A 227,113-nucleotide genomic window follows, 5' to 3' on the forward strand; every position below is an offset into this window, starting at 1 on the left:
GAGCTCCCTTTGCTGGCTGCGTCCTCGCCCGCCGCGGCCATGCTGATCTCTCGTACCTAGCTACGGTGCCGGTTTCTCTGCCGTCGCCGGCTGCGTGTGATCCCCGGCCCGTCGCGCGACGGGATTTATATAACCGCGCCGAGAGCGAGGGCGGCTTCTGAACCAGAGATCGATGCCACTGCGGCGGCGTGCTCCGGCGTGTCAAACCCGGGGGGCCCACCGGCTGCTGCTCCGGCTGCCACGTCGCGGGTCCGTCGCTTCTGCATGCTCCTAGTGACCTAGTGCCACGTAGCAGAAGTCAACCTCGCTCGTACTACCGAGCTGCGTACGTTCACTCTGACGTCACGCGAAGAGCCTTTGCGTCCTCGTCGGAGAAGCAAAATCAGCAAGCAGCCGGCCGGCAGGTGGCTCGGTCGGGTAGCCCATGCCGGCGGCTAAGGGTCGCAAGAAATGCATGGAAGATGAGCAGGGAGGGATATAATAATGATTAAAAAGTAGGGCTACTTTTGTGCAGTATGATATACTGTAGGCATGTTTGCATGTTAGGTGGTGGGCTAGCTGAGAGCCTGAGACTATTTTGAATTTTGACCATCCATTGTTTGCCTTGGTACATTGAATTGTTTCAGTACAATGTTGATAACATATTTAAAATTATACTCCCTCCGTTCTAAAATAATGTAGGTTATTTTAGCCTTTTAAGATTCATAATATTTACTACGTACTTAGATATGATATATGTTTAGGTGCATAACAAAATCTATGAACTAAAAGTATCAAAACGATATGCATTTTGGAATGGAGAGAGGAGCATGTAAAACAGATCTATGATCTAAAAAATCATTGAGCATGGATTTAGTCAAAAATATATTTAATGAAGGATATATAATACTGGAAAAACATACGCCAAATCTATACGTCTTAGGAGAACAAGTATTTTTGAGATAGTAAAAGAAGTTAAAACAACAAGTATTTAAAGCGAAGGGAGTAATTGCTTAACAAGAATCATCATAAAGAACTAAAAGAGCCTCAATCAGTCAATCATGAATCTTACAACTCATTAAATATCAAATTCGAACTAAGCGCATGACTTGGAAAAACCTTCATGTCACACCCAGTTTTGAAAAGGAACTGAATGCATCTTATATATGCGCCAGGATCAAGTTCCACACATATGATAGACGGTACAAGTGTATACCCAAAACAATACCATAACAAAAGAGAGTATTATAGTACTTTATTACATTAGCGAAAGTCTTAATCTTAAGCGAATAGATAAATATTTATAACTAGCAGCGGATTTCAACTCCACAGGCAGATGACTGGGAGACATACGCCTAGAACTCCTCAAAATCTTTAGGGAACTCCGGATAATTATCTTGTTCTGAACAGCATTGGTTTTAATAAAACAAGCGTGAGTACACTTATGGTGGGTACTCAGCAAGTGGAGTAAATTATATGACATGCAAGGCCAAAATCAAGGAAAAACTGACATGGTTTGACTGCGATAAGCATTTTTAGTTGACCAAGTTTTATTTAGCAAGCATTAACTAAGTGTAAAGCATTAACTAAGTGTAAGTATATACCAACCCTTAAATAGATAAAAAAGATGAATAACAACAATGTAAATAAAGAACATCAATTTAGATCATCTTTAAGTTCAATTATCATGTGGTTCAATTATCATGTGAGGGTCCAAGCCGCTCTTAACCGTGAGCATGGCTGATATATTAGTTTTTACTCTACAGAGATTGTACACTTTACCTACAACTCGTGTTTCCCTTAACGTCTAGGTTTGCAAGGCCTTTAAACACTTCCGAGGTGAGTGGTATGGATTCACTACGAGGCCTTTACAAAGATTTCCTAACTTATGACAATCCGCTAAGGTTTCAAGTCAAAGCGGTCATAACTCTCCCTAACGAGGCAGATGCCTTAACCAGAACCATATCATACCCCAAGAGGACCGAGCTATACCCCGACGATGCAACCCCTCTTGCCCTTTCGGTAAGATTATCATAAGCTAAAATTTCTAATTAATTAGTTAAGATTAGAGCCATGTAGTATTGTGGTTGCACTATTTTCCTGGGTGGTTCTCCATGTTTCAATTAATGCAATAATCTTAAAGTTATTACCAACAAAGGTATCCCAGAACATGAAGTAAAACAAGTGTAGCGTAGCTTCCGAGTTATCCAACCAAAATCTAAGTAAAAGCAACTAGTGCAGCTACAATATAAATATAACAACCCAGATTTAATCAAGAAAATTCAAAAGAAACTAGGCATATACTTAGTCTAGGATCCATCATATTATAGACACATGCATGCATATAAAGTAAATGTGTGTATTTAGAAGTTATTAGGACCAGAATATGATTAAGAACCACTTGCCTTCTTTAAAGCAGTGCTGCTGCTCAGGCGCGTCTTCAAAGCCTTGCTGTTGCGGACCCTCGAACTGCGTACCGTCTATCACGACACACAAGTACATACAAACAAACAAACAAGTATAATAAATAAGAAACAGCATACCAAACAATATAAATAGAGCAAAACAACGTTATAAAACTACTGTACATATCGCAAGGATCGCGTGAGCGCGAGAATCGATGAAAACGGAGTTAAAACGGAGAAATTATGGCTAAAAGCATGATTACAGGGGCTTATTTGTAAAAGATTTGAAACTAGAAGGGCTCTGGACAAAGAAACCGAGGGCTAAAGTATAACTAAACCTTAACTCTAGGGTTTAGATTGGAAAACAGAGGGGCTAGGGATGGCGGGTTCTATTTTAGAAAAAGACAGAGGCTAAAACAGAAGAAAAATGGTCTATTTGTGAATACTTTTGAACTGTCGTGGATCGCGGGTTGATTTTGGTAAAACTCAGAGGCTAAAGTGCAAAAGGTCTTAGGGTTGACCGGTACGGGGTTATTTGACCCCTGTCTAGATCTAATCTAGACCGTGGGATCTAGATCGGGCGGCTAAGAGCGGCTGGCGGCCCGGGGTGGCGGCGCTAGACGCCGATGGCGAGCTGTGCGACTGCGGCGGTGGCGGGCTCGCGGGGAATCGCGTAAATGCGATTTCGGCCATGATTTCAGCTCGGGTTTAGCTTGGGAGAGGGAGAGTGAGGAGGGGAACGCATTTAGGGGCTTGGAACGGGACGCCGGGGATCGGGGAAGGCGGACGGCGGCGAGGTGCTGCACGGTGGCGACAACGAGCAAACACCGCGGTGGGAAGGGAAGAGGAAGGGGGAAAAGCAGGCCGGCGAGGATCCTTACCCCAAGACGGAACTCCGGCGGCAGCTCGCGGCGACAAAGGAGCGGCGAGACGGCGACGGCGTCGGGCGGCCGAGGTGCAGCGGCGACGGCCTTGCGCGGCTAGGGTTTGCGAGGCGAGGGTGGCGTCTGCGGGTTGAGGGGATCAAGGGCGTGGGACGACGGCTTTATAGGGGCGGCTGATGGGGCCTCGACGTGCGGGCCCAGGGCGCCGCGCGGGCGGAGGTGGCGTGCGGTGGCCGGACTCGGGGTCGAGCCCGAGCCTGGCTCGAGGTCGGGAAGGACCCCACAGGCGGGGCCCGCTTGGCGGTGAGGGAGAGAGGAGCGCCGGGTTGGGCTGGGAGAGAGGGGGCGACGCGGCTGGGCTGGCTGGACCGCGCAAGGAGGGGCGGGGGGGGAGAAAAGGCCGGCTGGGCTGGGCCTTGCGGAAGGGGAGGGAGGGAAAAAAAGAGAGTGGGCCGGCTGGGCTGCGGGAAAAAGAAAAGAGAGAAGGGAGGAAGAGAAGCAAATGGGCCAGGCCAAAAGAGAAAAAAAAGGAAGAAAAAGAAAAACATCCAATGCATATGAATTTGAATTTAAAATTTAAAATTAAATGTAAGACAAGCAATAAAACAATGCAATGCGGCATGAAATGCACAAGACTTATATTTTCTTACATTTCTGGTTAAGTAAATTACTGCTAATTCATGGTAAATGTTCTAAAACCAAAAGAATTTGAATAAAAACCTTATGAATCCCGAAGATGATCTAGCAAAATTTATTTAGATTTTTAATTTAAAAATTAGGGTGTTACACTTTATTGCATGCGTCCTGACCCTTACGAGAGATATCAAAACCCAGAAACAGATTTGGTCCAATTGGTGCAAAGAAGCAGGTCCAGTTCATTCCTCCCAGGAAGATCCATTTGCAGCCCATTAGCTATGTCTGCAGAGAACAGCCCATTATTGCCTTCTCTGAAGTACTGACGGCCTGTAAGCGATTTCGACTGATCACGGCCCATGTTATGTGATGGTTTCTCACTGTAAACAACGCCTGGGGCTAAAGTCAATTATAAACTTGTTGAGTGGATGGAGTAGTTGAAAATTTTGGTATCGAGATCAAGGAAAGTATATAATAAGTTTGTCATTTGTAGCTCCCTTTGTGCCTACCGATCTTCCTAATCTGTACAGTTCTTTGGGTTAGTTGATGCTAGAATTTCCAACACTGCTCCACTCGATATCACATTATACCACAGCCCTGGATCACCGACTACATAGGAGTCGGTATAAGCTATTGTACTGCCTAACCATCAGTCAGTATAGAACTTTACCTACTTCACCTATCTATCGCTGTAATTAGCATCGGTATAAAGTTTTACCAACTGACGTATCTTTACCGACATTTATACCAACCAACACATGTACTGTGACCGACGGTTTGTTGAAAGTTTCGCCGACCAACCATTTGAGGATATAGATATGTATCCATATAGAATTACTCTCATATTAATCATTTGATATCATTCATTTAAGCAATAACCATACAAGCTCACATTTAACCTCAAACATATAATTGATTGGCCAAACACATCTCCCAATTATCATTTAAGCCATCAACATTTGTACTAGTACAACTTTTGAAATAATTTAAAAGCAGCAAGCTAGATCAGACAAGTATCTACACATGCCATTTAGTTTAGTTTCCACAGGCCACATTTTTGGCTTGCAGATATCACAAGTTTAGCTTGCACAACCACAATGTTCAAAACACTAGTGCACAGATCACATGTTTGGCTTACAAAATGATTTGTCTATGCTAGGAATACTCAAGACAATAGCATCCATGAGCACTTTGATTTTCTTGGTGTCAAAATGATCTTGCATCCATGTATGGCCATGCGTGACACTTGTGCAGCAGCTAGCCAGTCCTACTTGGGCATTGCAAATTGTCTCCTGTCTTGGAGCATCTGCAAAGTCAAGCATGCATTAAATCTGCCTGGACAACATCTTTTAAGAGATATGAGATAGGCAGAACTGGTAAAAAAAATAGGTTCGCTGCTGCTGCTCATCAGTTCAAGGTAAAAACACTATGCTATTACTGCATGTATACATAATGTTGAATGGAAGATGCATGCACATGCCAAGGACAGATAGGTATAAATCAGGTTTCTAGACATAATAGTCATGCTGGGCAGATGAATTGAACCATACAGGATGCATGCTGAAAGTGACAGAAGGCATAAGCATGATGGATTCATGATCAGTGCAATTAGACTACAAGTCCTCAAAAAATATCCACAGTGCCTTACTCATCTAGTTACGACCTTCTACTGCCGTCATCTAGTGTCCTGACAACCACTCCTCCCAAAACTGGCTGAAACTCGCTGGCTATTTATATTTACAATTTCACATAGTTTAGGCCACTGTCAATTTGCCAGTGGCAAGCAAGAAGCGGTCACGTCCCATGGACCAACTTCTTCTAGTATGTGTATCAGTGTATGCAATGAACCTATTCAAATCTGAATGCTCATTCATACTATACGATTCCATCACAAGCACCGCAGTTCTTAGGAAGTCACCAATGCAAATGACAAATACTTGTAGTTGTGGCTTACCAATGCAGACTTGGTTATAGTCATTCCCTCTAATTTCCTGCAAATGATAGGTACTTGTAGGTTACCAATGTGGACTTCTGGGTCACTTAAATTCCATTTGTTGCCTCACTAAAAAACAAAGCAATAATCCAACACCTCCAAATGTCAGCTTCCCTTATATTAAGAGACTAACTCTGTAACTCATCGGTTAATTTCCATAATTGTTTCCTTAGATTTCACTAAGCATCCTGACTATTATGTTCAATTTAGCTCATAATAAAAGAAAGCACTGAACTCGATGCTTTGTGCACGTGTCTAATGATATAAGCTTTTTATATTAGTGGAGCAAACTTTACTTATTTTCACTTTTTTAAAAGATGAGTTTGATGTTAAAGAAAGCTACTTAATCATTTGCTTACCCATCATCATTTTGTCTCTGATTCCATATGACCATATCCACCATAAATTCTGTTGATTATAACTCACTATAAAAAATGATTTGTAGGGATGTCTTTCTTTAGGGGGTGCGTAAAAAGGTAACCCGCTCCACAAATATAGTGCGGTTTCTGTAGCATCTGACCAGCCTCTAGAAAATTATTTTTAGAGGCGGGTGACGCCATCACCCACCCCTGCAAATGAGCATCATTTTTAGAGACGGATGATGGCATCACCCGCCCTTGAAAATAGCATTTCTAGGGGCGGGTGACGCCACCACCCGCCTTAGGAAATGGTGGCATTTCTAAAAGCGGGTGATGGCGTCACCTGCCCCTAAAGATGCATTTTTAGAGCCGGGTGATGGTATGATCCGCCCCTAAAAATAATTTTCTTATGTTCTCGGACGAAGTCAAACTTTATATCAAAATTGTAGAGAATGACAAGATATAAAACTTTATAGTTGATAACTTTTCATTTAAGGTCATTTAATGGTCTAAAAATTATTATAATAGTTGTACCTTACATATGGATATGACTATATAGTATCTCGTACAACTCAAATCATACTTTGAGGTTTCCACAATCTTAACATTTATATACACTGAAATATATATGGTATATTTTTTATGTCTATGGTTCACAATAACCATAGTGTAGAAGTTTTATTTTTTTATTTATTTTGCTATATGTAAAGATTTAAATAAATTTTTGGAATAAAATTAAAAAATATTTTTAGGGGCGGATGGTGGCGTCGCCCGCCCTAGAAACGGATTTCTAAGGGTGGTAGATGGCGTCATCTGCCCCTACAAATCAATTTTAGAGTTAATATAAAAGAATAGCATACCCTATAGATTCACAAGTGACTGTGTAGTATGGTGGAGAGAAAGGTACACGTGAGGCTTAAGGTATGTGGTTTGAACCACATATGATTCAAGTGTGCATATTTTGTCAATAAAATCGTACCTCGATAGTACAGGGGCTTGAGGTGGTGGCTGGAATATTTTTTCTTTTTATTTTTCTATTTTCGATTTTGTTTTTATTTTTTATTTTCTAGAAATGGATTTGTAGGGGCGCGTGATGTCATGACCCGCCCCTATAAATCGATTTCTAGTGACCCGCCCCTAGAAATAGATTTACAAGTGTGGACGCGTTACCCGCCATCTAAAAATAGCATTTCTAGCTGCAAGAAGTAGAGGCAGGTACCGCAATCGTCTAAAAATACGTTTTTACCCGCCTAGTGACTTGCTTGATCTTATTTCAGAAAAAAGAAACTTGCTTGATATGATCTTAATCTCCAACTCATCTAGGTAAAGAGGTGATGACACATGACATAGCATTCATCATGCTTATATTGACTAAACGATCTTTTCAGTTTAACATATATAATTCTACAACGATTTTTCTTACCTTACGGACTATATGGACAGTATGGCGCAAGGCAATCCATGAATCTAACTACCAGGGCCCTGTTTCAGTTCATGATTTTGTCACAAAATTTATGTCGGAGTTGGAAATATCTGAGGACAAGACTAGCCGGAATCCCTTGGTGACAGTTCAGCATGTATTTTTGAAGATCAAACAGACCCTGCTATGTTGGAGGCACGAGCCAAAACAGTTTCATAATATTCTGATAGACAATTATGTTTCTGTGATTTTCAATTGTCTCTTGAGTTTCTGCTTTGCAAAAAATATAGCGACCACACATGTTTGAGTAACCAATGATGTTTCATCGAATAGGATTTATTACTATACCTTAAAATGTATCCACAAACAATATATAATTTTGGATAAACAATTAAATTATTTTCTAATATTTTTTATGAGTGTTTTGCGTATCGTGCAAAAATTATTACTGCGATCTCACACAGTGAAAGTGTTAGATCTTTTTTTTAAAAAATGAAGTGTAGAAATTAAAGCAAAATAAAAAGATCTTAACGTTTATGTATCATTTTAGTTGGTTGTGGCTCATGATGGGTCTTTGCCAAATAATATAAGTGCCACTCAAGATACAACTACAGTACTGTAGAACGCTTCTTATGTGATCGATTAAAAACCAGTTCCCGCATGAATATTAGCATCTTCCTACCGATGCTAGTTACTGTCCGGCAATATTGTTAACATTGCAAGAAACATTATGGTCCTATTAAGCGATAAGTGTGATTTTGGTGATTGTGTGACAATATAGTCAATGGGACTAATAAGTTGTGTGCTCAAGCTTGTAAGATTTCTAGATTCTATGGATGAAGTCCAATATATAGTCAAGGTGTGCAAATCGCTGTCAAGGTGCCCAAGTTACAGTGAAAATCAAGAGATAATATTTTTAATGATAGCTGAGATGATTTGGACAAAGTGCAGCAGGAATCAGCCAACCTGTTAAACCAGCGGCATGGAATTACCACCGGTTAAACCGACGCTATGGATAGTAAGTGTCGGTGCAATGTCAGATTGCTATGGTGATGTGCACAGAAGCTCCAGAAGGTTTTGAGCAAAAGTGCCTTAAGTACTGGTTGAACCGACGGTAAAAAAGAAGGCATGGGTGCATTGGTACTCCAATGTTGCAGAACGGTTTTGGAGTTGGAGATACTGCTTCAGTAGAAGTCATCGGCACCATTTGAACCGATGGTACATCGGTTGAAGGCGTCGGTGCAATGACACAAGCAAAAGAAGACATGGCAGAAAGGAGATCAACAGATAGCATGCAACTTCAGAGTGACCGGTTAAACTGACGCATGTGACCGATTTAACCGACGCTTTAAGCTTTTTAGGAAAAAGCATGCAACGGATAGGAGTGGATCTCTAGCCTATATAAGACCTCACCCCAGATCATTTGAGGCTGCTGGAGTTCGTGTGAAGCACCCATACTCTGAAGAAGTTTTCTAAGCCATCTAAAGGCTCATTGATCAAATCCTTAGGCTTTAGTACGAGCTTTGTGAGTGATATAGTGCTAGGCTAGCTCTAGTTAGAGTGAGAGAGTAAGGTGTAGATGCCTTGTGTTGGTTCTTGAGTGAACCTGAGCTGTAATCTCGGTGTGCTGACCCCTTGGAGTCTTCGTGGCTCGTCGGCAAGTCTTTGACCCTCGGACTTGTTGTGGAGTGGCGATGAAAACTTTGTGCGGAGGACGAGGAGACCCCTCCTTAGTGGGAAGCTACGTAATGAAGGCGACATCAAGGTGACCGGGGAACTTGGCGTGAGCCTTAGTGGCAAGTCAAGGGGAATCTCGAAAGAGACTTGGTGATCGGGAAACAATACTCTTTGTGAGTGTTTCAACAACGTGGATTAGGAGTGGCTTAGTGCCTACCGATACCACGGGATAAATCCTTACGTCAAGAGTTTGCTTCCTCTCATCCCCTCCTTAATATTTTCGCATTTCATACATGCAACTTGTTTTGTGTGCCTTTACTTTGTATTGTGTGCCTTTACTTTCTTAGTGTAGTATCTTGCTACGATTGGGTATAGGTTACAAAACTTATTTTGGGATGAAGGTTTCACGCTAGATGAAACTTAGTTGCACATGTAGATGGCTTGCTTAGTTTAAGTTTTGTGCAAACTAGATGGAGACTATAGGTTAAGATTTTAAGTTGCTTAATTCACCCGCTCTCCCTTTAGGTTATGAGCACCGATTCCTTTCAAACATATCACTATCACTGTCAGTACGTGTCAATTATGCACCGGCTCGGATATTGTCTCAAGACCCAAAAAAATTGGTACTTACATATTTTAAAATCTAAAAAATACAATAAGAAAAAAACATTCGAAGAATGCCTCAGTTCATGGATTAGAGTTATTGTTTGGATGCTTACATGCATGGTCAATTGACTTGAAGTTAGTCAGTACATCACCTCGTGTTCTTGAGTTGAACAGACACATGATGGAAGCCTTCAGACATAGACCTTGACCTCATCCATGATAAGTATATGTTTACAGAAAAATTAGAAAATATATATAGGACAAAACATAGGATTAAAATCACTTGTGGGTTGCCCATTTGTTTATGAATAATGTATCTATATATGACATGCATTGTTATGAACAAATTGCACACACAACAGATGCACATTCAATGTAAATATGAAAGCTACATCCACTTCACAAAATGATTAGTAGTCGTAGTGTTTTCCTTTTTATAGTTTTATTCTTTGAATAGTGAACAATATAGCAGGAAATTATCGTAGTTTTTGGAAATTATGGACTTGGGGTTCAAGAAACTATAGCTTTTCTTTACTTACCTACTTGCAAAGTGTTGCCAGCAATACATGTGTCCTAGGTTGCACCTGGCTCGTAATGCAAATGAAGCTATGGCTGATCTGAGGCAGCACCTTGCGTTCCCTTTCCCGTCCACATCATCTTGTTGGATGGCATGAATGATTTGATCTTTAATGATGTACCGGGTCTAGCTCTTGTCTCAATCGATGCAAAAGGAAGTTTACAAAGGAGCTTTGTTGTCCACCGAGCCAAGAGAAAAGGCTACACTAACTACTTAGCAGAATGATTAGTTACTTCCTTTTTTATGCTTTTGCAATTTTGCATGATATATAATAAAAACCATCAGGAAACTCTCCTACTTCTGTAGAAAAAAATATGGCCTTGGGATCAAAGAAGCTATAGATCGACCATGTTTTTTTATGCTTGGTTTGTTGGCAATACATGTGTCATCCTAGGCTGCATCTCGCTCCTAATGCAGATTACTAAGCTTTCGCTGATGCGAGGCACCACCCATGCGCTCGTTCCCCGGCCTTCTCCATTAACATCATCATCATCATATCATCTTATTAGATTCCTGATCCCTGATGGCTGTGTATGAGGTAGGAGATCTCGGGTTCGAGTCTTAGGCATAGAGTAAGTTTTTTGCCTTTTAACAAATCTTTAGTTCTGGGTATGGAAACTGGGACTAATAATCCGGGTCTTTAATCCCGAATTTATAGTCCCGGTTCCATAACCGGGACTAAAGAGGGTTGGAAACTGGAACTACCGGAAGATTCGTGATTATAAATAAATAGCTGTATGTACAACTCGGTCTCGATCGCTGCAAAAAGGAAATTTAAAGAGGAAGCTTTATCTTCCACCAGGCCATCAAGAGAAAAGCCATGCCCACTTAGAAAAAATGTTAGTTGTAGCTTTTCCTTTTGCTTAATTTCTGTAATAATTTTACATTATATAGTAATGAAAAAATACAGTAGGAAAACTCGCTCTCCTGTTATCTTTGGCCGCCCCAGCGCTGGCGTGGCAGATTGCATGCCACATTCTAATCTCCATCGATCACTCCTCGATTGCCTATAAATAGGGCTAGCTGCTCCAATGGTGAGGGAGCAACAAACACACAAGTAAGCAAGCGTTCGTCCCACAAGCAAAGGCCGGGAGTAGAGACATCAGACGCCTAGCTAGAAATAAGCAGGAGACGATGAAGAGTAGCACGCTCATCATGGCGATCATCCTGGTTGCCCAGGCCGTCCTGATCGTGGGAGTCTTTGCGGCGGTGTCCATAGAAAACAGTAGTACGTTCATGTTGTTTGGCGGCCACACGCTAATGCTTGAAGCTAGCTATCCTAGTGAGATCTGACTGATCTGGATGTGCATGCAGGTGCGGGGGTTGGGGAGGAGGAGGTCACCGCCGTGGAGCCACAGCCAAACCCGGGCAAACTCTCATGCTGCAAGAACTGCACCTCTGTCTCCCCACCATCCGGGCTCTTCATGTGCCATGACGAACTCAGCAGCGAGCCATTGTGCCAGAAGTCCGGTTGCAGGACATGCCAAGTGGCGAGGCACTACCCAAAGATGACCTTCAAGTGCATCGATGAATTCAACGGTACGTGCCCCCCGCGGTGCTCGAAGAGCTAATTGAAGATAAGCAGCAGAGCCATTGTCCTCGTGGCGCCGTGCAAGAACAAGCAAGCCTTATATATAAGTATGTTGTTGTTTATTTCCATATATATATATATATATATATGTATGTATGTATGATAAGTGGCCGGTGATATCTGTAACGCTATGTGGCGCTCCACTAATTCACTTTGTGAATCAGCGCCTGTATATGATGAATAAATAAACATTAATGCGTGTACTTCAAACACGTGGGAGGTATATATATTTGGGGGGGGGGGGTGGATTGGCACTTGGGATGGGAAACCTTACATCAGATCTGGAATCACAGGACTGGTTATGTGACATAGATAATTCTAGAATAAGGGACGGGGCATATGTTCCATACCTTATGTCTATTTTAATGTACTCGGATACGAGTAGGACTAGTCGATATAGAAGGAAACTACTCGGTACGGCTAGAGTAGGATTAAACTCGTACCGGACTAGTATACATGTAACCCTATCCCCAAGAGTATATAAGGGCGAGTAGGGATCCCCTCCAAAGCATAACCAATCCCAGTCAATACAGACCACAATACAGAACATAGTGTATTACGCTACTCGCTGCCCGAACCTATCTAAATCTTATGTTGCTTGCATCTTTGAGTTTCTAATCTCGGCGACACACTACTTACAAATCTACTACCTCGAGGTATCCCTTAGTAGTCTTGGCGATAAAACACCGATACCTTACGGCCAAGGGTTCTCGATCGACACCGATCATGTGATCCTCTCCGGGCGGGATGTCCACTTGCGTAGCTCTGGTGAGGTTTTTTTTTGGTGGAACTTATCCATCTGGATTTAAGTTTTCGACTCAGCACGGGTGCTCGTAATTTCTTGAATTTATTCCAAGATTTATCCGGTGCTATTCTTTTAGTGGTAGGCGACATGCCTATCGACAACGAGGCACGTGTGGTGACTTCGTCAATCTCGAGGACTTGCCGGCTCAATCTTTCGAAGGTGCTCATAGGGGTAGAGTTGTGTGTATGTATTTAAAGGAGTAAGTGTGCATGAGTATATGTAAGCGTCTGCATCTGTACTGTATTTTGAAAAAAAAACCTTAACGCTTGCAATTGTGGCTGGGACCCTCAAATGTTTAGTTGGTGTTGCGTTGGGGGAGGGGGATCACAGTGGTGGTGAATGTGGTTAGGTTGTGTTGGTGGTGGTGCCCTATGTTGAGACTTGAGAAGATGTTCGATTTTTAAGTTTAATTTGGGGCGTGTCACATGATATGTGTATTATAGAAGAATACTATATATAAAGGTGCGTGGCTTTGCCGCGCAGGCCCGTATTTCATGTTGTCGGATTATAGTTAATATAGATTTAGTTCATGCATAAAGTAGTAACTATTGTATGTGTAGATGTCATGGTCTGCAGCCTGTTGTTGTATTTGGTATATATTTTGAACACTCTATTATTTTGATGCTACTATTTATTTAGGATATTATTTTTGTATGGAACTGGAACTATCATTTCTTTATTATACTAAGTTTTTTTTGTTATAGTATTTTTAGTTATTCTTTATTTTAAAAAATTTTTGTGTAGAAAAGCTTTACGAAACTTAGAGCAATTTTTATATCCAAAACGTGTTTCGTTGTCCGAATCGTAGGTAGAATGGATCTTACGTAAATATTTATACAAATAAATTGTAAAAACGCTTTGGATTAAAATTTTACTATATAATTAATCTGTAGATTTTGAAATTCTGAGCAACTTTTGTATTGAACACTTTTTAATTTGATGATGTTTTAGTGTCCACGTTGTAGGTACAACGTATCATATGCAAGCATTTGGGCAAACAAATTGCGAAAGCATTTTGAATTTTAAAATTTGATTTATAATGAAGTTGTAGTTTTTGAATTTTTGATCAAATTCTATATTGAATAACTTTTGATTTCAACACGTTTTGGTATTCAAATTGTACATATAATGCTGCTCGTGTAGAAGTAATTGACGGAATAGGTTGTAGTTTGATTTACTAAAAATCCGAGGGTTTTCCTAAAACAGCTCCTAAGAGAGGATCAGGATGACGGGTTGATTTTATAAAAACTTAAGATTTTCTTTGCAAATTTTCGTAAACCGGGAAGGTTGGACTGCGGGTTGATTTTGAGAAAAATTATGGACTTTTTCGTAAAATTACTTAGAGAGAGGAGGCCGGGCTGCGGGTTGATTTATCTAAAGTTAGGGAATTTTTCTGCAAAATAACTGGGACACGCATGATCTAGACCGTCCAGCCGGCCGATCCGACGGCCGGGGCCCGCGACATGGCCACGCTGGCCGGCCAGTTTTTGGTTCAGGAATATAGATATTTGGCGCCATTTTCGATGGTTTTGTGATTCACACACAAATACGAATAAATAGAATAGGTGAAAATCAAGAGCTTTCATGCTTTTTGCAACGTCATGCCATGGTTGATAATTACATGCATATTTTTAGAGAAAAACATGCCTAATTATGCAATGTTCTTTCTGAGGTGAAATTTTAACGCTTAGCAAAATTTTTTATTTTCCTATTTATTTTTCTTCCTACACGATGCATGCTCATTTTATCATTAGTAGCAATGGTTTTAAATTAACATCCAATTGACAATTGGGATGCCACTGATTACCTTGATTTGTACGTGCCACCACGTTGTGTCCAAGTGGCTTCTAAGCGGTACGTGTCCGTACGATGAACATCAAGCGACTAGAGATCAGATCAGATCCAAGGTTATGATGATGGCCTTAGGATCATGATCCATCAGCTAAGATCTAGTGAATCATTCTACCAGATCAATTTAGGCTTAAAAGATAGAGTGGGCCGTGAACCAATAAGAAGTCATCTGATTTTTGAATTTCTTAAAATTGAGCCTTCAAAATTAGTCAGAAATTGAAACAAACATATCGTAAACCCATTCCTTCGTAGCAACACTAGTACACAACGACTCCCCAAGAAACTCTGCCAAAAGGAGCGTGTTGTGGCTGCGATGGTCGGGCGCAACCCTGCCAAAACGAATCGAGCACGTGTGGTCGCTTCCATGCTCCGTCGGTCTGTCTCGACGACCTCCGAATACTGCTAATTTTGTGGGTGTGGAGTCGAGGGATGTGATATCTAGCACTGCCGGTGCTGGGGTGAGTGAGATGCTGATGAAGTTTACGGACCTGAAGAATAAAAGGTTGATGAAGTTTCTAGAGGTTGGGAAGAAGAAACTGATGATGGAAAAATAGTTGCGAGAGGTAATATTGACTTTTTCCAAAAGGAGAATACAGGAAATAATAGATGGGCTGGGCTGGATTTGTTCTAGTAGGAATGGTAGCATTTTGGACTAAAAGAAAATTTGAGAATTTTCTAATTTACTATAAGGTGCCAATGAACTAAAAAGTTTCCAAAAGTTTTTTAAAATTCTAGAATCGAGAATCCAGTTGGATTCTGGGTTATGGATTCTCAATTCTGGGAGTCATCTAACTTTTGAATTTTTCAAAATCGAACTTTCAAAATCAGCCAGAAGCTGAACCAAACAGCCCCAAATCTATTCCTTTGTAGCAACACTAGTACACAACGACTCCCCCAAGCAACTCTGCCTAAAGGGGTGTGTTGTGGCCGCTGGTAGGGTGCAACCCTGCCAAAACGAATCGAGCACATATGGTTGATGAAATTTCTGAAGGTGGGGAAGAAAAATTAAAGCTGATGAAGGAAATAGTTGCTAGAGGTAATATTGACTTTTTCCAAAAGGAAAATACAGGAAATAATAGATGGGTTGGGCTGGATTTGCTCTAGTAGGAATGGTAGCATTTTGGACTAAAAGAAAATTTGAGAATTTTCTAATTTATTTTAAGGTGCCAATGAACTAAAAAGTTTCCAAAAGTTTTTTTTTAAATTCTACTAGAAAACTGGCGCGCCGTTGGCGCTCCTTACGAGTTATGACCCATCTCATTCGAGCCGTTTAGCATGCCTTGGATTAATTCACCTAATCATAATAAGGAAGAAATATAAAATTATATTAGTACTTGGCAATATGCAGTTTATAAACTTTGAATTTGTACATGCATAAATACGGCATATAAAGCTATTCATTGATAGAGGCCATGGGTCATAAACATGTAGTAAATCACTTGCTACCAATTCCTACGATATGAACTTGGTGACCAGAAGTATAGAGCAACTTCAGAATTTTCGTGTACAAATATAAAAGGGCACAACTTGATTCCAGTTAGTTGGGCATCTCAAGTATAAAAAAAGGGCATAACTTGATTCACTTCAGTTGGATATCCACTAAGTAAATTATCCTCACATTAGTGCCACTGAAAAATTAAACATCCACCACTTATACATGTTGATCTGCTCTATATTGTACAGTCTTCAGCTAGTTAAACACATGCCTAGTCGGTGGACATGTCCTGATCTTTTGGAGGCTACTAGGTCCCTGATCTGCAGAGGGCATTATAACATGCTCTAGCGCAGGGTCGAAGCTCACTTTCAGCAACAACTTTGCAAAGCACCAAGCACCTAATTTAGCAAGGTGGAAAGTGGATGGTCTAAGCAATAAGCAAGGATAAGCATGTTGAAAAATAACACATCTATAGTTTCTGCTTTTCAGGCAATGTATAATTGAATCGCAGTTATCATTTGACATTTGCAATAATGGATAAATAGAATGCAAGTATCTACGAACTGAGAATTTCAGCTAGAAGAAACAAATTTGATTTGGTTGGCTCTCGCGCCCTAGTATCAATATGACATTGACAATCCAATAAGAAGTGAGTATGTAAAACTTCATTGAAGGTGCTTGTAATCTTATGCACTACATGACTATCCTACTCACCGCCCTAATCACTGCCTGAAATGTTACCTGAATACTGCCGGTTGTTTATTTATCAGTAGCAAAAAAATAGAATGGTAAAATAGTTCACTGATCTTTTTCTTGGGTGTCAAACCTTATACTATGGTATTTCCTCATGCGAAAACCATATGTGTTCAATAACCTTCATTAAAATAGTTTCTGACAAGGGGATGGAGGGCAGAGTACATCAAGGGGATTGCTGTAGTTTCTAACATCTAGGGGAATTGATGCCATCTCCAAATGTCAGTTTCAGTCCAGCTGCACCCAAATGTGGAACAATCAGAAATCACACTGCTGACAGATAAATGTATTTTTGAGATAAAAATGTATTGTAAAAAATTACACTGACAGGTTTTAGTGAAGTTTATTGAGCTCAGATAAATGTATTTTTGAGATAAAAATGTATTGTAAAAAATTACACAGACAGGTTTTAGTGAAGTTTATTGAGCTCTTTATTCCTTGTAAAAGAAACACCCATCTCCACAAAGCATATGATTGGTGTTAATTAGATCACGGCATTAACTGCATGTGCAATTCTCATTAGAAACCAACTAATTCGAAGGAAAAAATCCTAAAAATGTGAAGATAATCAAGATATTAAATATGCAATGCCTAATAATAACATTAGTATATAAACTCTCCATCTTTTTGGCTATTGCATTGACATGATTGGCATCATATATAGGATCTACCAAAGCCGATAGATCAACTTTGACACTACAGTGTGACGATAACATGAGCATTATGTGACACATTGGAGTATGGACTTGCATGAACACTGGACCTAACATTAACAAAGAAGTTAGGTGACAGTTAGAGTAAAATTGCCTAAATAACCACGACGTTCAGTCGTACAGTAATCTATATATTTTCTGTGCAGTTAGTGCCAAATAACCAGACATTGCAACTTGCAGTGTTAGAGGCTGAACATTTTGCCGAACACCTTGCAGGCAGCGGAGGCAACATCGGCTACATCCTCTGCCGCCTTGGAGGGATGGCCCAGTGCAAGCGCTGGAGGCTGTGGCTGGAGCTCCATCCTGCTCGCATTCTCCTCGAGTTCACCTTCCATTGCTGTACTACAGGAGCTCCGGCGGTCTGGCGCCCGGGATCGGCAGAGGGAAGTGGGGAGGAACTCATGGCGCCGCTGCCGCGTCGATCTGCAGCGCCTCTGGCTCCGTGGCCGAGGTGATGGAGGGGCAGGAGCGGTTTGGGAGGCGGAGCGGAGCCTTGGGAGGCAGCGGGGCTCCAGTCTAGTGGAGCCGCGGAGGCCAGTGTTTGCCCGAAGTGAAGTGCAGGAGCGCGAACTCCATCAACGCAGGACATAGAGTTGGTAATCTTTCTGTCCAGTAAACCAACCTGAGCCTTGACGTTGGTAGCATAGAATAGGAGTAAAGGACTGTGCACCTTCCTGTGTTAGGGGCTGGACATTTTATCGAACACGTTGGAGGCCGTGGAGGCCACCCTGGCCGCTGGTAAAGGGCATTGCAGCCTTGGAGGGATGGCGCAGACGCTGGAGGCCATAGATGGAGCTGCTTCTTGTGCCGGCATTGCATTGACCTGCAGCCGTGGAAGCTGCTCTCCGAAGTCCGAAGTGACGTCCGTCGCTGCACTACGAGGAGGGGGAGCAGCGCACGGACATTTCCGTTGATGAGATTGGTCGCAGTGTTCGGGCATTAACTTTTATGCGTAGGCGGCATCAAAATGAAACAATAGACTAGTCGTACATTGTGGCCACACTGCGATTACTGCTTGCATGCAGACCGCGGATCAAGATCCGCTCTCTTATAACTTTTATAACTTGCACCTGTACCCAGCACCACTTCATTGTACCATCTTGTACCCAGCACCACTTCATTGTACCTTCAGCACCACTTCATTGTGCCTTGTTTCCTTAGGACATCTATTTAAATTAAAGCTCATAGCAGCAACAGGGATTCAGTTGGAGCCCTAATGCAAACAACCTCAAAGGTGTGTGTGTTCATCCCCTCCCAGCTTAGGCAAACTACCCGGTTGTATTTGAGAAACCACTCGGTGGGAGGTGGATTTTTAACAATTGGTATCAAGAGCCTAGGTTAAATATCCTTGGATCAATGTCTCCATCCAAGAAGGCAGTCCAGGGCGAGAAGGTCTCCTTGGGAAGGAGGACCTGACGCCCAAGGACCAGCGGCCAGAAGACCCAAAGCGGCAGGCAAAGAAGGAGAAGAAGCCAGTCGGTGAGGATGATGCTGTGGGGTCATCGTCGAATGGCTCTGTAATCTCTCGTCGCCACCAGAGGCGTCCCTCCCCTACCCCGTGTGGGCGGCGCTACCGGGATGGGGAGTGGCTAGCCATTCAGAGGGTGGTGAAGGAGTCGAGTGGCGCAAAGTACCCGATGCTGACAAGATCCAACTACACCCACTGGAGCCTGGTCATGAAGGTGATGCTCCAAGCCCGCAACCTCTGGGACGCCATCGAGTATGGCGACTGCGACTTCCAGAAAGATTGCATGGCTAGAGAGGTCCTTATCCTTTCAGTGCCGCCAGAGATGGTGCCGCGAGTGGCCACGAAGAAGTCGGCTGTATAAGCATGGGATGCCATCAAGACGATGTGCATCGGCAGCGACAAAATCCAGAAGGGCAGGGCTCAGCAGCTACGGAGGGAGTTCGAAGCCATGACGTGTCGTAGTGGCGAGAAGGTGGACGACTTCGCTTTGCGCCTGTCCAACCTCATCATCAACCTGGAGGAGCTGGGTGAGGAGATAGAGGAGCAGCGAGTAGGGGAAAAGCTCCTACGATCAGTTCCACCTAGGTTCGACCATCTGGTGATGTCCATCGAGAGACTGCTGGACATCTCCTCCCTCACGCTGGAAGAGGTGACTGGGCACCTGAAGACGCAAGAGGACCGCATGGACCGCGTCGACTCAAATAGCAACTCGGGCAAGCTGTTGTATGCTGATGCGCCGGGTCGCCGAGACAGTGAGTCGGGCGAGGGCCTGTCCAAGTCCGGAGGCAAGAGGAGTCAGCGGTGGCGCCAACAGGCTCCAAAGAAGAAAGAAGCCGACGGCGGTGAGGTGAGGAAGCCACCGCACAACGCCACCTGCTACAGCTGTGGCAATGCTGGCCATTGGGCACGTGAGTGCAAGCAGCCCAAGAAGGGGCAAGCGCGCCTGGCCTAGGCGGAAGAAGAGCCATGCCTATTCATGGCACAGGCCTGCGTGGAAAACCACTCGGAGGAGCCGCAAACCGAGTTGTTCTCTGTGCAGGAACTCGAAGAAGTAGTCGAGACGGTCAAGAAGGCGGCTGATGAGCACTCGGGCGACCATGGGGTCGGCCGCGAGCCTGCTCCCCTGCCTGCGACGGCGGCTACAACGACGACCTGCATCGAGGAGCCTCGGGCTCAAGTCTACCTTGGAAAGGGCCGGGACGACGAATTGATGGAAGGGTGGTGAAAGCATCTAGGTCTCTAATTTGGATTTTAGTAATTAATGACAACGGTAGTGGACTAACAATTTCATTTGAGAATTGAGTATAGGTTAGTCCCGGAGATGATTTGAGCCTCTATATGTGCTATGGAGATATTCTTTGTGAATGCATGATGGATGGCTCAAGGCAAAGGTACAAGATAGGGCTTTTCCATTTTACTGGTCAAGAGGTGATTAGCGGATGATATTTGACTGGATTAATAGGCTAGATAGCTGTAATATAAAGAGGGGTCAATTTCATTTGCTTGATGGTTCTATAGTGCCACTCTGCTCAAACAATTGCATTGCATGCATATAGAAAAATCGTGTTTGAAAAAGTGAAAGATTGAAGAGGAAACACTTGTTGGAAATGGCTAACTACGTTTGAGAGGCTGCCAGCTAATGTGAGTGAATCGACAGAAACTTCAAAGTTTCTGGTGGGCTTTTCACGTTGAACGGCGGACTGTCTGCCTGGTCTTGCTGTGCGTCGATAGAAACTCAAATGTTTCTATCACAAGTTTCTTAGGTGTCTCCCAGAAAAATATGAGACTATTGTCACCTTGCTTGTGAGAGAGGATCTGAGGAAAATGACACCTACCGAAGTTCTAGGTGAAGTGCAAACTCATGATATATTCAAGAAGTCACAAAGAGAAGCTTGTGGCTTGACAAATGATGATGGAAAGAAAAGCATTGCTCTCAAAGCTAAATCTACCAAGGAAGACAAAAATGATGAGGAAGAAGGAAATGATGACTCCGATGAAGAAATGGCTCTTTTTGTCAAGAGATTTAGAAGAATGATAAAGAAACAAGAATTATGACAAGAAGGGGCAATCATCAAAGAAGAATCCTTTTGAAGACAAGAAATGTTTTGAGTGTGGTGAAATGGGTCATATTATCATAAATTGCCCAAACAAGAAGAACAAGTACAAGAAAGATGATGACAAGAAAAAGAAGAATAAGTTTTTCAAGAAAAGGAAGAATGCCAAGCTTATTATGTTGAGTGGGACTCCGATGCAAGCTCCGACTCCGATGATGATGATGCCGCCACAACTAGCTCATGTTGAGCAGCTGTGCGACATCTGCGTCACCACCAAGCACCGGCACGCCCCATTCCCCAAGCAAGACAAGTATAGGGCGGACAAGCCACTCTAGCTCTTACACGGCGACCTGTGCAGCCCCATCACACCGGCAACTCCAAGAGGCTGGCGCTACATCCTGCTGCATTCATCGCAGAGAAGAGCAGCACACCGGAGTCCATCAAGAAGATCCATGCGGCTGCGGAGAACAAGTACGGGAGGAAGCTGAGGGTGTTTCGCACTGACAACGGCGGCGAGTTCAAGTCGGCGTCCTTCGCCGAGTACTTTGCTGACCGAGATGTGGAGCGGCACCACTCTATGCCCCACACGCCCCAGCAGATTAGCGTGGTGGAACGGCGCAACCAGTCGGTGGTGGCTATGGTGCGTGCCCTACTGAAGCAGAGGGGCATGCTGGCCATCTACTGGGCGGAGGCAGTGAGCACAGCGGTGTTCCTCCTCAACCGCTTGCCCACCCGGGCCCTCTCTGACAAGACGCCATATGAGGCGTGGCATGGAAGCAAGCCGGCAGTCCAGTTCCCGCACACCTTTGGGTGCCTGGTGTATGTGAAGGAACTCGGGCATCACGACAAGCTTGAAGATCGGTCGACTCCAAGCGCCTTCATCGGCTACAAGGAAGGAGTCAAGGCCTACCGGGTGCTGGACCCGGTGACACAACGTGTGCGCATAGCGCGCGACATTGTGTTTGATGAAGATCGCGGCTGGAGCTGGTCGCAGGAGGAAGATGGCAGCACCGGGTGCAACTCTGACTTCGTCATCGAGTACCTGGTGGAGGCTGCGGTGGCTGCAGAGGAGTTTGCACCAAGCTTGGGGGGAGATCTGACCCCCTCGACTCCCGCGAGTACTTCTCCGACCCCCACGACTTCTCCTGGTATGTCTCCGAGTACTTCGAGCTCCATTTCGAGTACTCTGGGGGTGATGCGACCACCCCGACTGCTTCCCCGACTCCCTCTGCTCCCGCTGGTGCGGCTCCAAGTACTCTGGAGGGCACTCCGAGTACTGGTGAGGCTGCTCTGAGTGCTGATTCACCTTTAAGCGCTGCTCCGAGTTCTTCCCCGACCTACAGCAGCAACGACTCGTGCCTCGACAACAACCACGATGATGCCCCATTGTTCTATCACACAATGGAAGACTTGCTCAGTGAGCCGCATGCAGGCCTTGAGCAAGTATAGTTCAAGGAGGCGGAGTTGATGCTCACCAGCACGGCGGAGCGGGAGGAAGCCTGGCGGGTGGCAATGTGCGATGAAATCTACTCGGTTGAGTGCAACAAGACTTGGGAGCTAGTCAAACTCCCAGCTGGGCACCAGGCCATTGGGCTAAAGTGGGTGTTCAAGCTGAAGCGCGACGAGGCGGGAAAGGTGATCAAGCACAAGGCGCGACTGGTGGCGCGCGGCTTTGTTCAGCAGGCCGGCGTCGATTTTCATGAAGTCTACGCGCCTGTGGCTCACATGGAGTCGGTGCGAGTGCTTCTGGCCCTTGCAGCTTAGGAGGGTTGGACTGTCCACCACATGGACGTCAAATCGCATTCCTGAATGGAGATCTAAAGGAGGAGGTCTACGTCAAGCAACGCCCTGGGTTCGTCGTCCCAAGGGAGGAAGGAAAGGTGTTGCGACTGTGTAAGGCCCTGTATGGCTTACAACAGACGCTGCGGGCCTGGAACCTGAAGCTTGACTCGACGCTCAAAGCACTCGACTTCAAGCAGAGCGCGCACGAGCACGCCATTTACAGGCGGGGTGGTGGCAAGCACGGGGAGCCACTACTAGTCGGTGTCTACGTTGACAATCTGGTGATCACCGGATCATCTGAGCAGAACATCGACAAGTTCAAGGAGGAGATAAAGGGCCAATTCCAAATGAGTGATCTCAGGCTTCTCTCCTTCTACCTTGGCATTGAGGTGCATCAGGAGGATGGGCACATCACTATGAGCCAAGCACAGTACGCCGCCCAAGTCGTGAAGATTGGCGAGATGGAGGGGTGCCACCCTGTTCATACGCCCATGGAGGAAAGGCTGCCCCTCAGCCGTGATAGCACCGCACCGAAAGTCAACTCCACTGAGTACCGGCGACTAGTCGTAAGTCTCCGGTATCTCCTCCACACGCTATTGAAGAGGCCGACTGAAGAGCACATGAAGGCGGTGAAGCGCATCCTCCGCTACATCAACGGCACGTCGACTACGGTCTGCGCTAGGAGAAGTCGACCGAAACAACTCGGTTGGCTGGCTACTGCAACAGAGACCATACCAGCGACATCGACAACTGCAAGAGCACCGGCGGCAACCTTTTCTACCTTGGGAAGTGCCCAGTGAGTTGGCAATCGCTCAAGCAACGTTTGCTGGCTCTGTCATCATGTGAAGCAGAGTACATTCCAGCTTCTGCGGCAGCAACTCAAGCGGTTTGGCTCACGAGACTACTCGGTGAGCTCATGGGAAGGAAGGCTGAATGCGTGGAGCTCATGATGGACAGCAAGTCAGCACTGGTGCTAAGAAAGAATCTCGTCTTTCACGAGCGAAGCAAGCATATCGAGTTGAGGTACCACTTTATTCGCGACTGCATTGAGAAGGGATTCATCGAAGCCGACTACATCAACACCAAGGATCAGCTCGCTGACATTATGACGAAGGCACTCGGGCGAGTAAAGTTTTAGGAGCTGCGATCCAGGATCAGGATGATCCAAGTACCCTCGAGCAAGGCACACAAGGCTTAGGGGGTTGAATTGTTGGGGCATTAACCCTTGTGTGTAGGCAGCATCTAGGATGAAACAGACTAGTTGTAGATTGCGGCCACATGACAATTATCGATTGCATGCAGCCCGTGGACCAAGGTCCGCTCTCTTGTAACTTGCGCCTATTCTTGTAACCAGCGCTACTTTATTGTACCTTATCCTCTTAGGATATCTATTTAAATCAAAGCTCACAACAGCAACCGGGATCCAGTCGGAGCCCTAGTGCAAACAACCTCAAAGCTGTGTGTGCTCATCCCCTCCCAGCTTGTCACACCCTAAAATATTTAATTTTATGATGTGAATATCTTTTAAAATATGTTCATCCATCTTTAGGGTTTTTCGAGAATTTTCCAGATTTTTCTGAAAATTATTCTCTATTTTCGTAGAGCTAAATCCATTTATTGGAAAGATCTAAAATATTTTTCTTGGGCTCCGAGTATTTTATTTGGACTCGTTGTGTCCTAGTTTTTTCCCCGAAATTTTTGGGAATTCTTCATAATGTATTTTTCAAGGTTTAAAAGATTTATCTGGACTTTTCTAGATTGATTTTAAGCTTGAAAATATGTTATGGAAAATGAATTCGTTTTCTTTCCCTCTCGAGCTGGATTCAACTCGTTTTGAGTCGTCCACCTTAGATCCTAGAACCGTGCCATGCAAGAGCTTGAGTTCAACCACCGCCCTGATCTCGTCGTGTGTCGTGTTTCATTGAGAAAAATAGATCAGAAGCTTCTCTTTGAGGAACCCTAGGCGAACCCCCTCGCTTCACTTTCTCTTTCTATCCCAGAGTTTGATTGCTCGTTGAAGCTAGCGAACTGCCAGTTCTGATAACCAGAATCGCCGCTGCAAGGTCCAGAACTGATCCGCCAATAACCTAGCCTGATCTCTCTATCACGTTCTCGAATAGCTCGTTCATGTTCAACCAGCACTGTCAGCATGTTTTCATGTTCAGCCTCCACTCGAACCTGTTTCGGCCCATAACCAAACTCGCTCGCCACTCAAGTCTCGACGCCAGGTCGTTTCCTCCTTTCTTTACCTCTTCCTTCCTCTCTTTGCTCGCTAACCTGTGGGGCCCTCTAGTCAGCCCAATCTCGTTTCTCCCGTGGGCAATCTGGACTTAAGGATGAGTCCCAGCCTGATGCGTCCCTGCTTGCCAAACCCTAGGCCTCCACGCCCTTATAAATCCTGCACACAACCCTAGGCCCGCATCTTCTCCTGCTCGTGCTCCCTGCCGCCGCACGCTCCCTGCGTCGCCCTCCCTTGCGTGCCTCCTGCTGCACCTCCCCTCCTGCCGTCGGCCTGGGCATCCTGCTGCCGCGCCGCCCCTGCTGCTGCAGCCAGCACCGCCCGCCCCTGCACGCGACATCAGGCGCCGCTAGGAGTCGCTGCAGCACCCCCCTCCCCTACCGAGAACTGCTCCGCCTCCAGTCGCCCGGATGCAGTGCTCCTCCACGCCCTTCGCCCCTGCCCCTGTGAGCCGCCATCATGAGCGCCGTCGCACCCTTCCCCCTGACCCCTGCGCGCCTAGGCCCTGCCCTGCTTCTGCAGCCGCGCCACGCTCCTCCCCTGCTGGCTGCCCCTGACCAGTGCCTCCACCCCTGTGCAGAAGCGCCGCCGCCCAGAACAGGAATAGAACCGCCGCCGCCCTCTTCTCCGGCGAAATTCGGCCACCACGAGGCACCCCCCCCCCCCGGTAAGTAAAGTATGGAATCGAATCCCCTCGTCGTCCTCTTTCTTTTGCCCTCCTTCTCGCGATCTCCCGTGCCCTAGAATGCCAGGAATTCAGCCAACAGTAGCCGCCGGCCACCATGGGAGCTGTTCCCAAGCTTTTGAAATTTAGCCCCTGAAAGATTCTGTAATTATCGTGCACTTTTCTGTGTCCTGCAAACTTTGAAGAAAACCCCCTTAGATCTATTGCATCTTTTCAACCCAGCCCCACCCGTGGTATTTTCAGATCTAACCCTAAACTTTTCCTAAATTGCGACACTGTTTCTATGTCTTGCAAGTCTTCCCTGCTAGCCCCTGAAATCTATAGTTAATTACGTATAGGTCCCTATAACCTTGTTCCATGCGTAGTTTCCGCGTTTTAGATCCGTTTCGATCCGTTCTTTTTGCGTTAGTCTTCTAAAACTCTAAGCTATCATTTTGTAGCGTTGTTGTATCGTAGTTCCTGTTATAAAAATTAAATATAGATTTAATTTGATTAATGTCCTCTCATTTAGTTTTTCCAATTAAAATCCAATTAAGTCTTTACTCCGGTTTTCTTAATTAATGTTAATGTGATTAATATCAACTTAAATGTATTTTAGTTATAATTTATTTTGTTCAACACAAACCATAAAGTTCGACGTTTAGATGCTCTCACCAGTTTCTTTTCTAATTAATTATTTAATTAGGATATTTTGTACATAGACAATTATACATAAAATTTGACTAAGCTGTACCTCATCTTTATAAATGCAAATATAATATGAGTTAATTATAATTAGGGATATTCTCTTTTGAATATCTTTTACATTAGTTTTTCAAATTAAAATAAATGAAGCTTATAGTTTATTTGTTCTCTTTTATAACATAAATATTCCGATAGCTATTTCTTTTCTACCGTAGCTCCGTTTTCTGCATTTCTTTTGTTCTCATGACCGTATCAACGAGCTCGATCCTTCAGTACGCTCTTTTTAAAGCTTTTCTTTTGTTTGCTGTATCTGTTCTTAGTTGTTCTTATTTGTTTGCTTGCTTGTATGCTTCCGTCCGATGTTTGTGTGACGTTAGAAGGAGCGTGATTCAAGAGCTTTGAAGATTAAGAGTTCCAAGAACAAGAGTTGAAAACTCTGAGCAGCTATTCTCTAGAAGAAAGGCAAGTGTTTCCTTGATCATGCTTTTGTCCTAATAATTGCAATAAATATAACTTTCTTTTATGCATGCACGTGTCTTAACCTGATGGATCCTAATTAAGGATATGCCTAGTCTTTATGATCATTTCTTGTCAACCTGGATTTTATCTATCTTGTTAGGTAGCTTCCGCTTAGTTGCTATAATTGGTTCTGGTTTGGAAATAATTTATAACCATGGTGACAACAATGGTGATGCTACACCTATTCTATCCATGTTCATACGCTATGTGTTGTTAATCACAAGATCATATGTCTTAATCGGAATATGGAGAACCACCCAGTAAAATAGTGCAACCACAATACTATATGGCTCTGGTCTTGGCTGATTAATTAAAAATACTAGCTTATGATAATCTTACCGAAAGGGCAAGAGGGGTTGCATCGACGGGGTATAGCTCGGTCCTCTTGAGGCTTTGATACATGGTCCTTGGCTAAGGCACTTCCTCATTAGAGAGAGTTATGACCGCTTTGACTTGAAACCTTAGTGGATTGTCATAAATTAGGGAATCTTTATAAAGACCTCGTAGTGAATCCCTTGCCACTCACCTCGAAAGTGTTTAAGAGGCTAGCTACCTCGGGCAAATCGGGAGACACGAATTGTGGGTAAAATGTACAACCTCTGCAGAGTGAAAACTGATATATCAGCCGTGCTCACGGTTAAGAGCGGCTTGGACTCTCACATGATTAATGAACTTAAAGATGAATTAAATCGTGAACCATGTATATGGTTTTGGATATGCTTATGTTGTATCTCTTCTCTCTCTTTTAATGTGGGTTTTGGTATGAACTTATATCTTAGTAATCAGGTGCTAATAAAACTTGACCAACTAAAATTGCTTATCGCAGTAAGCCAGTCAGCCTTTTCTTGCTTTGGCCTTCATGTCATATAATTCCCAACACTTGCTGAGTACCAACCATAAGTGTACTCACGCTTGTTACAATTGCTGCTTAGAAGAGAAAGTTGATGTGAGGTCTCTTGAAGATGATGATGAGTTCTAGGCCTACGCAACCCCCGGTCGATTGCCTGTGAAGTTTGGAGTCTTCGTTTCCAGGATAAGCTATATAACTCTGATAATCTTTATAGTCTTTTAATTCTCTTTTCGTGATACTATTGCTGATTATTCACTGATGAAGTCACTATATGTATGGAACTTGATCCTGCCATACATAGAGTTATGCATTCGGTTTTGTCCTTAAAACCGGGTGTGACACAGCTTAAGCAAACTACTCGGTTGCGCCTGAGAAACCACTCGGTGGAAGGTAGATTTTCAACACGCAGCTCCAACGCATGGACTACTGCATTGGACATGGGCACATGGCTCAAGCGCTACCCACGTTGAGGTAGAGGGGGATGGCAGGGAGAGGAGGGGGAGGGGAGAAGAGAAGGAAATGGCTGGCCGGGGGCCCGTGGCGTCCCCCGACAGCACACCCACGAGACCAGGCGATGTGGGGGATGATGCGGCGGCCGTGGCAAGGGGAAGGGAGTCGTGGCCTGCGAACGAGGTCAGTGGGCAATGCGGCAGGCGGACGACTAGTGGTGCTGCAGGCAGAGCGAGACGCAAGGGCGACGCGCAGACGAAGGGCGGTGGCAGCGCAAGGGATGAGCAGGTTCGTGAGGATTCGCGAGCGTCGCGAGTACATGCCTTAATGGGCGGGAGAACCGTACAGACCCATATCGGACGGTCTGCGTCCCGAGTTCGGCGGATCCGACGGTCAGCGGGCTAACGGGCGAGGTGGCCCGATTCTCCACCCGAGTTTCCATCCAGATTTCATCTTAAGGAGAGGAGATTTCACAATGATTATTTAATAAAAATATTCTCAGGTGTTTTTTGCAAACTAAAAGTGTGCACATATGTAAAGGCGTTTCTTTATCAAAAGAAAAATAAAATAAAATTTTCCATGTGCTCACTCTTACCGCACCCACCCCTATAAATAATGCTATTTTACCCAGCCCTAAAAAACCATTTCTGTAGTAAAGCTTCTAGTGACTTTAGTGACAACCAAGTATTTTCAGCAAGTGGAATTGCAATATTGCATGTTCTTCCTGATCAGACTTGCGGAAGAATGGAGTAAGCAACCCATATTGTCTTGTGTGTGCCTACGTCTTAAAAATAGGGCTGAAACCTGCTCAGCTCTGGGCATGGACTACATCAGAGTTTGCTGTACAACTTGATTGACAATCTAGATTACAACAACCTGAGAATATCTATAACTATATTGTTACAAGATATTCATAACCTATGTATCTAATATCCCCAATACTTCCTAGCGATGCATGTATACCCTAAGCTAAGTTAAAATTAATTTCCAAAGATAGCCAACGAAGCAAAGAGTGCTTCAAAAGAAGAATCACCTGGAACATGCAAGAACTGATTCCACAGCACATTATTATTAGAGAAGCAGAGATCAATGCCATGCGCTGTAGACAAGCAAAGGGACGAGAATCTAATCCTCAACCTTTCCGTTCGAATTTAGCAAAGAATCATTTGTCCAAGTACTCGATGCACTGTAGGAAAAAATGGATTGAACGGTTAAAGCACGCTATTTCTTTAAGAAAGACTAAGTATGTACGAATGGGCTGTATATTTTCTTAAATAAAAAGTGGCGTGGCTGTACATCAGTTACAGATTCAAAATTCTATTTACTATAAATAGTGGAATGTTTATTGTCGCACAAGTTTAGCAAACATCGAGGTTTAGCACAAGTTAATCCTATTTACTCCCTCCATGTTTTCTCCATCTCAACTGATCTTTTTGCAAGGATTGTGCCTATGCGGCTATGCTATGAAACTGATCCCTTTAGAACATGTTTTCTCCATGAAATTGGAACATGCAAGAACTAATTCCACACCCAGTGTGGTCGAAGGCTCAGCAAAATCTAGGACCACATTAAAGTAGAGAAGCATGCGCCGAAGACAAGCAAAAGGACGAGAAATCTTATCGCTAATCTCTCCACTACTAGAAAAATGAGCTTTCCACGCGCACGTCAGTACCGGTTAACTTTTGATCCGATACTAAAGTTGCTACGGAGCCATTTTAGTACCGGGTCCAAATTTGAAAGCCTCTAGAGCTATTTTAGTACCGGATCATAACAGCATACAATACTAAATATCACCTTTTAGTACTGGTTGGTGTCTTGACCCGGTATTAAAATGGCCGAGCCATTTAGTACCGGTCAATAATACCACCCGGTACTAAAGGGTGATATTTAGTACCGGGTGGTGTTATTAACCGGTACTCAATGGTCCTCCACAGGTTACTTCAAAAGGAAAACATCTCCCATTTAGTCACATGTGATGTGTAGGTGGGATAGTAACGAAGCTACACACGAGGCTAAAGGTTGTGGGTTTGAATCCTCGCGGCCGCACATGTGTATTTACACGTGAAAAATTCACGTGATTTGTGACCGGGTGTAATCACATGCATGCGCATTTGTGCGGGCCTCCCGACGTTTGGTAATATTTTTTCATTTTTGCTAAACATAATTATATTTGTAACCATGAAAGTGTCATGACTGTATTTAATTCATCATCAGCACCGTCTCTAATCAGGCCCTATCAAAATAATTGATCTATATCATGTCTTTCTTGACTTTCCCTAAGTTTTTTTTATTAAAGAGGCAATTTCTAGTCCTTAGTGGGAACAAAATAGAGGTGATTTAGATCATGCTAATTCTTTATATTTACTTGCTAGGTATCCCTGTGTTGCAAAGGAACAGAAAGCATGTGCTCTCTACATTTGACAATTTTAACATTCTTGTCTATGGCCAGAATATATGCTAATTTTTTTATAGAGGTCTTTTATGGTACACAATACTGATCTATACTAGTGTTTGAAAAGGACTAGTATATAAACATCCAACGGTTCATATTAATTGTATACTAGTGAAAAGTTCAGTAGTAGTATAGATAGTGTACGTGAGTAGTATAGGTAGTATAAGGGTACTATAGAAAAAATATTAATAACATCAGGATTCATTTTATTTGGACTATATATCTTTCTAATTCCATATCTTCATTTTCATTTATAATTGAAAAATAATTATAAAATTACCCTTAATTGAATGAAGGGTTAGATCTCATCTATACTATATATCACTAAGTGGTAGCATCTTTTTTATAACATTCCTTATAAATATGTACTTTCTTTATAAAATAAGCAGACCGGTAGCACTATAGAAGTCTATTACAATAATATATATATGTTTTGAGGATGATAGCTGGGCCTATGGTCGGCCAAATTTGAATGACCCCCTGTGCTATGAATTTGTTCCTTTTGTTTTGGCATCTTTTTGCATCTCACCTTATCTTTTTTGCATGAATTGCGCCTGTGCTACGAATTTGTTCCTTTTGTTTTGGCATTGCTTTGAGTATAAGCAGGACATGTAAACGATAGAAATAAGGATGGAATTAATTAAATAATTATGTTTGAACGGAGAGATGATGCTATATATGTTACCGTTACTTTGGCATTTGTTTTGTCATAGTATGCAGACTACACATGCTGAGATGCCGACTTGCTCTCCAACGAAGCAACCATCTTTATTTTGTCCCCCAAACGCCCACTTGCCCTGTTGCTCTCCATGTAAGAAAGCATCCTGCTTGTACCCAAAACTTGGCATTTACTCTCAGTGTCTGTATATTTAAATGTGCGTGCAGTAAGGCAACACCACACATGTCTATCCACATACTTGAGTGCAATAATGAGGCCAATAATAAGAAATGTTGACCAAGTTGGAGGGGGGAATTTGATGGAAAACTATAGGTAATAACATGATTAAACAATTCTCGCTTTCATTCTGTTTTTCAAAATACTTTTTATGATTCTAAGGTTGCTCCCATTATCTTTTGTTGTTTAATATTTATTCGGTTCGCAATTTAACTCGGAACACTACACTGCGTGAGATAATTGTTTCTCTTTGATCTGGCATTGGCCTTCGTCTGATACCTATCATGCCTATCTGCATATATATCATATAGCTGGCTGTCGGACCCTGCATGCGGGTTGAATTGAAATACTTAAGTTGTGCTGAATACTACATACTTTAGTTGGCAATCTTCTTCGTGTAAATTTAGCAGCAGAATGGGCGTCTGAAACATTCGTTTGCTAATTCGTAGACAACAGATAGTATGTCCCGAAACTGAATAATCGACATGCAGAGGGATCAATGGATCATTTTCATAGGTTAAGCCGAGAGTTTCTGTCAGTTCTTCGTGTAAGTTTAGATACACGGTGTAAGAACGGCTCCAATGGCTGGCTACGACATAGCCAGCTAACTAGGATTGCTGCCTATGTGACACCACTCTATACCTATAGAGGGACACAATGACACATGCCTAGCTCACTTTTTACGATTGCAGCAGTAATGTGAATCGTTTCACTATACATTGTTAACATTTGTCGACTGGAAAATCACTTGAAGTATCTCCGAGTGGGTTATGATTGTTTTTATTTCTTGGTCAGCTTGGAGGATATCAAGGAGCTCTGGAATGATTGGGAGATCCAATCCCTGATACTCGTAAGCTTCGGCCTTCAAGTCTTCCTCTTCTTGGCAGCCGACGTGCGGCGGCACTGCGTATCGCTCATCCCTAGCCGGCTCCTATGGCTGGCCTACATGACGGCCGACTCGGTCGCCGTCTTCGCCCTCGGCCACCTCGCCGTCGGCGCGAGCGCGCCGCGCCACCAGCTCCTCCTCTTCTGGGCGCCCTTCGTGCTCCTCCACCTGGGTGGCCAGGACACCATCACAGCCTTCGCCATACAGGACAACGAGCTGTGGCGGCGCCACCTGCTGGTGCTGGTCAACCAGGCGGCGGTCGCCAGCTACGTCGTCTCCAGGTCGTCCTGGCCGGACCGGCGGCTCCTGGCCGCCACGGTGCTCATGTTCCTCTGTGGCCTCTTCAAGTACGGCGAGCGCACCTGGTGCCTCTTCTCGGCGAGGCCGGAGGGCATTCGAAAGCACTCCTTGGATTCACTGGAAACCTACGCCGCCATGGCAGGCGAAGATCGAACTATAGTGAGTCGTGAGGCCAAGACCCCCGAGGAAGAACTGGAAAAAAGAATCAAGAAGATGCTTGACGCCCATGGGAGGCGACCTCCGGCTCTAGAGGCAGAGACGACATTGGTATCGGATGCTCTGGCCAATGATCTGAACACCATTGCAGGTGCTGATGCTCTACCAGACCTGCTCCAAGGTCTCAGGTCCAACCCACACCGCATCGGGGCCTACCACTACGTCGCAGCACTTCTTTCCAATTGCTACGACAGCCTCTACACTAAGGGTGGGCTTCGAGGCTTCTGGATCGAGGGCCTCAGAGAATGCCTGGCGTACAACGGCACCCAAGACAAAATCTTTTTTCTTCTTTTCCTGTCGGCCTTGCTCTTCCCGTCTCTTTCGATGTCGGCGACGCTGGTGCTCTTCGTGCACACCGACAAGCACCAACTCTACAGCAGGGTTGATGTCGTCGTCTCCTACGTTTTGCTCGTAGGGGCAATCGTCCTGGAGGTCGCGTCTCTAGCCGTGTCCATTCTTTCACACTCTGAATCTGGTGCAGACAAGTGCATCCATCACCTTCCAGGGCGTAGGAAGCAGTGGTCTAAGGCTCTGGCCCAGTACAACCTGATGGAAGTATGCAATATAGAAGCTCATGCAAGAACGTCGTCTGTGCCAATGTGGATCCGCAAGCTCTGGGTCAAGCTCCTCGGCGACAAGACAGTGACACACATCAAAATCACTGAAGATCTCATGATGCTTGTCCTCGACAAGCTGCTGGAATTCGGAAGCCACAAAAAAGATTGGTCCTTTGCCAGCTCCCGTGGCCAGTCAGCTCTGGCAGAAATCTTTTCAACTGCAACTGCAACTGCGATGCATGAGAGCATCCACGACGTGGATTTCCCAACAAGCGTCCTGACCTGGCACATTGCAACAGACATCTGCTACCTACTCGACGACCAAGCTGAAGATGATGATGATTCTGATCCAGTGAACAAGGGGAAGGCCAGGAAGCTCTCAAACTACATCATGTACCTCATCTTTGAGTGCAGGGTGATGCTCACAACCAACTCCAAGCTCGTACACAAGGCGACCATGGAGGACATGGAGAAAGCTCTTGGGGATAAGGTCCTTCCAAGCAACGAGGCAATCAAGATGGTGCATGATGAGGCAAACAAAGGACAGCATCACCCAGCCAACAATTCTGCCTCCAGCGGTGGCCACCAACCGGTAACTCAGCTGCAACTTCTGAAGAACAATATAGAAGCTCTCCGTTCACGGGTGCCTTGTGCCTGTGCGGTGGCCGACGAGCTGGCTGCCATCCCCGGTGGCCGCCGCGCGCGCTGGGGTCTCATCTCCGCCGTGTGGCTGGAGATGCTCTACTACATCGCGCCTCGTTGCGGAGGCGACTTCCATGCCGACCATCTCCGCACCGGAGGGGAGTTCGTCACGCATGTCCTGGTCCTCATGCATCAACTTGGGCCTTTCCTACCACCCCCAGGTGCTTAATTAGCTTCTTGATCAGTCATGTTGTGATGGTTGTAATAAGTTCTGAAATGTGTACTACCAAGTGTGTGTGCGCGCGCGCTTAAGGAAAAGAAACAGAACATCTGTATGATGCATTTAGCTGATTTGTGGTCGTTGTACAATTTTACAAGGCCACACATGAGTGTACTATGATTTTATTGTTATAATAAAATTGACCTACATGTGTGTGTTCACCATCCATCTGTACATGCACTCATGGTTTAGGTACTTTCAACAGTTTATGCACATTGATAGATAAAAACAAATGGCCCCCTTTGGTACAGCTTCGTCTTCAGCAGCTTCTTCACCGGCTGCTGATGAAGCTGTACCAAACTCAAGATGTCTTCAGTCATTTTGATTTCCAAGCTTGAAAAAACGGTTTTTCTTTCACTACTGCCGTGCAAACGGGCCTCCGATTCAGTTCCAGCCCAACTGCGAAAACAAAAGGCTGAAATGGATTTGGCCCAATTCAATTCCACTAATCCGGGCCCAATACTAAGAACCAGACGGACCCTTACATTTCATCTCATCTCATCTCATCTCACAGACTAAATTTGCCACAAATCTGCAGCACTAGTAGTACCAGAGAGGCAGACAGCAATCAGTGGGCACTATAAGGCAGCAGTAACACAAATAAAACAACACAAACGAGGAGAAATAGATGACCAAAAACGTAAGCAACCATCAGGTTCTGTAAATGTACACCGATCTACCATCAGGTAACGACTGATATCATCAACGAAATGTCAATAATTTATGCACAATCCTCTCATCAGATTCTTCACTTTTTTGTTTTGCTCAAGTAGCTACTAAGAGACGCCAGACTCCCCGAAAACACCGGGGATCCCGAGGGTGGGGACGAGGATGGATTCAGCTGAATCGGCGAAAAGCAGCTCCCATTCCTCCTTGGAAGACCCGGTTCGTACAACCCATCAGCCATGTCTGCAGAGAGCAGGTCATCGTCGCCATCCCTGAAGTCAAGGTGTGTGTCCCTGGGTTCCAGATTTTCAGCATCAGACGCCACACCATCCAGATCAGTTAGTGATTTCAGCTGGCGACCAAGGTTAGCGATGGTCTTTTGGCACTCCGCGAGCTTCCCAGCAGCACCAGTTAGCTCTTTCTCCTGGGACAACGTTAAGAATCGGTAATTAGAAAGTTGTGACTTCTTAGTTTTAATTGTAGGCCTAAAGAAAAATATTTGTGTGGGTTTTGGATGATACGTTCAGAATTCAAACTAGATGTAGTAAGACATAGCTATACCTGCTTGACCTTCAGGTCACCGTTTGAGTTAGCAAGATGCCAAAGCTTCGCCTCTCGGCTGTCCCTGGACAGCTGAGCCTCCAGCTTGCGGCATTTGGCTTCATACTCTTCTGACAGAAGCTTCTCCTGCTCAACCTTCCCTTGCAGCAGGCTCACCTTGTTTCTCAGTTTTGTGAGTTCCAGATTTGCTGCTTCAAGTTGACCCTCCATTGACTTTCTCCGGGACACTGCATCCTCTGATTTAGCTGTAAATTCTACAAGCAATGAGGTCTGGTCCTTAAGCCTTACTTCCAATGACGAAACCTTCTCCCGGAGCTTCATGGTCTCCTGGTGTGAAGACTCAAGTTCAGACTCCAACACCTTCCTGATGCCTTCCACTGCCTCTAGTTGCATCTGGAGGTCTGAAGAATATGCCTTCTCTTTTGTAGCATCGTGCTCCAACTCATTCACTGTCCTGTGCAGTTTTGCAACTTCTGAGTTCACTACCTGTAATTGCGCTTCTAATGACTCTTTAGAACACACTGAAGAAAGTGATCTCTCTGACTCAACCTTCATGGTCTCTACCTGTTTCTCAAGTTCTTCATGAGATGCCTTCTCTTTCTGCACCTCACTCTCCAAAATTTGCACAATCCCTTTCAGTTTCCCAATCTCTGTGTTTGCAGACTGCAGTTGTGCCTCTAATGATTCTTTACATGCCTCTGCCGTGTCTGCATTTGCTTTGTGCTTCATCAAAAGAGTTCTCTCTGCGTCAATCTTCTCTTCCAAGGAAACCACTGTCTTGCGAAGATCTGCAGCCTCAGCAGAAATTACCTCTAACTGCAGTTCCAACTCCTTCCTGTTTACCTTTTCTTCCAGTGACGCCACCATCAGCTGGAGCTCCGCAACTTGTGCAGACTTGGACTCCAATTGCAATGCCAAATCTTTCCTCTCACCATCCAGTTGTTCCGCTTGTCCCAAAGCAGCATGTTTGGACTCGTTTGCCAAGTCCAACTGCATCTGCAGATCAATCAACTTGTTGTTGGCCACCATTAGAGCATCACATGATGTGCCAAGATGATCTCTGGCATCTGCAAGGGCCATTTCAAGCTCCCTTTTCTCAACTTCAATCTTCTCAACCTTTTCATGCAAATCTGCCACCTGACTCAGCAATGACTCAGTTTCAACTTTTGATGATTGATCTCTAGTTACAACCTGGTCAGAATCAGTTTCAGCCCCGAAGCTAGAGCCTACGCAGTCTACTTCAGGCAAAGCAGCCAGCTTTTCCATCTCGAGGAAATCATCCATCAGGTCAATCTCAACAGGATTGTTCACAAGATTTCCTGTGCCTGAGCTTCCATTCTTGAATTGGTCAAGCTCAGCCATCAGAGCTGATGCCCACGAATCACAATTTTTCGCTTCATTGTCAGCAACTAGCATGCGCTCCCCACTGTCAGACTGACTGTCGCTCTGAGATTCCATGCAAGCACTATTGGCTATAGGCCTAGAATCATTGGTCAAGGACGTTCTCCGTGTTAGATAACGCAACTTAAGGCATTCTGCCTCAACTCTTGTAATCTTTTTCACACTTTCCAGGTGAAGTTTGCTTGCTGTCTCTGCTGCTTGGTTGCTCAGGTCCCTTTCCCGTGCAAGTATCTTCAGATCCTTCGACAGTGTGAGTAGCTCAACCTTGAGGTCTTTGTTCTCTTTCTCCACTATTTGAAGCTTTTCCTGCAGATCACGCTGGGCATGCACGGTAGTAGCTTCTACTTTGGTGGCTTCCAGCTGCTTACTCAGTTCGGCAATATGGTTCTGGAGCTCAGACTTCTCAGACTCCAATTCTTTAGACTTCTTGGCAACTGCATCACGGATCTTCTTGTCTTGTTCTTCTCGTGCCTGGCGAAGCTGCCTTACACATTCTTTAAGGGCATCATCTAGGTGGCTGATCTGATCCTCCAGAGAGGTGTTCTTCTGAGATGCAGTTTCAAGTAATTGCTTCAGGGAAGCAACTTCAGCTTCAGCTTGTTCCCAACCTACAAATAAAGAAAAATATAAATTCACTACAGTACTAGAATCAAAGGGGGGGAAAACCCTTGTTGGTAGCATTTTGGCCCTGTTTGGCACAGCTGAAACTTATTCAGAAGCCAGCTGGTGGCTAGCTGGCCCGAGAAGCAGCTGGTTAAAGAAGCAGCTGGTCACTGGCCCTGTTTGGCACAGCTGAAACTTGTTCATAAATTATTAACAATTAATATATCATAAAATTAATTATAAATTACTCTTAAATAAGATAATGATACAATTAATCATGCAATTAAGAGCCGGTGGGGGGGGGGGCGGGGGCCGGCGCCGGGCGCGGGGGCGGAGGCAGGCGCGGGGCCGGGCGGAGGCCGCGCGGGGGCGGAGGCCTGGCGGAGGCCGGCGCAGGGCGGCGCCGGGCGCGGGGGCGGGGGCGGGCGCGGGGAGCGGAGGCAGGCGCGGGGGCGGGGGCCGGCGCAGGGCGGCGCAGGGCGCGGGGACGGGGGCCGGCGCCGGGCGCGGGGGCGGAGGCGGGCGTGGGGCCGGGCGGAGGCCGCGCGGGGGCGGAGGCCGGGCGGAGGCCGGCGCAGGGCGGCGCCGGGCGCGGGGGCGGGGGCGGGCGCGGGGAGCGGGGGCCGGCGCGAGGCGCGGGGGGCGGGGGCCGGCGCCGGGGGCGGGGGCGGAGGCGGAGGCGCCGGGGGCGGGGGGCGGAGGCGGAGGCGCCGGGGCTCCGCCGGGGCCGGGGGCGGGGGTCGCGCGGGGGGCCGGCGCAGGGGCGGCGCGCGGGGACTGGCGCGGGGGCGGCGCGAGGGTCGCGCGGGGGGCCGGCGGGGGCGGCGCGGGGAAGACACGGGTGGAGGATAAGCGCGATAAGCTGCTCGGGTCCGGCTGCGGGAGGAAGCGCGGATAGAAGAGGGCCTTCCACAAGCGCTGCTCGCGGAAGCTGGCCGGAAGCGGACCGTTTGGCTATCTCACAGCTTAAAATTGTCCAGAAGCTGCCCTACAAGCGGCGCCAAACAGGCCCTTTAAACTTCACCTTAAGCAGGTACTGAACAAATAAGTCAAATGCATTTGATCTTTTTTCAATCAAGTTGACTTCATCACATGTAAAATTGGTTCTACAGAACGAAAAGGCACTACTGAGTAAACCTATGTATGGAGTCACTCAAACAGTCAAACTGCAAAATTTATTAAGTCCAACTGGAAAGAATAAATTACCTGCAACAGCCTCTTCTGCAACTCTTGTGTGCTGCTTTACCAAGTCCTCTTTCACATTGATAGTCAAAAGAGCAGCAGAAAGTTTCTCATTCAGACTCTTTATAGAATCCTGGACATCATCGTCCCTAATTTTTGGGGACACTTTCTCATTCAAACTCTTTACAGAATCCTGAAAATCACCATCTCGAACATTTGGGGATACCTCTGGCTGTGGAGATTGGCACACCTCTGGCTGCGGTGACTGGCCATTCTGTGGAGAAGAGTCATTTAAGATAGTTGCCAACAACAGCTTCTCATTCAATGATTTTGCTGGTTCAGCTTCTTGAGTCTCATCATCGGTCATAATCCTTGAAGAAACTTCAGGTGAATGACTATGATTTGGGGAAGAAATACTGGAAACAGGTTTGACTTCCTGATTTTCCAGAACAAACAAAATGAAAATGTTTAGAGCAAAGCAGTTGTCAAATAATCCAAAATTATCAAATAGTCTACAAAGGAAGCAAGTAACATAATGAACACATAGGATAAGCTAGACAGGTCCCTAAAACTTCTCTCTTTTTTAAATCTGAGATAGACAACCATAATAATCAGCCCTGTCCTGAAAACCCTAAGCAGAACTACCTGAGTGAAAAGTCCGCTTGGGATCAAATGCACAACCACCAGTTAGCTTCACCAGTAGGATACTGAACAATTGAATCTACAAGTTTATATTTTTTACAAATTTAGATATATCATTTGGACAGAATCCAAGTACAGAAAACTCTAGAGAAGTGCCAAACTTGGTTATATATGTATTTTAAAGATAAGAAAGATAAATTGGCCAAAAATGTATATGTGCGTACAATTCAAGAGTCAAGAAGCGTAAAACTCTAAACTGAAATGCTAGAATTAAGTAGCATGGCTATATTAACTTGAGAATCAAACTATTCAACAGGAACTCTGGACAACACATCTCAACGTCACAGTAATTCAGATCAGATTGCATGACAGTAACATCTCAATCCTAGATTCTTTCATAGGTTAGAATAATGCATCACTATCACCATTCCTAGCATAACATCTTTATCCCATTTGCATCAGTAAAAAAAAAGATACCAACTGCAATATTCTCAGAGGAATAAAATATTCGGAAACCTTATTTCAAGAACCTGAACGGATCCAAATTTCACTTGGACCCGGAGCTAAGGCTAGGTTCTAACACTCTATATGGCAAAAGTAGCACCAAAGGCAGAACAAAAGCAAGAAGAAAGCTAGTGTATCAACTATACCTAACGCAAGCAAAAGCATCTAAATTCTTAGGAAAAGTCCAAAGTGCAGCCTATGTATTGTTGCAATGTCACAAATATGTTGCTTAAGAACATCAAGCTTTGCTCAACCCACCACTTATTTTTGTACTAAAGAGGGAAACAAAAGCCAGATAACGAGGTTAAAAAGAAAAGCATTGAAATTTCTAGTTCTATCGATATCCTACTTGCTGCCAAATGACCATAAGAAAAACATTTTTCATGATGTTTTTTTAAAAGAAAAATTGTTCCAATAGCCATAGGAACAGGAAATATCATACACAGATCCAACTACAACAATATCTTCCTATGTGACATTCAATAAAATGTTGAAACCCTCTTTCCAATCATTGTCATAAGTATGACAATAGCATCTCCGAGCTGTACTAGCACATTAAGCAAGTACTGTCATTATCTAAAAAAGTGATAAGTAGTACCATATGAATTATGAACCTATCATGTCACAACACCAACAGGTCAAACTACAAGCCTGCATGCTTCATTAATCTGTCTAAGGCAAGCAAAAATGACATCTTGCCTAGAGATGCCAATGGCGACTCTCATGTTCATTTTAATTAAAAGGACCTAAATCAGAAAAGCTGCCATTCCAAAATCTGAAAAGAACGCCTGAACAACCACCAACTCATGATTTTCAAACTGCAGATAAGTCTACATTTATTGGAGCGGACACATCACTAACATGCAGAGATTAAGAAACAAATTCCCTTCAAAAAAAAGTTAACAGATGGAGCAGAACCTGATCATCGAAGTAAGGCTCAGAGTGTGATGACGCAGAACCAGAGCTATCACTCTCCCCAGGGCTCTTATCTGACGACTTGCGCTTCCACAGCCAACTCCGGCGATCCATCTCCCAACCACCAGACCATTCAAAGCAGCAACTGGGATTCCATTGGATCCTCCACCAGCACAATGTCCAAAAGCAGGGTCCAGATATCAACACTGAAAATAAAGAGATAATCTACTCAATACACGCCACATTGCAGAGTAGTACCGCAAAACTGAATATGATGTGGTAAAAAAGTTACTCAAGAACATGAAAAATTTAAGGACATAATTACCCAATTCTTTACAATGCAAGTCCGCACCAACACAAGATTATTTTCTACTGGATTAACATGGAGAGATACAGGTCGACACAGAAGGACTTCAGCAATCGATTAGCGCTTCAGAAACCGAGAAAAAGTACAAGCAAACATTCTTTCTGCAAACCCCTGCTATGTTGAAATTAATCTTGCCGCAAAAAAATGTTGAAACTAATCAGACATAGAAATCCATTCTGCCTTTGGGAAAACTCTGCTCCAGAAAAGAGAGAAGAAAATCCTTTTGTAGAAGAACACCTCAGAGATCGAAAGTAGGTAGTAATTCCACCTAAACCCCTGAATCCTGTAGCACGGTAACTGCAAGAACCAACCGGCACAATGCAGCGGAGGGATGAGGCAGTCAGGCCCCAAAACCCGCCGAAGAAATCAAATCGAAACCACTCGGCATGCGAAAGGAAGAAATCCCCAAGAATCCGGAGGAAAGAACCGGATTTCAAGGCGATGGGAACCCGCTCTCATCCATCCATCATCAAATCTCCTCGAAATCCCATATCGGAGACAGAATGCAGACCAGAACCCCAACAAAAATCTCCAAGAGGAAGGAACAGGAGAACATCTCTAGCACCCACAACCAAAAATCAGAAGCAAAAAAAAACATTCAAGATTCAAGAGAACGAGGGCAAAGAAAACCGAAACGGGGCGCATTAATACCTGCGACCACACAACCAATGTGGGGGAAACTGCAACAGTCACAAGAACCGCGTGGAACCCCAGACAAAAAGCTTTGGTTTTTACTGCTGGCCTGGTACTACTGCTACAACTTCTTTCAATCTTTCTTCCCTTTCCCCATGTTCGTGGAGGGAAACCAGATGGGACGCAAGAACAGCACCCACATTGCCCGCCCCAACCCCCCCAACCACGAGCACAAGCACAGATCGAAGCACACACATGGCGAGCGCGTACCAGATTAGCGGCGCGGCGCTGGCGCCGGCGCCACCGCGGTGGGTTGGAAGAAAGGCCGCCGCGGCTTGGGGCGCGAGGAGCAGGAGCGCAGAAGAGAAATCAGTCGCCCCCGCAACCGCAAGAATCCAGGCCGGCCCGGGCTTTCCTTTTCCTCTTTTCTCCTTTGCGCTCTCACCAACTCGCTTTCTCTTTCCCGCCCAGGCAGCTCGAACAAGCCAGGGAGATGGGTCTCCTTTGCCTCCCTCGTCTCCCTCCAGGCCTTCCTCCACCCACGCTAGAGGTTGCAGAGGCTACAAAGCATAGACTTTTCTTTCACACCTCACAGTGTCAAGTGTAGTGGAAGTGCTGGTGCTGCTACTGTTAACTGTACTGCTAACCCTTGCGGTCTTTGACCAGGGCCTTGTTTAGATTGCAACAAAGTTGCAATAGTGACACTGTAGCGCTTTCGTTTGTATTTGACAAATTTTATCTAATTATGGACTAATTAGGCTCAAAAGATTCGTCTCGTGACGTACAATTAAACTGTGCAATTAGTTATTTTTTTTACATATATTTACTGGTTCATGCATGTATCCTAAAATTGATGTGACGGAGAGAGAGTGTAAAAATTTGGAATTTGGAGTGCATCTAAACGGGGCCCAGATGTAACTACTGGTACTACTGAAATAATACCAGTAGCAGGCAGCTGTATTTGATTTGATTCAATCCGCTAGAACAGTGCCTGAAAACGACGAATGAATGGGATGGATGGGGCTTTTACTTTTGAGTTCCTCGTTCTCCTGGGACGGATTCATTATTTGTTTTGGGCCTGTTTAGTTCCTGCCGAAAAACGGAAAAAACCCGTAAACGCAAAGATGCCAAAGGAATCTTACTAATTTGAAGTACTAAATGAATTCTATTTACAAAACTTTTTGCATGGATGGGCTGTAAATCGCGAGACGAATCTAATGAGCCTACTTAATCCATGTTTGCAACAGTGATGCTACAGTAACCATCCGCTAATTATTGCTTAATCATGGATTAATTAGCACCATTAGATTCGTCTCGTGATTTACAACCCATCCATGCAAAAAGTTTTGTAAATAGACTTCATTTAGTACTTCAAATTGGTAAGATTCCTTTGCAAAAATTTTTTTTACGTTTTTGCGTCCTGATCTAAACAGGCCCTTTGTTTGTGTTGAGCGGACAGAACCTCCTCGGTGAGGGAGATTTGTTTTTTTATTTTTTTTGTTTCTTCCTATACGGTGGGGCCCGCCGCCGCGTTGGGACCCGCGAGATCACGCCGCGTAGGTTTCCCCGTTGGATTTGGATGGGGTACCAAGGAGCATGTACACAAACATTTTTCTTCAGTTAAAATCTTTGATGATAAAGATGGAACTCTCTTTCGCTATTCTAATAAATGTACTATTTCGTTAAAATAATTGCTAAGGTATTTTTTTCCTTCAGTTTCATTTAGCATACGTTGCACATTGTAGATCACTGCAACCACAGATGTTTTCCTTCGGTTAAAATCTTTGATGAAAAAGATGGAACTCTCTTTTGCTATTTTAATAAGATGTACTATTTTGTTAAAATAATTACAGAGGTATTTTTTCCTTCAGTTTCATTTAGCAATGTTGCACATTGTAGATCACTACAACCATACACAGGGAAATGCAATGGTCTCCTCCACTGAGTCGGATCCTTCATATCGAAAGTAATTGCGTTTTTACGATGCCATGTAGTCAACTTGTTTAAAATCATAATACCTCTTTAAATATTTTATTCTTATTGAACTTGTTATAAATTATCGTTATTTTTATAGGTTTTATACTAATCAATGGTCAAACTGGTTTCTTAGTTGCTATTAGTATGTCTGTTATTTGCGACCAGATCAAGTACTCTTTAAGCATTTCATTTGTACCTTTGTTTTTCTCTATAATATTCTATTATGCCAATCCAAATAATGCTAGAGAAAAACTTCCCCTACTTTTCTTGCCAATATCAAAAGAAAAGATAAACCAGTGATGCAGCTGGCCTGGTCAGCTGCACGAACAGTTGAACATTGATCAACACTCGTCACCTTTTTCCCCGGCAGTGACACAACACACAACAGAGGTCAGACGGTACAAGAAACAGTTAGTTACTGGCAAAATGCTGACCAAACAGGTTGACGTACAAGCAGAACCAGCCCTCTGGTAGCAATCAGCACGTAGGCGTTGCAATCGCCGGGTGGTTTGTTGGTGTGCCGGTGCCCCGGGCCCCAGGCCCCGTCTGAAGCTGTGGCCTCCTGTCCAGTGTGGGCCAGCAACCTTTTGTCACTTGAAGCTCACTCATCCACTCAGCAGCTGCCCATGCCCATCCCAACTAGGAACGGTATCCATCAAACATCAAACCACCCCTTGAGTTTCTTGACACCAGGGTCATTACCCAAAAGCAACTCACCTAAAAAAGCTGAATTTACCGGACAGATGGTGATTTGTTGCACCTACATATTTTGTTGTCGAGCAGAGTACTAGAACATGGTTCTATACCTTAAGTTGTATTCTTTTACTGTTAAATATATCTTTTTGGAAAAAGCTACTGTTAAATACTCCCTCCGTCTTACTGTTCATTTAAAAAAATTCAGACAATAGTAGTAGTGGAAAATGACCATGTTATTCCTAATTAACTATAACAGTTGTGATTGAAGACCGTGATGCCCTACATCCTCAATAAATGAAAACGTATTGGAACCTGAAAAGTAACATCTACTTAAATATTTGATTGGCTTCGTGCCCTTCTCTATGAAATTATTTCTTGGTATTTGGTATTAGTTTAATTAGATAGACTTTACTACAATCTAAAATAACAATCTTTGTCGGATAGAACATAAAGGCTAAACGAATGGTCTTTGTGGGATGGAGCGAGTATACGCTTTGATGAAGAAGGCACCATGGACAAAATAGAGATCAGTTCACCACCATGGTTCAATAAGTGAAGCATCATTAGGGCAAACATGGTGCATCATCATTACAAAGCGAATCCAGTGAAATAGTTCTGACCAAAATCCATGTTAAGATTGAGTGCACTGGATACTTACAAAACAATCAGGAAGCGAATCATCGCAGCAATCTGGATTGCCTTTCAAGTTACTCATCACAAAACGGCAGCGGTTGCACGAGATAATAAAACTAAAGAATCCATCATGAGATTCCATACTATCTAGCTGCTGGGCCATTACATCTATCTATATAGATACTAACAATATATAAAAAAGCATACACAAAACCTTCACTTGCATTACATGCAACCCATGAGAAGCAGACACCTCACCTCTTTTTTATGAGGTTTTCACAATGCACTCATCAACTTCCATCACCATGCATGCATTATTGCTGGTGTCATGATCGACCAATCAATCACACCAGACAAAAGTGTTGCAAGTCCTTGCTCATGTAATGGGGACACAAATGCAAAACTTTAGGAGGAGCAAGCGAGAACGGATAAAGTAAAGGTGACAGGCATGGAGCATGGGAAGGTGAGCACCTTAAAATTGACAGTTTACTGGTTTACGCACTGGCCTTGCCTTGCTATACGTACCATTTGTCTTGTTATTTTCAAAGGCAAAAGAATTGCTTGTCTTGTTCATGGGTTGTCGGCAGATCTGAATTTTGTTCTCTTGCAAGGTTTTGATCTCTCGCATGCTTAGAGAGTGTTTGGTTTCGGTGCTTAAAGTTTAGTTCAAATCACATCGAAATCTTCGGATGCTAATTAGGAAGACTAAATATAAGATAATTATAAAACTAATTACACGGATGGAGGCTAATTCACGAGACGAATCTATTAAGTCTAATTAATCCATCATTAGCACTGTTTACTGTAGCGCCATATTATCTCCAGAGTCCAGATTGAAATAACCGCTCCAACATTAATATCATGATGGACTAACGGTCCCAGAGATCAGATCAGATCAGAGAGTAGTAGATAAGAGGAAGATGAAATGTAAAGACAGTTTCATTATTGGCCAAAAAGAAAAAAAACCGTGAGTTCGTAGGTTTGAATTACTCGGACCATCCTATCAAAGCTGCAACTTTAGAAATTTTTGGAGCCCCTTAATTTGAAGCTAGCTAAGGGCAAATTGAGGTGTTTGGGCGAATTATTTTGTTCCTATTTTGTACTGAAAACAAATATGTATAGACTTCAAATCTTGAAAGAATCTAGGAGAGGGCTCTCCCAAATAAGCCTTAGGTACGGTAGTAATATTTCACAAAACTCAATCTTATTATAATGAAGTACTCCCTCCGTTTCAAATTGCAGGTTGTTTTAGCAAATCTAGATACATAACAATATCTAGACATAGTGTTTATCTTTTTTTTACGAGAGCTGCCGATTATATTAAAAAGAAGAAACAACGCCCAGACTGGGCATCACAACAACCAACAACGACACTACCACCGGCTAGCACGACCGCACAACTCCTCTCAACTCGACTCGGTAATAACCAGTTGGATTGTAACATCAATACGGTTGCACAATTCAACTCGACTCCACTCAAAACCACCCGCCGCGCCACCACCATGACTCAACCCCACTGCTCAGGTTGGATTGGGACATAGTGTTTATCTAGATGTATAGTAAAAATTATATATCTAGATTTGCTAAAATGACCAACAATTTGAAACGGAGAAAGTATCACGTAGTGGATTTATGGAATAGGAATCAAAATTTGCCGAATCACTCTTATATATTACAGTCAACTACATATGGGTCTCCGCATTCTGTCATCTGCCCCTAAGTACTATATAGCTGATCTCAATATTTTATTTCAAATTGACAACAAAGTCAAGCTAAAAATAACTAGCTAGCTTCTCTGTTTGACCGTCAAGTGTAATAACTAACTGAAGTATTCAAGTGACCTATGCGAATCGAGATGACATCTTTAGTGGCTTCATTAATAGTCTTAGATTGGTAGCTTTTTGTTCAACAATAGAGACATTTAAAATGGACAAATTTATGGACTCGATACAATAGATGTTAAACCAAAACAAAACAGTCATGACATACGATGGACAAATTTTTATTCAAGGAAATATCAAAGCAATTAATGTTTTTTATATGAAAAAGAAATCTTCGTTTAGAATGATGACTTTTAAGAAATAGAATGGGCAAATGCCCACCGGTTAAAAGTGTATATATTAATATATATAAGAAGAATTATATTTAAAAAGGAGAAAAGTAGAAAAAAAGAATGATTTTCCAAGCTCGAACTGTCGGTGTTTCGAACCGCCGACCAATGAGTCTGTGTTTGCGCGTCGGGCTCGGATGGTGTGCAAAAAAGACACAAGAGTTTATACTATCTCGGGGGAATGTCCCTATGTCCAGTTCGGACGTGTTCTTGAATTGGTTTGCAGTAGGGGTTACAAAACAGTCGAGAGAGGGAACGGGCTTCCAAGTCTCTGGTGGCGAGGTGTCATGCGAGTGCGTGAGTGTCTCAGAGTTCGATCACTGTACGGGGATCCTCCGTTTCCCTTTTATAAGCTAAGGGCAAAGGTTGGATACATGAGTGAGTAAAAAACAGGAGGGTCGTCGGGATCCCGCAGCTGTCCTTACCTTTACGTGGGCCCCACGGGCTCTGTAGATGATGCCGGGGTGTCCCTGCGGGGCTCCCTAGCACGACGTGCGACGTGTACCTTAACAGAGCCCCCGGCGTGCACAGCAGGCGACATGCGTTCTGACAAGACAGGCGACGTGAGCCCCCGGCGTGTTTTGCGGCCTAACCCCCGGCGCGGCGGGCGACGTGGGCTTGCCGTGATGGTCTTTTACCTCCGGAGGTCATGTCGAGGCGTGCCTTCGCCTGTTCTTGTATCAAAGATTTGACGTCCAACGTGAGCTTTTACTCCCAGGGCCCCACGTCCCTGAGACGAGCGCGGTAGCATCCGTACACTCAGGGTCGGGCGAGGCTGAGCCCGCGCCTCTAGGGTCGGGCGAGGCGGAGTCCTCGCCCTCGGGGTCGGCAACAAGGCGGAGTCCGCGCCCTCGGGGTCGGGTGAGACGGGGCCTGCGCCCTCAGAGTTGGGCAAGGTGGCTCACGCTCCGCGACTGGGCCTGATGCTGGGCCGTCGACATTCCTTCAGTCAGTCGACCGTCTCGGCCGCGTGGCTGCCCAGCTAGATTGTGCTGCACAGTTTAGGAGGACTAATCCGTAATTAGCTCCCTAAAGACCGTATTTTGCAGAGGTCCGTGATGTTCGTCCCCGTCACCAACCATTGTTGACTGATGGAAATAGTTATCCTTTTTTCCTCTACGGCCAAAAAGCAATATCTATGTTGACTGGTTGCCTTTTCATGGTGATAGATGATAAATTAAACCAATTTAATTAAAACATAAGTAGTACAGAAATTAATATTGAGGGAGAAAATGTAATTGCACAATCTAACAAGAGGAAATAAAATCTCAACAATAAAAGTTTGACATTTAGCATTGAAGTAGCTAGAATTTGTTCTTCTGAAGACTTATTTGTTTTTTATACTGCAACCTGCAGTGTTTCTTCAGCTGCGATGGCCGCATCACTACGTTCGCATCCCGTTGTCTGGTGGACAGGATCGATGTTCCTTGTTGCTTACTATAAGTATCTGTGCCGTTTTGTTTCATGTAGAAGCTAAGGTAGCTTGTACTATACTCCTCTTGTAAGCAAAGAAAAATTCGTCCCTCTCTTTTTCTGCTCTAGAGCAAAAGCAAATCCAAATTTCGAACTTCGAAGTAGTAGGTGCATTGATCCATACCATGCATAGAAAAGGGCACTAGTAGGAGCAGGAACTTTGGAGGGCTACTAGAATGTATATGTATCTCAGCAAATGATTTGAAATTCATACCGAATTGTAGAGTTTACACCCACGCTTTCTATTTTTTTATGTGACAACATAGAATTTTTCATGTTTTCAAGATTTTGAATGGTTTTTTTAGATCTATTTCCACAGTTTTCTGCTCTACTCCAAAACTCCAGCTTGGAGCAAGCTCTTAGTAGAGTTGGAACGGTCTGAATGATATGTTTGGCTATAAAGGTACCCCAGCTTCGAAAAAGATAATTTTGAAGATGGATTATCAATTTTACCTTTGGTTGTTTCCTTCCAAAAATATATGCCCGACAAATTCATAAAAATATATGCAGCACACGGTTGCGTCAAACGAATTGGAGTCGCATGTACATTTATCACTGAAGGCCGATGCCATCATGAAAAAAAAAAGAGTATGCCATCTCTTCTTACATGTATGTGGGGTTATTTTTGTACCCAACATAAAGCTGTACCTGTGCAGTACGGGTACTATCGCACATACCTCCTCACTTTTTGTTGTGCATTACATAAAGATTGCACAAGGTACGTGCACTACTTTTTTGCCCATCCTGGAGTAAGGCTATCTCCAGCGAGGCGCTGTAAACCGTTCGGTTCCGTATGCGCGGAGGATACTGTAGCACGCTAGCGCTCCATCGGTGTACTCCAAAGCGTCCGGTAAAATGGAGGAAGCGGTATGCGTCCCGCACAGAGGGAGGCAGGAGCGGCGTCCTCCATCGCCTTTGCCCACCCTGTTCGCGCTCGAGGCGGCTCCCGCGCGCGGGGCGGCAGGCCGCGGGAGGGGCGGCGCGCGGGGCAGCGCGGGACGGCCGGCGCTGCGGGGCGGCGGGACGGCGCGCGGGGCGGCGGCGCTGCGGGGCGGCGCGGGACGGCCGGCGCTGCGGGGCGGGGCGGCGCTGCGGGGCGGGGCGGCGCGCGGCAGGAGCGGAGGAGGGCGCGGCAGGGGCGGAGGAGCGGCGGGGCGCGGGCAGAGGAGGAGCGGCCGGCGGGGCGCGGAGGAGCGGCGGGGCGCGGGCGGAGGGGTGCGGGCGGAGGAGCGGCGGCGGGCGCGGAGGGCGGAGGGGCGCGGGCGCGGAGGGCGGAGGAGCGGAGGAGCGGCGGGGCGCGGCGGGGCGGGGCGGAGGAGGAGCGGAGGAGCGGCGGGGCGGAGGAGGAGCGGAGGGGCGCGGGCGCGGCGGGGCGGAGGGCGGAGGGGCGCGGGCGCGGCGGGGCGGAGGAGGGGCGCGGAGGAAGCGGCGGGGCGGAGGAGCGGAGGGCGGCGCGCGGCAGGGGCGGCGGGGCGGAGGGCGGCGCGCGGCAGGAGCGGCCGGCGGGCGCGGAGGGCGGAGGGGCGCGGGCGGAGGAGGAGCGGCGGGGCGGGGCGGCAGGCCGCGGGAGGCATGGTGCGGGAGGCATGGCGGTTGCGGGCTGGGGAGAGGGTAGTTGGAAGAAAGGATAAAAAATTGAGATTGTGGGGTATAGAAGATGAAATAGAGGATGTTGTTGGAGTTAAATTTGGTATAGAGAATGAAGTTGATATGGAGGATGGATATAAGAGATAGAATTTGGAGGATATCGTTGGGGATAGTCTAATAATAATTGTTGACGACACACGGTCCACGCATAGTAGTCTGTACGCGCATACGGCAGTACACTTCACTCATCATGTGACTGGGAGTTGCTGTCCTGGGAGCTGGGACTACCCTTGTCAGGGCTGAGAGAGTGGGGAGTGAACCGGTGAAAAAGGTGGCCATTGAGTTTTTCTTTTTTTTTTCTTTTTTGTGATGGAGTATTTTCTTTTGTATCTACTCACCCGAGTTTGAGTCTCAGCACGGGTTAGGAGGTGGCGGTCTCTAAGGTGGATGGTTAGAAATTACTTCATGGCAATTCAAGATGGTCGTCCCCAAATAAAATGCATTCTGTGCACGGCGATCTTTACGCTACGGCTTGTGTAGAAATGCGCTTTCATTCATGGGGTCTAAACTTCAGCAGGCAATGTTTCACTTTCACGCACCATAGTGGGTAAAAAGGAAAGGGAGCCCTAGCCTTCCTATCTTATCCGCCACTAGGGCAGTAGACAGCATCCTCTGCACAGCTCTCGCGCAGGCCACGGTGAAGAGCACAACAGAACACAGCCACCCTGTTGGCCAGTCCAAACAAACAGTGCACGTGATCCTCAGCCATAAGGTTTTGTTTCTTTCATTGGCACTTTCAGGCTCCAGTTCAAGTGCAAGCGGCTCTAGCATGTGATATTCAGAGTGGATCGGTAATTCTAGCACAAACATTCAAGCTCACCAATCAGGCAAGCAAGCAAGTTCTTTGAATCCTCATGTACCCTTTCTCAAAAGTATGGGGCCTGTTGTTCTGTTGTCACTAGGATTGCATTACCAGTTATGGTCAACATGGAAACCCTTTCATAATAAAAGCAACGATACATCAAGTTCAGAGGTCCTGAACATTAATTTTCACTGCCTGTCATGTATATGAAAAAAAAACAAAGATGTTGCTCCTTGGAAAACTTGCTCCAAAATTTATCAAGATTGGGATCAGAACACCACATAGGAAAGATGTTACCCACAGATTACAAATTGGTGGTGATATAAAAAAAATGTAAAAATCACAGGTTTCATCAAACCCGTTTAAAAATGCAAATTCCCTTGGAAAGAAAAGGTACCTCAACCATGGGATCTAACCCAACCCACCCACAGAGAGGAGATTCAGTCTTGATTTTCTTACTCAGATGCATATACATAGTTACAGAGATTACTCGAGACGTCACCGGATTCATGGTGACCAAGAAATAGCCATAAAAAGGAACTACATGTTTCACCGTACACATGAAAGTGTGAATTCCCGTGAAAAATGAACGGGGAGATACCATAGTTACAGGCTTCCTTCCCACCACCGCACTGAGCCGATTGGAGAACTTGACAGTCAGCTGATTCCTTTTGGGCCACAAATGCACTCAGTGCATCATTGACGACCCTTGTTTTCTTCATTCCTAGCCTTCTCAATGAGCCAAGGCGTGCCACCCATCTATGCATATTAGCTGTACATATAAGTACAAAATTATACATTCCCTTGAAAAATTTACACGGAGTGTTTCAAGAAAACCATCATGGCTACTCCTGTTAGAGCAATTCCACAAGCCATCAGACCATAATGAACATCCGTCAATTGACTTCCATGGGATGGTTCTAGCTCTGACAATTGTTGTGCTGTCACTTTGTTTTTGGAGTCGTCAACATGCAACTTCAAAGCCTGAAATTACAATTTTCGCTCAATCAGTGAGGCAATGGGGGTAAACAAATGCCAACTAGACTATTACTAAGCTGCCTAGCCAATTTTTCCAGACTCCAACTGAGTTGGGCTTGATTTGTCCAGGGCAATTCATCATACCAAAACAAATGTGTAAATAATATTTTATTGTTGCACATACATGGCATCAATATTGTTCTGTCCGGGGTAATGGATACACCTTAATATTAACCATGAAAACCAAAATCTAAAGTGCCACTGTATGATACACACTCAAATGGCAGTACTTTAGCAGACAAAAAGGAAAAGAAAAACCTTTAATCTAGATGATTTGGCATTGAGCACAGCACCAGCAAGATCAGAATCTGTAGTCAGGAGCACCTTGTCACCTTCATCATCCTCATACTGCATAGAACAACAGCATCAAATTTTAGCTGCTGCAATTGCAGTATACACAGTATTCTAAAAAAGCTCACAGATTAAATTCAACAGTGCTTGACAGCAATAGAATACCCAATTTAAATACATAATTCTTCATGAAGATGCAGTAGTGAATCTAAAATTTGTATATCAGAGTATCAGAACAGAACACCTAGTTCTTCTCTATAAATGCCTACACAAAGTTGAAAACATAGGGATGTCAAATGAGTCAAGCTTACCAAAAGTTGAACTGTGCTCTTTTCACCACCAATGCCTAATCTTTGCATTACAGAAGATATCAACTCATCTAAACTCTCAGACCCTGGAAATTGAACAAATAAGTTGTTAGCTGAAGCAAATCAACCACAGTTACCTCTCAACTAACTTCAGAGTCAGTACCTACCACAAGTAAATCTATGCATACGTCCATTCTGGTCCCGAAGCTTAAAGACAAATGAATTACCAACAGCAGGAGGATACATACTGCTCCTGCCACCCCCAGCCTCTGATGGCGTCACTAAAGATAATTCACTGCACAAAGCAATAATTAAGGTAGGCATTGTATTTGAGAGGGAATACAAAAAGGAAATATTAACAAGACTTATGCAAGACCTGTGACTATCAAAATCCTCGTCTGCAGGCTCTAGAGCAAGAGCGGAGTCCCAGAATTTCTGCATCATTGTGTTCGCCACATCATTTGCAGTCCCAGGACCTCCTTCAAACTTCAAACAGAAAAACATGCCATGAACCAAGATTACTAGGAAAGTCCACACAAAAAAGGGAGGGAAAGCATGAGCCATAGAGAGAGACCATTGAAATGGCTGCATGAGTAAGTTGCAGAACATCCAAGCAAGCAACGACCCGCCCATCTGTTCACAGTGGGAAAAAAAATTTGATGCTCACTATGAATACCAAAGGAGGAAACTTTAGGATGAGAAGCATAAATGTTTACCTCCATCGAGAACAGGAATATGCAAGAATTTGCCATCATGCATGATATGTAGTGCATCAAGGATTGTCATGTCTAATGTAGCACAGTCGGGGTGTGCAGTCATTACCTGGAGCGAAATGTAACAGCAATGTGAGTCTACAATGAATACTAGCTTCAACGCCTTTTGCAATAAAGAATCATATTCTATAGAAGAAACCTTTTCTACTAGAGTTAACTCAGGAGAAAGATTTTGCGCCACAACCCGCATAAGCACATCCTTTGAGCTGAGATCAATGTATCCATTAATAACTCAAAAAGATCTAAAAACTGGCAACATCAAGCTTAATAAAATATAAGAATTAGATTACTTACGTAAAGATTCCTTGCAGTGAATTTCCAGCAGTAATAACAACTGAATTAACTCGTAAGTCACGCATTTTCTGGGTTGCTACATAAACAGGATCTGAAGGTGAAGCAGTTGCTACTCTGCAAGTAAATATGGATTTAAACACTCTTATTTTGATCACCTTTTGGAAAAATTTACAGGAGGGCAATGAATCAGAAAAAAAATGATCATATACTTTGTATTCTCCGTGATAATTGTTGACAAAGAAAGTTTATACATCTGTTCTCTCAGAGTCTCTATGAGATTTTGGGAAGCTGCACCCAGAGACAGTTAATTCGCTAGATAAGTACATTAAAAAGAAACAGTTTAGAACAAAAACTGGAAAAATAGATATACATTGGAACATGAGTTCATGATAAAAGGCTTCGTTTTAAGTGATCACAAAGCTAAAAGCATTTTTCTTGGGAATAATAGTATTAGCAACTGATGTTGGTGTGTATGTCAAGAGTATGCATGTTCTCGTGTTCATCTAATTCTTACTTGTGCATTGATGCACATCTGGTGAGAGAGAAGAATAAAGCAACAGCTGACACAAAAATATATAAATGTATGGTAAAAAATATGCGTGTTCTCGTGTTAAGCTAATTTTTACTTGTGCACTACAACTGGTGAGAAACAAGAAAATGCAGGAATAAAGCAATAACTGACACAATATGCATACATGAGATATTGCCCCCTAATTGACGCTCAACCCCTTCTACAGCAGCTGCTAGTGCATTTCCTTGCTCTGCTGCCTTCTCCAGTCTTGATATCGCATCATAGAGGCATTTTGCAATGTTCAGCATCGCAATAACCTCACCATTTTCCACAACTGGAAGGTGTCTAAATTTCCCTAAAACAAGAAAAGACTATATTAACTTCAGTGAGAGGAGTGCCATATCCCTCAAAGTAAGTTTATTTAAGAACACGAAAATAAAGAGCATTAGCATATACAGCACTAAAATGTCCTATTTTTCTTTATAAAATACATACAGGAGCAACACAAGTTCTGTCATTACAACCTGCCCCGCGCATCTAGACTAATGTAGTAGCTAAGATACAGGATAAGCTGAAAAAGTAAGACGTCGTTGCAATAAGTATGAACCAAATAACGAATTTCTACCATTAAGAAAATAATAGGTTTTCTTTAACTTCCTGCAACAGTAAACATGGAAATTTTAGATTTTCCATTATTTCCTTTCTAAATTTTGAAGTTTATGTTCACAGCACTCAGTGCATAAGGACAACATAGTTCTATTTGTTTCAAAATCTTTTCTTAATTTATTTGAGGTATCTAAGCCAAACAAACATAGCACTAGGGGGGATGCAATAACTTAAGGGAAGATCACATATACCTTGGACCATTTTCTGCAGCGCCTCAATAGCAAGTGTGTCAGACATGACATACACAGGGTTCCTTGTCATGATCTTGGAGACCATTGTTTGCTCAACACGCAGGCCCTCGGCAATCACCCTCGTGGCTATGTCCTATATCCCAGTTCAGAAAGAAAAGAATGAAAAGAGAAAGTGCATGCTTTTAGTAGTAGTTACATACTGCTGGATTAGTGTCAATTTTGTCCCAAACAAACACAGATGAAAACATACAAAGGTTCAGCTCCAAAACAGCAAAAGCAAGCATAGTAGCTTCAGTTTCAAATTTCAGGCGCCATACTTAAGCATGGAATTTGGAACAGATAAAGAGGATAGTCCTAACCTAAAGTTGCAATGGCACATAGGCACAGCGTCCAACACTAAAGAAATGTTTTATCTCAAGGCACTTGATTGAGACAGAAGCAAGCTTTTTATGGGACCAAGTGGAGTACAATCATCAGAGCAGCTACTACTATGCAATGACATTGTAGTCTAAAAGGGTCCGACCTTTTAAGCTCCGAACCACTTGCCAGCCAATCATAATCCCTCAAGCACCAAAAATTGCAAAGTGATTCAACTGAAGGAACACACGATACCTTGTCCGTTACGATGCCGGAGAGCAGGTCGTTGGCGTCGGTGAGCAGCACGGCGTCGACCCGCCTCACCGCCATCATCCTGCACGCCTCCGCGACCGTCGTCCCGTCCGGGATCGTCAGCGCCTTGGACAGCCGGAGCTTCTTGACAGTCCTCCCCCCTCTGACGAAACCCACCCAACAGCTTAGTTGAGAGCAGAGGCCCAGGCAGAATCGGAGCTAGGAGGAAGCTTTCGGAGGGAGCTTACGCGGCGTGGTTGGGGCAGCCGGGCTTGGGGGAGACCTTGCCGTTGCCGTTGCCGTTGCCGTTGCCGTTGGCGGCGGCGCCGGTGGGATCATTGGACCTGCGGGAGGACGCGACCGACGGCGGCTTACTGCGCGTGCGGCGATTCAGTGCCACCGCGGCGGTGGGGCTCATGACCGCGGCGGCGTAGGTGGCGGCGGATGCTCGACGAGGTGGTTACGAGGCGGCGGCGGCGGCCGGGAATATTGGAGGGAGGGGAATGATCACTGTTCGCTGGTTCTTTTTTTTTGGTGGGGGTGGGGTGGTGGGATTTCCTTGTGGGGCCCCTTTAACGTTTCGGTCCCTTGCATTCTTCAAAATGCATAGCCTTTTGAACATGTGGTAAATATAAAAATACACGGCTCCTTCAAATATCAGGAAATGTGAGAAGATTTTCAATTCATATAAAAACAGCTATGTTCGAAAATTCCTAGTATTCAACACTGGATCATATGTTTGATCATATGTTTGTGCCGGTCACTAAGCAGTGTACATTCAAACGTATTTTAGTCACTATAAATTTTAGCATATTTGAAGCATTGTACTAGAATTAGCCCGAGTTCTTAGCTCGAGTCCTTACTCATTCCTAGCTTTGACGACCATAGATTCAGATACGGAATGGAGAAACTGAGACTGAGGAATAAGAACTGATACTCAAGTATCACCCTTGATATATACGACAGTTTTAACTTAGAAAAATTCGAGGATCAAGCTTGAGTGGTAAAAAAACCAACTAGAAGAAAAAAAGCGATGGTTGCCGATGCCAAGAGGACCTGCTCGCAAAAACGCCATACCCGATGGGGTGCTGAGCGAAACGTCGTGCGATGCGTTCCTCCTTGCTCTTTCAATGATTTCCCCCCCGAGGTTTAATGATTTCATTTTTTAGCGGTTGTTGTTTCGGTGATGGTTTGACCACGACGCGCCGCGGACCGCGAGCCGCACCGTCCGTCAGGGCCCCGCCGCGCCCCCGTGGACGTGGAGCCCGGGCCGCGTGGGGTGGGCCGGGATCGCCTCGCGCGTGGGCCCGCGGGCTGGCTGCAGGCGCCTGGTCGGTCGTGCGCCGGCCCGGATTCCGAATCTTCCGCGCCGCGCGGCGACCGAAACCTCTCGGCATCCACGGCCGCGCGTGCGCGGACGGACGCGGCGCGGGGAAGATCCTGATGACGTCTTTGCTGCTATGTCCACGCTTGGATTCAATCTTTCCAGTGCAAAGAGCTGGCCTGCTTCTTGCAGCTGCCAAAAGGAATGGCTTGTAGCTTGCCACTTGGTTGGCTCCGAAGCTCAGGATTCGGGCCAGCTTATGTGTGTCCCCTAGCACACCTGATTTTATATGACTGCAAAAGATTAGGACATGTGTGGTCCGAGAGAGTAAACTGCTACTCAAAAATATTTCTTCCATTAGCTTGCACTCGACCAGAGAGTTTTAATTGTCACTCATGTGGATAATCTGAGTGTGGACAATCTTTTCAAAAGAAAAATCTCGAGTGCGGATATGGTGGTACTAGTCTTGGCCCCTGCTCTTATTTTACTGATTGACTACATCTTTTTAACGCAAGTACGCTGCTAAATGAAACACATATACAATGAAAATGTACATGAATGTAGTATATTACTAGTTTTATTGGCACTGCAGAAGTTGCTCTTAATTTTTTTATTTTTTTGAAAGGAACCTTTTTAATTATGAGAACACATATATAGCAAAAAGGCCGCCATCAAATGCAGCCTGCCCGCCACCACGGCTGGCCATGTCCACTCCACTGACCGATGATGGGCCCTCCCCAGCCAAACAACAGGACGACCTACCTGACTGACCGACCGGTCGACCTCAACAAGGCCCACAGTGAAAAGAACCCAGTCTTTTATCCCGAGCTAGACTGGATCGTTGGTGGTGGACTTGCTGGCGCGGCTGCTGTAGGCAAAGGAGGCGGAGCTCTTCGCCGCGCGGCCGAGCTGGAGGAGCGGCTGCGGTAGGCGGCCGCCGAGAGGCAGCAATGGTGCAGCCGCAGCAGCAGCCGTGGGCGGACGCGGCGCGGCGTAAGCGGAAGCTTTGGCGCGCCTGCGTTCTTCTTCGAGCGGCTGGTGCAGTGGTTGATGGAGCACCAGTAGTACCTGCACCGACAGTTCCTGAATGCCATTGTTCGGGCGTTAACCCTTGTTTAGGCAGTATCTAGGATAAAACAAACTAGTCGTAGGTAGCGGTACGCTGCAATTACAGCTTGCATGCAGCCCGTGCACCAAGGCTCCTTTCTTTTGTAACTTGCACCTGGTTTTGTACCCAGCACCACTTCATTGTACCTCGTCCTCTTGGGATATCTACTTAAATCAAAGCTCACAGCAGCAATCGGGATCCAATCGGAGCCCTAGTGCAAACAACCTCAAAGGTGTGAGTGTGTTCATCCCCTCTCAGTCTAGGCAAACCACTCGGTTGTGCCTGAGAAACCACTCAGTGGGAGGTGAATTTCCAACAATTGGTACTAGAGCCTAGGTTAAGTATCCGTTGGATCAATATCTCCATCCAGGAACCCCGTTAGGTTTAGGCATGGCTCGAGAGAGAGCAAGAAGCTGGTCGAGCGCGAAGAAGATCTCTATGGGAAGGAGGACCTGACGCCCAAGGACTAGCGTCCAGAAGACTTGAAGCGGCAGGTGAAGAAGGAGAAGAACCCAGTCTTTTATCCCGAGCCAGACTGGATCGTTGGTGGCGGACTTGCTGGCGCGGCTACTGTTGGCGAAGGAGGCGGAGCTCTTCGCCGCACGGCCGAGCTGGAGGAGCGGCTGCGGTAGGCGGCCGCTGAGAGGCAGCAATGGTGCAGCCGCAGCCGTGGGCGGACACGGCGCGGCGTAAGCGGAAGCCTTGGCGCGCCGGCGTTCTTCTTCGAGCGGCTGGTGCAGCGGTTGATGGAGCACCAGCAGTGCCTGCACCGGCGGTTCCTGGACGCTATTTTTGGGGCGTTAACCCTTTGTGTAGGCAGTATCTAGGCTAAAACAAACTAGTCGTAGGTAGCGGTATGCTGCAATTACTGCTTGCATGCAGCCCGTTCACCAAGGCTCCTTTCTCTTGTAACTTGCGCCTGGTCTTGTACTCAGCACCACTTCATTGTACCTTATCCCCTTGGGATATCTACTTAAATTAAAGCTCACACCAGCAACCGAGATCCAGTCGGGGCCCTGGTGCAAACAACCTCAAAGGTGTGAGTATGTTCATCCCCTCCCAGTCTAGGCAAACCACTTGGTTGTGCCTGAGAAACCACTCTGTGGGAGGTGGATTTCCAACAATTAGTACCAGAGCCTAGGTCAAGTATCTGTTGGATCAATGTCTCCATCGAGGAACCCCGTTAGGTTTAGGCATGACTCGAGAGAGAGCAAGAAGCTGGTCAAGGGAGAAGAAGATCTCCATGGGAAGGAGGACCTGACGCCCAAGGACTAGCGGCCAGAAGACTCGAAGCGGCAGGTGAAGAAGGAGAAGAAGCCGGTCGGTGAAAAAGATGCAGGGGGGTCATCGTCGAATGAGTCTGTAACCTCGCGTCCACCAGAGGTGTCCCTCCCCTTCCCCGCGTGGGCGGCGCTACCGGGATGGGAAGTGGCCAGCCGTTCAGAGGGTAGTGAAGGAGTTGAGTGGCGCAAAGTACCCGACGTTGACAAGATCCAACTACACCCACTAGAGCCTGGTTATGAAGGTGATGCTCCAAGCCCACAGCCATCGAGTATGGCGACTGCGACTTCTAGGAAGATTGCATGGCCAGAGAGGTCCTTATCTTCTCAATGCCGCCAGAGATGATGCCATGAGTGGCCAGGAAGCAGTCAGCTGCAGAAGCATGGGACGCCATCAAGATGATGTGCGTCGACAGCGACAAAGTTCAGAAGGACAGGGCCCAACAGCTGCGGAGGGAGTTTGAAGCCATGACGTGTCGCAGCGGTGAGAAGGTAGATGACTTTGCTCCGCGCCTGTCCAACCTCGTCATCAACCTGGAGGAACTAGGTGAGGAGATGGAGGAGCAGCGAGTAGTGGAGAAGCTACTTCGGTCGATGCCACCTCGGTTCGACCACCTGGTGATGTCCATCGAGACATTGCTGGACATCTCCTCCCTCTCACTAGAGGAGGTGATTGGGCATCTGAAGGTGCAGGAGAACCGCATGGATCGCGCTGACTCGAATCATGACTCGAGTAAGCTGGTGTATGCTGATGCGCCGCATCAGCGAGATCATGAGTCGGGCGAGGGCTTGTCTAGGACTGGAGGCAGCAGGAGCCAGCGGTGGCACCCGCTGGCTCCAAAGAAGAAAGCAGACGACGGTGGTGAGGTTAGGAAGCCACCGCGCGACGACACCTGCCACAACTGTGGCCGTGCTGTTCACTGGGCACGTGAGTGCAAGTAGCCCAAGAAGAGGCAAGCACACCTGGCCCAAGCAAAAGAAGAGCCGTGTCTTTTCATGGCACAAGTCGGTGTGGGAAACCACTCGGAAGAGCCACTAACCGAGTTGTTTTCTGTACAGGAAGCCAAGGAAGTAGTCGAGATGATCAAGAAGGAGGCTGATGAGGACTCAGGCGACCACGGGGTCGGCCGCGACCCTGCTCCCCTGCCTACGACGACGACGACAACGTCGACCTGCATCAAGAAGCCTCGGGCTCAAGCCTACCTTGGAAAGGGCAGGGAAGATGAGTTGATGGAAGGGTGGTACTTAGATACATGGGCCACCAACCACATGACGGTGTCGGTGTTTTACCGGCTGCCCACCAAGGGGTATGCCCAAGGTGGTAAGTTTAGGTGAGGAGACGCCGAGATCAGGAACTCGAAGGTGCAAGGAACACAAAACTTAGACAGGTTCGGGCCGTGAGGCGCGTAATACCCTACGTCCTGTGTGGTGGTTTGTATTGCCTTTGGTGTAGAATGATTCTGGAGATCTTGTTTTGAGAGGGTTCCTGTCCCCCCTTATATATCCGGGAGACCAGGGTTACAAGGATCCTAACCAACACCAGCCAAGGAATCGTACCAGAACATATCTCGAGTAGATTCCTTCTGTATCGGTTAGCTTTATCTCCTATTTAAATGGGATAAATAAGAGATAAACAAGATGAATAAGAGATAAGACGGACTTAATCTCTTAAACCTCTTTAAACTACGTTATGTACACAGTCCCGTGACCCCGGGTTTGACAAGCCCCCGAGCTCTTCGTAGCTGAGTACTACAGGCTTATCAAGTAGCTTCGAAGTAGTCTTCGACTTGTTTTGAAGCTCCGTCTTGAAGTCCTTCTTCAAGAACTTACTTGGTTGCATCGAAGCTATGAGGTGATCATGCCCCGAATTTTATTTTTGACATGGTGTGCGATTGAAAAATCGCACTCCATATGGAGTAGCCCCCGAGCCTTAGGTTGAATCGGAGAATCAGGCTGAGGGTCGCATTAGTCTTAAATCTTCCTTACTTACTTTTCCGAATAAATTCGAAAAAATAAGTAGTCGATGCCACGTATCCTGCAGCCCCCGAGCCTTGAATCCAAACCTCTCAGGCTTGCAAATAAGGATCCAAAAGTCGTGGCATGCAGTGTAAAATTGTCAATATGGTAAAGAATTGAAGTGATGATACAAATGATGGAAGTTAGATCTGGGATTCGGAAAACCCCTTTTTTGGGGATAATTAACCCTGAAAAAATGGTTAAACGAATATTTTATCTAAATAATCCACCAAATGACCTCTCAACTTCCAAATATTCCCTGAAACAACTCTTCAACTTCAAAACAGTAGAACCGTTCCCAGCCGCTGGTTATTTAACCCCGCGGTAACTCCAAGTAAAAACTGTGCTTTCAATCTGCAATCTGCCAAGAGCCGCCAAAATCCCCAAATAGAGCCACGCTCCGCCTTCATCCTCCCAAAGAAATTCCAATCCCCCAGATCTCCCCGCCCCTCTCCCCGCAGCCCCCGAGCAACTCTGGTGAGCGGATCCAGAGATGGCGCCCAGGAAATTAGAAAAGGAAGGGAAGAAGAAAGAGGCGCAGCAGCCGACCGGAGAGTGGACACACAGTAAGTGCTCCCTCAACGATCTCAATAGGCTAGTTTCCGAGGGATTGCTCCAAGACAAGAATCTTGTCAATTGGCGCTCCTCATTCCGCGAACATTTTCGCATGGAAAATGTTATCGAAATCGTCACATTTTAACATTTTGCCGAACGGGGTCTGGCCCTCCCCTCTTGTTCTTTTTTCCGTGGCCTCCTTTACTACTACGAGCTTGAGCTTCATCATCGCAACCCGAACTCTATTTGCCACATCTCGATTTTTATCCATTTCTGTGAAGCCTTCCTTGGAATCGAGCCCCACTGGGACCTTTTTCGCTTCCTCTTCCGAGTCAAACCTCAACCCACCTCCAAGAATCCATCTGTTGTAGGGGGCGCCGGCATCCAACTGAGACAGCAGGCCGGCGACAAGTATCTATCGTACAAATTCCCCTCCAACATCCCCAGGTGGAAGAATCATTGGTTCTAAATCGAAAATCATGCCCCCCAACTCCCAGAAAAATTAAATAATCCACCTGTTGTGAGGCCGGAGTGGAATATCGAGCTTTCCAGGGGGGACATGGATTAAGTCGAGGAGCTGCTAGACACCATCGCAGCGTATAAGGAAATAGGAGTAACCGGCGCATCCATGATGTTCTCCTTCTTCAAGCGCCGAGTCCAGCCAATCCAGCAACACCATATACTTGGATTCGAGTACAAAGGCGCTGAAGATCCTTCTCGCATGTGCGCAGAGGAGCTGACGGACGAAGCCATGCTCCGTCGGGTCGGGCGGGTGCTACTGGATGTGGATGCAGTTCCTTACGTCCCGCAACTGTTTACTGCGCAAAAGCCTCCGAAGCCGGTAACTGTTCGACTACTTTATGTTGAAAACAAGTTCTGTTCTGCCACTGCTAACTGAAAACCTTCTGCAGGGGCACACAGAGTTGTACCGCAGCTACCCGCCACAACCTGACATCCCTCGGCCGGACCACCTTCTCCCCAGCGTCGCTGCCGAAGCAAAGAGGGCTCGGGTAGCCTAGGCTCTGCGCAGCAGTGAGTCCATGGAGGACGGGAGCCCCTTGGCGGAGAAGGAAACCGAAGGGGGGGGCGAGGAGGGACAACTCGCCCGGACTAGCCGTGGAGTTGACCGAAGCTCTACCTTCAGTCCCGCAGGGTCGTCGGGTGGTGCGCAAGCGGAAAGCGCAAGTAGTCGAGTCTTCCAGGTATGGGTTTGCTGCCTTGTTGAATCGCCAAATATCGGTATTGTTGCATGCTGACAGTATCCATTTGTAGTCCCTCCGCTTCTCCACCCAGGACCGAGCTCGAAGAGGTGGGATTAGCTCCATCTGCCGCTGCGGCTGTCACCATTGCCGTGGCGGGGACCGTGCCACCGACTGGTGAGACCCCGCCGCCAGCAACCGGTACTCTGTGACAGGCCTTGCGGGTGAAGAAGGCTGTCATGAAGAAGTCTGCGCTGTAAGTTTGCATCTTGCTTCATTCTGAACATTCTGCTCTTTTCGACTTGTATGATGGTATAACTGAATCTGCTATACTAGATCTACAAGCGCTGCTCCACACAAGTCGAAACCGGCCACGGCTACTCCTGCCCCTGAGTCATCAGCCCCAGGAGAGTCTACGCCCACGGAGCCAGCCACGGCTACTCCAGCGCCCGAGCCATCAGCCCCAGGAGAGTCGACACCCACGGAGCCAGCCACGGCTACTCCAGCCCCCGAGGCAGACGCGACACTACCCGACTTGCTGCCTCCCGAGCTCCAACAAGGCGAAGCCAGAGCTGGTGGCGAGGAACAAGTCGAGGCCCCTGATGCCGCTCCTACGGATAGCACAGGTAAGCATCTGACCGCCCACGGCTAGCTGCCTAGACCCAGGCGTTATGTACTGAGAGCGTCTGGACTTGCAGGTGCCCAGCAGCCACCTTCTGGGGAAGCCGCAGGGACCTCGAGTCCCGAGGAGCTGCTGATGGCCGAGCTCGGGTGCCAGGACGTCATCGCCGCCGATCTGGTGGATGATCCGATGCTGACGGCCGGCAACATAAAGACCTTCAAGAAGGCATACAAGGAATTGTATGACTTTGCCATGGTAAGACCTGAGTACTTTTCTATTTGTATACATTGTCGAGTTATTTGTCTGACTCCCCTCCTTTATGCAGAACGTAATCACGCACTCACAGAAGAAATCCGAGAAGTTAAAAGCGGTCGTGAGTGGTCACCAAGAGCTTGCTGCCAGAGAGAAGCGCATATCCGAGGAGCAGACGAAGAACAGCTACCTCCGGAGAGAACTCGACATGCTGAAGCAGGAACGTACTCGAGAGACATGGCTTCTCAAGAACGACCTGCGCAATCTCGAGGAGCAGCTCAAGGAAGAGAAGAAAGCGCACCAAGGTAGGCCTTTTCCCTTCCTCGAGTACTTTCCTTTAATAGGTTTCCTTGGACACTGAAAATATCTTCACTTCAGAGCTTAGGAAAATCTTAAAATACAAAGAAGAGCTGCTTACTGATGTGAAGAATATGCTGTATCGCTGTACAGATGACGTCGAGAGGCTGCAGAAAGTAGTCGCCGATACTGAAGAACAGTTCGCCGACTGCCTTCGGCAAATCAAGACGCTGGGCGAGGAGAAGGGACGGCGGGAGAAGGAACTGGAAATTCTCAGGGAAGCCGCCCAGACGCTCGTGGATATGGTGGATCCAGCAGAAGAAGGCGAAGCGGACAGGCAGCCCCTGCTAGAGCGACTGCGTGGGGCGCTGGAAAGAGTCATCAAGTTCCTTTCGGAAGCCCCGGTCGCATGCATTAGCCACGCCCTTGCATTTGTAAAATCTTTTTGGCCAGAAGCTCCGCTAGGAATGTTCGCACAGGGAGTGGCTGCGGAGTGCACTGAAGAACAGTTCAACATGTACCTCGAAGAAGCCCAACCTGTAGCAGAACAGATAGTACAAAGTGTACTGCAAGATTAGGGTGTAAAGAACAAGTACTCATTTCCTTGTATATATTCTTATTTGGTATTTCTGCTTATGTCTGCCTTAGCTGATCCCTCATCCAGACTTAAAGGCGAAGTGGTAAGCACTGCCCCGAGTGCACCGACCCTAGAAGTAGTCGTAGTAGCTCTGAGTAGGAACCCAACTAACAAGTTAGCCATAACCCGATCGAGCAGGTCTGACCTATTAGGAAAGAACGCGAGCATCATCGCGAGGCTACCGCGCTTATGGCAAGGAAAACGAAACTACCCCGAGTGCACCGACACTAGGTGTAGTCGAGATGACTCTTCATGCGAGCCCCTCCAACAAACTGGGTATAAACAAGTCGAACGGATCGATTTTGTTGGGAAAGAATACGAGCATTGTCGTGCAGCTGCCGTGCTTCCGGCAAGGAGTCGAAATTGCCCCGAGTGCAACGACTCTGGGCGTAGTCGACATAGCTCCGAATGCGAGCCCATCCAACAAGTTAGATACAAACCAAATCGAACGGATCGAACTTGTTGGGAAAGAACACGATCGTCATCGTAAACGACCATCAAAGGTCATGGCGAGAAGTCGATAAAGCATGGACGTAGCCATAGCCTCCGTCAAAGTCATGACAGGAAGTCGAATTATATAAAACATGCACGTGGCCGTAGCCTCTGTGTGTTCACAGATAAATTTACAACCCGAATCTTGTGACATGTAGCCTCCAAATTGATTCGGAAGAAAAAGACCACCTGAGCGCCCGGAGATCAGCTATCTCCGAACATTTTCTCATGGGTAGAACTTGCGCAAGTTCTGAATGTTCCAGGAGTTCGGAACATCTTGGCCCTAGGGATATTGTAGTCGATATGACTCCGGTCTGGTAACCTGCTTGACGACGAACGGACCTTCCCACCTTGAGTTGAGCTTGTGTAGGTCGGACTCGTCTTGGATGCGGCGTAGGACCAAGTCGCCTATGCTGAATGACCGTTCCCTCACGTTGCGATCGTGATATCGCCGAATCCCCTGCAGGTATCGAGCTGACTGAACAAGAGTGGTGCAGCGAGCCTCTTCAACAGAATCGAGCTCTAACTGCCTCGCCTCGTCCACCTCGCCTTCATTGTACATTTCAACCCTTTGGGATTTCCACATGATGTTGGCCGGCAAGATAGCTTCAGATCCGTACACGAGGAAGAAAGGGGTTTGCCCTGTGGCTTTGGACGGCTGAGTTCGGAGCCCCTAGACGACATGTGGTAATTAATGTATCCACTTGCCTCCTTTCTTGCTATTTTCATCATAAAGTCTCTTCTTGAGGCCGTCAATTATCATGCCGTTCGCCCGCTCGGCTTAACCATTGGCCCTTGGGTGTGCAATAGAGACATATTTGATCTCGATGCATGCATTTTCGCAGAACTCCCAGAACTGGTTGGCTGTAAAGTTTGATCCCAAGTCCGTGATGATGACATTCGGGAAGCCGAAGCGATGCAAGATATCGGAGATGAAATCAACGACTCGATCTGGCATGAGCTTGGCTATCGGCTTGTACTCGATCCACTTGGTAAACTTGTCGATAGCCACCAATACATGGGTGAAACCGCCTGGCGCCGTTGTGAAGGGCCCAATCATATCTAGGCTCCAGCAGGCAAACGGCCATGATGGCGGTAAGGTGATGAGATGTGAGCCAGAATATGGGATTGCTTTCCAAAGAATTGGCCGTTTTGGCATCTCCGCACGAGGTCTTCAGCATCGGACACTGCAGTGGGCCACCAGAAACCAGCTCTGTATGTTTTTCCCACCAGCGTTTTTGAAGCTGCGTGGTTGCCGCAAACGCCCTTATGTATCTCCCGCAATATGTGGCAGCCGTCTTCTTTCGTGATGCACTTCATGAGCACTCCTGATCGTGCTCCGCGCCGATAGAGCTTGCTGTCCACCAGGACGAAACCCTTGCTTCTGTGCATGACACGAGCTGCCTCTGCGCTTCTTGTGTCTACCCCTGCTGGAAGTTTTTGATCCTGGATGAAGTCGATATAAGCCTCTCTCTAGATCTCCTCAAGCAGCATAACCTCCCGATCAGGCTATTGAAGACCATCATCAGTGGTTTTCTGAGTTGAGGACTTAATAGATGGTTGTTTCAGCTCCTGGACGAAAACTCCCGCTGGAACCTGTGCACGGGTGGATCCTAGCTTGGACAGTATATCCGCACCAACGTTATGCTCCCGTACCACATGATGAATTTTCAGGCCAGAAAATTTATTCTCCAGCTTGCGCACTTCCTGTACATAGACATCCATCATCTCCTTGTTGCAGTCCCACTCTTTGTTGACTTGCTGAACGACAAGAAGAGAATCGCCATATACAAGTAGTCGCTTGATCCCTAGTGATATCGCCAAACGTAGCCCGTGAAGCAAGGCTTCATACTCGGCTTCATTGTTGGATACCTCTCAAAGGATCTAAAGGACATACTTCAACTGTTCGCCCCGTGGAGAAATAAATAGGACTCCAGCGCCACCGCTGTCGAGCTTGAGGGATCCATCAAAATACATGGTCCAATGCTCTGGCTTGTCGACTGGAGTTGGAATTTAATTCTCTCTCCACTCAGCCATAAAATCGACTAGAGCTTGAGCCTTGATTGCAGTGCGTGGCTTGAAGTCGATTGACAAAGCCCCCAGTTTCACTGCCCACTTTGATATACGCTCCGTGGCATCTTGATTATGGAGAATATCCGCCAACAGAAAATCCGTAATCATAGTGATCTTGTACTCGTCGAAGTAATGGCACAACTTTCGTAAAGTAATCAAAATTGCATATAAGAGTTTCTGAACTGCCGGGTACCGTACCTTAGATTTGGAGAGTACCTCGCTGACGAAGTAGACATGCCTCTGCACTCCAAATGCATGGCCTTCCTCGCCTCGCTCGACTACAATATCACCGCTGACAACATGAGTTGTTGCTGCAATGTAGAGTAGTAGATCCTCTCCCGGCAATGGTGCTGTAAGGACCGGAGGGGACTGAAGGTGATGCTTTAGGTCTTGTAAGGCTCGCTCAGCCTCCTCCGTCCATTGGAATTTGTCTAGGTACTTCAGGAGCTTGAAGAAGGGTAGTCCTCTCTCCCCAAGTCGGGAGATGAACCTGTTCAGGGCTGCCATGCAACCTGTTAACTTCTGCACATCCTTGATTGTGCCCGGAGCCCCCATATCAGTGATGGCCGAAATCTTTACAGGGTTGGCTTCAATTCCCCAGTTGCTGACGATGAACCCGAGAAATTTCCCTGAAGGTACTTTGAAAACGCATTTGGTTGGGTTGAGCTTCCACTGAAACCGACGTAGGCTGCTGAACGTTTCTTCTAAATCTGCAATCAAGTCGTCAGAGTTCCTGGTCTTGATGACCACGTCATCCACGTAGGCCTCAACGTTCCGATGCAGCTGATCCGTGAAGCACATCTGGATCGCACGCTAATAGGTTGCTCCTGCGTTTTTAACCCGAAGGACATAATTTTGTAAGCATATGTCCCATACGGGGTGATGATCGCTGTCTTGATTTGATCCTCATCCTTGAGCGCAATCTGGTGATATCCTAAAAACAATCAAGGAAGCAAAGAAGGACACAACCAGCCATCGAGTCGACAACTTGATCAATGCGCGGTAGCCCAAAGTGATCTTTTGGGTAATGCTTGTTGAGATCAGTGTAGTCAACACACATTCTTCATTCATTATTCTTTTTCTTTACAAGAACAGGATTAGCTACCCACTCTGGGTGGTCTACTTCTTTAATGAATCCAGCCGCGAGGAGTTTAGCTATTTCCCGTTTAATTGCCTCACGCTTGTCGTGAGCAAACCTTCGCAGGAGTTGCTTTTCGGGCACGGCCTTTGGGTGTACATTCAGACTATGCTCGATCAGTTCCCTGGGCACCCCTGGCATGTCCGCTGGCTTCCACACGAATATGTCTCGGTTAGCCCGAAGAAAACTGACGAGCGCGAGTTCCTATTTCTCACCTAAGCCCGCGCCAATGATGGCGGTTTTAGATGAGTCACCCTCCTGGAGCTGGATTGACTTGAGGGCCATGTCGTCAGTCGATTGGATGCTCGACTTGCTGGCCTTTCTCGAAGGGATTTCCAGCCTGGACTGGGAGAGCTACTGCGCGGCCGCGAGTACTTCCCCTGAAGCATCTGGCACACGAGTGGTCGAAGCATACTGGATCGCCTCCTGATTGCAATCATACGACTTCTTCAAGTCGCCTCGGAGAGTGAGAACCCCACTTAGTCCTGGCATCTTGAGAAGCAGATAAACATAATGCGGCACTGCCATGAATTTGGCGAGTGCCGGACGGCCCAGTATAGCATGATAAGAAGATTCGAAGTTAGCCACTTCGAATTTAATAAACTCGGTGCGGTAGTTCTCCCTCGTGCCGAAGGTGACTGGAAGAACTACCGTACCAAGTGGATGCGTCGTGTTACCTGGAATGATGCCATAGAACGGGAACTTGCTTGGAACCAGCATGTTCGTGAAATCCAGACCCATCTTCCTCAGAGTGCTGACGAAGATGAGATTGAGACCACTCCCGCCGTTGACGAGCACCTTGGTGAGCCTGACTTCTGCCACCACTGGATCCAAGACCAGGGGGAACTTACCGGGCTCCGAGAAGCTCGTCCACTGATCGTTGCGAGAGAACGAGATGGGGACCTCCGACCAACGGAGTGGTTGTGGTATACCGCCGGCTCGATGGACATGATCTCTCGGAGAATCAGCTTCTAGTCCCGCCTGGAGCCGAAGTCTCCATCACCCCCGAAGATGACTTTCATGGTCTTCGAAGTATCTTGGAACTTCGCATTGCGCCCTTGATCCTCTTGGTCGTCGTCCTCGGGTTCTTTGACCATGGGCTTCTTGTCCTTCTTGCCACCACCAGAGTTGCTGAATGTCCTCCGGAGGTGGTAAGAGTCAATGGCCGCGTGATTGGCACCTGGATGCCATGGGCATTTCTTCTGCAAGAGCTTCTCGAACTCCTCCTGCGTCGTCGACTTCTTGCCCCGCGAAGGATGGTCCACAGCCGCGATGAGATCATCTGGCTTGTGTTTTCGGGGTGGACCCGAATAATCCCGCTAGCTTTTGTCATTGCTGTTGTCGTTTGGACGCCTCAGATTGCTATCTTGGCGCCGCGGGAACCGTTCCCGCATCTTCTCCTCCTGTTCGGACCAGTCATGCATCATATCACGAAGGCCCGCAATAGTTTTCGACCTGTTCCGCTCGAAGTCTCTGTAGATGCCCGAGTCGGTGATGCCGTTGTAGAAGCAGTCGATGATGTCGTCCTCCGAGATGTTCATGATGGTAGCGCGAACGTCGAAGAAGCGACGTGTGTAAGACCGCAGGAGCTCGTTACGTTCCTGTTTGCACTGAGCAAGATCGTGACGAGTACCTGCGCGAGCGATCGCTCCCTGGAAGTTACCGATGATGACATTCTTGAGTTGTTCCCAGGAGTCGATCGAGTTTTTGCTGAGACTCTCCAGCCACGTGAGCGGCGCAGGGTCCAAAGCCATCGGGAAGTAGATGACCCTAGTGATGTTGGAGCCCCCTGCGACTTCAATGGCCGTGGAGTAGCAACGTAGCCATTGCTGAGGAGCTTGCTTGCCATCGTACTTGGTGATGCCGATCGGCTTGAAGCCCTCAGGGTACTTGTAGTTGCTGAACCGTGCGGAGAAAGCTGGAAAATGGTCGATGCAGTCAGTACCTTCGGTCTCGACTTCTTCGCGAACTTTGCGTGTGGAGTCGATCACGGACCGCGCATCGCGGCCTTCATTAATGTGCTAGCGCAGGTCTTCTAGAGGAGGCCGATGATTGGGTTGTCGCGGGTTACCCCCTGGAGGTGGCTGCTGCCTCCCGCCAGGGGCCTGGCTCCCGATAGCGTTGTCGTTGTTGTGGCTGGGCTGAGGTCGAGGACGACCACCGGCCGTTCGGCTGTGAGCCTGACTCCGGCTCTCGCCCACGCGCTCCTCCCTGACGGTAGACGCCGGGTTATGCTGATCCAGCTGGATCCAGGCCCTCTGCGCATAAAGAAGTGCTTGACGCCTATTCGGATCGTTACTGCGCTCGAGTATGGCCGTAACCCTGGCGATGTTGGCCACCGGTGTCCTGAAGCCCCATTCACTTACGGCGGCGAATTCAGGGTCAAGCTCGCGATGCATAGATCGTCTGCGCTCATTGACCCTCCTCCGCCGGATTGTGCGGGCTCTGTTCCTGGCCCTCCGTGCCTCACGATCGGCGTCGTTTTCGTCGCCGGCGTTGGCTATCACCTCATCTTCAGATACAGCATCGAATTTGATGATGGGGAAGTCGCCATCATCCTCACCTTCTTCCGCTATCAGCACCTGGCGAGAGACGAGCTCATCAGAGCTCACGTCGACTAGTTCAGTCGACTCCTCCGCCACGGTAGCCAATGGCCTGCCTTCCTGGAAAGGCAAAGGCTCGAGGTGGGCCACAAGTCGATCATCGACTTCAAGTAGATCGAAAAGGCTCATGCCCTTCCAATGCACGAAGCGCCCCTCCGGAGTGGAGGTGATCATCAGACCGTTGGCGCCAAAACAACCCAAAGCCCCCCAACGTACGGTGGCTTCAGGCTTTTGGAGTAGAGAATCCAAGTCCTCCTCCAATATGGAGAGGGACTCGGAGCCGTTGGGCTCCTGAAGATCAGTGACCAAATCGCGTTGGCCGAGTCGTGATCAGCTACGCTAGTTCTCAGATTGGAACAAGTCCAACCCAAGGAAAGTTGTTGCGGCACCGAATGAAGTCGTGCTAGAAGCAGACTCCTCCTCAATCCTCGTCACGGACCCACGAATTGACAAATCGTTGAGATCATCGACGAACTTGTTGAGGTCGCTTTGAGAAAACGCCGCGGGGGTTTTCGGCTTCATGTCGACGAGAAAACGACGGAAATCACCCTCGCCATCTGCAACGCAGACCCATGAGCCAAAAACAAAAGTTGTACCCTGAGAAGGTACTGACCTGGTGAATTGGAAAGATGCCATCGAGTTCGCCAGTGGATCTTCGACGTGCTCCCCTCCCTGGCGCGCCAGCTGTCGGTGTTTTACCGGCTGCCCACCGAGGGGTATGCCCAAAGTGGTAAGTTTAGGTGAGGAGACGCCGAGATCAGGAACTCGAAGGTGCAAGGAACACAAAACTTAGACAGGTTCGGGCCGCGAGGCGCGTAATACCCTACGTCCTGTGTGGTGGTTTGTATTGCCTTTGGTGTAGAATGATTCTGGAGATCTTGTTTTGACAGGGTCCCTGTCCCCCCTTATATATCCTGGAGACCAGGGTTACAAGGATCCTAACCAACACCAGCCAAGGAATCGTACCAGAACATATCTTGAGCAGATTCCTTCTGTATCGGTTAGCTTTATCTCCTATTTAAACGGGATAAATAAGAGATAAACGAGATGAATAAGAGATAAGATGGACTTAATCTCTTAAACCTCTTTAAACTATGTTATCTACAGAGTCCCGTGGCCCTGGGTCTGACAGACGGGGCGGAGCGACGTCTTCTCCCACCTCTATCGGGCCATGCGCAGCTCGATCAAGTTCGGTGATGGGGCGGTTGTGGCCATCCATAGTTGTGGCACCGTCATCTTCTCTAGGAGGAATGGGAAACACAAGGCCTTGGATGGGGTCTACTACATCCTGAAGCTGCGCAACTCCATCATCTCAGTTGGGCAACTTGACGAGATTGGGTCCAAGATTTACATCGAAGATGGTGTCTTACGGATCCATGATCGCGAGAGCCGGCTGTTGGCAAGGGTTCCCCGCAGCTGGAATAGGTTCTACATGCTGTGACTGGAGGTCGCGAGGCCAGTTTGCCTGGCGGTGGCATGACCGGTTCGGGCACGTCAACTTCGGCGCCCTACAACAGATGGGGCGGAGGAGCATGGTGCGCGTGCTGCCACACCTGGCTCACGTTGAGCAGCTATGTGACGTCTGTGTCACTACCAAACACCAGTGCGCCCCCTTCCCCAAGCAGGTCAAGTACAGGGCGGACAAGCCGCTCGAACTCGTACACGACGATTTGTGCGGCCCCATCATGCCGGCGACTCTAGGAGGCCGGCGTTACATCCTGCTACTGGTGGATGATGCCACGAGGTATATGTGGGCTGCTTTCCTCGCAGAGAAGAGCAGCGTGCTGGAATCCATTAAAAAGATCCAGGCGGCTGCGGAAAACAAGTGCGGGAGGAAGCTGAGGGTGTTCCGCACCGACAATGGCGGTGAGTTCACGTCGGCGTCCTTCGCCAAGTACTTTGCTGGCCATGGTGTGGAGCAGCACCACTCTGCGCCCCACACGCCGCAGCAAAACGGCGTTGTGGAGCAGCACAACCAGTCAGTGGTGGCAATGGTGTGTGCCCTGCTGAAGCAGAGGGGCATGCCGGCTATCTACTGGGTAGAGGCGGTGAGCACGACGGTGTTCCTCCTCAACCGCTTGACCACCCGGGCCCTCTCCGACAAGACGCCATATGAGGCGTGCCATGGAAGCAAGCCGGCGGTCCAGTTCCTACACACCTTTGGATGCCTGGCATGCGTAAAGGAACTCAGGCATCACGGCAAGTTTGAAGACCGGGCAATCCCAAGCGTCTTCATCGGCCACGAGGAAGGAGTCAAGGCCTACCGGGTGCTGGACCCATTAACACAGCGTGTGCACACAACGCGTGATGTAGTGTTTGATGAAGATCACGGCTGGAACTGGTTGCAGGAGGAAGATGATGACACCGGGTGCAACTCCGACTTCATCATCGAGTATCTGGTGAAAGCTGCGGTGGCTGTGGGGGGGGGGGGGAGTCAGCTACCCCCTCAAGTGCTTCTCCGACTTCCCCCGGTATGTCTTCGAGTACCATGAGCTCTACTTCAAGTACTTCTGGGGTGATGCGACCCCCCTCCCCCCCGACTGCTTCCCCGACTCCCTCTGCTCCCGCTGGTGTGACTCGAAGTGCTCATGAGAGTACTCCAAGTACTCGTGAGGGCAGTCCAGGTACTCGTGCAGCCCCTCAAGTGCTCGCGAGGGTACCCCAAGTACTCGTGAGGCTACTCCAAGTACTCGTGAGGCCACTCCAAATGCTCGGGAGGGTACTCCCAAGTACTCGAGAGGCCGCTCCAAGTGCTGATTCACCTTCGAGCACTGCTCCGAGTTCTTTCCTAACTTACGACAGCAACGACTCGCATTGCGCTATCGACAACGACCACGAAGATGACCCATTGCGCTATCGCACAATGGAAGACTTGCTCAGTGAGCCGCACCCAGACGTTGAGCAAGTAGAGTTCGAGGAGGTGGAGTTGATGCTCACCAGCACGGGGGAACCATGCTCCTTTGTTGAGGCAGAGCGGGAGGAAGCCTGGAGGGCGGCAATGCGTGATGAAATCAACTCGGTTGAGCGCAACAAGACTTGGGAGTTGGTTAAACTCCCAGTTGGGCACCAGACCATTGGGCTAAAATGGGTGTTCAAGCTGAAGCGCGACGAGGCTATGATATCCTGGACCAATAAGGATGAATTTGAACCCACTAGTGGTCCAAGTGTGAGTAACATGGCATGTGTGAGGAGTTATCCCACCTTGCTAGTTGAGGGTGAGCCTCACCAATTTATAAACCCAAGTGCCAAGTGCATTTCAACCCCCGGGTTAACCCTTTTATGCGAAGCGAGGACGAAAGTGTAAGCGAGGTTGGTGCGAGTGCGTGTTTTACTCAACATGTGAGTAGAACTGAGCCATATTTGGAATTGGGGCATTACAATTGGTATCAGAGCCGACCCTCGCGGTTACACGAGCGTGTGCATGCTAGGGACGCGGACATATGACGCATGGCGCGTGTGGACCCATGTGTGGTCACACGGCATGGTATGTGTGCCGGTACTAGACGTATGGACAACGTGTGCTAAGAGGGAAAGTTTCTGGTTGATTGCCCTAGTGTGTGCGGGTATGTTGATGATGAGGATGTTGGGTCATTTAGGGGGGGTATTTGTGATATTCCGGCCCAACAAGGATGAATTTGAGCCCACTAGTGGCTCAAGTGTGAGTGGTATGGCATGTGTGGTGAGTTGTCCCACCTTACTAGTTGAGGGTGAGCCTCACCAACATATAAATCCAAGTGCCAAGTGCATTTTAACCCTCGGGTTAGCCCTTTTACGTGAAGCGAGGATGAAAGTGTAAGTAGAACTGATCCATATTTGGAACTGGAGCGTTACAGAGGTGGGCAAAGTCATCAAGCACAAGGCGTGACTAGTGGTGTGCGGCTTTGTTCAGCAAACCGGCGTCGATTTTGATGAAGTATACGCATCTGTGGCTCGCATGGAGTCGGTGCGAGTGCTCCTAGCTCTTGCAGCCCAAGAGGGCTGGACTGTCCACCACATGGACGTCAAATCGGCCTTTCTGAATGGGGATCTGAAGGAGAGGTCTACGCCAAGCAGGCTCCGGGTTCGTTGTCCTAGGGGAGGAAGAAAAGGTGCTGCAACTGTGTAAGGCCCTATATGGCTTACGACAGGCGCCGCGGGCCTGGAACGCGAAGCTTGGCTCAACGCTCAAAGCACTCGACTTAAAACAGAGTGCCCACGAGCACGCCATTTTCAGGCGAGGTGGTGGCAAGCACGGGGAGTCACTACTATTCGGTATCTATGTCAACGATCTGGTGATTACCGGATTATCTGAGCAGGCCATCGACAAGTTCAAGAAGGAGATGAAGGGCAAATTTCAGATGAGTGATCTCGGGCTTATATCCTTCTATCTTGGCATTGAGGTGCATCAGAAGAGCGGGCACATCAGTGTGAGCCAAGCACAGTACACCGCATAAGTCATGAAGATTGGCGGGATGGAGGGGTGCCACCCTACCCAGACGCCCATGGAGGAAAGGCTGCGCCTTAGCCACGACAGCACCGCTCCGGAAGTCGACTCCACCAAGTACACGCGACCAGATCTGGCCTTTGCGGTTGGATCTGCGAGTCGTTTCACGGAGAGGCCGACTGAAAAGCATATGAAGGCGGTGAAGCGCATCCTCCGCTACGTCAACGGCACGCTCGACTATGGCCTGCGCTACGAGAAGTCCACCCAAACAACTTGGTTGGCTGGCTACAACGACCACGCTGACGACATCGACAACCGCAAGAGCACTATAGCTAGCGGCAACCTCTTCTACCTTGGAAAGTGCCCGGGCAATCACTCAAGCAACGAGTGGTGGCTCTGTCGTCATGCAAGGCAGAGTACGTTGCCGCTACCGTGACAGCAACTCAAGCGGTCTGACTTGCGCGACTACTCGGTGAACTCATGGGAAGGAAGGCCGAATGCGTGGAGCTCATGATGGGCAGCAAGTCGGCGCTGGCGCTGAGCAAGAATTCCGTCTTCCACGAGCGAAGCAAGCATATCGAGTTGAGGTACCACTTCATTCGCGACTGCATCGAGAAAGGATTCATCGACGCCGACTACATCAATACCAAGGATTAGCTCGCTGACATCCTGAGGAAGGCACTCGGACGAGTAAAGTTTTTTCAAGAGCTGTGATCCAGGATCGGGACGATCCAAGTACCCTCGCTCAAGGCAGACAAGGCTTAGACGGAGAATTGTTGGAGCGTTAACCCTTGTGTAGGCTGTACCTAGGCTAAAACAAACTAGTCGTAGGTAGTGGCACGCTGCAATTACTGCTTGCATGCAGCCCGTGCACCAAGGCTCCTTTCTCACCTAACTTGCATTTGGTCTTATACCCAACACCACTTCATTGCACCTTATCCCCTTGGGATATCTACTTAAATCAAATTAAGCTCTCAGCAGCGATCGGAATCCAATCGGAGCTCTAGTGTAGTGCGAACAATCTTAAATGTGTGAATCTGTTCATCCCCTCCTAGTTTAGATAAACTATTCGTTGTGCGTGAGAAAGTACTCGGTGGGAGGTGGGAGCGGGAGCGCGAGGCGTGAGAGGAGGCGTGGCGGGCGGCCCGTCGGAGGCATTCGCAGGCGTTGCTCGGAGCGGACCGCGTGGTTGAGGTCCCAACATCCTTGATGCCAACCTTAAGATAAACAAGCTAGCATCTCAAAGGCTTCTCGATTCTCGTTTATCCTTTCACCAGCGAGCAGGACTACAAAGCAAGCACGCCTGCTCATTTGCTTCTCTCGTCTCTCATGGCCAATGGTGGGGGTGCAGTGCGGCTTAATTTCCTTTGCTTGTTTGGAGGGGGTGCGCACGAGGCGTCAGCTCTGCTCTTGATGGATCCGGCTTGAGTTCGAACGAGAACAGCAGGACGTGAGTGGGCTTCTTGCTCCTCCAATCGTTCGCGGGGAGTGGAGCCGCCGTACGTCGTCGACGCGGAGCCAGACGTCCTCGCTCTTGCAGCGCCACGAACGCCACCAGGCCGGCTACCACCACGCCCCCCGTGCTGTATGCCAGCGAGTGAGGAGGGCCGCCAGCGCCGTCCTTGCCCAGCGGCTCCGCGTCTTCAGGCTGCTGTCCCCGCCGCTCCATCGCCACGCGCTCGCGAGTTGTCTCGTTCCGTCGCTGGGGCCGCCGGTGGTGCGGGCCGGGGTGGGGCCGGCTCGGCGCGGGAGTTTCAAGACCTAGATGGAGGAAGAAGATAATGGAGGTGGAAGAGGATGGGTGTTGGGTCCCAACACAAGGGCGCGTATACTGAGATACACAGGGTACATGGTTTTTGCTCGTTTCATGCTGGCTAACTGACTTGGAGTGCCACGTCATCAAAATTGGCAAATAGTTAGCCTTATACGTGTTGGAATATTTGGGCCTAGCCCATGTAAATCCAAATAATTCCTGTAAAATCTCAAAGGCCCATTAGTGCATAGGTGCATGGCAACAAGTTAGTCCCACCTTGCTAGTGGAGGTGGAGGGAACCTAACTTAAATAGTTGGATGCTCTCCATGCTCTTGCAAGTATGGGTGAGAAGAAGAAGGAAGAACACGCGCGCGCTCGCTCGCCTCGCCGGGCCGGGCTCGAACTCTTCAGACTCGGGCGAAAGAGCCGATTGTTTCCTATGAATCGGCTCTCCAGTCTCGGGTAAAAGGCTGTAGAAAGCCCGGCGGCTTCCTTTCTTTTTGCCACTTTGAATCTGTTACGGATTTCACGCGCGGATTTTTGGGACTCGTAACCGACTAGGTTTTGGGACGCCAAAACCCTAGCAGTTCTCCTAATAAATACGCGCGGGTGCTGGCACAGATAGAATAACAACGTAGAGAAAACCTACAACACACAATACGCCTCAACCCGCCTGTTGCGCCGCCGTGTACACTACTTCATCCCGTTCGTCGGCGTGCACCGGCGATCGGGAGAGCAGGTCTCCGGAACCTCGTCCTCAGCGATCCTGCAGCGGGAGAGGGCGAATAAGGTTTTGGGGAAGCGCTCTGCGCGACTGCTCGAACGCTTCCACATCGGCTCTGCGTCCTCGTCGCCACGGCTCGTCTACCTCCTCGTCAGTGGGGCGCGACTCGGCGTCGTCAAGCGCGCGGAGGTGCTGATCATCGCCGTCGTCATCTTTGTCTGGTTATTCCAGTCACACAAAACACGTACGGTTTTCTATCCCTAACTATGCGTTTCATACCTAGTATGATCTGGTTAGGGTTGATATTGCTGCTGCAATATTTTATCTTAAATTACGTTTTGAGCATGTTTAGATCTATCCGTTTTCTGTACGCATTTTTCGTCATGGTCATGATTTATCTTCGGTTTAATTTAAAACTGAAACTCTTATTATTTCCAACAATCCAAAAACCTTATTTTAGGAATTTCAGTTTCATGGCTGGATTTGTTGATGCTCTGAGGCCCGAGAAGTTCTCTGGCGAGCACTTCAAGAGATGGCAAACGAGAGTGATTCTGTGGCTCTCTGCCATGAACGTGCTGTGGGTGTCTAAGGGCAAACCTGAGGGGATTCTTACCCCTGATCAGGAGAAGGCCTTTACTGAGGCCAACACACTTTTTATGGGCGCTGTGATCGGTACACTTGTAGATCGTCTACAGGACGTGTACCTTCATCACACAGACGCTAAAAAGTTGTGGGACGCCCTGGAAGCCGATTATGGCGGCACAGATGCTGGCGCTGAGCTGTACATCATGGAGCAGTACCATGACTACAAGATGACCGATGGGAAATCTGTAGTCGTGCAGGCTCATAAGATACAGTGCATGGCCAAAGAGCTTGAGCACCTCAAGATCAACCTACCCGACAAGTTTGTGGCTGGTGGCATCATTGCCAAGTTGCCTCCTTCATGGAGGGATTTTGCCACTACTCTCAAACACAAGAGGATGGAGATATCAGTGTCTGATCTGATAGCATCTCTTGATGTTGAGGAGAAAGCTCGGGCCAAGGATGCGCGATCTAAGGCTGCTGAGGGCCAGGCTAGTGTCAACATGGTGCAAAAGTCTCATGGCAAAGGCAAGGGCAAGGGAAAGAAGACCAAGCCGCAGCCTACAACTACTTTCAAGAAGAAGAAATTTAAGGAAGGTCAAGGCTGTTTTGTGTGTGGATCTACTGATCATTGGGCAAAAAAGTGCCCACACCGCAAAGGAAGGAAGCCTTCACCTGAGCAGAAGACTGTGAACACGGTCACCATGGCTGGAGTGGAAACCAGTGGGTATAATTCTATACCTTCGGTTTTTTCAGTGTTTCAATCTACTAGTTGGTGGCTTGATACTGGTGCAAATGTTCATGTGTGTTCTGATGCTACCTTGTTTTCTTCTTACCAGACCGCTCGGGATTCTACCGTGATGATGGGCAATGGGTCGCATGCTACTGTTCGTGGTGTTGCCACGGTCGATCTGAAACTTACTTCGGGAAAGATCGTGCAGCTGAAGAACGTGCAGCATGTCCCTACTATCGGCAAGAATCTAGTTAGTGGATCCCTTCTGTGTAGGGATGGTTTTAAAGTAGTGATTGAGTCCAATAAATTTGTCGTGTCTAAGTGTGGACAATTTATCGGTAAAGGCTATGAGTGCGGAGGCTTGTTCCGTTTTTCAGTCTCAGATTACTGCAATAAGTCTGTGAACTTAATTTCAGATGTAATAAATGAGAGCGATGCATCAGTTTGGCACTCGCGTTTATGTCATCTAAATTTTGGCTCTATGTCTCGACTTTCCACCATGAGTTTAATTCCGAATTTTTCCATAGTTAAAGGTTCTAAGTGCCATAGTTGTGTGTAGTCTAAGCAACCTCGAAAACCTCACAAGGTAGCAGAGGAGAGACATTTGGCACCTCTAGAACTCGTCCATTCAGATATCTGTGAGATGAATGGCGTGTTAACAGAAGGTGGAAAAAGATATTTCATGACCTTGATTGACGATGCAACTAGATTTTGCTATGTGTACTTGCTGAAAACGAAAGATGAGGCTCTTAACTACTTTAAAATCTATAAGGCTGAAGTAGAAACCCAACTTGAGAAAAAGATCAAACGACTTAGGTCCGATCAAGGAGGTGAATATTTCTCTAACGATTTTGACTTATTCTATGAGGAACATGGCATTATTCATGAGAGGACGCCTCCCTATTCACCCGAGTCAAACGGGGTTGCCGAAAGGAAGAACCGCACGTTGTCTGACTTGGTTAACGCCATGTTAGATACCGCTAGATTATCTAAGGTATGGTGGGGGGAGGCAGTATTGACTGCATGTCATGTCCTGAATAGAGTTCCCATGAAGAATAAGAAAAAGACTCCTTACGAGGAGTGGATTGGGAGAAGACCTTCACTCTCTTACTTGCGCACTTGGGGTTGTTTGGCCAAGGTGAATGTGCCAATCAACAAGAAACGCAAGTTAGGACCTACAACTGTGGATTGTATCTTCTTGGGTTATGCACATCATAGCATTGCTTATAGATTTCTAGTAGTTAAATCTGAGGTGCCTGATATGCATGTAAATTCACTGTTCGAGTCTCGTGATGCTACTTTCTTTGAGAATATTTTTCCTATGAAAGACTCGCATGTTATAACTTCATCACCTATGAATGAAACAGTGAATACAACTCCTGAATCTGTTGAATTTTCTAAGCATGATGAACACACACATGAATCAAATCATGAGGGGATTCACAGTGATGCTCCTAGGAGGAGCAAGAGGCCAAAGACTGCAAAGTCTTTTGGTGATGATTTCACTGTCTATCTCATAGATGATTCTCCCAAAACAATCACTGAGACATTCTCATCTCCTGATGTGGATGATTGGAAAGAAGCTGTCCGTAGCGAGATGGACTCCATTCTCTCCAATGGAACTTGGGAGCTGGTCGAAAGACCGCATGGTTGCAAACCTGTGGGTTGCAAGTGGGTGTTCAAGAAGAAGCTTAAGCCTGATGGTACTATTGACAAGTACAAGGCTCGTCTTGTGGCTAAGGGTTACACCCAGAAAGAAGGCGAAGATTTCTTTGATACTTACTCACCTGTTGCGAGATTGACCACTATTCGTGTGCTACTCTCCCTGGCTGCCTCGCATGGTCTTCTCATCCATCAGATGGATGTTAAGACAGCTTTCCTCAATGGAGAGCTGGAAGAGGAAATCTACATGACACAGCCTGATGGGTTTGTAGTAGAGGGTCATGAGAACAAGGTGTGCAAGTTGTATAAATCTTTGTATGGTCTGAAGCAAGCACCTAAGCAATGGCATGAGAAATTCAACTTAACACTCATATCAGCAGGCTTTAGTGTCAATGAGGCTGATCGATGTGTGTATTACCGCTATGGTGGGGGTCAAGGAGTTATATTGTGTTTGTATGTCGATGACACACTGATTTTTGGCACTAGTCTTGATGTAATCAACGAGGTCAAGATTTTCCTGTGTCAAAACTTTGATATGAAAGATCATGGTGAGGCTGATGTTATTCTCAACATCAAGCTGATCAAGGGAGAGAATGGGATTACCCTTACGCAATCTCATTATGTGGAGAAAATGTTGAATCGGTTTGGCTATAAGGATAGCAAACCTAGTCCAACTCCCTAGGATCCAAGCTTGATCCTTCGAAAGAACAAAAGAATTGGCAGAGACCAATTGAGATATTCACAGATGATTGGCTCACTCATGTATCTTGCGAGTGCAACGAGGCCTGACATCTCTTTTGCTGTTAGCAAGTTGAGCCGGTTTACTAGTAATCCGGGAGATGATCATTGGCGTGCGCTTGAGCGCGTAATGCACTACTTGGTGGGTACTATGGAATACGGGATTCACTATTCCGATTTTCCTGCAGTACTGGAAGGATACAGTGATGCTAATTGGATATCGGATCAAGATGAGCTGTATGCCACTAGTGGATACGTTTTCACTCTTGGCGGTGCTGCTGTTTCATGGAGATCATGCAAACAGACGATCCTGACAAGATCTACTATGGAGGCAGAACTCACAGCACTAGATACAGTTACAGTGGAAGCCGATTGGCTTCGTGAGCTCTTGATGGACTTACCTATTGTCGAGAAACCATTGCCGGCAATAATGATGAACTGTGACAATCAAACTGTGATTGTCAAGGTAGACAGTTCAAAGGACAATATGAAGTCTTCAAGACCTATTAAGAGACGGTTAAAATCAGTTAGAAAAATGAGAAACTCCGGAGTTATCACTGTGGGTTATGTCCACACTGAGAAAAATCTGGCTGATCCGTTTACCAAGGGGCTGTCACGTAATGTGATAGACAGTGCATCCAAGGAGATGGGTTTGAGACCTGTATAAGCTTTTCCTGAGTGGTAACCCAACCTATGTGATCGGAGATCCCGTGAATTAGGATCTAGGAAGAACAAGCTAGAGGTTAGCATGAGAGTAAACTTTTATACTCACTCGAGAAGGATGCAATAATCTCATTTTCTGCATGGCAGGTTGGCGTTGGCCTTAATGTATTCTGTTGGCTTTAATTAGCAAAGACGTTATCCTGCAGAACGTTTTTGAAAGAATACACCTATGTGAGCCCAACTGTTGGACGGTCGCAGTCTGCGAGAATCAGGTGATCTCTATTAAGCTCGTGAAGAGACCAGGGAGTACGACCGATATGCTCCAACCGCGAAGTAGCCTACTGGAGGTCAAGTATCAGTTTGACTGTAAGTGAAACTCATTTGCACAAAACTTGCAATTCAAGGCTTAGTCCATTGTTCAAGTTGTGAATGAGTGTAGCTTGCTGTTCTAGATGGAAGTTCAACTTAACAGTCTCCATTGAAACACTGATATATCAAACAACAGTGGGTTGAGGCAAAGTCCTAATGAGACTTTGAGATCTGGTGGGGGATTGTTGGAATATTTGGGCCTAGCCCATGTAAATCCAAATAATTCCTGTAAAATCTCAAAGGCCCATTAGTGCATAGGTGCATGGCAACAAGTTAGTCCCACCTTACTAGTGGAGGTGGAGGGAACCTAACTTAAATAGTTGGATGCTCTCCGTGCTCTTGCAAGTGTGGGTGAGAGGAAGAAGGAAGAACACACGCGCGCGCTCGCTCGCCTCGCCGGGCTCGGGCTCGGGCTCGGGCTCGGGCTTCGGGCGAAGGGCGCGCGCACGCGACGTGCGCGTGAATGGTCCGCCAAAATCCGGGTCCAACCCTTGCGGGCATGCGGCTTCTTTTTGCCGATCCGGTAAAGAGCCGATCGGCTCTCTCCGGTCTCGGGCGGGCGAAAGAGCCGATTGTTCTTCGATCTCGGGCGAACTGCTACGGCTGTAAAAGAACCGATCATTCCCATGATCGGCTCTTCAGACTCGGGCGAAAGAGCCGATTGTTTCCTATGAATCGGCTCTCCAGTCTCGGGTAAAAGGCTGTAGAAAGCCCAGCGGCTTCCTTTCTTTTTGCCACTTTAAATCTGTTACGGATTTCACGTGCGGATTTTTGGGACTCGTAACCGACTAGGTTTTGGGACGCCAAAACCCTAACAGTTCTCCTAATAAATACGCGCGGGTGCCGGCACAGATAAAATAACAACGTAGAGAAAACCTACAACACACAATACGCCTCAACCCGCCTGTTGCGCCGCCGTGTACGCTACTTCATCCCGTTCGTCGGCGTGCACCGGCGATCGGGAGAGCAGGTCTCCGGAACCTCGTCCTCAGCGATCCTGCAGCGGGAGAGGGCGAATAAGGTTTTTGGGAAGCGCTCTGCGCGACTGCTCGAACGCTTCCACATCGGCTCTGCGTCCTCATCACCACGGCTCGTCTACCTCCTCGTCAGTGGGGCGCGACTCGACGTCGTCAAGCGCGCGGAGGTGCTGATCATCGCCGTCGTCATCTTTGTCTGGTTATTCCAGTCACACAAAACACGTACGGTTTTCTATCCCTAACTATGCGTTTCATACCTAGTATGATCTGGTTAGGGTTGATATTGCTGCTGCAATATTTTATCTTAAATTACGTTTTGAGCATGTTTAGATCTATCCGTTTTCTGTACGCATTTTTCGTCATGGTCATGATTTATCTTCGGTTTAATTTAAAACTGAAACTCTTATTGTTTCCAACAATACGTAGAGGAGTGGTAAATATATAGAAGATAAAATAAGGATCGTAAGGATGGCAAATAATTAAATAACCCACGTTTCAGAGTTTAGACTTCTCCATTTCAGTTCCGGTTCTTCTGTGATCTCTGATCCGAATTACGTACTTAACATGGCAACGTGGGATGTGAACTGGGAAGATAATTTTTGGGCTCAAGTGGTTTTCTGTGGGTGGGAATGCTTGATCCCCATCCTATGCATGGTAAAGGAAGTGGTTTTTGTCAACGTAAAAAAGATTCTGGTCACGTTTAGTACTAAATCTAGTAAGCTCGACAATGTTTTTTTGTTGCGCCTTATTTCCCACCTAGTAAGTAGTCACCCTGGAGCTGGAGCTTGCACAAGGACTAATTTTTCACCCTCTGCCCTGTGGTCTTCTGGCAAGGGCTTTTCTCGCTCTCCTTAAGCCTCCTTCAGTACATTGTGACCTTTGCCACCGTCTTCTTGCTGGCCGTGGACATCCGCTTCTAGAACGGTACAATCAGCACAGGCTGATCCAATCTTCAACTACAGGATGGCTATTAGTTTCTGGACCACACGCAGCATGAGCAGCCCTGCAAGAGAGCAGGATTGTGAATCAAATATGCTTCTGCAATATTTTTCTTCCAGCATACTGTAAAATGTTTCACTTAACACCATTTAATTATGGAAAGCTACTTCTAGAAGCAACTGCCAAAGTTGCCCTCGGGAACAAACCCAAACAAATGCTACATCAGTTGAAAAACAATGTACTGGTGATTACTTGGAACTAAACAAAGTAAAAATGCAATGGTAGCCAATAGTTAGTATAGAAACCATAATGCAGCGATTAAACTCATGTAGATTGCGCCATGGCTTGCTTGAGTTTAGTCAAATTTTCAGTTATTGCAGAAGTAAGCATGGGGCAATGATTGCTAAAATCATTAACGGTGCATCAAGCAGTTGAATTAATGAGTCAACTACTTAAGAGTTACAATGGCCCTTGTCTGAAATTAAGTTGTAGCCATTTTCAGTTTTCAGAAGGACATCAAAAAGCATGAAAACTCGAAACAATATGAGGCATGTGCACAACAAATGCTCTAATCTGTATATTGGATCAAGATATAGTTCAAATCAGCAGCATGGAAATAAGTTTGAAGTGGACTCACTCACCAGTTTATATTTGCGGCCTTGATCAGAGCGGTTATAAGCTGCACCACTGGTCCTAGCTGGGGCATCGCTAGACTGTTTCTCCTCCCTCACTCTGTTAAATATGTCGGTGTAACCTTCACTTACAAAGGTCTCATCCCATCCATCCCATCCATCCCATTCTCCAAACGCTGGCACAGGTGATTCTCTCTCAGGCTGTATGTGCAAAAAATAACAGCACATCTCTTCAGAAATGATGCAGATGAGACACACGTCAAATAGAAGTTTCAACTTTATTGCTTCAGTTCCCCTCCAATTAAGTGTATGATAAGGATAATTTAGTTATGTTGTAGTACTTGAACAAAATTAAGGTTACCATTTCATATCCACAGCCACTTGATCTCACGTTGGACCTTCCAGGTCTGGTCAGTGCAGTTGCACGGCTTCTTTCTGGTGAACCCCTGTGTTCCCATGAAAGAGATGAAACCCCAGCTTGGAGTACAAGTCTTCCAGCTCTGTGTGCACGTCTTTTATTCCTGGACTTTTGCACCACTTGATCTGACCCAGTCCTCGGGGGAGAAGCTTTAGCTGATGGTGGATCCTTGGAGAGCGCTTCCGGATCTCCCTTCTTGTTCTGACTAGCAGATCTACCTGCAGATTTAGCCTTACGAGCAGTTGTTGAAACTCCTTGATGCTGGTACAGCAGAGTAACAAATAATTGTTATCAGGCAGTTGTTTGGAAAATTGATTTAACAACTAGTATACTCCTTGTTTTCAGACGTAAGGAACACTGATTGGTGATTTAGCAGGTACCCAAGGTCCATGCATGTGGATTAGTGGTTTTGTAAATCTCCACTTCTTTAATGTACGTGTTCTAATACTATTTTTATTTCTAATGTAACTTCTATGTTTAACAAATAGAACTATTACATGGATTGTCAAACGTACCTGGTCTGTCTGTTTGACCGGATCATTTGCCCCCCTGCATTCACTGCTAAGGGACACTTCCTGAACCTCATCGATTTCATTGGGTTGAGCAGTGACATCAACCATAGTAGGCCTATTCATCAATAGTTCATCTGAAAAAAATTTAAAGAGTAACAGAATAGGAAATTTAGTTGTTCTTCAGTAAAATTATAAATTGTGAAAAGGAAAAAGTCTATTTTACTATTCCAGCATCCATTTTTTCTGCTAAACCTCCAAACCAAATTTAGGCTCGATTTAATACCTCGAACTCTTTCAGTTGGTCTAGTCAACCCCTAAAGTGATTTTGTTCTCCATGTAGAAGTTGAGTTTTAAGTTATAGTAGTTATGAACAAGATAAAGAGCACACAGATGACAAACATGAATTTAACATAATGAATAGAAACAAGAGTTGGAATTCAATCAACAACGACAAACATCCCTGAGTTTGAAAAGTAAGAGAGAGAAATCATAATAGCCTCTCAATAATTAATAGAAAAGGCTACATGGCTTAGATTAGTTAGAGCTATTACCATTGTATATTAGTAAACCTATATTTCAAATGTTAAAATTGAAATTATAAAATAAAATACATTATTTTAATCATAGACAGGCAACCATATTTTGAATACATTGTTGAGAGATGGATATAGAAAACGAAACTATATTTTCAAAACTATTAGAGCAATTGTGTGGCCATTTCTGTCTACCTTTTCTTTATATAACTTTCAATGTAACACTAACCTGATCTGTAAAATATGTTTTTCCTACAAAATAAAATTTGTTATTTTTTGTGTGGAGTGAAATAGAACTACCTAAATGGGACGAACTTGGAGCCGGATCAGAAAATTGAGGAATCCTGTGAAAATAGCACCCACTTGGTTAAACACAGTTAGGGATAAGAAGAGAAACAATTAACATATCACATGGTTTCTACTTTAGTATTAATTGGAGAATTATATAATTAGAGATTGTAGTTGGCGTTTGACATCCAAAACATACCAAGCAAATGTAGGCCATCAAGGTTGTTCACAAATCAATGTTTTGACTTTTGAATTAATTTTTTTGGTTAAACTACCCTCCTCGAGATATGACTTTGATTATTACTTATATGTTAATAATATTATGATTCTTATAAATATGAACATAACGTGCTGTGATATTGGAAGCATTTCATTCCTTGAGTTCAAATAAATCTCAACATTAGTGCTAAAAAAGAGAAACATATAAAAACTCTACCATTAATTACGAAAGAGTGACCTCGCTCAAGATATATATTTTGGTCGTGCACCTATAACTGATACAAACACATTTTTGAATTTAAATGATTGTGCACACAGTTTACTGGTTATTTATGACAAGATAATGAAACTGTCTCCACAAATACTATAATCGTTCATATGGATTTTAAATATATATCCTAGTGATTCAAATTACAAAATCAGTACTGACGAAAACATATTAAAAACAATAATTCTCACTTCTACTGTTAACCTTAAAAAAGGATTGCTTATGTTATGTTGGTAAAAAGCAATCGAAAGGACAAATATTATTATTTATAAGACTTCAAAGAATTTTTGAGGAAAATATGGGCACGTACTCTTCCTCAAAGGAGTTAGCCCTTCGTACGCTGAAGCTTAGATGCCTTGAATGCTTGCTAATGGTTTCGTTGAGTACAGATTCTGCGGCCATCTTGTCGGATTCCTCTGCACCGGGAGCTGCCCCAACTCGTACAACGATCTCTTGAGTGCTCGATGCCGGCGAGCATATCACCGTACTGCTCTCCACTGTGGGCATTGAATTCTAGTTTGAGCCTCCGAAGGTTTGGCATTGCTTCTGCCTGTAAGGCGAGGCGCAGAACACCACATCTGAATTTGAGATACTTCAGAACTGGAAATGCAGCGCTGTTGAAGATAATGCTTTGTCCAGTTGGTTGCCTGACATACAATGAGAGAACATTGAGTTCCTTTAATCCAGCAATTCTGTTGACATCATCCCTCCTAAGTTCCCTAACAACAATTTTCAGAATGCTTAGCTTTTGGAGCTGTCCAATCCATTCAGGAAGTCTTGAAAAGTGGCAAATGGGAGGCAACAGTTTGAGTTTCTCAAGAAAAACGGGTGGAGAAGATACTACAAGCGGAGCAGTCTGTGTAAATGCTTGGGCATGAAACTCCTGGAGCAAGGGTAAGAGTTTTTAGGTTTTCATGTTTCCCAATCGAAGAGGCTAGAGCTATCAAGTTTCTCTCCAGATGGTCAGACTGTGCTGTACAACAGGTTATATGCGGGCCACGCAGGTTCGTCATCTCGCCAAGGGTCCGTACATTGTCTTCAGAATTACTGCTCAGGTCAAAAGACTGCAATATGCGTAGGGATCTCAGTTGGCCAACATAATCGGGCAGCTTTAAATCACCTTGAAGGTGTAGGTGCAGCAGTTTCGGGAGGTGAACAATATCGGTTGGAACAGTCAATACACTTGCATATATTTCCAGTGTTTCCAAATATTTTAGTCCTCGCATCGTCACCGGTAGCTTTATAATGGAGTCAGTTGTAACCCGGAAGTACCTCAGCTGCAAGAATATGCAAATTCCACTTAGGTCGAACATTTCTCGATCGCCCCAAAATTCAAGGATTAAAACTCGAAGCAGCTTAAACTCCATGATGGAAGGCAGACACTCAACTAGTCCATAAAAGGTGAGTGATCGAACTGGTGATAGTGTGAAGCCTGCAGGCTTGGTTGCATATTTAGCATTGCTGAAGCTGAGAGACAGACGCCGGACCTTTGCAAAGAGCTTTGGAATAGTTTCAGAGTAGTCTATTACCGTGGTGAAATTCTCTTCTACGGACTTGCGCCTCATAACGTCAAATATAGTGGAGTGCACTGTATAGACCACCACTTCATCTGCGAGACTGAGATGATTACTCTGCACAAGTCCCCTGCTGACAAGGTCATCAAAATAGCACTCTGCAACTTCGTTGGCATCTTTACCTGCCACTGCACTGACAAAACCTTCGGCAGTCCACTGCTTCACCAAATCAGTCTTCAAGAATGTATACCCTTCGGGATACAAACTAAAATATAGTAGGCATGTCTTCAATTGTTGAGATAGACTATAGTAGCTCAGGCCTATTATTTCTTTTAGCATGTCTTCCGAAGAAAGATTATTTATGGGAGACAAACATTCTTTAACATGGCTCCAGAGCTCTGGGTTGTCCTGTTGACATGCAAGAACACTAGCTATGATAGTGGTTGCTAGTGGCAGACCACTGCATTTTCTTATAATGTCTTCTGAATATTTCTTCAGTTCTTCAGAGAAATCAGGCTCGGAACCAAAGACTGTTGAAGAACAAGTCCCTGGAGTCATCTATGCTCAGCGGCTCCATCTCCAACACTGACCCAGGTGCCCAAGTACTACCTGCATTAGATTGATAGTCACAGCACTCCAGAGCAACCTCCTCAATATCTGTCGTTATCAATACCCTACTACAACGAGCACCCTCCGGAAAAGCATTTCTGATAATATCCCAAGATGTTGTTTCCCATAAACCATCAATAACAATGAAATACCTGCCGAATAATCCAAATATAAGAGCTTTTTTTATAAAATATATAAGAGTTATGTTCGGCAGGACCAATATACACAAAGTGCAGAAAATACCACAATGGAGCAAGGCCAAAACTATGAAACATAAAGATGATGTTTTGCATTGGTTGCCTTCTGTTCCAGTATACGTTTTAAACTAGAACCACCACTACCATTTGGTCTGACAAACTTGGATGCATAGTTTGTAAGCTCCGAAGCTGATTTGGGCTCAGGCAATTAGGGTCTCAAGTCCAAACAAATGGGGGATTGTAACACGCTTTAAACATTTCCTTTCAAGCACGGAGTTTGTTAGAAGAAAAACGATAAGCTTCACATCAATAGTCAGATCTATGTTCTTCATTTTCACATTTTTCTTCATCTTTCTGCTGTCAGAATTTCCTATGCTGCTTAGCTGCTATTACTACAGAATATAATGAATCTGAATCTTGGAGTTGTGTACACAAGTCTAGTTAATTGAGATGAATCTGTTTAGTGATCCAGAAGCGTACCAAAGAACAAGCTTAACATACATACCTCTTCTGCTGAAGATGTGTTCTAAGGTTGTCAACGAGCTCTTGCACAGGGAGACCCCAAGGGGGTCGTTGATGGCGCCGGACTTGAGAGATCATGCTCCGGAGCAGCCTCCTTGCATCAGGCACCCTTGAGGCCCGCACGAAGGCTCGACGGTCGAACTGCCCTCCAATTTCACGGTACACTTCTCGGGCAAGCGTACTCTTACCAACACCGGCAGGTCCAAGGATGGATACTACTTTTACTTTCAGCCGCTCTTCGGCATCGCCGGCGTTGCTGAGCGGCTTGAGCCACCTGATCAGTTCACCTCTTGATTCGTCGATGCCAACAAGGTCTGTGGCCTTCTTCCCGTTGAGACAGTGAAGCTGGTATCGCCGATCGGTTGCCGTGGAGCTTGGATTTGACGATGCCCAGCGGTGAGCTCAAGCTACCCTGCAGCTGATTGCGTCAGGCAGGTTCGTTCTTCCTTCTGCTTGCAATCGATTATGCTCGACTAAACATGAGGCGTCGTCTAGCCGGCCCTCTGTGGAAATCAGTTCATAAGCCTTGGATTCGATCTGTTACTGCTTCGACGAATCCAAGGCTTATGAACTGATTTCCCCTTAAAAAGTCAGTGTCCTCTTCTCTTCTGTGAGGACGGCTAAATCTGAATGTGCATTGTCTTAAATATGGAATGCAATCTCAAATGCAAATTGGCTTAACATATAAATATATATACAAGCTCTAATTCAGCACTGCTATAATGGTGTTTTTCTCTGATTTTTTTCTCATTACTATTTCTTCCTTTCTTACTCATTCACTAAAGAGAAACTATGTTTAATTTGCATTTAGGTGTGATTTCCTGATTAGAATTAAGGATTGTGTTGTTTCTTCGTTTTGTTCTCAATCTATCTGTGTTTTAGTTTTTTAGTTTGCATCTTTTCCATTAGGTACCTCTCCTATGGAGAACATCAAAAATGTATTATTCATGGTCTGCCTGAGGCAATAACCTTGTTATAACCGTCAGAACTCGGCCTAGCTTCGCCAGGATATGGGTGCACTGTGCTGCAGCAAACCCCTGACCATGTATGCTCAAGCAAACTATATGTCTGTATTATTGTCACTTAGAACAGTAACGCAGCCTGCACTTAAGAACTCCAGCACCCATCAAGCCGGAACACAAGCATCGATCTTCATGCATTTTTGGCTCCACTCTGGTACATGATACAGATATATCTTGACAAAGTCATTGCGTTTATGTTTCTGAAAAAACTTTCAACCCCTTCCCCACCCCGGCCCCAAAAAGCTTAGCTGAAAATAAGCCCCCAGCCCTGGCCCTAATGGTCTCAATGCACATATTTAAGATTTAACATCCTGGCATGATAATAATCATACAGGCAGAGGCAAGCAACAAATAGGAAGGTAGCATACATCATACTAGCATTATAGCAACTTAGCAAATAGCCAAAACTGCTGTATACTTGCTAGGTGCGTGTATGTAAGTATCTGCGTCTGTACTACTTTTTTTAAAGAAAATCAGTTTTGACATCTCCTCAATGCAAGGATGACCACTAGCCTCCATTTCCTAATAGCCAGTTAAACACCAGAGATTTGGAAAGAACAGACTTGTAACATACTTAGCCGGAACACAAGCACTGATCTTCATCATTTTTTGGCTGCACTCTGGTACTTGATATAGATACATCAAGGAAGAATTAGGCCATTTTTTCACAAGAAAAATAAATAAACACCTAAATTCGAGTTGAAGAGTAAAAGACATGAGTGGTGGCCTCTCTTTCCTTCATGTCCGTAGCGTGGCCTCTCTTTTTTTTTTCTGGGCATTCATCACCGGAAATATGGTACTTCAGATGCAAATTAGAACTTTCTTAATCTCTGGAAAAATTATATGCATGATGGTAATATTAACTGAAGGTGTACAGAGGTAACTAACATTTCCATGTTTAAAATGTGTCCTCTGGCAATTCGCAGTAAGCGGAAGCATGTTCCCACTAGTGAATCTGTGTGCATGCTAACTCATCCATCATCCTTCCCACAGCCGTCAGAGCTCTGCATCTGATTGTGGGGAAACGACGAACGAACGGGGGACCGATGGACGCGGGCCTGTTGAGTGTATTCGTAAAGAAACTCGTGGCGAGGTTGTTCATGCTAGCGGAGGAGAAATACAAGCTGTACAAGGGCTTCGAAGAGGATGTTCATTTCCTGATGTAAGAGCTTCCTATGATCACGGGTGCCATTGATGAGCAGCTCGCAGGGAAGGATGATCTCACATTGCATTTCAAGGTCAAAGAATTGCACCAATTGGCTCAGGAAATCGAGGACTGCATAGACTGTATCATGTACCGTGCCTCTAAGGAACAGCAACCATGGTACCGTATAAATCACACATCTGGGAGCAGGATAAGATCCCGTTTGCAGTCAGCCAAGGAGATAAAGAGACTCAAGAGAAGATTGCAGGAAGCCCACCAGCGCAAGGAGAGATACCCAGTGCCCCGTCCGTCCCATCGCGAGCCACCTTCATCGTCCTCGGATCGTCTCATCGCTCGAGAAGATCTGGTCGGCATTGATGCGCCTCTGAAAGAGCTTCTGGAGCACTTGGCAGAGGGGAAGGGCGCCCAAGGGAATCAGCTGAACGTGATCTCGATCGTTGGGTTTTGTGGATTGGGGAAGACTGTTCTTGCCCAAGAGCTGTACGACAGTACATGAGGTCGGCAGGCAATTTGAGAAAAGAGCATGGGTTTCCGCTGGGCAACGGAATCCGGAGGCGCTGTTAATGGAGATTCTCCGGCAAGTGCATGAGCCACCACGGGTTAACTCTGATGCCCGCCAGCTTAGCATTGATCTCAGAAACTATCTAAAGACCAAGAGGTAACAAAATTTCTACTTTTTTGTCTGTTATGTTTCATTTTATGTTTGTCGTGCTATGCCCAAACCGGATGCATCTACCACAACTTCTGCCAATTTAGATGGCGCAACATGAGTTGTTCATTTATGTCAGCAACGGATAATTTTTTTTTGTGTACAAGAATAATAAAAATTCTGTATATCCACAAGTATGTATATTTTATCCGTACCTAAAATAAGTAGCATGTGTTAAAAAACTTTTTACTGGACAGACAGTATATTTGATATATGTGATGCAGAATGCAATTTTCAGCATGAAGAAATATTTCATCTCCCTGCACACATTGGTTATTGTGGCTGTGGAATAAGGAAACTAATATTATTGTCTCTCTGTCCATAATTCAAATTAATGTAGGTATTTCATTGTAATTGATGACAAATTTATCAGCGGATCAGTGGAATCGTATAAAATCCGCCTTCCCGCGACTACAAGATATTAGCAGCAGAATAGTGGTCACAACGAAATTCCAGTCAGTGGCGAATACCTGCAGCTCCACCAATGGCTACGTGCGCAAAATGAGAAGACTTGATGAGGAATGCTCAAAGCAACTGTTACTGAAGGAGTCGTGTCTGCAGGAATATTCAGATTCCTCGCAGTCGGATCCGAAGGTAATGTTGGATAAATGTGATGGTCAACCAATTCATTCAAAGTAGAAATTCAGTTGAACAACCTGAATGGGAAGGTGTCTGCAAGGACGTACGTTGTCATTTGGACAGCGACGATACATTGAAGAGAATGCAGCAGGTGCTGACCCATGACTACACCAGCCTTCCAACCCATGAACTCAAGGCTTGCTTGCTATATTTTGCTATGTTCCCCAGCGACTATCGAGTCAGGACAAAAAGGCTAATGAGGCGATGGTTAGCTGAGGGATTTGTGGTACCATCAACTTTATGCGGTGATCCAGCTGCTCAAAGTTTCAGGGAGCTCATGGACCGCAGCATCATCCAGTCCATTGATGTAAGCAACAACATGAAGGTGAAAACATGCAAACCTTATGGCATGATGCACGAGTACATTGTGCGCAAGTCTCTCTCCGAAAACATCATTGCTTTGTTTGATGAGGGAAAACTCCAACCCAAACATGCTCGTCGCCTTTCTCTCCATGACAGCAGTATTTCAGATTCCACCAATCTGGAATTTGATCTATCCCTTGTCAGATCTCTGATAGTCATTGGGGAGGCAGGTAAAGCTATTCTGGATTCTAAAAAAGTATCAACTACTGAGAGTCTTGGATCTAGAACAATGTACTGACTTGCAAAATGATCATCTCAAAGAAATATGCAACCTATTACTTATAAAATATCTAAGCCTAGGGGGCAAGATTGCATGCCTTACCAAGGAGATAAAAAAGCTGAAACTTTTGGAGACGCTTGATCTAAGGAGAACATATGTAAAGATCCTACCTCTAGAAGTCATCCAACTGCCCAATTTAATTCATCTCTTTGGAAAGTTCAAGCTTCCAAATAAAGTAGTGCAAAGTCAACTGCAGAAGTTTATTTCTTCAGGACAATGCAAGTTACAGACGTTATCCGGATTTCTTGTCGACGGAAGTGAAGGATTTGCAGAGCTTATGGTTCATATGAATAAATTACGAAAGGTGAAAATCTGGTGTGAGTCATCCGCAACAAGTAGTAGCTTGACTAATGTTAAGAAGGCCATACAGAAGTTCATTCATGATGTAAAGGACCCAGCGGATGACCCTCGTTCTTTGTCAGTCCATTCTGAAGGATGCTCCGAAGACTTGCTAGAAGGCTTGGAGGCTCCCTGCTATCTTAGGTCGTTGAAATTACAGGGTAACTTACCGAAATTGCCTGAGTTTGTCACAGCACTTCGTCGACTCAGGGAATTATGCCTTCAGTCAACTAGATTGACAGCTGATCTTCTAGCAGCTTTGGGTAATTTGAAAGACCTGCTGTACCTCAAGCTGACTGCAGATAAACTTGAAGAGATCACCTTTAGGGACAGGGCATTGCCGAACCTGCGCTCCTTGTGTTTTGTGGTGAAACATCCAACATTTCCGAAGGTTGAAGATGGTGCTTTGCCACTTCTCATGTCACTTCAGCTGCTCTGTGAAGATCTGGATGACCAGTGCATTGTCCAGATCAAAGGCTTTACACGTCTGAGGGAAGTAGTTCTTTTTGATGAACTCAACACTGATGTTAAAGGAACTTGGGTACAGGCAGTTAAGGAACATCAGAACAGGCCAAAAGTTCTTCTGCTCAAAAGGGCTGATCCACCCCAAGGGGCAACTGAAATTGAGATTACAGAATGTTTTGCTCTGTCAGAGGGACGAGTAGAAAAAACTGGCATCCAAATGCCACCAGACGAGCCGAAATTTGCTTCCAACAACAAGGGACAGCCAGTGGCTTGTGTTGCTCTAACTGGCTTGCCCATTGCTGCGACTGGCACAGTGTCTTCTTAATCTTATGGGACAATTGCATATGTGCCCTTTCTTTAAACTCTAACTATGACTTTCCCCCTTTTTCTCACTTTGCTTTATTTCCCCCTCTTTTTCATAATGAATTTGCCGTTTGTCCCTGTTCTGTGCTGCCTTTTGAGGCTGGCCAATTAAATGATCTCTCTTTTTCAAAAATATTGAAAACGGAGATACCACTGGTATTGTCAAAATTGGTCCAGATATGTATAAATTTTATCCAATTTTGCTGTCAGAACATACAACTGATGCTGTGGAAATATACCACTGGTATTGTCAAAATAGGCCCAGATGCAATTTGAAGTGCAAAAGTAGAGGCAATGGTGCAAGGGTATAAATGTTTTCTGCTCCCATTTAACGCTGTCAAGTCCCCTAAACAGAGTAGAGGCAAAGAAAATGCTCAGTTTAAGAAACAGGGATAATGATGCAAAGTTGAAGAAACAGAAGCAAATGAGTAGCTTAATTCTTAAAAGTCGGGGCAGATATGCATTTAAGATGCATAATAAGACAACAAAATTTTTTGTTAGTGCATAATAAGTTGAACATGGTATGAATTTAAGACCGAAGGTGCAAGATGTAAAGTGGCATATAGAAATATATAGCTGGGTACAAAAATAAAGAAAAAGGAGATAACCAGTACAAGAGGATGATACTGATCATGTACGAGCTCCTGCAACGGAGCTATCCTGATCCTTGGCCTCCATTGTACCCGCTTGCAGAGCAGAGCTTCGAGCTCGAGGCCGAGGCCGCAGCCAAGGGCCGACCGCCGGCCGAAGCCGTCTTCCGTCGCGCGGAGTGCATGTACGGATCCGGAGGAGGGCGACGGTGACGTGCGGGGTTGTCGACGGCCCTGAGCGGTGCTCACGGCTCACGCCGGTGAGCGCGCAGGGGTCGCGGTGGCGGCGCTGACGCGCATCGGCGGCGGCGGCGTGCAGGGCGACCAGAGCCGCGTGGCTGCGACCGAGGATGGCCAGACGCGCGCGCGGGCGGACTCGCCCAATGGGATGGAGGCGAATGTGGACCCACAAAGAGGAACTGCCGGGAAGATGCCGGTGAAGGCTGGCGGAGTTCGCCGGCAGTGGCGCGGCTCCGCCAAGGGCCAGGTCGCCGGCGCCATATATTTTCAAAAAGCCCTCTGATTTGGACCAAATAATTGCAAATGGACCCCAATAATTGACATATAGATCCTAATTTGGATCGCAACTGTTAATCGCGATCCGAATATTTACATATAACTCCCTGTAGTTTACATTGTGCCCCTGATTCGGATCACAACAATTAATCGCGATCCGAATATTTACAAATAGCCCCCTATTATTTACAATTTACCCCCTGGTTTGCGCTGCCTATCGCCTTCCGCCGCCGTCGTCTCCTGCCGCGGCCGGAGGCGCAAAGCCCCGTCCCGTCCTCTCCCCTGGAACCCGCAACAAGCAGCGGAGGAGGCGCCCTGGATCCGAAGAATCTTACGAGCCGAGCGAGCAGCCGCTCGTTCGAAGCTCGAAGAATCTTACGAGCGAGCGAGCAGCGGCCACCCACCGATGCCGCCGGCTGCCGCAGCTGTGCTGCAGAAGAAGCCTGACGGCGACGAGGGCGAGAAGGCCGGGTAGCCACGCCCACGCAGCTACGGCGCTCAGGAGGACCGGTCGTCCCACTGCCCCAGGAAGGCTTTAATCGACGGGCACCCAATCCTCGTCCCTCGAGGATGAGATGCGGCGGCGGCAGCCTCTTCGACGGATGGAGGTACGTGATGCTGCATTTGTATTCCGTTTAGCTGCGCGCGCGATTGTTCCCACATTCACAAATTGGTAGGTTTAATCGTTGATTGAGCAATCAAAGGGAAAATTTTCTGGTAGATGCCTAAATTGCCTAATTCTGCTGAATATTGGGGACCGACCAAGTCAAGTCTAATAGTTAGATAAAGAATGGCCAGGTAGAATTTATAGCACATCAAGTTCGTGCAAAATTGAGGACTATCGAAGTAGCTAATGGATGGCCTATAGCAGACTTGATGGTCATGTAGTGCCCCTTCATTATGTGTAGAACACTGCTACTGTGATGTTAATTCCAAAAGGTAACAGATAATATTGCATTTGAAGTTCCATTAACAAGATCAAGAATTCTAGTGATACGATACTTAATGTACTAGTTAAGGTAGATACTGACTGAAGGTGCCCATGACTCCATGAGCATGCATTACCATAGTATGCAGGCATACACTAATTTGTGAAGCTGCAAGGAGGTGTGCCTTTCTTTGCTGAAGTCTCCATTTGGGCTTCCTCTGTCTTAAAGTTGTTTGTCTCTGGCTCTTCACAACTCTCGGCTCTTCCTGAGGTTCTTGAGTGTTCTTTTGTATGCATTTCATCCATGCCACCTGCTTCTCTTCTCAATGCCACAAAATGCCGAAGAAATGCCCAAAGCAGAGTTATGAACTCGCCTCCGGAATGGATCTTGGACTTGTGTGCTTCAGCATTCCCATTGGGGCCAAAGTGCACAAGTAAACTAGAAGAGGAAAGAAGCACTGCTTCAAACTTTCCAAGGCCAAGGTTTATTTATTTATTATGGGAAAAGTCCAGAATACTCCCCTTAAGTAGCATCAAAGTCCAGATAACCCCCTAAACTATTTCTTTGTTCAATTTACCCTCTAAACTATGTCAGTTGGTCCAATTTACCCCTTAATAAGATTTATCTTTTTTATTTACCTATGCACAAGCAAAGTTTTGAGTTAAATTTTGCAGGGTGATAGAGGATATCATAACATATTTTAGAAAAACATATCAAGAATTTTTATCATTATTTTAATAGGGTATGATATTTAATAATAAATTAATCTTATGATACAAATTATAGAAAATATAATCATGAAAAATTTACAATATATATATTTTTTACATGCATCGTGATGCCCACTAGAACCTTGCAAAATCTTAAATTAAGATTCCACTTGTATGTGCAGAAATAAAAAAGATAAATTGTATTAGGAGGTAAATCGAACCAAATGACATAGTTTAAGGGCTAAATTGAACCAAGAGATAGTTAAGGGGGCTATCCGGACTTTGCCCATACTTAAGGGGAGTAATTTGGACTTTTTTCTTTATTTATTATCGATTCTTGAACAAAGCTGGTTCTTGTAGTGAAGTCTCTCTTTACGAGCTTGATCTACTTCATTGCTGACAAGGACGCCTTGGCATCGCTTTGCAGTTTATTTAATTATGGTAAACCATATGCAAGCTAAAAGTTGAAGAAATAGCAGATGAGCAGCTAGATTGCATCAACAGTAGCAAAAACGGTAGTAGGTATAGCCTGCAAAACATCCCCCAAAACAAGAGTAAGGTACAACTTGAACGAATTTTACAATATGGAATATCAAAGTTACCTCAGTTTTCACTTGGATATGCCTTCTTGATTCCGTGCAACCTTGCAGCCACTTCCTGCATGCAGATGCGCTCATTGGGAGATGGCTTAGTGCAGAGAAGTCCAATGTTTAGAACTGAAAGCGAACACTCTAAGCTTTTCTCCTTCATGGCCAATGAAGTTTCTTGAGATAAGTTCTGTTGCTCTTCTAGTAGTTCTGGATCTATAATCCGTGGTATCATGTCAGGGAAGTTCATCTCAACAAATTTTGTTATCGCAGTTTATTTAATTTCGTTGTTTTCTTATTCTGAAGGTTGAAGGAGCTCCTGGGACTGCAGATGATGTTGTAAGCACATTAATGCAGAAATATCGGGACTCTGCTCTGCTGTCTGCTCTTCCTCTTAGAGCCTACTGTGATTTTGGTAGCCACAGGTTCAGTCAATGGTTCCTATGCATTCTTTTTTTTAAAAAAAAAATTATTTTCCCTCTCAAATGCAATGCCTGTCTGAATTGTTACATTGTTCAGTGAATTATCTAGTGAGTAGTATTTATCCTCCTGCCGTTGGTAATCCATTTGCCTTTAAGCTTCATGCTGCTGGAGGATCGACAGCTTCTGCAGCCGGCGAAGGAAATCAAATTAGTAACTTATCAAGGTGCACCTTCGTGCTGCTCCTCTTGTTATGGGTGAGAAAATCTCCAAGCTCCGGTATCTTTTCCTTCATGATCGTCCGGTTTTGATTGGACCCTGGAAGAGTTTGACTAACCTTGAATTAAGTACGGGTACGTCTATCTCGATCCAAACCTAGAGGCACTACGAGTAGCCAGTTGTCAGCAAGTACTCCTATATCATAACAAGTCAACATATTAGCCGGCAAACACTCCCAGCCAACATTTGTGAATTTTTTTTTTGCGAGGAATCCAAATTCCAACATTTGGAAAATAACTAGGAAAAAAATAATATAGTCTGCAGACTACTCTCCTACAAAAACCTTTGCTACGGAGGTGCCCATGGATATGCACCACAACACACTTTCTGTATGCACTTTCTGTGCCAGTCGAGCTCCAAATCCAATGGCCCCTGCAAGCAGCTCGTTCTTGCTGGTAAAATTGTTGGTCATACCGCTGTCAGTTCTAGCTACTGGTGTCGCTTCTGCTTCTTCGCCTTCCACAGGCCCCAACATCAACGGCAGCGGCACCGACCTCGCCGCGCTGCTGGCTTTCAAGGGCCGGCTCTCCGACCCTCTCGGCGTCCTCGCCTGAAGCTGGACGGCCAACGTGTCCTTCTGCCGCTGGGTCGGCGTCTCATGCAGCCGGCGCCGGCAGCGCGTCACCACGCTGTGGCTGCGAGGCGTGTCCCTCCAGGGAGAGCTCGATCCGGGTCTTGGTAACCTCTCTTTCCTCACGGTGCTCGACCTCACGAACACCGGCCTCTCCGGCACCATCCCGGCGGGTCTTGGTAGGCTACACCGGCTTAGGCACCTAGGCCTCTCTGATAATCGCCTCTCGGGCGCCATTCCTGGCACCTTGGGCAATCTCTCGCAGCTGAACCTTCTTGACCTTGGTTACAACACCCTCTCCAAGCAGATCTTGCCGGAGCTGCTACAGGACCTGCCCAATCTTCAGATCCTTGCTCTGAATGATAACCAGTTGAGTGGCCAAATACCGCCACATCTATTCAACAACACGCCTTCCCTGAGGTACATCATCCTTGGAAACAACAAGCTATCAGGTCTGATACCACACGGTGTGGGCTCACTGCCCCGGCTAGAGTGCTTGGACCTGCAACTTAATCAGCTCTCTGGCACAGTACCAGCGACCATGTTCAACATGTCGCTGCTGCAGCTCATGTTACTCGGACAGAACAATCTAACTGGGTCAATTCCTAGCAACCGAAGTTTTAGCTTACCTGAGTTGCGGGAGTTCTACTTGCCTGAGAACAACTTTGCAGGTGGGATACCGCTGGCGCTCTCAGCATGCCGGCACCTGCGATATCTCACTTTGGCCATAAATTCTTTCTTTGATGGCGTGCCAGCATGGCTGGCCCAACTGCCACAACTCAAAATTATCAACTTGGGTGGTAATCACCTTGCTGGGTCTATCCCAGCTGTTCTTGGCAACCTCACCAGTCTTACTGAATTAACCCTCTCTAACTGCAACCTGACAGGAGAGATTCCAACTGAATTAGGCTTGATGCGAGAACTCTCGCTACTGAATCTCGGGTCCAATAACCAGCTAGCAGGTTCAATACCAGCCAGTCTCACAAATTTATCTAAGTTATATGACCTAAATCTGGAAAACAATCAGTTGTCTGGATCAGTACCAGACACATTTGGGAACATCCCAGGTCTGAACAAGTTTGAACTGTCGTACAATAATTTAAACGGAAACCTTGACTTCCTGTCCTCCCTTTCCAATTGTAGACAACTCCAGGTGCTTGGCATATTTTCTAATTCTTTCACTGGGGAACTCCCTGGTCAGGTGGGGAACCTGTCTACAAATTTACGTGCGTTTCATGGAGGCTACAACAAGATAACAGGTGTGCTTCCATCAACCTTGGCAAACTTAAGTAGTCTTGACGTGATTGATCTTCGCAAAAACCTACTCAGGGAACCAATACCAGAATGGATCACATCGATGCAGAATCTTGTGTACCTTGATGTCTCAGACAATGACATCTCAGGCCCTATCCCAACCCAAATTGGTATGATGAGAAGCTTACAGAGGCTGCATCTCCATGGAAACAAATTGTTTGGCTCTATACCCGATAGCATTGGCAATCTTACAAAGCTAGAAACGTTGGCTGTGTTCAATAACAACTTAAACTCAACAATACCAGCTAGCTTATTCCGCCTGGATAAACTTGTCGAACTATACCTTTCTAACAATTCTTTTTCCGGTGCGCTTCCAGCTGATGTTAGTGGGCTAAAAATAGTGTACATTATTGAAATAGATTCCAACATTTTTATTGGAAAAATTCCCGATTCATTTGGACAGCTTAGGACGCTCGCTCAGCTAGACTTCTCACACAACTCATTTGAGGGCACGATACCAGAATCGTTTCAAGAGCTGACCAACTTAGCATCACTCAATATCTCCTCCAACAATCTCTCCGGTACCATTCCCAAGTTCCTTGCCAATTTCACCTCCTTGACAACCTTGAATCTCTCCTTCAATAAGCTAGAAGGCAAGATACCAGAGGGAGGCGTTTTCTCAAACATCACCTTGACATCATTGATTGGGAATGCTGGCCTATGTGGTGCTCCTCGTCTAGGATTTTCACCATGTCTTGAGAAGTCTGACTCAACTGGCAGGCATTTGCTAAAATTTCTACTCCCTGCTGCCACCATAGCATTAGTTTCTATTGCTCTCTGTGTTTACCTAATGATCAAAAGGAAACTTAAAAATAAGAGACAAATCCATGCCTCTGATGTTGGCCCAAGTGATCTCATGAGCCATAGGTTACTCCCCTACCATGATCTTGTTCGCGCCACTGATAATTTCAGCGACAATAACCTTTTGGGGACTGGGAGCTTTGGAAAAGTTTTCAAGGGCCAACTGAGCACCGGTTTGGTGGTTGCAATAAAAGTTCTAGACATGCAGCTGGAACACGCGATTAGAAGCTTCGATGCTGAGTGCCGTGTGCTTCACATGGCTCGACACCGGAATGTGATAAAGATTCTAAACACCTGCTCCAACCTGGATCTCAGAATATTGGTGCTTGAGTACATGCCCAATGGAAGCCTGGATGCGCTCCTTCATGCTGAAGGCAGAAGGCACTTGGGGTTCCTCAAGCGGCTCGATATCATGCTGGATGTGTCGATGGCGATAGAGTATCTACACCATGAGCACCATGAGGTGGTCCTGCACTGTGACTTGAAGCCTACCAACGTGCTATTTGACGATGACATGACGGCGCATGTAGCAGACTTTGGTATCGCAAAGTTGCTATTGGGTGATGACAATTCCATGATCACTGCAACCATGCCTGGAACACTTGGGTACATGGCACCAGGTACGGGAGCATTTTGTACTCTTGCTAATCCTAGTTTGAAATTTGTTTATTGTGTCGAACAACCCTGCTAAATCTCTGTTCTGCGAATCTCTCAAGCAGAGTATGGATCTCTTGGAAAGGCATCACGCAAGAGTGACGTGTTCAGCTACGGGATCATGCTCCTTGAAGTCTTCACTGGGAAGAGACCCACCGATCCGATGTTTGATGGAGAACTGAGCATCAGGCAGTGGGTTCAGCAAGCATTTCCATCTGACCTTGCCTCTGTTCTGGACGAGCAGCTCCTGCAGGAAGCTTCTTCTATCTGCGACCTGAATGATTCTCTTCTGCCAATATTGAGATAGGCTTGCTTTGCTCAACTGACTCGCCTGAACAAAGGATGTCAATGAGCAGTGCGGTGGTGAAACTGAACAGGATAAAAAAGGACTACACCAAAATGACATCGGTAACAATGCAGAGCGCCGGCTAGTAAATCGATCACCCGTATTTGTGTGCTACGTCTGGTTGTCTTTTCTGTTCGCTTGCTTCTGCAGAGGATGGCAGGCTGAGTATGAACACGGTGCAGCAAGGTGCTACGTTAGACAAGCACCCGACCGACGACAACGAGGATGAAGAAAATCACTTGTGCATAGGATTTTCAGGAGATTCTGGCAGCTTCAACTATTATGTGTTTTAGGAGAAGGCTATTAGTGTATGATGTTGTAATTGTGGTTTGTATTCCACAACAGAACAAAGGTATTACTCACTGTCTATCCACGGCTTGCAGGTTGATGAAATTCTCGAAAGGTCCTGAATTTTGCATGAACTTGGTGTGCTAGTATAAATTAAGATGATCCTTCGATGCCATCCGATATAATTTTCCATCCCTTACCTGCCGTCACCGTCACTGTTAAGTCAAAGGTGAAAAGACCAAATTACCCTTGGATTTGATGAAACATTTTCCTGTTGTCCCTCCTATGCCATTGGATTGAAGAACACGCACATAGACGATATGCCCTTCAAGTGAATTGCCGATCCCCTTTCGTTTCTTTCTGTTCATCCCGAGCTCGAGCAGAACCACCGCCGGCGGCCAAAATCCGGCCAACTCCGACCATATCTCTCCAATCCCTCGCACCCATAGCACCACAACCCCCCTAGCTCGCTCCCCGACGCCTTACCTCTCCAACTCGGCCGCTCCCTTACCGGGAATTTCGTATCGTGCGGCGCCATTCGCCGCCCAAAGGCGAGCTCCGCCCACCAGCGCGGGCGGACACCTACGCCCTTCGTCCTCTTCGTCCAACCCCTCAAACGGAACCCCGGTGAGCTCCTGCTTCTCAAGGCTTCGCTAGCTCGCGACGTTCGCCTCCACAGCACCGGGAACGCGGCCGTGCCGCCATGGCCGGGCCGTTCGGACGCTGCGGACAGCTTGCGGGGGGACGGACACGAGGCTTGCGACGCCGTTCTCGATCCTCGCGTGCGGTCTCCGCGGCCACGGACACGGGGGGCGACCGCCCCGGCTCCACCGTGCGCGTCGGCAGGGCTGCAGGCCCTCGATGTGGACGTGGCACGCGGTGGTCGCGTACGCAGTGTGCGCCGGCTTTCGTCTCGGCGCAGCAGCAACTCGGACGCGGCGCGGCGGGACCGCGCGAGGGGATGCGGCTGCCGGCTCCGGCCCGACGCGCCGCGGTGGGACCGCACGAGGGGCTGCGGCTCCCCGCTCCCGCCCGACGCTGCGCGGAGGGACCGTGCGCCCGACGCGCGCTCGACCGGCCGACGCGGGGGCCGCGTATCAGCCCGACGCCGGGAGCACTTAGGATGGCGTCGCCTGGGAGCAGGAGCGGGAGCGTGGGCGCGGTGGTGGCCGGCGATTTGGGTCTGGTGGTCGCGGAAGCGTGGGCCTCTTTTTTAACGGCGTTCATGTAGGTATTCTGCTAAATATAAAGGTAATGGCGGGTAAGGGATGAAAATAGCATTGAAGGGATCATCTAAATTTCAATGGTGTAGATGGGATGACTATAATTTCTAATGGCATACATGGAATTTACGCTAACTTAGATTATGCATCTCACTGTGAGAGAGACTTGAGTTGGCAGGTTCCTGCTGTTTAGTGGAACTGAGATATTAGGCCCCTGCTAGGAGTAGGAGATTTCCCTTCATTTGCTCAATCAACGATTAAACCTACCAGTGTTTGTGCATGTAGGAACAACTGAGCACGGAAGTCAACGAAGAGAACTCTCACAGACATCCATCCGTCGAGGATGCCGCCGGCCACTGGACGCCGTACTTCATCCCTTAGAGACGGGCCGACGGGGAGCAGCAAAACGACCGGGGCTCCGTGCTCCAGCGCTGCGCGGTCGTGCTACCAGGCCTTCTTGCCCTCGTCGCCCTTAGGCGCGTCTTCTGCAGCACAGCTCCGGCGAACCGGGGGCACTTGTCGGTGGCCACGCCAAACCCTCCGAGTTACGGACGCTCGGCTCACAAGATTCTTCGAATCAGAGGCGCACCTCCTCCACTCCTTGCTGCGGGATCCAGGGATCGGACGGGATGGGGCTTTGTGTTAGAAATTTAGGGAGATTTCAGTATATTTTAATTTCGAATATTACTGCCAAATTCAGGATACAAATTAGTGATTCTACGATGACAAAGTATATGCCTGTGTTCCTATTAATTCCATCAAGTAGTAAACAAGAGAATGTTTAGAAAGTACGCTAAGGCGGGACCTGTGTTGGAAGCACCGGTTGCGCCGTTTCCGGTGTCGGTACGGGCTGTTTGATATAGTCGAACTAAGTCTATATAGTGCAGATAGCCTTAAAGGAAGTAGTCGGGATGACCTTGATGTTTATTTGGGGAACACAGCTACGATCACCAGGAAGTAGTCGTATGAGCTTTAGGAATTAGTCGATCGAGGCACTAAGTAGTCGTATATGTTAAGAAAGTAGTCGCACAGCTTTAGAAAGTAGTCGTACGGCTTGAGGGAGAAGTAGTCGATTGGGGAGGAAGCGAGCATTCGCGCGAAGGCGCTCCCCAAAAATCTGATTGCCCGCTATCCGATGCAGGACCTTCAGCGTGCGGGGTTTCGGAGGGCTGCTCTCGCCAGAGCTATGCGCGCAACGCCATCGATGGAGATGTTGTAGTAGAAAAGGGAGGAAGAAAGGAAGAGATCTATAGGTGATAGGAGAGAAATCTGGGCACAACAATAGCCATTAAGACGCACCATTAACCAGCTATCAAATCTCTATTTTAATCACCATTTATAATCCAGCTCTTACTCTCCTCAACTACTCACAAGATCACCATTTAACAAGGTATTAATCTTGTCTTTAACTCCTCAACGTTAACTCGTGGATATTTTAGTTCTTAATTTATCATTGGCCCAGCCCAAATATTGAAACGCTTTGCGCCTCCGGCCGGGGCGGAATGCGACACCGCGACGGCGGCGGAAGCCCGACACAAAGCAGGGTTATATGATATTAATCGCTATCCAAATTAGGATCCTATTTATAAATTCACGAGGGTCTTTTAGTAAATACTTCAGGGGCATTCTGAAAATTTATTTAGCCCGGTGACATTGCCTTCCGCGGAGCCGCGCCGCTGCCGGCGAACTCCGCTGGCCTGCGGCGGCTTCTCCTTGACGCTGAGGTTGGGGGTCGCGCTGGGTGCGGAACGAATCATCCAATCTCCCGCGCGACCTTCCCCGGCCAGCCTGCCTTCACCGGCGCCGGCGCCGTCGTTCGAGCCCGGCCCCCGATCCGCAGCAACATTGGCGACTCGTCGTCGACAGTCCCGGAGCCAGCACGGCTGCTTTTGCTGCTGGTGCGTCGACTTGCTTGAGGCGCTGGTCGACGCCGCTGCCGCCTGCCTCCAGGAGCTTCCGTCTGAAATTTCTTCAGTCTGGAGTCCAATAATTGGTTCGTCTTCTGTGCAGACAACTTGAAGAGCTTGAATGATCATTTGCCGACCGATCAAATCAGGCACAATGATTGCAATAGCTGATGCAAACGACTGCTTCGATTGCTTGTTTCAGATGTTGTCTCAAACGTTGCGAAACCTGATAGCATTGTGCAACCAGAGGAGGCTAGAGCATCTTCCAGTAAAATAGTATTGGGATGTTCCAATACCATTTTCATAGATTATTGAGAAAGATGTTTTTACAATTCCCTAATAAAATCATACTAATGCAACTAACATATCGAGAAAGAAAAAATTCTCACTTCATTGAAGGGGAGTTGGGGTAAAATATTAGGACAACCCAATAATTATTGGGAAAAGGGAGAGATTTTGGGGAACTGCTGAAGTACATTTTCTTTCTAATATTATCAGATTATTGGGGAAAGAAAGACTGCTGGAGATGCTCTTAGGAGGGGAAAGAAGACACTGGAAAAAAATGTTCAGATATACTGGGTAAGAACATAAGAAGTGAAGCAATGAACTGACTGACTGTCTCCATTCAGCTGCGTGAATTGGCATAGGCCTGCAGTATGGTGAATGCGCAGTATATTATGGACGTTTTCTATCTGCATCCTGTTTACCATGCTGATAGGGTATGGTAATGCTGTGGATTCTTCATAGTGAAGACCTATCGAATTCGCAGAATCTAGCTAGGATCAGGTACAGCAGCTCAGGAGATAAAACTGAAGCAAAGTAGAAGGAACACGGAGGGAGGAGGCATCAATTTGTGCTCAAAAGATGCCGACATCCACAAAAAAGAAAAAGAGAAACCTTTGCATGCAGTAACAAAACGAAAAAAATCCACAGGCCACATAACTAAAAACATTTGTCTAAGGGTGATCAAGTTCGTCCTAAAATAGAGATGGCAGATAAGACAAGGCAAGATAAGAAACCATGTGGAAATACAGTGTAACATCCCGGATTTTTCCGAAATATTATCTTGGTGCAAAAATCGTGAATTTCAAAAACTTTTTCGTGTTTGTGCCTAGCTAGATCCAAATATAAGCCTAAGTTCTCTCTATCTCGAACTTCTAGTAAATTTAATTGAAATAAAGGACTATTAAATGCTAGTGTGAATATTTGAAGTCTTTAGATTTTATTGCAATCTCCCTTGTTTTGAATTTGGTGTTGAATTCGAATTGTTTGGCTTTCAATTTGTGTGAACCAGTTGAGTGGAATTCTAATTTAAGTGGGCCACTCAAATTCAATTCAAACCCTAACTCCTTAAAACCCTTTTGGCCCTCAGCCTGGAATCGGCCCGCGCGGCCCAGCCCACCAGCTGGCCTCACCCGCTCATGCGCCCCTTTCCCCTTCTCCCGCAAGCACGGCCCACGAGCCACCGTAGCCCAGCCCACCGTCGCTGCCCGTGCGACCCTTCACCTTTCCCCGGGGCAGCTGATGGGCGGGACCCACCCGCCAGCTTTCCCTTTCCCTCCTCCTCTCGTCGCGACCAGAAGGTTCCGCCGCTCCGCCCCGTTGCTCTGCTCCGTCCGCCGCAGCGCCCCGCTCCGCCAGCTTTCCCCACCGCTCGCTCCGCCTCACCGCTCGCCCCCGCACGCTCCGCCCCGCCTCGCGACGCCGCTCGCCCCGCTCCGTGACAGGGAGCCCAACCGCCGCGCCCCTGCTTTCCCCTTCGCCGCGCTCCTTTTCCCCTTTTCTCTTTCGCCGCGGCCCCGCTCGCTCGCGTCGCCAGCCAGCACCGCGCCCCCCTTGTCCCCGCTCCGCGACGAGGGAGCGAAACCGCCGAGCCGCGAACCCTAGCCCCGCTCCCTCCGACGCCGCGATGCCACCACGCGTCCCGGCACAGACGCCAAAAAGCCCCGGCCGCAGCCGCACTCGAGCCCCGGCGCCGCGTATAAGAGCCCCAGCCGCCGCGCCGCGAAACCCTAGCCGCCCCTGTTTTACCCCTTCCACCATCGCCGCACCAGGGGAAGAGGAGGAGGAGGAGGAGGAGGAGGAGAAGAGCGAGGAGGAGGAGAAGGCCGCCGCCGCCCCGGAGCTTCACCGCGCCTGCGCCCGTACGATGACACCGACGCAGCCGCGCGCCCTGCACGGCACCGACCCACCGGCACCAACCCGCCACCGCGTCGCGCCCCCTCGCCAGCGAGCCGTTGGTGCATGCTGCCGCCACTCACCGCACCTTTTCCCCCTGCTGCCGGCGTGAGCCACGGGCTGCCGATGAACCCTTTGTAGCAATCCCTAGGGCCCCTTCCCTTTCCGGCCTTGGCGCCATTCTTGTGCAGGGACCCGCCGCGCCGCTACCGTGCCCCCGCAAACGCCATCCCCCTCGCCGCCGTGTCGTGCCGCGGGCTCGGGATGCCGGTGCCCCGCGCACGGCACGGCCACGCCGCGGCTCGGGAAGACCAGAACTCGCGCGCGCGTGCACCCGCACTGCGAACCTGAGCCGTGCCGCTGCCCGTTGCCTTGGCCCTAGCCTTGCCTTGCCACGCACCCCGCGCCGCAACCGCCGTCGCCACGCCACGACCCCGCCACGGCCTCGCTGCGCGCGGTGACCACGCGACGCGGCCGTGACGTCGCGTTCGCGTCGCGGCCAAGCCCCTTAGGCTTTTCCTCGAGCACCCCCCTAGGCGCTTGCCTCCCGCACACCCATGGCACCCACACGCACGCACGCACACTTGCCTGCCGCACCGGATCCAGGCTCTGCCGCACTGGATCCCACCGAGGCTGACGCGTGGGGCCGTCCTGTCATCGAGAAGGAGAAGGCGAAGAGGCAACCGAGCCAGCGAGGAGGAGAAGGGAGCAGGCCCAATCCGCGAAATGAAGCAAGCCCAGCCCGCGGGAGAAAGAATGCCGGCCTGCGAAGGACTTTAAGCCGAGCCGGCCTGCACGCCCAGCCAACCCACCGCTCGAGCCGGCCTGCTGAGCCGCAGGCCGAGCTGACCCCACGAGCCAAGCCGAGCCTGTTGGGCCTCAAGCCGGCCCATCACCTCTTTTGGACCAAAGACCAAGCCGACGCCATTTCCTTTTTCTTTTCCCGGTCTGACCCGAGGGCCCCACCTGTCAGCCTCGGGGTGAGGCTGACTAGTGGGACCCGTTGACCCGTGGACCCCCCTTGACCGTTGACTGGTCAACGCTGACGTCAGCAGGGCCCACTGCTGACGTCAGCAGATCCGGACCCCCCTGATGATGTCATGCTGACGTCAGCATGCCACATGGCACGCCCTGGTGCTGCCATGTGTCACTGTTGACTGATTTTCTTTTCCAAAATTCCTTTACTAATTTCAGAAATAGGTTTTTCCTTAGAAAATTCATAATAAATCGACCGGACCTCCAAAAATTATGAAACCAGTTCCATAATTCTTCTAAAATCATAAACCACCTGTTAGAGTAGGTTTTGTGGTGATTTGGATCTTATTTGTAGAGTTTTGTGCATTTTTGCAGTTTGGTCCCTACTCTTGCTCGTATTTACGAATAGGACCTGACCACGAGGAGTTGACCGACGGCCAGGACTACCCGGAAGCCCAGGAGGACTTCGAAGAGACGCCAGGTTCACGCCCATCTACAATTTGAATACCTATTAGGCATTGCTTGATTAGATTTGCTACCACTATGTGTATAATTTTATTGAGATGAACCTGCATGGCCTATTTTATGTACCCATACTCCTTGCAATCCTATCTCACTTGTCTATTATATGAAATACCTTGTCAATTCTTGAATGTGCATGTGTGGGAATGGATGGATAGTCTTGGCGTGCGTGAAGTGATACTCTTCAGGAGCTGGTGATTAGGGTTTTAGCCGGGAGTGGGCAACCTAACTCGATCGTGGATCGAGGGCTTGGGGTGTGTATCTTGGCACACCCTACGGAGTACCTGTGGCGGGTACAGTTTTTTTTACGAGGATGAGGTGTTGGAGGCACCCGCTATGGGTGCAGTTGCGGACCACCGTGGTGTAGACGCTTTTGACGAAGATGCCCGCTTCGGCAGTTAAGGACCGAGTGAGAGTAACTATGACTTGTGGGAATCTGTTAAGCGTGCACACCACTTACCCATTATGAGGGTGGGCCCGGTCCGGGGTTAGCAAGCGCGGTACCAAGCCGGTGGGAGGATCGAGTATCAGTGTAGGGGAAGGAGGTGCTAACCTCACGTTCCCCGAGATGCATGGGAGGCTTCACAGTCCCGGGGCGACCTCCCGTGGGAGGATGCACCCAAGACCCGGGAAAGCCGGATGGTGCCGTGGCTCCTAGTTCTGTTTCAGTAGACCGGTGTTTCGTATATTAGTCAGCTGATCTCTGGCTAGTGTCGATTCGAGTGGGTCCAGGTGTACAACCCCTGCAGGGTGAAAACTATACGTATAGCCGCGTCCTCGGTCATGGACATCCCTACTCTTCTGTTGCTCTTATTAGTTAGTGTTACTCATTACTTCTACCTCCCTCTAGTATAACTTCCTGCCAGGGGGCAGTTGAGATGCGAGGAGAGGGAGTTCTCGCATCGACTTGATGGTTTGGAAGGTGTGCGTTGACCGGGAGTCCGGGATGCCGGAAGAGCCCGAGTCGGGAGTGGAAGAAGATGTGTATACTTATATATATATTGCATGCATAGAAAAATCTCAGCTTTACCACTTGAGCTTTGTTATTTCCATAGTATAGACCACGATAAAGCTTGCATTCGGATGGTGACGTGAACCTATCCCATTCCTTGGGGATAGTCTGTTACGATGCAGGATCCGATCCGGAGTTCGACCCCAACGATGACGGTTGGTATGACTGAAGCCCGTGCTACGCTCAAGTCGCCTGTGGAGAAGGTTCCCGAAGATGAAGGACGGCCGAAGACCTAACTGCCGCTTTGCGCTTTCTGCATGTTCGTCCTAGCCGAGAGGCTTGTAATAAATGTTTGACCCTATACGAAGTATGACTATGATATTATGCCTAAAATGAGTTCTGTATGTGATAGCGCTTGATCCAGGGACTATCATAATGATATAGGGAGTCGGATTTCTCGATTTAGGAATCCGGTTCGTTTCATACAGTAACCATTATTCCATGCATGTTGCTCGGGGGAGAGAAGGTTGGTCCCGATGCAAAGCAGTACAGTAGCATCTCGGGCTTTCCAGCTCCCTTCTTTAATCGGAGCATCTACTACTCACTTTCCTCCGAAAATTCGCTCCTCTTTTCTGGGGATTCCTTCAGAAGGGTCGCCATCGAAATAGTTGGAACGAACCACGAACGTGCTGCTCGTAGAATACGAGATGTGCTAATAAGGCAACGCAACCAGGAAGCAGGCAAGCACACGTGTACTGATCCTCTATAAATGTCCTAGCTAGCTAGGCCACTGATCCCCATCCACCTCTCGGAGCAGATCGACCTGCACCTCTCGAAGCAGCCATGGCTTCTGGTTCGCCCACCACGGCCGGCCTCCAGCTGAGCACCTTGGCCGCCGCCGTGACCTGCGCGCTGCTGCTGCTGGCCGGCCGGTCCTCGGCCTCGCAGCCGCTGCCGTCGAGGTCGGGCGACTTCGAGGACGACAGGGTGCACGACTTCCTGCGGGTGCTGGACCGCGCGGCGGCGTACCGGAGGGAGTGCTTCGGCGAGTGCGCCAAGGGCTGCTACTGCGCGGACAACCCCTACAGCTGCCTGCGCGAGTGCATGCCCACCCCGCCCACCCGCCGCTGCGGCGCCACCTACGGCGCCGTCCAGGGCGTCTTCTCCTCGTCGGCGACCTTCGCGGCGCCGGGGAGGGAGGACGGCGACGGGGCTGCCGCCGGTGAGGGCCTCTTCTCCGGCGCGACATGAGAGAGAGAGACAAATCATCGTTCGATCTCTTATACTGTTAGCTAATGTGTTGGTGTGCATCACTTGTGCTTCTTTCGTGTACTCTGATTGACCTTATGTGCCATTTGTTGGTATATTTTTTCCATTGCCACTGTGCTGTTATTCAGCGAATAAGTTACTTTTTTCGGCTATTAGCAAATAAGATACTGCTCCAGTTCCTAAACGTACGATGTTTAGGATAAGCAAATTAGTTTATTTTTTTACTAATTAGCTTGTCCTAAAAGCCGGCGCCATGTATCTTAGGATGGAGGTAGTGCTTTGTAACAATAATGAATGATGTTTAACCGTGTCTACCTGAAGCTGGAATTCATAAAGAGTTCTCTTTCGCTTCAAAAATTAATCTTATTTTCATATGTGTCTTTTTTGTGTTTCGGAGGGAGACGACTATGTTGAAATTTCAAGAAAATAAATTACAATATTTTTTTTGCATATCGTGGAGATGAGTGAATTACAATGAAATTACATGAATGTTTCCTTAGTTATCTTCTATATCAGCCCGAAAGCTCCGAGGGTGGAAAAAGAACTACCCGGATCAAGGACATTTTAAAATTAATTAGCAATAGTAAGATCTTAATTTTGGTATTTGTAAGTCTTGTGGAACTTTTGGTACTTATTTGATTTTTTACATTTTTAAAGTTTAAATTAGATTTATTTTGTTCTCTATATATTTTAAAATCACAGCTGCTAGCTTCTTAAAATATTTTTATAATTTATTTTGAATATATTTGGAAATTTGGAGAAGTTGTGGAATTGTTTACACTTTATGCATAACATTTTCTTGTGCACATTGACTGAAAAATATGCACTGGGAATTAGCTTTGGAAAATATCTCAAAGTTGTTCCATGAACCCCATATGTGACCTATTATTTTATATTATTATTTTATAATTTTTTAGTTATAGTTAAGGATGCAAGTTGGTACCAATGGTGTTCGTAGCTACAGTGGCATATCATTCCAATCATTTACCCCCTAAATTAATTATATGAAATGCTAGTTTATTTTATCAAATTTTTAGATCGAACCGTGATCCAAAATCATTAGAACTTGCATCTATAGGGCAGAAAATCCTTCTCCTTGTCTGTTTTCTGGAAATTGAGAATCTGCATGCACCTGGGCAAAACCTGAGCTGTGCAGCACTACTGCCACAGGTAGCTCATTTCCACATTCAGCTCAAGCCCGGCCGGCTCCTCCTTCCTCCTTCCTCCTTCCCTTCCCACCTGCACATTTTGCTCAGAAGCCCTGATCAAACATGCATCACAAACCAAGTTCAAACTAGCTAGCTAGGACTATCTACATGACTTATTAGGCGTTGTTGAGGTCTGCCGGGTCAAGCAGTTGCTCGCCATGGCTGGTTTTGCCGAGGAAGCCGGCATGGGACAGCAGCAGCCACAGGTGCGTGGTGAGCTCCCCGCGCCCCTGGAGGTAGATCTTGTGCTTGGCCGACCTCGTCGACGCCGACAGGTGCAGCAGGAGCCCCGCCCAGAACCTTGCCAGGCGCCCCCAGAGCTCTCCGGCGTCGTCGTACGCCGACACGAGCTCCTCCGACAGCCGCGCGCCCATCCCGGCGATCGTCGTGCCGGCGCTCCCGTCGCGCGCCAGGGAGCCGAGCCTGCCGCGGATCTCCCCCGCGGCCGTGCACCCGACCAGGGCGCCGCGGACCTCGCCGAGGACGGCGCCCAGGACGTTGCGGGCGACGAGGCCGTTGTCCGGCACGAGCGCCTGCGTGGCCAGGTACGCGCAGTAGTTGGACAGGGTGACCGCGGCGACGAGATGCGGCCACGCTGCCGCGAGGTCGCCGGTGAGCGGCGGCGTCATGGCCGGCAGGTCGTCGTCGACGCCAGCTGCGGGCTGCCCGGCTTCCTCCAGTAGCTTGATGTGGCAGAGGCCGGTGGCGATGTGCCAGACTAGGATCTTGTGGGTCTCGCCCCGGAGATCGGCGGTGGCATCCTCGATGAGCGGAGGTGACAACGATCCGTCAGCATCGTTGTCGTCCACGAAGGCGTTCCGGAAGTAGGACATGAGCAGACTGTCCATCTGCTGAGCCCAAGCTGATGATGGCTCCCAAGGATCGCTGTGATCTACTCCTACAGGAGATGGAATGTTGTCGATCAGGTTCTTCATTGACTGGAACAGCGCCCTCTTCACCTCGCTCTGCAGCTTCACCTTCCTGGGGATGAAGGCCCGGATTCCGGGCCACCGGGCGTAGAGTCGAGCAAGCGCCGGGTGCCTGCTTCCCGGCAGCGCCGCCGTCAGTAGGTTGTACTGGATGATCCGTTGATCCCACCGACCCCGGCTGATGATCCGGAACATGATCCTCGCAAGCTTCTCCGTCACCGCCATCGCGACCCGCCCATGGCGCCGACGCCGCTGCAGTTTCAGCTTGACGTAGTGGCAGATGATCCGGACCTTGGTCCACTGGGAGAAGACGTAGATGGCGGCCTCTACGAGCTCCCGGCAGAGGACGACGGCGATGACGCAGTGGCTTATGAGCACCCCGTGAGTGATCGTGACGTGCTTCTGCTTCCCTTCCCTGCCGGCGGCGGCGACGGCCGTGCCACTGCTCGGGATGTCGCCGACGGCGTGGAACAGGTACAGGACGGACGCGGCCATCAGCGCTGACAGCAGCAGCCTGACGCAGGGGAAGCCGCCGGCGAACACCACAGGGTGCGCGCTGTAGAAGAAGTCGTGGAGGAAGGAGAGCTCGACCTCGGTGACGCGCAGCGCCCGGTCGTAGCTGCCGTTGGCGCCTTCCTCCAGCAGGGCCTCCGAGACGAGCCGCCTCGTGGCCGGGTGGGCGGCCTCGGCGATGGGGAAGTCGAAGAACCGGCGGCGCTGCAGCTTGTAGAGGGCGAAGGAGAGGCACACGTCCTTGAACCGGCCGTCGCCGTCGGCGGCGGCGCCCAGCAGCCTGTCGCTGCTCTCCTGGTTCCACACCTTGTCCACGGTGATGAGCAGCTGCTGGTTGCTGGACCCGGGTCGTCCCGTCGTCGTCAGGTCCATCTCGCGCGTGAAGCCCGGCGCCCTGACCTCCTCGGCCTGCTCTTCTTCCCCAACGACGATGTACCTGTACCCCTGCATGGTGGCCGGGGAGGCGTCGCCGTCGGTGTGATGCGACGTCAGCATGTAGTCGCTGACAAGCTTGATGTTCCGCGGGGTGGCCTCGCCGGCCCGGCTGGAGGAGACGTGGTACCAGGCGACGCGCAGCGCGTGGACGGACCAGATGAGCCAGAGCGGCACCGCGAGGCGCGGCCGCGTCTGGGTCCGGAGCTGGTCGGCGGACCACAGGGAGGAGAGCAGGTCGAGCAGGGTCATCTCCTTGGCCCTGTACGGCCTGCCGATGCGGGCGCTGGCCTGCATGATCACGATGAGCACAGCCCACACCTGGAACAGGTCGCTCACGGCGGCGGCGCCGGTGGGAGAAGCGGCAGCAGGCTTCATGAGCCCGAGGGTATAGCTGAGGGAGTAGGAGTTGAGCATGTGCAGCAGCCGGAGGACGGGGGCGACCAGCCGCCGGGAGGAGAAGAACCGGGGCCCGATGGATCCCACGGTGAACCTGGCCAGCAGCAGTAGCGTCGTCGCCGACACCCAGAACTCGACGGCTGCACGGGTGCTGCCGTCGTGCAAGGACAGCACGATCACGATGCTGCCAGACATCTTGCTTGCTGCTTATTGCCTGAATCCTGAATGGATAGCTTATGTGCAATCGATCTCTCACTCTCAACGTTTGGGCGACCACAGAACTGATGAGCAAGCACTACCCAAAAAGAAAGAAAGACTCTGAATTGTGCAAGCCAAGCCAGCTTGGCTGTCCCACTTGGGCTACAAAACTTAGAAAAAGACATGAGCTTGAGAGGAGACGATGTGCTGTACTGGTGCTAGGAGAACTAACTGTTGCACATATCGCGTGGACCGGGACCATCCACATCATTATTTGGTCCACAAAACCTGCGGCAAAGAGCTCGAGACCACTGCCGGTTCTCTGCATAATTAACAATGGTAAAAGTAGCAAAAGTTTAGAGGCGGACCAGAGGCGAAAACTAATTATAATTGATTCGTAGACTAGACCGCCACACATTTCCTTATGCAAAACACTCCTCGACGACCACAAAGTATAGGCTAATTGCTAGCCAAAAGTTTAAGCAGTTGGGCCGTGCCTTAGAAAAAAAAAAATGGGGAGATTTCTTTTGCCTTTAACTTTGTCGGATGTCCCAGTCCCTTTTTAGTCGTCAATGGACTGTGTGTAAGTCCCATTAGTACCATTCTTTTTTTTTTAGTCCTTGACTACGCTTTGGCAACGAAATTTCTTTTTGAAACGAACCGTGTGGCGCCACCACCCTAACCTGTCTTTCACACATTCACACGGAATTGGGCATGATCTAGGAAGTTGCTGAGAACATATTTCGTGCGATCAGTGCTGGTTGCTGGGTGGGTTGGTAGGACACGGTGTGCACTGACTGACATGAAGTTACCGGCCGGGTCTCCATTCCATTCGAGTCGTCCCTGTTTCAGTTACTGGGACATGTGCGCGCGCTTATCTTCCAGTTTTCTCGCTGCCAACAAACAGCAAGTAGCTGCAGATCGGAAGCTAGCTCCGGAGAGGGGGAAGTCCGTTCGGCCGCAGGAATTTCTCCTCGTCAAGGTCTTTATCCTCATCAAGGTAAGCTCCAATCGATAGAGACACTCATCCCATCCATCTAACAACCTTCTCCTCCTCCTCTTCTTTTCAATTTCCACCAGGTCCTTTTTAGTCCCTGTTTCAGTTACTAGTTAATGATAATGTTTACAAGAGTCATTAGATTGTACTCGCAGAATCAGCCGAAGAATATACCAGATAATATAAACCTGTGACAGAGAGAGTACTTCTGTATATGTCACAAATGATGTGTGCATTATCATAATCCCCAAGTACATTTTTCGCGCATGCTCCCTAATTAACCTACGCCACTGTTACCGGTGAGTTCCGAAAGAAATAAATAATCCATTGCCCCATTATGTTGCAGCCTTGCAGGTGTACCGTTAAATCTTCTATGTTCAAAAGCTCCATCAATCTAGGGGATTCAACCAGCAGAACAGCAGGCCTGATAATCTTACCGTATGATGGGTGTTTCGTCTGCGATTACATCCTTCATCAACATGTCGAAAGAGGCGATACACGCCCTCATCCGCACCGAGTTCCTAGTCGCCCTAGTCACCGTGATGTTCCTTGCGATGTTTGTCCTGGACATTTACCGCTTCCAGCTTCGCAGGTCGACCATTACCACCATCATGGAGATCATTGATGGTCTATCTGATCAGATAGTGGTGTATCTCATCGGAGCCATGAACTCTGCAGGTTTCAGGAATCAGCTCTTTCCCGTCTGGGCCGTTGTGCTGGCGATCCTACGTGATAGCCTCGATTATCTCTCCGGGTACAGCATCATGGACCGTGAGCAACTTACCATGGAGGTGCCAAAAGTGATTATCTTTATCGGAGGATTTCTCTTTAACGCTATCACGGAGGGCTTGGGGTTTGGGGATCCAGTCTGGTGGCTCTACACCATCCTGCAACTGAGGAGCATGTATCGGTCTTTCGCACATCGCAGGGCTGTGGAATCCTTGTGGCATGGGCGCAGCTCAGAGTTCCTCCCAGACTATCTCTACAAGGGAGCGGGCGACCAACACGACGGGAGAAATAACTTCAACAGCACTCAAAAACACCTGGTTTATGGAGAGTCCGATCAGAAGACTAATATAAAGCAGCCTCAGTACGTTCGACAGCTTGATGACACCAACCATGAGTCACTCATCACACTGGAAAAGATTTGGGAATCTTCTGGGCCGCTTCTGAACTCCAGTAACAGCTGCAGATACAAGGACATGAGCCTGGCCTTCACATTGTCGAGGCTCCTTCGCTGTAGGCTTGAGGACGCGTCACTGCACTCAGAAAGCATTCCCATGACACGACATCTAATTACATCAGAGGTCATTGGCGGTCAACATGCAGAGCCAGATGTAGAGGCAAAGCGAGCAGCAGGGAGGGCATTCAGAATCCTGGGCCTGGAGATTGCATTCGTTAGAGATTACTTTTACACCTTCTACCCTATGGTCTTCTGGCGAGGGCTTTTTTCTCTCCCCTTTATCCTCCTCCAGTCCACCGCAACCTTTGCTGCAGCCTTCTGGCTGGCTGTGATCATCATCTGGATCAACAGCGTTGATGGTGGATTCAATGTTCAGGTCATCGCCACATTGGTATTCTTGTTCTTCGTCATGTTCAAGGAGGTCTGGGAGGTGGTCACATACTTGCTGTCAAACTGGACAAGGTTACTCCTTGTCTGTAAATACGTGCGGAGCCAATGCTGGTGCCTGGGTTATGCAGCTCTCACCGAGAACCTCACAAGATTATTCTTCACCTCTAAAATTGTCGATCCATGGCACGGACGAATCGACCAGTACCAATTCTTACAGTCATGTACTTACAAGCCAACCATCTGGAAGCTGGCCCACGCTGCTACATTGGGAATGACTCCAATGAAATCTGATGGGAAAAAATCTGGCGGTGCCACCAAGATCCCTGAATGTGTAAAGGCAGCAGTCCTTCAGGAGCTCCGTTGCCTAGATCTAAGCAATATCACCGGCTATCAGCTGCCCATAGACTTGCTCAAGAGTAAACTCCCTGGATATCCACTGCCTAGATACTCGCTCAGCAAGTTTGCAAAGTACGAATGGGTCTTCCATGTTCCCACATGTTCTCAGGTGATTCTAGTGTGGCACATCGCGACCAGCCTCTGTGAGATCAAGCTTAAGCTAGACAATCACATTGAGTTAAGCAACCCAGGTTTTCTCCGCTCTGTCTGGTCATGCATGAAAAAACTGTGCATCTGCTCTTCCCAGCCGTTCCTTGTTGATGAGAATATCCTTCTGGAAGGCCGACTCAGACTAACTACCGCATTGCCAACAGCTTGTCGCGGTACTGTGCATATCTGCAGGCCTTTCAGTCTGAAATGCTACCAGATAGTTTTATGGTGCCTCAAATGGTCTTTGAGAAAACTTTACAATATGCTTGCGAGAAACTCAAAGGTTGTGACTCAACACAGTGTAGGTATGATACTCTGAAGGCAATAGCGCAGGAAGTAGTGCAAGACAGTGAGGATGGGAAGCTGAGTAGGAACATAGTGGAGCAAGGTTCTATATTAGCCAGTGACCTGATCGAGCAAGAGAGTGAAGAAAAACGTTGGGAGATTCTGGCTGGAGTGTGGGCTGGCTTAGTCGTGCACATTGCCCCCAGTTGGAATGCAGAAGCACACAAGCGTAATCTCAAGTCGGGAGGCGAGTTCATAACCCTTATCTGGGCATTGCTTTGGCACTGTGGCATTGAGAAGAGTAGTCTGTGGCATAAGGGTAATGCATATGAAAGCAACGCTCAAGCACCTCAGGAAGATAGTAGTGAAACCAGGAACAGTCAGTTCGCTCAGGAACAAGCTAGTGAGAATGGAATTGAAACCTCCGAAGAGGCAGAGACAAGCAACTTTGGGGCGGATATAGCACCGCAAGCCCAAAGGGAGAGTGAAGCAAAGAACAACGTACCTCAGGAAAACAGTTCTGAAACTAGAAACACTTATTTCATTCAGGAAAAAGCTAACGAGGATGGAATTGAGACCTGTAATAAAGAGCCTGAGACAAGCAACTTTAGAACCGATAGAGCAGAGCAAACCCAAAAGGAGAGTGAAGCAAAGAATGGTGCACCCCAGGAAAACAGTATTGAAACAAGAAACCCACAATTTGTTCAGGCAGAAGCTTATGAGGATGGGATTGAGACATCAGAAGAGTCTGGGCGAAGAAACTCTAGCATGGGTACAGTGTAACAAGGCCAAAGGGAGAGTGAAGAAAAGAACAGTATATCTCAGAGCAGCATCACCAATCAGCATGCCCCTTACCATGGTGAATGCATGCTTTTGGTTCTATCGTTATCTAGCTTATTATCTACATGCAGTATGGTAAGGTCATGTTTCTTCAGAGCGAACATGGGTAGCTGTTCAAAGCTGAGGTAGCGTGGCTGATGAGATAGGTGACTTTCATGTAAGCAACACTGATGTACTTGGACAAGCTCACTGCATCAACAAGGGGAAGACTTTCAGTCTGCAAGCTGCTACCAATGTTAGCTGTGGTCATTTTTGCATTAGTATATAAAGAAAATAAATTATTAAATAACTCTACACGACACATCCACAACTTAAATAAATTCTATAACATAATTAACAAGTTAGTTAAACAAAACATAAAAGAAAAAACAAAAGGAAGGGAAAAATGATAGTTCATCATTGCGAATAAATAGTTTTTTATCGAAACAAATACAAATGATACAAACTTTGAAAAAACTGAAACTAGTTAAAAAAGGAAAAAGGAAAAATAAAGATAAGAATAAAAAGGAAAATAAGTAAAAGGAGAAAGGGGAAAGTTTTTGTATATGTAGGCTTATAGAAAAAAATAAAAAAGGAAAATTAAAAAGAAAAAGATGAAGGAAAAAAATAAAAAGGCATAAAGAAAGGAAATAGAAGAAAGAACTACCGGCAAGTCCCAAGGTGGGCTGCATGCGCGTATGCATCAATTATGGAATCAATGCGTCAGCATAGCTACATGCACTATGCATAATAAAGCAAGATGCGGTGGGTGTGGAAGCAATAGCTGCATGCGCGCATGCATAATAAAGAGGTATAATAAAAGCGAGATGCGGGTGCTGTGGGTGTGAAAACGATTGGACTTTTGGGCCGCAATTAATTGTTGGGTTGAATTAGAGCCAAGCCACCTCAAATAATCTCCTAATGTGGAATTTGTAGCATAGGTGAGGTATAGCCTCCTCGGCATGAAAATATAGATTATTCAAGTGTGTAGTTTAAATTAACGGAAGCACAAGATTGTGTCACTGTTAAGAAGTTCATCAGTTAATTATTCTCCCCTGTCACGCACTGATGCCCCAAAAGGACTTCTTTTGTGGTTAGAATTCCAGCTGGTTGATGAAATGAGGAAGCACAAACAGAGTAGTAGCATGAGTTAAGATTCACATTTTGTACATTGTTTCAGTTTGGTAATTAGGGGTTTGAAAGTTAATCTTATTAAGGCTACTACTATTAGGGCTAACAAGTGAAATCTTAATTAAAAAATACCATGATAACCTTCTGTACTGAAGTTTATATCTACCTTTTCCCCTTCCAGGTTCATGCCCTGATTTACTATATTCAACATGACATTGTTTCCTGCATCAAGAGCAGTGAAGGTGACTAAGTGAAGCTGACCAGCTCATGAAGCTGGAGCCAGAGGAGAAGGGTGACCTTCAGGCTTGAGCATTGGGCTCTCACCTTCACCTTCAGTCCGGTGTACAAAGAGAAGGATTATAATCTTGCAATTTCATAATATCCATTCTTTGGAAAAAAAAACTGATAGCTGCAGAAACTTTTGGACACTGTGTGCGCCACCAGCACCTTTGAGAATCAATTAAAGTGCAAAGCATCTGAGCTGAGCTATTCCTGTCCTCTGCTAACCATATATGGCCAATCATTTTTTTTCCCATATCAGATTTTGAATAGAAAACATGCTGCCAGATGTTGAGATGCCCTTCAGAATTTGTGCCATCTATAAAAAGTAGAGTGCTGTAAAACAATAGCAGCAATAACTAACTCAGAGGAGAGGAGATAGTAGAATGAAGAGAATGCAACTGTATAGGAAAGATTGAGATTGTAAATAAAAGTACAGATTTAGGAAGGAGTTCCAAAGCCCCAAAGGAGTTCCAAATTATATAGCTCAAAGTGATGGATATTTCTTCACTGTGATTATTATATAACCATATACAAGACCAAGACACGATCGTAGCAACTTCAGAAACTACTTTATTAGTGTAGTGATGAAAACAGGAATGGTTTTACGGTGCCATTCCAGGAGAGCAAACAGCAACTCCAGGTACTAGGCACCTGCTGCTATCATTCGTACCATCCCTAGAGCAACGACAACGCTCAGTATCTTGTCATCCAGAATCGATCCGGCGCGAGTGGAGGAGAATGCGGGGGAGGGGATGTGGCGCAGTTCGGCGGATCGTGGGTAGTGGGGGATCGCGCGATGTCTCTTTCACGCATGTAGTGGCTTCACGTACGTAGATCGCCGGCCGAGGACAGGAAAGGAAACTAGGACGGCGACAGCTCGGGGGAGGCGACGTCGACGTCGGGGGTTTGGTTTGCATTGCCGTCTCGTCGGAGGAGGAGGAGGAGGTGACGGCGACCGCTCGGAGGAGGCGGGTTTGGTTTTCAGCGTCGGCTCGTCGTTGTCGTCGTCGGAGGAGGCGACGGCGATGGATCGTAGGAAGGCGACGTAGCGGAGCGGACGAACGACCGGGAAAACCATTCTTCTGCTCGAGTTAACAAAGGGGTCGTGTTGTTTCCTTGGAGTCCTTGCTGTGAGGCTGTGACGTAATTCCTGTTTCATTTTTAGCAGCACACAGAACTCATCTATTTGGTATTTGATCTTCCAAGTTCAAACTCAGTCCTAGTGGACGTTCCTGTCATACTCCATTGATCCATTCCATAACGAAGCAGTTGTATTGCTCAAGAACTGATCAACAAAAGCATCCCGGATACCAAATTTATGTATATAATATGCAAAACTTTGCAGTAACCAAATCCACAGGTCACATAAAGATCTGTCTACTACTCGAGTTTGTCGATAAAATACAGAGGCAGGCAAGGCCACAACGCTCTAGCTAGAAAAGCATGCGAAAATACAGTAACCATTCCACACGTTTTCACTTACGATAGTAAAACTGCAGTGTACCTTTTCTCTTTCCATCGTCTGAACCTGCGATGGCACACTGTCTACAGTGCCCTCGAGGTAGCAGGTACTAGCAGCGAGCATCGTCGACTTAGTAGACGTAGTTCTTGACGAACATGCCCTCGCTGGCCTCGGCGGCCTCGCCGTCGCTGGTGTACTTGCCGAGCTGCGCCAGGGAGTTGGCCTTGGCGCGGAGGAGCAGAGCGTCCTGCGCTGCCTTCATGTTCTCGGGCCGGCCGCCCCATGTCTTGAGGCAGGTGTTCTGGAGAGCCCTGGCGTAGGAGAAGGACACATGCCACGGGTTGGGGCCCTGGTTCATGGCGTTCAGGTTCTGGGTCGCCTCAACCTCAGACTGCCCACCAGACAGGAACTGCATTTTTTTTTTTTGCACAGCAGGAAAACAATTTCAGTCAGAACATGATCTGCATTTCTTGGACTACAGTATGTACAGCAAGAGAGAAAAATGTTACAGACCATGATGCCCGGGACGGCAGGAGGGATCCTTCTGTGGAGGAGCTTAAGGGTGTAGTCGGCGACTTGCTCAGGGGTGGCCCTGTCTGTGCACTCAGCACCAGGGGTGACCATGCTGGGCTTGAGGAGGATGCCCTCGAGCATCACATTGTTCTCAGCCATGTAGTAGAAGGTCTCGGCCCACACCTTCTGCGCGACCTCGAAGGTCCTCTCGATGCCGTGCTCACCGTCAAGAAGGATTTCAGGCTCCACAATTGGCACCAGGCCGTTCTCCTAGCATATCCACAGATAAGATAGATGTTTATATACATGCATGTTGAAAAGAACCCAACAATGTCTTGTAGTGTTGAGACTTTCTGGCTGTTGAAAATGGCAGGATCGGATACCTGAGAAATGGCGGCGTAGCGGGCAAGGCCCCAGGCAGCTTCCTTCACGGCAAGTTCAGATGGACCGTTGGGGATGCTGACAACAGTGCGCCTGTGACAGAACTTCATGTCATACATGGGATCTATGTCACATAACAGATCGTAACTGCCAATGCAGGGGCACGTTTCTCACCACTTGGCGAAGCGGGCACCAGCCTGGTAGTAGGCTGCTTCACGTGAAGCAAGGCCATCAAGACCTTGGCACCATGACTCGTCGTTGGAGCCAGCAAGTGGCACAAGACCCTGAGATTGAGCATAAGTTTAGAGGAATGCAATTGTCTTCCATCTTGAAATAGAGTGGAACATAATTCACAGCAAATGCCATGTGTCAGTTTGAGTTGACTACATACCTTGTCGACCTTGATACCGGGCACGATTCCCTGCTCAATAAGGATGTCAACAATCTTCTTGCCATCAACAGTTGACTGGTAGAGGGTCTCCTCGAAGAGGATAGCACCAGAGATGTACTGTCCCAGGCCTGGAGCACTGATAAGGAGGGTCCTGTAAGCCTGGCGGTTGGCCTCAGTGTTCTCAAGGCCAATGGAGGCAAGCCTCTTGCCGCAGGTAGCGTTTGACTCATCCATGGCAAGGATACCCCTTCCTGGTGATGCGATGGTTTTCTGCAGCAAGAATAAAACTTGTGATGTTCTCAACCCTAATTGATATGATCATTTAAAGTTCCCTTTCTCAAATTTCCTAAACCAGTGATACATAAACTATGCAATGTGAAAATGTAGGTTTAGATTAGTGTCAGCATAATCAAGTAATATTGGGATCAAAAGAGCCAAATGGGTTGCCTTTTCCTAATGAATCATCAAACTTAGAGTAATTGAATTCATCCAAGTTGGATCTGTATGCAAGGTTACTAAGACACTGTTTATATCTATCTTGACATTATATCATTTTCCATTTATGCAAACAAGCTTCTGCAAGTTAATAACAATAAAACTAGCATTCATCATCCACATGGAAAAAAGTGCAGAATTATACTGCTGGTGTTCAGAAATCATACCGCGGTTTGGACAAGCTCATCAGCGTAGGCGCTAGCACGGACAACCATGGAGACAGTCACCGGCTTGGGAGCAGCAACCTGGCGTGTGGTGCCCCATTCGGCCTTGTTGGCAAGGAAAGACGACTTGAGGAGAGTAGCAGACGCCATTGCTCCTGGTTCTGAAGGCGAACAAGGAGATCAAGCGCTACCCTCTCTTTGACAGTCTTTCCTTCGGGGCTGAGAAGTGGTGCAGCAGCTGACATATAAGGTGGTGCACCTGGAGGAACACAAGGGATATGAGTTGTGAGGTGGAGGCTAGCCTTCTGGATATGAATGGCTGAGCTTTGGTTGCTGCAATCCTCTTGCCAACCTCTCTTTTGTCCTGGCTCTGGCAGATATTTTCTCCTCTCTTCCAACGGTGGAGATGCCCTGATAGTGATATACTGCATCCTTGGAATTGTCCCCTTGTCATTTATTCCAAGGAAAATACCAGATTCTCCAGCCAGTATCTTGGTGATGACAAACTCCAGATGTGAGTCGTTGTTGCATGCAGGGTCCCTTCTGTGACACACATCCTTCTAGTTCTCTTCCTGAGACAATGTTGCTGCTTCTTCGGCCTGGCTGCAGCAGGGACATCCACCACTCATTTGAACAACTCCCTGCCAAAGATGCCATCAGGATTCCAACCATATAGCAACATATCATTCTTGAAGATCATTTCTGGTGCTGATTTATGATGATTTCCATGGAAAATGCCTTTTTTTTCCCCCTTTTTCTCTTGGACTTACGGAGTGCTTTGACATTACCTAACGCCACACTGCAAAAATTAACGAACCAGCTGGGAGAAGGCAGAAGGTACAAATATCATATCTTGTATAGTATAAGTAGTTTCAAAATACTGAAGAGTAAAAAGGAAGAAAATGAAATTCTGGCAGTTGGAAAAAAACTTTATTAGCGACATCAGATTGGCTTCATGGCACCTACTGATCTCAATGAAAGGGAAAGAAACAAACTAACAAGTACAATGAAAGGAATTTTACTATTGAATCACAAAAGCTGAACAGCAACAGAATGCTTACAAGCACATAATTTTATCTGAAAAGGATTTCAGATTACATAAAATTAAATCGGATGAACTGCTTCCTGAGTTCAGAGAAATACATCCATAGAAACACCTTTTCTTCGATACAAACACCTGCTGCGTATAGAACCATTTTGTAAAACAAAAGTTCCACTATCACCAAGATGCTGTGCATGGTGCTTTTTTCTAACACATGCAAACCTTGGATCTGGACACATAGTTGGAAGCATCTGCTACACTGTAGTATCCAATAGCTCATCACAGCTTCTTTAGTCAATTACAGATGTCGGTAATTTAGCACAAAGAACAATTTTTCTGCTGTACTCCAGTTGTTCGCGTCTGGGACTAATGTGAAACATGCCACAAGAAGCAAAAAATTCATCTTCGAGATGATGTAGTCATCCTTGCAGAAACCATTCAACCAGTGAAATAACCTATTCACGCACATGATAACTATATCTTTGGCACGGATTGAAGACACCATGGTTTGAGCAAACTCAACAGTTCATAGATCAAGCAGGCAGCCAATTCACACCGAATACGGTGGAAATATGAGTTGAATGTGGATGAGTGTGGATGAGGTTGGCTTCCATTGTAGCAAACACAGTGTCAAACTTAGTTTGATGTGTCTCTGTAGATGTAAATCAGGAACCAACATGCTAGATATAGTGCCAGCTGTTGATGAATGACTGCATACTCCACATCCCTTTTCTTCCTGCTCCCAATGATTTCTTCACATCTTTCCTCTCATTTGTGCGAGCATTGTGATTCCTCTTCAGATGCCTACCCTGCTGAATTGGTGCCGAGTTCGTTCCTGAGACACAGGACTGTGACATAACAGAACCATTGATTAAAGTCTAGCTTGAGCAAACACTCTTCTTCAACTCTGTTTCTTTAGAAACTATAGGAGTTGGTTTCCCGCAAGAATCTTCAGCTGCTCCAGGATTGGAACTACTTAAGAAGGCCACAAGCTTTTGCCTCAGCAATGGTGATAGCTTCTCACAACAAGTCAATTGCTCCAACGAAGAGATCACCCGTTTCTTAACCAGCACCTCAAACGCACTCCTCACACAGCAAGCAATTGCATGCTTCCTCCTCACATCATAGTTATCGATAAGAAGAAACAAGAACTCAAGCAGCATGTTCGTAATATCCGTATACTGAGACACCGAGTTCACCATCAGCAGCATTGCAGGCTCGATATTCATGATACTACCCCTCCCCTCCTCAAAAAACAACCAGTCATAGAACAGCGCCAGCTTCGCATTCGCTACCACGTAGCCTTTTCTGCAAAACGTCAGCAGCCAGCCAATGACCGCCCAGCGGGCAATAACACCAGAATGCATGACCTCATTCGTTGGGTGGTACCCGCAGCATATGAACCGCACAATGTCAGGGATCCTCTCCTCCCCTCCGGGCATCATCAGGTGCTTCCTCACAAACCACAGCTGGTACCTCTTCTGATCCCCCCACTTCACATTGTTCATCATGAACAGAAGCTGTGTCTCCATCTCGGCCGTGATGGCCAAGGCCGTGCACCAACCGGGTGTGCTCATCAGGCAGACATCACCGACACGGTCCGGCATCAAGTCTCTCCACAGCGGCTGGAACTCCGGCACGAGGGCCAGCTCGTGGAGCGACCTCACAAGGTCCCTTCCTATCAGTGCACACACTTGGAAGTGATCCCGCAGCATGGAGACACAGAAAGACACCAGCTTTCCCCTGCATTCTTCGAGGCTCTTGGCGCTCTTGCACTCTTCGCAGTCCTTGCACACAGCGCTGCTCGGGGCCGGAGCGAGACGGTTCCTGGCGAGGAGGCGGAGGAAGGCGAAGACGGCGGAGGCGAGGAGCTGCGGCTCTTCGTCGGCGAGGAAGGAGGCGTGCTCGGTAAAAAGCTCGAGCAGGCGGGCGTCGCCTGGGAACGGCACGCGGCGGAGGAGGGATGCGAGGAGGGACCCGAACCCCGGCGCCGCCGCGCGGGCGAGCTCGGAGGCGGCGAGGAGGAGGCGGGCGCGCGGGTGTGGGAGCAGGAGGGGAAAGGGGAGGGAGAGGAGGGCGGAGGCGAAGGCCTGGTAGAAGGCGGTGAAGCGGGCGCCGGCGGCGTGGAGCACGACGAGGAGATGCCGCGGGAGCGGGGAGGGTTGGGTGAGGAAGGCGAAGGCGAGGGCGTGGGGGAGGTGCGGCGAGGAGAGGTCGGCGGGGGAGGGAGATGGGGAGGGGAGGAGGAGGTGCGCCGAGAGGAAGGGGTGCTCCGGCGATGAGGCGGAGGTCGGGGGCGGGAGGTGCTCGCCGCCGGCGAGGAGTCGCGGGGGAGGGGAAGACGACGGCGGCGGCGGCATTGGGGAAGAAGAAAGATTCCCAGAGGTTTGGATAGGGGCCATAGCCTTTGCACATGGTGGATGGATGGACCAAATTTCTTCGTGGGCCTTAACTGAAGACGCATTGCGGGTGCTCCTTTCTCAGTGGGCCTTTTTACCAGCCCACACAGATAACAAGTTTAGGGAAAAAATCCATTTGTATATTGATTTACTCAGCGGTTAGGTTTGTTTCTTTTTAATCTCATTTAATGAAAAGATTTTTTTTCTCTCCTTTCAAATTTTATAGGACCATAGTTAAACATTATACCTTGCATTGCAAAAAAAAACTCAGAACTTTACAACTGTTTTCGCCGATTTGGAGCATTTGGGATATGAAAATACATAGGACACGCAAAATTACCACGGTAAATAGTTTATGAAGTCATGTATCATCTCACAAGAATTAAATCTAATACACAAATCGTAGAAGAAAAGGAAAGACAGATATCATTACTTTTTTTTTAAGATGCAGATGGCTATTGAATTATGAGACTACATATCCTATTCACCAACTGATACCAATTTTCCTTTTTACTCATTATTCCCAATATGCCCATTCTACTAATTTTATGACGAATATAGGTAAATAGTATGCAGGAAAGAGAAAAAAAAAGGTGTCAAAAAATAGTTAGATAGTGAGGAATTTAGAGCTAGAAAGTGCCATTTAATACCAACCTAAATTGAAACTTAACAGCAAAGAAGTTGTACTTCTAGGGAAGATTTTAGACAATGTTCAATCTACATGGACACAGTAATACATATAAGCAGTTGATTATAGTAACCACAGTGTACCATCTCTCTTCTCTAGCTGATACCACCAGTACTACGAAAATCCTCCAGCACCTCAGTAATACCACAGGATAGCCACTCAACGTCTCATACTAGACCAGTTGATAGCAAGTCGATGACGCGCCAAAACTTCAGACGCCATGAGAATGTACCCAGCAAGGCCTTCCTGCATGCGCTAGGTTTTGCTGGGGTTCAAGAGCTCGCCAAGATTCAAGTGCAAGCTGTTCCTCATGGTTCTCCTTCCTGCTGCACCAGCATTCCCCTTCCTCATCATTGCCGTGAACTCGCTGTAGTCAATTTGCCCATCCTAAAGTGAAAATCATATAGAAATTAACTGCCGAACAATCAAAATCAAGATTTATGAATGCGACTAAAACATGGCGATGAAGAGAGTAGACATAAAATGGACTAACATTGTTCTGGTCAATATCTTTAATCATATCCTCAAGGTGAACATCATCAAGACCAAATTCACGGCATGCTTGTGACAGCTCATCAATGGTTATAAAGCCACTTCCATCTTTGTCAAAAAATGAGAATGCTGAAACCAAGTTTTCCTCCCTCTCCAGCTTATTCATGTGCAACGTAGCTGCAATGAATTCACCATAGTCAATTGTACCGCTGTTGTCAATATCAGCCTGAAACAAATCACAAATGTGTCAACAGGCAGAACATAACTACAAAGAATTATGAATGAACTTAGTGAAGATTGAAGAAGCGCTTACTGCTTCCATTAGAGCCTGGATTTCGTTCTCTGTTAATTCTGAGCCTACCCTTTTCAAGCCATCTTTCAGCTCATCAAATGTTATAGTACCACTATTGTCTGTATCAATCATTTTGAACAGCTCCTTGAGGCCCCCAATCTCTTCCTCAGACAGGCTTTCAGCAATAACCTGCATATTGAAAAGATACCCACAGTATTAATATTTTTAAGATGACCACTGGAAGTTGCACACTGTGTGCTGAGCAATAGGGACACTATGCGATGTATTAAGGGTCAAGATAACAAGTTTTTTATAGTTAATTCCCAGCCAAAATGAGCACAAGACAATTCGAAACATATATTTCAATATCCGATGTTCTGCTTTGACAGTATGAATCTGAACAAAAACATTACTGCATATTTTCTATAAACAATCTGGATGGAACTAGTGAGCATTGTGGCACAGAAAAGAAAGCAGGGGTGTCAATAGTCGTGAGGTCAGGGGCTCAGGCCATCAGAGATATGATATGATTGTTCATCCATGTACCCTCTACTAGAATTGCATTTGGTACAGAATAAAGAGCCACGCTCATAGTGATCGCAATTCAGGAACCACTACAGTTAACAGTAAGATTATTTTAAACTGAGTGGGAAAATAGTCATGTGGAGTTGGCTTTGGTATATCAAGAAATAAAGGTACAGTTAGCAGTAACTTATATGGAACATTAATAATTAGGGCATTAATGTAGTAATAAACAAAAACATAAAACGGAACTTAAATATGCAGAATTAGCTGTCACATCAAATAGGGATAAGTAATCCTTACCCTCAATGCCATCTTCTTGAGCTTGTTCATTGCCGAAAAATGCTTCAACCTTGACAAAACAGCAGAATCAATAGGTCTATCAGGTGCCACAGCATCATCAACGATCCATGGGTGACCTGGCATAGACAACACCACTATGAGTTAATAAAAATGCATATCCTATGTAATCGTGACTCATGTGGCAGCCACACGGGACATATACCTACAGAGCTACACCCAAACTGCATTAGAGAGATGAGGAGACGGGTGTACTTACAAAGAACCTCATGAGCACTAAATCTCTTTTTAGGATCCCGAGTAAGCATATTACGGACCAGATCCTTAGCACTATCAGAGATACTTGGCCAGGGTTCAGATTCAAAATCAAGTTTGCCTCGCAGAATCTGCCTGAAGATTCCCGCCTCAGTTTCTGAGGATAAAACATATTCGATAAGGGAAAACGTGTAAATTTGCAGAATCAAACGGGTTTGATTGACAAATACTAATTCTACAAAAAAAAAATGGCAAATACTTTACCTGCCCAAAATGGGGGGACACCACAAAGCAAAATGTACAGAATCACCCCTGCGCTCCAAACATCAGCTTCTGGACCATAGCATTTCTGTAGTACCTCTGGTGCAACATAGTAGGGGCTCCCAACAACATCACTGAATTTATCACCTGAGGAAATGGAAAAGACAGCTTGCATCATCAATAAACTTAGCCCAAGGGATACAGAGAACATCCTAGCAGCACAAGAGTCAAACTGTGTACAATTTTGAATGCAAGTACCATTGTACCAAACATATAAAAATAAAAACTCATAAATCATTATGCACTACATTAAGAACAATACAACAACCAGATCATCTATAGGGGAGGTAGTATATATAAAGTCTACATTATGGTTTTATATCATCTCCTAACCACAGCTGGCATCTTGAGAACTTCTATCAGCAATTTCAGTAACTCACTCCCATTCCAAAATGAAACTGGGAGCTTCAACTGGTTTTGATCTATTCTCCTACCATTCTTGCCAAATAACCATAGCAACGCGCCAATGTCCTATCATGAACATGATAAATTGCATTCTCATTCCATCAAAACGAACAACGAGCAGAAGCACTAATGCCAAGTCCATCGGACTTGACCTTGAAATGGCATCAAGTATCATTGTTTCAATGAACTAATAGATATCATTCTAACACAGCAATTAGCCTAATAATTTGCATCAGGACTGCCAATAGCAACAATAAACAGCAATAGTTGGCCTACCAAATTGAGCAATGTAAAAGCAAAGGAATCAGCATACCGGGCTTGTAGAACATGGAGAGCCCAAAGTCAGTGGCCTTGAGCGGGGCTTCCTCAGAGGTGCTGGCAAATAGAAAGTTCTCCGGCTTGAGGTCCCGGTGCATGACACCAAGCGAGTGGCACCCCTCCACCACCCCAACTATCGTCTTGATGAGCTTTGCTGCCTCGCGCTCGCTGTAGTGGCCCTTGGCGACGATGCGGTCGAAGAGCTCGCCACCGGCACAGAGCTCCATGACGATGTGCACGAAGAGCGCGTCCTCATAGGCACCGCGGATGCGGACGACGTTGGGGTGCTCGGAGAGGTGGTGCATGATCTGGATCTCGCGGTAGACGTCCTCGTAGTCCTCCCGGCACAGGAGCTTGCGTTTGGGGATGGACTTGCACGCGTACTCGGCACCGTCGGCCTTGCCCACGCACTGGTAGGTGGTGCCGAACTGCCCCTGCCCCAGCTTCTTGCCGATGCGGTAGTGGTCCCGCACGTTCGCCGTCTTGTACGGCAGCACGGACGCCGGCCGCCCGGACGACGGCGCCGGCGCCGTCACCGGCTGCGGCAGCTTCGCCTTGGCATTGGCGTTCTCGCTCGGGTCCTGCTGCATTGGCGCGCCACAGGTGTACTCCCCAGATCAAGAATCGTACAGAGGCCGCCGCAGCAGGGAAGGAAAACCTCTTCTTGAACCAAGAAACCGAAAAAGGTGAGAAATTTGGGGGCACGGCGATCAAGAACCTGTCAAAAGGGGAAACGAATTCACCTCGGAAAATCCCTCGCTGCAAATTTCTGCGCCTCGCCCAGGGATTTCCGCGGATTGGCGGCGGAAGAACAGGGGAAGCTAGGGATCTTGGAGCGGGGAAAGCAAGCGAACCCTGCCGATGAGATCGACAGCCGAGAAACGAAGCTTTATGGGAGGTTTATCTATGACGAACCCACGACCAGAAACAAGAAACAACAGCGATAAGGGGAAGAAATCGGTGCACTCACTTTCTCAGGTGTCACATGGGGGAAGATGCAACCCTGCCAAAAGAAAAGGGGGCGACGAGCTGGGGAAAAGATTGGCCGCTTTATCTAATCCGGCGTGGAGCTACGAGCTGGCCGCGCAAGAGGACAGGATCTTGGCGGCGTGGGTGATGGCTCCACCCATTTTTTATAGGAATTTTTGCGGAGGGAGGCGGCTTCCAATAGGGTGAGGAGATATGACGATTACAACTGAAATATCTACCTTTCGATTTGCGACTCGGGGATGGGAATGGGGAAAAGCGAGGGTGCGTTGGTGTAGGGGGAGGGGAATGCCTGGGCTGGGCAGCTAGGTCGTATCTAAGGAATCCTCCATGGGCGACCAGGAAGGAGGGAGGAAGGAGACGACGACGACGACACCATTTTGTCCTTTTTTAACTTTTCTCCTTTCGTAAACTAAAAATCGCACGCAGGTCCATGCCCGGTCAAAAATGTTTAAAAAAAATTTAAATATTTTGAATTCCGTTTCTATCCTACTACTAAACATTGAAAACAATCATAAATTTCAAAAAAAATAAAATACCATAAGATCACTTAGAACATAGAAGTTGCAAAAAATTAATTATTGTGCTTGGATTAGGCTTGTTGACTGGATTTATGCTTCTATAATTTCTTTAACTTTCATAATACAAACGAGGCGATTAGGTAAAAATGTGTGCAACAGGTTACTTTTCAGAAGAATCGAGCTATTAGAGGTGAGCATTTGCACCAAAGTAGCTTGTGGGAAAACCTAAAATCCAGTGATAGATACTTATGGTGATTTTTGTAATTTCCTCCATAAAATAAAAATGACGTGTCTATAATTTTTTTAAAACTTAATCTCCACGTGCTGTTAGGTGCTTTGTTTAGCCATGACTCCAATTAGAGTTAAACAAAAGTTCCGAGCACACTAAGATATAAAACTTTGCTGCTTCTTACTCGGAGAGTCGTAACCTAGAAACAGGATTTAGCGCAAACCCCCCGAAAAATCCTAGTATTTTATCCTGGGTTTTGCGCGGTCAAAGCTCTAGAAGTCCAGAACATGGCCAAAAATCCGCACCGTAGTTTGGCCAAACAGGCACGATACTTTAAAATAGTGTCACTGTTTCCATATAAAAACAAAGTGAGTATCTTTCTTCTCATGAAAGATTAGTCAAATAAGTAATTATTGTATGTACCAAAGAAATTGGCTAGCGTAGGTGTGGTTATAGGAATTATTGTGAAGTTAATTTTCCTCTAAGTGGAGCTTTGCCATGACATTTTGCTATGTGGACCTCAACCATCTTTCATGATGGTTACAAAAGAAAAAAGAACATCTTGCATGATAACTAAGTGGTTCATATCTGGAATATTGTAGCATACTATTTGCTGTGGTGGACATATCAATTATGGGACAAACTAAAAGAGGATTATGGTCACCATGATTAATAAGAGATGCATACCGTGCGTGCGTGCTCGTTCTTCTTTTCCATTTAATTTGGTGTATAGTAGACTTCATCTGGTCAAACTTTAATCCTTTTTTAAAATCAACAATGTTCCAAGCACGCTGATCTTAAAAGAAATACCTGAAGTATCAAGATTGGACAGATAAAGCATCTAGGTCTAATGCTAAAAATAATTTTATATATTGGCTTATCAAAGCATAAAGTTGAAAACAAAAAACAACAAACTTGTTTAGACTGTAAAAGGTCAACGAGACTATTAAAAAAATACATTGCGAGGATATGGGGCATTTCTCTCCAAGAAGAGGAATATTGCAATTTACTGAAGGTCCAGCCTTGGGCCCCCTCATCCTTTAGGGCAAGGCGTAAATTCCTTTTGAGTTCTACGGATTGGTAACAACTCAAAAAAAGTTCTGTCTAACCTTGGTATAGCTATGGTCAATCCAGAATATTTTGAAGACATTTTTATACTCCTTTATTTCTTGCAAGATGTATTTTATCTGCTTTGTTTCGACAAGGCTTTAGTTTGACCAGCAATAAACCTCAATAATCTTACTGAGGATGAACATAATAGGAAATAATTTTCGGATACCAATCTAACACCATCAAAACCGTGTCACAAACATCATGTATTAAATGAAATAAAAGCTGGTCAAGGACTTGTCCTAACTCCTAACGTAACAAAACATGTACTGGTTTTCACCGGAGGTAGCGAAGAAACACTCACGGGAATGTGTATCGTTCCGTAAGTGGCAGCCCTCGCTGACAAGGACGGCAGTGGGAATCACTGAACGACGAATCCAAACGTTTCCCTACATTTTGTTTTGTTTTGTCTACACCTCCTCCCCCGTGACTTTGTTTATTCCAACCATGCACTCCGTTGGGCAGAGAGAGACGCATCTTCCTTGTAACTTGTGCTTTTGTTTTGATAGACTGCAGTACAACCATCTTTTCCAGCACATGATCAGTGATGATAGTTATGGGAGGGTTAACCACTGTATTAGGAAGCAGAACATGCCATAGCTAATGACTTTGGAATATGCTCCTCATGTGTTTTCTCATCCATCACTCAAGCAGTCCTTTGGGATGGATATCTTGGGGCCCAGCAATGCAGGACCAAGCACCAATGGCCCTAGCTGCTTGTCTCATTGCAACACTGGTCCCTGTGACTTACCAAACTAGCCTGTGCGTGCTACAGTACTGACGAAGACCAGTTAGGCTCGAGATTTGCAGGGGCTGGTAGGCACGAGAGTAACGCCGCCGGCCAGTACCTACCGGATAAGCAGATGACGCAGTCAGAACCCTAAAAAATTCCACTCTCTCTCTCTCTCTCTCTCAGAAAAAAGCTGTAGAGATAGTAAAGTGATGTGGACATGTACAAACCCGAAGAGGTGCAGAAGCTAAGCTTTTCCAAATTAATGCTCGATCAATCACTCGACACAATTCCACCTAGCGTCTGTTTAGATCCCTCCAAATTCTAATTTTTTAGACTCTCTCTCCATCACATCAATTTTGGGACACATGCATGGAGCAGTAAATGTATGTAAAAAATAACTAATTGCACAGTTTAATTGTACATCACGAGACGAATCTTTTAAGCCTAGTTAGTCTATAATTAGATAAAATTTGTCAAATACAACCGAAAGCGCTACCGCTACGGTACTCCGGTTTATAACATTTACAATTTAGTGTGCATCTAAATAAGGCCCTATTACCTCATTTTTCAGAAACCTCATTACCCATCTCGGTAAAAGAAAGTTGGAAGGGCAACGTTCGCGTGTGTGCAGAGTGCAGAGGGATATATAGTATACTCCGACACGCACATGCATAGCCTGAAAATATCGTGTTCTTTAAAAAGAAGTATGGTAGTTTGGTCGCGTTGGTGACCAAGTAAAACGGGCAAGTTACCCCATCGACGTATCTTGACGGAGTAAACTAGGGGTGGTAGAGGACCTGTCCTTTAAAGATCAGATTCTAAAAGAATCGGACTCTACTTTTATTTAATTTTAAGTTAAAAAATAAAAATATGTAAAAATCAAGTTGGATTGTGAAAAAAAGTGCTAGAAATATGATTGTTACCACCCCTAAGTAGGCGTGCAAAGCGTAAGCCTTTCCTTACGCCGCTGTGGAAGTTCTCGCAAGTTGGTGCAAGCTTTACATGTCACGGTGAGAGAGCAAGCAGCCGAGTGCTGAAGCTCTCGATGGGATCCACCGGAGAGACAGCTCGACTGGATCGTCAGGGATATCACTCTTACAAGCCGCCGGCATCGTGAAAGAAGATGGGGATCAGTCACCATCCCACGATCATGGCCGCGAAGAAAGGTGGGGAGAACCGAAGAAGCAGTTTCATTTCAAAAGAAAAAAAGAACGAAGAAGCAGTGGGCGGCGAGGAGCGGAGGCTCGCCGCCGGCAGCTGCTGCGGCCTAACCTTTCCGAGGATAAGGGTCCCGGTGCACGCTCCAGTCAGTCATGCCGCTGATGCAACCTTTTGTTTTCTGATAAAAAAAAAGTTAACTTTTTTTGCAACGACACGTGACGAAAAAGTAAAGTTGCTGGAGGTGTGAATTGTGATCTTTCGTAGTTGTAGTTTTCTTTTTCATTTTTGGGTTACCTGCGTAGTACTCCAGTAGCTCGAGCTCCCTTGGAGAACCAAAGAAAGGGGTATATTCCTCCACCTTCAGAAGCTTCGGCTGTCTGCCTGCCGGGGCCGATACTTACGCATGGCTGACCACGTCGTCCGCTTTCAGAACTCGGGCCAGTTCCATCCAGCCACGAGGAGTGGGCGCCCGTCGTCGACGGACTATTGCGCGTGACGGCTCGGTCAGGCAGCTGCGCGTGGCGGAGAGCAGACCGGAGAACTTCCAGGTCAAGCCGCCCGTTGACCGGCGAGATCGCAGTCAAGAGTCAAAACCGCGTTTCGTGTACTGTACACTAGTACCACCAGCTGCTGTCGGTGTTACTGTGCACCAGTTGTCACTACGCGGCTAACCCCTCTCGACCGCCATGCGCTTGGACGGGAACGCGCCGCGGGCACGGACGAGGGTGCGGAGCAAATAACGCACTGCCTTATTGGCGCACGTCGGCGCAGCAGCAGTTCCTCGCCGACTATCCGTCCCAGCTCAAACCTATCCCTCGACTATTAAATCGGCGATATCCGGAAGAAAATTTAGGAACGAGGATGACGAGCCTGCCTTAACAAGAAGCGAGAGCTAGTTTCCGAATCCTCGTAACGAGCCATACGCACACGCAACAGCGGAAGAGAAAGTAAGTAAAGGGATCCCGGACAGAAATGGTATGGCCTTTGCGGCGAGCCGAGAGCACGACCGGGCGCTGCGCAAGCGCAAGGATGGATCCACCGGAGCGCAGGTGAGGCCGCCCCCGGATTGAGGGGCTCGACTCATTCAGCTGCTGACCCCTTCAACGCGGCCACGGCCTGGTTGTCGGGGGCGGCCTGGCCTCTGCTCTCCTCTAGGCTCTAGTGCCCTGAGGAGGAGCTTCCTGCTCGCCCAATCCACCACCACTCCTCGACCTCGTGCGTGCCAGCGACCCACCACCCACCGCACCGGCGGCTTCTCTTCGAGGCAGACAGGCATCTGCTGGCCCGGCCATTCTTCCGTACCATCCGTTTCATTTTTAATTACCCCCCTGCCACACGTGTCGAGCATGCCGTGCCGATCATGCGGATCTGGGGGAAAAAAGAGAGGCGCTTCGGGGGACAAAATAATTGCCCAGCCCTCAGACCATTTTATATGCGCGCAGAAACATTCCTCCACGCTCCAGCAGTAAGATTCTTCTGTCCCCCGGGCAAAACCATATCCTCTGCCTCTGCGTGTGCTTCTACTTCTACTTCTACTCCCGTCCCCAGACCTCACCAAGACACCAACCAACCAGCAGCCCCTGCAAGCGCCTCACCAACCCGTTCAAGCGTGCGCGCCCACGGCTTCGCCCGCCAACGACGGAACGTTCACGGTACACCTTCAGTTGCTAGCGAAATGAATTTCACCACCCCCCAGGGTACAAAATTAACTACCAACTCCGTATGTACAACGCTGTGAAAAGCACGAGGCTCCACCCATGGAGCCGGCAACGGCAAGCGCGAGGTTCACTTCTCACATACAGGGAGTTGTGCCGCAGGATCAGCTTCAGGCCAGCGACACCGGCCGCGGCGGCGGCGGCGTCATCCTGGCGGCCGCGTCCGTCGCCTGCGCGTACAGGGAGTTGTGCCGCAGGATCAGCTTCAGGCCCTTGGCGGCCTCTGCGGCCGCGGGCCGCCTCTTCCTCGCCTGGTGGTGGTGGCGGCTGTTGTAGTAGTCCTCGGCCAGCGCCGCCGCGTCCAGGCGCGACCACGCCGGCCCCCGCGGCGCGCTCGCCGCCCACATGAACCGCCCCGAGCACGGGTTCATCAGGGACTCCCGGAACTCCCTCGCCCCCTCGCAAACCATGCCCTGCGAACCAAAAGTCGAATACCACAAGCTAAATTCGAATGCCACAAATGGTAATTTTTGTACAGCATTCAGCAAATGGGCAAACGTGTTACCTCCGCCATGGCTTTGATCTTGAGCGCCACGCTGTTGGACAGGACCACGATGTTGTGGTCGCCCCTGAGCTTGGTCAGCAGGAGCGCGCAGTCGAGCACGCGGTCCTCGGGTTTCGGGGACACGATGTCCGCGAGCTCGAAGCCTCTCGGGGAGAACAAGCCTCTAGGGGAGAACAAGGCCATCGGGTTGAAGGAGCCGGACCCGACCTTGATTTCTTCGTCGACACGCTGCGCCGAAGGGGTGGCGGGCGGGGTCGGCGCGACGGGGAGCATCTCGGACGAGCTCTGGACGTGGATCCACCAGCTCTCGGTCGCCATGCACTCCTCGATCCACTGGAGCGTGGAGGTCGCCTTGGTGGACCGCCTGAACAGGCCCTCCCTCTGCTTCATGGAATCCAGCTCCCTGATCACTGTGGAGGGAATAGAAACAACTTTAGTGCTTAAAGCAGTGCATACGGCGCAAGTAATGCGGTTAGCAACTACAAGTAGCACACTGAGCACAAGCTAACAGCGGCACGCAACGCAAACGTCACAATCAAGATGGATTAAGGGTGTGTTTGGATCCCCTATGGCTAAAGTTTAGTTCCGTCAGATCGAATGTTTAAGGGTGTGTTTGGATGCCCCTATGTAGCTAAAGTTCAGTTTCGTCCGATCGGATGTTTAAGGGTGTGTTTGGATGCCCCTATGGCTAAAGTTCAGTTCCGTCACATCGGATGTTTGAACACCAATTAGAAGTATTAAATGTAGGCTAATTACAGAACTAATTGCATAAATGGAGACTAGTTCACGAGACGAATTCATTAAGCCTAATTAGACCATGATTTGATAAAATTGTGCTACAGTAAACATGTGCTAATTATGGGCTAATTAGCATCAATAGTTTCATCTCGACAATTAGCCGCGACTTATGCAATTAGTTTTGCAATTAGTCCTTATTTAGTCCATCTAATCATCTGATTAGTGTTAAAAGAGATGACTAAAGTTTAGTGCATAGGATCCAAACGGGGCCTAAGCCAATTAGTACTTCAGTTAGCAACCACAAGTAGCACAGGCAAACAGAGGCACACAATGCAAACGTCACCGGCGAGATCAAGCATTCAAGGCTACAAGCCCGAAACATCAGTTAACAGCCTAACAGGGCAGATTTAAATGATAAAATTACAGAAGCAAGCAGTCCTTCAATTGATAGCATTATAGCATATGATGAATGTTGTGACAGATTATATAGAGCCCATGCAGATATACTATTTGGGTCTATAGCAGAAAAGTGTACAGCATAATGATATACAAAAGAATCAATCATGTATTCAGACAACATTTACATTTTACTAACAGCACATCAGTATGGTGTGATTTGAGCAAGCAAGCAAGCAAGCATATAACAATACTTTAGGATCATAAGGTCATGTTGTTAAAACTTCAAAGATTTGGTGAATGATAGTTGACAACATAAGAGAATGACAGTTCAAACATATTATGTTTGCTCTGAACTTACCGATCCTTGGTATGAACAGATGAGTTCCTTTTATGCCTTTTAACAACATTATAGACTTCACAGATTCATCATCAAGAAGGCTGTCGGTGTTGGCCACCATTGTCCAGGCTTTCATCCCTTGTCCAGCCCTACCTGATTCTTGGTTATTATGCTGTTCAGCGTGAAGATTAGCTCATGTCAGTTGCCTTACTAGAAGGAAAGATAATAAAATGGGGAATACTAATATGACCTTTGCAAAGACTTACTGCAATTTTGTTAAGTTTATCTTCCAACTTGATCGCCAAGTCACCAGCAGCGATGTCAGCTGGCCTAGCAACAGCACAGTTACAATCAAGCGAGCTAGCAGGTCTCAAAGGAGAATTTGACAGAAGAGTCTGGAAGGGGATCCTATCAGCAACCCTTTTCTTTGTGATTGCACTTTCTAGTCGCACACGGTTTTCAGACACATCCCTTGTTTTCCGAGCGGCAGATGATAGTGGTGCCAAGTTCTCCTTGTCAGAGCAGAATGCTTCCTGATCTTGATCTGCATCAACTACCAGGTTCTTGGGAAGACACTTCCTTGCTTTCATGCCCCCTGAAGATACAGGGGTCAAATTCTCCTTATCTGAATAGAAAACATCATAATCTACCGTATGGAATTTTTCAGACTTTGTTTTCTCCTTATTTGAAGTGTTCTTTGCTGACACTGAATTATCCATCCTTGACCCAAGAACTCTCCTAACAACGGGCTTTACCTTAGAAGCAGGAGTCACATTCTCCTTGTCTGAGAACAGATCTTCCTGCTTCACAGGGGAGATAGCCTCATACTTTCCAGGAGCCAGCACTGAGTTTTCCCTATCCGGAAAGATGTCATCTTTGAATTCCAGATGTGAAATGGGCATACACTCCGTCTGGCACTTCTGCAGTTTTTTATCAACTGGAGTTAGCAGGCTAAGATTCCCGGAGACAGGTTCATTTGATTTCATCTGATTTCCAGCTTTCAGTATGGAGTTCTCATTTTCTGGAATGTCATGATCTAAATTCAGAGGGGAAATGGAATCCATCAACTCTTGGGAAATGGTAGGCTTCAGACCTATGTGGCTCCTCTCCATTACTATGTTACCTGATACATTGGGGGTGATATTCTCCTTGTCCAGTGGACTGATTTCTTCATTTCCTTCAATTTCTTCAGAATCAAAATTGTCAAATATATTCCCACAATTTGTGCTGTCAAGCTGATAGTTCTCAGAATCCTCAGAAATCTTATTTGCCAGCGTGTTCTCCTTGTTTGAGAGACTTCCCTCCAAGTTAAGATGGACCAAACCATCATGCTTCATTTCTGGTGTTACAAGATTTTCTGGAACAGTCTCGGATTCTGTACTAACCGTAGCAGCATTCCATTGTGGAATTTCTTTTTCTGCAAAGGCATCATCTATGAAATGCAAAGGGAGAGCAGAATCAAACAGGCCATGTCTCTTCAGCAACTTTGCATCAACTGAATGTTGTGGGACATAATTCTCAGTGTTTGGCTTTTTCTTATTTCCCTCCATGGTAATGCTGGCTGGGGGATTCATATGGCCCTTAACTTCTGCAATCATCTCTTCCATTTCTTCAGCTCTCTCATATTCAGAAATACCAAATAAAGCTATGCAGGCAGCACACTCTGTCCCGCAGCTCTGAGAACATACAAGAATCTCATTTTGCTCTCCTTTCTGAACACTATAGCTCAGAGCATTGCTTGTATCACTGCTCCTGCCAGTGTCAATACGAAGTGGTTTGACTGACTTTAACTTGGACCTCTTCGACACTTGATCTGACTGGGCTGGTCTTCCAGCTTTTGGCAATGCAGCTGGCATTTGCTGTATGATCAGAGAGCCAAAAGATTGTGAAATTGGATTCTTGTCAACTAACTTATCCTCTGGCACTCCCTCAATGTTCTCATGAAATTGGGAAAGCGAAGAATCTTCCACAGAAAAGGAATGAGCAAAGTCAGGTAATGGTGGTGCTGAGGGGATCACTTTGGCTGGAAAAGCAATTTCTTCTAACATAATTTGTTGACTTGTCTCCTGTATATTAGATCAGACAGTTAACGTTCATACCAGAAACTGGATCCCAACAATCAGTAACAAAAGGAAAATAAAATGAAGCAATAGAACTCAACAGTTGAAAGACAAGAAACACAACAAAAAATAGCTCCACCTAAAGAAACTAAGACACAAACAAATGAAATGCAAGTTCAAACCAATGCTATTAGCAGTTTTGACCATATAATATTTTTACAAGTGGAATTGGTATATATTGTCAAACTCATGCACAGTTTGTGCTAAAGAAATCTGTAGCAACATAATTTACACTAGAAAAGGCATCAGTGGGCATCTTTTGGCTTGCAGTGGCAGGCTATTAATAAAATTAACAATGCAGCTCTACAGGTAGCAATAAGCATTTCACCAAATATTTTTCTTTACTAACTACTAAGTAATACTGATTTGCTGGGAACAGACCCGATGGGCCTTCATGTCTGCTGACTCCCTCTGCTCAGGAGCCACCAACTGGCTGCTGGCGTCCTGCGCATTGCATCAAACATTTAGACCATAATTAATGAATGAACAGCTGGTGCCGAAATTTAACAAGGGTTTTTCCGCGATCGTAAAGGAGAATTTGCTAGTTGCTACCTGATAAGCATGGGGCTCCTCTTTGTCCTCAGGCAGCGTTGGCATGTACGGCGCATCCTCCATCTCAAGCGCCTCGCGCAGCGACAGCCAGAGCAGCCTGTACTCCCTCTTGGAGGCCCCGAGCCGCAGCGTGTCACCGGCGGCCAGATCCACCGGCGTGTGAGGCGGGACCCGCTGCCCCGACACCCAAGTCCCGTGCACTGCATCGAATCGACCCCCAGCAATGGGGACATGGCGTGTTAACTTCCAGGAATACTAGGACGCTAGATTTCCGCAGGAAATTCCGATGGGGGAATGAAATCTCAACACAGATCCGCAGTTAACAAGGTAGCGTTGATCGCATAGCGAGATTACCGAAGTGAAATGAGGAGCCAAAACCCTAGTAAAATATCCCCAAATCGCATAAGCTACTGTAGAACGAACACGAATCTGATTCGCGCAGATGCTGACGCAACGCACGGATGCAGAAAAATCCGAGGCCTCCTGCCATGCCCACGCGCGGCGATCACGAGCACATTGCACGACACGCACGCAGAGGATGGGGGGAAATCAGAAATGCACAGCGTGGCCGCGGCGGGTGTGGGCGTCTCACCGGAGCGGAGGTCGGTGACGGTGATCCGGCGCTGGCGGCGCCGGGCCCGGAGCTGGAGGTGGAAGCGGCTGACGCTGGGGTGGTCGACGAGCACGTGGCAGTCGGGGTGCCGCCCCACCGTCACCGGCGGGTCTTCTTCCTCCTCCTCCTCGGCTCCCACCGCCCCGCCGCGATCCGCCGGATCCAGCGCGGGGGGCGCGTTGAGGAAGATGTGCTTGAGCACGACGCCGGCCTTGGACACCGCGAACGCCGCGATCGGGGCGTCCCCGTCCGCCTCCGCCGCCGACATCTCGCTCGCTCGCTCTCTGTGTGTGTTGCGCTGGTGCTGATGAGGGAACAGGGGGGTCGGGCGATCTCTGGTTGGAGAGCCTGGGGAGTTGGGGGTGGGGGGGAGGGGGAGGGGATTCAAATGCGGCGAGGGGGGGATGGGATAGAAGCGGCGGCGGGGGAGAGACGTTGGAGCGGGGGGAGCCGCGGCCGGCGGGTTTGGAATTTGGAAGCTTCGGCCTTCGGGCGTCGCAACGGCTAGAAATCGGAAGCGGCGCGTGTGCCGCGTGCGTCCCTCAAGTGGGCTGGCAAATGGGTACGGCCCGGTCAACGTGGTCGGTGAGCGTTTGGCCCGTTACGGCGTAGCGAGAACGATGAACCCGCTGCCTTGGCTGGGCCGAGATGGGCTCGTGATATGCGGATGCGGCCTCATAAAAAAATGGTTCCTCTCAAAACACACACACACACACACACACACACACACACACACACACACAGATTGCCTGTCACTCTCACGCAGCTCTCGATCGCCGCCATGTCATCGACCTGAGCTGAGCTGCCCTCAAAAAAAAAAAAAGGACCTGAGCTGATCTCACTTCATTTCGAAACCCCAGATGAAATGGGTCCCGGAAAACCAAGGCTACATCCTGCATGCCGTGTACCTCGTCCTCTCTCTCGACGCCGTCCTGACTTCCCTCCATCCCGGCCGTCGACGGTAGACCGCAACGGCAGAGCCGGCGCCGACGCCGCGCGGGGCACGAGCACGTGCCCCTGCCACACGGGCCAAAGTCTCGACCCCCGTCGTCGCTCTCGGTGACGAGCGCGCTCGTGGACGGCGTCGCCGCCGCGGACCAGGCGGCGCTCGCGCCGTCCCAGGCCCCGACGCGCCAGGCAGGCCTGGTCGGACTGCCGGCAGCTCGTGACCGGACGGCCGCCGTCGCGTCGCGGGACGCCGGCGGCGGCGCGGCGGCCTCGGGGTCCAACGCGTTCGCGTGGCTCAGCCGCGGCCCGCGGGGCGCACCGGCCTCGGCACGTGACTGACGGGCTTCCGCGAGCTCGGCGCGCCGCCAGGGCCGGAGTTCCAGGCCGCGCTGGCGAACGCGTCCGCGATTCCAGGTATTCCTGTTTCTGCTCGTTCGCCGGTGCTGCTCGTCGCCTCGTATCTCCGGTTAGACACATGTTCTTAAAAAAACATGTAGTCAAGATGTCACAAAATTTGATAAAGAAAAATAAGAAAGAGAAGAAAATCAAAAACTCAGATGTAGTAGTGAGCTTTTCATCCGATATAAAAGGCCCAGCTGTTTGTCTACCTGAAGAAAAGGCCGTGGCAGTCTGAAGCAGTTGGGCCGGCCTCCCCATCGTCCAACCAATCCAAACATGTATCTGCAGCAGCCTCCACTGACAGATATGTGATTCATTTTGATTTATTTTTGTTCTAAAAATTCGCAGTGATTTATGTCCTCAATCTCAGGCGTCGCCCACAACCCGCAACCAAAACGATTACTAGTTCATCCATGGCCAATCTGAAGAAGCCTGAACCAGCAAAACAATCCTCTGGTCTGGTTCCTATTCAGAAACGGAATGGCTGATGCTTCAATGCTCCAATGCATGCATGAAACAATACGGAGTCTGACTGAACATGCACAACACTCTGCAGTCGGCGCGGCCTGATCTGACCCGTCGGCCAGGAGGCAGCCGGCGCCGGTAAGACTGACTCCAACAATGGAGACTCAAATCCACGACCAATACCCGAAATCGGTCATAACGGGCTCATGGAAACAAGACCCAAAAGCTCGCTTCTCCAACAGACGGAAGAGAATGGGCCTCCGTCAACTGTTTTAGCGTCAAGAGGCGGGAAGCCAATATTCTGTCCCGTCTCCTCCCGCCCAGAAACGAGGAACCCGTCGCCCCTCGCCCGGCACCGATCGCTCCTCGCCCCTCGCTCGGCACCGATCGCTCCTCGCCCCTCGCCCGGCACCGATCGCTGTCAGCCTGGTCGCCCACTCATCCAGCTGCTTGAAGGTACCTTTGTTTTCTCCTCTCCTTCAAGGCAATGTTGTTGTTCATCTCTCCGTCCAGCAACTCTCTGGACTTGGGTCTTTTTGAGGGCACGCACAGCCAAAAAACAACCAAATTAGGAGTAGGTTAGTGTTTGAGAGAACACATGGCATGCTGTTTCTGCTCTCAACTCCATTATCTGTACAGATCCATTATTTTTACTACCCTACCTGAGTAAATGAGACACAAGGATTGATCAATCAAATTAGTCATCCTATTTGTTAGTATTGCAGAAGAAGATTTCAATTCTACAGAAAATCAACTACTTAGCTCTTGGCAAGATTGAAAGGTGAAGTAGTGCTTTGGTGCAGAGCGGGCCGTGCGTCGTCCGAGTTGCCTTTCTTTTCTCTTATCAGTTCAGCTATCCTTGTTTGCTCCTAAGCGTGTTATCTGTTTTTTCTTTCTTTCTTTTTTTCCCTTATGTGCTGTTGCTGAGCGCCCTACTTGCGCCTCATGCTCTGTGTATGACTCTGTCTGCTGCTCTGTGACAATTTGATATGATTTTTCATGCAGCCATGGCCTTTAACTACTATCAACGCACATGGTGTGGATCTGCTGCCGCTACTACTAATTATGATGAAATCGAAGCATGTGCTGTTGTCGTTTCAACATTAAGGAAGAAACGGCGCTGGGGAGGCTCTGTTGTTGGCCACAAGACAAAAAATCGTGACCGTATTGGTGGTAACATTCAATTGAACAATGATTACTTTATTGAGAGGCCATTATTCAATGCCGAGGAATTCCGCAGAAGGTAAATTGCTACTGCAATTGTAACACTGCATTAGTTAAAATTTCAGTCCCTAAAACTGTCAATGACTCCATGCTCAGGTTCCGTATGCGGCAATCCCTTTTCTTGGAGATTGAAGACAAATTGGCAGCTGCAAGTAAGTTCTTCAGACAAGAAAGAAATGCAGCTGGTGTGTTGGGATTCTCCACTAGACAAAAGTGCACTGTGGGTTTACGGATGTTGGCTTATGGAGGGCCAGCAGATGCACTAGATGAAGGTTTGCGTATGGGAGAAAGCACCGTCCTTAAAACTGTAAAGGAGTTTGCTAAAGAAATAATCAAAGTGTTTGGACCTAAATATCTTAGGCCTCCTACAGAAACTGAGTTGAAAAAAATTTTATTAGAAAATAAGGCACGTGGCTTCCCTGGCATGATGGGTAGTCTGGACTGCATGCATTGGGAATGGGCAAACTGTCCGACAAGTTTGGGTGGGATGTACAAGGGACATAAGGGAAAGCCTACAGTCATTCTAGAGGCAGTGGCAACACAGGATTTGCGATGTTGGCATGCATTTTTTGGTCTTCCAGGATCTCACAACGACATCAATGTGCTGCGCCGCTCTCCTATTTTTGATGATTTGGCAAATGGCAAAACACCACCTGTTAACTTTGATGTCAATGGTAACACTTACACCCTTGGGTACTACCTGACTGACGGGATTTATCCTGATTGGGCGACCTTAGTGAAAAGCATAAGTTGTGTAAAGAGTAACAAGCAGTCGGTGTTTGCATCACAGCAGGAAAAATGCCGCAAAGACATAGAGAGATTTTTTGGAGTACTTGTAGCCAAGTGGAAGATTTTGCATAATGCTGCTCGTTTGTGGAGTCAGCGTGACCTCAACACCATTGTGCTGGCCTGTGTCATCCTACACAATATGGTGGTGGAGGATGAACGTGGAGTTGATCTTCCAAGCGTGCACGTGTCAGAGTGGCCAGGTGCAGCTAACCCTCCAATAACTACAAGCAGATCAATGCCTACAATTGAGGAGGTCAATGAAGCTTATTCTTTGATCGAAGAGAAATCCACTGCCCAGCAACTAAAAAAAGATCTTATTGAACATATGTGGGAATTGTATGGGTCGAAGTCTGGACCATTTGCCAAAGAGTCAGTACATCTGAACTAACATCTCAATTAGTTTTAGTAAGAGATATGTGGCCTTCTTTTGTAATATGGCTGAACTTACAGCTGAAATAGTGATAGATCATCATATGGTTGTGTTCTGAATTAATCTATACTTAGTCTGATTAAATACTGCTCTGATCATGGCAGAATTTTTGTAATTGCAATTTCAATGTATTGGTCTGAATTATAGCTGGTCTGATCATGGCAGATTTTCTGCAATTGCAAAAAATAAAAATATGGCAACATGCCATCTGAATTCTAGCTGCTCTGATCATGGCAGAATTTTTGTAATTGCAAACTCAATGTATTGGTCTGAATTCTAGCTGGTTTGATCATGACAGAATTTTTGTAATTGCAAACTCATGTTCTCAAATAAATAGGCGCACACATTCATGTTCTCGAAGAAACACACGTACAAATTTCTGTTCTGAAAGGAATACAGATACAAATTTAAATTCTTATTCTATCAGTCATATAGGTGTGACACATTCACACAGTACAAGAGGTTCTATGCTCCATCGGAGTTCTGAGAGGTTCCAATGCCTCTACGTTTCATAATTTCCTGCTGCATGGTGATATAGTAGGACCTCACTTGAGGAGAAAGTTTATCTAAATCAGCTCCCATAATTCCAAGCTCTGCAGTGAGGAGTTGTGCCTCACTTTGTTTCGCCCGGACTTCTATGTCCTGTTTAGTAAGATTGAGCTGCTCCTCCTTGTACTTGTTCCTGACTTCAATGTCATGCTTGTGCAGATCAAACATTTGTTGTGTAAGCTTCATTTTGTCCCCCTTCAAGCTTAAAATCTCTTGCATTTGGGCATCTTGCTTCACTTCGGTCAGTTCATTCTTTTGATGAATCTGCTGCAACACTTCAACAGCTGCATTTGAGGATGCAGATTCTTCCTTGGCCCTTCTTCTTTTTGCACTATCACGACCCTCCGGTCTCTCTAGTGGATCACTTGCACCTTGTTGACCCAGTGGATCATTTGCACCTTGATCACCTACTGGATCATTTGCACCTTGTGTAACTACTGGCTCGGATGCTGCAGGTTCTTTACGAACATTTCGCGTGCTGTTCACTTCCAGCAGTTTATCGTTCCATTTTGCCTCATAGCGAAGAATCTTCCAACAATGCATAAACTGAAATGGTTCCTTTTGCTCATACATCTTCACAGCATCCTCAATCTGAAATTTAAAAATGGTACATTTTTTTAGATCGTATACCCAAACAACAAACAGTTTTGTAGAAATCAACAAAGTACTTACCCTATCATATTCATTCTTTCCACTTTCGTTTCTCCTATCCACTTTACTTTTGCATGCAGAAAATGTAGAAACAACCTTCTGTATGGCACCCCATCTTTTTTGTAAACCAATCTGACTTCTTATTGAGCCATTTGGTTTTTGCTCAGAATAATAATCATATATTCTCTTCCAGTAGGCACCCATGTTTTGATTAACACCTACAATAGCATCCTTACTTATGTTCAGGTAGGCCGAACAAAGAACGACGTCCTCTTCCTTTGTGAATGCAAACCCCCTCCGAGCAACATTTTTCTGCACAACTCGTTTCTTCCCTTTTTGCATGTTGTTGCACTGCATAGGCAAGAGCACTAGTAATTTCTAGCAAATGCAAGATCAGGACAAGAAGATTAACTAACAAATAGCCTCACAATCCTACCTGTGCAGCAGTAGCAATATCTACATCATCCATTGGAACACCATGTGAGGAGGCTCCATCATTGTGGTGAAACAATTCTTGTAAATCCTCCTCTCCTGACTGACCATACTCCATTCTAATCATAGCAAATAAACTTTGAATCAAACAAACAAAAAAAATCCAGCCTAAACTGCATAGACCGTATCATTAGCTCACTAAAGGATGCAAGTAAACAAGAAGCCATTTAAACTGCATAAACGTAACAATTTTGCAATTTAAACAAGAAGTCATTAGTCATGCAAACCAATAAAAGTAATCCGTAGTTTTTGTCACTCATGCTTTGTCGCTGGCATAGCCTAAAGTTCAGAACAAACTTGGCACACGCACGCTGCAGCCTGGCCGGGCGGTGGCCATCCGCGGTGGTCACTGCCCACTGCCTGCTGCTGCAGGATTGGTTGGGGGCTCGCCGGGACTAGAGTTAATCTGCAGAAGCGGTGCCGGTCTGTAGAGACATCGGAGAACCGAAGTAGTTGAGAGGCAAGTGAGCTAGCTGGGGGCGGAGCGCCGGGGCACCAGCCTGGCCGCCCGGCGACTACGGCCCTGAGTCCGCCCCTACCCGTGAATCTCTCCTCATCACCAGGTCAACTCAGACAAGACGAGGGGATCGAATCAGGAAAGAGGAATCAAATCTGGAGGTACCTCGCCGCCGACGCAAACGCAGGATAGGGGCGGTCGTCGCCGCCAGAGCTCACCCGTCGGTGTTGGTGCCGCTCGATCCACTTTCTCTCTCTATTCCGAGGGTGGGCCGTTGGTACTGGGTCGCGGCCGAAGGCGATCTATTTCTGGGTCGCGCCGGGAGCTGCTCTATTTTTGGATCGCGTGTTTCGGTCAGCTGTTGGAGGCCTACAAACTTGTTTCTCGGCCCATTTTAGGTCTAAAGGATCAAATAGATCACCTGTTGGAGTCAGTCTAAATACGGCGACGAGACACTGCACGGGCGCGCCGCGCGCTTCAGCTTCCACGACTTTAAGCTGCGAGGAGTCCGGACGCGATCGCCCAGAGTTAGATCCAACGGCTGTTAGGGACCCCGGGGGTGGACGGTGTCTCAAATACCGTCCTCCCCTGGTCCGCCTCCGCCCCCGTCCACCCTGTTCGTCGCGAACAGGAGCCCGCCTCCACTGCTCGCCGGAGCTCTGCGGCGCTCTGAGAGTCAACGAGAGTTGCCCCTTCGTCGGGGTCCCCTTCTCCCGTGACGGCACCGACACGCATCGCACCGGCCACGGCCACGGACAGCACGTCTGCACGCAAGGAGCGAGAACGGAGTTCAGTCTGGCGTTCAGCAGCGCACTGAATCGCCTCGCCAGACGGCATTTGTGCAGTTCTTCACCAAGTCTGAGCATGGAGAACACTCTTCCGTTAGCGCACGTGCACCAATCAGGAGCTACCTAGACGCCGCCACCGTCGCGGACACGGAGTCCGTACGTGCGGCTGCTCCCGCCGTTGCCCGGCTGTTCACAGGCGCGCAGCACTCCAGCGCCAGCTCGCGCGCGCCGTGGAGCCACGTGCAAGGCTCGCCGGCGCCGGGACCACGCACGCCCGCCTTCGTCTCCGCCGCGTTCCCGTAATCCAAGCAGCCGCCATGCCCGTCAGGGCCGAGGGCCCGAGGCGGCTCGCTCCGGGCTTGCCGCGGGTGGTGAGATTGGTGAGGGATGGTTCTGGGAATTGAGCCGGAGACTTGTGGCCGAGGCGAGGCTTCGCGATTCCGATGTGGAGGACGGCGGCGGACGGGCGGAGGCAGAGCGAACACGACCAGGGGGGGTGTTTGAAAATCACCAGGGGGTTAAATGAAAAAATTGAATCACAATTAGTAATCGCGATCCGATTTAGGGCCATATTGTAAAGTGCAGGGAGCGGGATGCAAATATTCGGATCGCGTCTATTAATCGCGATCCAAATCTGTAGGGATGTAAACAGATCAAATACACACGGATATTATTGGTATTGTATTTATTTTCATATTTTCTATCGCATTCGAATTCGAACACGGACAGACTCGGATACAAATACGAATGCGGATTGCTTCGGTTACGAATACAAATAGATTTGTACAGAATACAGAGTGAACCGTATGTGGATAACATCGAACACGGATATTTCTTCGGATATCGAGTAAAAACAACATTTATTCATATCACACGTGTTGTAATGTTCGAACACCCTACGAGTCGAAATTTTAACTAAAATTATGCTTAATGAAGCAAACTAACAAATAATTACATGATATTTCTAACTTATGACATAGATGAAAGAGATTCAATTATATGACATTCTAACTTGCTACATAGCTTAGACTGGAGATACTTAATTAACGACATTATAACTTATTACATTGATGATATTTGACAAGCACTCGAATCCATTCATTTGTTCTAGTAGGCTAGATTCATGCTTGATTAACCAAATTAAATATAGATGACATACCATTTTGGGCACTAAGTTACATAATATTGATATTCTAAATTATTAAATGCATAAATATGTAGGAGCAATCAAATTACTCTAGAATTTGAATTATTATACAATATTAAGCTTTTATTAAAATGGAATAAGTCTAATTATCACTAGAGTTCGAGCTTAGTTCTCAAACATAGACTAAGAATAAATAAGATTCAACTCCAGTACAATACCATTAGATAGATTATATTTTAAGAAAAAATTTGGTGCTAATTTTATATTTTTTAATTTGAAATAAATTAGTTATAAATTTTTAGAGATTAAAATAGATTTTTATTAATGTATATATTTAATACAATACAACTATCCGAATCTAGTATCCGATTTGGTTATCCGGATTATCCGACCGGATATCTGATATCCGGCGAATATTGCCCTTCTCATATCCGAATCCGATATCTGAATGAAGTATCCGAATTCGTATCTTATATTAAAAAAATGCTCGAATATCCGAAATGGTATCCGAATCACTGTTCGACCCAACTGTTCGACCCATCTCGATCGGTCCGTCAGTGATATCCGTACTATTTACGTCCCTGCAAATTGGGGTTCTATTTATAAATTTACGGGGTCTATTTGTAAATATTTAGAGGGGCATTATGCAAATATTTAGCGCCGGCGACATTGCCTTCGGCGGAGCCGCCCCGCTGCCAGCGAACTCCGCTTCGTGCGTCCGCGTTCGCCTCCGAGAGATGGACCGATCCGCTCCTTGCCTTTGGCGAGTCCGCCCGCGGCGCCTGACTCGCTGGTGCCGGTCATCCTCGCGCGCAGCCACGTGGCTTCGCGCGCCTGACGACGGCTTCGGCCGGCTCATCGGCGATTCGGCACGGGAGGCTTCGGCCGGCGTTCGGCCCTTGGCTGCGGCCTCGAGCTCCATGCTCTGTTCTGCTCTAAATTCTAATCCAGGTGGTGCTGCGCCAGTTCGCCGTGCTCCGCCGAGGAAGGAGTCCAGACGCGATCGACCAGATGGTTGCCGCGTCCGTCGGTTCGGTATGGATGACACATCAGCCTCCGCCGCTCGCCGGAGCTAGCGCTGCTGCGTCCTGGGCGTCGCTTGCCTCCGTCTCCCCCAATCGTGGACGGTGAGCCTGCTGACCTTCACGACGGCCGATCAGGAAGAAGCAGCCAGACAGGCCAGCATGGATCACGAAAGCAGAGTCGTGAAGATCGCCTGGATCCTCCCAATCTCCCAGCTCCGATCTATAAAGAAGGAAAATCTCTTTTGGTAATCTTGCTGCGCCTGAACTTGCTTGAATCTTTTGTTCTCCCAGGCATCATCTTTGCCTTGTTTAGTGTTACTAGTACCAAATAACGCCACAATGGCCTGTTTTCAATCATAATTGCATTACTCATCAATGCTCTGGTTTACTCTGCAATATTGAGCAATTGAGCAAGTCTGTATCTTTTTACAGTTGAGCAAGGCCATATCTTTTGGCCTTCCAAATCTGAGCAAAAAAAAAAAATCCTATTGGGAATGGAATCTGAGAAACAAAATCCTGTTGGGCAAGTAGCAGTAGCACAATTTCTGAAGCATAATACAGATTTTTAAGAACACCTGAACAAGAAAAACTAAACACATGACACGTGAAAAAAATATTCTGCAAGTTATTCATTCAGATTTCAGAACATATAAATTACTGAGCTGGTCCTTCAGTTTCCTCTAAGATATGCATCCCTGATCCCGTGCAGCTTGGCAGCCGCCTCCTGCATGCTGATGCGCTCGTTGGGTGACGTCTTGGTGCAGCAGAGCCCAATGCTCAGCACTGACTGCAGAGTCTGTGCCCCACTATCCCTGATGGTCATTGTAATGTCCTCTCTCTGCTCTAGCTCCTGAAGCAGCTGTGGGTCAACAATCTGCAACAAATTATCAGGGAAGTTGATCTCTGTTAACTTTGCAATGGTCATCCCATCATTGAACATGTCATCTGTCGGGCTCCTTCGGATGAATATCTCAAGGAGAACAACTCCGAAGCTGTATACATCCGCCGCAGTGGAAACCTGACCACCCGCAGCGTATTCTATAGATCGCATGTAGGGAAGTTAATTTAGTTAATTATAGTAAACATAAAATTTGTAGTATTCAGTTTGTAAACACAAAGTGAACAGGGAGAGTACCTGGAGCAATGTATCCAATGGTTCCCTTGATTGCGAGTGAAGAAGTGGAAGTTGAGTCAGCAAGAGATGGTGATGTTGTATCAAATTTGAGCCTTGCTAGCCCAAAGTCTCCAACATGTGCTACCATATCATCATCCAAAAGGATGTTTCTAGGCTTCAGATCACAATGGACAATGGTCCCTTGGTGGTTATGGTGCAGATACGCCAATGCATCTGATACATCTACAATGATGCTTAGCCTTTGAGCTAGTGAAATGTAATTCAAACATGAAGAGCCTTCATTGTCTTGAGTCGTGTACAGAAAGTTATGCAGGTCTCCTCGTGGCATGAACTCATATACTAAGGCCATGAAATCATTTCCGTTGGAATCAATACTTGAGCATGCAGTTAGGATAGGAACTAGATTGCGATGCCGCACATTTTTCAAAGCACTACATTCTGCGATGAAGCTCTTTTGTGCTTCTCTTGTCTCTAGACTGAAAACTTTGATGGCAACTGCTTTTCCATCATGAAACAATTTTCCTAGGTAAACAGAACCATATCTTCCCTGACCAATTAGATTGGATCTTGCAAAGCTCTCTGTCGCTCTGACAAGGTCTCTGTAAGAAACTCTGGGGAATCTTCCAGGAGAGGGTAAAGAGATAGCTTTTGTCTTCTGTTTTCGCCTCCGGAACAACCAAACAACAAAGCCTGCTGCAAATACCACCACTATAGCTACTGGGATAACTATTTTCCGAATAACCGAAAGCTTGTGCTTAGCTGAATTCGATTGCATGATAGGACATGGAGGTAGGTGTAACCCCAGTGGCCCGCCACAAAGCCTCTGATTTCCATTAATCCATAAAGCTGTCGCGTTCTGGAAGATCCCTTTTGTTGGGACCTCACCCTTCAGATGGTTGTATGACAAATCCAGTTGCTCAAGTAACTGTAGGTCACTAAGAGCGACCGGTATTGATCCAGTCAGGTTATTGCGCGACAGGTTGAGAATTTGTAGGTTACTAATATTGCCAAGCAAGGTGGGGATGCTTCCGCTGAAAAGATTATGGCCCAGCTCGATAACTTCCAAACTTTCGCAATTACCCAATGTGCTGGGAATCTCTCCAGATAGATTGTTTGATGAGATTTGTAAATATGTGAGTTGTTTGGCATTCCCAATGTCGGCATGAAGTTGTGCATGTAGGCTGTTAAAGGATAAGCTGATTCTCACTATTGTTGGAATTGTGAAGATATCTTTTGGTATAGTGCCATGAAGATTGTTGGAGGAAATGAGCAATGCCTGAAGCATCTGGAGGTTTCCCAGGCTTGAGGGTATAGGTCCATTTAACTGATTCCACTCTAGATCAAGCGACATCAATTGAGATAGATTTGAGAAGGATGATGGAATGATCCCTTTAAAGAAATTGTCGCTTAACTGTACTACTTGCAGACTGTTGAGGGCCCCAAGCCATTCTGGAAGCACACCCGTAAAATTATTATCAGGCAGACTTACAATGACTAGGTTACGAAGGTTTGCTATACCAGAAGGAAAATCCCCTGACAGTTGGTTTCCTCCTAAGTATATACCCTGGAGCTGACTGGAAAGGTTACCTACAGAATTCGGCACTTGGCCCGCTAGATAATTGTTTGCTACCGAGAACTCACTTAGCTCAGTGCAATTGGCTAAGCTGTCCATAAACTTCCAGTCTTGTTTACTAGTTGCTTTGAGTTTATTGAACTGAAGATTTAGCCATGACAGTTTAGAAAGTTTTCCAAATGAACTAGGCACTACCCCTGTGAACTGATTACTTGATATGTCAATACTGTGCAATTTGGAAGCATTTGTTAATGAAGGTGGGACATGACCATGAAAGAAGTTGTCAGCTAAGATGATCCCCTGAAGATCAGGTAGAGAGTTACCTATACTGGATGGTACAACTCCGGAAAAATGGTTTGTTGAAATTGAAAGTTCAACTAGTTTAGAAAGATTCAGAATGGGCTGTGGAAATTGGCCTGACATCTTATTGATACTCACGCGAAGGACCTGCAGCCCCAGCAGGTTTGCAAACTCATTTGGGATGTTCCCCTCGATGTTATTCATCGCACAGCTAAACATCTGTAACATTGTGATATTGGCAACAGAAACAGGGATGGTTCCAGTAAGGTTATTTGAGGTAAGATCAAGATTTTCAAGGCGCTGAGGCAAATCTACCGGTATCTGTCCGGTAAGTTTGTTGTTTCCCAGCAATAGCTCTGTTAGTTTTGAACAGTTTGCAAGAGCGGGTATCCTTCCTTGTAGCGTGTTGTTTTGCAAGCTGAGGATTTGGAGGCGATGCAGGAGACCAAGGGACATGGGGATCTCTCCACTGAACGAATTAGTCGATAGAACCAGGATTCTTAGGAATGTTAGGTTTCCTAGTGAAGGGGATATTTTCCCTACTAGACCTCGGTTTGTAAGATTAAGAGAACTGACACGACTTGGGTTCTTGACAGAACACCGGACACCTTCCCAACTGCAGAAATGGGTGCTAACATTCCAGGACATCAAAGCTTGATGTGGATCAAGACTTATCGTCCTCTTGAACTCCAGTAGTGAGAGCCTATCTGTGTAGTTTCCATTGGAAGAGCAGATGACAGCACGTGTACAGCTCGCTATTAGTATCAAGAAGAACTGTCCCATTGCAGTAAGCTTCATCGCCACTTTTTCTAGCTTGGTTGAGTTTAGACCATGATTATGCCCATAGACTGAAAAAAAAGAGAAATTTCAGATAATAATTTTATAGAAGGGTACTCCAAATCATTATTCACTTTAGGTTTGTCTTAAGTTAAACCTCTCTAACTTTGACCATGCTACAAAAAAAATATATGGATTTTCAGAATACCAAATAAATGCACTATTAATACATACTTCATGGTACATTTAATTAATAAACTAATTTGATGATGTAGATGTTGGTACTTTTTTCTTTAAACTTAGTCAAATTTAGATATGTTTGATTTATGACAAAGATATATTGACCAATAATTTAGAGCGAAAGGAGTATATATTTGAGAAAAAAAATCCACAACTCATTTCCCTTTATGTTCACCCTTCTATATTGTGCCGTTTCCGGTATGAACTAGTTAGAACAAGAAATTCATAGCAATATGTTCACCTGCGGACAAATTATAATTCTGTCATCAGCAGCACGCAACGTGCATTTTTACCTTGCTTGTGAACATAATCTGATTATACTGTTAATTATTGTTAACACAATAACTCGAATGAGACACAACCAAGAGACTTAACAAGAGGGATGGTGTGCTTACCTTTGGTGGAAGTAGTCGAATGGGGGTGCTCGAAGAGATCACTGAGGTAGCCAGGAAGCACCATTCCTCTATTTGTACCATTTGCTGAGCCAATGCCGCTCTAGCTCCTTCAGCAAACAAGTCAAAAGCAGCCGCATGTTACTACTGAATCACCCATGGCTCCTAGATGACTTGGGGTCAAGCCACTAGAGACATCGGCATCACGGGTGTGCATCCTGTGGAAGTAGAACAAATAATATCGAAAACGATGGGCATTCACCCCAAAACTTATTATTTGGAAGTCTTTTTTTTTAAAAAAATTAAAACTTGGCACATCCATTTATTTATTTTCTTAAACTGAGCTAGAACGAGTTTGGACCTTAACTTTTATGAAACATTACATCAATGAAAGACATGTGAACAATGGACATGCCAAGTTTTGATTTTTTTTTTCCAAAACTTTAAAGTACACTTTTGGATGAATAATGGATATGTTGATCTTCAGCAAATAAGTCAAAAGCCCTGTCGTCATCTGTCATTTTCAGTAGTTCTGTCATCTGTCCCCGGATGACTTCGGGTCAAGCTAGCCAAGGACGTACGTAGCTGTTACGATGTCGACCACATGCCCAGATGACCAGTACTGAGGACTTTGCAGTGGCTTACCAACCAGACGTGCTTGACGCTCCGCCCGGCACCCATAGCCTACGCTGACGAGCTGACTGATTTCTAGAACTATTTTCTGAAATGGACCATCTTCAGTATAGAAAGCCCTAAAGCTTAATCATTCTCAAAATTCAGAGACATGCACATAACAATTAGAGCACAGCCATTCTATGAATTTGAAATAGAGGGAGTAGTATTATAGGATTATTCCTTTGGTTTTCTTTCGTTGCAAAAAGGCAGCTTAATTAGTTTGAGCAGTAGATGATGATAATGCATTAAAGAACTGTAGGTCCTTCATCTGCCAGGATGAAAACTCTCCGTGCTAGTTCTGCTGTTCTTGAGCTCCACACACACGAAAAATCATTTACAGATGGTTTTGAAAATTTAAATATTTGATATTGTAGATTTGCATCATTCGAAATTTCGGCATTCAGGTGATTCTTACAATCTCCAAATAGGAAACTAATAATTTGGAGCTGTTGAGAACAGGATTTGTTGACATGTGTGCCTGTTTGCGTATTCTAATTCCAGAACCTTGAATTCGTAGACGTGTCACCTCATGCTTTCCTGTGCCCTGCCCTGCCGTGACGTTTACTTCGACCGGGTCACGCTGTGCTCTCCCAAGCTCTGTATAGCTTGCGTAGCTGATCGGCCAATGGGAACGACGACGACCCAGTGACTTGATGGGAACTGTAGCCTGACCAACGCTCAAGCGGCATGGCTGGAGAGGTATAATTATTATTACCCATCACATATTTACTAGTTAATTCTTATTACCCCAAAGGCGGAACAAAAAACCCTACAACGGAGGCCTCCTGGGGTCTACATGGTTTCTCCATTTTGATGCTCACCTACGCGGACATCATCCGCATGCATGCATACCCTACCCCCAAGACCTCCAAGAGATTGGATTGACAAATCTTAGAGCCCCAGCAGGCTGCAGTACCTGCCGCTCCCCACGGATCCCTGCCTCAAGCCGGAAACGAACCGGAACGTCTGCGTCGTCACCGCCGCCGGCGGCGGCACGCTGAAGTTCGTCAACGTCTTCCGCCGCCGCTGCTGCGGCAGCGAGGGCCCCACCCGGTGCCAGCGCTCGCACGACGCCTACGTCATCAGCACCTGGACTCTGAGGATGGGCGCCATGGAGTGGGTGAAGGACGGCACGGTAGACGCCACGGAGCTCTGGGCGCTCGACGCCTACGAGGGCCTCCCGCGCATCCCCCTCGACCGCCCCGTCGTGAGCATGGACGAACCCTACCTCGTCTGCTTCCTCCTGTGAGCATGGAGGAAGACGATAGAGTCGGTCTGACGCTACCATGGAGAGACTTGGGACACGCCAAAGGATACCTTAATTCCCAGCAATGTGTCCTACTACTTCAACTCTTGTAGAGATCGTGCTTCGATGTGCCAAAGGCAGGTGGACATTGAGAGGCAGCCGGTGGTCGTCGTTGATGAGCAGCCAAGGGAAGAAGAAGGTGCGACCAATTCGGTGCTGCAAAACTCTTGCAAATCGCCTGCAGAGATGATTGAGGCTGTGCAAGCGTCAGAGATCTTTGAGGCACTTGAGGAGATACCTAGCTACGGGTTGGACCGTGATGATATGCTAAAGGCGTATAGAATTCTTGGCCACGACCACGACAAGGGCCGCCGGTTCAGATCTTTTCTTAGATGCCGCTGAATTCGAGGAAGGATTGGTTGGTGATGGAGATAGGGCTAGCGAAGCTTGATCCATCGGCTCTTTGTGTATTGCCGGCTTGCAGTATGCTTCGTGTAGTCGTATAACAAGTTTTATGTGGGTGGAGAATTATATATACTATCCTTCTATTTCAAATTATAGATTATTTTAAATTTTTTGATTTATAGCTTTTGCTACGCACCTTTAGATATTCACTGTGTAGCATAAATACATAGTGAAAGATTATATATATATCTAGAAAAGCTAAAATTAACTATGGTTTGGGGGGAAAACACATATATAGGGATGAGAAAGGGGTGGGTAGAAAGAAAAAATAGGATCAAATCAGACAAGGAGTTTTCCTATTGTATTCACGTTTACCGTGTTTTACTATAAAAAATCTAGTTGATATTCTCGTACATATGGGCTCTCCATATAAGTTTCAGCCCACATGCACATTTAGCCCATAGCTCATTTCCCGCATAGCTCATTTCCCGATGAAAAGGGAAATATGGATGCGTGTACCTATGATCACATGAGCAACCCTAGATTCATTTTTGAATCAAGGGTGAGAAGAATCATGAGTAGGTAAAAAAGAATCATTGGTAGATAAGAAGTTATGAGTAGGTGAGGTAAATTAACAGTTGGATTGAGAGAAATCAACGGCAGAGATAAAATATGTCGCCATATGTACACGTTTCCCAATAAAAAATTCTAAAATGTATAATCACGTGAGCAATATAAGTGAATAAAACTGAATTAAGATACGAAACACAAACACACAATTTAGCATATATATCCTAATAACCATCCATCAACTAGTAAACTGTGAATTATTATTTCAGTCCTGATATATTGAATCTAATTCTCCAAATCTATCGCAGTTCAAATATGACAGAGTTGAGCCCTACTGCAAAAACATTAGTTGTCCGTATGCGTCCGCTTCCCTCATCAACATCTGGTTCGAACAAACACTACTAAAAAACTACTTTTACCACCGCTATTTTCACCGCGGTTTTATTAAAACCGGTGGTGAAAATATTTCATCACCGATTTCAAAATAGATGATCATGGAACCGGCGGTGAAAATGGTTTTCACCGCCGGCCCGTGGCTAGGACCGGCGGTGAAAATCAAATCGGTGAGCCATGGGCCGGCGGTGAAAATTGAACAGTAAAAAATTCTCCCCCCTCTCCTTTTTATGAATTCACTTTATCTGCTTTGCCTCATGCATGTTCATCAGCTTTTTGTCCAAAATATTCACAATCGATTCGTACAGTGTCTAACCATGTAATATAACAATAGTATCACAATTGCAACACCTGTCTACTGAATCAATCTTTTCTTATGTCATGGCAATGCAAAAATTGGTTCTGCAAAGTAAGAAAAAGAAATCAAGAAATTTATATGATGAGATACTGCTTCCCAGCGCCCTTATTAGTCCTACCACTACCGGACATCTGCTCTATTAGTTTTCTCACTCATTAATCTGAATAATCGAAGTGATATACTCAAAAAGAATCTCTGAATCCTTTGAATTGTGATGTGCTCACTTGATCTGAATTGTTTTCTACTAATTTCTAGGCAATTTGGATTAGAGCAAGAGCAGCAGCAAGCAGTACTAACTGCTTGCAGGGATTGTCCGCTTAAAAAAGTTGCTAGCAGAGATGCAGCAAATGCAACTACAGCGAGGAGAGGAGTTCCAGTCTCGCTGCATCCCTGGCCCCACTGGCAGACACGGCTCAAGTCCCCAACCCGACCCCACTCCCTCCTCTCGTCCTGTCGCAATTCATTTTCCCCAAATCCCCAATCCAGCAGCCAAAACCTCGACGCGCTCTGCTCCACTCCCCGCCACGACGCCGCCCGCGCCGGTCGGCTGCCGCCCGAGCTCCGGCCCTTCTGCCCCGCCACCGCCACGCTTCCCCGACACCACTTCCTGCCACGCGTCGGCTGCCAGACGTCTCCCGGACGCGCCCAGCGAGCCTCTCTGTCCCGGCCACGCTGGGGATGGACGACTTGGCGTGGCGATGGACGGCGTGGTCGACGCCACCGAGCTCTGGGCGCTCGACGCCTGCAAGGCCCTCCCGCGCGTCCAGCTGGCGTACCCCATCATGAGCATGGACGAACCCCACGTCGTCTTCTTCATCCTGTGCGAGAGCTTCTACGAAAGGAAACATGGCGACACGACGGAGTGGCTCATCTTGGTCGACACGCGGAGCAAGACGATACGATCGGTGCGCCGCTACGACCAAGGGCGTGGCTACTTTCGTGGAAGGATCTTCCTTCCCAGTGGCCTGTCTGACTACTTCAATTCTTCCCCAAGGTGTAGCGATGGTGCTGCATCATCAGTGAGCAAGAGCAGAAGCACCATGTTCATCGTCAATGAGGAGGAGGAGCTCAGAGACGATGGCGGCAGAGATTTGGAAGCAGCAGCAGCTTCTCCAGAGGAGACGACGATCTTGGCTGTGCTCGGAGAGATACCTGGCTTGGCTCGTGAGGACATGCTGAAGGCGTACAGCATTCTTAGTCACGACAGCAATGGCCGCCGGTTCAGGTCACTTTTGGGGCTGCCAGTGAATCTGAGGAAGGAATGGCTGCTGATGGAGATCAAGACCAGTGAAGCCTGCTCTGTTTGCTCTGCGTGCACGGCAAACTTGCAACACGGCTGACGAAGTACTTCTGCTAGCTGGTTCTCTGCTTTGTTTTGATTTCTGTAGAACAAGACCATACTGCTGGTTTTCTTTCCATTTTTGTTATATATACTTATACACACCTTGTGCTTGCTAATTGTCGTTTTGGATTGCGCTGAATTAACTCTAGTGTTTCCTGAATAATGCTTGATTATTGTTTTGTTTGATCCTGCAACCAATTTCAGACTTTCAGTTATATGGTGTCTTGATCATCAGTTCTTCGAAACACTGACAACTAATCAAATTCAGTTGTAAGATGCCATCCACAATCGATTGATTAGACATTGGTTAGGGACTGATACTATTGAGGTAATCTCTATGTTTCCTTGAGTTGATTCATAAAAGTCGCTTTTGGATGCACTTTTATGTTGAAACATTTCAAACATTATATATGTTATAGCCTTATAGGATTCGTAAAAGTCGCTCCGGCGAGTGGATCGATCGCCAAGCAGCCGCTGGTCAGCCACGGCGACGGTGAAGTCAGGGAGCTGCCGCCATCCTCGTGGAGCACCGACACCATCTTCCCCGTCGACGACCAGCTGTTGATGTGCTGGGTGCCTGGGTCGACTTGTGCCGCGGCGTCGTGCTCCGCGACGTGTTCGAAGACAGCGGCAGCCAGGGACTACCTGCAGAGCCCCTTTTCGCCCGGGAATTGTACAGGAACATGTTTTTCTGCCGATTCAGATCTTTTTTAGGAAATATCTGTTATTTTTCCTGCCGATTTCTGTTCGGGGACAGCAGTTTCCGTCTCCAAAAACGGAGGACACCTCTCGATCTCCATGCGTAACAAATTACAAATCAATCTGATGATCTGATCAACGAACAAGCAAGGGCAAAAACCAAGCCGACGTCTTAGCCGCCACCGCAGCCATGGATGCCCAGGCGACCCAACCACCCTCCGGCTCGTCCGCCTACCCACGGTGGGTGATGCTGAAGCACTACGGCAACCGCGAGGACGAGAGCTCCTGCTCCAGCGCCGACGCCAAGACGCTGGCGGCCGCCCGGACCTCCACCGGCCTCCTCATCCGCGTCGCCTTCAGCCTCCCGCCGCCGCCGGCGATGTCGCGCCTCCTTTTCCACCTCCCCGACGCCGAGAAGGTCCATGCGGAGGTCGTGGCAGCCCACGGAGACTCCGTGCTCATAGACGTCCACTTCAGCAAACAACAGCGGCGGCGAGACGACAACGCGCAGAACTACTTCGTCTATAATGCGGGAGCCGCCGCCGCCGAGCCCCCACGGCCGCCGTCGCTGTCGCAACTACGGAGACTCCACGCAGGTACTCAAATCTCAACTACGGTTAAGTGCAAGGCAGCAAAGGCGGTTGCAAAATCTAACATTCATGTAGTGAGATCAACCACTTGGTACCATCGAGCAGATGAAGCTTGGTGGCGATACAAACCTATGACAAGGAGGGTCATAGGAGAAGGATTAGAATCAAGGCCGAGATTATTGTATGGTGACTCAAATTTTACTTGGATTGGGACTCAATAGGGGTATATGCTATTAGGACTTCTTGTTCTTTTTCTCGAATATGCAGGAGTGCTACATATATATCATTGCATTAAGATAGAAGAACCGGCTAAAATAGTCGGTACAATATAACACCACACATCCAAAAAACAGGACTTCTTGTTCTACATACTATGATTTCCGTTGAATCCTACTAGGTGTAGGACTTCTACTTGCATCTATGATGACCTTTAAGGGGACTATATAAATAAAGGGTGAAGGCTTTAGGGATAAAAGCAAGCAAAAAGCGACCAATCCAATAGCTAATAAGGCCTCATTCAAGGCTGGTAAGAGGAAATTAGAAGAGCTCAAGAGAAATAGGCTAGACAGTTCTATAATACTAGATTCTTGTATAGGGCAAGAATCGGGCGGTCCTGCAGTGTCAAGTAGAGTTGTGAGTGAGCGATAATTATTTGTACTTTTTGGAAGTGGTATTTAAAGAATTTGCAGTCTGCTTTGTCAAACTTCCGTTCTCTTGTTGTGTTTACTTCGACACCATCATCTAGGATTTTGGACAAAATTCATCTACGTCGTTCTTAATACGGTGCAAGCTCGTGTCGTACTCGTAATATTATTTCAATATATATAATAAGGGGCATCAGATTCTAACATGTGTATGAAAACATAGCATCTTTGAAAATAAAGGTACCTTTTTATTTTGAAAGTATTAGTATGCGGTCAAGTGCAAGGCAGCAAAGGCGGTTGCAAAATCTAACATTCATATAGGCGAAGCTACGAGTTGTTGGAGGAACGAAGCTAAGATATAGTGGGATCAACCACTTGGTACCATCGAGCATATAGAGCTCGGAGGCGATATAAACCTATGGCATGGAGGCTCGGAGACAATACAAACCTATGGCATGGAGGCTTGGAGGCTGGTAAGAGAAAATTAGAAGAGCTCAAAAGGAATAGGCTAGACAGTTCTTCAGTATTAGATTCCTGTGTCGGGCGAGAATCGGGCGGTCCTGATGCAGTATCAAGTAGAGTTGTGAGTGAGAGATAACTATTTATACTTTTTAAAAATATTTAAAAAATTTGCAGTATGCTTTGTCAAACTTCTGTTCTCTTGTTGTGCTTAATTCAACGCTATCATCTACGATTTTTGTACAAAATTCATCTACATCGTTCTTGATATGGTGCAAGCTCGTGTCGTACTCGCAATATTCTTTCAAAGTACGGGGTCGCTACACATAACAAGGGGTAGATATCAGATTCTAACATGTATTAAAACATGACATCTTTGAAAGTAAAGGTACCTTGTCATTTTGAAAGTATTATTAGTTATAGTAAACCTAATATCATCTATCTAACATTACGAATCTACATAATTGCTTACAAGATAATAGTCCAAGTTAAAAAAGTTTAGCCAATATAAACCTTATCTAAAACAGTAAACGTACGTTTCTAACTGAATATATAGTCTATCCTGTAATTATTGCTATGTATGCACTGCACATTACACCCTAGTTTAAATGGTTGGTCAGCAATATGTGAAATACTATCTCTCTTGCCTTCTGCACCGTGTCTTTGGGTGGCAGGGAACCATCAATGGAAGCCGTCTTTGACGGTTTGTATCATATGCATGGAATCGTTAAAGCCTGTCTCAGTCTTCTATGCGCCTCCACATTCTCACTCATTTGTTCAAACTTACTACAGTACCATCAAAGAAAATTTCAAGTCCCCTGTAGAGGTGTACAGCACTTGAGGCCCCGCGCTCTTCCCTGTCGAAGTCGAACAGGGAATCCACGCGCCCGGAGGCTCCTGTGCTCTGCCGTGGCGTTCACGCCGGGCACTTCTCTCTCTTGTCTCCTCTCTAGACTCTCTACGTACGACGCAAGATGAATGGAGCCACTGTGAGGCACTCTGGGTTGTGCGGTCATCGGCATGGTGCAAATTGGCCTCTCATGTGCTGTGTTTTGCCGTCCACGCCGGATGATCGAGCAACGCACTCTGGGTTGTGTGTTCATCGGCAAAAGTGGAGTAACATTGATAGAAACCAGCAAAGGACAAGCTGACAAAGCTTGACCGACCATCGCTTGCATTGCATCAGCATTCAGCAGTCTTGATGAAGAAGACGATAGGACTATATATGATATGACATGGGTGTGAATAATTGATACCTCTAACCACCGAGCTTTTATATAGTTAAAATTAAAAGAACTAGCTTTTCAAGAAAATAAAAAACCCCAAATCAGGCCCTCCACATGAAATGGGGGCTGCCTGGGTTTCTAAATTCGCTTCAACTCCAGCAATAACCTTTATTTCTAAATTATAATAGAGGCTCCCTAAAGACTCCCTAGCTAGGAACAGAGGATGGAGGAAGAAATTTGGAGACCTCTCTGAAATAGAGGTCTTAGTAAAGGGTCTGCTGGAGTGCATCTTTTTTATTTCACCCTCTAAATTTGAGATATGAGGCTGTTTAGAGAGTCTGTTGGAGTTGCTCTGGGCATCAATATGCACCCCTAGCATTCTAGTTGCAACTGTTTTTTTTCTTTTTTTTTTTGCGAAACAAGTTGGCAACTGTCTATGACCCCAGTTGTGTAATAAGTTACTCATGTATCCACTGTTCACTTTACTTTGAGGTATATGCAAATCTTCTGTTAAGAAAAGAATGAGGATGACCACCGAGGTCTTCAGTCAGCAGCGTCGACTTGCAGCAGTATAAATTCAGGAACGGTGCTCTGATGGCTAGTGACCTGTTACTGTAACCCTCCCAAGGCATTGCTCGATCAGCGTTTCAAGCTCTGCGCCACCCCACCACGCCTTTGTAGGATCGGCGTGCACCAAGGCCACAATCACACGACGTCCTAGATCGAGTATTGCTAAGGGTCGCCGGTAACTATCTCTTAGCTTCGTCTCATTCATCTGCTGGTTTCCCTTTATTCTCTTTATTACCACAAACTATTAGCATGCACCTGATTGCGTCTGTTTGCCGCAAATCCAATTCCGCAGCCGCTCGTTTGTTTCAAAACAAGCGAGCGGTCAGACCGGCAGCTTCTTTCTCGATTTGGCTGGCTGCGCGCAGAGCGCCCTACATTTCCTTTCTTTTTTCCGCGTGACCCGCGCGCCTTCCGCAATTCCCCTTTCAACTAGCGATTAGCATGAATCCTTCATTGACACGTGGGTGGTCAGAATCATCAGCATATAGGTAGTTAGAATCATTAGAGTGGATCTAAATCTGAACGTTTCTTCCTTTTCTTTTTATTTACCTTTTCCCATATTTAACTGTACCTACCTATTTCGTTTTTGTGCTATAATCAATTTCATATGTCTGAGAACTTGTTCAGAAATACTTATACATAAAAGTTATCCTAAGTAAGTTGTGTCTACAAGTTTTTGATTATGTTGAACAGAGAAACTGTGCATGTATGATATTAAAAAAGTTATGCCAGAAAAATTATGTCAAAGAAGTTGTACTGATAAATTTGTTCAGAAAAAATTATGTGCAAAAGTTGTATTTTGAAAAGGTTATACCAAAAAGTTGTTATGACAAATTTATCTTCAAAAGTTAGAGCAACTCCAACAGCCTAGCTAATCTATTTAGCTAGGTAAATTTGGAATAGTTGCTCTAAAAACTCCTTTCAACGTCTCTCCATCTTGCTCCCCTCGCTATTCCGCTCTCCATCCCCTCCCCTCCGCTAGCCTTTTTTACCGAATGGATCCCCTCGCCATCGTCATCCTCCCGCGCGTGGGGGCCTGTTCCCGCGCCAAAATCCGGTCCGCCCCCTCCCCTCGCGTCCCGCCCTCGCGCCGGCGCCGCCGCCTCTCATCGGTCCTGCTCGCGCCGGTGCCGCTCCGTCGCACAGCTCCGTCGCGCCCACAGTGGAGCTCGCGGCTCCAGCTCGCCCGCCTGCGGTGGAGCTCGCGGTGGCCTCAGGCTTCAAGCACGGCTCGTTGGATTTCGAATCCAAGAGGCCCAGGGACTTGACGAACCTCTGACGGTGCTCCTGGACGCTGCACGGGTCCCTGACCTAGACCTCGAGCAGTGACTCGTCAAGGAGCCACCCATCGTCGTGGCGGCCGGAACTCATCAGCGACGAGATGGACGTCAGCGATAGGACCCCCCTCGAGTCAAAGAACTCTTGCTCCTCCCCGGCACCCAAGAAGCGTGCCATGGACATGATGGTCTCCGGGAGTTCAAGAACTCGCGAGGCAGCGCTCCGGCCGCATCAAGGAAGAGAATTTCGCCGTGACAGCAGCAAGCGAAGGGTACGGGCGGATCTCGCGGTTCTTGGATCTCGGGCGGGAGAGTCACGCGTGCTTCCCGTGATGGCGCACCCACCGCGGCTGGCGTCCTACTTCTCCGGTCCTTGCTTCTTCTCCCTCACTCTGCTTGGGGATGGATGATGATGGCGGCGGGGACGGGAAAGAAGAGAAGAGTCTAAAATGGCTAGTCTATTGGATAGTATAGACATATGGAGAGTGAAGGTTGGCTAAATGGATAGCTAAATGGCAATATAGAGAGTGGAATTTGGCTAGTCTTTTCTGGATGCTCTTACGTGTCAAAAGTTATTTCCAGAAATCTATGAGCATAACTTTTTGCTCTGATAAATATTATGTACAAAGCTATGTACATAAGTTATAATTTTCCAAAAGTGGACCGACTCATGATTCTACCGGGCCTGATCAATCTATCTTCTCCGCCATCGCTTCTCGGACCGACTCACGACCGCCGCATCGCCACGGTTCTGTCCAACGCCCGCTGCCGCTCGTCACCCTCTTCCTCTCTCCGACACCCACCACCAGGCCCTTGGTGCGCTCCCCTCTCACTTCTCTTCATTTTGCGCTAATTCGGGTAGCCTGCCGTGCGGCGTAGCTCGTTGCTAAGGAAACTCCGATGATGCATCGCAGCGGAGCAGCCACGCCGCCGCCTATCTCTCACCGGCACAGCCATCCGATCCTAAGCCTATGGCTTAGATTGAATCTTGACAAAGCTAAGTCTTCAGTCGGAAAAATTTTCAAATAAATCATCACAAGGTAGGCCAAGACTAAATCTGGACCAATTCAAGTCTTCAGGTGAGTCAGCATCTACTCAGCAATCTTCTCAAATCATGGATCACACGCCACATCCTTTGTTTGGAACCATGTCATCTTCTTTGACCAGTCAACCGCACAGTCACCGTTTTTTATTCTAATGGAAATTTGGATTCTTAACACTCCAAACATGTGGCTTCGCATATTTGACACTTTAAAGATGGGCTTCGCATATTTGACATCCATATCATTGACATATTGATTTACTTGCCATTTTACCTCTTTTATGATTTTATTTCCCTTTTTCCGTTTATTGGCTTGTGAAATGGCAAAACAGCCCCTGAGCACATCTTCTCCATGCTTGATGCATATGCAATCATCCTCGCCATGGTTAGGGGGCGCCATCTTCATTCATGGAAGCCACATCCTCTAGCTTGAGCCATCGCAGTCACTCGCCCCCCCCCCCCCCTCCTCCTCCTCTTATATAGGGGGGTAAAAGTAACAGTAACGGTCGACGGTTAAATAGAGAAGAAGGCGAAGCGGCGGCCAATGAAGTAAAGCCACGTAATCCTTCAAAAAGCGCATAACCCTCGCCTCACGCCAAACTCCGACGTTCGGGGAGACATTTTTGCGGAGGTTTCCAAACGATCTTTTTTAAGGGTTCGGCCCGTCGGAGTCGGCCCTCGCCACCTCCGAAGGTCCAAATCGGAAGTTTTGCGCAGGGTTTAGGCACCAAGGAATCATGTTGACAACCTTCTAAGTCTCGAGTTCTAGCTATGTTTACTCGTTTTTGCAGAGAGCATCACCCAGGTGACCGAAGGTCTTCAGGAAGCTTGGGTATTGCAACCATGTAGAGCAACGACCTCCGATCTTCTCAAAAGTGTTCGTGACTATCGAAGGTCTTCGGTGGTTAGAAAGACTAGAAACTCGAAGTATGCTGACCTCCGAAGGTGATGAAGCCCTATCTCTGATATAGGCGCAGTTAATATATACAAAGCAGATCGGAGGTTACCTTCGAGGTCACGAGAGAAGTGTGAATTAGTAGGGGTAAACAAATTGTATAAATAGATCATAGGTTACCTTCGAGGTCACGGAGGTGAGAGAGTATAAATAGCCCTCATTTTACTATAATCAGGATGATTTTTGAAAACTTCGTGAGTGCGTATAAGATTATTCTATCGAGCAACTGATTCCATCTTTACTTCTTGTCTGGGATCAGGGGCGGATCCAGGGGGTGCAGGGGGGCTCCAGCCCCTCTACCCCCATACACAACCAATGGAGCCCCCCCCCCCCCAGCCCCCCAACAATTTTCAACCATGAATGAAGAGGAGGAGGAAGAAAAGGAGGAAGAAGAAGAAAAAGAGAGGAGGGAGGAAGAAGAGGAGGAAAATAAACCCCCTAAATTCGCATCCTAAATTCGCCACTGTCTGGGATTGACTAGTTCCATCCCAACATCAGCCATGGTAGCCACTCTCAGCAGCTGCCAACAGGGAAGCTGAGCAGCAGCTCGTGGGGAGTTTGGGACTGTCAATGGGTTTGCCGAGCAGCTGAGCAGGGGAGGACGGATGGGGTGTCCAGCAGGGGAGGCATGGCAGGCAGGCCACAGCCAGCCAGGGGAGGCACGCATGGCCAGCGAGGGAGTATGATGGATGGCCGGTCGGCGGCCAATTGGTCGAACAGATAAGTTTGTATGCTCAGGGGTATTTTGGCCATTTCACAAGTCAGTAAATGGAAAAAGGAAAATAAAATAATTAAAAGAGGGTAAAATGGCAAGTAAATAAATGTCTCAATGATGTGGATGTCAAATTTACGAAGTTCATCTTTGTAGTATCAAATATGCAAAGCCATATGTTCGGAGTAAGGATGAAAACGGATGGAAAAAATCTCGTTTCCGTCCGTCCGTATTTCTATATTTATTCCATATTTGCGGCTAAATGGAAATGGGATGGGAAGCTCCGGAAATGGGATGGGAAATGGACCGAAGGTAACCGGGAACGGAATGGGATACGGGAGAAGGTCTAACCCGCCCGTATTTTCGGGATCCTGTTTATTATTTATACGGGATAGGCTAAGTTACCAGCCCAACCCATCACTCGAACAGGCCCAAGATCCATCTACATTGCATTAAATATCCCTCAAACTCTAACCCTCAGACCCAAGGCCCACTGCCCACACGACTCACGCTCACCCCTTGCTGTACCCGAACGTTTGGCCCGGTGCAAACGGGCCGACCCGCAGCCCGGCCATTTTGGCCCGGCACGAGCACGGCCCGGCACGGCCTTAATCGTGCCCGGGCTGGCATGGAGCACGCCCAGGGCCGTGCTTGGGCCTGGCCGTAAGCCCGCCGGGCTGCTTCGGCACGGTCCTTTTAGGCACGGCTCGTGCGGCATGGCGCTCGGCTCGGATGGCCCGTGGTGCACAGGCACGGCCCGGGCACGGCCTGTTTGGCCTGTTTAGTCGGCTCCCCTTATGCCTTGTTCTGGTTCTGGTTAGGAGTTAGGACTTAGGAGAAAATTGCAGCTCGGTTGGCTGTTCTGGACTTGTGCTTGAATATATCTTGTTCTGGTTCTAGACTTCTGGTTGAGCACTTGTTCTGGACTTGTGCTTGAATGTAATCTATCTTGTATCTTGACTGCTATCTATCTTGTGCCTAGTTCTGGTTCTGGTTGCAGAAAAATAGAAGGAAAAAAGATTACACCATATTCTGTTATCTAACTTGTCCGTGTTATCTATCTTGTGCCTGGTTCTATTATCTATCCTGTGCCTTGTTCTGGTTCTGGTTTATAACTAATTGCACCATATTCAGATTATGTGGAAAAAATTAAATTTGTTACTATGTTTTCTAACTTTGGGAGGGTAGGCTGCGGGCCTTGCCCCTGACACTGTAGCACGGCCCGGCACGACGGGCCGGCCCGGCACGATTAAGTGGACGCGTGCCGTGCTCGGGCCTGACCCCCAGCCCGCGGGCGGGCACGGCACGGCCCGCTGTGACAGCCGTGCCGGGCCGCGGCCCGTTTAAATCGGCACGGGCATGGTCGGGCCCGGGCTGGGCTGGCACGGCCCGACTTGCAGGTATACCCCTTGCCTTGTCTTGTCCCTGGCAGCAGCCGCCCGCTGCTAGTCGCTGGCTCGCTGCGACGCCGGACGATGCCTCTCCACGCGCCGCCGCCCGCTCGCTGCATCGCTGCCCGGTGCCTGCGAGACTGCGACCCGAGCTGCCGAGCTGGACGCCGTCGTCCTCGACGTGTTGAAGATGCCGCAGAGGTGAATTAGACTCTAGGATGTAGTTCTTCAGCAAATAAATTTTGTTGACTTTCTCATCATGGTGCGATAAATATTGATATTGCTAGCAGTAGCAGCTACTTGCCTGCTTGTCTGCTGCAAGGCTGGAACCAGTGCACCTGCACCATGCCCAGCAGGCAGCAGCCACTCATCCTGAAGCTGGTGTTCGCTGCCTGGCGTGCTACTTTGCCTATGCAGCAGCAGTGCAGAACGTCTGCTGGTGTGTGCTTTCAATATTTAACGTGTAATGGTATAGGTCCATATCTTGTAAGTTGTAACATGTCATCCTAGTGTAAGTTTTCGGTTCCCATCCGTTTTCATTGTATCCCCGCCCATATATGTTCGCTTCCGTATACCCGTCTATCCCAGTTCCCGTCCCGTTTCCGGCTATTCCGGTCCCGCTCCCATTTCCGGTGAAAAAATATGGCAACGGAAATAGGTAAGGGGTTTTCCCGCCCGTTCCGTCCATTTTCATCCTTAGTTTGGAGTGTCAAAAATCTAAATTCCTGAAACAGTTTCGTGTCACTATTATCTGTTTCTCAGGAAACTCTTCTTTAGACCTTCTTCTCATATGTGTTTAATTATTTTTTAAGTCGCTGCTCTATCTTTATATGAAATTAACCCCTGATCTTTGCTGTATTTTATCTCATAAATATTTGTGTCCTGCATTTATTTTATACTAGCTCCTGTCTAGTATGTAAATTTCTCTTCTAGTCCTTTTACTCGTTTGAGTTATAATCTTCTCAATCAAATTCAACCAATATTCATCCAAATTACATAATTTTCATCCTACGACCTGGCGATTTGTATAAACTTGTTGAAATTATTCTAGACCTTGTGAATCCATGTAATTCTTTTCTATGTTGTCGAAAATTAATATTAGAACCTATGTAAAATTCGTAATGAGTTAATAAACTAAGTTTATGCTCATGGAAGTGATGACTAGGCTTTGTTTATTAAAATATAGTTTGCCATTACACCTAGCAGAGGTCTAATTTACAAAAAAATGATGTGATATTTTGCATATGGCTTATATTAGTTGTCAAAACAATTCCTAACCTAAAGATGAAATTTAGTATTTGAATCACTATTGGTCTAGTATATTGTTTTAATTCTAAATTTATGTATGATAAACACACAAATGAATTTTGTGAGAAATATGTTTGTTAGTGATCAACTAGCCAACTAATGATGTCACTAGAGTTTCTAATGGCGATGAGACACAATCATTCGGATGCTCCCAAATGGGTGTCATTCCACCCCTTTGACATGTATATACATGTAATCACATCTCTAATCAATACAAGGAATTATTCACTTTTGTGATTTGTCTCCCTTTACGATCTCACTCATTACTTCCAATACGTTAGCAGCATGCTCTTAGAGTGATTGGTGCGAGAACAAAGCAATTTGGTTAGAGTTGGACAAATTTAACTTTGGACAAAACAGATGTGATATTAAAAAAATGGAGGGAGTAACTGAATAGCACTCACGTTATTGCAGGATTCTGAAGAAAATCCATATATCTATATATCAAGTAGGTCACTGAAGGCTGCAGTTTTTATATTCACCATTCAGAGGCTGAACTTTCACTTCTGTTGGATCTGGTTGATGGAACAGAAAAAATGTTTGAAGCCCTGATAGTTGGAGATCCTTCAGGTACTTCCTGTATCAAAAATGAATTTGCTAAAATTTTCTGTCTGTCTAATTAATTTATGCCTCACCTGTATTTATCTAGGCATATAAGCAAGCTCTGCATTTGCGCAAGGTTGCTCGCCATGGAGACTATCACAGTTGGACAGCTTCTCTTTCTTCTAATTATTTGCAGTGCACATGTTGTCCATGGCTCCTTTAATGGCAATGAGACAGATCGGCTATCATTGGTTGAATTCAAGAAGGCAATCACTCGTGATCCACAGCAAGTCATGTTGTCCTGGAATGACAGTACTCACTTCTGCAATTGGGAAGGGGTCTTGTGCCGGGTGAAGAATCCACATCGTGTCACTTCCCTTAACCTCAGTGGTCGTGGCTTAGTAGGGAACATTTCTCCATCAATAGGAAATCTAACATTCTTAAGATATCTATTACTTCCAAACAATGTGTTCATGGGACAAATCCCTCCACCTCTAGGTCATTTGCGTCGCATCCGGTATATCTACTTGAGTAATAACACACTCCAAGGGGAGATACCTGATTTCGCAAACTGTTCTAGTCTCAAGGGGATATGGCTGAATGGCAATCGCCTCGTGGGACAAATGCCTACATATGCTAATTTGCCTCCTCTCCTTGAGGTACTGCAGATTTCCAATAATAATATTACTGGAACAATTCCACCTTCCATTTCTAATATTACAGCATTAATTGGACTCGGTATCATGTCTAATAATATTGATGGAGAAATCCCAAGTGAAATTGGGAAGTTTCCAATGCTACAAATCTTTTCCTCTTCGGCGAATAAGCTATCAGGAAGGTTTCAACCAGCCATCCTTAATTTATCTTCTCTTGTAGAACTCATTCTTGCCTCCAATTATCTCAATGGAGAGTTGCCATCCAATCTTGGTAGTTCATTACCCAATCTACAAACGTTCTGTGTATATAACAACCTCTTTAAAGGGCATTTTCCAATTTCATTGATAAATGCGTCTAAGTTATTCGTGCTCGACATGTCAAAGAATAATTTCACTGGAGTGGTCCCTAGTTCTATTGGCAAACTGAAGGAACTGTCCTGGTTAAATCTTGACTACAATCAATTCCATGCACATGACAAGCAAGACTGGGATTTCATGTATAGCCTATTCAATTGCACAAAGTTACAAATATTGTCATTAGCAGCGAATCAGCTTGAAGGAAAGATACCAATTTCTTTTGGCAACCTTTCTGTGTGGCTTCAAGACTTGTTTCTTGCAAGCAACAAAATATCAGGGCTTCTTCCTACTGGTATAGAAAACTTTCGCAGCCTGACAACTCTTGCTTTGCAGGAAAATCAGTTTACAGGTCCCATTCCAGAAGGGCTAGGAACCCTAAACAAATTGCAAAGATTATATTTATCCAACAATATCTTTACAGGGAGTATTCCTTCCTCCCTCTCAAACTTATCTCGACTGGGACAGCTCATGCTGGACTCTAACAAGTTGGATGGAGAGATCCCCCCAAGTCTGGGAAACCTCAAAGTCCTCGAAATACTGGAAATTTCCACCAACAATCTTCATGGTAGCATACCAAAGGAGATTTTCAACATTCCTACAACAATACAGATCGGGTTATCTTCCAATAGCCTAAGCGGACCACTTCCTCTTGAAATAGGCAATGCCACGCAACTACAATATCTGTATCTTTCAACAAATAACCTGTCCTGACGCATTGGGCAACTGTGAAAGTTTGGAAGACATTGAGCTGGATCAGAATTTTTTTGTTGGCAGCATTCCAGCATCATTAGGCAACATACGCAGCTTGGAAGTACTCAATATGTCTCACAATCAATTATCAGGATCGATACCAAAGTCTTTTGGTGGTCTGCAATTTCTTGAGCAACTAGATTTGTCATTCAACCATCTTGAGGGTGAAGTCCCAGAAAATGGTATATTCAGGAACGCAACTGCTATACATATCGATGGAAATAAGTGGTTTTGTGGTGGGCCAGAAGTGCTACACCTACCAGCATGTTCTATTACACATACAAGTTCTACAACTAAGAAAAAAGGATCGGTAATGCTAAAAGTAATGATCCCATTAGCCAGCACGGTGTCACTGGTTGCGGTCATTGCAGTTCTCTCGCTATTGTACAAGAAAAGACAAAAGAGAAAATTTATGACCGTCCCTTCTTTTGGTAGGAGTTTTCCCAAAGTTTCATATAATGTTCTTGCCAGAGCGACTGATGGGTTCTCGGCATCCAATTTAATTGGCAGTGGAAAGTACAGTTCTGTATACAAAGGTGAGTGTTTTCAAGATGGAAATGTGGTTGCTATCAAAGTTTTCAGCCTGCACACAAGAGGGGCACAAAAGAGCTTCATAGCAGAATGCAATGCTTTGAGAAATTTGAGGCACCGCAATCTAGTTCCTATCCTTACTGCATGCTCAAGTATTGATTCTGAAGGAAATGATTTCAAAGCTCTAATATACGAATTCATGCCAAGAGGGGACTTGCACAAAGTGCTATATTCAAATGGAGGTGATGAAAAATCTTCAAATTTAAACCACATTACGCTAGGTGAAAGATTAAGCATTGTCGTGGATGTAGCAGATGCATTGGAGTATCTCCACCATAACAGCCAGGGGAGTATGGTTCATTGTGATTTGAAGCCTAGCAACATTCTTCTGGATGAGAACATGACGGCTCATGTTGGAGACTTTGGACTTGCAAGGTTCAAAGTTGACCCAACAGCATTATCTGTTGGTGATTCAAACTCAACCTCTTCAATTGCAATAAAAGGAACAATTGGATATGTTGCGCCTGGTAATGACATCTTTTATCTTATATATTCTTGCTTCGTTTCCTGTTTACACTTATTTGAACATTTACATGTGAATTGAAACTCTTGTTGTATGCCATCTACAGAATATGCAGGGGCTGGCGAACTGTCGACGGCAGCAGATGTGTACAGCTTCGGAGTTGTTCTCCTCGAATTATTCATCCGAAAGAGGCCAACGGATGATATGTTCAAGGACGGACTGAGCATTGTAAGTTTTACAGAGATGAACTTCCCTGATAGGGTATTGGAGATTGTTGATTCCCAGCTGCTACAAGAATTGATCCTTGGTCAAGAAACTCAAACAGCCGTCAACGAAAAAGTTGTTCAGTGTCTGACTTCTGTGCTATACATTGGGCTGTGTTGCACAAAGACATCCCCCAGTGAACGCATCAGTATGCAGGAGGTGGCTGCAAAGCTGCATGGAGTCAAGGATGCGTATCTCAGGGGAAACTGAAGAAACATTTCAGTAATTTTAGTAAAACCTGAATAAGATGCTGAAGACTTATCAACAAAACTCACACAGAATGTTTCAACTTTCAAGCTTTGTAAGATCCTCTCCTTGATACGGAGACTCAAGGTTCTGCAGTACATTATTTAGTGTCAGTAGTTTAGTACTGCTGATAAAAGAATAGACCTCAGATGTGTTTGCTAATTTGCATTTACAAATGGTATTTGGCCCAGTGCTTATTCTGAAGAAGACAATCTGCAACCATCCATTGTTTGGCATGTGAGCAATGTACGAGCATGATATATAAGACATTGCAGCCACATATTTGAATTTTAGCGGTACCTAAATGCTTACAGGGAATTGTAGAAAGAATTGAGTACAGATTTGCATTGCTTGGAAATTTTGGTGAGATATAAAATTGCATTTCTTGGAGCAATGCGAATTTTTATTTTAGTACTGATAGCGGTAAAATTTTAGTGAGATTTGGGCCATCCTGATGATAATCTAACTGGGCCTCAGTGCACAAAGCCCAGTCCTGAGGTCAATGAGGTACGGTCCAGTACTCCAGTTCCGTCTACTCTCTGCTGGGCTGGGGTGAGAGACGTCGAAGAGGAGGCCCAACGAAGTAATAATAAGCTCGTACCTTTCAAGATCATCAGGAACATGATGGGCAGTTGGGCGGGGCCTGCTGGGGGCAGCGTGCGACTGCGCGCTGTCCCGCCGTCACAGAAGGGGGATTAAAATTTGGTGGCAGCTAATTCTTCTCGGGCCGCCGGCCTCTAGCTCCCCATGATTGGAACAAATTATTTTATTGGAACAAATTGTTCCATTGGAAAAAAAAATTCATTGGTTTGTTCAGTTGGATCCAATCTTCTTATTGGAACGAAAAATGTTTCACTAGAACAAATTATTCCATTGGAACAAATGGAAAAAAAATATCCCATCGAAACTTCCAGCAGAAAAGAAAAAAGAAAAAGGGAAGAAAAGAATTAGCAAAGCTGGGCCTTAAACCACAAGTGGGCCGGCAAAAAAAAAATAAAATGAGCGGGCCGCGTGCGTGTGGGCGCTTCTGCAATCGGTCTTTTTTAAAAAAAAGTTAAAAAAATAAATTCGGAAAAGGGGTGCCGTTTTGGAAGTTTTCGAAAAATGGGTGCCTCCCGCCCGATCAACGAGCGGGAGGCGTGGGGCCGGAGACCTCCCGCCCATCCAACGGCGGGAGGTCCTAAAACTTTTCCTAGACCCCTCCCGAGGGTCTCTTCGCGAATAAAAAATTTTTCTTATTCGCGAAGAGGTCCCTGACGCGGCCGCGGCGGCATCCCGCCCGTCCAGCCCCGAGGGGCATCCCGCCCGCCCAATGGGCGAGAGGTTTCCCAGAGGGGCATCCCGCCCGCCCAACAGAGGGCGTTCCACTACCACTATTTAAGCCCCCACCTACCCCTAAATTCCCATATTATTCAAATCAGGAAAAAAAGAAAGGGAGGAGAGGAAGTGGCGAAGCCCTATTCACACGTTGGTTTGGAGGTATATTCTCGTTCTAGTCGTATAATTACTTGAAAATAACTATAATCTATTTCTTAGGGTAGTTATATTTTGAATAGTTTTTAGTATTTTCAGTAGTTTTTAGGAATATTTCTTAGGTTAGTTATATTTTAAATAGTTTTTAGTATTTTCAATAGTTTTTAGAAATATTTCTTAGGGTAGTTATATTTTGAATAGTTTTTAGTATTTTAAATAGTTTTTAGAACTATTTCTTAGGGTAGTTATATTTTGAATAGTTTTAAGTATTTTCAATAGTTTTAGAAATATTTCTTAGGGTAGTTATATTTTTAATAGTTTTTAATATTTTCAATAGTTAGTAGAAATATTTCTTAGGGTAGTTATATTTTGAATAGTTTTTAGTATTTTCAATTGTTTTTAGAAATATTTCTTAGAGTAGTTATATTTTGAATAGTTTTTAGTATTTTCAATTGTTTTTAGGAATATTTCTTAGGGTAGTTATATTTTGAATAGTTTTTAGTATCTTTAATAGTTTTTAGAAATATTTCTTAGGGTAGTTATATTTTTCATGCAGATATGGCGCAGACACCAGAGCTCCTTGACGCGAATACCGACGAAGGGCACAGGTCGTACCTGGCAGCGGTTAGAGGGGCAGCAGCTTCACGAGTTGCGCCCTCGTGTAGCAAAGGAGTTGTTTCACCGGGAAGACCGCTGGCTTGACAGGTGATACTTTGTATTTTTTTTATGGAATGAATGTATTGCTTGTACGATAATTGTAACCATAATGCAAAATATACAGGTTACGTGAGGCTGATTTGCTGCCACTCGCACGTATGCTTCAGGCCGGCGACGGTCAAGACGGTGGCGCCAAGAAGCGGATGCAGCTGGACTGCTCTCTACTTGCGGCGTTGGCGGACAGGTGGCGTCCGGAGATGCACACGTTCCACTTGCCGTGCGGGGAGATAGCCCCCACGTTGCATGACGTGTCGTCCTTGCTCGGGCTTCCCATTGCGGGTGAAGCTGTTGGCCCGGTTGCCGTGCCACCTACTTGGAGGGCGGAGCTTCAGGAGCGGTTTGCTCCAGTGAACCCGCCATATTTTTTGGACATACCTGACGCGTCCGGCCCCGCCAAGGGTTGGGTAATATAATATAGGGTACGTACAATTATTTTTAATTAATTTAATTAAGTCATACGTGACTACCTCTAAGCATTGAACAAATATATTTCAGGCTCAGGATCTCCACCCTCTGGCTAGGCAGTACGAGGTGTCGCGCTGCCTGGAGGCATATCTGTTGTGGTTGTTCGGCTGGGCTCTTTTCTGCAACTCTAGCGGCAATTATGTGGACAAGGTTCTCATCCAGTACGCGCGCGCGATTGCGGTTGCGGAGCCGGGCCAGGTACCTGGGTGGAGCTGGGGATCGGCAGTGTTTAGCTGCCACGTACCGAGACCTTTGCCAGGCCTGGGTGGAGCTGGGGATCGGCAGTGTTTAGCTGCCACGTACCGAGGCCTTTGCTAGGCCTGTTTCAAGACGGAGAGGACCGCCGTCAGCACAGGCTGTCCACTTCTACTGTAGCTATGGTCGTACGAGCGATTCGCCATAGCACGCACCCTAATCAGTGAGAAGCCTTATCCACCCGAGATGTATGGGTTGTGGCACGAGGATAGCCCCACAATGGGTTCGCTTTGGACCGATCGACGGGTAAGCTCTTTAATTTACTATTGTACATTTCTGTATATGCAAAGTACCGACGCAGTTGTGTAATTTTGCAGATGAGCTGGGCACATCGCCAGGTCCGAAAAGCATACCCGCAGTTCATGTCCGAATTTGATCGGATGCAGCCACAGGATGTTATCTGGACCCCGTACACCGCTGCGGCTGTCCAGACACGTGCGCCGCACGGGTTGTCCTCCCTCTGCACACGTGACGAGGCGTACTGGCTCACAAAGGCGAACCTAGTGTTCGATATTGTCGTGGAGCTGTACTGCGTCGAGCGAGTGATGAGGCAGTTCGGGCGACGACAACACTTCCCTCTCCTACCCCGAGCGTTCCAGGCCGTGCCGCGCAGCGTACACGAGTAAGTTTGTGATAACTCATTTTCTATTAATTCGTTATCATGAAATAATGTTATCTTCCAAATATTTGCAACAGATATTCGCGCAGGGGATATCATGCCAACGAAGTTAACTGAGTTGTCAAGCTGCAGGAGTACGTAGGAGGGTGGCTAGACGCACCTGACGATGTGTGGGACGAGCCACAGTCACACACAGAGGCATCTTACGGCGCATACCTCCACTGGTACCTCACTCGCACGCGTCCGTACGTATTGATGACGCGGAGCATCAGCACCCGCCGACCATCTCGGACACGTATCCCTTGTACCGTGATCAGGCGCAGCGTGACGCGGTACGTCTTTCGCAACTTTAATTATTAAATCTTTTTTAAAAAATCAATAACAATATTACTCTGCTTCCCATTACTCATGTAGATCGATCTGATCAACTACGCGGAGGTCGAAACTGCATCTCAAAACACGTTGTTTGAACATGGAGTACGTGTTCCGGACGCACAGTACAAAGAGAGCTTTTGTCGGATTCATGACAACTCGACGCGAGCATTACTTGCACTGACGTGTTGCAGCAGAGATGACGTGGGGGCCTCCAGTTCATCTCATGCGTCCGCCCACGTGTACACAGCTGGCCCGTCGACCTGTGCAGCACCGCACGCAGCGTCCAGCGGTACTGCCGCCAGTTCGAGGTGTAAGTCCTTTATAATTACCATTTCGATCAACTTTGATTTATACGACTAATTTTATTTATTTTTATAGTCATGCACTCGACGGCAATGGGGCCTCCTCCTACAAGAATGGAGCCTCAGACTTTTGGCGCCTATGCTCCAAGAACGTCTCTTCCGTCGGGTTCGACGCCAACTGCTCCGTATTCTCAGGGCTATATCCAGCATGCTTGGTCGATGGGAGCTTCTGCACACGGTGGTCTGTTCGGTGTGCCGGACTGGGACGGCTGGGACGGCGGCTCTGTCAGTTTGTCGGAGTTGGTGGGCGGCTGCGCCGGATCTGACATCATTGGTCCCTCCCCGACGTATGACGCTCCAGCTCCACAGTCCCAGGGTGACCCGTTCACGCCGGCGCCTCCTCCGCCTCGTCCTCACCGTGCTCCAGATGCACTCACGTACTCGGAGGGGCACATACGCTGACAGCCTAGGACTGGGGGGACCAAGAGAGCGCGAGGACCGGGACAGGCGGAGTAGATACTCCTGATTCGGTGGACTCTATATATTTAAACTATTTTTTGTATGATACTATTTTATTTTTAATGGGTTGATGTATGGTACTATCGTAATATTTGGATTCTACGTTGCAAAACGTTATCGTTTAACTATCTTCGTACGAGTTCTAGATACAGTAATCTTCTTCGTAAAATTGAATTAAAATTTTATATGTATACAAAAGAGTATGGCGAATAAATCTTGTATTTGAAAAAAGTATGAATTTTAAATAGTTTGTAAAATATAAATTTGGAAAAAATAAGAAAGAATGGGAACCTCCCGCCCGTTGGTCGGGCGGGATGCCTCCCGCCCGTTGGGCGAGCGGGATGCTTTTGGGGCCTCTTCGCGAATAAGAAAAGTTTCTTATTCGCGAAGAGGCTCTCGGGAGGGGCCCGGCACGCCTCCGGCCCGTTGATCGGGCGGGAGGCACCCATTTTCTGAAAATTTCCAAAACGATACCCTTTTTCGAATTTAATTTTTTAACCCTTTTTTGAAAAATAGTCTCAGCACGCACCCGCACGCGGGACCCTAACATTTGCGCAGTTGGGCACCATCATTCACCATAGCGAACTGATTTTCTGCGCTGCACAAGCCTGTCTCCATTTTGCAGTACTAAAACTTGACAATAACAGCTATGTTGGTCGAGAGGACATTATGTCAACAACTCATCATCAATAATAGTGGAATTAAAATTGGCCCGTTAAGGTTACTCATGGAGTCATGGTCATGGATCTCTCTCTCTCTCTCTCTCTCTCTCTGAAATTGGGTCAAAGATGAAATATAAATTTGCTTTTCTTGGAGCAGTGCATTACTTGAGCCTTTAGAACTGCAGGCTATCAATACCTGTTATTGAAATCAAACGATACCATAATAAAAGATAAGTCCAAAGCAAATACTGTAGCTAGTTCGTTTATTTCCAATCGAGCAAGGCTGTAGAGTTCAGAGAATCATGAGTAATTGGAGCACGGGGCAGAAAGTGCTCAAGAAGATGGAGCTGCAGTTCCATTCCTAAACGACGAGAAAAAGCAGGATGACACGCAAGGAAGTTGCTGGTACACCAAGAGGGTGTGGCTACTACTGAAGTACCAGAATGTGTAGAATGAATAATTGGGAAACACCACGCACCTTTGGATGGGGGACACAGCAATCCTCCTGTAGCCGTTGCGGATCGTTGGTGTTCGGAGCAGTGCCATCAATATGATGCATGAGCCCAAACTTGCCCACCACGGTCTGGAAGAAGGCGACCCACTTGTTGAAATTGGGGGTTCTTCATCTCCTGGGTGATGGGGACGTGAGATTTGACAGGGACTGTGGCGAACGGGTTGTTGTAGATGGCAGGAGCAGATGACGCCGGTGAAGAGGACGCCGAGGTGGATCGACGAGAGGAGAGGGAGATGCGCGACAGAGGGAGCGCGCAGGAGGGCTGGGAGACGGCGCTGCAGGGGAGGCAGCGGCTCTGGTGCGCGCGAGAGAAGTCGCGCAGAGGACGTGGGCGGCGCCGTCAGGTGGATGCGGCGGCCCTAGGGCGTGGTGGTGCGCACGGCCATAGAGAAAGCGGCGGCGCTAGGGTTGGCAGCGGAAGGAGAGGAACCAGATGCAGTCCGGTCTCTTGATACCATGTAGAATAATTGGAAAACACCACACCCCATTGGATGGGGGTGACTTTCATATATATATATATATAACCCAATATGGTTTGGTATACAAGACACAACATATACATGGCTATACATTCCCTAATAGAATGGCGATCTGATGGAGGTGAATGAGAGAACTAATAATTTGTGGAAGTACGTATGTTCCGCAAATATTCATGGAAGTTCTGCAAAGTTGCGTTAGTAATTTGTGCAAGTCCCAAAAATTTGCAGAAGTTGATTTGCAACAGCAAAAAAAAACACCCTATATATGATGACAGGTGATTCGAAAATCTTCAACTCGATTAAACAGTCTACAACATCATGAAACTTGAACCTTAGGCTCAACATCATGTGAGTCTTTCCCCAAGATATCTCCAAAAAATATCAATAGATTTCCACCAATTTCACAGATTCGGAAAAGAGCATGAGAAAAATAACGAACTCTATGAACATCTCAAAGCCCCAAACTTGAAATCCAACCAAAGAGGGTCTAAATCCAACAAAATTTTAGCCATATCTACGTACATACACAATGAATATTTGCCCAATAGACCTCATAAAAAGTTTAAGATTTCACCCGCGGTTTTGCAAATTCGACCAAGAACACTAGGAAAGGGTTTAATTTTAGGGGAAACCTCAATTGCCTCTGCGAAGGGATTGAGGTCACTCTGGATGTTCTCAGACACATCCTAGCTAGCAATTTTTTTTCTAACAAAGTCACTACAAAACGCAGCCATGGTCCATTCCTCACCAAGTCGACGATCCAAGGTCCAAGGTGCACGGTTCATTGTCCTCTAGCAGAACGAACCCTTTCTATGACGTTGATTTTTGTGAAAGTTTTGAATCCATGTGTGGAAACAACACCATATGAAATGGCCTAGTTGTGGCTATTGTGATGCCATTACTCAGGTCGCTGTCTCTATAATTGATTGATTTTTGCTCTGTGCGTGGGAAGTCAACTGTTGTCATTCCTCTTATTGCTTGGTGTATTTTTTTTCACGAGATATTGTCATTGCAAATTTATTACTTCACTCTTGCATGCATTTGACATATGAGGAAGGCCAGCCAAGGTTGCCAGCCAGCAGGAGTGGCATATCGAGTGGGACAGCTCACACGAGAGCACCACGGAATGGGAGGGAAGGTAGACGGATGGAGAACCACAAGAGAGGATGCGTGAAAGGGCAACGGGTTTGGATGGTAAATGAGCGCACTTATTGGAAAGCAATGCTACATATTCATCCAAACATAGCAATTTTAATTAAAAATTCCTTAAAGATAATTAAGCAAATGGCTCTAGACTTAATCTGTTTGGTCCACGATGAAGTCAGGGTCAAAAACTGCGAAAAAGGACGGCATACCAGTAAGCAAGAAGCATACTTTTACCAGTTCATGATGCATGGCTGCTTATAAGGCTATAAATCTGCAGCCAAAGGAGCGTGGCTGCAGCAAGAACATTAGCTCGACCGTCATATTTTGTCCAGTCCAGTCGACCATCGGATGCCTCTGCCTCCTCGTGCCAACCGCCGGCAGTTCGGGGCTTCACCACTGGACACAGAGGCCAGAGTAAGGATCTCGCTCGTGTTCATCGTCATCTTGCTTTAACCTCTCTTATTACTTCGGAAACTGCACAAATGGTGGGTCAGATGAGGTCGCTCTCTGCTGCTCATCCATCCCAAGCCCCTATTACGTTAGTAGAGACAATACGGTCTGCAGTCTGGAATAGTACTTGAGCTGCATATGCAACCACATGAGTGGTGGCTCACTAAAGCCTCAGATATGGAATAGGAGTGGACAAACATCTCAATCAGCGTTCGAATAATTGCCCCTGATATCATATTGATCAACATCACCAACCTATTGTACACAAACAGTTATGGAAGTAGTTTTGTACGATGAATCTAGTAGCATCAATCTTGTTTTGGTTAATTTATCTAATGGTTTCAATATTGGTGGCTAAAGTTAGAAAATTTGACCGACAAAATTATAAATAAATTATATTGAACCCAAGAATACTAATTAATCTAGTTGTTGACCAACCATGCACTGCAGCATAGTTGCCATAACAGAGTAGAGAGCAACTCCTGTGACCCGAATAAAAGCAAGAATACTCTCTTCTCTTGTTTTTTACTTGATACTGTGCATGCCAATATAAGATATGGCGACATGCTATGCCAATATAACTGGTGTATTTCCTTGAATAGTAAAAGACAAAAGTATACTCCAATGTTATTAATTATTCTCCTTGTGTGACAAATGCACGATTTCCATTCATTACAAGTGCACAAATAAAAAATTGTTAGTGTGCAAAACATAAATAGTGAAGTTAACAGAATCAAGTAAATGAAAGCAAAGGAGCATATAGGACGGAAGACAAAAGAAAGAGCCTATGTGATATGTCCTTGCCAAAGAAAAGCTTAATCCTAGAGACATTGAATCTGTCGTCAGAGTTGTGAGTTGGCTTCACCGAGTTTTTCTCCACTTGGAGATTACAGGTTGTTTCGTCATCTTATCTTGCTTCTCTACAAGATCATCTAGAACCTACTACTCTGTTCATGATATATATTGCGCACCTTGTGTCATATACTGTTTCTGATTTCAATCCTTGGGGGCTGCTACGTACGCGTCAGAACGGTTGTTAGAGTATAATCACAATTCTCCAAATTAAATTAATGACATGTATAACACTATAACGTATTACAGATATTGTCCATGGGTTTAGTTTTTTTGCATTTCCTTCAGAAATCTCAATTAGCAGCAGAATCATGTATATAGACTGAATAACTAACTGAATCTATGTTGCAGGATTTGGAATAAAGATTACATACATATCTGCAGGCCAATTCAGTTAGTAACGACTTATGAAATAATAGCCAAACTGTAGTGGCTGGAATTTAATTTCCACTTTGTTGCTGAATGAACAGAAGCAATTCTCCTGAGGGAAGAAAATGCTGAAGTAAAACTGAACAAAGTCGACAAGGTACTTCCATGACACAAATGTGAATATCTGCTAACATTCGCTCTATATATAGTCCATCTAAAATTTACTTTATTTTCATGTTTTCACAAAATCAAGATCTCAAGTTCAACAAAATAACCATGAGGGTTACAGCAACCGTTCAGTTCCTGTTGGTGCTCATAGCTTGCAGTGGGCATGCTCTTACCTGTACCTTCGCAAGTGGAAACGAAACAGATTGGCTTTCACTGCTTGATTTCAAGAAGGCAATCATTCTTGATCCACAGCAGGCCTTGATATCCTGGAATGAGAGCACACACTATTGCCATTGCGAAGGCATCTTGTGTGCAGTGAAGACTCCACTCCGTGTCGTCTCTCTTGATCTTACAAACCAAGGTTTGCTAGGGCCAATCTCTTATTCACTCGGAAACCTAACATTCCTAACAAATCTGTCCCTATCTAACAATAGATTTACGGGACAAATACCTTAATCCGTTGCAAGGTTTTAAATAGCCGGTTATAACTGCTAGGAAGGGCAGCCGCTATGGTATTTAGCCCGCTAAAGCCGGCTATAGCCCGCTAAACACCGTAATGGCAGCCCTGCCACTAAACGCCTTAGCCGGCGATTTAAAACCATGATCCCTTAGCCACTTGCATCATCTGCAAAGACTCTACATGAGTAATAACACGCTAGAAGGAACCATGCCTAATTTTGGAAATTGCTGAATCTCAAGACTTTATGGCTGAATGGCAACAATCTAGTTGGACAGTTTTCGATTTGCCTTTGAAAAATATCTAGGCCCCTTAGTGGGTTTTGGTTTTAGATGACAAAACACATGTACATTTAATCGCATTTATGTAGCATGTGTGTAGGTGCTGAAGTTGAGAAAGCAAAACATATGGTGAAGCACAACATCTCAAAAAGAAAATGGAAAGTGGTGATTGAAAGTCTCGAAGAATAGATTTTTATTTTGTATTTGAGTACAGTAAACCCGTACTATCAAGAGGGACTTTATTTTTACAGTTTTTGACTTGGAAATAGTGTTCAAGAGTACCTATAGAATCCATGAGAGTCAAACTTACACCATAAATTTTGAGAGTGTCCCTGGTGAGTCCGGAGATTCCAGATCCGGAATGTCCGGACACAAAGTCCGGAGTATCTCGATATATACCCGGAGTCTCTGGGTATATGTTCCCCGTCAGTAGATTTCTCTGAGTCTGGAGTGTCCGGACCCCAGTATCCAGAGTCTCCAGACATTTGCCTGGAGTTTCCGGGCACCTCTTGCTTCAACGGCTAGTTTTTGGAGTGGGGTATAAATACCCCCATACCCTCAACAGTGATCTGGCTCTTGCCCATTTTCGTGCTGTACAGTTTGAAACACTTGAAAGAGCCATCTCACACCCCTCCTTCCATCTTTGAGTGATTTTCATTGGGGATTCAAGTGAAAGTGTTGCAAGAGGAGAGATTTGTGCTTAGTGAGCTGCCATTCAAATCCCTTGAGCACTAGTCCTTGTCAAGCCGGTGATTGAAGTTTGTTACTCTTGGAGCTAAGTGCTCCTAGATGGCTAGGCTTGTTTGTGAGTACTCAGCCGTATTGTGAGCTCCACGAGAAGTTTGTACTCGCCATCCTCTCGGAGGATTTTATAGTAAGTGACCTTAGACTTGAGCATCGGTCTCGCCCTTGGGGAGGAGCATAAGGATTCTTAAGCACCGTCTCTTGAACTCTTCCTCAATGGAGACGTAGCTCCTTTGGGAGTGAATTTCGGGAAACAAATCCTTGCCTCTCCGTATCACCTTACTTTGAACTTTGCTTGTGAGACTAACATTTTAGAGTTTGTGATCGATCTACTGGTATACAAGTCTCTAGAATAAGACAACTGGTGAGAAACACTCCAAAGGTACCACTAGCTCTTCTAAATTTACTTGATCTAAGTTACAGCATCAGTATCTTTATTTTTGTGTAGATTGTTTCATACCCGGACTCTCTGGAAACTCCGGACACAAAATCCGGTGTATCCGGATATAGTATCCGGACATGTGTATTTTAAATTTCAGATTAGCCTATTCAACCCCGTCTAGGCATCTTGAGGTCCTTTCAGCCTCCTCATTTTCAAGAGCTGAACCTTGCACTTAATAATCTTACTCGAACCATCCCTTCTTCTATTTCAAATATCACAACACTACTAAGGTTTAGTTGCACGTTTAATAAAATCAAGGGCAACATTCCGAATGAGTTTGCAAAGTTCCCTAGCCTACAACACTGTTTGTTAATAGCAATCAGTTGTCCGGTAGGTTTCCACAAGCCATCTTGAATATTTCTACTCTTATAGCCTTGGCACTTACTGGGAATCATTTAAGCCGTGAGGTACCATATGATCTAGGTAGCTCTCTACCCATTCTCAAATCGCTTGAGTTAGGTGGAAACTACTCTCAAGGGCGCATCCCACCTACATTGAGTAACGCTTCAAATCTTTTTGTAATTGACATATCAGCCAATAATTTTACAGGGGTGGTGCCTAGCTCCCTTGGTAAACTTACTCAACTTTCCATATTGAATCTTGAGTTGAATAAACTACAAGCAAATAGCAAGCAAGACTGGGAGTTTTTTAATAACCTAGCCAACTGCAGTAAGCTACAAGCTTTATCGCTGGCGTTTAATCAACTAGAAGGCCAGGTACCTAGCTCATTAGGCAACCTGTCTGTTCAGCTTCAGCGTTTATACTTGGGAAATAACCAATTGTCTGGCAGTTTTCCTATGGGCATAAAACACCTACCCAACCTTATAGTTTTAGGATTGGAGAAAAACTAATTTACCGGAATAGTTCCTGAACGGCTTGGAACTCTAAAAAGCTTGCAAGGAATAGACTTAACGAGAAACAAGCTTTCAGGGCCTATTCCATCATCCCTTTCAAATATATCTCAATTGGCAGTGCTCCTTCTAGAGTTGAACCAGTTTGACGGAAAAATACCTTCAAGTTTTGGGAACCTTCGAGTGCTTGAAATATTGAGCATTTCCAACAATCTTCTTCATGGTCTAGTACCAGTGGAGATCTTCACAATTCCAACAATTCAGCAACTTGATTTGTCTTTTAACAACCCAGATGGACAAGTTCCTACAGAAGTAGGCAATGCCAGGCAATTGATTTATTTACATCTTTCATCCAATAAGCTATACGAGATATTCCTAAAACTCTGGGTAATTGTGAAAGTTTGGAAGAAATCAAGCTGGACCGGAATCTTTTTAGCGGAAGCATCCCCACATCATTAGGCAACATAAGGAGCGTAAGAGTTCTCAATTTGTCTCACAATAACTTGACCGGGTCAATACCATTGCCTCTTGGCAACCTACAATTACTTGAACAAGCGGATTTGTCATTCAACCACCTTAAGGGTGAGGTCCCAACCAAAGGAATATTTAAGAATGCAACTGCTGTGCGATGGAAACCCAGGGCTTTGTGGTGGGGCATTAGAGTTCCACCTACTCGCATGTTCTGTGATGCCATTGAGTTCCTCTGGGCACAAGAAATCTCTTGCGCTCAAAGTATCGATCCCATTGGTCAGCATGTTGTCACTTGCTGTGATCATATTTGGTCTATTGCTTTTTGGGCAAAAGCAAAACACGGCATCCATCTCTTCGCCCTCATCTGGAAGTAAATTTCCCAAAGTCTCTTACAGTGATCTTGCGAGGGCAACGGAGGGGTTCTCTGCATCCAGTTTAATAGGCAAAGGAAGATATTCTTCCGTATATGAGGGGAACTTGTTCCAAGGTAGAACTGTGGTTGCTATCGAACTTGTTAGCCTGGAGACAAAGGGAGCACATAAGCGCTTCATCGCAGAATGTAATGCTCTGAGAAATGTGCGGCATCGCAATCTAGTACCCATCCTAACTGCATGCTCCACTATTGATTATACGGGAAATGATTTCAAGGCCTTGGTCTATGAGTTCATGCCACGAGGTGACTTACATGCATTACTGTACAGCTTGAATCGAGATGAAGCAAACACTTCATCTCGGAGCCGCATTAAGTTAGCTCAAAGGTTAAGCATTGTGGTGGATGTTGCGGATGCATTGGAGTACCTCCACCATAACACAACCAAGGAACTATTGTCCACTGTCATCTGCAGCCTAGCAACATTCTTTTGGATGACAACATGACAGCACGTATCGGAGACTTTGGCCGGAGGCGACCGCCGGGGGCCCAACATCTAATCTAATCTAATCCCCTTTGCTAATCGTATGACCACAGCAGAAGACGAGGCAACAAGACGTCGAGGCGCCGCGCCGCTCCGTCCCTCCGAACCACAGTCCGCAGACCGCAGCCGGCTTGCCGCCGTGCCTAGGTGCCCACGCCGGCACGCCCTCTGCCCGTCCGTCGCCCCGTCTGCAAGCTGCCCCAGGTGCCCACGCCCGTAGTGCTGCAGTGCTGCTGCTGCTGCTGCCACCGCCGCCGCCTACTACCTGAGTGCCTGATCGCCGGCTGATCCAATCGACCAATCAGGTAATCCTGCAATCCAAAGAGGCAAGCGAGCAAGGCCAGACGTCCAGACTGACAGACTCCTGTCTCTAGAGAAGATTGGTAATTCTTATTCTTTCAATTTTCGTACATAATTTTTATTCAATATTTATCTAGTGTCTTAGATATTTAGTTCTAAACTTTCAATTCCAGTGAGGCGGTGACCATTACTTGCTTTTCTGATTAGATCTTAGATGTTGCCCAAGAAACAATTGTCAGGTTCTCAGAAAAGGAAAAAGAGAAAACATGATGATCAATCGGTTGAATCGCAAAGGGGTTCTTTACATAAGTTCTTTGTCGGTTCAAGTAATGTTGATGTCAATGAAGTTCAATGGCAGTAATATCTTGGAAAACATTGAAAATACTTTTGTATCAAGAAATGCCCGAAGGAGCTTTTTTGGAGGACTGAAACATTATTGTTGATGGAGTTATGGAGCTTAGTTATTATTTGACGTAATCATACTTATTTTATTTTCCACTCTTTAGTTTGTATAGATTGTATTATATACATTGTTCTTCAAAAATTATATAATGTCATTAGTATTATTATCTCCTTTATCATGTTACAAAATATAAAAAAGATTAGCCTAAAGGGCCCATAAAACGTGGTTCGCTTGGGGGCACTCAAAATCATAGAGCCGGCCCTGATGATGGACTGAACATCGTGAAATTTGTTGAAACAAACTTTACTGACAGGATATCACGGATTGCAGATCCTGAACTACTAGAAGAGCAGCAAGATTTCTCACGAGAAATTTCAGCGTCCATGAAGGAGAAGAGCATGGAGTGTTTACTTTCAGTGATAAACATTGGACTTCACTGCACTAAGGCATCACCAAATGAGCGCATGGGCATGCAGGAAGTGGCTGCAAAGCTGCATGGAATTAAGGAGGCATATCTGAAGCTAAACTTCGGTAAGATACATTCTATTCCTGCAAAGCTGCTTGAAGCTTCAGCACCGAGCATGTGTTTCGCTGTATTACAATTCACAACTGTTACTTTTGATTTCGAAGTCGTTTGCAAGATTTGAGAATAAAGGTCACCTAGCTCCAGAAGGAGAAAGAGTGGTACTTTGGTGGAGTCAACGTTGTTGTTGCAAGAGGTTATGTGGTTTGTTTATGTTTCTAGGTGTTATCCTCAATCGGGGATTGTGTTATCCGGTGCCTTCCTCTAAGGAGGTTTGGCGTTGTAATTCTCTTCTCTTCAAACGATGACAAAGGACATTCCCTTGCTCGTCCTTGATTATTTGACAAGAAAGAAACACTTTGCTAGATGAATAGTTTATATTTTTTGTCCACCTCAATTGTTGTGTTTTTCATGCTGTTCAGTAATGTCGTCATTATATGTACATTATCCTTGCTGATAATAACCCAGGTTTTGTAGGAGGTCTGAACAGAACAAATCCAAGGCTCCGTAAGTTGACTTCCAATGGCGACAACGGAGTATCAAATACTGGCTCACGCTCTGGGTGGCACTCGCTCTATCTGATCCCAAAAAGAAAATTATCATCCTAATCGTTGCTCAGTGTGCATGTGTGAAACCTCAGCATGTGAGATGTCGACCGTGTAGTAGTCCTTAATTGCGTTCACTTTGTGACTTGTGACTGTTTATTTCGCCATGTATACTATATGACCTTTTTATATGTCGGACTATAGTACTGTTCTTCCAAATGTCATGCCATCCTCTCTAATCTACGTCATCTGTGAGGTCTGTATGAACCCAGATGCTGTCAAGGGATGTATTAAACATGCATTCGCAGGATCACAAAGATTGTCAGCTCTCCTGCGTATTATAGAAGAAAAAGAAAAGAGCCGTCGATGTTGACAGCAGGAGGAGTACTGCCCTAAGAGATCGTGAGAAGTCAGAACTGGTTGGCTATATAGATGTGTCGCGTACCTAAAGACTAGTAGTACCTTATTACCTGACATCATCTATAAACACATAGAAAAGAGTCTAGTACGGTATGGTCCCAATGGAGATGTGGTCACCGCGAAGACTTTGTACTAGAACCTCCTCTTCTTTCGGCGATCGAGCCGGAGACGTTGACCGCCGCAGCATTGCCCAGAAAATGCATGCTGATCTAGCACCCATTCGAGCGTGTGCATCAAGTAGCACTCAGGCAGCAATAAGCTGTAGTCAAGCAGGAGTTCAGTGACCCGGACTGTACCGCCGTGCTTGCAGTTACAGTTCTCTCGCTGGTACGCGTTGCCGGCTGCTGCTCTACTGATCAGCCATTCAGGTAACTGTAAGCATCTCATCTTCAAGTAACCTTTTTCTGTTCATCTCATTCGTCTAGCTTGACCTCCTCCTTGATGCTCCTATGCTTCGTTCCATCGTTCGCTTTAAATAAAAAAGAAAAAGCTTTGGTTCCTTATGGTTCTGAAGAAAACCTCTCTTGTTGCAGTGGCGGCAGTTTTCATGTCCTGTGAGTTGTGAAGTCAGGATCTTGCTTTTCTGGAGTGATAAACAAGATCAACTCTGGTGAAAATTCTTTCAGGTATTTCAAGTACCAGTAACTAAACGCCAGCCCACATTTTTCCAGCTATCTAAAATTTTCTCTGTTGGTGTCCATGCTTCTAGGTACTACGTAGTAACAAATATCTTAACAAAATTTAGGAGCTTATCACCATGAAGGCTGCAGCAATTGGACAGTTTCTTCTGCTGATCATGGCCTGCAGCGCCGTCACCTGCAGCTCCGCTGATGCAAACGAAACAGACCTGTTATCACTGCTTGACTTCAAAAGATCGATCACACTTGATCCACAGCAAGCCTTGGCCTCATGGAACCACAGCACTCACTTCTGCAGCTGGGAAGGCATCCTCTGCACAACCACCAGCCCACGCCGTGTCGCTTCCATTCGCCTTGAAAGGCGAGGCCTAGTTGGGCAAATCTCTCCGTCGCTTGGCAATCTAACATTTCTGAGGAACCTCTCCCTTGCGACGAACCGGTTCACCGGAGGCATCCCTCCATCCCTTGGCCACCTCCAGCAGCTGCAGTACCTATTCCTGAGCAACAACACGCTGCAGGGGACGATACCGAGCTTCGCAAACTGTTCAAGCCTCAGGGTGCTATGGCTGCACCGGAACGGCCTTGTTGGGCCGTTCCCGACAGAGTTGCCCCCTGGCCTTCGCCAGCTGCAGATTTCAGTCAATGATCTTGCTGGAACCATCCCTGCTTCTCTTTCCAACATCACAATGCTGGATGCGATTAGCTGCGCTGACAACCACTTTGAGGGCAGTGTCCCAGATGAGTTTGCCAAGCTGCAAAACCTGCAGCAGCTGTACTTGGGTGCCAACCAGTTGTCAGGCAGGTTTCCTCGGGCCATCATGAATCTTTCTGCCCTCACTGACCTCAGTCTTGCTCTCAATCAGTTCAGTGGGGAAGTGCCACCTGATCTCGGTAGCACACTGCGCAACCTTCTGTTGCTCGAGTTGCCTGTCAATTTCTTTCAAGATCAGATCCCTCCTTCATTGACAAACGCTTCCAATCTGTACTACATTGAGATATCCAGGAACAGTTTCAGTGGAGTGGTACCTAGTAAAATTGGCAGACTGAACAAGCTGGAAATGCTGAATCTTGAATATAATCAGCTGCAAGCAGAGAGCAAGCAAGATTGGGAGTTTCTTGACAGCTTGGCCAACTGCACAGAGCTAATAGATTTCTCGATGACTGGGAATCTTCTGAAAGGTCAGCTACCAGCTTCAGTAGGCAACCTTACCAATCAGCTCCAGTATCTATACTTTGCAGAAAATCAGTTATCAGGGGAATTTCCTCCTGGTATAGCAAACCTTCATAACCTGTACACTGTATCACTGGCTGTGAACCAATTTTCAGGTGTGCTTCCTGAACGGCTTGGGTCTCTGAAAAATCTGCAAAAGATATCACTAGGCAGCAATTTCTTTAGTGGGACCATTCCATCATCCTTTACAAATCTGACTCAATTGGCAGAACTAAATCTAGAGTCGAATCGGTTGGTCGGAAAGATACCCCCAAGCTTTGGAAACCTTCCAATCCTTAAAGTGCTGAACATTTCCAATAACAATCTTTATGGCAGCATACCAAAGGAACTATTCAGAATCCCAACAATTGTGCAGATCAGCTTATATGTCAACAACCTAGATGGAATGATTCATCCCGACATTGGCGATGCCAGACAACTCACAGATTTGCAGCTTTCGTCAAATAATTTGTCTGGAGAAATTCCTACCACCTTGGGTAACTGTGAGAGTTTGGAAGGCATCGAGTTTGATCACAATGCTTTCAGTGGAAGCATCCCAGTGTCATTAGGAAATATAAGAACTCTAAAAGTTCTCAACTTGTCTCACAACAACTTAACTGGGTCAATACCGGCATCTATCGGAAACCTACAACTTCTTGAGCAACTAGATTTGTCATTCAACAAACTTAAAGGTGAGGTACCAACAAAAGGGATATTCAATAATAGAACAGCTATGCGAATTGATGGAAATCAGGGACTTTGTGGTGGGCCACCAGAGTTACACCTATCGACATGTCCTGGCACGCCTTTGGATTCAGATAAGCACAAACTTTCGATGATACTGAAAGTAGTGATCCCAGTAGCCATAGCAGTAATACTTGCTGTGGTGATTTCTGTTTTGCTGTTGTTCCAAAGGCGAAAACAGACGGCCAGATCTATTTCTCTACCCTCATTTGGAAGAGAAATCCCGAAACTTTCGTACAATGACCTTTTCAGAGCAACAGAAGGCTTCGCAACAACCAATCTAATTGGCCAGGGAAGGTATGGTTCTGTTTATCAAGGAAAACTTTTTCAAGATGGAAATGTGGTTGCTATAAAGGTCTTCAGTCTAGAGACAAGAGGAGCACAGAAGAGTTTCATCGCAGAATGTGATGCTTTGAGAAATGTGCGGCACCGCAATCTAGTTCCTATCCTTACTGCATGCTCAACTATGGATTCTAATGGGAACGATTTCAAAGCCTTAGTATATGAGTTCATGCCACGAGGAGACTTGCATAACTTACTGTACTCGACTCGAGACCGCGAAGGCTCCTCATATTTGAACTATGTTTCCCTGGATCAAAGGTTAAGCATCCTTGTGGATGTATCTGATGCTTTGGCGTATCTACACCATGGCCACCAAGGTACCATTGTACATTGTGATGTGAAACCTAGCAACATCCTCCTGGATCATGATATGGTAGCGCATGTCGGAGACTTGGGGCTTGCAAGGTTCAAATCTAGTACCGCAACATCATCTACTGTAGACTCATATTCAACTTCATCAATTGCAATCAAGGGAACCATTGGATATGTCGCTCCAGGTGTTGTCCCTATTCTTGTTTTCTAGCTAAATAGTGGCGTCCTTCATTACTACTCTGTTCATTTGAACCAAACCATTCCTACATGCAATTTACAGAATGCGCAGGGGGAGGTCAAGTCTCAACTGCCTCGGATGTCTACAGCTTCGGAGTTGTTCTCCTCGAGATGTTCATCCGACGGAGGCCAACAGACGACATGTTCAAGGATGGGATGAGCATTGCAAAGTTCGTAGAGATCAACTTCCCTGAAAATGTGTTGCAGATTGTTGACCCACAGCTGCTGGAGGAGCTGGACCTTAGCAAGGAGACACCAGCGGCCATCAGGGAGGGTGGAGCACAGGTTCTGCAGTCTGTGTTGAGCATCGGACTCTGCTGCACCAAGGCATCCCCCAGCGAGCGTATCAGCATGCAGGAGGCGGCTGCCAAGCTGCACGGAATCAGGGATGCGTATCTTAGAGGAAACTGAAGGACCAGCTCAGTACTTTATGTTCTGAAATCTGAATGAATTACTTGCAGAATAATTCTTGTTCAGCTGGTGTTCTTGAAAATCTGTATTGTGCTTCACAAATTGCGCTACATGAGCAGCAACAGCCTCACAGTAGTTCTCTTCATATAATATAACTGTCAGTAGTCAACTGATAAAAGCAAAGAACGCAGCAAGTGTGTGCTTGCACCAAAGAAAAGAATCTATAATCACTTTGTTAATTCATACATGACATTCGAATCAGATAGACATCAGGATTCAAAAAAGTCAGTAAGTATAACAAAACTCTTCGTTTTGTAAGCTAGAACAACACAAAGCTACACAAGCCTCTGTCCATATAGGATGGGATACCTCTACTACCACCTGTCATAACTTGTCGACACATGAAAATTGGTGGGAAGGTAGCAAAAATCGAGTTCAATCGGAGCTTTATGGTATAACTGGGTGATATACATGTGGCACAAGCTCAGCTAGCTGCTGCCACCCTTTTGTTTTAGGGTAATCTTGTCTCCTAAGCTGAGCGCTATTCCTTGGGTCTTGCTCCTAATTCTGATGTAGCCGCTCAACTTGCCATCGGCCTGCTTCTCAATGCTGATGTTCACCAGAGCGTCCTCACCAAACACACTCTTGGCGTAAAGGTTTGCAGCAAGGAACCCACATTCTCCATCAAGTGCAGATCTGATGTCAAATTACCATATAAAAAAAGGACAAAACATGAGCAATCATTACCAAACTTAATTAAGTCAAATTTAAAGAAACAAGCTTTCGCATGTTCTAGCCCCAGAACTTCGAAACTCCCACATCCCAGTTAAAAATTAGCAATGTTCAGTGAAACAATTTTCCAGTTTTCCAACCACATTCAGTCCAAGTGAAAACACATGCAAGGCACCTTTGTTTGTTATGCCAAATTAAGCAACCATAAGCTTCCGATAAAGCAGGTACATATCTTTTGCTAATCATTGTTGAGCGATTAAGACATTTTAGGGTGATATCCTGTGCATGCAAGGTTGCCCTTTATTCCTTGAACCAACAAGAGAGCTGCCCGTCATTAAATTAAGAAATAAAATGTGAAATGGTCCATACAACGCCTACAAGCAAGGAGAGAGAACAGAGACAAGAAAAAAGAAAGAGAGGAAGGAAAAACTAAAAAGGAAGAAGACTCGCACACCCTTCTCCCCAGCCTATGAACAGCATGCAAGTTTGTGTGATTTCTGCCCAATTATTAGTTGTAGCTGGAAGGGAAGAAAAGTAAAATGACCTTTTCTAACATATAACTTGAGCACACACGTGCCTAGGCTTGCAAGCCTAGGAAACAAACTAGAAACCATATTGGGCCAAATTGATCAGCCATGTATGCTGAAAACAGCCATGTGTTCGAGAGAGAAAAAAACAGCCATGTGATTACTCTATAGGTTATTTGGCATACAGAAAAGTAATAATGTCATAAATTTACATATATGGTAGTTTTATTGAGAGAAATATGCTTGTATACCTATGTTCTGGCACTTCATAGGGGTCTGAAACTCTGAATGGTTCATGACACAACAGATAAATCTAGCATCTATATAGAAAGGCAGGTACAATTCTAGTACGGTCTAAATTCATTGGAACTTACGGTGGTGTTAGACACTTCATGTTTGCTGACTTGATAATATGATCTAAGAACTCTTTTTCATCCTGAATCACAGTATTCACCGCCACCTGATAAACAACGAAATAATAGTCATAACAATAATTAATAAGGCAAATAAATCAGATACAGACTATGAACAGGACTACCTCTATGTATAATTCTACATCAACCATAACTAATCATTCCCCAGCCAGAAAATTAAGGCAATTGATACAACAATAGTAAACAGAATAAAGCTACCCTTAAAATTGTCCAGCTTAAACCTACAAGGACCAATAGAGATGATGATTACAGCAATTCTTTGTCCCAAAATTTCTTCCAGCAATGCCCCACATTCAAACACCCACAAAGTGTTACCATGTAGATGCTTGATATTAGTCATTAACTTTTAGAGATAGAAAAACAAAATTAATCATGTAGAGGTATTTTGCTCTTTTACAGGAACCTATATTATGGCACAATTTCAGCATAGATTACAACCAGATGACAGAAATACTAGCAATATCATCTGCAGCATAAACAATAGAGATCATCTTGAAAAACAAACAATTCAAAAAAGAGGCATATTACCTTATTTTCCCACTCAAATTCTGCCCACATGTTCCGGAAAGCAACATCAGCACATGTAGCAGGTGAGATGTAATCCATGATATCAATGTGAATATCATTTAGGACCACCACTGATCGTTCCATCACATTTGAAGTTTCATAAACTATGTTACCGAATATAACTCCAGTCTCTGTTGATGAAACCTTGATATTGGCTCGAATTTGCTTGCTTGACTCTGGAGCTAATGTGTAGTTCTGGGGGCGGTCAACAAGTTTTAGGTCGCCCATTGTTGCTAACTCCAAGCACAAGTTCTGGAGTGTTTCTTTTGTACGGTTTATGACTGTAACATCAAGTACAATATCATAATGATGAACAGTTACAAATGCTTCAGCATAGACAGGATCGCTGAATCCGGTCAATTGAAGAATCCGGTTCAGTTTGTTGGTATCATCTGCATCCTTAGTAAATTGACCAGTTGCAGCCTTCAAATCATCTTGGACTGCATCTTCCAACTCAAGTTGACTCATTCCCTGCAAGAGAAATGCCAACTTTAGCAGTGCACGAAAGAAATACAGACAAAAAGGGCATCTAAGGTGCTTAAAATTCACATAAAATTATCATACTTCCAAAAAAGATGGTGCTTATGGTTTTGCTGTGATATTAAACATTAATTATGGCTACCGATATTAAACAAAATTATCATGTCAAAACAAGTCACCTCATTTTTTATGATAAAAATGCAACATTGAATAACAATCCCGAAACAGTAAATAACCACGCTTTCGAAAAAAAATATTATGGCTACCGGTAATTAGTCTATAGTCAAAGGCAAATTTTACCAAAAATATTAAAGATGAATTAATAAAAAAAACTTTTTCATAGTATGTGATCACGAGGAGGAAACTGTTGTTCCATTTCAGTTTCTACAGAAATTATGTTTAGATATGCACATCTTATTATTCATTGACCCGAGAAAGACCATTTTTTTACTTGAGTTTGCTACCTTAATAGAGTACAAACATGTTTTACCATTGACAACATGTGAACCAGAAAAATAGAAAAAACAAAATACTTCCATATCCATGACTCCACTTACTAAGAGACTCAGTTTAAGACCTAATGGTACAGGAGAAAAATGTTAACTTTTGTTGTCTACAAATACATAGAAAACTAAATGCTTGTGGTCATCAGTACCCACACTAGACAGAGAACAGAATATGGAGTTCCAATAGAGGACAAACAAAAATAGAGAAGTAGTTCACTCTCACCTTCCTGCTCTTTAGGTGATAGAAATCAATAAGATCATCTGGTTGGGCATGAGATATCTGAGCCTTAGCCTTCATCTCCTCAGTCTCCCTAAATTGCTTCTCAGCAAGCATGTTGACAAAGCTCTGGCGGCATGACTGCAACCAAACCTTCCTAGCATCATCACCAGGATTACAAAGAAACCTCACACAGAGAACAATCCTATCATGTGAGTCATTGTCAATAGGGTGTGGGAGGTAAGATGACTCTCCCAACTGCAGAATGGACACCATGATCAACAAGGCTCCAGTATAAGCCTTGTTTGCTTCAACCTTTGATGGCTGAACCTCCTCCAGCCTCAACACAAGCTTGGTCAGATTACAGGCAACAGCAGCAGCCAAAAAGAAATCACCAGACAGAATGAGAGATCTGAGATTCTGGGTGGAAGCCAATGACCCAAGAGCCGCTGCTGGAGCTGAAATAGCAGTCTCCGTGGCAGCACTCTGTGTGGCATAAGTACCATCTGCAAGAACAGCAGGCCTCCTTGAAGACACAGTGACAGAGTTCGCCACTGGCTGGGATGGCTTGGCGGAATCAGTTGTCTCCCCTTCCTCAGAGACAGTGTAGAACGGGAGATCCCCAACACATTGCTTGATAGTGGAAATGGCACTCTCAACCTCAGACAGCGACAGAGAGTACTCTGCAAGGATCCAGAGAGCACAAATGCAGACACGGGATGCCCGAATCTGATAGAATGTGTCAATTAGCCTCTGGATAATGGACACACGGAGCTTGGGGTTGGTCTCTATGATCTCACGCACAAACAGAACAACATCATGCGCTGCAGCAACATTTGGGTCCCCAAGGAAGTCCATGAGCAGATGCACAACTGACGCAGCCACCTCCGGGTACTTCTTGGCACAGGAATGAATGGCCTGCACCAGCATCTGGCGGTATTCACCACCCTTCTCGACCTCAGCAGCCTGCGTCTTAACCACCTCCTTCTTGAGGTAGAGCACCACCTCCTCCACATTCCGTGGGGTGAGCAGATCCAGCACTAAATCGAGCACCTTCTTCCTGACATCCACATTGGGGCTGCTCAGTGCACGCAGCACATCCATGACCACATCCACCATCACCTCCCTATGCGAGGTGCGCAGCTCGTGCAGACGGTCCAGGATGATGAGCTTCACATTGTTGTCGCTCTGCGAGGAGAGCAGCTGGCAGTATGTGTTGGCGGCGGCACGCACGGCGGTGGGCGCGGAAGAGAGGGACACGAGCGCCCCCGCGCACTCGTACACGACCGCGGAGCTGGGCGCCGAGAGGAGGGAGATGATGATCTTGATATACCTCCCCTTGTCGGTGCGGCCCTTGGAGCGGCAGACCTTGCGGATGAGGTCGACGGCGGCCATCTGCAGCAGATCGGGCCACTCCGCGACGCGGTCGGCGTTGGCGAGGAGGTACGAGACGGCGCGGTCCTGCGCGCTGGCGAGGAGCATGAGGAACGCGTTCCTGCGCGCGGCGGCGTCCTGCTCGGAGGCGAGCGCGCGCTCGACGAGCTCCGGCGCGTCGGGGATGAGCTGGTCCCCCTGCGGGAGCCGGTAGATGGCGGAGACCGCGGAGAGCGCGTGGCGGCGCACGAATTGGTGGCGGTGCTCGAGGTTGGCGAGGATGGAGGGGACGAGCGGCTCGAGCAGCTCGGGCTCGGTGAGGCGGCAGAGGAAGCGCAGCGTGACTCCGCGGATGTACTCGTTGGGGCTCTGGAGGTTGTTGCGGAGGTTCTGGCAGATGAGGATCATCTCCGGGAGGACCTTCCCCGTGGCGGCGTCGCGCTTGTCGACGGTCTCGAGGTAGAGGAGGAGGAGCTTCTGGACGGCGTGGTCGTCGCAGGACTGGACGTAGCGGACGACGGTGATGAAGAGGTGCGGGAGGGACTCGCCGTTGAGGAGGAGCGAGATGGCGCGGCGCATGGCGTCGGCCTTGGCGGGGCCGTCGCCGGACTCGAGCTCCGCCTTGATCTCGTTCGCCATCGCCGGCGAGCCCTTGTCGAAGTGCACCATGAGGGTGCACGGCTTCTCCATGGCCGCCGGATCTGGCGAGGTCGGGGGATCTGGCCGGGCCTCCTCGAGGGAGGGGGAGGGGGGAGGGGGGATCGGATCTGGGACGGAGGAGGAAGACGAGCGCGAGATTTATCGGGGGGAGCGACAGACAACCGGTGATGGTGCTAAGACGGGTTGCTTCGCCTAGTCGAAATGGGCCTTCTTCGAAAGGCCCCCAGCAAAGAAAATGGGCCGCCACAAATCAACAACATCCATCCATCATCCTCGGAATGTGGGATTTTTTTTTCCTTGTAGAGATTTCAAAACGAAATACGGTTGATTTTGTGTGCTATTTTAATTTACTTTTCTACAGATTGATCCGATTTTTTTCACTTTTTTTACTTTGTTTCCATTTCCATGCGTTGTATGTTTAGCATGTTTTCTTCGTTAGTAATGCTGGTTGAAGTGGGTCCATTCCGGGCATTAGGGAGGGTGGTTAACAGAGTTGACAGCTGTAGTAGTTAATTTTATTTGAGCCAATTCTCTTGGTGTCATAAAAATTAACGTGGCTTTACTCAGTGCTATAATTTTTTCTGAAATTCCATCAGTGCCACGGTCTTAAAATTTTATCCCTTAATGCCAATTCCGTATGTTACTGTTAAGTAAATTGAAAAAGACACATTTGCCCCTCTAATGTAATGAAGTAAAATTTGGCTTTTTCCCCTTCACTACCATCGTACCATTGCATGTTCTTCACTGAGATACACTATAAGATGGTACAAATGGTATGATACATCATACTTTTTATGACCATATTTGGAAGAAAAATTGGTGGCTCAAATGGCACCTCTAATTTGATTGACCTCTGAACTACAAATTTTGCTATTTTATGATCATATTGGAACTTCTGAAATCTGAATGATACTGAACAGCAAGATCATTCCACCAGCAAATAGGCCTTCCCCAGCAAAGAAAATGGGGCGCCACATATCAATAATATCCAAATTTTTTCCTGTAGAAAATTTCAAAAAAAAAGACATCATATACAGATTTTTTATTTAGAAATTTCAAAACAAAATTAGAGATTTCTAAATATCTACCATTTAATTTTTTGTGCTATTTTAATTCACGTTTCTACTGCTGAGTTTGATCGAAGCAATGTGTTCCTGAGTTTGTTGTTGTGCTTCTTTTCGTTTTCATCGCATACTCTCACTGATTATTTTTTTGAAATAAAACTCTCTCTGATTATATTAGTTGGTTATTCTCAATCAATGTTGTCAATACTGAAATTGCTCGTTGAATTCCTTGCGGCAATATCATTCTCCGAAGGACGATTTTCCTCTTCATGCGGACGTAAACATGTTTGCTGAAAATAAAGAGAGCCTACCAGTAGTCTTGTACATTCACAAGGTTATGATAATTAGTGTCGTCGCTTTTTTTTGTTTGAGTTTTTTTTTCAATTTAGGTCAGTAGATCAGTGTTTAGCTTAGCATTATTGTTTAATTATTTTATATGTTTCTAGATTGCCAATAAATGTTATTTGGGTATAACAGTTCCTCGTGAATCAAGATTTATTGTCTGCACTCTACGATCAAATTTTGATCCTGTTTAACAAAGGTCACTGAAATTACATCAACTTTATTATAGGATTGAGGATTCAGAGGAAGAGATGAGTACAAATTGACCGGTTTCAGTCAGACATTAAATCAACTTTGACCCTACAATTTCTTCCGGAACATATTTTTTCCTATAATTTTCAGAAATCAGATGCGTTGTGGCGTGAAAGTGAAACATCGAGAGGTGCATGAATCTTAACTTATTGATTTTCAATCAAATGGATGAAAAGGTGACATGATATAATCTTTTAACACGTAAATATATGACCCTAAACTGCACTTGCACTACTACAATACAGGTCATCACCGCCGGTTCCTAAGCCTCTAGGCACCATACGACGCGGATCACAAATCTTTGACCATAAGGAAATTCATGAGCTCGAGCAATTTGTGTGCCTTTTATGATTTCCAGTAAAAAATGCATGCATGCGTACGTACGTGTTGGTGGCTAGTATAGAAAAATGTTCTCAAATACAAATCCAGTGGCCCTCAATTCTAATAATCACAAATATAGTTAGACTGTTGATGGTCAAAATTATGGAACCAAACTCTGACGTGGAGTGACAATTGTAATTAACACCATTGTAATTCCCCTGCGCTCGATCCACCTCGCCCCAAGTATCGGCCGGCGTCGCGACGAGCCCCGGCCGGCGTCGCGACGAGCCCCGTGACTCGCCGCCGGCCGCCGAAAAGGACCCGGGCTGGGTGCTGCTGAACAGGTGTGGCATCCGCGCGGATGAATGGTTCGTCGCTGACGCCAGAACCGTTGCGTACTCCCGCACCTCCACGGGCCACCACCTCCACCGCCGGCGAGCTCCTTTGTCTACTACGATTTCCCGGATACCGCGCCTGGCGTGGAGGGCGGCGACGAGCGCGAGAAGGATGGCGACGACGTCGACGAGCGCGACAAGGACGACGGCGTCGACGACGAGTGCGATGAGGACGACGACGACGAGTGCGATGAGGACTACAACGTCGACGATTGGCGCATCAGTGTCGTCGCGGCCCATGGGGACTCGGTCCTCTTGAAGATGAGCAACCAGCGCAGCCCGTACGGTTTCGAGGACGAGCACTTCCTGTACAGCGGGACTACGACCCTTCTCCGGCGAGGCGACGGCGACGTCCTGCTGGTCCAGCTCCACCTCGAGTACGACCGCGACGCGCGACGGGACACGGTCGAGTTCTGTCTGCCCCGCTGCGGCGCGCCCCAGTGGGAGCTCATTGAGCCGGTGCCCATCGTTCACGACGACGGTGGCAACAAAGGTGGCGTCGAGCGGCTTTGGCCGCGCTGCACCAACACCATCATCCCTGTCGGCGACCGCTTCCTTTGCTGGGTTAAGTACGAGAGCGGCTTCCTCCTGTGCGACATGGCCGACTCGGCGAGCCCCAGGGAACGGTACGCTCCTCTGCCCCCCGGCGTGATCTGGGACCCCAAGAACTACGACAAGGACGACGACATGTCCAAGCATTCCAAGAGCTTGGGCGCCGCCGGCGCTAGCGCGGTGCGGTTCGTCAGCGTCGACCCCCACTGCTGCTGCGGCGGCCCCGGGAGGAGCACCTGCGCGCGCTCCCGCTACGCCTTCACCGTCAGTACCTGGTCGATGAAGCTCGGCATGAACGAGCCACCGGCGTGGGTGGAAGACGGCGAGATCAACTGCGAGGAGCTCTGGGCCCTTCCGGGCTACGAGGGCCTCCCGCGAGCGAACCTCCAGTGCCCCGTCGTGTGCCTGGACGATCCCGACGTTGTCTGCTTCCTGGTCACCAACTACCACTTCGTCAGCAGCTGCGAGGACCGGAAGGCATGGATGATCAAGCTCAACATCAAGACCAAGACGCTGCTGTCTGTCGCCGAGTTCACCGCTGATCGGAGGCGAGCGTACTCTCATTTTCCAGCAAAACTTCTGTGGCTCTGTGCTAACCAAGGAAACTCTCCGGGAAAAAAACCAATGTCATTCTTAAGAGATTGGTCGCCGAATTAGAAGTTCAGGCTTGTTGCTTGCAGTTTTTGAAATCTTTGTTGGACTGGTTGGATAATGTTTCTTCATGTTAGCTCATCCGTAATGATGTGGTTTCTTAGAAAAAATGTTTCAATTATTTTATATAGATAATTTTCAGGGAAGCATGGTGGTTGTATTTTCTCGTTGCTCTATTTTTTGATCAACTTATAGGCTGAGGAGGCCTGAAATATTTTCCTTTTTCCAAAAAGTATATTTTTGTACCATAGAACATCATAAATTATGCAAGAAAAATATATCATAAATTGGGTTAGTTGAAATAGAGTGAGCGAGTAAAATGAGCTAAAATTTATTTAGATATCAAATGGATAAAAGTGGATTGTGCGGGTGGTAAAATGGATATTTTCCCTTTTGGAGAAGCTTATAAGCAAATGCATAAAAAGTTTTGCTAGTACCCATACCGACTCAACTCAAGAATTCAAATCTGGTTGGACAAGTTTCACCATAAAGAATCTAACCAGCTGATCTCCCCTCGTGTTGGGGATCTCTACCTCGAAGATCACGAGCCGAGGGTTGTTGTATCATCCTGAGTAACCAAAAAGGGAAAATCGTAACCTCCAGTCAGTAATTTGAGTGCAGCATCAGCAGTATTGAATGCGGGGCTGAGCGGAGGTGACCGAAGGTGCCAGCGGGTAAGGCGGTTAACCATAGGCTGCGTATCTAGGTGAGGACAAGAGACGAGGGTTACCTTAGACCGATTGAAGTTGATGATGAAGATGATGAGGACGGTCGGAGTTTCGGCGGTATCACAAGCGTGAACTAGATGGAGAAGTCCAAATTGTTCGCTGTTACTGTAAAATGACCCTCTAGCTTTTAATATTTTGGGCATATTATGGTGCACAAAGGGGGATTATCAGGAATTCTTTTGTGTACAGGGGGGACTCTCATTCTGGGGGAATGGAAGAAACGAAAAGCGGTGTGTGAACTGTGTGATTTTTGTACTTCAATAATTTCCTGCTTTGGTGTAAATTTGTTTGACACCAACACCTCGGTTCGCGGATGCACACGGAAATTTAATCTACTACATATTGTTAAGAAATCACATAGCAAATTCATGAGCATTATCTATAGAAAGATATTTCCGAGTGGGAGTTGAGGTCGGCGCTGCCGATCGTCCTCGGCGACAGCAGAGGAGGGATGCGGTGGGATTTCTTCCTCGACAGGGTCGTCCCCGTCGGCGACCGGTTCCTGTGCTGGATCAAGTACAGCAGCGGCATCCTCTTGTACGACATGGCTGCCGATCCGAACCTCGTGCTCTGCCACCTACCGCTGCCGGTGACACCATGGCCTCGCGAGGGGAGACGCTACAACCTCAGCTACAGCGACGACGAATACGAAGACGAGAGCGGATGCAGTATTGCCGGAACACGAGTGCAGCCGGAGCCGGCGCCGCCGCGTTGTGGTTCGTGAGCATCGACCCGTACCCCCGCTGCTGCTGCGGTGGCCCCGGCCGGGGCACGTGCCCGCGCTCCACCTTCGCCTTCACGGTGACCACCTGGACCATGAGCCTGAGTGCCTGACGACGGCAGAGGAGGAGCAGACGGCGTGCTCGACTGCGAGGAGCTCTGGGCGATGCCGGGCTGCGAGGGCCTCCCCCGCGTGCCGCCGGAGTGCCCCGTCGTGAGCCCGGACAACCCCGTCGTCGAATAAGAATAAGAAATTATCGCCATCGTGAATTTTTAGAATTTTAAGCTTGACACGAGCTCGTTGCATATACGTTGTTGGTGTATGGGTGTGCTTTCACTTGGGTGGCGAGATTGATATTCAAGAAGGAATAATTAACGCTAGTTACACTGCTACGAGCTAAACCACAAGTGAAATCCCCTGCAACTGTTCCTCTCTTTTATACTATATAAAATAAATTCTCTCCTAATGAAAAATGTGAAAAATGTATACTATTAAAAAATATCTAGCAGTGACGTCAGTTCCAGCTTTCACTGATGAACACAGCAGCAGCACGTTCTCAAAGTAATCCGGGCCATTAAAATCTGGGTGAAAACAAGCAGTAAAATAGGCAGCTACTGTCTCGAAATTCCAGGGGAGAAACAAATTTCACGGATCACCTAGGAAGGTACGCTGTGGGCTGGGGTTTGTAGCCAGGCCTAAAATAAACCTTCAAAGCACACGCTGACTGCTGATGGGAGTACGTTCGAAACACAATCACAATCACCATAGCTAGGGCTAAAGCCGCAGGCACGCCGCCGCCATTAGTGACCTGATCTCCACCGCCACTGTATCGTAGTACGAATCTACTGAGGAGGCTTGGTCTGCAGCTCAGATCACTGGACGGCTTGAGCCTCCTCAGCCGCCGGCCATCCACTAATGCACAGCGATCAGGCGATCTCGTCCCAAGCTCGCCGGGTGATGCTGAACCGGCTCGACTGCCGCATGGACGGCTCCATCGCCGCCGACGCCACGACCGCGGCGGAGTCCCGCACCGCAGCCGGCCGGCACCTGCGCGTCTCCTTGGCGCTCGCGGCGCCGCCGTCGAGCTCCTTCCTCTACTACGACTGGGTGGACCGCGCGCCTAGCTTCGGCGACGAGGATGGATTGCAGCGCCCAGCAGCCCACCGCACGCGTCGTCGCGGCCCACGGCGACTCCGTCCTCTTCGAGATGGTCTGGCATGCCGCCGCCGGCTCCGACTATTTCGTCTACAGGGCGGGAGGTTCCCGGAGGCCGCCGTCGCTGTCCAGGCTGCCCTCCCTCGATGTCACAGTGTACGTGGAGCACCGCGGCGCCTGGGAACGCAGGGAGATCGGGCTGTTCGCGACGAGCGCCGGCATCCTACGGCGCGGTGAGGAGGAGCTCCTGGTTGCTCAGCTCGCGGCGACCAAAGACGGGCCAGAGCTCTGCGTGCTCCGCCTCGGCAGGACCGAGTGGGAGGTCAAGACGGCCGTGCCCATCACCCTCCTCGACGCCGGCGGCGACGGCGACGGAACAACAGTGCCGCCGTCGCCGTCGCTGGGGTACGGGTACGGGAGCGACAAGGTCGTCCCCGTCGGGGACCGGTTCCTGTGCTGGGTCCACTACCACTTGGGCGTCCTCGTGTGCGACATGGCCATGGCGGCGGAGCGCCGCCCCGAGCTCCGGTACGCGCCGCCGCCCGTGTCGCCCCCTTGGTGGAAGGACTACTACGAGGACGGGTACCGCCCCTCGGTTGACCACTCCCGCGACGTCTGCGTGTGAGCTACGCAGTGGAATTTGGGTGGTATTGGTGGTGTACTTAGGATAACTCAACAGGTTTACAGGTCCGCCGCCGCCAAGTCGCCGACAAGTCGTAGCCGGCGCACCGGACAACGGCAACAAGGTCTATCCAAATAAATCACACCCTCTTCCTCCTCCGTTACAGGGATTAGGGATAAGAACTCACCACACGCACACGCTACCTAATCCGGCCCACGAAGCTTGCTCGGTCCACCCTTGGAGTTCTTTGCCGCCTTCTCGTCAGGTCTGCTGACATCTTTCCCCCCAAGCTGGTGCCGCTGGAAATCTTTGCTTGGCATCATGTTCATCTTCCCAGGTTGCCATGGACGGAGGCCAACCCGACCAGCGCACCAGGAGCTGAGGAATCACCTTGCCAGCTCGCTGACAGAGACGTCTGTCCACAACGGCAACAGGATATCGTAGATTGTTGTCAGGATCAGGAATCTCAGTACTGACCTGTGTATGCACTCCCAGCGCCGGCTTGAGTTGAGACACATGAAAGATGGGATGAATGGCACTGGAACTGGGTAACAGAAGTTCATACGCCACCTCATTGATCTTTCCGATAATTTTGTATGGCCCAAAATACCTGAATGCCAACTTGTAATTCTGCCTGGTCGCCACTGATGTTTGCACATACGGCTGCAATTTAAGAAAGACCAAGTCGCCAACTTCAAACGTTCTGGGTGTCCTCTTCTTATCAACTTGCAGTTTCATGCGTTGTTGAGCCCTTTGCAGGTGCATTTTGACCAAAGCAATCATTTTCTGCCTCTCTGGCAACCACTCTTGCAGATCAGGATTGCACAAGTTTCAAATGAATCTGCACCAAAGTGTTTTGGAGGGTGACCATACAACACTTCAAACGGTGACCACCGTTGGGACCATTGTTTAGGACATCCTTGCACAGAACATCTAAGATAAGCTTCCAAGCACTGATTTACACGCTCAGTTTGGCCATCTGTTCGTGGGTGATAGGAGGTACTCATTCTCAACTGTGTATCAGCCATTTTGAACAACTGCTGCCACAAATGACTTGTAAACACCCTGTCCCTATCAGAGATACTAGCTGTGGGCAAGCCATGCAATTTATAGATATTGGTCATATATGTCTTTGCTACCGTCAAAGCTGTGAATGGATGAGACAATGGGATGAAATAATGGCCATACTTAGAAAACTTGTCAAGTTTTAATTGAGGCAGCCCTTCTATGAAATCCATGGATATCACCTGCCAACTGCAGTCTGGCACCGGTAGTGGTTGCAGCAGCCCTGGGTTCTTCACTCTCTCATGCTTTGCCTGCTGACAAGTGACACAGTGTCTTACAAACTCTTTCACAAACTAAATTCCACATTTTCAGCAATTTATGTATGGTTCTTATCAGTTTCTTTTTAATTTTTTCTCAAAGTGTTTGATGAACATGAAATTCATCTTTGCCTCAACATGTGAACTGCATCATTTTAGTGCTTATATATTTCATCAATAAATAAAAGCAGATTGATTAATATAATATTTTAGAGCCGCCACCGCCGGTCCAGCGACGTCCCAACTATCCCTTTACAGTCAACAATCGTAAACCCAAATTCCCTAACACTAACCCGAGCAAAGGTCGCCGGAGTTCTTTCCATCACCGGAGAAGACAACCAGGTTGCCAGTAGAGGCTGAGGACTAGCAGATAGCAATTCGACAGATTTTCAGGAAGCGATTTGTTGACAGATAAATAGAAAACAGTTCTTATTTTTATTCTACAAATCATGGCATATTGATCTTTCACGAGAGTTGTTTTTCCGTTCCACATTAATTCTGCTAACTACCTACGGCAGCAGCAGGTGTTGGGCGAGTTGATGCAAGCGCCGCCCTTGGCGAAATACGCCACATTCCTGCACCAGCTGTTGCAGTCCGGCTGGAAATTCCAGCACGGGCCCATGCAGTTGTACTCCGCCGCCCTGCACCACACAACAATCCGGTGTTAATTACATGCATGGAGTTGAAACCATCGACTAAAATAATGAAAGCTTTGGACATGTTTTAGGCATACCGTAGGATGAAAGGGTAGCAACGATGATGGCGACGACGAAGGCATTGATGAAGCAGCCATTGATGAAGGCAGTGCTGGTTCTGCTTGGAGTTCTTGGTAATGGAGGTAATCGATGTCCGGCGTTTTGAACTTTTGATACGGTTCACCAAGCCGATGTGAGCTTATATGTAAAACTCTGGTGGATGGTTATTTAGCATCCGTTGATTTTTAACGTTACCACTGCTAACTCTCTGAAAGGATTTGTGTCTGATGCTTATCTGTGTGCTATATATATAACTCTGGTGAATTAAGCATACATTGGTTTTTTATGTTGCTATTGCTAATGCTAAATCTTTTGAAGGATCAAATTTGCGCCCAATGCTTATATGTATACTTTAAGCAAGAGTCGTTTATTGGTTAGAATTGAATGATTCATATAAAGGACAATAAAATGATTATCCATCCAGCAAGGACATGAACAATACTTCCTGATGATAAAGATTAGTGAGTGGCTCATAAACTCAGTTTCAAAAAATTCTGCATTTTAGCTGCTTTCTTTTTATTCCTCTTGGTTATCTGTGAATATAATTAACTTTTCTGTTTCAAATTTATAAATACACAATCAGTAGGGGCTCTTGTCCCTTGAGTCCCTCCAGTTTCATAAAAAAAATAAATGCACAAGAAATGGTGCCAGAGTTTGTGGCCTGGTATCGGGAGAGCACAGAAACATGCACATCTGAATTTGTAGTCGTGCTCCTAGTTTCAAAATTTGGTTTGTACTGCTTTTCAAAATAACACGTCATCTACATTGAATTGGTAATTCACGCTTTATGACCTGATTAATTTCTTGTGCCCAATGGATCAAGTTTGAGCTGTTGGATGTGATGCCAGTGATCATGATGGCTGAGTCAGGCCATTTGTACACATGTTAACTTCACTGCAAGGTCCAGCAAGGAGGGTTCCAAGGAACAGCTTTTCTTTGCTGAACTCTACAACTGTGGCAAAAGGCGGGCTCCAGGTGGCTTCCTTGTGACTTGTTGTGAACCATTGGGTTCTGACTCTACCGGTGAGTTTTTTTTTCTTTCTTTCTTTTCTATTCGTTGAAGTTCATCGCAGTTTCTTCATAACCTAGAATTCTGTCAAGAGTTGACTAGCTGGTGTTGGGAAGCTTTAAAACTTTTTTCTTCAAATAATTCCACAATGTCTGATGTTAAGCTGCTGGTTTGTTTGTTGCAGTTGAACACAAAGGGTTTCAGGTCGATGGCCCCTCGGCGGTGAGGAAGAACATTGACTTCGCATGGTGGTTTGCCTGCAGCCCGGGGACCCTTCATCCCAGGGGTGACAACTGACAAGTACATTACTGGGCACTGCAACGCGTTCCACTCATTTACACCAACACATGATAAAGAGAGTGTTAGCTGTCCTTGTTTTTGTCCTTGGAGCACCGGATCAGCTGGGCGACGTAGAAGCACATCTGAAATATAAGAAATACGATGCTGGCGAAGGTTTATGGATGAATATTCAGTAATCTACCAATGCTACATATAGCTTGACGATGAAAGAGAGATAAAAAGACAAAGCTCAGTTTTTTAAAAGAAAAAGGATGGATTGTTGTCATTTATGAGATGGATAACACGCTTCTAGCAAACGTTCAAAAAAAAAAACATGCTTCTAGCAAAATATTGCAGAGCTTTGATGTGTACCTATCTGGGCGATCGTCGACGACTCTGCTTTAGTGACCCATGCTGGCCTCTTTGGCTGTTTCTTGCTGATCGACCATCGTGATGGTCAGGCTCGTCGTCGTCCAGGATTGGGGATTGGGGAGACGGAGGCAAACAACGCCCAGGACGCAGCGGCGCGCTCCGGTGAGCGGCGGCTACTGATGCGTCGATACCGACCGACGGACGGACGCGACTGCCGTCTGGTCGATCGCGTTTGGACTCGTTCCTCGCCGGAGAGCACGACACATTGCCGCAGCAGCACCTGGGTTCGGCCCGGCGAGCGCGCCGTCGCGAGGTGGCCTGCGCGAAGAAAAAGGTGGACGTGGTCCCGGCGACGGAGGCGGACGCGGGACAAAGGCGAGCGGCGGAGCTAGCGGCGGCCGGCGCGCCGCGCGGCTTCAGTGTCGCCGGCCCAAAGTATTTGCAAGATGACCCCTAGTTTGGATCGAATATTTTTCAAATATCCCCCTCATTTAGATCATAATTAATAGTCGCGAGCCGAATATTTAAATATTACCCCTACTATTTACAAATAACCCTCTAAATCGGATCGCGATTAGTAATCGCGATCCGATTATTTTCACTTAACCCCTGATGATTTTCAAATAACCCCCTTGGTGTGGTTCGCTCCGCCTCCGTCCGTCCGCTGCCGCCGCCGCCATCCTCCACGCCGGGATTGCGAAGCCCCACCCCAGCCACCAGTCCCCCGGTCCCCGACTCAATCCCTAGAACCATCCCCGGCTCAATCTCACCACCTGGAGGGCAGAGCGCGATTCGCCGCGCCCGGGGCGTGCGGAGCGAGCCGTCTCGGGCCCTCGGCCTGACCAGCCGACGGCAGCCGGGATCGCGGGAGCGCGGCGAAGACGAAAGCGGGCATGGTCCCGGCACCGGTGGAGCCTGGCACGTGGCGTCACGGCGCACGCGCGCTGGCGCCGGTGGGCTGCGCGTGTCGACGGCCGGCCAACGGCGGGAACAGACTCCGTGGCCGCGACGGCGTCGTCGTCGAGCTGAGGTAGCTCATGTCGTGACAGGTGACACTACCTGCACATCCACTGTCGTGCTGCTGCTTCTGTTCATTTCAGGCTTTGATTTGCCTGCCTCGCACTTTGTGTTACCAGGCAGAACAGAGAGCTGGTTACCTGCTACGCTTACACCATCCTCTGACCTTTTTCTTCTTTTCAACACATGTACAACATCTAATTAAACTCCTACAGACCATTATTCAGTGCCTCCTTCCTCTTGATATTCTACAGCTACACAACAAGTCGATCAAGTCAGCTTGAAACTTCTGGTCTCTATAACTAACGGACTCCTATACATTCCCAGACAGCACAGAATCTACAAGTATAATTAAGAACCTGGAGTGGAATTAGCTCTCTTCAGATTACAAATTCGAAATTGCCTAATGTTTCATATCAAGTTCATCGGCCCTCCGTCTTACTCCCTCCATCTTGAATTATCAGTTGTTTGTGCTTTCTTAAATATATAAATTTTATTATACACCTAGATTATTTATTTAGATGCATAGCAAAGGCAATATATCCGAAAATGCCAAAACGACTACTAATTTGGGATGGAGAGAGTAGAACCTAATGGAATGGCTTCTGCATCTACAAGTATAATTAATTATCCACAAATCCGAAATTCGATTGTTTTTCTTAAGATCAGAATACTCCTTAGATAGGTGAGCGGATCCGCTGATTTTTGCCTTCCGGGTTTGGGTCCGCAGATTGAACACAGCACATCAATTGCATCAGTTTAGTTTCGGTAATGGGGAATGAGATCAGCAACCGGATATTAAGGGGCTGTTTGGAATCACGCCTAAGGCGCCACAGCCTAACCTTAGGCGTGCCAAACCATGTTAGGCACGTATTTGGGTGCTATACTAAGGTTAGCGCGCCACACTTTGTTAGGCGCGGTCCAACTGGCTCGCCACGGGAAAAATAAGCCACAGGTGCGGCGCTCGATTTGGCCGCCGCACCCAAAAATCACGCCACAGCCTCTCGGTCTCCTCATTCCTCCCGTCCGCGCCGCTCAGGTACTCCTCCCCGCCGCCCCCCCTTCCCCCAACCCCCCCCCCCCCCCCGGTGGAAGGCCACCGCCGGGCCACCGCCCGCCGCGCCCCCCTCCCCCCCCCCCCCGGGATTATCTTTATAGATGGGTGCAATGGAGGATTATCTTGAGTATTATTATTATGATTATCTCATTCGAAGAAGAAGGTTGCTTATTTGCATAGCCATTTGCGTTTGTATGTTGTGGTACAAGTTACAAGAACATAGATTGATGAGGAGGCCCAAATATGGTTCTTTATTAGAAAGAGATTTGGAAAGAGAAAGTAGGTTAAACCGTTTATACAATGGAACTGAAGCCAAATGTATTAGTGAGTTGCGCATACATAAAGTTGTTTTTCACTGGTTATGTGGTCTTTTAAGATCCCGTGGATTGTTAGAGGATAGTATCAATGTGTCAATTGAGTAACAAGTAGTTATGTTCTTAAAATTTGTTGGTCATAGATGGACAAACAGATCAGTTGGCTTTGAATTCTTACGCTCCAGAGAGACTGTTAGTAGATGTTTTAATGCTGTTTTGGATGCTTTATGTGTATTGTCTCGTGATATTATTGTCATAAGAACTACAGAAATACATTCAAAGATATCCACCGGCCCGGGAAGATTTTACCCATACTTTGAGGTAATATATATATATATATAATGCAATGAATTCATTTTTATAAATGAATTCATGGCACTTTTTTATTTATGTTAGAAATGTGTAGAAGCATTGGATGGCACACATATACTGGCATCGGTTCCTATATATATGCAAGATAGGTTTATGGGTAGAAAGCACTATCCAACACAAAATGTCTTAGCTGCTGTAGATTTTGACCTTAAGTTTACATATGTGCTGGCCGGATGGGAAGGATCAGCTCATGATTCCTTTGTGCTCCAAGATGCATTGTTACGGCCATTAGGCTTAAAAATTCTAGAAGGTATAAGTCAAGTAATTAATATACCGTGTTTTAGCTTCCAAAATGAATAGCTAATGGTAGTTCAATCTAATTGTAGGTCACTACTTTTTAGCCGATGCTGGTTATGCTGCTAGACCTGGCATATTACCTCCATATCGAGGTGTCCGGTACCACCTTAAGGAGTTTAAGGGTATTAGATGACCGGAAAATCCAAGAGAATTGTTCAACCTTCGTCACTCCTCTCTTAGGACAACGATTGAGCGGGCATTTGGTATACTCAAAAACAGATTTAAGATACTTACAAGTCAACCATTTTTCCCTTTAAAAATACAAGTCAAGATAGTTTTGGCATACTGCACTTTGCATAACTTTATAATTGATGATGGACCTGATATTTATGTTTATGATTATGCGACATGATTTCAAACTCTTCCAAGAAGCAATCATTCACATGGGGATATTAATAGGGACAACCAGCAATGGGAAATCATATGTGATCAGTTAGCTCAGCAAATATGGGATGAGTGGGACCAAAATTGATGCTTGTGCTGCTGTTTTGAGATATTATTTTAAGTGTATTATATGGCTTTATTGAGACCTTATTTAATTGTTTAGAGACATTATTATGTGGCTTTTTTGAGATCCTATTTAATTGATTTGTGTTGCTGTTTTGAGATCCTGTTTAATTGTATTATATGGCTGTTTTGAGATCCTATTTAATTGAATTATGTTGCTATTTAATTGTATTACGGGGCTGTTTTGACACCCTATTTGATTGTAATATATGTATATTTTGAGTCCCTATTTTATTATAACATGTGGCTGTTTTGAGACACTGTTATAAATTGATCTTGAGTAGGGAAGGAAAAGGATGAAGGTGATGGCACCACTCGCGAGAGGACCATTCTATGGGATGAGGATCAAACTAAATTTATGCTTGGTTGTTTCATTGACTATATAAAGGAGCAGCATGCTGGTTTCAAGATAAAAAAATAGCATCACTTTAAGTGTTCAGAAGCGTTGAATAGGCAGTTAAATATGGGGTAATTGCTACTCAAGTTGAGAGACATTTCAGACATTACAAGGAAAATTGGAAGTTTATTAGAATAGCTTTAAGCAAGAGTGGTAACATATTTGATACCTCAAGATCTATGGTTATCATATCTGAACCAGAGAAGGCTAACCTACAGGTATTCTCCTTTTTCAATCTTTTTTGTTAATATTTTGCTAACTGAATAAAATATTGTTTATTAACAAATAGCATGTTACTATATGTAGGTCAGGACAAGAAGGCTCCTGTCCAAGCCCATCAAATTCTTCAATGAAATGCAAGAACTATTCCTTAACAGCAGTACTGATGGTTCTCTTGCAATGGACGCCAACACTTGTATCAATGAGACACAAGCTGATGGAGATAATGATTATGATGATGACATATGCAATGACTTGTTCAGCTATGCTCCGCCTGAAGATAATCTAGGTGATGATTCAGACACTTTACCTTCTCCTATAAGTGGCCAGCCCAGCATGGCATCCCAAGTGGCTGAGCAAAGCTCATCTAGCTCGGGAGTCAAGCGTCTAAGAAGTAAGGGAAAAGCACACAAGAGAGATGTGAGACCAAAGAGCTGCATGTCTAGGGTAGAAGATGCAATCACAACTACTTTAGTGGAACTTCAAAATGAAATTAAGAAGCCACCACCACCTCCACCACCTATGCGCAGTTCTGATGATATATTATGGCAAAGACTTGAGAACATGACTTTAACTACTAACCAAAAGCTGATGGTAGAAACATTTCTAGCATCCAAAGGACAAAAGGAGTTGCGTAGTTTCTTATCAGGCTCATCCGAGGTAACATTTCAGTCATGGGTTTTCAAGTTTTTTAGTGATTCGGGGATGTGAATTGGCTATGTATGATCGCCTGCTATTTTGTTTAAGTACTCAGGTAATATATGTTCTATTTAAGCCGTCATTATGGATATTATTTGCACTTTACAAAGCTGACTTTGCACTTGTACTAGGCTCATCGAGTACTTAGTCGAAGGTGGATGGTGTCAATGGAGGCCGGTTCTTTTGCACTTTGTAGGATGCTCCACTCTTTTGTTAATGAATGAACGCTTCTTTTGAGGGCTAATGAAGATTGATGGTGTTGGTGGTAGCTGCTGCACTTGTTTAGTGGCTGTTATGAACATGTTGCACGGCTGTTATGACCATGTTATGTGGCTGTTATAAACAAGTTATATGCTTATGAACAAGTGGTTATGAACAAGTTATGTGGTTATTAACAAGTTATACTTTACGAACAAGTTATTATTAACATGATATGCTCTTTCTATAGATTTGTTATTTTTTACTCACAAATTGCTTACAAAATTGTTTGGCGTGAATGAAGTTAGGCAGTGAATCAAACAGTTACCACACATATACTGATTTGCCTAACTTGAGGTGTGGTAGCAATCCAAACTGCTGCCACACTTTTTTCCAGATACGCCTAACGTTAGGCGTGGCAACGAACCAAACACAGGTCTAAGGTGAGGCAGCTTAGGCACGCCACATGTGTAGCAAGGTGCTAACGTTAGGCTGTGGCACCTTAGGCGTGATTCCAAATAGCCCCTAAGTTGTAACACGCATGCTTCAACAGAAATACAAGAAATATGTATTTCTGTAGGAAAACTCGTTGAAAGGCTAGCAGTATGGATTAAAGTGTTCACCTTTCCTTCTCAGTTTAAAGTCTGTAGCTCGTTACCAAGATCAACTAAAAAACTGCCGCCAATGAAGCTCTGCTGGTACAACACCTAAAAAGCACTACAACGACAGAACGTCCTCTCTTTTTTTCTTCTAGAGGCGGATCAAAACATACTCGGCTTTTGCAAAGGGAGCGGGGTACTGTAGTAACAGACCCGTCCCTGCAAATATATTTGTAGAAATGGGTGACACCATCACCCGCCCTTGAGAATGGGTGATAAAAATCTAGGTGCTCCCTTCTTCCTCCTTCTGATAGTCCATTGCTTGCTCGGGGGAGGTGCTGCCCGAAAATTAAGAAAAAAAAGAGAAAAAGAGAAGGGAAGGTTTTAAAGTTTGATTTCCTTCGAGTTGGAGGCTGTAGAAGGTAAGTTGGTGCTAATATCATATCTTTTCTAAGCTTTTTTTCGTTAGTTTTAAGGCTCAATTGATGCTCTCTTTGCCTCTAGCTAGATCTATATCTCCATGGTGTAGGTTTATCATTTAGGGCTCCATTTGACTTAAGTTTTTGGATGAAGTTATATTATTTTAGTAGGAGAACAAGATTATGTATTTATTTTGGCTCAATTTCTATGTTTTAGCCTCATTTCCAAAGTAAAAAAATTCCTAGATCCATGAAGGAGAGAGAAGAAGATTTGTTTTTTCTATATTTACGCACATGCATGATAGTTTTTTCCAACAAAATTTAGTTGTTCAATAATAGGTTGGGTTTTGATTTTTTTAGTATCTACATGTTAAATTAATTTTTCCAATATCTACGTATATATAAAAGTATATATTTATGGCTATTTGAGGATCTATTTGCCTCAAACTTTTGAATGAAGTTATGTTATTTTAGTAGGAGAGCTATATTATATGTAAACATTTCCTGGATCCATGGAGGAGGTAGAAGAATATTTAAGTTTTTTTATATTTGCACACATGCATATCTAGGCGTATATAAAAGGTATATATTTTCTAAATTATTGAAGAGCTTGTTTTAATCCATTTAAATTATTTATTGCTGTTCAGATATGGATAGGATATGGATGTACAAAGCACTAAGGATGGATGCCTATTTTCGTGGAGAACTTAATAAATTTATTTGAGCTGCGGAAAACCACACAAGAAATGAGAAGACATAGAGGATATCTTGCCCGTGAAAAATATGCAAAAATATGATAGTATTCACCGACATAACTACAATCAGATCGCATGTGTTGGTGGGTGGTTTTGTTAAGAATTACATGATCTGGACGTATCATGGTGAGAAAGCAGTACCCCCTCCGACGGAGAATACACTCAATAAAATGATAGAAGACGTTGAGTTTGATGGATTGTTCGATGCTTATGATGTATTTTGTACGGATGTCGGCGATGATGATGGTGATGGTGTTGGCGAGGGGCCCATCGATGATGGTAGTGATGACGGATTTGATGACGGTGATTTCCTTAGCCAATTGTTATGCCACACCAAAGTAGAGCTATTGGTAGGTACTGCAAAGGGGTTAGCAAACTTCGAGACGGTGAAAAAATCAGCGGAGGAAAATACGAGCGATCAAAAGGATGTCCGAAATACTGGACCGTGCTTCTTTTCATACTTGAGCTGTTGACTCTAAAGACTAAGCATAGCTGGTCAGAGAATAGTTTCAATGATCTCCTACGTTTGTTGGCTTGCTTGCTTGCTTGCCTCCAAAACCAAATAAAGTGCCCTCCAACACCTATCGAGCAAAGAAGGTTATCAGTTCATTCATGATGGTGTGGAAAGAATTTATGCATGTACAAATCACTATATTCTGTATCGTGGGGATACTTTCAAAGACTTGAACAAATGCCATGTTTGTAAGTCAAGTTGATAAAAAAATGCCGGTTATTGTGGTGACGACATTGAAGATCCAGGTGATGGGAATAAAAGGAAAAGGAAGGGTGCAAGTAATAGTGCCGTCTCTGTTGAACCAACAAACACTACTTTACGCATTTCTGAGAAGCAGAGCAGAATTCCTGCTATAGTTATGTGGTACCTTCCAGTTGCCGACTGCTCGAGGCGTTTCTTCTCCAACCCGAAGGATATTGAACTGATGCGGTGGTGGGATTCAGATAAGCACAAGAAGGATGACAGAAAGCTCCAACATCTAGCTGATGCTTGCCAATGGAAGAAGTTCAATGAGCAATATTATCTGGAATTTGAAAAGGATCCGAGGAATGTTCAGTTTGCGTTGAGTACGGATGGAATGAATTCGTTCGGTGATAGAACTAGCACTCACAGCATATGGTCAATGATCTTGACGATGTACAACCTGCCTACATGAGAGTATCTTTTGCTATTGACCCTTATGTACAACCTGCCTCCATGAATGTTCGGTGATAGAATGTTTACCCCATCCGCTAATCACACCAACCAATCTATCTTCTCAATATCAACACCAAATATCCACTTAATTGAATTTAGAAATGTGAAGCAACAGTTTATAAAGCCATGCATAAATAACTTTTGCAAAAGTCATAAGCAAAATGGTCTCCTTCTATGATTTATTGAGAATTTTAATTAATTTATTTTGGTATTTTTCTATTCTACGTGCAAAAGTCATAAGCAATATGGTGCTGTTATATATGTGCCAAATCATGTTGGTCTCCTTTCATACGCAAATGGACAAAATTCTATGCTACTTATTAGAAGCGATGAGCTAATCTATGCATCTCCAATGAAAAGTAATTTTCTCTAATCTATCTTGCATGGAAAAAATATATAAAAATCTTGCATTTGAAAACTAATAAAAAATTAGGGATGTAGCTCAACTGGTAGAGCGCTAATCTATGCATAATGAAGGTACGGGGTTCAACTCCTCACATCTCCAATAAAAAGTAAATTTATCTAATCTATTTTGCATGGAAAAAAGATATGTTAACTATACTTTTGAAAATTAATCAAAGGTTGGGGATGTAGCTCAATTGGTAGAGCGTTAATCTATGCATGATAAAGGTACAGGGTTCAACTCCTCGCATCTCCATTAGAAAGTTTTTTGCTTTCATTTTTCCTCCATAGAAAAAAAATATAAAACTATTTACAGCACAATTAATAAAATGGTAGGTTATGGGTTTAATACCTTGCACCTCCGTAGAAAGTTAAATAACATTATTGGCATAGACATACATATCAACATGATGTGACACGTATCCACTTATTCTCATCGATCATTCGATAAGAGAAAAAATTAATAATATACATATTTATACATATCTTATACATTCAGCCTACGAAGGAAATAAATTTAGCCTACGAAGGAACAAAGGCCACTAGCCCAGCAGTGGATACATATTTATATATATCCACTGTTTTGTAATATTTTTTAATTGTTTATTTATGTTTAGAACTTGTACTTTGATTATTATTATGAATTTATTATGACTATTATAACTTATGCTGATTATATTATGTATTTGCTTCAAATTATTTTTATATGTAGCATACTTAGCCACATATTCATAGCTCCACCACTACATGCGAGCATCCTGCGCGCTGCGGTCGTCGTCGTCGTCCTTGCCGCGTGCTCGAACAGCATGGGACGGGACTTCAGGGGCGGAGCTACGTGAAGCTCATGCTGTCCCTGGACAGCAATGACTTTTTCTTGGCCCGTTTACATCTATGCTACCAAACAGGCAGGACAGCAGCCCATATAACGAAGTGACCTCAATGGATGACCAGGCTTTCGGCTTGATTGGCCCAGAACAGAACACAAAAAGGCAAAAACGATCTGGCTCCGATCCAAATCACAGTGGCCACAGCAGCGGCGTTTTGTTTCCTAGTCGAAGTCGAACCGTTCCTCTGGTGGCTGGCTGGCAGCATCCAAAAAAGCGATCGCGCCCAGGCCTGAAGCCTAATCGAGCCTGAACGCGCCGCGCCACCTGACGCCTTCTCTTCTAGTTCGGCGAGCAGTCTCTGTCTCTAGGAGAATCGCCCAGGCACAGGTTTGTTCAGCTGTCCGCCTATCCCTGCTATGCTGCTAATTTATTCTAGAACCAAGATTGATCATATTTTTGGCTCTCACATATGTCGATTGTCCTTGGCAGATTCTGTAGGAAGCCAGGAAGTATGGAACGGTTCTTGAAGAGAAAATCACCACCATCAGCTACTGATCAGGATGAAGGATCTTCACAGCGAAATATCAGTGCTCCAACTCGTACTTCTTTGATACTATCACCAAAAGATGTTAATTTAGATGAACTTCCTTTATGATTCGGCTGATAGAAAGAGAATAATAGAATATCCTGGCTTCAAATTACAAGAAGAGATCAGGAGGAGATATTTGATTAGAGGTCCTCATAGACCAGAACCTGGTTTCAATTATCCTCAAACAATCATTGGAAAAAAGCCACGTCGATTTAACCCAGACTGGTTTGAACAATATGATTGGCTAGAATATAGTGAGAAGGTGGATAAAGCATTTTGTCTATACTGCTATCTGTTTAGAGATTGTATTGACGGTCAGGCCGGAAATGATGCATTTGTAACAAAAGGATTTTCTGGATGGAATAATAAACCAAGACTTGACACTCATGTGGGAGGGGTAACAAGCTATCACAATGCAGCTGTCAAAAGGTGTAACAATTTATTGAAGCCAAGTCAATCTATTGAGTTTGCTCTCAAGAAACAACAAGATGTTGCGAAAGAGGAGTACTTTATTCGATTAAGTACTTCGATAAATGCTGTTAGATACTTGTTGCATCAAGGATTAGCTTTTTGTGGCCATAATGAATCTGAAGATTCTGCTAACAGGGGAATTTCCTTGAGTTAGTGAAGCTTTTGGCTGAGCAAAATGAAAAAATAAAGAGGGTTGTACTAAGAAACGCTCCAGAGAATCATCAGATGGTGTCTCCAGAAATTCAAAAGGACATTGCTAATTGCTTTGCAGAGATCATAGTGAATTCTATCATTGAAGAAATTGGTGGTGATGTGTTTTGTTTGTTGGTTGATGAATCTGCCGATGTTTCTGATAAGGAACAAATGGCTGTGGTTTTGCGGTATGTTAATAACCGCGGAGAACTGAAAGAAAGACTTATTGGTGTTGTCCATGTCGCTGAGACAACATCAGCCTGTCTCAAGTCTAATATTGATGCTTTATTTTCCAAGTACAAATTAAGTTGGAAACAAGTGAGAGGCCAAGGTTACGATGGAGCAAGCAATATGAGAGGTGAGTTCAATGGATTAAGAGCTTTGATTCCGAGAGAGAATGGGTCTGCACACTATGTTCACTGCTTTGCTCATCAACTTCAATTAGTCATAGTGGCAGTAGCAAAAAAGAATGATGATATTAGTGATTTTTTTTATATGATATCTCTTCTCCTTAATGTGGCCGGAGCTTCTTGCAAAAGAAAAGACATGATACGACAAAGTCAACAAGAAAAAGTAAAAAGAGCAATAGGTAGTGGACAAATCAGTACCGGAACAGGATTAAATCAAGAGCAAACTCTACAAAGACCTGGAGACACACGATGGTGCTCTCACTATAAGACCCTTAAGAGTCTTAACAGTTTGTTTCCTTCTGTTATTGAAGTACTTCAATATGTGGAAAAGGATGGCCCAAATGACAAGAAACGACGCCAAGCACGTGGGCTGCTAGATTATCTCAAAGATTTTGATTTTGTGTTTCACTTACACATGATGTTGATGATCTTGGGACATGCAAATTCCCTGTCACTTTGTTTGCAAAGGAAAGATCAAGATATATTGGAGGCCATGTCAGAGGTAAAATTAACAAAGCAAAAATTTCAACAAATCAGAGATGATGGTTGGGAATCTTTATTGCAGACAATATATTCCTTTTGTGAAGAACATAGCATTCCTAAGTTGGATATGGAAGAAGAGTATATTGATCGCCACAAGCCAAGGAAAAAGTCAAATCGAACCAACTACCAGCATTATAGATGGAATTATTTGAACTCAGTTATTGACTTGCTACTCATAGAGTTCAATGATCGTTTTGGTGAAACAAATTCTAGTTTGCTTACTTACATGGCTGCACTTAGTCCAAAGGATTCTTTTGGTGACTTCAAATTGGAGAGCTTAATGGAATTGGCTAAGCTCTATCCAAATAATTTCAATCAAGAGCAGTTGAAGGATCTTGCTCATGAGCTTCCTATTTACATTGACAATATAAAAGCTGATGAAAGATTCTCTAACCTAAATAGTATTACTGCACTTGCAAAACTGATGGTGGACACAAACAAGCATCAAGCTTTTCCTTTGGTCTATAAGCTTCTAAAGCTAGTACTTGTTTTGCCAGTTGCTACAGCATCTGTTGAGAGGTGCTTCTCGGCAATGAAAATTGTGAAGACAATATTACGCAGTCGCATCGAGAACACATTTATTAATGATTGCATCATTTGCTTTGTTGAGCCAGCCTTTGTCGCAACAATCTCAGATAATGCTGTAATTGATCGGTTTCAAAAGATGAAGAATTGTAACCGTAGGATGCTTCTATGAGAGGTAAAGACTTTTGTATTGTTACATTATATTTTGTTACGTATTGAACTGAAATTGAAACCTTTTCCTACACATTATTTGCGATATGACATCAATGGTCGTAAATTCTAGCTCCGCCCCTGGGACGGGTGTAGTGCAACGTGATGCGTTCCGGTAGCATAGGCCACATTTAACAGCCACCAAGTGCAAGTATTATCACTAAGAATGTACTCCCTCTAGTTACAGGCATTTGGCGTTTTGCATTGGGTTGTTTTCAGGGAAATCTATTCATCACGTAAGTAGAACTCGGTACTTTGCAGACGGTCCTGTTCATCTTCCTCGCGGAGCCGCCGCGGCCGGACTTCGGAAGCAGGGTTGCTGGGGCACTCATGATCACCGGCAGCCTTAGAAGAGGGGGAGGGGTGGCACGGAAGACCGGCGGCTGCGGCTTGACAACATGTGGGCTAGAGATCGGGCGGGGGCACGGCGTTCACTCGGATAGGGGCGGCACCGCACGGTGGATTTAGCAGCGGGAGTCGCCGAAGACAGGGAAGATGATCGGTGGTGGGGGCGAGCATCGCGTGCCTTCAGCAACGTCTCAGCTCGCAGTAGCTTGCGTTAGGAATAGACGCCCCAGTTATTTTCAGTCACTACTTCCAAACTTCGATGGCAAATTGTTGCTTTTTATGTGTTGATTTTGAATATCCAAAATAACACTAGTAGGTTTGTTTAATTTTATTCTGCAAATGATGGCATGTCGATCGACCCACTGCCGGCATCGATCTTACAGGAGAGAGGAGGGACGCTTCACCATTGTTGCATCATTCCACAGTTCTACTGGCTACTAGCCTACTAGGTGCGGCAGCAGCAGACGCTGGGCGAGGTGGGCGTCCAGTTCAAGCAGTTGCCGCCCTTGCCGAAGAGCGCCACG

The 227,113-nt window shown here is 46.4% G+C and overlaps 16 protein-coding genes, 2 long non-coding RNA genes and 6 pseudogenes across 23 annotated transcripts; 13 read left to right on the top strand and 11 right to left on the bottom strand.

Moving 5' to 3' along the window:
- The first annotated feature begins 11,558 nt into the window (after nucleotides 1-11,558).
- LOC112902995 (Bowman-Birk type wound-induced proteinase inhibitor WIP1-like) lies at nucleotides 11,559-12,336 on the top strand. Its single transcript, XM_025972201.1, has 2 exons — nucleotides 11,559-11,761; nucleotides 11,848-12,336. The coding sequence occupies exons 1-2, from the start codon at nucleotides 11,668-11,670 to the stop codon at nucleotides 12,102-12,104; spliced, it is 351 nt and encodes a 116-aa protein (XP_025827986.1). The 5' UTR covers nucleotides 11,559-11,667; the 3' UTR covers nucleotides 12,105-12,336.
- A 19,498-nt stretch (nucleotides 12,337-31,834) lies between these two features.
- On the top strand, nucleotides 31,835-34,589 carry LOC112902608. The gene is made up of 2 exons (XM_025971728.1): nucleotides 31,835-31,855; nucleotides 32,555-34,589. Exons 1-2 carry the CDS (start codon nucleotides 31,842-31,844, stop codon nucleotides 34,587-34,589), a joined length of 2,049 nt encoding a protein of 682 aa, XP_025827513.1. The 5' UTR covers nucleotides 31,835-31,841.
- A 658-nt stretch (nucleotides 34,590-35,247) lies between these two features.
- Nucleotides 35,248-42,701, bottom strand: LOC112903408 (filament-like plant protein). Of its 3 annotated transcripts, none has more exons than XM_025972664.1 (5): nucleotides 42,385-42,701; nucleotides 41,118-41,320; nucleotides 39,078-39,489; nucleotides 35,868-37,876; nucleotides 35,248-35,730 (listed from the first exon to the last, which is right to left on the bottom strand). In XM_025972664.1, exons 2-5 carry the CDS (start codon nucleotides 41,226-41,228, stop codon nucleotides 35,389-35,391), a joined length of 2,874 nt encoding a protein of 957 aa, XP_025828449.1. In that variant the 5' UTR covers nucleotides 41,229-41,320; nucleotides 42,385-42,701; the 3' UTR covers nucleotides 35,248-35,388. The 3 variants fall into 3 exon arrangements, with proteins under 3 accessions (XP_025828449.1, XP_025828450.1, XP_025828452.1); XM_025972665.1 differs by lacking the exon at nucleotides 42,385-42,701 and adding an exon at nucleotides 39,699-39,760 and having other exon boundaries at nucleotides 41,118-41,173; XM_025972667.1 differs by lacking the exon at nucleotides 42,385-42,701 and adding an exon at nucleotides 39,699-39,774 and having other exon boundaries at nucleotides 41,118-41,133.
- Nucleotides 42,702-51,685: 8,984 nt separating this feature from the next.
- On the bottom strand, nucleotides 51,686-56,672 carry LOC112903216 (CBS domain-containing protein CBSCBSPB3-like). Of its 2 annotated transcripts, none has more exons than XM_025972448.1 (14): nucleotides 56,382-56,671; nucleotides 56,137-56,296; nucleotides 55,525-55,657; nucleotides 54,852-55,022; nucleotides 54,366-54,444; nucleotides 54,157-54,270; nucleotides 54,002-54,068; nucleotides 53,806-53,911; nucleotides 53,664-53,722; nucleotides 53,466-53,575; nucleotides 53,257-53,384; nucleotides 53,093-53,175; nucleotides 52,749-52,838; nucleotides 51,686-52,436 (listed from the first exon to the last, which is right to left on the bottom strand). In XM_025972448.1, exons 1-14 carry the CDS (start codon nucleotides 56,549-56,551, stop codon nucleotides 52,266-52,268), a joined length of 1,641 nt encoding a protein of 546 aa, XP_025828233.1. In that variant the 5' UTR covers nucleotides 56,552-56,671; the 3' UTR covers nucleotides 51,686-52,265. The 2 variants fall into 2 exon arrangements, with proteins under 2 accessions (XP_025828233.1, XP_025828234.1); XM_025972449.1 differs by having other exon boundaries at nucleotides 52,272-52,436; nucleotides 52,784-52,838; nucleotides 56,382-56,672.
- A 29,136-nt stretch (nucleotides 56,673-85,808) lies between these two features.
- Nucleotides 85,809-91,953, bottom strand: LOC112902609 (annotated as a pseudogene).
- Nucleotides 91,954-93,072: 1,119 nt separating this feature from the next.
- On the top strand, nucleotides 93,073-96,311 carry LOC112902610 (annotated as a pseudogene).
- Nucleotides 96,312-97,545: 1,234 nt separating this feature from the next.
- LOC112903226 lies at nucleotides 97,546-106,810 on the top strand. The gene is made up of 5 exons (XR_003230760.1): nucleotides 97,546-98,063; nucleotides 98,526-98,866; nucleotides 99,522-99,653; nucleotides 99,745-100,358; nucleotides 106,719-106,810. It is a non-coding gene; the product is annotated as an uncharacterized LOC112903226 (long non-coding RNA).
- On the top strand, nucleotides 100,371-104,484 carry LOC112903225 (annotated as a pseudogene).
- Nucleotides 106,811-114,637: 7,827 nt separating the features above from the next.
- On the bottom strand, nucleotides 114,638-117,380 carry LOC112902891. The gene has a single exon (XM_025972081.1). The coding sequence runs from the start codon at nucleotides 117,054-117,056 to the stop codon at nucleotides 114,705-114,707; it is 2,352 nt and encodes a 783-aa protein (XP_025827866.1). The 5' UTR covers nucleotides 117,057-117,380; the 3' UTR covers nucleotides 114,638-114,704.
- A 1,116-nt stretch (nucleotides 117,381-118,496) lies between these two features.
- LOC112903328 lies at nucleotides 118,497-121,480 on the top strand (annotated as a pseudogene).
- A 2,518-nt stretch (nucleotides 121,481-123,998) lies between these two features.
- LOC112902406 (fructose-bisphosphate aldolase, chloroplastic) lies at nucleotides 123,999-126,332 on the bottom strand. Its single transcript, XM_025971472.1, has 6 exons — nucleotides 126,102-126,332; nucleotides 125,440-125,709; nucleotides 125,223-125,332; nucleotides 125,051-125,141; nucleotides 124,668-124,937; nucleotides 123,999-124,563 (listed from the first exon to the last, which is right to left on the bottom strand). Exons 1-6 carry the CDS (start codon nucleotides 126,246-126,248, stop codon nucleotides 124,285-124,287), a joined length of 1,167 nt encoding a protein of 388 aa, XP_025827257.1. The 5' UTR covers nucleotides 126,249-126,332; the 3' UTR covers nucleotides 123,999-124,284.
- A 683-nt stretch (nucleotides 126,333-127,015) lies between these two features.
- Nucleotides 127,016-130,001, bottom strand: LOC112902404 (integrator complex subunit 3). Its single transcript, XM_025971471.1, has one exon. It carries the CDS (start codon nucleotides 129,540-129,542, stop codon nucleotides 128,019-128,021), a length of 1,524 nt encoding a protein of 507 aa, XP_025827256.1. The 5' UTR covers nucleotides 129,543-130,001; the 3' UTR covers nucleotides 127,016-128,018.
- Nucleotides 130,002-130,161: 160 nt separating this feature from the next.
- LOC112902403 (calcium-dependent protein kinase 24) lies at nucleotides 130,162-134,466 on the bottom strand. The gene is made up of 8 exons (XM_025971470.1): nucleotides 133,876-134,466; nucleotides 133,128-133,795; nucleotides 132,353-132,496; nucleotides 132,093-132,245; nucleotides 131,837-131,952; nucleotides 131,033-131,200; nucleotides 130,721-130,945; nucleotides 130,162-130,614 (listed from the first exon to the last, which is right to left on the bottom strand). The coding sequence occupies exons 2-8, from the start codon at nucleotides 133,720-133,722 to the stop codon at nucleotides 130,483-130,485; spliced, it is 1,533 nt and encodes a 510-aa protein (XP_025827255.1). The 5' UTR covers nucleotides 133,723-133,795; nucleotides 133,876-134,466; the 3' UTR covers nucleotides 130,162-130,482.
- A 4,792-nt stretch (nucleotides 134,467-139,258) lies between these two features.
- Nucleotides 139,259-145,175, bottom strand: LOC112902402 (FHA domain-containing protein PS1). 2 transcript variants are annotated; one of them, XM_025971468.1, is made up of 7 exons: nucleotides 144,832-145,175; nucleotides 144,240-144,439; nucleotides 144,069-144,131; nucleotides 141,834-143,633; nucleotides 141,589-141,739; nucleotides 140,094-140,503; nucleotides 139,259-140,001 (listed from the first exon to the last, which is right to left on the bottom strand). In XM_025971468.1, the coding sequence occupies exons 1-7, from the start codon at nucleotides 145,118-145,120 to the stop codon at nucleotides 139,699-139,701; spliced, it is 3,216 nt and encodes a 1,071-aa protein (XP_025827253.1). In that variant the 5' UTR covers nucleotides 145,121-145,175; the 3' UTR covers nucleotides 139,259-139,698. The 2 variants fall into 2 exon arrangements, with proteins under 2 accessions (XP_025827253.1, XP_025827254.1); XM_025971469.1 differs by lacking the exon at nucleotides 144,832-145,175 and having other exon boundaries at nucleotides 144,069-144,123; nucleotides 144,240-144,448.
- A 4,397-nt stretch (nucleotides 145,176-149,572) lies between these two features.
- On the bottom strand, nucleotides 149,573-150,857 carry LOC112902611 (glutathione S-transferase T3-like). Its single transcript, XM_025971730.1, has 3 exons — nucleotides 150,744-150,857; nucleotides 150,329-150,658; nucleotides 149,573-150,247 (listed from the first exon to the last, which is right to left on the bottom strand). Exons 1-3 carry the CDS (start codon nucleotides 150,855-150,857, stop codon nucleotides 149,573-149,575), a joined length of 1,119 nt encoding a protein of 372 aa, XP_025827515.1.
- Nucleotides 150,858-154,480: 3,623 nt separating this feature from the next.
- Nucleotides 154,481-158,774, bottom strand: LOC112902154 (probable LRR receptor-like serine/threonine-protein kinase At3g47570). Its single transcript, XM_025971082.1, has 3 exons — nucleotides 158,637-158,774; nucleotides 155,352-158,072; nucleotides 154,481-155,254 (listed from the first exon to the last, which is right to left on the bottom strand). The coding sequence occupies exons 1-3, from the start codon at nucleotides 158,698-158,700 to the stop codon at nucleotides 154,887-154,889; spliced, it is 3,153 nt and encodes a 1,050-aa protein (XP_025826867.1). The 5' UTR covers nucleotides 158,701-158,774; the 3' UTR covers nucleotides 154,481-154,886.
- Nucleotides 158,775-162,748: 3,974 nt separating this feature from the next.
- LOC112902895 lies at nucleotides 162,749-165,172 on the top strand. Of its 2 annotated transcripts, none has more exons than XM_025972085.1 (3): nucleotides 162,749-163,624; nucleotides 163,827-163,950; nucleotides 164,042-165,172. In XM_025972085.1, exon 1 carries the CDS (start codon nucleotides 162,979-162,981, stop codon nucleotides 163,618-163,620), a length of 642 nt encoding a protein of 213 aa, XP_025827870.1. In that variant the 5' UTR covers nucleotides 162,749-162,978; the 3' UTR covers nucleotides 163,621-163,624; nucleotides 163,827-163,950; nucleotides 164,042-165,172. The 2 variants fall into 2 exon arrangements, with proteins under 2 accessions (XP_025827870.1, XP_025827871.1); XM_025972086.1 differs by having other exon boundaries at nucleotides 164,050-165,172.
- Nucleotides 165,173-167,854: 2,682 nt separating this feature from the next.
- Nucleotides 167,855-176,782, top strand: LOC112902053 (putative receptor-like protein kinase At3g47110). Its single transcript, XM_025970949.1, has 3 exons — nucleotides 167,855-167,985; nucleotides 174,910-175,065; nucleotides 175,145-176,782. Exon 3 carries the CDS (start codon nucleotides 175,185-175,187, stop codon nucleotides 176,760-176,762), a length of 1,578 nt encoding a protein of 525 aa, XP_025826734.1. The 5' UTR covers nucleotides 167,855-167,985; nucleotides 174,910-175,065; nucleotides 175,145-175,184; the 3' UTR covers nucleotides 176,763-176,782.
- Nucleotides 176,764-178,569, top strand: LOC112902054 (probable LRR receptor-like serine/threonine-protein kinase At3g47570). The gene is made up of 3 exons (XM_025970950.1): nucleotides 176,764-177,574; nucleotides 177,647-177,859; nucleotides 177,962-178,569. The coding sequence occupies exons 1-3, from the start codon at nucleotides 176,872-176,874 to the stop codon at nucleotides 178,327-178,329; spliced, it is 1,284 nt and encodes a 427-aa protein (XP_025826735.1). The 5' UTR covers nucleotides 176,764-176,871; the 3' UTR covers nucleotides 178,330-178,569.
- Nucleotides 178,570-186,060: 7,491 nt separating this feature from the next.
- LOC112902612 lies at nucleotides 186,061-191,911 on the top strand (annotated as a pseudogene).
- Nucleotides 191,912-192,090: 179 nt separating this feature from the next.
- LOC112903486 lies at nucleotides 192,091-193,837 on the top strand. The gene is made up of 3 exons (XR_003230817.1): nucleotides 192,091-192,273; nucleotides 192,924-193,124; nucleotides 193,585-193,837. It is a non-coding gene; the product is annotated as an uncharacterized LOC112903486 (long non-coding RNA).
- Nucleotides 193,838-194,386: 549 nt separating this feature from the next.
- LOC112902351 (receptor kinase-like protein Xa21) lies at nucleotides 194,387-198,039 on the top strand. Its single transcript, XM_025971386.1, has 4 exons — nucleotides 194,387-194,455; nucleotides 194,615-194,707; nucleotides 194,791-197,512; nucleotides 197,608-198,039. The coding sequence occupies exons 3-4, from the start codon at nucleotides 194,839-194,841 to the stop codon at nucleotides 197,973-197,975; spliced, it is 3,042 nt and encodes a 1,013-aa protein (XP_025827171.1). The 5' UTR covers nucleotides 194,387-194,455; nucleotides 194,615-194,707; nucleotides 194,791-194,838; the 3' UTR covers nucleotides 197,976-198,039.
- Nucleotides 198,040-198,177: 138 nt separating this feature from the next.
- On the bottom strand, nucleotides 198,178-203,596 carry LOC112902352 (coatomer subunit beta-1-like). The gene is made up of 4 exons (XM_025971387.1): nucleotides 201,445-203,596; nucleotides 200,197-200,706; nucleotides 199,609-199,694; nucleotides 198,178-198,671 (listed from the first exon to the last, which is right to left on the bottom strand). The coding sequence occupies exons 1-4, from the start codon at nucleotides 203,500-203,502 to the stop codon at nucleotides 198,464-198,466; spliced, it is 2,862 nt and encodes a 953-aa protein (XP_025827172.1). The 5' UTR covers nucleotides 203,503-203,596; the 3' UTR covers nucleotides 198,178-198,463.
- Nucleotides 203,597-212,356: 8,760 nt separating this feature from the next.
- Nucleotides 212,357-218,903, top strand: LOC112902614 (annotated as a pseudogene).
- The last annotated feature ends 8,210 nt before the right edge of the window (nucleotides 218,904-227,113 follow it).

Source organism: Panicum hallii, chromosome 8, assembly GCF_002211085.1.
Source record: "Panicum hallii strain FIL2 chromosome 8, PHallii_v3.1, whole genome shotgun sequence".
NCBI lineage: Eukaryota > Viridiplantae > Streptophyta > Magnoliopsida > Poales > Poaceae > Panicum > Panicum hallii.

Coding starts and splice junctions, on each gene's coding strand:
- LOC112902611 (XM_025971730.1), bottom strand. CDS start 150,857: ATGGAGTATGGTCAGTCAGGAGAGGAGGATTTACAAGAATTGTTTCAC. Junction 150,659..150,743: donor ATATTGCTACTGCTGCACAG/GTAGGATTGTGA, acceptor TTGCCTATGCAG/TGCAACAACATGCAAAAAGG. Junction 150,248..150,328: donor GAAAGAATGAATATGATAGG/GTAAGTACTTTG, acceptor TTTAAATTTCAG/ATTGAGGATGCTGTGAAGAT.
- LOC112903408 (XM_025972664.1), bottom strand. CDS start 41,228: ATGGATCGCCGGAGTTGGCTGTGGAAGCGCAAGTCGTCAGATAAGAGC. Junction 39,490..41,117: donor AGCCTTACTTCGATGATCAG/GTTCTGCTCCAT, acceptor CTGGAAAATCAG/GAAGTCAAACCTGTTTCCAG. Junction 37,877..39,077: donor TGCAGAAGAGGCTGTTGCAG/GTAATTTATTCT, acceptor CTTTATTTGTAG/GTTGGGAACAAGCTGAAGCT.
- LOC112902404 (XM_025971471.1), bottom strand. CDS start 129,542: ATGGCCCCTATCCAAACCTCTGGGAATCTTTCTTCTTCCCCAATGCCG.
- LOC112902406 (XM_025971472.1), bottom strand. CDS start 126,248: ATGGCGTCTGCTACTCTCCTCAAGTCGTCTTTCCTTGCCAACAAGGCC. Junction 125,142..125,222: donor GGTGCCCGCTTCGCCAAGTG/GTGAGAAACGTG, acceptor GTTCTGTCACAG/GCGCACTGTTGTCAGCATCC. Junction 124,564..124,667: donor CTGCCGTCCCGGGCATCATG/GTCTGTAACATT, acceptor AAAAAAATGCAG/TTCCTGTCTGGTGGGCAGTC.
- LOC112902402 (XM_025971468.1), bottom strand. CDS start 145,120: ATGTCGGCGGCGGAGGCGGACGGGGACGCCCCGATCGCGGCGTTCGCG. Junction 144,440..144,831: donor CGTCACCGACCTCCGCTCCG/GTGAGACGCCCA, acceptor GATTCGATGCAG/TGCACGGGACTTGGGTGTCG. Junction 140,002..140,093: donor AGATCAAAGCCATGGCGGAG/GTAACACGTTTG, acceptor TTTGGTTCGCAG/GGCATGGTTTGCGAGGGGGC.
- LOC112902054 (XM_025970950.1), top strand. CDS start 176,872: ATGTCTCACAATCAATTATCAGGATCGATACCAAAGTCTTTTGGTGGT. Junction 177,575..177,646: donor AGTGCTATATTCAAATGGAG/GTGATGAAAAAT, acceptor TGGATGTAGCAG/ATGCATTGGAGTATCTCCAC. Junction 177,860..177,961: donor AATTGGATATGTTGCGCCTG/GTAATGACATCT, acceptor TGCCATCTACAG/AATATGCAGGGGCTGGCGAA.
- LOC112902352 (XM_025971387.1), bottom strand. CDS start 203,502: ATGGAGAAGCCGTGCACCCTCATGGTGCACTTCGACAAGGGCTCGCCG. Junction 199,695..200,196: donor AATTTGAGTGGGAAAATAAG/GTAATATGCCTC, acceptor GTTGTTTATCAG/GTGGCGGTGAATACTGTGAT. Junction 198,672..199,608: donor ATGAAGTGTCTAACACCACC/GTAAGTTCCAAT, acceptor ATTTGACATCAG/ATCTGCACTTGATGGAGAAT.
- LOC112902895 (XM_025972085.1), top strand. CDS start 162,979: ATGGACGGCGTGGTCGACGCCACCGAGCTCTGGGCGCTCGACGCCTGC.
- LOC112903216 (XM_025972448.1), bottom strand. CDS start 56,551: ATGAGCCCCACCGCCGCGGTGGCACTGAATCGCCGCACGCGCAGTAAG. Junction 55,658..56,136: donor CCGGCATCGTAACGGACAAG/GTATCGTGTGTT, acceptor ACTGGGATATAG/GACATAGCCACGAGGGTGAT. Junction 52,839..53,092: donor AGAGCACAGTTCAACTTTTG/GTAAGCTTGACT, acceptor TGTTCTATGCAG/TATGAGGATGATGAAGGTGA.
- LOC112902351 (XM_025971386.1), top strand. CDS start 194,839: ATGAAGGCTGCAGCAATTGGACAGTTTCTTCTGCTGATCATGGCCTGC. Junction 197,513..197,607: donor CATTGGATATGTCGCTCCAG/GTGTTGTCCCTA, acceptor TGCAATTTACAG/AATGCGCAGGGGGAGGTCAA.
- LOC112902154 (XM_025971082.1), bottom strand. CDS start 158,700: ATGGTGCTTCCTGGCTACCTCAGTGATCTCTTCGAGCACCCCCATTCG. Junction 158,073..158,636: donor TTCGACTACTTCCACCAAAG/GTAAGCACACCA, acceptor CTTTTTTTTCAG/TCTATGGGCATAATCATGGT. Junction 155,255..155,351: donor CATTGGATACATTGCTCCAG/GTACTCTCCCTG, acceptor TGCGATCTATAG/AATACGCTGCGGGTGGTCAG.
- LOC112902053 (XM_025970949.1), top strand. CDS start 175,185: ATGGAGACTATCACAGTTGGACAGCTTCTCTTTCTTCTAATTATTTGC.
- LOC112902995 (XM_025972201.1), top strand. CDS start 11,668: ATGAAGAGTAGCACGCTCATCATGGCGATCATCCTGGTTGCCCAGGCC. Junction 11,762..11,847: donor GGTGTCCATAGAAAACAGTA/GTACGTTCATGT, acceptor ATGTGCATGCAG/GTGCGGGGGTTGGGGAGGAG.
- LOC112902403 (XM_025971470.1), bottom strand. CDS start 133,722: ATGCAGCAGGACCCGAGCGAGAACGCCAATGCCAAGGCGAAGCTGCCG. Junction 132,497..133,127: donor CTCCATGTTCTACAAGCCCG/GTATGCTGATTC, acceptor CCATTTCCTCAG/GTGATAAATTCAGTGATGTT. Junction 130,946..131,032: donor TCCAGGCTCTAATGGAAGCA/GTAAGCGCTTCT, acceptor GATTTGTTTCAG/GCTGATATTGACAACAGCGG.
- LOC112902891 (XM_025972081.1), bottom strand. CDS start 117,056: ATGTCTGGCAGCATCGTGATCGTGCTGTCCTTGCACGACGGCAGCACC.